Here is a 288358-nt window from a genome sequence, read left to right as displayed (position 1 = left end):
TACTAAATAATGGAAAAGAATGTGAAAAATGAATGTAACTATATTAATCAAGATGTTTTGGTTTTCCGAGGAGTATCAGAATTGGAGCAGGATCAAGCGGAAGTAAAGGAGAGCGGAGATTCAACAAAAAATAGGAACCCAGTGTGTTGACAGAGATCGAACGAGATAAGCTGTATCGTTATATCGTTATTTTCAAACAGATCACACTGTGTCTTGCTAAATATTTTAGTATAGTGTTGCCCGACATTTCCAATGCATAACGAATAGTGGAAATAACAGGGAAATGCCACTGTATTAAGTCTGGATGTTTTTGCTTTCTTTCTGTACAGGTGCTCGACTGGACAGGAGCTCTGAACGATTTCCATAACCATCTGGGGAAACGGCTGTAATGAGCCTTGTATAAGTATGAATGATAAGCCAGTTATCAATCCTTGTCTGCACAGTAGAAATTTGACAGTGTGAGTGTTTTAACTCAAGTAAGTGGAAATAGTGAAAGACAGAGAAACTTGTTTTTTCAAACGGTAATTGCAGGAGTGTTTGAAGTGGAATGAATGACAGTAACATAGGAAGTTCACCTTAGTGGAACATTGATAGGAACAACTGGAGCGGTAAATGCAATATTATTAACAATAGAATAACAACAACAACAATATGGAAAAGGGCCTTAGTGATCAGGCCATTGGGGGGAGAAGGCCGAGAGCCTCTGCAGACATTTCCCAGATAGACTTTACCAGTGATGATCTGATTGATTGGAATTGGAATATGGACTTCTCTCATGTGACCAGTACGACAGAAGGACTTGAAATGTTGACTTTGGTTCCAATACAGGGGAGTGAACCAGTGACAACGGTGTTACTCCAACCAGAACCGATTCAAGCTGGAGTGTCCATTGCAGGCGACTGCAGTTTAACCAAGGTACAGAAAAAGAGACTGAGGAGGGCGGCGTTGTTACAGCGGTCCCGCGAAGTCCACTCTGGCCGGATGGCTGGAACTGAGACCGACAGCAGGTATGGAATACACGAACAGCTTCTACAGCCCACCCGTTTCCCATGTCCACCCTGCCCTCAGCACCGAAGCCAAGATGAGAGGCGAGAAGAAACACATTCCATTCGGAGGACACAACGACTTTGTGGTCAAACCCAAACACATGGTGATGGAGAACCCCTCCCCCATCAGCCCGTTCCAGTACGTGTGTGCTCCAGACAGCGAGCAGACCCTCCTCGCCGCCCCGGCCCAGTTCCTGCTGGAGACCTTTCTGCAGAGCTGCTGCCACAGGCTGTTCCCCAAAGCCGTCCGGAACAGAACCAACCCTGTGCTGTCCATCGACAGCTACTTCAACATCGGCCCAGCCCAGCGATGGGAAGTCAAACCGCCAGTGCTGAGATGGGGGAAGAGGCAGCATCCTATAGACAACAGAGAGCGTTTGTGACAGCGTTCGAACAACACGAGGCAGTTCATCGAGATCTGATGAAGACACAGCTGGAGATCGGTCAAGCCTGGCATCCCACAGCACACGAGACTCAGAGATTGGGACGAGAACTGGCAAGAAAGGCTGCGCTACTAGAAGCGACAGCTGTTGAGATCATGCTTCGGGCGTCTGACCTAGGCCGCCGTGATCAAAGAGTGCCCTGTGCTCCGTTGCCCGGACAGGGAACTGGGCCGCGACAGGGTGAACAAAACCGCAGGAGGGGTGAGTTTCTAGGCCCCTCCCAACAAGGGAAGGGCCGAGGAGAGGCAGCAGAAAAGGACAGGTATGCCCCTCTCTCCTCCAGGCAACAGGACATGCGACCAGAGGACAGGAGAGGGGTGGACCTGGCGAGGACTGTGGGATGCCAGCCGAGAGACTGCGGGGGTCGTGGTAAACTGGGACCGCCTGGGAGGCTGGCGGCGGCTGTGTGCTGGCATTGTGGGGAGATCGGCCATCTCGCTCGGTCATGTGACAAAGGGTGGCAACCACGACCAAAAGGTGGAGGCAGAGGCCGGAATCCGAATGGATTCCCGGTGCGGAAGGTGGTGTGTTGGACGTGTGGGGAGACTGGTCATATCTCACGGGAGTGTGGACAGGACTGTCAAGCCAGAGGGGGAGACCAGGAAAGAACTTGGCAAGACCAAGGTCAACCCCGAGTCCAAGACCAGAATGCGAACAATGGCCCGGCTAGCTCAGTCGGTAGAGAATGAGACTGATTAGAATAAGGATAGAGATGAGGATACATAGATAAGGTTTGATTAGGTGTGCAAGTTACTAAAATGGTTTGGAAGACTAACCAGGGTAAGTTGGGGCTATAGAGGGATGACGTAACTGAATATTGCATGGGCTAATCAAACTAACAAAATTAATGGTTTTAGACAGGAACAATGGAACATTTAATGTTAGACAGAGTTGGAAACAAAGGACTATTTAATTTTGTTGCGGGGGTATTTATGCCTCTAGATGATAGGTAATTCTGTTGGATGAGTGTGTAGCATTTAGGCACTCACAATTTTTTTGTTTATTTACAATTTTCTTTGTTTTTGTTTGACTATATTTTTTAGGAACTGGCTGGCTGGGAGGGATCTCTCGCCGGTCAGGGATAGCAGGTGGTGGTGACACAACGAGACTGGTAGGAAGTCTGATATAATGAGCTGGAAACTGAGAATGGACGGGAGCTGGTTCATGGTTTGTTTTCCGCTCATTAAGAGTCCAGATGTAGAATCTGGGGGGTTGTGTCACATGTTGGGTTATGGTAAGTGTTGGGGAAACATATTTCTCTGTCTATAGAAAGCTCTGTAGGTTTTTGGTCGCAAATTGGCCAGATAGTGTTCATGTAGGGTGCAGACATGTGAATTTGATGATTGACTTATGGGAGGCTCTGCACCGGCTTGTTGAAAGCTGGCGGAGTGTGTGTGATGTGTGTTTAAAGGGACTGTGGTTTGTTGACCATGCACATAGGTTCTGTTGGTGATTGGCCTCGTCTAGAGCTGGCTGTCCGGACCGAGGAGCTGTCGGGAAACAAGGTATTGATAGTGAAATAATGAATATTCCACTTTTAAGGGTGTAGATAGTTGTGTTGAGCTTGAGATATTTGATCTAGTAAAACAGTACAGCACAAAAAAGAAATGAGACAAAGGTGATTTGATTGAATGCTAACGTAAGAAGCTGTAAAATACATAGATAAATGATTTGGAGAAAAATGTATTGTCAAAATGCAGAACAGTAGAGAATGTATCTGCGAAAATAAATGTTTCCAATCTATTATGTGTTTTGTAAATAATAATCCAAAATGCAAAAAAGGACAGAGGGAAAATCGTTTCCTTCTGTGGAAAATCGGAGCAGTACCGAGACCTGCACACAACAAAGAAGAGGCTGTGGTTAGCACAAGGTACAACCAGAAGAAAACGGTCAAAAACGAGTTAGCAGTAAAGGCCTTAGGCATACAACAGCGATTGGGGGCCGTTTATCATCCGCAGAGCCAGGGGATGGTGGAACGCATGAACGGGACGCTAAAAAAACAAGCTGGTAAAGATCTGTCAACACACAGGACTGAATTGGTTGAACGCTCTCCCTCTAGCACTGTTTGCATGCCGGTCAAGCGAGGTTCGCGGTCTGCGTCTGACACCGCACGAAATTATGTTAGGTCGCTGCATGGTAGTACCAGGTTTGCGCGCGACAGGCAAAGGTCCGAGTTTGGACATCCTGGACAACGACATGCGTGAGTACGTAAAATACATGTCAAAGATACACAAAAGTATTCTGGTTCATGTCTCCAGTAGACAGGAGCATGAAACCGGGGAGGAGGTGAATAGGCAGACTACACCTCAAATCATACCAGGCGACTACGTTTATGTAAAAGTATTTAGACGCAAGTGGTTTGGCGCGAGACGAGAAGGGCCATACAAAGTCGTTCGAGCCACCGAGAGGGCTTTACAAATTCAAGGATCGCCTATGTGGTTTCACGTTACTCATTGTGTAAAAGCAATCAATACGGACCAAGAATGGGAACCTGAACCACAAGACCTTGACGGTAAAACCGGGGCGTCGCAACCGTTACACGAAGGCGAAGTGAAGGCGGCGCTAACCCCAAACGATGGGGAAGACCCGGATGATTATGGCGAGCCAGACCGAGGGGGCCACGATTGGCCACCAGTAGAAGATGAAGGTTTTTTACAGGAACCAGACAGAGGAGAAGATTATGAATTGGAACATAATAATTTCTCCTCTGTGGACTTGGAGAAGGTACCAGAAGAACCGGAGGAACCAGTGCTTAGCACAAGCCCGGAACAAGATACTCGACCAAAACGAGTCATCCAGAAGCCTAAACGGTATACATAGGCGAAAGAAGGGATAGTGTAACTGATAGGCCTTGGAGAGGGCGTGTACATATTAATTTTTCATTTTTCATTAGCTGAGCTCTCTCCTTTTTTAGAAATGTTTAGATAGTAAATGCAATGTAAGGTCTTTTCTTTCAGAGTGAATTGCACAAAACAGACACATTTGGTTAAAAAACACATAAGTATAGTCTAAACCTGGTAATTGGTACGATCATCTTTTTGTATAAAGGGACGGACCTAGACTGAAGTGAAATTGATATAACTGATACATTGTGTATAACCGGCAAATGAGTGGAAATTGTTAAACGGTGTGAGTGAATAGAGAACTGTGTAAACAAAAATGGATTCATAGTCGGTCAGTGGAGGAGGGAGCTAATGTGGGTGTTGAAAGCAATTGATACTAACAAATATGGAAAATTAGTCAGAAGGATTCTGGAAAGGTTTGGCTCTGAGGAAATTAGGCTAAACAGTAAGGTTAAGGTAATTGTAAACAGTTTGTTTGAGAAAATACTAACAAGTATATTGGGGATCATTAATCCCCAAACCGGGGAACTGTGGTAGATTTCCGTCAGAAAGCAAACTGTGTATATGTACAACAAAGCAGAATGGCAAAAACACCAACAGGTAAAATACATTCACTATTTTCCCTTGCTCCTCTACCTCTATAAACAAAAGAAACGAGACACATCGCTGATTTGATAACGCAGCTGCTTGGCTCAAGACTTCCTAAAAGGGGTGTTGAAGCAGGCAGATGCTGATTGAGTGAGAGATAGTGTCTCGTTTGATCTTCCTGGGAAAGTCAATAAACATGGGTGATTTTACAACCCAGGGCCCTAGGCAAATGGTCCAAACAAATTGAATACAAAGAAACTGCCTTGAGAGACGCCAGATTGTCTCTGCTAAAACAAAGCAGCAGTTGATCAAAGAAAAGACCATTTGAAGCCACTCCGGGACCTAAATTAGTTCAAAACGTCACGGTAGTGAGTTAGCCAATGAGAGCTGAGAATAAGTGTTCTCCAATAGAAACGCTCGAGGCGAGTTTTGGAAACGCCCGCTTGCCGTAAAATTAGAGGCGGAGCCTAAATTGGAGATAACCAAAACTCCTCGCCAGGAGAGACACAAAAAACAACCCACAGACCCAGGAAGCAACAAACACACCCTTTTTCTCCACTAGATATTGAGGACCCTGCAGCAGAGAGACGGACGCAGCAAAAACATCTTTGAAGAACGAACAACGAGCAGCTACAAGCTTTTTAGATATTGAACGTTTAGACTGAATTCTACTGACCTTCGGCATAGCGACTGCTCCCGGTAGAATTCATTGCACCATTCTTTCAAATATTTGATTTGTAATCTGATTGAAATCCTTTTTTCATTAAAAAACGGATCCTTTTTCAAACTGCTCCGACTTCGCTTCATTTCAACGGCCGCGCCGTGTGCTCTCTCAGGGTAAGCAGAAACCAGATTAAACATTGGTTATCTGCATTTGGAAAGAGTAGTTCTTCTAAGAAGCTTTGTAAGGTTTAAATCACAACGCAGAGTAGGAGTTAAAGCTAGGAAGTTACTACAATACCTCTCTAAGGCTTTACATATATGGCAGCGTTACGTTACCCCCAAGAAGAAAAGGGTTAACTGGATGGGAAATCAATATGAATGAACATACACGTTATTACACTCAAAATGAAATGAAAATGTGGGCCCACTTTACCAAACAAAAGTCCTAACTAATGCCGGCATGAAATGTTTGTGGGGGTACCCCTATACACGGTGGTTAGCAACCATTATCTTCGCCCGTAGGCCGCGACACACTGTGCAATGTACAATATGGTATATTGGCCACCGAAGTGCCACTGTACTTAGCCAAGATGGCGGCCCCGCCCTCACCACCACTCGTCCGGGTGGTAAGATGGCATCGCACGCTCTCGTCACAAGAGCCAGCAAGCTGTGGTAGGCAGGGGGGCAGTAGCAGGTTGGAGGCGCGTGCTGTGTTGTGGCGACCTCTGTTGGAGAGGCGGCGTCCTCTGCTCCGTCGAACCGAAGCCTGCTGCTGGTCTGCTGAGCTGCCGGTGCTGACAAGCTGCTGGTAGGCGAGCTGGGTTGGCGCGTGTGCTAATCTGAAGGCTACCTTAACTGAAGCTACTCTGTGGGTCTGAGAAGGCCCTCCTGCTAACGAACATGCAGCCAGCGCACGGTGCCTCTAACCACCAGCTCTCTTCAGGCGACGCTTGCCGTGGGTACCTCGCTGGAGGGGATACAGTTAGCATTAGCCACTTCAATATACCGCTTACTTCTAGTATAACCCGCTGTATCACTAGGGTTGTTCCGTTCGGATGTTCAACACGCTACTAACGCTTATATTTCTATCATAACACGAAATATACTTGAGTCCAATTACATTTACCCGTGTGCTCCACGACGGGGCTCCTCAACGATACGTCCTCTCAGGTTCACGTTCAACGCATAGCTGTCAACCCTACCATTTTTCCCGGGATTCTCCTGTTTTTTTGACCCTCTTCACGCGCTGTTCGCGGTTCACGGATTGGCACGTATTTTGTACTTATTAATTTTTACAAAATGGCTGCAATTCTCCTCCGTGACGACAGGTGGCAGCAGTGTAGATTAGACCGTTATCACAGGAAGTCAGACCGTTGCGACCCGAAGAAGAATAACAGCGACGCAACCGGATAAAGCTCAGAGCTCAGGGGAGAGAGTAGACTGATGCACCGAGGCGGACCGAGGGTGTCAAATCAACTTAGCCAGTGTCTCTTGATTGCCCACTCTGTGGCTTTTGTCTCTGGAACAAAAGGTTTGCAAATCTTCTGTGGATAAAACAATACAAAGTGTGATGCAGGAATGTGTAAATGTGTTGGTTGGTGAACAGCCGTTTGCTCTGCGCCTCCACTGTCCCCTCCTGCCATTCCTCCACGGAGAGCATGCCTTCACTGACGCCCAATTTCCTGAATGCGATTTATACATATAAATTGATCCGTTTTAAAAGTTGTCGTGAATTGTCATGGTATGACAAATAGGGTTACTGGTAACTCGCAGGCATTGCAGAGATATTGAGGAAAAACACAAAATCGCATTGGCTTTTTTTCTATCTCATTTTTCTCTGTAGATTGATTGATTGAAAAGTTTATTAACAGATTGCAGAATGGGTACAGTACAGTACAGCTCAATACATACAATTGTTAAGAGGATGCAGACCTGAGAAAGACTTTCGTCTTGTTTCCATCAGGGTCCCCCATTTTCAATTCATCATATGACACACACGACATACAGATAGACTGTACTGCTACATCTATACATTTATGACATACCAGATTTTCAAATACAGTACTGTTTGTGATACTAAAAAAATTCAGAAAAAGAAACGCAACATTAATTAATACGGACTGTGTCGGCTGGGTGGCGCAGCGGAGACTCCGGTCTCGAATCCAGGTGTCAGCATTGCCTCCGGCTTGGGCCAGCCGTCATACTAACTCGTTTGGCTGAGTTAGCGGGAGGGAATCGTGGGTGGTAATCTGGCGTTGTGGACAGCGACTCCTACAGGTCAGGTCAGGGCACCTGCACAGCAAAAGACAGGAAGTGGTGAAGGCAGCGTGACCTCCCATGCGTTACACTTCACCAATGAAAGTCCGCGCTGTCAGGTGAAAAGAGAGCCGCTGGCTGTCTCCGCATGTGTCGGAGCCTCGGAGGAAGCATGTGGTAGACCTCAGGGCTCCCTTGACCGACCAGTAGGGGGCACATGCGCACAACGACCAGGTAGGGGAGAGGGGAATTGGCATAATGACTAAATTGGGATGGGAGGAAAAAGCACAGAAAAATCAGGTGGAGAAAAAGAGGATAAAAAAATGTATAATAATAATAATACGGACTGTATTAATCTATTTATGTCGTGAAATTAGCCCGGTCGGACATAAGGGCTTAAAGTAATGTGGGTTATTTAAGCAGACTGGGATGGGTTCTGGTTCAACTGGTTACAGGCATAGAGTTTACTGCAGTAGGTAAGGGTCGCAAATATTCTTGTCTAGACCGTTGGTAAAAATGGTAAAAATAAATAAATAAATGTGTAAAGAATTTGCAACTTGAAATGGAGGAATTGAAGTTTTGTACTGTAAACATCAACATCTGTATCTCTGTGTGATGTCCCTGCTAGGGCTATTGCTACATGTAACAATGTAGGGTTGTCGTTCTTTTTTGTTATTGTTTGTGCCACAGGGGGTTGTAGGGATGGTAACATGGGCTACGTTCACACTGCAAACATTGGTGCTCAATTCTGATTCATTGCTCAGATCAGATTTTTGGCTGTTCACATTATTATAATTTTTTTTTATGTGGCCAATATCAGATTCCAGTGTGAACTGGTCCCACTTCTGAACTAACCCACATGCGCAAATTGATTTTGGCAGAAGTATCACCCCAAATAATATCGTAAACACCTCACTGTCCCTCCACTGACCACCTCCATCACAGCTGTCTTCCATGTTTGCATTCAGTGAGTGACTCTCGCCAGTGCAGAATTGTGATGAATGTCAATATAAAAGTCACATTAATTCTGACATGACTGTTCAGACTGAGGTCACATTGCAAATAAATCTGACCTATATCTATGAGCAAAATAATCTGATTCGGGCCACTCTCGCCTGCTGTGTGAACGTAGTCATTACTTCTTGATTTCACGCACTCTCATTATATATGTTGTATATGTGCAGAGTGATGTGGTTTATGCTTGTGTGAGATCTATTCTGTTAGCATTGTTGACAGATCTATTATGTTAGCATTGTTGACAGATCTATTCTGTTAGCATTGTTGACAGATCTATTCTGTTAGCATTGTTCACAGATCTATTCTGTTAGCATTGTTGACAGATGTATTCTTTTTAGCATTGTTGACAGATCTATTCTGTTAGCATTGTTGACAGAGCTATTCTGTTAGCATTGTTAACAGATCTATTCTGTTAGCATTGTTGACAGATCTATTTAGTTAGAATTGTTGACAGATCTATTCTGTTAGCATTGTTGATAGATCTATTCTGTTAGCATTGTTGACAGATCTATTCTGTTAGCATTGTTGACAGATCTATTTTGTTAGCATTGTTGACAGATCTATTCTGTTAGCATTGTTGACAGAGCTATTTTGTTAGCATTGTTGACAGATCTATTCTGTTAGCATTGTTGACAGATCTATTTAGTTAGAATTGTTGACAGATCTATTCTGTTAGCATTGTTGACAGATCTATTCTGTTAGCATTGTTGACAGATCTATTTTGTTAGCATTGTTGACAGATCTATTCTGTTAGCATTGTTGACAGATCTATTTTGTTAGCATTGTTGACAGATCTATTTTGTTGGCATTGTTGACAGATCTATTTTGTTAGCATTGTTGACAGATCTATTCTGTTAGCATTGTTGACAGATGTTTTTTTTTTAGCATTGTTGACAGATCTATTCTGTTAGCATTGTTGACAGAGCTATTCTGTTAGCATTGTTAACAGATCTATTCTGTTAGCATTGTTGACAGATCTATTTTGTTAGCATTGTTGACATATCTATTCTGTTAGCATTGTTGACAGATCTATTCTGTTAGCATTGTTGACAGGTCTATTTTGTTAGCATTGTTGACAGATCTATTTTGTTAGCATTGTTGACAGATCTATTTTGTTAGCATTGTTAACAGATCTATTTTGTTAGCATTGTTGACAGATCTATTTTGTTAGCATTGTTGACAGATCTATTTTGTTGGCATTGTTGACAGATCTATTTTGTTAGCATTGTTGACAGATCTATTCTGTTAGCATTGTTGACAGATGTATTTTTTTTAGCATTGTTGACAGATCTATTCTGTTAGCATTGTTGACAGAGCTATTCTGTTAGCATTGTTAACAGATCTATTCTGTTAGCATTGTTGACAGATGTATTTTTTTTAGCATTGTTGACAGATCTATTTTGTTAGCATTGTTGACAGATCTATTCTGTTAGCATTGTTGACAGATGTATTTTTTTTAGCATTGTTGACAGATCTATTCTGTTAGCATTGTTGACAGAGCTATTCTGTTAGCATTGTTAACAGATCTATTCTGTTAGCATTGTTGACAGATCTATTTTGTTAGCATTGTTGACATATCTATTCTGTTAGCATTGTTGACAGATCTATTCTGTTAGCATTGTTGACAGGTCTATTTTGTTAGCATTGTTGACAGATCTATTTTGTTAGCATTGTTGACAGATCTATTTTGTTAGCATTGTTAACAGATCTATTTTGTTAGCATTGTTGACAGATCTATTTTGTTAGCATTGTTGACAGATCTATTTTGTTGGCATTGTTGACAGATCTATTTTGTTAGCATTGTTGACAGATCTATTCTGTTAGCATTGTTGACAGATGTATTTTTTTTAGCATTGTTGACAGATCTATTCTGTTAGCATTGTTGACAGAGCTATTCTGTTAGCATTGTTAACAGATCTATTCTGTTAGCATTGTTGACAGATCTATTTTGTTAGCATTGTTGACAGATCTATTCTGTTAGCATTGTTGACAGATCTATTCTGTTAGCATTGTTGACAGGTCTATTTTGTTAGCATTGTTGACAGATCTATTTTGTTAGCATTGTTGACAGATCTATTTTGTTAGCATTGTTAACAGATCTATTTTGTTAGCATTGTTGACAGATCTATTCTGTTAGCATTGTTGACAGATCTATTCTGTTAGCATTGTTGACAGCACGCTGGAAAGCGTGGGGCTTTTCCCACAACTGTATCCAGTGATATGTGTTCAACTGACAGTTGAAGGCCATACCTGGTTTTGATTAACTCTGTATACATTCTGTATTTGTATTGTTATATTATTTTCATGTGAAGACCCCAGGAAGACTAGTGGTCATTCCTTTGACAGCTAATGGGGATCCTAATAAAACATAAACATAATAGTATACCCACAATAACCTGCCCTTTGTGTGCATCAATCAGCCCTCTGTCATTTATGACATTGGACTTTGCAGAGTGTAATCCTAATGCACATATTTGTCAGTTTTTTTGGTAAATTATTTCCTTGAACCCTGTACGAAAGATGGTAGAAAGTGTGGTTTAAACCTTGCGTCTAAGATACTTTACATCGGACAATGAACTGAACCCTACCATTTGTGAACTGAAATCACTCATTATGGTGTGTCATGTGTGCAATAATGATGTGCGTTGTGCAATGACTGTTTTGGCACCGTTAAAAGACAATGACAGCCTTCGGCAAGAAAGTGGATTTGAGACGTCACAACACTAGCATTTTCCTGCCCCCTGATGATGTTATTATTCCGACATTTCCTTTATTACTGCCATCATGACTACCGTTTGATATTCTTTAATATAAAAATAAAATGGCATGGCAACATGGCAACATTATGGGAAATGCACTTACTGTCTTCTCTGGAGTCGGACAAGAAGATACCAATTTCCTCTCTGTGTGTTCAGTAAAACTATCCGGTAAAGGTGTTTTTGGCCAACAGCTATAGGCTAGCTGGTCCATATCTGCTTCCATTCAAATTTTGTGGTAAGCTAGCTGCTATAGGCTATCTGAAGGGTTTGAAGTCTTCAGATTAACAAGCCTAAACAATTTGTTCAAGAATTGCTTCCCGCCGATGATGGCTGTCACAGATGAATTGTGGCTTTGATTAATCAATTAGCTATACTTTTTGGAGCCAAGAACACTGCTTATAATGTACTGCCCAGTTTGTAATGTTTTTCCCTCTTGGATCTGGGGTAGGCATAGATAGAGGGAAAGAATGAATTAATTTAAATAAATTGTGTTCAATGGCATGTTCAATACAAGGGAAGAAATAAATAATTGAAATACAATTTACACAAAAACACAAACAAAAACAAGCAAACAAACAAAAGAAACATAACAAACAAATAAATAATAGAAAATAACTGACATATATGTGATATTTCAACAGCCATTTATGTCAAATTGAGGAATTTCAGAACATTCATTCATCTGTTAATTTCTCTCGGTTGCTTTTGGTTATTTCTATGTGCTTGTCATCTCAGACCCGTAGGAAGATGTGAATGAGGTTGCATGTGATTCTTCATTGCTTTAGATTTAAATTTACTGAACATCTGATTTTATACGTATTTGCTCATTAGATTAGATTAGATTAGATTCAGATGTATTGTCATTATACAGCAGTACAACGAAAGTTTGGCATCCAACCAGAGTGCAAATGTAACAGTATAGTGCAATAGTAATGTACAGGTGATTAAACTAGGTATAAAATATATAAATTAGTACTACTGAGTAATATCAGATGTATGTACAGAGATGTGGTATTAATATGTATAGGTATAAAGACACTATGGTAATAAGTCATACTGGCCAGCGGCAGTGGTATAACTAGTAAGAGTAGGTAAGGGACATGTACAGACAGATGTGTATATATTATGTATGGTAAGAATAAATATATATGTATGTATATACAGCATTATTGTACATGCTATCATACAGAGTTAACTGTTGTTGTTGTTGTTGTTGTTGTTGTTGTTGTTGTTGTTGTTGTTGTTGTTGTTGTTGTTGTTGTTGTTGTTGTTGTTGTTGTTGTTGTTGTTGTTGTTATTTTTAACAGGCCCTCAAGGTCTGGGTCTCAGAATGTCTTTCTCAAACTGACAAGATCAGTTAAACTTCAATGGATGAAAGGTTGTGATCCTCTATATTACATTTGTGCATTGGAGAAAACGTCACCGGAAATGCAGATGGTAGACGGTAAGTTGGATAAGTCTGTGTTAATCACATGTCACTGAATGTACATGGATTCTTTTTTATATCTATTATATATATCTGTACCTTTTATCTTCTGGCTGCAAGATAAATTGCCCCCCCATACAAAACCATACAAAAGTAAAGATGTATTCTACTCTAAACCAACCCACTTTAAAACCAGACACTTAAAGTACACAGCAGGTCAATCATCTTGTAGGCTTTCTTTTCACTTGCAAAGACGGTTCATTTCATTTCAAGAAATTATAGGTCTGTGTTCCATCCTTTCTATTCATTTAGTTGATTGTATGGTTTGACTCTTGGGTTGATTCAGAGCCACAGTGGAGGAAGAAAACACTCAGAACAAAAACAGTGCAGCAACATGGTAGACATGGTGCCCCACTTTTCCGCCCTTATCTTAAGATAAGATAAGATATTCCTTTATTGATTCCTAACTGAACAAGCTGGTGAGGAAGGCTAGCTCCGTGGTGGGAGTCGAGCTGGTCAGACTAGAGGTGGTGGCAGAGAGGGGGATGAGAAGGAAGCTGGCTGCTATCCTGGAGAATCCCTCCCACCCCCTCTACGACAAGCTAGTCAAGATGAGAAGCACGTTCAGTCACAGACTCAAACCCCCCGACACTCAACTAACCGCCTCGGCCAGTCCTTCATACCAGCGGCCATCAGGCTCCACAACAGTGGGCAGGGACTGCTGCCAGACATCCAACTACTAGGAACCTAAAAGGACAATATACTACCTTATGCATACCGCACCTTATGTGAATACTGTATACTTCATCAGATCATATATTTAGCATTTAGCGTTGTAGCATTTAGCATTTTTAGATTATATATTAGATTAGATTTAGATGATTGGATTATTAGAGTATATATTGCATATATTTAGCATTTAGTTTTTTTCAGACTATAATTAGATTAGATTTAGATTATATATTGTAACCATTATTGTAGGGCAAATATAACTGAGAGGGCATAAATACCCTCATCTCGCACCTTGTTGACCATTATGCACATGTCTAGAGTTAATTATGTTATGTTAAGCATATTGATTTGTTATATTGTTTACACTGCTTTTTATTACCTGTACCTCCCCTCCCCCATGCTGCTATGATGCCTGAATTTCCCAAAGGGGATCAATAAAGGAATATATCTTATCTTATCGATACATTTATTTTGAAAGAGTAAAAGTTAAAAGTATACACATGGTGCAGTATACACAAGGTACCCTAACTGGTATGATATAAATCATACGTTGTAGTCCGTGCAGGTTATGGTGGTTTAATTAAGAGTCAGACATTTTCAAGCCCAGGGCTGTTTCTCATCACCCTACTTTTCCTCCTCAATGTTGCTGGCACCATCTTTTCTTCCTGTGCCTGGCCTGCTAGCTCATCCACTGACAGACAGCAAAAAGGCATACTGCATGATTTAAAATATCATATTTTTACCCCGTTAGGCCACAAGATGGCTGGCAGGATAGCGATGTTTGTCGTGACACGTCCAAGTATCGGGTGGCAGTGCATTGATTGATTGATTGAAAACTTTATTAACAGATTGCAGAATGGGTACAATACAGTACAGCTCAATACTAACAACTGCTAAGAGGATGAAGACCAGAAAAATACTTTTGTCTTGTTTACATAAGGGTGCTCCATTTTCAATTCATCAAGACATTTATGACATACAAGACATACAAATATACGGTAAGAAAAAGAGATCATAAGGAAATATACATCCGAAGGGGAAGAAACTGTACTTTACCGGGGCCAGTTTCTAATTGCAGCCACCCGTAGGTACTCTTTGAGAGCGGTTTTGAACGAGGGTAGCGATTCACATTCCTTTACGGCTGTGGGTAGGGCGTTCCACATTATTGTGGCACAATTGCTAAACGTGTTTAGTCCCTTGTTTGTGCCGAATCTGGGTTGAACGTGATTTGTGGAACTCAAGTTTCAAGTTTCAAGTTTCTTTAATAGTTGTCATACAGAAGTACAGAATACTTTTATACAAAATGCTTCTTACTGTTACACTCCAGAGACTGTGCTAGACAAGATAAGTATGAAATAAAATAGTATAGCATGTAATAGAAGTAAAAATAGAAGTCACAGTGTTCAGTATATACAATGTTCGATGCAGAATAGAAGTGAATGAATGAATGAATGAATGAATGAATGAATGAATGAATGAATGAATGAATGAATGAATGAATGAATGAATGAATGAATGAATGAAAACTTTATTTAACAGATTGCAGAATGGGTACAATACAGTAGGGCTCAATACACACAATTGTTAAGGGGATGCAGACCTGAAAAAGACGTTTGTCTTGTTTCCATCAGGGTCCCCCATTTTCAATTCATATAGACATTTATGACATACACAACATACATGACATTTATGGCATAGGGACATATAGGTATTTAGTACTGATACATTTGTGACATAAACGGTATTCAAATATACAGTACTGTTACCCCTAGATCCTGACAGAGTATATACATATGATGGGGAGGGGACTGTACTTTAGGAGGGGGTGGGTGGGTGGGAGAGAAATATCCATACGGCGGGGAGGGAATATATACATGCGGTGGGGAGGAGACTGTCTATTAGGAGGTGGTGGGGGTTTTGGGCATTTATGGTGGCCAGTTTCGAATTGCAGCCTCCCGTAGGTGCTCTTTAAGAGCAGTTTTGAATGTGGGTAGGGATTCACATTCCTTTACAGCTTTGGGTAGGGCATTGCACATTGATGTGGCATAATTGCGAAACGTGTTTAGTCCCTTGTTTGAGCCGAATCTGGGTTTAACATGATTTGTTGAGCTTCCTCTGGTGTAGTGGTCGTGGACTTCACTGACCTTTAGGAAGTATTTCGACAGGTACATGGGTATCTTAGTGGTGTAGTGTATCTTGTAGACCAGGCCCATTGCAAGTTGCTGTACTCTGTCGTCTACTCTAAGCCATCCTAGATTGTCAAAATGGGCAAGGGTAAGGTGGGTTTTAGGAGTAAGGCCAAGCAGTAGTCTGACCAGTTTGTTTTGTGATGTTTGTAGTCTTGTTTTTAGTGCCTTTGAGGTGCTTTGGTACCATGAGGTGCAAGCCTAGTCGTAGTACCCTTGAATGAGTGCTCCTGTTAGAGTCTTCAAGGTATTCTTATTTACCAGACAGGAGATCCTGTACAAAAATCATGTTCGTTGGTTGCCTGTAGGATGGAACCCAGGTAGGTAATTTCATCTTTCCTTGTGACAATATTGTCACCCACTGTAACTGAGAAGCCGTTGGCCTTGCTGAGTTTGCTATTTGATCCAAAGAGAAGGGATTCCATTTTACCCAGGTGTAATGATAGTTTGTTATCAGCGAGCCAGGTGCAGATTCTGCCGAGTTCAGAGCTGAGGGCTTTTTCGACCTGCAACTTGTCCCTGTCGGAGACCAGCAGGGCCGAGTCGTCCGCAAACGGGAACAAGTTGCAGTCACAAGCTGATGACATGAGATTTGCATAAATTAGGAACAGTAAAGGTCCTAGTATGCTTCCTTGTGGAACACCACAGCTCACTGGGAGGGGGGGGACAGTGTAACGTTCACCTCCACCATCTGTTCTCTCCCCTCCAGGCCACATAACATGGCAGCAGCAGCATGTAGAGATTGGGTGCTGAGCCTATTTTCTAGAATGCGATCAGAATCAGAATCAGAAAGGTCTTTATTGCCAAGTAGTTTTCACATACAAGGTATTTGATTTGGTAGTTTTCGGTGCGACATTAACGGACAGACATTAACACATTCCCCGCCGAAAGCGGCTTAAGGCGGGTTTCAAGTTCATGCGAATTCTGCCAGATCACGGTGTACGACGTTATTCTGATCATATTTCATATTTTCGCCATGGTATTCATATTTCAATCACAGAGGATTGTCTGATGCTGCGGGACTCAGCACAACTCTGCAACGCTTCAATACTGCCACCTGGTGGCTGATCGGCGAGTTGCCAAACCGGATATCCCCTTTGTTGCTCGGTCCGTCCCCTAATTCCGTCCGGCCACTCGTTTATCGTCGCGGGACTCAAGCCACACACCGTGGATATGGATCGTTTCCATAACTCAATAATCCACATGATTTGGGCGTATATTAGTATTATACAAACCGGAACTGGATCGCCTCGATCCACATCACATAACTGGTATCTGTTTGCTCCACTCTCATCGCCCAACGCTACGAGGAAGCTGCCGTGAGTGTCAGCGTTTTTCTTTATTATTAACCATACAAACTGCTCTGATCTATATATCACCCATACTACATAAATCATTTAACGACGATCACGGAATTATAAACGACCCCCCCCCCCCCCCCCCCTCCGTTCACCCGCGCATGATCAGTCATAACGTTTAGGACCATGTACAGTTGAAATTTTTAATATAGCGTCGATCGGTATCAAACGGCATTTGATAATCTAATATATGCATTTGTGCCTATATCTCACATTCTAGGAATTACTGCAGAAAACGATAAAAACATATTTATACTCTAGACGGTATTTTCGTATGAATGTGTGAATGAAAAAGTAAAACGTTCCTACATCCTGAACGATAGATAATCGATGTTGAATGGGCCATAGTAATGTCAATTTAGCAATACAATTTAAAAAGTTATAGCCCTGCAAAGTAGGTGAACATCTCCATAGACTTAAAGTGGTGGGAGAGATCAAACATTGATGGATATAAGCGTGGCAGAGAAAGTGTTAACGGACAGACAATAACAGACAGATAATAAAATAAAAAGGTGGAATAAAATAAAATGAAATATGAACTAGATTAAGATAGAAGCACAATATAATATAATATAATTATGAAATAAAAATAGGCCAGGGCTGTACAACTGTAAAATAAAGAGGTGGAATAAAATAAAATGAGATATAAACTAAATATAAGCACACTAGAATACAGTATAATTATAAGTAAAGATACAAATAAAAATAGGCCACAAGATGTGCAAGATGTGGTCAAGTATATACACTAATTAGAATAAAAATAACAATACAGTAGGATGGGATACTTAGCCGGGCTGTGCAATTGGGCAGTTCTTGTGCAAAAAGTATGTTTTGATTGTATATACAAGTATATAGTCCAGTAGGGGTGTGTTAATGTAACACAGTGGGGGGTGTCAGTGAGGGTCCCGAGCCTTGTTGATGAAGCTCACTGCAGAAGAAACTGTTCTTGTGGCGTGAGGTTTTGGCCCTGATGGACCGCAGCCTCCTGCCAGAGGAGTGTCTCAAACAGATTGTGACCGGGGTGGTAGGGGTCGGCCACAATCTTACCTGCATGCTTCAGGGTTCTGGAGGCGTACAGGTCCTGGAGAGATAGCAGAGTGCAGCCGATCACCTTCTCAGCAGAGTGAATGACACGCTGCAGCCTGCCTTTGTCCTTGGCCGTGTCTGATGTATTGTGAAGTACTATACAAAATAGACAGTGAAAGAAAGTGTAGTCCTTAAACTCCAAACTATTCCAATCTAAAGAGTATGTTTATATTACATAAATAAATACAGAAAGTGTTTTGGCCAAATTTTTATTTGTCCATCGCTCGGAATGGAAGCACTGTCATTTGAATCAATGCTGTTGTCTACTCTGATTCTGTGCTGCCTCGCGCGCCTCACTCAGCTCTGCAGAATCATCACAACGGCTGTGCAAAGAGTGCAGCAAAAGAACATTTTAATTGAAACAATTACTTGTCTTTTTTGTTTTTATAATCACTTGCACTCATAAGTCAGACATCATTGTTGTTTACCAGCCATGGAGGCATGACCTCAAACTCTTAGCTGAGCAAAACTCAGAAGACGCAGCAGTCTGACATCTCTCCATTCTCTCTCTTACTCCATTCTCTCTCTCACTCCATTCTCTCTCTCCCTTCTCTCTCACTCCATTCTCTCTCTCTCCATTATCTCTCTCTCTGGGTGAGCTGAGCTTGCTGTTCACTGACAATGGGCTGCCCTGCCGCATGAATACTTTGGGCAACTGTTACAGGTACCAGGATATGGCACCTGATAGCAGATATATGTTCAACCTATGAAACAGGTTGTAGTTAGTCATTTGACAAAGGAAGGTGCAGACACGATGTTACTGACTCTGGGTCCTCCCGGTTGTCTTTCAACAACGTTTATTTATTTATTTATATCATCATTGTATCATCATTGTATCATCATTGTATCATCATTGTATAATCATTCAGTTCAATTAGTTACATTACTTTAATACATTCTTGTTATTAATTCAAAAGCATATTCATCATTGCAACACACATTCTACCCTTTTAGGATACCCTGGTTCACTTCAATAGCATTTTCCTTTTAAATGTAGTTATCCAGTATTATATACTGTACATTGTAATTACTTATGTCTTTATACATATTTGGCGTCTTAAGTATAAGCACGTGAGAAGAGAAACATTCTCCTGTTAACCTCTGTCTAGACATGTCTAGGCATGTTGGAAGAGACCATCGTATGTCTTCTTTTAAACAACACTGTCATTCTCATTGTCTGTCAAACAATTCCTTAAATCACCAATAAGTGTTACCTTTATCATCAGTGATTTATCATCAGTCATATCCACTATTCTCTAGTATACAGAAATACCTCAACACCTCAGTGTTACCCATACTGAAACTCAAATGTGCAATGAAAGTGCATTTATATATCTATATATGTATCGGGCCGTTCTCAACCCTACTAGGAATTTGCTAAACCGTGACCATGCGTTTAACTCAAGGGAATAGATTTATATTTACATTTAACGGAGGGCGCAATAGAGATAGAGAGAGAGAGAGAGAGAGAGAGAGAGAGAGAGAGAGAGAGAGAGAGAGAGAGAGAGAGAGAGAGAGAGAGAGCATGTGGTACCGCTCCGGTGTTTAGCCACCTCCCAGGTAGTGTAAGCTAAAGTAATTTCCCTCTAACCGTCTTGTACACAATATACACATTTACTACACAGCAATTCAACCCAAAACAGTATGTATTTCAAAACATAAACCTTTATAATCCCCTTGGAGATACTTAACTCTGACACGTTAGTGATTAAATGGACAACTGTATTCCAACACTCTATTTAAATGTACCACGAGACATGGCACCATCAATAGACGGTCTGCTTCTCAACCACGTTACCTGTCGTCTTAAACTTCTTAAACTTGACTCAAACATCGACAATAGTTACTTCATTTGAACCCTCGACATTGCATGTATCCTTGTTAACCTTTATGTGTGTTTTGTATATTACTATGGTAGAAAAGACTCACGCACATCCCAAATGTAGTCACGGGTGCTAGACTCGAAATAGATCTGTAATGTTTGTGGAAAAAAAGTCTGCACACCGTATATAGTTTTCCCAAGTTTTAATGTACTTGAACACAACGTTTCGGCCTGTGGCCTTTTTCAAGTGTCCTGTTTTGTATATTACCCACCTCCCGGTTGTGAGACTGAGGTCGCCTCGTGCGTCCCTAAGCACAAAGTACGGTTCCCTGGAAGGCGAAGCCACTAAACACCAGTCCTATACTGCCACCTATTGACCAAATTATGTTAATGTCTCCCATTACATATAAATGACTGTTCTACCTTGTTTCTGATGGAGGTAATCCTGTACCAATATGTTCACACTGTTTTGACACATAATCTAAAGATATTAACGTGATACCACTTCTAGTGGGCATCACACACTCCCTGACCTTAAAAAAATGGCTCCTGACATTTCCGAAAATCACCAAACACAACCATCCAATATCACCCTCAGGCGTGAACCCCTAACAAACTCCCCATGGGTGGACCGTGGGTGTCGGTTGGACGGTAAGCATACTGGGCATGTTGTGGAAGGCTGTAAAAAATTGGATGCAACCATGGCATTACGTAGGGTATCAATGGATGTGGTAGTGGACTGTGGTGGCCACTGTACTACTGAATTCACGGTCACCTTGTTCTGCACTGACGGTTCACCTAGCATATCATACGTGAGACATTGTCTAGGCCTTCTGTCACGGGCAGACCTCCTAACCTCTGACTGGACCTGTTCTACCGGCGAGAGTGGAGGGGTTCGGAGATTGAGCTGGGCTATGGGGGAGTGAGCTTGGGAGTGGGGTTGGGCTATTGGAGAGTGAGCTTGGGAGTGAGGTTGGGGTATTGGAGAGTGAGCTTGGGAGTGGGGTTGGGATATTGGAGAGTGAGCTCGGGGATGGGGTTGGGGTATTGGAGAGTGAGCTCGGGGGGTCTCCCTTTCTTCTTCTTCCCCTGATTCACTAACATCTCCCTCCGGTCTGGCCAAGACAGGCAAGTTTCCATTCGTGTTTCCTCCCCCGTCGTCTTCACTCTCAGGGCACAGGCCTGGCATGACTTCAGGTCGTCGTTCACGGTGTCCAAGTGATCTTTCCTCTGTCCTTTCAACAGGAATCCTTAGCCAGTATCCTCTGTCACTGTCATCATCCGAATCACTGTCAGTGCTGTCCCTTGTCTCTACTCGTCTTTGTGTGTCTGACATTCTTCCTTGTCTTGGTCTGTCATTCGTTTTCTTCGCAGGGACAGTTCTGGCTGGCGGTGGAGTCATTTCCAGGGGCAAATCATTTACCAGCAGTAAGAGATTTCGGTGTAGTGTTCTGGTCTTTTTCTGGTCTCCATGTTCAGGGCAGACAATGTATACTGGACTCTCAGCGAGCTGGCTTTTGACCACGTAGATCGCCTTCTCCCAGTATGATCTCAACTTGCCTGGTCCTCCACGCTGACTGAGGTTTCTTACCAGAACTCTGTCTCCTGACTGCAGTACTACTCCTTTTGTTTTCTTGTCATAAGCTACTTTTCCTCTTGCACTGGACTTTTTGCTATATTCACAAGCAATCCGATAGGCTTCAGACATCTTCTCAGCCCATTGCTCCGCGTATCCTCTGGGTGAGTACCGTTCCTCTTTCTTCGTTAACCCAAACAACAGGTCAACGGGGAGGTGTGGATGACGACCGTAGAGGAGGAAAAAGGGTGAGTAACCTGTTGATTCATGTTTGGTACAGTTGTACGCGTGTAACACATGCGGGAGGTGGTCCTTCCACCGCAATTTCTCATTTTCAGTCAATGTCCTCAACATCTGTAGTATGGTCCGATTGAGCCGCTCCGCTGGGTTGCTCTGTGGATGGTAGGGTGATGTTCTAGAGTGGCCGACCCCAGACAGCCGTTGCAGTGCTTGGAACAGTTTATTCTCAAATTCTCGACCCTGGTCGTGATGTAATTTCGAGGGATAACCGAATTTGGGTATAAAGTCATTAAAGATACGCTCTGCAGCTGTTTTCCCACTCTTGTTCTTGGTGGGGTACGCCTGGGCGAACCTAGTGAAATGGTCGATCACCACTAGGATATATTCATACCCTCCACGACTGGTTTCCAGATGTAGATAGTCGATACACACAAGTTCTAATGGGAAGTTGGAGGTAATGCTACCCATGGGAGCTCGGACATGTGTGACCGGCTTCTTAGACTTGATACAAGGACATCTTCGGGTCACATATTCTTCAATCTCTCTGGACATGAAAGGCCAGTAGAATCTTTCTCTTGCGAGGTGGATCACTCTTTCCGTTCCAACATGACCCATCTCATTATGTAGATGTTTCAGGGCAAGTGTTCTGTACTTTACAGGGAGGACCAACTGTTGGTATTGATTGGTCTTTCTCTAAAGGAGATCATTTTCAATATGTAATCTGCTCCATTCATGAAGTAGCTTTCGGGTTGCTGCGCTTACGGTTCTTTGTACGTCGTCTGACAATTTCGTGTTCGACTCTTTCAATTCCCTGATCGTGTTGATGGCTTGGTCCTCTTTTTGGGCCTTCACCAGTTCATCGTGACTGATTGTTTGTAGGTGTGGGTGAGACTGCTGGTTTGAGTCTGGGGACGCGATGTTAAGCGCCGCAACCCATGCCACGTCTTTCCTTTCAGCCGCTTGGCTTCCTTCCCACGTTGCTCGTACTGCTTCATTGGAGAGCTCTTCTGTGCAGGTCCTTTCTTATCTCTCCGTACCCGATGACTCTCAGTTTTCCATCTTGATGTTGATACAGAACAGCTCCCAGGCCTTGGTCGGAGACATCCGTGTGCAACCTGAAGGGTAGGTTGAAATCGGGATATGCCAAGACAGGGGGGTTTGTGAGAAGGTCAATCAGTTGTTCAAGTGCTCTCTGCTGTTCCGTGGTCCACTCTATGGGCTCTCTGGAGGGCAACTGGGGGCGTCTGATGTTCTTACTCCGCGCTGGGGCTGGGGTCTTTCCTGGCTTGATTTGGAGTAGCTCGTAGATGGGTCTGGCAATTCGGGAAAAATCCTGAATGTATGAACGGAAATATCCCAGGAATCCTGTTATTTTCCTCACTTCGCAGACAGTTCTGGGTGTCTTACTTGACAGGGCTTTCACGGCTTCAATGTCTCGTGGGTCTATCTTGACCCCTTCGGCTGACACAAGGCGACCCACGTATCTGACTTCTTGCTTGAAGAGGTCACACTTCTCAGGTCTCAATTTCACTCTGTGACGTTGAAGGGCTTGGAGAACCTTGCGGAGGGTCTCTACATGTTCTTCAAATGTCTTTGCGTAACAGAGTACGTCGTCAAGATACGGGATACAGCATTCGTCCCTGAGGGGACCTAGCATCTCCTCCATGCTCCGTTGGAACGTTGCAGGGGCATTCGAGAGTCCAAATGGGATGCGCACCCACTCGTAAAGACCCCACAGAGTGATGAAGGCAGTGAAGGGTCGTGAACCCTCGGCGACGAAGCCTTGGTGGTAGGCTTTCCCTTGGTCTAGGATACTAAACCAGGTATAGCCTCCAAGCGTGTCAGTCAGGTCTTGTATTCTAGGTAATGGATGACGATCGGGCACAGTCTTTTTGTTCAGGAGGCGGTAGTCGATGCATAGCCTTAGACTGCCGTCCTTCTTTCTGACGCAGACTACTGGGGCAGAATATGGAGACTTTGACTTGACTATCCAACCTTTCATTAACAGTTCCTGTATGTACTCTTTTACTTCTTTAAACAGTGGCTTTGGTACTGATGAGTACGTCTTCTGGACCGGGACAGTATCATGGAGAGCAATTGTCATCTGCAGGCTCGGGATGCACCCAATGTCACTACTGTCTTGTGCAAAGGACCCAGCCTCTTCACAAAGCATCCTGTTGACTATTGTCTGTTGTTCGTCGTCGAGGTGACTGAGATCGACGGGGGGTTTGAACAGGATGGAGCTGGGCACAGCTGACGTTGTAGCAGCACGGTTGGGGGGTACCGTGGGCTGGGAGATTTCAGGTGAGTAGGTTGGGATGGGGGTTAGCCGTGGGGAGTCTGTCGTGATGACTTTCCCAACACAATGGATGCTGCCCAGAGCTGTCTTCCTGGAGAGAGTGACGGTATGCCTTGTGTTGTTTCCCACAGGCACGGTGACATACGGCTTCCTGGGGTTTTGCGCTTGCAGCAGGCCTTCTCCAACATCCAGTTCTGCCAGCGCTAAACTGCTGTCATCTGGTTCAAACAGGAAGGTGGGGTCAGACAGTTCCACGTGGGGGGGAATTTGGCACTTGACCCAGGCCACTTGACCGGCGGGGATGACAGTGGCTTGTTTACCTGTTCGTAGGCGACCAACCTGCACAGGGGGTCTGTCAGTCTGGATATAACTCACCAGGAGTTCTGCCTTCTCGGCTGTTATCACCATGGCGTTACAGAGCAGGCTGGTGAGAGTTGGGATCAGTCTTCCAGGTTGTTCCTGTATCATCACTTCCAGCACATTAAAACCCAGTAGGGGTCTCTCAAGAACAAGGCTGCTTACATGGAAAGGCACAGTGATTGACAGGTTAGGATCTTCATTCCCCTTTAAGTTCACTGTAAGGGCCACCCAACCATCAAATAGGAGGACCTCACCGTTTACCGCGTAGACTTTCAACTCCTCTTCTTCTTCGATGATTTCGCTAAGGGGTCTGACTGGCATGTCAGGTAAGTATCTATTCTTCCAAGTTCTGTCAATCATGCTTACTTGGGCCCCTGTATCAAGCAGGGCTTGGACTGCTAAACCGTTTAGGTTACAATGGGTGAGAGCTCTTCTCCCTACAAGCTTGGCGAGGCATTCACTCTTGGTGTTTGGTAAATCAGGGGGGTCTGTGTGCTTCTGTATCTGGTTTACCATCTTGGTTCCTGTTCTAGGTGCAGTCTTCTCCTCTCTTACTCTTTCCTTCTCAGGCTCACTAATACGACAGTTGTCAGTTTGGGACAGTAAAGGGGAACCGGTCAATGGTTGTCCTCTTGCAGTGACCGGCCCCAGTTTCCCTGACGTGGTGGTCTCTTTTGGCAGCCTAACGCTCTATGGCCTTCTTCGCCACAATGGAAACAGTGAGGGCAATTAGGTAAATTCTGTGCTACACATTTGCTACAGCCATATGGTCTGTCCCTCTGCCTATTTATCCTCCCTGTTCTGACCTGGGGCTGTTGTTGCAGGAGATCCACTAGATTGGTAAGTTTCTCTACTTTCTCTGTTAACTGCTGGATCGGGTCTAGTTTAAGTTTCTTTCCTGTATTTTCTTCCCTAGTGGGGGGGGGGACACTGTGCTCCCTTCACCTCAGCACCTGCACTATGTACATGGGGGGGTCTATTGCGATTGGTAGGCCCTAACCGTCACTGTCTTTCACTCTCATCGCTCATGACCTTTTTCATCTGTCTGAGAATGGCCTCATCAGGTACTCTGTCTTCAAGTAAGGGTTTGAGTTCCCTACGAATGTCATCATGTTTGTGTCCTAAACCTTGATATACAGTGTGGAGAAAGACATCCTGAACGGTGCGTTCGTTGTACTTAACGTCAGTAGCAGCATATTTTGATGCTAGTAAAATCTTCTGCTTGAGTCCTATGACTATACAAAAACTGCTGTGGTGTTTCACTATCCTTTTGCTTTGTACACATGAGTTCTTGAAACAACTCGGTATTACTTTGTTCACCGAGGTGAGAATGGAGAAAACCCTTCAGCTCATCGATAGTCAAATCGTCTTTTACCATTAACATATCCTTAAAGCTGCCAGCTTTGATCACTCTCAAGACTGCTCTAACAACCTCTGCATCGCTGAATTGCTCCTTCAGACCTTCGTCGATCTGTTTGCAGACACTGTTGTAACTAATGTCTGATCCCTGGTCTCCTATCTGACCTCCCTGGAGCTTAAACTCCCTGCGGTGAAGGTACGACAGTTCTCTTAAAGATATTAGTTTATCTGGCGACACACCAGGGGTTTCCTGTTTACTTTCGGTGTCTGGTACACTCTCATTCAATGGCACAGCCTGAGCTGTGGGTGGTAGCACACTTGGCAGGCGCTGTAAAACCTGGTTGCTTACTTTTGAAGTGGGCACACTCTCAATTGTTTCACTTGCATCATAAAAGACGCTAATGGGGTCGACTGGTACTGCATCACTTTGACTGGTGGACCGTAGGCCCTCGGTTTTACCCTCTTCTGGACCCACCACCTCATTCTGAATAAGCCCATCAGTCACATCTTTTATCTGTAATAAATAAGACAACCCCGTATCCTCTAACTCCAGTAAAACCTTACTGTACAGGTAGTCATTGATAAAGTTGAAGCACCCCTCCGCGTCATCTACGGTAAGGTGGGTTCGGTCAGACATCTCCAGTCCTGTTATCAGTTCCAATGCCTCGGCAATGCGAAACAGTTCATCCGCAGGTAGAGTGAGCAGGCTCTTCTTGATGTCCCACACCAAGCTTTTCCTCTCGCTGTCTCCCATGGCTGCTTCCCGATTCCTCGCACTTGGCTCTCAGTTCAGGATCACTGTGGCGACTTTCCGTGGTGGGTGGATCTCCTCTACACGACACCGGTCTTCCTTCTCGTCAGGTAGAGTAGTGGACGCAGCTCTTGTTGTCGTCTGGCATCAGATGAGGCACTTCACTGCTGTCGATACTGCGCAGATCAATCCCTCATTCGGCAACCTTTACACCGGGCGTTGGTTCCTGGTTCATCGGGTCGCGGTTGGTCCAGGTGTCAAGATCTCTGGATCAGCTCCCATCCATCAGTTGGCGCTGATCCCGGACGAGCCTCCAATAAACTGTTACAGGTACCAGGATATGGCACCTGATAGCAGATATATGTTCAACCTATGAAACAGGTTGTAGTTAGTCATTTGACAAAGGAAGGTGCAGACACGATGTTACTGACTCTGGGTCCTCCCGGTTGTCTTTCAACAACGTTTATTTATTCCACAGAATAATCAATCAATCATTGTATCATCATTGTATCATCATTGTATAATCATTCAGTTCAATTAGTTACATTACTTTAATACATTCAATTATAATCCCATTCTTGTTATTAATTCAAAAGCATATTCATCATTGCAACACACATTCTACCCTTTTAGGATACCCTGGTTCACTTCAATAGCATTTTCCTTTTAAATGTAGTTATCCAGTATTATATACTGTACATTGTAATTACTTATGTTTTTATACATATTTGGCGTCTTAAGTATAAGCACGTGAGAAGAGAAACATTCTCCTGTTAACCTCTGTCTAGACATGTCTAGGCATGTTGGAAGAGACCATCGTATGTCTTCTTTTAAACAACACTGTCATTCTCATTGTCTGTCAAACAATTCCTTAAATCACCAATAAGTGTTACATTTATCATCAGTCATTTATCATCAGTCATATCCACTATTCTCTAGTATACAGAAATACCTCAACACCTCAGTGTTACCCATATTTGTGTTCCGGTTCAAGTTCTATTGAAACTCAAATGTGCAATGAAAGTGCATTTATATATCTATATATGTATCGGGCCGTTCTCAATCCTACTAGGAATTTGCTAAACCGTGACCATGGTATAACTCAAGGGAATAGATTTATATTTAAATTTAACAGAGGGCGCAATAGAGATAGAGATAGAGAGAGAGAGAGAGAGAGAGAGAGAGAGAGAGAGAGAGAGAGAGAGAGAGAGAGAGAGAGAGAGAGCATGTGGTACCGCTCCGGTGTTTAGCCACCTCCCAGGTAGTGTAAGCTAAAGTAATTTCCCTCTAACCGTCTTGTACACAATATACACATTTACTACACAGAAATTCAACCCAAAACAGTATGTATTTCAAAACATAAACCTTTATAATCCCCTTGGAGATACTTAACTCCGACACGTTAGTGATTAAATGGACAATTGTATTCCAACACTCTATTTAAATGTACCACGAGACATGGCGCCATCAATAGACGGTCTGCTTCTCAACCACGTTACTTGTCGTCTTAAACTTCTTAAACTTGACTCAAACATCGACAATAGTTACTTCATTTGAACCCTCGACATTGTGTGGCCGGTGTGATCTTGTCTGCGTTGTGTTTTTAGTCGATTCGACCCCTGTTAAGGGATCGCCCTGAGTGGGAGTTGAACCCCGGACGCCGGCGTCGCGGGCGGCATCACAGACCACTAAGCAAGAAGTGAATTCACTGCTTGCTTCCGGGTCTGGATGCCTCTGGGGAGTGAGTTTACTTGCAGTACCGCTTACCATCCACAGCCACGTCACTACTTGTACCCGTGACTGTGGATATACTGCGGTACCTCCGTTACACTCACCCCACTAAACTCACTCCACCCAGGGCATCCGGGTCTAACGGCACCACATGTAGCCGGTCTGATCTTGTCTGCGTTGTGTTTTAAAGTCGATTCGACCCCTGTTAAGGGATCGCCCTGAGTGGGAGTTGAACCCCGGACGCCGGCGCCGCGGGCGGCATCACAGACCACTAAGCAAGAAGTGAATTCACTGCTTGCTTCCGGGTCTGGATGCCTCTGGGGAGTGAGTTTACTTGCAGTACCGCTTACCATCCACAGCCACGTCACTACTTGTACCCGTGACTGTGGATATACTGCGGTACCTCCGTTACACTTGCATGTATCCTTGTTAACCTTTATGTGTGTTTTGTAGTATATTACCCACCTATGAAACAGGTTGTAGTTAGTCATTTGACAAAGGAAGGTGCAGACACAATGTTACTGACTCTGGGTCCTCCTGGTTGTGAGACTGAGGTCGCCTCGTGCGTCCCTAAGCACAAAGTACGGTTCCCTGGAAGGCGAAGCCACTAAACACCAGTCCTATACTGCCACCTATTGACCAAATTATGTTAATGTCTCCCATTACATATAAATGACTGTTCTACCTTGTTTCTGATGGAGGTAATCCTGTACCAATATGTTCACACTGTTTTGACACATAATCTAAAGATATTAACGTGATACCACTTCTAGTGGGCATCACACAACATGTTCTTCCGTGTTTCTCTGATTGGCCAGCGTTGGCCAGCGCTCTCCTTCGTGAATACCAGCGCTCTACGCAAGAAAAGTCACGTGAAACACTGCAGACCACTGATTGGTCAGAAGAGAGACGCGTCACTCATTGGAGGCTCTCCACAAAAACAGAAAGCCGCCATCTTTAATGTCTCGCATTGGATTTCATTTGCAGCAGGAACAAGTGCAATAAACAAAAAAGGATACAGTCACTGTGTATTCTGCCTCATTTATTGATGAAACAAAACCGACATCAACACAATTTGCCACAGAGCGGAGAGTTTAGTCTCACAAAAAGATCGCTGACTTGCTTTGAGCGCCACTCATGGCTAATCTCGGGTTTACGATCGTGACGTTGAAAGCCACGTCACGGCTTTTCTCGGATTATTATTATTTTTTTTTATTAGCGATCTGAAATCATATTGCATCACGCAAGCCTACCGTTGGAGATCCAGGGGCCGCCGGCGATCAGATGTGAAAAAAGCGCCCCCTATCTTCTCCCAGATGGTAAATCACCCTTTTGGAATGGACTCAATGAAAATGGATGGGGGAAAAAAATATTCCAGTCCACATTTTACTTCTCACCCATGCAGCCGGAGTTACCAGAGTTCATTCTGGAGCCTCTGAGCCGCGGCGATCATGAATTAATGACTTTATTTGACAATATAAAAAATAAACATGTGACAGAAGAGCACAGTCAGGATATACTGCCAAGGATGAAACACAAAAAAGCTCAGAGCTTATTTCCATTGTGGTCCTTGTAGGGGGGTGGGGGAGTGTGATGCTTAATACATGTGTCGTAAATTAATTGAATAAAAAATGTATGATCCAGTACTAAATAATGAATTTAAGATCAGGTTCTCAAAGAAAATAAGTCACAGCTGTTAAGCAGAAAATACCCTCGCTCGTCAAAAATAGGTTTACAAGTAAGGGCAGGGGTCAGCCGGTAGAGAATGGACCCTTTGATGGTTAGCTGACAATCTCTCCACACCCAACAAAGTAGATTGAATTAAGGTCATAAACTGACCCCTCCAGACTATATTGAGGTAATCAGGAAGGAGGGTTTTGTTTATTTTTAGGGTAAGAGAGCAACTGACCATTGTGAGAAAGCCCCCCTTGTCAAAAACCTTCTGTCAGGGAGAGATAGGATCTTTAAAGAAACAGGAACTAACAGGAAACTAGCTTCACACCATAAAACTTAGAATACAGTTGAGGTCAGAGTGCTGTTGATTTAGCCAGACCAACTGGGCCCTTCAGGAAATAAAAAGGCAGCTGGCAAGATAGATTATGCATTACCAAACTGGGCAAAAGCTAAATCCAAAAACCAAACATAGTCATAAATTAAAAGATAATATAGGAGAAGCAGCAAGTAGAAGCAAACATTTTGATACCATGAATGAGACAAATTGGCCACTGAGAAAAGCTAAAATGTACCATTGTGAACTTATATAAGGATTCATAAAAGGGTGTTAAAAACAACTGGTAAAAAAGCTAAGTTAGATTAAACCATATTATCTAAACAAAGTAAACTCAACAAACTACTTAATTAGTTGGTATATTAAATGAGTATTCCCTTCTCTTGACTCATTTTGTATCAACAGCAGTACTGTATTTGCAAAACTGGTATGTCATAAATGTATAGATATAACAGTACTGTATTTCTATGTATGAATTGCTTCATCTTCTTGAAAGTTGTGTGTGTTGAGCTGTGCTGGTAAAAGTGTTTAATCAAACAATTCGATTTAATCCGTATCATCAAGAGAACGGCCAGAAAAACCTAGTCCACCACCTCCTTACATGGAGGGACAGACAGCAGAACAGGGCGTTAGCCAATGAGGAAAACGCCGGAGCCCTCGAGATCGTGACATCACGTTTCAAGGGCTCGAAAAAGGGGGGAAGGGTCTTTTCTCCTCTTTATAACCAGAGATGCAGAAACGGAGAAGGAAGCGCTCAGACGAAACTGAAACAGAGGAGACGGAGACAAAACAGCTTGAGACTCGAACCTGGAAAGCTCCAACACTGAACGAGAAAAGAGATGCTATAACGAGGAAACTCTCCTGACAAGCTGCTTAGAGATAGAAATAATTGAAGCTGTGAACCAGATAATTTATGCTGTTGTTTTTCCAATAAAGCAACAGTCAGACTGTTTTCACCCGTAGCGCTGACTCCGCCTCCCATCCTTTGAATGAAACGTATTACAAAAACGTGTGAGTACAACCAGCAGAGTACAGTAGCGATCCACTATACGAACTTGAGACTTTAGCTACATAGAATCATTGAAAATACACGTTATTCTGGCGCCGTGACTACTGGGCTGAACATCCGATCCTATCCACCATCCTACGGGACTTCAAGATCTCTCAAAGCAGAGCAACGACGCCTGACTACACCGTCTACAACGAACGACAAACCAGCAGAGTTTTAACGGTGAGTTGAGAGGAAGATGTGTCTGGAATGGCTTAGGATCGGGCGGCGATGGAACGGGGTTGGAATAGAGTGTACTGATTATGTTGTAACGACGGAGATTTGGTTCCAATTCTCACAAGATTGGACTGGTCTCGGTCGGCAATGTTATTAGATGCTTGAGGGTAGAAAAGGAGAGGGGTGATCAGAGTGGACAAACACGGATGTGGAATGAAGGGCGAAGAGTTTATAAGCAACAAAACGCTATAAACAATTGAATAGTCTAGGGGCTACATGGTTGATTGGGGGAATGGTTATAATGGTACCACAATTCGTTCATTTAAACTCCGTCCAAGCTCTGCGACGATTGGGTGAATGAAGCGTGGAAATCGTTATGGGTTTACGGAACCATCCTGTCAGTCAAGATAATGTGGCCTCCGGTAAAGGAAGGATTAGACTGGGTTTGTGTTTAGTTCAGATCGCGCCAACCAGGAGGGTATTTTCATGCCAGTCCGCTTAGCAAAGCTTCTCTCTTAGACTCGGCGCGCAAGGCAGACGAACGATGGAAGACATTCCACGCGAATTTGTCTAGGACGTGATCCGACATCATCTGCTTAAGATTCACCTTTTGATTGAATCTAGGGAGGTATCGGCTCTTGGAGGAGAGATGTAATCGTAGGAGTGGGGTTTGTGGTCAGAACGGTGAGCACGGATTGGCGGCACAGACCTTCGCGAAATGCCGACAAGTGGCCTACAAATACTCTCCACAGAGCAATATGAAGATGGAGAGAAGAAGTGGGGTATAGCGGGGTGAAAACACATGATCTTGGAATATAGAGCACTTGTGGGAGAAATTGGTTAAAGAAACTGCGCTTATGTTCGGTTTAAGGAAGGCACTTAGAAGCGGTTAGGAGATGTATATAAAGCACTGTTTAGTAGCGAGGCTAATGGAGACCTGTGTAAGAATGTATATATATATTGGTTAGAAATGTAGGAGGACACATACATTGAATCGCAGGTATAAAAGGGGTTGCGTCATCATAACGTTAACATCGCGGGTTGCTATATTTGCTGCGGTGACCGTAATAGGTTGCCGTTGGAACCCGTGAGCTAATGCTATGCTGGGAAAGGCTAATACATGCTAAGCTAGGCTGCAAGCTAATGGGCAATGCTGGGAGCTGGCGGAGCTTGTAGCATCGTATCAGGTGGCTAATGGCTACCGAACGATGCTACATGCTACACAAGGCTAACCAGTGCTAAAGATGATTATGTTGCTGGATGAAAGTATGAGAGTAACTGTGGTGATGTGAGAAAATGTGTGTAAATGAGTTGAATTAGTGGTTATGGACGAATGGTAAAAATGGATATTTTTTGTAAACAAAGATGTAAATCCCGTAACGAAGCCTCGCGTGAAGCTATTCTGGCTGACAACGGGACCTCGTGTTTATAAACAGGACGTAAGCTCCTGTGGCGACGTCTCGTGAGAAGCCATCTTTAAGGGCGGACTACGAGTCGTTACAGGGGATTCTGGGAATTGGGGTTCATGTTGAGGGAGCACGTCGGTTGACGTCAAGGGAGGGAGTGGCTGCGTGATGACGCACTTGTTATTAGGAGGGTGAGGGCGCCTTCTGCAGGACGTTGGGAGTACTGTGGTGCAATAGAGGTGATGTGCGAAGGGATACAGCAGGGGGCTGTGTTGTCTTTGAAGTTGATACACCTCTGCTGTACCATGGTCCCCTCGCTTGTGCCGGCCCTCCCTCACCCCCCTCCCTCCCTCCCATACCCCCCTCCCTCACCTCCCTCTCATTCCTACATCCCTCCCTCCCTTTCTCTCTCGCCCCCCTCCCTCCCATACCCCCCTCCCTCACCTCCCTCTCCCTCCCTTTCTCTCTCCCCTCTCCCTTCCTCCATCCCTCCCTCCCTTTCTCTCTCGCCCTCGCCCCCCTCCCTCCCATACCCCCCTCCCTCACCTCCCTCTCCCTCCCTTTCTCTCTCCCCTCTCCCTTCCTCCATCCCTCCCTCTCTTTCTCTCCCTCCCGCGTCCCCCTCCCTCCCGAGCCCCCTTTCCTCCCATCTCTTAGTGGTCCTTCCATCTCTTCCATGGTGTGTGCCCCCCCCATTATGGTACAACTCTTTCCCTCTCTACCATAGTGTAACCCCCGCGCCATTATAGTACTCTTTCCCTCCCTCCCACTAGGTGAGTTGCTTTAGTGGGGATTACCTGCCCTCCACATCCCTCTCTGTTTCATAGAGGACCTTTCCTCTTTTCTTGGAAGCCCCCCCCCCCCCCACGCGCTGTTTTCCTGAAGGTGCTCTCTCTCTCTCGCTCTGCCCTGGCTTTCTTTCCATATTGCTAGGTCCCTCTTAGGGGGATCCAGGCTGGGGTCAGGGGCATTGTGAACATGGGCTAGAATACTAACAAATAAGAATGTTGAACATGGGGATTAATTAAACTGTTAAGGTTGACTAATGCATGACTAATCTGACCAGTGAAAGATTGTGAAAGGCCAGACGGTGGAACAGCGGTCTGCACCACAGGGCTGGTTCGCGAGGGCAATCGCGAGATTGAGGGGAACCAATGCGCCATCTGCATCATCACCAGGGACTCGGGGTGACCTGGTCCGGTCAAGGAGACTTATGAGGGAGCTTCAGGAGATCAGACGACTGGGCGGCGGTTTTATTACGGTGGAGTTGGTTGAGGATAATCTCTTCAACTGGGAAGTTCGGTTATTTCAAGTTGATGTGGACTCTCTGTTGTGGCAGGACATGAAGGAGACGAAGACGGAGTTCATATTGCTGAGTGTCTCTTTCCCTGAAAGTTTCCCATTCTCTCCGCCTTTCATGCGGGTACTCGCCCCGCGATTAGAGCATGGTTACGTGAGTAAGGGTGGGGTCATATGTATGGAGCTGTTGACGCCGCGTGGTTGGTCTAGCGCGTATACCATGGAGGCTGTCGTGAGGCAGTTTGCCACTAGCCTAGTGATGGGTCAGAGTCACATGGTTAGAAGGGTAGAAGAGGCAAATGGGGTATCTTTTAGCCAAAAGGAAGCGGAGGCTGCCTTTGAGACCCTGGTGGAAAACCATGACAGATTTGGCTGGCGGTCTCTGCCAAAATCGGAGGGTTAGGGGACGCCGCCTACCTCCCTTTAGAGATGAGCTATGTTTTCGTGTTATTGTATGTATAGTATTGTTGTTTCGGCCCCCCTCGTCTAAGTCTCTTTTCCTCCCTCCCTCCCCTCCTTTCCTAGCTCCTTTCCTAGGAACGTCACTCCCTCCCTAGTTGTTCACTCCCTCTCTAGACATTCACTCCCTCCCTAGGCTTTTTCTCCTTAAATTCCTCCCTTCCTGTCTAGTCTGGCATACTCTAGTCTTCCCTGGACTCCTCTCCCCTAGAGACTCGTATTTGCTCCCTCCCTCCCGAGCCCCTCCCAGATATTCCCTCCCTCACTGTCACTCCTTGCGTGTGCATCCCCCTCCCCGGCCCGGCAACACCCTCCCACCACCTCTCTTCCGCTCTCCTATTAGATAATATTGGAGGGTTGGTTAGGGGTGGGGTGGGACGTGGTTGTGTATTATATGGTGAACGTGTTGTTGTAAGGGGTGTTGTTAATTGTTGTTTGTGGGGCGTTGCAGGGAAAGTAGGAAACGCGTGGCAGGAGGAGGGAAGCAGGGATAACGCAGAGGAGGGCAGGCCGGTCCAAGGATGTTTGGTTTGTCTAGGCATGCGGAGTGCGCTTTAGTGATGTGCACTCTGGTAACAGCTTTCATGTTATGTACGGCGGGAGTTTTGCTGTATTTTTGGCCCCAGGCACCGGAACTGGTAAATATAGACGTGGACAAGCGGGCATTGCAAGAACCTCACACAAATATGTTTATAAAAATAGCAAGGGAGGTGGCGAAGAGTGCGAATAGGACTGATTGTTATGTGTGCGGCCTAGCACCGGAATCTGCTGCAGCCGGTTTACCGCTTATGGCCCACCCAGTCACTGAGTGTCATAACTCTGTGATGAAGGGGTATAATTTGCCTTTCCTATGTAAGGGAGTGAGTGAGGTGAGGATGGAGGCTTATCGTAGGACGGGGCGGTTGCTAGGGGGTGAGAAGGGGCAGGCTACGTTGGATGTTGGGCCTATTCCGGTGGCAGTTAGGCCGGAGGAGTTTACAAGATGTGAGGACGGCGGGAATGGTAAGTATGTGGGCACGTTGGGGAATTGTGTAGGTGGGGTGAGCCTGGGGGCTGCAAAGGTGGCTGCATGGGCTCCCCCAGGTACGTATTAGATTTGTGGTGTAAATGCGTATGCAGCGTTGCCAGCGGGTTGGAAAGGGAGATATTTGGATATTTGGTGCCGGCTATGAGGGTATCTGATGTGTTGCCAGCGTTTCCCAAGACAAGGGGGAGACGGGATGCGGACCATTTTTTCAGGGTGGCGATTCCCTCATATGGGACATATGCGAATATGAAGAAGATTGATCGTTTGGCTGCGATATTTGAGGATATGGCGGCCACGACGACAAAGGGGTTTAGCCTAGAGAATGAGGAGATGCGGTCATTGAGGCTGATGGAGATGCAGACAAGAGCGGCTATGGATTTTTTGTTGGCGGCTTCGGGGGGTACGTGTGCGTTGATTGGTCAGGAATGCTGCACTTATGTGCCCGCCAATGATGAGATAGGGATGCCAGACGTGATAGCACATTTGAGGAACATTACAAGGGATCTCCATGACTCTCGAGAGAGTTTGTGGGAAGATTGGGGTCAGGAGCAAATGGGGTATATAGGTTGGGTGATAATTAAGTACCTTCTCTATGCAGTGGTGATATTTGTAATATTGGTTGTGTGTGTGTCGGTGATTAAAGCATGCTTTGGGTGTCTGATTAGGACTCTCTGCGCAGCCGGCCCGGCGGTGGAGGAGTCACTCCGCTCGGCTGCACCTGTTATGACAAAGATGATGGCGGTAGAGGAGGATGAGGCAGGGAGCCGAGCGGAGGTGGGCGTTCCGTTGGTGCCAAGATACCACGAGTACGCCCTGGCTACCATTTTGTGATCTGGACTGCTGGACAGTCTGGGTCGATGAGTGGTGGATGGGGTGTACAGAGGGGTATGGTAATAGGGGACGTGCCTGGGGATATTGTAAAAGTAATGTTTGTGATGTATGGATGAATTTTGTTTCCATAGTAGGTACACAGGGAAAGAATGTGATGAGAGTTATTAGGTCCCTGGGGTCTGGTGCTGAGTCTGTACGGTTATGCATGATCGTTTAGCAGGGCACTGGGTTTCCTGGGGTTAATAGACTGGGAGACGAGGCGGGGTGCCTGGGCATTAACTACCTTGTACCTGTGGTGAGGTTATCCTGTCCTCTGTGGGGAGTCTGTAATGGACGCTTCAGAAAACAGAGGGTGGGGCCTCGCGGCGTGCAGGGAGTGGTGTCAGGAGGTGCTGATGGACGGTGTTAGTGGACACGTGTCTTAATAAGACAAATGTCCACTGGGGGGAAGTAGTATTGAGAAATGGAAACAGAAGAATGAATGAAATGTGTAATCAGGGTTGAGACACTAATCTAAACTGTTTGTGATTTTCGAGGTGAAACAGAATATTGGAGTGGGACCACGCGGGAAACATCAGAAAGCCGAGATTCGACAAAAGAGGAATCAACAAAAAAGCGGAAATAAGGGAGTAGACACCGAAGACGCAAACACCACTGTCAATCACAATATCTCTCAAATTTTTGAAGAATTGTATGAATTAAGTTAAAGGATTATTCATACTGTTGGTAAAAAATCTCTCAAAAATTAGATGTGGTATGAATTTTAGATAGAAAATATATTCATACTGAAAAGACGGAGTAAAGTGAGATTCCAGTTGAAAATTAAAGAGAACTGTTGTATTTTGTGCTCTGTTTTTCAGCAGTTCTGCCAGGCAACAAGGGCACCGCAAGTCAGGTAAGACTACAGATCACCAGTGAAAAGGGAAAGAAGAGAATAGACAGGGCTACAAGTACCGTTAGCGGTTGTTCAAGCAGGAGATAGTCATAAAAGAATAGACACCTACATTTAGACAGGGAATACAAAGACCACTTTCTTGCCTGCTGCCATTTTTGAAAAAGAGAACCAGAGAAAAAGATTTCTTAAAATAGGAAACAGAAAGAGGAATTAAAAACTCTAGTACATAAGAAGAAGAAACGCATATAGGAAAATGAAAACTGAGGCAAATAAAGATGCGACTACCCTAATTGGTTGGAGGGAGGATAACCCGATACAAGTGCTTGCTAAAAGTAATCCTTACACACAGGACAATCCTTATTATTTGGCAAAACTTACTGAGTTATCACTGAAATGGAATAAAAGATGGCCACACATCACCAAACCCTGGCCTATTGAGGGCTCTTTTGATTTAGCTATAATATCAGATCTGCATGCTCTAATTAGGACATATAGGACGGAGGAGGAAAAAGAGGGAAAAATGACAAAAAGAGGGAAAAAAAACGCATGCAAGAAATAAACACGTTAGCACAATTCGCTCAGGAAGCTGGGAGAAGGAAGAGTGAGGAAAAGGGCAGTTCGACTGTCAGTGAGGAGGCCCTGCCGACAGAGGAGATAGCCCCAATCCCGACCACTCCCCTGGCCCATAATAGGACAATAGTCACCTCCCAAAGAGAAGCTGAGGTAGTCCCGCTCACCCAAGGACCCCTACCGAGAGCAGAACAGGTAAGAACTGAGGTAGCTATAGCACCCCCACCATATGCCAGCAGGAATAGGGAACCAATATACCCGATCCTGCCTGTGATAGAAATGGATAGCCATTATGATATAACCAACAATAGCGGCCGTAGGACAGAGACGGGACGGGCAGTGACAACAATCACCCTAACGCCTGGAACAGACGAGCCAGAGGAGGAGAGAAGGAGGGAGCGAGGCATTCAGCCCCACAATTTCCCTCATACCAGGGCGGCGGAGAGATATCAAGACGAAGAGATACATCGAAGGATACATGTGCCGCTCACAGTCGCACAGAAAGACATTCTCTGGGCGGAAGGAGAGGGACGCCGAAGCGACGATATCAGGGCTTGGGATGACCAAATAGAAAGTCTATACGACAGAGATCTCAGCAACAGAAGAGACTATCCCCAGGGAAAGTCAAGACAAGCTCCCATCCGTCGTCGTCTCTCCCCCCCCCTCAGGCCGCAGACACCTGGAAGATTCAGAGGAAGACCTAGAGATGAGGGAAACACTGGACCAGTACCAGGAAAAAGACAGAGAACGAGAGGAAGCGGAGAAAAGGGAGAGAGCCCCCATAGGAGCGACACCAAGCAGAAGAAGAGCTGCTCCACACTACTCTTCCCCACTCTACTCTTCCGCACCCACCGTCGAAGAAAGCAGCAAGATGCTGAGACTGACGGAGACCATGGAGGAATTAAACCGACGGCACCAGGGAATGACTAAGGAAAACCGCGAGATGGAAGCACAGATACAGTCCTACCACGAGGCCAAAGACACCATTTCCGAGGGATACAAAGCAAGCTCCGAAAACTGGAGAAGGGCCAACACCGCACGACAAGCGTTGGAAGACCAAATAGATAAAGCAAGGGATGAAATCAAAGCATTGAGAAAGGCAGAAGACAAAAGAGTGACCAGATCCGCTACCAGAGAGCAAACGGTCAGCATGCAACCATTAATGATAAGACATCAGGGATTGGAGTACCAGCCATGGAATGCTTCAGACATGTCCCAAATATCGGAGAAGTTGCCCTCCCTCCAGAATGGGGCTTTTCCGTGGATTGCCAAGCTGGAGGAAATGATGGTAGGCCAACAGCTGGCTATCGGCGATGTCAAGCGATTGCTCTCTCACAAAGTAGGAGTCGCAGTCATGGAAGAACTACTAAACAAGGCTGCTATGGTGCAGTACGTAGTTTCAGGAGCCCACGACCAGGACCTCTTCGCCGCCCACAGAGGAGCACTGTGGCGAGTCCTGCGGGAAACCTATCAAACCATGATGCATCCAGACAAGATCCACATTGGTGCCTTGGAACCTAATACCCCCCCCAGGGAATATGTGGCAAAGGCCTACGCCACCTGGAGAGACATGACTGGCCAAGACCCCGCAGCTAATCCAATGGGGGAGGCGATGCTTAGAGAAAAGATACAGAAGGGCCTCTCCAGCGAAGTGAGACAAAAACTGAATGAAGTGGTATGCCTGGGAAGCCTTCCCTTAGATGCATACATGGAGAACGTGAGCCATCAAGTGGAGCTGCACAGGAAGAAGGAACAACAGGCCAAGGACAAAGAAACTGCAAGCCAGCGAAAGCTCTTGTACCAACAGCCTGTCGAGGCAATCAAGGTGGTAGAATACCTCCAAGCCATGGTACAAGCCGCACAGCCCAGAGCCGAGATGGGAAATAGTGGACAACTGAACAACCAGGAAACAGCACAGCCCACAAAACAGGAAGCACCGGCACCCTTACAACAACAGAATCAGAGGGGATCGAACTGGCAGCCCCGAGGAGGGAATGGACGGCAAAGAAGCGGACCACCTGGATGGCCGGCATCGGCTGAGTGCTGGGATTGTGGAGAAATCGGACATCTCGCCCGAACATGTGACAAAGGGTTGCGAAGCCAAGGACCCAGCAGCAGGGGTCGAGGAAATAACAGAGGAGGTGGCCGAGGAGGATATGGCCGATTCCAGGATCAGTGGTACGGACCGAACCAATACCAGACCCAACACCAAGGCCAGACCCAAGACCAGAATGAGCAACAGAACATGGGCCCAGTAAATCCATCCAGGGGGCCGGAACAGACGTTCTGACGAGGCCCAGATAGTTCAATGGGGGGGTGCCAGCTGTCATTGTCACACTTAAGGGAGGAGCCAATAGTGCACGTAGCGGTGAATGATAAATCTGTCAGGATGATGGCAGACACCGGGGCGGCGTACACTATAGTCCAACTGAAAGATGCGACACACCTGCCCATGTCCGGTAGAGCTACGGAAAGAGCTCTACAGGTTAAAGGATCACCAATGTGGTTTCACCTTTCGCATTGCGTAAAAGCCCTGCAAGATGGGCAAGAATTGGAATCCGAACCCCTGTTCATTGATCAAGAACAGGAGGAAATGCACGACAAAGGGGAAAATGAAGACGATTATGGGGAACCAGACAGGGGACAACATGATTGTCCCTCTATGGCAGGGGTCAGGAACCTTTTTGACTGGGAGAGCCATAAAAGCCAAATATTTCTAAATATATTTCATTGAGAGCCATATAGTATTTTTAACATATAATAAATTAAATATGTCTTACTTTTAATGCGACTTCTGGTGCTGCATGGTTTTGCTGATGGCCTTGTAATCTGGTTCATACGTGGTGAGATTGAGCTTCATGCAGGCGTTGAGGCTTCCATCAGTTAAACGTGAGCGTAGGTTGGTCTTAATGTTCCTCATATGCGAGAATGACTGCCCACATGCATATGTAGAGCCAAACATGGTCAATATGGCAATATTCACGCTGCATTGTGTGGTATGTCACAGGAAGCTTGTTCCAAGTTTTAAGAATCAGCTGGTCTTCAGGTTGAAGATTTTAAATTTCTGTCCACTTGTGTTCCCTCGCCAGATCTGCTCGCTATATCTTCAGCTACAGATACTATTAGCTGTATCTTCAAAACTAATTTCTGTTTACTTTAAAATGACACAGTATTATTAAGAAATATCACAAGTATTAAAAAAAATATATATATATATTTTTTTTTACTCAAACATTTCTGGGAGCCATATGCTGTCACCAGAAGAGCCATATATTGCTCGCGAGCCATAGGTTCCCGACCCCTGCTCTATGGGAAATGAAGGATTCTTGCAGGAGCCAGACAGAGGAGATCATGAATTGGAATTGAAAAATGATGATTTTTCCTCTGTGGACTTTGGCGGAGTACCAACAGCGAAACAGAGGACGCCGGAGGAGATAGCGATTAGCGCAAATGCAACGGAAAGGCCACGGCCAAAAAGGGTTATCAATAAACCTCAGAGGTTTCGATGAGGATAACTGGCAGAATTGCAGCTAAGAGTAAATAGACCTCAGAAGGTCTTTGCGAAGGAGAAATTTAATTTTTTTATGGTTTATGGTTTAAGTCTCCTTCGTTTTTATTAGAATTGTTAGTCTTATATTGGTGTGATGTAATAATCTTTTCTTGCAGAGTCAATTACACAAAATAGACATATTTGGTTAATTACATGGATAATGTATAGTCATAAACAAAAAAGCTGATAATGGTACGATGTTCTTTTTGTATAAAGAAACAGACCTAGACTGGATGTCGTATTAATAACTGATAATGTGTATAACTGTGCAAGAAGAAAAGGTAGGTGAAATGATGAATTTTGGAATTTTTTGGATTTTTTTAAAATTGTTTATATCTTATAGAAATATTATATCATTTTGATTTTGAAATTTACTGGTTACATAATGAGGGTAGACCCCTCAGAGAAGGGATTGTCGTAAATTAATTGAATAAAAAATGTATGATCCAGTACTAAATAATGAATTTAAGATCAGGTTCTCAAAGAAAATAAGTCACAGCTGTTAAGCAGAAAATACCCTCGCTCGTCAAAAATAGGTTTACAAGTAAGGGCAGGGGTCAGCCGGTAGAGAATGGACCCTTTGATGGTTAGCTGACAATCTCTCCACACCCAACAAAGTAGATTGAATTAAGGTCATAAACTGACCCCTCCAGACTATATTGAGGTAATCAGGAAGGAGGGTTTTGTTTATTTTTAGGGTAAGAGAGCAACTGACCATTGTGAGAAAGCCCCCCTTGTCAAAAACCTTCTGTCAGGGAGAGATAGGATCTTTAAAGAAACAGGAACTAACAGGAAACTAGCTTCACACCATAAAACTTAGAATACAGTTGAGGTCAGAGTGCTGTTGATTTAGCCAGACCAACTGGGCCCTTCAGGAAATAAAAAGGCAGCTGGCAAGATAGATTATGCATTACCAAACTGGGCAAAAGCTAAATCCAAAAACCAAACATAGTCATAAATTAAAAGATAATATAGGAGAAGCAGCAAGTAGAAGCAAACATTTTGATACCATGAATGAGACAAATTGGCCACTGAAAAAAGCTAAAATGTACCATTGTGAACTTATATAAGGATTCATAAAAGGGTGTTAAAAACAACTGGTAAAAAAGCTAAGTTAGATTAAACCATATTATCTAAACAAAGTAAACTCAACAAACTACTTAATTAGTTGGTATATTAAATGAGTATTCCCTTCTCTTGACTCATTTTGTATCAACAGCAGTACTGTATTTGCAAAACTGGTATGTCATAAATGTATAGATATAACAGTACTGTATTTCTATGTATGAATTGCTTCATCTTCTTGAAAGTTGTGTGTGTTGAGCTGTGCTGGTAAAAGTGTTTAATCAAACAATTCGATTTAATCTGTATCATCAAGAGAACGGCCAGAAAAACCTAGTCCACCACCTCCTTACATGGAGGGACAGACAGCAGAACAGGGCGTTAGCCAATGAGGAAAACGCCGGAGCCCTCGAGATCGTGACATCACGTTTCAAGGGCTCGAAAAAGGGGGGAAGGGTCTTTTCTCCTCTTTATAACCAGAGATGCAGAAACGGAGAAGGAAGCGCTCAGACGAAACTGAAACAGAGGAGACGGAGACGAAACAGCTTGAGACTCGAACCTGGAAAGCTCCAACACTGAACGAGAAAAGAGATGCTATAACGAGGAAACTCTCCTGACAAGCTGCTTAGAGATAGAAATAATTGAAGCTGTGAACCAGATAATTTATGCTGTTGTTTTTCCAATAAAGCAACAGTCAGACTGTTTTCACCCGTAGCGCTGACTCCGCCTCCCATCCTTTGAATGAAACTTATTACAAAAACGTGTGAGTATAACCAGCAGAGTACAGTAGCGATCCACTATACGAACTTGAGACTTTAACTACATAGAATCATTGAAAATACACGTTACATGCATCATACAAAACGTGACATCACAACACATCACATATACCATTTAACATTTATATACATAACAGACTCATACAACATGCAAGGCTGCCTTAAAGCTAAGTGTCTAGGTCAAGTATAGTCCCTTTTGAGCCATGTCTTCAGGCTGGACTTGAATCTAATGGCATTGTCTACGATTTTCAGGTCACTGGGCAGACTGTTCCAATAGATAGCTGCTGAATACAGAAATGACTCCTTCCCCATACAGCTCCTGAATCTGACTGGCACAAAGTCAGTTGAGCTGCGCCTAGTTTGGTATGCATGGGTGTCTCTGATTCGGTTGAAGTAGTTGTTAAAGTACACTGGCACTACCCCGTGCACTATTCTGTGAACTAGGCACATCCCTATCTGGTTTACTCTGTCTTCCACCTTAAGCCATCTCATGATCTCAAAGTGAGATGGGTCAAGGTGGGTTCGGGCAGGTAGCCTTAGTATTACCCTGATTAGCTTGTTTTGTGATGTCTGTAGTTTTATTTTCTGACTTTTGGGGGCACTGTTGTACCAGGAGCCACACGCATAGTCATAGTGACACTGTATGAGTGCTCCAGCAAGAATCTTCATCGCTGACTGATCTAAAAAATGAGAGATTCTGGCTAGGTATCTAGTCCTGTTATTGATCTTTGTAAGTGCTTGGTCAGCCATGCTTTCCCCTGATAAGCTGTTTTCCAGGACGCAACCAAGATATTTCACAGATGTTTTGTCTGTGAGAACAGTATCTCCTATTCTAATGTTAAAACCTGGCAATTTTCTGAGCCTGACCTTTGACCCGAATAGAATGGACTCAGTCTTCCCCACGTGGAGGGACAGCTTGTTGTAGCCTAGCCAGTCGCTAACCTTCTCTAGTTCTGCACTCAATGTCTGCTCAACCACTTGTTTGTCTTTGTGAGACACTAGTAAGGCGGAGTCATCCGCGTATAAAAAAAGGTCACATGAGCAAGCTGCTTTCAGGTCATTAATGTACAGGAGAAAGAGGAGCGGACCCAAAACACTCCCTTGCGGACCCCGCACTCTACTGTCCGAGGAATGGAGAGTACTCCGTTTATATCTACCAATTGTTGATTAATTTCTGAGCTGCCTCATTAAAGCCTAGGGCCCTAAGCTTCATTAACAGGATGTTGTGATCCACTGATGGGTTATACTGTACACACGTTGGATCAATATACTCGATTTTTTCGAATGGTGATCAGGAATTGGAATATACCATTTGGATACCATCTGATGTCAGGTAAGGAATCTATGTTATCAGTGTTAGGATAATCAGACTCGTTTCATGGAGATATAAGCGTTTCCACTATATGTGATATGGCTGTTTCACTGTAAAAGCCATGAGGAAATAATATCAGCGATTATCAGCGCACGGCACGAGCATGCGTGCGCACACATATACTATCGACCATCTAGCGCTTATTTGAAAACGATTCATAAAATTAATAGACCGACAAATGATAACGTTCTGGAATATTCCAGTAAAAGGCGATTATCATGGAATGTGTTGTTTTTTCTTCGAAACCGAGTGGTTTTCAAAATGCTATAAAAAGGAAATGAAGCGATAAAAACACAATCTGCTTTGCCAATGTTGACTGGAAAATGATTCTTTGATAAGCGATGGGCAGATTAGACAAATAGCATAAATTAAAACATAGATTAGGCGATATTGACGTTACATGGGCCGTGGACCGTGGCATCAACGGGGTAAAAAGGAAAACACGGCCCGGCACTGAAAGTGTTAAGCTTGTTAGGTTAGGTGCTAATGTTGTGCTAGCGTTTTAGCATGGCTATCGTACATAGCGCGATCAATATAACTCGCTATTGATTGTTTGTACTAGTAACTAATGGTTAATGGTAGTAGAATAGACACAACGTGAGGTATATACTATATACTCCAACGCCTATATGTAGAACATGGTACAGTATGTGGGGAGTGTAAACATTTATAGTTAAAGACAGTAGAGCTGGGGGAGCTCCAGTAGCTCACCGCGTACCTCGAGCGCTATTTCGGCGCCGGGGACAACCGTGCTCGTCACGGATCTGGGGTAGCAAGTTCGATTCCCGGACAAAGCCGTAACTTTCTCAGAGTGTCTTCCCCCCATCTGTACCCCCATTCAACCTGTTTCTATCGGTCATTCTTGACCAGAGAAAAATGCGATAAACGCAAAAAGAGCCAGCGGAATGGCCAAAGTAAAAAAAAAAAAAAGACAGTAGAGCTTCAGTACTTTCGATAGGGCTTTGATTCAAACCGGTGCATGAGATGAGGTTCTATATGTAGAACATGGTACAGTAAGTGGGGAGTGTAAACAGTGATGCAAACCCCCTCAATCTACAGTGATTGATAATATCTAGCTGCATCAGATAATACCTACCTGCATCAATATACGCCGCGCTATATACTATATACTCCAACGCCTATATGTAGAACATGGTACAGTAAGTGGGGAGTGTAAACAGTGATTCAAACCCCCTCAATGTACAGTTTCTGACAGCTGGGCTGTGTTGTCACGCGAAATAACGTTCTGAGTGAATCTGGTAGTTGTTTTGATATGTATTCTACGGATTCGAACATAACATTACATTTCCGCGATTAGCCTCGCTTGGCGTGTGAGTGCCGTCAAAAAGAAAATGCGCATGCGTGCGTTACCGGCGTAGGCAATAGCATATATCTGCAGAGCCACAGAGCCCAACGTCTGGGCGGGGCTTCGTGGCGTGGACGGGCTTGAGGCGGGGCTTCGTGGCGTGGACAAGTCTTGTGGCATGGACAAGTCTTTGTTGGAGTGCGCATGTGTGTGCGTGTCTGTCTGGTATTTTAAGTAATTGCAATCACACGTATCTCTGCTTGCAAGTTGTGCAATATGTGTTACATAGGCCCTTTACTTTGGTTGGAAATACAGACCTCTGTGAACTGGAACCGGGTGTTGGCGACAATGCAAAGGGTGTACTGAAAAAAGGGGTGGGGGAAGAGAGCTTTTAATTTCCTAACTCCACTAAAACGTGGTGCATCCAGCAGCAGTTATATGTAATGTTCTGCATCTTCAATAGAAGACTTAATATATATTCAAGGGTAAAACCAATGTATACCAATATGAAACAATCTTACCATAAGCATAAAAATCCCACAGTCAATTCCATTTGTTTGTCGTGGAATGAACATGTGCTAGAAATGAAATAAAAGTTATTAATGAATAATGCCCATGAAGAAAAGAAAATAGGGGCTTTATACATATGTTATCTTACAACATAACAATGATGGCAGAAATCATGGGGGATAACTGTATTAGCTTTTCACCTGCAAATCATAGGCCGTCGTCTCAGTCCAGGGTCTAGAATCTATGCCCTGTGCAACACGCCTGACTGAGGGAGGGAGGGGGCAGAATTAATTATTCGATATCAGTATAATAACTGGACTTTGAGAAGTCTTTATTCGGCATGCAGACAGACACGCACACACATGCGCACTCCAACAAAGACTTGTCCATGCCACAAGACTTGTCCACGCCACAAAGCCCCGCCTCAAGCCGTCCACGCCACGAAGCCCCGACCAGACGTTGGGCTCTGTGGCTCTGCAGATATACCCTACTCGGCGTAGGGGGAAAACGAGCATAGAGGGATGGCCGATCGCTGGCCAATCAGAGAAACGCGGAAGGACATGTTGGTTGCCGAAAGTATTCACGCTGCCCTGCCCCCCCCCCCTCTCATTCTCTCTCTCTCTCTTTCTCTCTCTCTTTCTGAGTGAGCTGAGCTCGCTGTTCACTGACAATGGGCTGCCCTGATTATCTCTCTCCCTCCATTCTCTCTCTTTCTGAGTGAGATGAGCTTGTTGTTCACTGACAATGGGCTGCCCTGATTATCTCTCTCTCTCTCTCTCTCTCTCTCTCTCTCTCTCTCTCTCTGAGTGAGATCTTATAATGAATGATTCATAATTGATCCGTGGTTTCATAGTCTATTTTGTACTGTGACTCTAACCACCAAAACATGCACAGACTACAATGTGTGATGCATTGTTAGGGCACCTTGTGTATACTGCACCTTGTGTCAAGTGTTTACTTTGACTATTTTTTTACCTTTTTTATTTTTTACTTTTTAAAGTTAAATGCATCAATCTGGTGCACTTTGAGAGCAAAATAAAGAGGCTAGATCTATGATGAACTTTGTGCTCAAAACGTTGTGCTTCCCAATCCTCTCCTCGAATTTGCTTCGAGGAGAAATTTGTTAAATTCCACCACCAGCACACCTGATTCAACTTAACTAGCCCTTTATTAGTTGAATCAAGGTGTGCTGGTGGTGGAATTTAACAAATACATGGAACGGCTGGGGTGTCTCGAGGAGAGGTTTGGGAACCACTGGACTAGAGCATACATTTGAGCCATCAAAGAAATTAAGCAAAAGTGGTTACCTGTGTTAAACTGGTTTATTTTTTAGAAAATAAAAAAATATAGTGGATTACTATTACGACTACTACCACTGGCAATACTACTGATACATCCCTGTTGTGAAGGGCCAGATTAACACTGAGAATCTAAGTTTTATTGTTTTATATAACTTGTATATTATTTATATATATAAGCTATATCCCTTTAAGCCTCCGTTTGAATCATAGCATTATTCGCTTTCCTCATTGGATAACGCCCTTGACATTGGCGGCGCCAAGAATCGCGCCCCTCAGACAAGTTCAAAGACGAGTCTGGACAAGTTGAGACATGCCTGGGGCCAGCGCATTGATTCCGGCCAAGAGCTTCGGTTGCGCCCTAGAAAGCACTCTAAGTATATATATTGTGGAAGGCGCAAACAGTAGCAGTTCGTCATTACAGTTAACGCAGTAACGTTAACCCAGTTCGTCTAGTAGCAGAGTCAAGTTCGACCTAACCTAACGTGAAGTAAAGAGTTCGTCATTTAGTGTGAATCGTATTACAGCAGTTCGTTCGGTGTGCAGCATTAACAAGCAGTTTGTTCGTTTAGTAACTAGCGTGAACCTTAGCAAGTGTGTGTGGACTTAACGTAATTAGTATCCGAACACGAGGTGAACCTAGCAGCAGAACTATTGGACATGTGAGCATTGGAACCTACCGCGGCGTATCGTTACGGATAAGTAGTAGCTCCTCAGATACTACTTTGATATTGTAGAACCATTGTTGGTGGATTATAGTGACTTGTGGAAATGTAGTACCGTGGAGAAGAGCATCGTTAATACCATTGTCGTTTGGATTTACCTACCCTGAAGATCTACATCGGGCTAGCTTCGAGGACGAAGCTGGCTGGCTATCATCATTGCTATCGGGCATTGGATTACAGCTATTACCCTGCTACCGAGCACTTGGATTATAAGGACCGGATCCGTATGAGAACCCCTTTCTTCAAGTGACCAGCCGGAGTATCCGTCTATTCTTCATTCTTCTGGAGCTTACAACTCTGTGGGAGGAAATCACCAGTCTCCAGCTATACCCTCGTTTTGCCCCCCTATATTGCCATCTCACGCCATGCAGCGTCCGGTCTAGTATACTTAGCCTAGGAATTATTCATTCCCACTGACTTTGATACTCTGACATTCTAATATCATTCGCCATAAAAGAGCGACCCAGTAATTATCAGTTGTATCTCTGCATAATAATAAAATACTGTAAATGATATCTCTTTGTCACCGTGCCGTCTATTTGAGTGTCTGCCATAATAACTGTACTGTCTGGCAAGTAATAATAATATGTAGTAGTGGTTTAATCTATCACAATCTTTAATACAGTCAGGGTTTTGTAACCCCTCAGTTACAATTGGTCCTTCGAGCCGGATGGTATCAGTAATACTAATCATATTAATAGTAATATGGCCAGCGGTGGACACTCTCCAAATGGCTCTCCCAAACTAGCGCGCCCTAGGCGCCAGCGTCAGCCCCCTCCACACTTGGAGGACTACGCTGTAGTTCTACCTCCTAGCTTATCTAAAAAGACGTTAAGCACGGATAAAACGAATAGCGTAAGTATGCCCAACCTTATCGACTTGTCGGCCCCACTAGTAGAGACCCAAGCTGGTTTAAGCGAAACTGACTTAGCTCACGGGGGGGACAAGCGGGACATGACTTGACTATGCCCAACGACCACAGCACCACCGAGATGGACCTCGGAGCACCAGAAGATAAAGACAGTGCATCCGAGATGGACCTCGGAGCGCAAGAAGGTACAGAACGCGCACCCGAGATGGACCTCGGAGCGCAAGAGGATAAAGAGCGCGGCCCGGAGATGGACCTCAGCGCGCACCAAAGAAAAGAGTACCGCGTCTCCGAGATGGACCTCGGAGCGCGGGAGAAGATAAGAAATAGCGCCCTCGAGATGGACCTCGGAGCGCGTAAAGAGAACAGGTCAACGCCAAGCCCTGTCAACTCCAGATCACCATCATCAGCGTCATCCCCAAGCGAGGCCGACCAGAGGCTAGCGCAAGTCTTGATCGCCACGCTGACAGCTTCAACCGAAAGAGACCGCCTCCAGGGTGAGCGTGACCGCCTCCAGGCGCAACAAGAGAGTGAGCGTAACCACCTCCAGAGCGAGCGCGAACACCTCAGACTGGAAGAGAGTCGCCTCCAGGCTGACGCCGCGATGACCATCAGACTGGAAGAGAGGCGCCTCCAGGCTGAAGAAACCATGGAGCGAGACCGCGCCAATGCACAGCGCGACGCCGCCAATGCACAGCGCGAGGCGGAGCGAGACCGCGCCAATGCACAGCGCGAGGCGGAACGAGACCGTCTGCAGGCGCAGATGATGGAGCAAGCGCTCCAGAGGGCGACTCCCCACTCCTCCACCCGGAGCTCCCGGAGATCATCACGACAAGGGTCGAGGGCACCTTCCCCTCCCCGACCAATCTACACGGGACCCGGCCAACGGGAAGAACCTGCCTACGTCGCCGAGAAACTAACCAAGCGACTACAAAGCCTAGCGGAGGAAGAGGGAGGACATAAAGCCCACACGCACAAACCCATCTCGGACCAGGAGGAACAGTACAGCCCCGACCTCAGCCCCGAGACGCTGCGTTACGAACCCCCAACCCGTCCCAGGGGTGAGTTTAATCAACAGTCAGCACCGAGGAGCAGTACCTGGGGGCCCGGCCTCTGGTTCCCACCCAGCACGAACCCACAACCCCACGTACGGGGAGACTCGCCAAGGAGGCCTCTCCCCCTACGCGCATCAGTGTCACAGCCATCCATGGCATCTTACATTGGGACACCCACATTCCCAGACTTTACGCGTGAAGACAGAGCGCAGTATACCGAACTGCGCATGTGTTTAGAGACCATTATGTCCGGAGTACAGGACGAGTCCTACAAATATGCCATCCTCCTCAAGCACCTTAAAGTACCCAGAGCGCACAACATAGCGCTGGCATATTCTAACTCAAGGACCCCCTACTCTGATGCCCTGGTGGCCCTCGACGCGCATTATGGACGTACATGGGACTATGTAATTCAAGAGATACAGGAGATTGAACGTCTCCCCCCAGCTAAAGACAATAGAGCCCTGGATGACCTATCCATTAAAGTACAATCCCTGGTAGGGATGCTCGGGTCACAAAGAGAGAAGGGGATGCACGAGTTGTACACCAACTCCAACGTGGAGCGGATATTAGAGAAGCTCCCCCCAGCCCGCCAAGAACGTTTTCGGCGGCAAAGAGATCACCGTGACCCCCACGGCCCAGAACAATCACTCCTAGACCTTGCTGACTTCCTAGCCAGAGAGGTCAGCAGCCTACGGATCGACACCTTCGCGTGGGGCGGCTCTAACACTAAAGATGGGCCGAGAAGGTTTAAAGACAACAGCAGGCCCACCACCGTGATGCACCAGGCCGAGGTGGTGTCACGGCAGACGAGTCCCAACCCCCACGCCAAGGAGAAATGGAAGGCTGCCTGTCAGTACTGCGACAGTGAACACTGGCTGTCACAGTGCAACGCCTTCAAAGGACTGACTACAGCCGAAATAAGTCAGTGGCTTAAAGATAACCGCCGCTGCTTCCGCTGCTCGCGCGGCCACATGGCAGCTGAGTGCCGCCTCAAGAAAAGGTGCGGCAAGTGTGACGGCGCCCACCTAGAAGTCCTGCACGAGAGCAATAAACGCCCACCAGGAAACCAAAGTAGGCCCACCACAGTGATGTACCAGGCCGAGGCGGTGCCACCACAGACGGGTCACCACTCCCCCGCCAAAGAGGAATGGAAGATCACCTGTTTTTACTGCCACGGCGGACACTGGCTGTCACAGTGTGACGACCACAAGAAACTGACCCCCGCCGAAATGGATCAGCGGCTTAAGGCTAACACGCATGACGCCGCTTACTGCGAATCACAGCGCAAGGTCCACAAGACAAGATTAGCTCTACCAGGCAACTCACCAACAGAAGTGCTCCACATCGACCCCGCGTATAGTGGGAGCCCCCGAGTGCTCATCAAGGTGGAACGAGTACTCCTCAGCCACGGAGACAAGGTACTCGACACCTACGCCGTCCTCGACGACGGGTCGGAGAAGACACTCCTCCTCGCCTCCGCCGCGACCCAGTTGGACCTGCGGGGCCCAGAGGAGACGATGACCCTCTGTACCATTAGTCGAGACTTAAAGACAATAAAAGGTGAAAACGTCTCGTTCACCATAGCAGCGATCGACCACCCTGAGAAGCGGTACAGCATCAACAAGGCGCTCATGAGCTACGACATAGGCCTGTCAAGCTACGATTACCCCATCCCACAGCTGATGGAGAAGTACGACCACCTACGCCTACTGCCCATACCACTCATCAGCGGAGCTACACCGACCCTACTCATCGGCTCCGACCACGCGGACCTCATTGTCCCAACCAAGGCGGCCCACATCGGACCCAAAGGATGCCCAGCCGCGGTTAAGACCCGACTGGGGTGGATGCTCCAGGGCCCCCTCTACGGACCTGCCAGCCAACCAACGTCCACCCGCTGCCTGTACACGAAGGTGAGCGACCAAGACACTACCCTCTTGCAGCATGTCGAGAGACTATGGACATTAGACTCGCTGCCATTCAAGAACGAACGTAAACTAGTTCGCTCCAAGGAGGACAAGTACGCCATAGCTCTACTAGATCAGAAGACTACGAGAGTCAAGGTCGACGGAGTGTTCACACACGCAACCCCACTCTTGAAGCGGACGAAGATGCCTGCGAGAGAACCGTGGGCTCAAGAAGAGAGAGTTCCGAACTCCACCCCCCTCAGCTACGATCCAAGCGACGTAGCTGACCTCGAACCCATCACCCCAAACTACCTCTTGATGGGGCGGCCGGACCCGGCCCCTCCTCAGACGGTGTACAGACAGGACGACCTGAACGGACGGAGGATGTGGAGACACAACCAAGCACAGATCGACCAGTCTTGGGCCTGCTTCCTCCTACGCTACCTACCATCCCTTCCAGCCCGTCAGAAGTGGGTAAAAGACAGGGACAACTTGAAAGTGGATACAGTCGTAATGATAATAGACCAGTCACTACCCCGAGCTACGTGGCCGGCCGGCCGCGTGAGCGGAGTGATTACTGGTGCCGATGGGAAGTTCAGAGCGGCAGAAGTCATTGTCCAAGGGCGGACTTACACCCGACCTGTGGCTAAGTTGATAGAGCTGCCGGAGATCCCTGACTCCCCTGACGACGACCATGACCCACTGACTTTGTAGATTGTTCCAACTCCTCATAGCAAAGTATGGAGAAGTTGACTGGACACTAATATTAATCTGTGCCCCTTTACTAATTAGGTGTGGACTAATTAGGAGGCGGCTGTTGTGAAGGGCCAGATTAACACTGAGAATCTACGTTTTATTGTTTTATATAACTTGTATATTATTTATATATATAAGCTATATCCCTTTAAGCCTCCGTTTGAATCATAGCATTATTCGCTTTCCTCATTGGATAACGCCCTTGACATTGGCGGCGCCAAGAATCGCGCCCCTCAGACAAGTTCAAAGACGAGTCTGGACAAGTTGAGACATGCCTGGGGCCAGCGCATTGATTCCGGCCAAGAGCTTCGGTTGCGCCCTAGAAAGCACTCTAAGTATATATATATTGTGGAAGGCGCAAACAGTAGCAGTTCGTCATTACAGTTAACGCAGTAACGTTAACCCAGTTCGTCTAGTAGCAGAGTCAAGTTCGACCTAACCTAACGTGAAGTAAAGAGTTCGTCATTTAGTGTGAATCGTATTACAGCAGTTCGTTCTGTGTGCAGCATTAACAAGCAGTTTGTTCGTTTAGTAACTAGCGTGAACCTTAGCAAGTGTGTGTGGACTTAACGTAATTAGTATCCGAACACGAGGTGAACCTAGCAGCAGAACTATTGGACATGTGAGCATTGGAACCTACCGCGGCGTATCGTTACGGATAACTAGTAGCTCCTCAGATACTACTTTGATATTGTAGAACCATTGTTGGTGGATTATAGTGACTTGTGGAAATGTAGTACCGTGGAGAAGAGCATCGTTAATACCATTGTCGTTTGGATTTACCTACCCTGAAGGTCTACATCGGGCTAGCTTCGAGGACGAAGCTGGCTGGCTATCATCATTGCTATCGGGCATTGGATTACAGCTATTACCCTGCTACCGAGCACTTGGATTATAAGGACCGGATCCGTATGAGAACCCCTTTCTTCAAGTGACCAGCCGGAGTATCCGTCTATTCTTCATTCCTCTGGAGCTTACAACTCTGTGGGAGGAAATCACCAGTCTCCAGCTATACCCTCGTTTTGCCCCCCTATATTGCCATCTCACGCCATGCAGCGTCCGGTCTAGTATACTTAGCCTAGGAATTATTCATTCCCACTGACTTTGATACTCTGACATTCTAATATCATTCGCCATAAAAAAGCGACCCAGTAATTATCAGTTGTATCTCTGCATAATAATAAAATACTGTAAATGATATCTCTTTGTCACCGTGCCGTCTATTTGAGTGTCTGCCATAATAACTGTACTGTCTGGCAAGTAATAATAATAATATGTAGTAGTGGTTTAATCTATCACAATCTTTAATACAGTCAGGGTTTTGTAACCCCTCAGTTACAATCCCTATTGACAAACTTTATATTTAAAAAAAATAGTAAAAAAGGTCAATTTAACGAACGCGACAGTGTTTTCGATATTTTTATTGCCACTAGTTTGAAATAAGACATGTTAAGGAAGCAAAATATAACAAAATCTCAATATCGTCGGGAAAAAAGCATGTTTTTTTTCCATTTCAGACGATTTGAGAAGTGTGTCTTTAGTCGACACGTTAAGGACAGCATTAGCTAGCTTGATAGGATGATCAACATCATCCAAGCTAGCTAAAGCTGTCCTTAAAGTTAGCCCTTTGTTGTCGTCGACTAAAGACGCACTTCTTCAATCATTATCTGAAATGAAGAAAAAAAACGAATGTTGACTGCTAAGCGATTTCAATAGCAGTGACAACTCGATATTACAAAAGCAGAACTTACCCAGCAGTACACGAACAAGCCGGTCCACAATATTGTGCTCGTCGAATTTTACATAGAGCTCATGCGGTTTTTCATTCTTGCACTGCGACCTGTAGTGCCTCTATTGTTGTTGTGCCTCCCTCTTTCTGAATCTTGATACTGTGGATATATCCCTCCATAGCATATTGTAGCCCCTTTTGTCGGGACCTGGAGCATATTGTGGCGTTATTGCTCCAAAATGAGTCAGTTACGGTCTGGAGACCCTCCATGATGGCTTTGTTGAACGTATCTGGCTCTCAGCTTGTCGGACGTAGCAACAGTAACCAAGGGGGGCGGGGCTTAATTGGATAAATTACATGCTGGTGCTTTAGTGCGACATCTAGTGGCTGAATGTTATCTATAGCAATGATAAGATGATCAAATTATTAATGAATAAATTAAAAGTAGTAACACAACAAGATAAAAACAAAGAAAACCAGCTAAAAAAAAGTTACAGACTGACAGACACAGTGATTAGTGATCATGACTTTGAGCTGTGCAAAGGTTGGAAGAGTATTGATCTTTAAAGTAAGTTGAAGGATGTTCCATGAGTGAGAGCATCAATCTGTCAAAGAGACAAGAACAGACTGCAAGCTAAAGAATTATCGCAAACAAAGATCCCTAGTACAGTTTAAGAGTGCTCAAGAAAGCACATAAGATAATTAGTGACTCCACACATCAGGAAAGTGCTTAGACAGCCTGCCTGTAAAACAAACAGAAGGAAGTTTGGTTTTGTTCCAGAGGCCATTCGACTAGTGAATGGCCACAGTACAAGTAATGGTCAGTTCACTAATATGCACCTTTTGACCCCTTGATTTAAATATGTTTGACGAAAGTGCACTTTCTTTTTGCACTGACCGAATTTATTTATTAGACTTAACAGATCAACAATATAAGGATCCTGTTCTAACAAGACCGACGGCTTCTCAGTTACAGTGGGTGACAATATTGTCACAAGGAAAGATGAAATTACCTACCTGGGTTCCATCCTAGAGGCTAATCTCTCCTGTGACAAAATGGCATCCAATGTAATAAAAAAAGTCAACCAACGAACTCGATTCTTGTACCGGATCTCCTCTCTGGTAAACAAGAATACCCTGAAGACTCTGGCAGGAGCACTCATTCAGGGGTACTACGACTATGCTTGCACCTCATGGTACCAAAGCACCTCAAAGGCGCTAAAAACAAAATTACAAACATCTCAAAACAAACTGGTCAGACTACTGCTTGACCTTACTCCTAGAACCCACCTCACCCCTGCCCACTTTGACAACCTAGGATGGCTTAGAGTAGACGACAGAGTACAGCAACTTGCAATGGGCCTGGTCTACAAGATACACTACACGACCAAGGTACCCATGTACATGTCAAAATACTTCCCAAAGGTCAGTGAATACCACGATCACAACACCAGAGGGAGCTCCACAAATCATGTTAAACCCAGATTCGGCTCAAATAAGGGACTAAACACGTTTCGCAATTATGCCACATCAATGTGGAACGCCCTACCCAAAGCTGTAAAGGAATGTGGATCACTACCCACTTTCAAAACCTCTCTCAAGGGACACCTACGGGAGACTGCAATTCAACACTGGCCCCTGTAAATATCCTAACCCAACCCCCTCCAATGTACAGTCATTTACCTAGTATGGTTTTGTCAATAGTCCAATGTACAATTTTGTTTGTTTGTACAGTGTCTCCTCCCCCCCCCCTCAATGTACAGTTTTACTTGTTTATACAGTGTGCCCCCCCCCCCCCCCCAATGTAAATTACCCAGTATGGTTGTCAATATCCCAATGTACCCAACCCCCCCCCCCCACCCAACCTCCTCCAATGTACAGTTTTTACGTCAAATGTATATACTCCCTTTTCTTGACTCCTTCTGTATCACAAACAGTACTGTATTTGCAAATCTGGTATGTCATAAATGTATAGATGTAGCAGTACTGACTATCTGTATGTCATGTATGTCATATATGTCCTGATGAATTGAAAATGGGGGACCCTGATGTAAACAAGATGAAAGTCTTTCTCTGGTCTGCATCCCCTTAACAATTGTGTGTATTGAGCTGTACTGTATTGTACCCATTCTGCAATCTGTTAATAAAGTTTTCAATCAATCAATTCAATCAAACAGTGTCATCTCTTGTGCTTTAATAGTATCATCATGTATGTCTCTTGTCCCCTGTTCTGTCTCATGTGTATAAGTGCAGCTGTTTGCCGTATTCGTGCCTTAAATTGCCCCTTGCAGGACTAATAACGTTTTTTTAATTGAATTGAACAGAAAAGGCAGACCTTCCAAACTAAGAACAAGCTTGGGGAACCTTAAGCACAAGCTAGTCATCTGAGTGAGTCAGATAGAGTCGAAGGCTCCTATCCTGCAACACAAGGTGGTAGCTTACCAATATGGGCTTTGTATATAAACAAATGAATGAATGAATGAATGAAAACTTTATTTAACAGATTGCAGAATGGGTACAATACAGTACGGCTCAATACATACAATTGTTAAGGGGATGCAGACCTGAGAAAGACGTTTGTCTTGTTTCCATCAGGGTCCCCCATTTTCAATTCATATAGACATATATGACATACATGACATACAGATAGTCAGTACTGCTACATCTATACATTTATGACATACCAGATTTGCAAATACAGTACTGTTTGTGATACAGAAGGAGTCAAGAAAAGGGAGTATATACATTTGACGTAGAAACTGTACATTGGAGGTTGGGTGGGGGGGGTTGGGTACATTGGGATATTGACAACCATACTGGGTAATTTACATTGGAGGTGGTTGGGGGGGGGGGGGGCGGGTTGGGCACACTGTATAAACAAGTAACACTGTACATTGAGGGGGGGGGGGGGAGGAGACACTGTACAAACAAACACAATTGTACATTGAACTATTGACAAAACCATACTAGGTAAATGACTGTACATTGGAGGGGGTTGGAATGATTGGGTTAGGATATTTACAGGGGCCAGTGTTGAATTGCAGTCTCCCGTAGGTGTCCCTTGAGAGAGGTTTTGAAAGTGGGTAGTGATCCACATTCCTTTACAGCTTTGGGTAGGGCGTTCCACATTGATGTGGCATAATTGCGAAACGTGTTTAGTCCCTTATTTGAGCCGAATCTGGGTTTGACATGATTTGTGGAGCTCCCTCTGGTGTTGTGATCGTGGTATTCACTGACCTTTGGGAAGTATTTTGACATGTACATGGGTACCTTGGTCGTGTAGTGTATCTTGTAGACCAGGCCCATTGCAAGTTGTTGTACTCTGTCGTCTACTCTAAGCCATCCTAGGTTGTCGAAGTGGGCAGGGGTGAGGTGGGTTCTAGGAGTAAGGTCAAGCAGTAGTCTGACCAGTTTGTTTTGAGATGTTTGTAATTTTGTTTTTAGCGCCTTTGAGGTGCTTTGGTACCATGAGGTGCAAGCATAGTCGTAGTACCCCTGAATGAGTGCTCCTGCCAGAGTCTTCAGGGTGTTCTTGTTTACCAGAGAGGAGATCCGGTACAAGAATCGAGTTCGTTGGTTGACTTTTTTTATTACATTGGATGCCATTTTGTCACAGGAGAGATTAGCCTCTAGGATGGACCCCAGGTAGGTAATTTCATCTTTCCTTGTGACAATATTGTCACCCACTGTAACTGAGAAGCCGTCGGTCTTGCTGAGTTTGTTATTTGAACCGAAGAGAATGGACTCTGTTTTGCCCATGTGTAATGATAGTTTGTTATCAGCGAGCCATATGCAGATTCTGCCTAGTTCCGAGCTGAGGGTTTTTTCAACCTGTAACTTGTTCTTGTCAGAGACCAGCAGGGCCAATCTGGAGCAATACCAATGATTATTGCTCCAGAGAAGAATTGACCATATCAAACAGGAAATAATGGTGAGGATCGACGCTACCTGGCTGTCACCAGTAATGAATCTAAGGGCAGAGTGATAGTAACAAGTAAATTCAACACTGTAAATGTTGATGGTCCAAGAACCAACATTTTAGAAACATAATAGCTGACAATGTGTACCGTCTTTCAATCAAACTTTTAACGTTATTTATTTTATTGACTTAACCTCATTAAACCAGGCAGGTCAATTAAGAACTAATTCTTATTTACAATGACAGCCTGGCGAGAGGACATTTTAAACACACATCAAACAAACATCCAAATACAAGGTATGTAATAGGCTACATGAAGCAGAACAGACAAATTACAGTTAAAAGGCTGAGTGACAGTTACAGGTGTGTGTAAACAACTCTGTGATAGAGTCCTTAAAAGTAGTGAGGGGGATCAATTGGTCCATTTTCAAAGTATGTTGACCTTTCAAATTTGACCCTCTTCAGGACAAATTGCACAACATGTTTCATGTATTATTAAAATGTTGTCGGACATTGCTGCCAACTTTCAATAATATTGTGCCAGTCTTATTATTTACAAGTTATTCATTAATTGACCACACCCAATTTCACCAATAGAAACCAAACTTCACACACTAAATAATAGGCAACCTGGTTTAGTATGTGGTAGCATGTTTACCAAATTTTGTGACACTCCCTATGAGTTGATTTTGAAAATTTGCAGACATGGTTTAATACATCTATTCAACAAGTGCATCACGATTTATGATGATTGGACAAAGTGTCATGGAGTCATGACCAAACTCGTAGGATTGTCTCAACCGAGACCCAAGATGAGGAGCATGTTCAGCCTCAGACCCCCCCCCCCCCCACAACACTCGACTAACCGTCTTGGCCAGTCCTTCGTGCCGGCGGCCATCAAGCTCCACAACCGTGGGCACTGGGCATGGACTGAGAACGGCTGCAGAACTCGAAAACTATTAGGAATGCCCTCCTGTCTCCGGCGGTCTCGTAGTGGTGACCGGAGTGCTGGACGTCCCGCGATGATGTCGGGGAGGTTGCGACCCTCTCTGCGCCACCCCCCATCTCCGGCTGTCTCGGAGCGATGACCGGAGTGTTGAACGTCCCGTGATTAAGACGGGGAGGACGCGACCCTCTTTGCGTCGCCCCTGTGCCTCAAATAGATTCGCTATCAGCTTTATCTTTAATCTCTCAAAATGTTCAGTTGCTATTGCTATCAGCTATATCTTTAATTTTTATTTATTGCATGCACTCATCTGTGTTTCACTACACACATGAGTGCATGCTTACCAACTGTTAGTCTGCAACACTACTATCACCGACATCTAAGAAGGGAGATTCCCCCTTGAATGGCCCTTCTAAGGTTTCTCTCCTCCACACTGCCTGTGGAGCATTTTTTCCCTATTGTTAGGTTTTAGTGAGTTTTTCCTTACCTTCGCGTGGGGTATGTCTGGGAGTGCTTGCATTCATTTCTTTATTTGCATTTATTTAAAATTTGTTGGACCTTATGGTGTTCTTGTTTTGTTCTTGACTTATTGTTATGTTTCTTCTTGTCTTGTTTAAAGAAGACGTGTCCGGCCCATGGGGACATTAACGTGTTGTCGGGCCTTACAAATAAATTTGATTTGACCACTACCTTGTGTATACTGTTTACTTTTACTCATAGTATATATTCAGATTCAAGTTCTATTTATTGTAACATATAATATTCCTTTATTGAAATTTCGGTGTCGTAGCAGCATAGGGGAGGGGGAGACATAAATATAGGCAATGAAATTTGATCTGAATATAAAAATATGAGAAAGAATAAACAGTGTAAACAATATAATTAACTCTGAATATACAAATATGAGACAAAATAATCAGTGTAAACAAAGGTGCAGATGAGGTTCTGTATGCCCTATTCCTTGGTTATATATTATATGTTACAATAAATATAGCCAATACAAAATTTTAATCTGAATATAAACTATGAGTAATAGTAAAAGTAAACAAGTATACAAGGTACCCTAACTGACATGATATACATTGTAGTCTGTGCAGATTTAGGTGGTTAAGAGTCAGTTAAACTTTTATACTGTTCTTTGATATATTTCTTTAATCTATCATTTTATAACACTGTTAAAGCTTCCCAGTGTTTGGTGCTGAGCTGGTGGCCATATGTTTCAAATTGCACCAGGTCAGTGTTCAAATATGAGAGACCCAGAGGGAATTGTGAATTATGAGTAAGAGTTGTTAAAGGGGAAGTATGCCCAATTTCAGAATGCATACATGCTATTCCTCTGGTCTAAGACAGTACAGAGATATTAGTGAAAATGAACTATAATAATAGCTTAGATTTATATAGCGCCTTTCAAGAAACCAAGGACACTTTACAAGACAACAAAGAAAAAACAGACAAAAGAAGACAAAATAAATAGTAATAACAATAAAGGACATGGAGACGACTTGAGGCCATAGGCCTTCGTGAACAGGTGGGTTTTCAGGGCTGATCTCAGCCAGGAGAGGGTGGGGGCCGCCACGCTGAATGAATGACTTTTATTTATATAGCACCCTTCACAGCACGAATGCACAGGGTGCTTTACACTACAGCTCATATAAAAAACACAAAACAAAATCAGAAATAAATAACAACAACAACAGACAGCAGTTAAAAAATCATGAGTCACTAGTTAAAAAACAAAACTATAGGAACAGTGAGGACAAGAAAAAGTGCCTATGCATGACCAAAGGCCTGTCTGAACAAATGAGTTTTTAGTTGTTTTTTTAAAAGAGTTTTCAGAGGGGGCAGTTTGCAGGTCCAGGGGGAGAGCGTTCCAGAGCCTTGGTGCTGTCACCTCGAAGGCTCGATCACCCCTTGTTTTCAGCCTGGACCTGGGGACCACCAGGAGGTGCTGATCTGCAGATCTGAGTGAGGCTCTGTTCCCAAAAGTTTGTGGGGATGGAGAGCAGATCTGTGTCTGAAGATCACAGCCTCTGAGGGGGGTGTAGGAGGCCAGATAGGTATTGGGAGGGCAAGGGTGTGGAGGGATTGGTAAGGAAATTATATAAGATACAGGACTTGAGGATCTTATATGAGATACTGTAGTGATTGTAATGGTACATAATTCACCCACGGAACTATTGTTAGGAACATTAGGTCCGCCCGAACATTCTGGAACATTTGTGATGATGTCATAGCCGAACATTCTAGAACATCGAACATTCTGGAATTTTTTTGATGTCATAGCCGAACGTTCTAGAACATGGGTGATGTCACCGTATGATGTCATGACCAATGTTCTAGAACATTTGTGTATGTATGTATTCTGCAATTCTTCAGTCGACTGCAAGCAACATAGCAGTAGCATGTTGTATTTCTGTGCTTAATAAATGCTATTCGCTCGACTCTCATAGGACTTGACCAGGAGCCAGTGGAGGAGGGTGGGGGTGATGTGCTGCCAGAGCTTGGTGTGGGTGAAACTGAAAACTATCCCAAATCTAGAGTGCTAAAACTCAAACTTGTGATTTCATCAAGTATAAAGTCTGAAGCTGCTCCACATACAATTCATTGGGAAATATTTTTTTATAGATGAATAAAGCTAGAATAAAAAATAGGTACACAAAATCAGTCTCCCATGCATTGTCAATGGAGCAGACGTTTTTATTTGAGGTGTTCCCCTTTAATGTTAGGAGGCGTTAAATACAAGTGTCTAAGTATTAGTGTTTTCCCAACCAAGATGTTCACAAAAGAATTTTTTTTCACTTGATTACATTTCATGATAACAGTGTGAGCTAAAAATAATTTGTTGTTTCTTTGTTTGCTTTATCCATAGTTTCAAGCAGAATTATCAATGCCAAGAATGTGGGCAACACATTGTCCAAAAACCTGAAGAACACAGTTTCACGCGCCTGGACACTGGGGGGCGCTAACAGCAGACATTATTGGTCAGATTACAACTGGAGAAAGGAGGTGGCCATTCACTGCAAGGAGATAAACCTCGGCTAAACAGACCTAGCAAGCTAGCTAGCTGGCTAACGAGCAAGCTAAACCACAAGCGGATCTAATGTTGTCGTCCTTATCAAGTGATGGCAAAAGAACAGTGTTCACAAATCGAAGCTGGTAAGAGCCGAGTTCCCCTTTCTCTTCACTGAAAACGGACGCACACATAGTTTGATGTTGTATCTAGTTAACGTTAAGCTAACAAGCTAGGTTAATAAGCAACACAAGCTAGTAGCAACCAGAGCTTACATTAGCTAACATGGCTGTGTGGAAGCTAACGCACCTATTTCCAATTTCCAGAACTGTATTACCTCGTTGCCAGATTTCTGCAGTCTGGACCCTGTAAAAAAGCAGCACAGGTAAAACGCTGTTTTTAATATCCATCGCTATTATTGTTAAGTATTGCAATTGTCTGGACGGCTAACTGTGCAAACCGTACAGCTAACAGTAGCGATGTTGTTTCTGTTCGTAGATTCTGGTGGAAGAACTGGAGGAGTACGAGGTAAGCTGCGCTCAAGTCAACTCGTTTGTTTTTATTCTCACGTCTGGTTTCCGTAATATTGTCGGCGTTTTTTTTTTTTTTTTTTTTTTATCCTGGCCGTATTCTCCAGCTTTGTGTCGCGCAGCGGAGACCAGAGTCTTTTTTGGATTCGGAGCGTTTTTCTAACCGCGTGTCTCTTTGTTTAGTTGATCCCCGAACGATGGAGTTGGAACGGCAAGACGTGCAGACGAAGCTTCGGAGACTGGGTAAGTGTAAATTGGGTAATAATGACTTAATATCATAACTTTTTTATTTTCATCGAGATGTCGACTAACTAACGTTGTTATATATACATATATATTCGGTTTATCAAGTCGTCGTGCTCATTGATGTGGCAGTATCTTACTAGTGCGGATTAGTAACTGTTATTATTTTGATAATTCATAAATTGACATACTTTGTGCAAATTAATTATAGCGAGCGCTAGCTATTGTGTGGGGTAGCAGGAGGAGGGGCTAAGCGAGGGTATTATACCGAAGCAGCACAGGGGGTTTCAGAGCTGTCAATCTTCCCGTTGAGCCAATGAAATCACAGTTACCGTTCGAGCGAACGTGAATAATTGTGAAGGGCTCCTCTTATTGGTCCTCATTGGAAACTGGTTGTGTGTGCGGTTCAGGGCCTGTGTACATCCTATGCACTGCAGACCTCCTTTCACCCTCGGAGTAGAAATATAAATTACAAGTTTGTCCATGTGTTTAGATTACTGCAAGTGAAGTATCTGTAGATACTACATCTATATCTGTACATATCCCTTACCTACTTACTAGTAAGATAATATATTCATTTTTTTCTTCTTTTTCCCCCCTTCTCAATAAAGAAGAAGAATATCTTATCTTAGCTTACTAGTTATACCGCTGGCCAGTATGACTGCCATCATACCATAGTGTCTTTATAACTGTACATAATACTACAACTCTCAGTAGTAGTACTAATTTATATATTACTATTGCACTTGACTGTTATATTTGCACTCTGGTTGGATCGGATGTCAAACTTATTTTTGTTGTACTGTACTTGTACTGTATAATGACATACACTATAGTCCACTGCTCCTTTTCACATGTGAGGTTAAATTCCTCTCTGCTGTGCTCTCTGGTTCTGGATGAATTTTCTCAGGCGGCCATAGCTTCTTCTTTAGCTACAATAATGTTATGATCCAGCTTAAAAACCCATGGTGGCTCATCTTAATTTGTCAGGGGCTACAGCCATAGTGACAATTCTCCAGAGAGGGCGGGACAGCAGAGCTCAATACTAGGGATGGGCACAAGTAATGTTTTCCCAGATAAAGTACTCATTAATTATTTGATTAGTGCTCAAGCAATTGTTTAGGGAAATCTGTTTTTAGAACGCATTTTAAAGTGCATGGCAACAGCAATAACGATATATTGTACAGAGTCACACTACCGATTTTATTATGTCTTGCTCCGTGGACATAACAATGCACAGCAATATACCCGATATATGATGAATTGAAAATGGGGGACCCTGATGTAAACAAGACGAAAGTCTTTCTCTGGTCTGCATCCCCTTAACAATTGTATGTATTGAGCTGTACTGTACTGTAGTCTGTACCCATTCTGCAATCTGTTAATAAACTTATTTTCAATCAATCAATCAATGCTTAACGGTTGGCGCACAAACACGTATTTATACGTTGTTGGCCCCGAATGAGTTAATGTATATTGTCAGTCAAAACAATCGGTTACCATTTGTAATAATTATCAATAGTCTATAAACGCTAATCTTGTTGGCACAATTTGGAAATGCACAAACACAAACTGCTGTTTTTATCTTCTAGATAACGCTAAGCTAGCTTTCAACGCAACAACGTTTTTGCTACATAGCTGACCAGTGTTGTCTTCCTGCAAAAACTCACGCCTCGTGGGATTTCAGAGTGAGTTTTTTGTTTCAGTGGCACAAACAAAAATTAGGGGTGGAACGGTACGCATTTGAACCGTACACCGTTCGATACGACCTCCACGGTTCGGGGCATGTGTGTATTGTTCGGTTATAATGTTAGCCGCAAGCTAGGCTAACGTAACGTTAGCCGCGAGCTAACCGTGGAGTCACTTAGCTCGCTGTGTTCCATTAGTTCCATTAGTGGGGAAGGGGGGGTATATTGACGAGGCTTGACAACAGAGGTTCAAAGATAACTTCACATTTATTGGCTGTTGGTTTATAGTATAATCATCAGGGCTTCTCCTTCCAACGCTGTGTTACTGTTGACTATTTACTTCCTCGTGTGACGTCACTTCAAATACGGCTACCATACTCGAATAGCAAAAGCGAGTCGAGTCGATTAGGTACCAATACCATGCAGTGAAAAGCGGCATAAGAGAATACTTCATAATGTTTCATGCAATTAAAAAGTAAATATATATTTAGTACACATGATTTATTTATTTTAAATAACACTGACTTTTCCTTTTTGATAAAGTCTAGTGCTGGTTGAGCATATTCATACTTTATGTTCATGGCCTTTGTCTATAATGTGGCCACAAAAATAGAAAAAGGTTTAATTATTTTCTTTGTTTGCACTAAGTTAAATACTTTGACAAATGTTGCCTATATTTTTCAGTCAGTTTGGTCTTTGTGTGCCAAACATTATTAAAGGTAAACCTTTTTTTTACCAAATAAATGAGAAGCATGTTTAAATCAGCAATGCCTCCCCTCTCTCTCCTAGCTCTAACCGTCACTGTCAAAATAATGTGCCTGATGTCAAACTGGCTCATTCTTTCAGTTTTTGCATGACTACGTCCTTGAGAATAACTGAAAAGTTGGATTATTTTTAAGCTATATATTTTATGGTATTTTTTAAATAAAAAACTATATAGAACCGAACCGAAAACCCAGACACCAAAACCGTGATACGAACCGAACCGTAGATTTTGTGAACCGTTCCACCCATAGTATTCAGTTAAAACGGCGAGTACTGGAGTGATTGATTACTCACACCCATCCCTTCTCAATACCCCACTGGGCATTAGGGCTGTCTTAAATGCTTCGAAGCTTCGAACGTTCGATTCGATGGCACAAGCTTCGAACATAAAAAAAAAATCGAAGTTAAAAAAAAAAAAAATCAACGTTTTTTTTTTAACTTCGATGTGTGTGTGTGTGTGTGTGTGTGTGTGTGTGTGTGAACTACCCATCCCAGTTAGGACAGCCGAATCCCGTCCAATCTTTCGCCGTCGACTAAAGACTCACTTCTTCAACCATTATCTGAAATGATAAAAAAAAAAAAAAAAAATCTAACCGTGACTAACTTTACTGTCATGCACTTGTCCTAATAAACTAACCTACGCTGTAACACGCAACACTTTGATGAACATTGTTACTCAGCTGATAGAGTTGTACCCTTCTTGCTGTCTTGTCGTACAGAACTTGTAAGTCGCTTTGGATAAAAGCGTCAGCTAAATGACTAAATGTAAGTGTGTGTGTGTGTGTGTGTAGGTGTGTGTGTGTGTGTGTGCGCGCACCTTGTAGAATTACACACATAAGAAAGAAAGATACTGGGATGAATAAACAAAATAGGAAATAAAATGTAGAAATGCATGCAATACATAAATAAATATGAATCTCCATATATGAAATATAACATTTAGATAAGGTGCTACTGAGATGTTTTGGTGAGTTCTTTGTTTTTTTGTGGAAGTTGCCCTTCTTAAAAATGCATGAACATTCACTGATAATTGGTCTGTAGTGGAGTCTACAAGGTCTACATTGCCGGACCATGTAGAATCCGGACCTTGTAGACTGACATAATTCTGTGCATAGTTTAGTCTACACAGGCCATATTTCAAATAATCAAAATCTTACTTCATTCATCTTAAACATTCTTGATTTGGGGGATTGGTAGTTCCCATGAAATCTGAAGTTGTTCAAACGACAACAGCGATCCACCTTGAATTAAATCACACAGCCGAGTGAAACCTTGTTGGATGCGTCAGTCACGAAAAGGGCTACTTAATTAATTAATCCAACCCACTTTATTTATAGAGCACATTTAAAAACAACAACGTTTATGAAAGTGCTGTACAAGTCCCACAACATAAGATAAAAAAAAATATTAAAAAAAAAATATTAAAAAATATTATTTTTTTTAATTTTTTTTCGAAGCTTCGAATTAAAATCGAAGCTCGGCCCCGAAGCTTCGATTGCCAAAAAAAGCTTCGAAGGTCAGCCCTACTGGGCATCCACGATTAGTTTCACTAAGGATGTTTACCAGGTGTATAATCCCATTTTCCTGTTCTTTCAAACGGACCTTCTGGCTTTTTTCTGTTTTTGTTTTGTTTGTTTTATAAACTATTTAAAAAATATTTGTCTTGGCATCAATAACAACAATATGCTTTCAAACTAGCAAGCTACTCTCATGATGGAAAACAACAATAAGCCTTCAAACTAGCAAGCTACTCATGATGGAAAACAACAATACGCCATCAAACTAGCAAGCTACTCTCATGATGGAAAACAACAATAAGCCTTCAAACTAGCAAGCTACTCTCATGATGGAAAACAACAATAAGCCTTCAAACTAGCAAGCTACTCATGATGGAAAACAACAATAAGCCTTCAAACTAGGGCTGCAACTAACGATTATTTTGGTAATCGACTAATCTGTAGATTATTTTTCCGATTAGTCGACTAATCTAACGATTATTTCTGTCACATCTTCCATCTCTGCTTCCTGTGGGCGCGGCTCCTTTTCCGGGCTCTTAGCAGACTTCTTAGCTTAACATAACAGACCGACAGTAAATTTGGGGGAACTAATGGGATAACTGGGGTTGCAACAAAAGTGCAACTAGGGCTAAAAACACAATGAAATAAAATAATAATAATAATAAATAATATATCCTTCTTAGCAGACTTCTTAGCTTAACATCTCGGGGAACTAATGGGATAACTGGGGATGTTTGCTCCTGACAAGAGTCTCAAAGTCTGGGGTGATGGTAGACAAAGCAACTCTGAGGTCATGCTCAATGTCCAATCTGTTCCTCTGCTTTGTCTTCAGCTGGACCAGAGCTGAGAAGCCACTTTCACAAAGATAGGTGGTGAAAATTATTATTTGCACTTTGTACATTTTGTGCCTGTCTTTTTTCGGTTGTGAAGCACTTTGAGCTGCAATTTGTCTGAAAGGTGCTATACAAATAAAGTGTATTATTATTAAACTAGCAAGCGACTCTCGTGATGGAAAACAACAATAAGCCTTCAGACTAGCAAGCTACTCTCGTGATGGAAACAACAATACACCTTCAAACTAGCAAGCTACTTACTCATGATGGACAACAACAATAAGCCTTGAAACCTTTATTTATCCTCTGATGAGCTCTGAGGTGAGGCCACCTCATTTACAGAACTGCTGAGTGTACAACAAGATAAAACAATGTGCAGTGCAATCAGTTCAAAACAGTTACAACATGAATCATAGAGAAATTTAATTAAAGACATTTAAATTCCGTAAGGGAAGGAAGAACTTCCAACAAGCCTTCAAACCTTATGTGCTCTTTTTGCACTTTATGTGCTCATTTTGTGCCTCTTTTTTTCTGTTGTGAAGCACTTTGAGCTGCAATTTGTCTAAAAGGTGCTATACAAATAAAGTTTATTATTATTATTATAGCAAGCTACTCATGGTGGAAAACAACAATACGCCTTCAGACTAGCAAGCTACTCTGTGCTTAAAGCTGTGATGACATTGGATGCCTTTTTGAACACGCCTGTGCCCTTTCTCTATGGTTTTGTACCTATGGAATCCTCAAGGTGTCTTCTTTCAACAATTGACCTCTGAAACATACCATAATCTAGTTAGCTAGATTCCTCTTCCCCCTTGCCTCCCAGCCCCCGTTCTACGGTCCGTAAAACAATAACATAAACGACGTACAAGGAAGCAGTGATGCGGCCTAATATTACTGGCTTTCAGAGGTCTTGGCTCTACATTACAGCAATAATGAATATGGAGGCATGATAAGATATGATATTCCTTTATTGATTGCCTTGTGGAAATTTGGGGGCGTCATAGCAGCATGGGGAGGTACAGGTATGGGCAGGGTAATGGTAGATAATCATAATGTTATTCTTCATGGACTTTATTATTATTATCTAGGGTTGCCATGGTGATACGTAATTTCCCATGACTAATAAACTCATGACAACCAGTATTACCGGTCACACCGGACATTTTGCTAAATGACGCTCAATATCTGTAGAGTGCTTACTTTGATCTTTAATATTATACGGCTACATTTATCCGCTGTGTCTGTCCTTCTTCATCTGTTTTTAATACATATTCAATGATTAGTATCCATTACTTGGACAGACAGAGTTGACGTTAGGTTAACATTTTTTAATAAAAGGGACGGTAATACTTTCCTGTTACTTTTCTATCTGTTCATTGATGGACGGACCAATGTAGCTGCATTGCACAAACATACTTTTGCTGGTCTGGACTGGTCCTCTGAGCTCCTCTCTCCAGTCGAGCTTTCGCTGCTGCAGGGCCGTCTAGAGCCTTCTTTCTCTTAACTTCTCACGTGAAGTTAAAACTAAGTGAAGTGAAACATAAAAATAGCTGCTGTCTGCATGTTCAGTCTATAATGTTTTTTGTATGTAATGTATTTACACGCTTGATCGTTTAGCACCATTGGTCATGCTACTGAAACGGTAAAGGAAAGTGATAATAGCGAGGTTTATGAAGGACTTTAATCTTTGTGTTTGTGTGATCAAACTGCCCGCAGTTGGTGATGGTGCTGCTCCCTCACAGTATTTTACAAATTAGCGTTTTTTTTATTTGAACGTGGGGTGGGCATTGATATGTGAAATGAACAACCAGATTTAGTAAATTTTTCTTAATCTTTCATCCCCGCTAGACCTAAAACAGCAAATTTTTGCTTCTCTGCAATTTTATATCAATGACGCTTTCTACCTCCCATATTATGATGAGGCATAAAACCAATTCATGAGGGGTGGGTTTTTTGGGCGGGAAGGATTGATGGGACACTGGAATATTACTCCAAGTCGGGATGCTTTTAAGCAATTAAAAAAGTACTGCCTGCAGAGCAACAATGTGGATAGGAAAGGGTTTTAATTTGGCTAATTGTTTTGTTGATGCTTGCCGTTATGAAAAAGCATGGGGCTGCTGAAGGGGCATAGCGAGTCCACATTATAATGGAGGATGATAACTAGGGATGTCCCGATTGCATTTTTTTTACTCTCGATCATGTAATTTTGAGTATCTGCCGATACCGATCTTTCCTGATCCGATCTTTCACATTAGTAACCAATTTGACGCATTTGTCAGAAATTGGCGAAGCGAGACAAGCCCCTCTGTTGCCTCAATAGCCCATCGAGCACAGTGGCTCACATTACATTCACCCTGAGAATGTGCTTCATACGAGAAATATTAAAAGTTTCAATCTGTTTGCAGATTAGTATACATTCATGTGTTCGACTTACGTAATGATTTGCTCCATTTTGGTCTGAAATGCCGACAATAATCTCCTCACAAAGCGAATGTTGACGTTATCCAGGTGAACGTTATCTTCATTCAAGCGAGGCATTGCAATCAATACAGCTGTTTGGCAAAGCTCCCTCTGCCTCCCCCATTCCTTTGCTCACTCTAGTCACATAACGTGACATATTAGATTGGTCGTGTTGAACGCCGCTCTGTTCTTTCCTCCACGCGGAACGTCCGCCTTGCAAACATTGCAACTGGCTATTGGACTGGCTTCGGTTAAAATTTTTAAATGCTTCCAAACTTCTGACATTTTGTCTAGCTGCTCCGAGTCATCAGGTGGACCTGCCGATGTTGCGGGAGCGACGCGTTCTGAGCTTGTACAGTACTGAGCTTTCGGCATACGTCACTGTCGTGCGACGGTGTAAATAAAAGGAAATGTGTTTGTTTTGGCCAATTATTTTGCTCTGTTCGACAATAAATAAATTAATGATGATATGTAATTTAAAACTAAGGCCTCTATGAGTTTAAGACGTGAACATGGTCATGTTTGTTGAATAAAATAAAAAGATTAAAATAATATTTTTTTACTCTCGATTTCCCCCCCCCGATCTTCTGAAAATCATGTGGTTGGCCCCCGATCTCGATCACGTGATCGGTTCGGGACATCCCTAATGATGACATAAAAACTCTTATTTTACTTCAAACATAAAGTGGCAGCTCTAATATAGGCTATATAGGTGTTTTAAATAATGTGCACATTGTGGATAAAGCCAGCTTGCGCAACTTGAGAACCAACCATGAGGAAGAAAGGGAGGAGCAGATACTTTAACCTTCCATGTTCCGTATAGAATTATACAGAGAATGGTTCTCAAGACTCCAGAGGACATGACATTGACTAGGCGGTCCTTCAATGTCTCCCAGGACGCGCTTGCAATACATCCTGCTAACAGAATGTGGCCATATGTGGCCCAGACCACCTCTGAACAGAGCCTGTGTGTGTCCTTGTCTTCCCATTTGCCCGCTATCTTGATTAGATCTTGAGTTGTTATAGGCTGTAAGCTATTGGCTTTGGTAGTTGGTGTGGCTGGCCTTCAAGCAGATTGCCCAGTAATAAACAGAAGTGATGTACTTGTAATTGTTTTATAATAGGGCAATGGCCTACTCTAGTCAGCATGAATGTACTCTGATTGACTGATCCACTTCATAAAGTACATGGGTTGGTATTGGGGAGGGAATGGTTCCTTTTAAAAATCCAAACCATTTGGTTCGACCACCACATTTCGGGGCACCTAGTAGAGACCGCTTGGTTTACTTTGGTACGGTGGAACTAGGGATGTTCGATATTGGCTTTTTTACCTATACTGAAATTACTGATATTGTCCAACTCTTAATTCCCGATACCGATATCAACCGATACCGATATATGCAGGGTTCCCCCCCCCCCAAAAACCGAATAATTTCAGGTAATTAATATTACATATCTCTTGTCATGGAATTAACACAACATTATGCATACTTTTGACAATAAATAAAATCTGAATTAGTTCTTACTTGCTTGCCTGGGTAAATAAAGGTTAAATAAATGTAAAAAAAATAGGATTAATTTTTTTTGAAAACCGATACCGATAATTTCCGATATCACATTTTAATGCCAATATCGGCCGATAATATCGGTAGGCCGATAATATCGGACATCCCTAGGTGGAACCCTTTGTTTGCTGTAGTCTACATCACTCCTGGGTTTACTTTGGTACTGTGTGGAACCCTTTGCTCTCGTCTAATGCATCACTCCTGGGTTTACTTTGGTACTGTGGAACCCTTTGCTGTACTCTACATCAGGGGTTCCCAAACTTTTCAGGCCGGGACCCAGAAAATAAGGCATCAGAGAGCCGCGGCCCAATGCACATCGTCAGGCTTTTTTTTCTTCTTTTTTTTTTTGTCAGGCGACCAATTTTTTAAGCCAAATATCACTTCAATCCTATTAAGTTAGTTCAAGTTAGTTATTCATTTATATGTGCTATTTATGAGAGGGCTAACTTGTTGCAAAATAATAATGATAATAATAATAGCCCCATTAAAATACTATTGTTGCTTCCTTCGGTTGTTTTCAGCGTTTTAATGTGCATAATCTGTTATTTAATTTGAAATGTTCGTTGAAATAAGTAGATTTTTCGTTTTTGTTTATTTATTAAGTTAATATAAAACCATATAGTCACATTTTAGAATACAATAGAATATAATTTTAGAATAGAACTAGAAACACTGTCCTGGCCGCGTGAATATTTTAGGCAACCAACTTGTGTTTAGCGTTTCTCTGATTGGCCACTACGCCCATGTGACCGCGGCAGCGCGAGAGAGCTGCAGCGCGGAAATAGGCTGTCTATTGCCTCGCGCTGCAGCGTGGAAATAGGCTGTCTATTGCCATTCTCTAAGACAAACTCTAACCTTAACCAGCTCCTTAACAGCGCCTAAACCAGCGTTTCCGTTAGAACATATTCGTGCCGGTCTGAGTGTCCTGCAAGATTTCTATCACCGGACATATTCGAGATATTCCGGTCAGAGTTTTAAACAGCAGTCTATTATAATCACATTTTTATGAGCTAACGAATTCCGTTATAATTGGACATGTGTATTAATTACATCAAGCGAAGAATGAGAAATTGATTTGCAGAATCAAATTACTATCTCTCGCCTCTCAAGTTAGTGCGATACGCTACCAGCATCAAGCTCCCGCTGCAGCAGCTCTGTCACACGCACCCCCAAATGAATCTCGAGTCGACATCGCTTCACCTCGTTGTATCAGACACGTCACACATATCATAATGTTCAACTTCACGTATACAGTCATTAATATATTCCAAATAAAATAAGTCCCTCGATACTCCGTGCTGCTGCTGACTTGAAATAAAATAGACCGATACGCAGTCGGTCCGACACTAAACAGCAGTCTGTTATAATCAAATTTTTATGAGCTAACGAATTCCGTTATATTGGACATTTGTATTAATTATATCAAGCGAAGAACTGAGAAAGCAGAGAGACGGCAACATTATCGTGGGTTTGCGTGACGACTCTCTCCACCTCGCAACGACTTATTTGCAAAGAGTATGGCGCTGCAGAGAAGCTGTTCAGCTGTTATTGGCTCTTTTCTGGGAACCGCACAACAGCGCCCCCCACCCAACATTGGCTGAAAATGGCTGAATTGGAGTACTGCTGGAATATTGCATTGTACTGCTGGTACTGCGGCTCTACAGCTTCAGAAAAGTCCGCACATCCAGCACTAAGCTCTCGCCGACAACGTCGTTGTCATTATTAGAAGCAACGAGGAAACAAATGTAATGATCGTTTCGTTCATCGCATAGGCTATTTAATTTTAGCCTATTTTAATACAATTCAAATAATCAAATTGTGCTTAGACTCAGGGAATTATTTTCACCGGACATTAAGACCGGAGAGATAAAATATGTCGGACTTAAACAGATTTTGCCAGTAAAATACCGGTAATTACCGGCTAACGGAAACGCTGGCCTAAACTTAACCCTTCTAACCTTAACCAACTCCGAAACAATGCTTAAAGTTAACATGCCTAAACTTAACCGGCGAAAGAATGCACGTTAAAAAATATTGCCATTCTCTAAGACAAACTCTAACCTTAACACTTTGGTTGCCTTGGGTTAAATTAATGATATACCATAGGTTGCCGGCTGTAACTGAGGGGTACAATTCCCTGACTGTATTACTAGATATGATACTTACTACCACTACCTTTGTACTTAATATTCGGCCACCCAGTACACGGCATAAATATATTATCATGAACACTCTCACGTAGATGAAACGGATCCAACACAAATGTACGAATTAGAAACAGGTCTTTATTTCCTACACAGCGATGGTGTGTAGAATAAGCACTTAATCACTTAATTACATTTATGAATTGAAATAGTATGCACTTTTATGGCAAGGAGTATTCGTCGGTATATCAATAGAGAATGTCCAATCTCTGAAGGCGCAGGTGGTAAATATACGACCTGGAATAGTTAAGGAATAACAGCAATGATACTTTAATGATTATAGGCTGGATACACTAGAGGGGGTTAATCCGGTCGCTTGTAAGCCGACAGGAGTAGGAGGGGGGGGGGGGGGTAGAATCCAGCTGCCTCGTCCGGCCAAGGGTATCCCAGGTGAACCCACTGTAGTGCCGTTCAATGCGCCGGCGATCCTTGGACCACAGATGAAAGCAGGTGGACTCTTTGTGGGCCGGCTCTCTCCGGTCCACGGGGGAGAGACGTGAAGAGACCTCGTCTTGCAGAGCGTCTCCTCACCTTGCGTCCTCTCCAGGGGGGGGGGTTCCAACACACGGCAGTGTCGGGGGTCTTTATCCATGGAATAATCAAAGTATCCAAAGCATAATCCGTGCCTGGGAAGGCGGGCTGTCGTCGGTAGAATAATCCGGTATACAGGTCCACTCGCTCGTCGGCTCTGGGGCTCCTCGGGTGCAGCTTCACATAGGGTCAACCACCCTGGGTAAGCAGCCAGTTCTCTGCCCGAAACGATGGGGTACTGACTACGGTAGTATTCTCACCGCACGAAGCACTATATATTAACAGACTATTATTAGCTTAATAGACTACGTCCAACTCGACGATATAGTGCCAAATATGACTATTCAAATATTAATATACACGATGTCTCAATACCGATGGTAGGCGAACTTGGCCTTACTCCCACACGTGGCGTCGCGGGGAGGCTTTACGTCTGTGACTCTATTGGAGGGTAAGAAACTGGACTGAAAAGAAAGTCCTACTTTAGTAGCGCAGTATATATACGCACTATGAACAAATAGTCCCATTAGTGGTGCGGTAGCCAAATTCCTACGCGGAACTAGGACTTGTTCGTACATGTCGAGCGGTACGTTTGAACTGGGTCTGAGGGGTATGGCAGCCTGGCACCAAGGTCTCGACCAATAGTAGAATGGAGACTATTATGGGATGTTCAGCAGGCTAGAATGGATATTCAATGCATATTGTACAAGGAATATACAAGGGATATCAGGGAATATTAGAGAATATACAAATACAATTAAATATATATATATAAATAAATATATATATTCGGTTTAATCTGGCCCTTCACAACACCGGCTCTATTTGTCTATGGAGAAGTACCCCTTCTTTGCATGGCTATAACTTTTTTAATTCTATTGCTACATTGCCATTATTAGGGCCCATTCAAAGTCCTATATGTATTGTTCATCCACAGCAGGATCCACAGCAAGGCAGCGCTACCAATTGAGCTAGTTCTGGATGTTAAAAAAGGGGGGATTACTGCTACATAATGCTGCCACGACAGAGCTGCCGCTCCGCTCTGCTGCTGCCGCGGTGGCGTGGCTAGACGCAAGTTGGGCGTGGCTAGACACAAGTTGGTTGCCTTTAATATTTAGGCGTCCTGGCCTGCTTCTAAGTTCAGTGGCCTGACAAAAAAAAATAGATTTTAAATTTTTTTTAATTTTATTTAAATCATCTCGCGGCCCCGACTTTGGGAACCACTGCTCTACATCACTCCTGGGTTTACTTTGGTACTGTGGAACCCTTTGCTGTGTCTAATACATCACTCCTGAGGTGTGTATGGAGTGCTTTTGTAACTGCCCTTGATGTACTGTCATACAACACTAAGAATAAGGAATACTAAGTTCAGTTAACATTAGCAACATAATTAACATTAGTAAATCTGCATCTAAATCCACAACCAAGCGGGACCTTTTAGTTTGTCCAGGCAAGGTCGTGAGGGCGGTGTAACAGTCAATACACTGTGACCACAATGTAGTTGTTGGGAAAACAAGGGAAAATATATTTTTTTAGACTAAACAATATTCGTTGTTCGATTTTCTATTTGAACGACTATTTTAATACTTGATGCCCATCCCTAATAGTTGTTGTTCTGACGTCTACATTCATGTGCATACTTTGGCATTCATTTTCCAGAACTGATTATTGTGTGATATTCAGGAGATTAGGAGTAAAGTGTTTCTCATGTATAAAGAAAAATAGTCTACAAACTTACTGTCTCATAAAAGATAGTTACAGTGCAGAAACCTATGAAGTATAATTTAAACAAAAGATAATGATCCTTATGTGCATAGATTAGGGACATTACCACCAACAATTTTTTTTTTTTTTTTTTCTTTTTATTGGATTCTATATATGTTGTACCACTGTAATGCACATCGTTGCGGGCAAGACCACCCGCATTTCATTGTATACTTGTATGCCGCGACAAATAAAACTCTTGACTTGACTTGAGGAGGACAGACTTGTTTGGTGTGTGAGTTAGGTAACATTGAGAATGAGGTTCACTTTTTGTTTTACTGCCATGTTTACGAGGATGTAAGGGAAGTACTTTTTAGTAAGATGTCCTCCATTTATGTTGGTTTGCTTCAGGAAGGGACTTTTTTTGTAGCAGATTTTATTTGCCAAATTTGGGAGAGAAGACTGAATACTTTGTTTAAGACAAAGCTGTAATCTGTATTTATATAATCTGTATATATGTAATCCATATTTAGGTAATGTAATGTAATAATGGAACACTGCAACAGTATTTTTGATGTCTTATAAACCCACGTTGTGTGCATGACACAAATTAAATAATCAATCAATCTACAGGTAATTGTGAACCAGCACATTCCTGCAGACTACTTGCTGCTCGTCTGCAAGCAGATTGGTCCGCTCATAGCGAAGGAGATCCCACCTAGCATCCCTGGAGTTCACACCCTCCTAGGGTTGGGAAGGCAGTCCCTGCTTCGTACTGCGAAAAGTGAGCCTTCCCATTTCTTTACCTCATTGTCTGTCTGTATTGAATGTGTGGTGTACTTAGACTGTTCACACTGCAGGCAAAAGTGGCCCAAATCTGATTTCTGCTCATGTGACTGAGATTAGATTTTTTTTTCACAACAGTGTGAACCGTACAAAACGCATGGAATCTGATCTTTTCAATTCTGATTCGGGCCACTTTCATAATGTGGTACTAAATCAGATACAGGATTTTTTGCAATGCAACCGCAGTCATGCAGCTTTCGTGCAACCTTTTCGTCACCCTAGATCAGTGGTCACCAACCTTTTCCAACTCAAGGTCACCTATAACGTCAACAGAGAGAGGCTATTTCACTGAGAATTTAAAACATTTTACTTTTCAATTGATATAATTTAATTGTACCCACATTTAAGCCAATAGATCCAGCGTTCAATCTCTCAAAGTGATAAAAGGGAAAGAATGAAACGCATAATAATATTTCATTTTTAATCCTCTTCTTATTAAAGGTTTACATTTGTATGTTGATAAAACCCTTTGAACTTTGCAAGTATGAAATACATAAAAACCTTTTTGCAAATGATAAAGGTCACTTTTGCATTTAGGCTGGGACAATTTATGTAGCTTAAAACAAAAATTGTGAAAAGTTCAAACTTTCTTTTAAAATAAAACACCAGTGTAAGACCGGAACTATGTATGTCCAGTAAGTATTAAAAACATGTACCATAAAATGGGTCCTCTCTTGTCTATTCCCAGAGTCAAAACAGTGGATTACAAAACTCGTCTGTCTTTCTAAAATCCACATAACAAAAACAGTGTATGTACTTATATAATACTTATATACAATATTTACCATTTACAATTATTGTTGACGACACACACACACAATAGTGACTAGCTGCTCTGCAGCCATTGATCTCATCTCCCTATTGGACCCCTTTAATATCACACAGCACATCATAGGTCCCACCCACACCAAAGGTCACACTTTAGATCTTGTATGCTCCACTGGTACAACTCCAACTGATATACAGTGTCTCTTGACCTAGCTGTGTCTGACCACCATACTGTTCTGTTCACTATTCCTGCTACTCAGGAATAGTGCAACGAGATGCACGCACCATCACCTACAGGAATATAAAAAAGTGAGTGCACCAGCTAGGGCTGGGCGATATAACGATAACGATAAATATCGCGATATATTTAAATAATCTATATCGAATATCGAAATTAAAAAAAAAACGAAAAATCGTTTTTTTTTATTTTTTTTTTTTATTTTTTACCTGCAACAGGGCAGTTTTAAAACCAGAGACAGTGGACAGACTTGTCTTTCTTGCCTGCAACTTAAAGTAATGGCTTTGCTTGTCCAAATGACAATACTGACCAAATTCAGATTTCTTTTTCTCTTGTCCATTTATTTTGTTTGCTTTCTAATTTAAAATACATTTTGAAACCGTCTGTACACAGTAGGCTATGTGTGCTAGCAGAACTAGACTCCAGTCACGAGTCACAGTGCACATGTTTGTTCACAAAAAAAGCGCCAAAAGATAGAAAATAAACTAGCAGAGCCAGAACTGTTCAACTCCTCTGGAGCCACAGCCAGCAGAGAAGCCGGTTTACTTTAGCTTTTAAACCAGCTGCAGCCTGAGAACTGGAGTGTGAGGGGATGTAACACTAAAGATGGCAGCAATGACAAAGAATTGCTGCAAAATAAACATACATCTGTTGTGAAAAAAAAAATGTTTTTTTTTTTTTATACTTATAACAATTCGATAATTATCGATATCGAGAAATAAAATAAAATTATCATATCGTTATCGCAATATGATTTTTTTCCATATCGCCCAGCCCTAGCACCAGCCCTCACCAACCTGCTAACCACCCACCTGGCTTCAGCTCCCCCCAGCACCCTGGTTGATGATATGGTTGCCCACTACAACTCCGCCCTATTTCTCAGCCTGGACTCTCTTGCCCCCATCATAACCCGGACTGTCACCTACACCCGTCCTGCCCCTTAGCACCTTGAAAGCGGTTGGACGCCAGCTGGAGAGGCGCCACAATAAATCCGCCCTCACTGTCCATCGCGAGGCTTACAAAGACCATGTGGGACGGTATAAGGATGCCTTGGCCAAGGCCAAGTCTTTCTACTACTCCACCCTCATCACCAACCAGCAAAACCACCCCAGACGACTTTTTACGACCATCAACCGCCTGCTCTCCCCCATTGTCACCCCTCACCCTTCAGATGCCACCGACCTCCCCTCTCCTCCTTTGCACCTGTCGACGCTCTCCAGGTGGCTAAGCTAGTCACCAAGGCCAAGGCCTCCACCTGCTCCCTTGACCCCTTACCCACAGTCCTGGTCAAAGTTGGCCTACCTGCCGTGTGCCCTACCATAGTGGGAATAATTAATTCCTCCCTGGAATCGGGCAGGGTACCCCCCCAGCTTCAAGACGGCATCAGTCACGCCCATCCTGAAGAAGCCTGGTCTTGACCCAGATGACCTTTGGAATTACCGGCCGATCTCCAACCTTCCTTTCCTGAGCAAGATCCTGGAAAGAGCAGTGGCCGCCCAACTGCACCAACACCTGTCCAACCATGAGCTCTATGAACCCTTTCAATCTGGCTTCAGGAAACACCACAGCACAGAGACTGCCCTCACCAAGGTCACCAACGACCTCATTGCCTCCGACTCCGGTCACATCAGCCTCCTCATCCTCCTGGATCTATCTGCGGCCTTTGACACGGTCTCCCATTCCATTCTCCTCAACCGCCTCTGGGTGTTACTGGGACCGCTCTCACCTTGTTCGAGTCCTACCTCACTGACCGAAAACAGTTCATCTCCATCTGCAACTCCACCTCCACCTCTGCCCCAGTCAACCAAGGTGTGCCGCAGGGCTCCGTTCTTGGTTCACTCCTCTTCACAATCTACATGCTCCCCCTTGGTCACATCATCCGGAAACATGGTCTCAATTTCCACTCCTACGCTGATGACACTCAGCTCTACATCAGCACCTCACCCTCCACTCCTCTCCCCCACAGTACCTCGTCAACTGTCTCCTTGACATCAAGGCCTGGATGTCATCCAATTTCCTGAAGCTAAATAGCAAGAAAACTGAGCTCATGGTTGTGGCCAAGCAGTCACTGCTCCGGAAGGTTGGAGACCTTCTCCTTGAAGTGGACGTCTGCCTAATCCACCCTTCCCCAGATGTTCGCAACCTGGGCGTCATACTGACTCCACCCTTTCCTTTCATTCCCACATCAAAACAATAACCAAATCAGCCTTTTTACATCTCAGGAACATTTCCCGACTCTGGCCATCTCTCCCCGACTCCGTACCAGAGACTCATCCACGCTGTTCATTGTGCTGCTTTTATAAAGCCTCAAATGGCGGCTTACAATATTTCATGAAAGCAAAGTGTTTTGTTTGTCTAAGATTTAAAAAGGTTTAAACTTTACAGCACTGACAAAGTTGAACAAAGTGCTGTACGAGTCCCACAACATTAAAAAAAAAAATCTATTTTTTTAATCTCGAAGCTTCGAATTAAAATCGAATCTCGGCCCCGAAGCTTCGAATTCCAAAAAAAATTCGAAGGTCAGCCCTAGTAATCAATAATCAGAAATTACTTTCAGTGCACAGGATGACAGAAGAGGAAATGTGTCACTGTTTGCAAGGCCCCAGAAGTCACTTTCACCTTCAGATGCCATTCTGCTGATCCAGTATCTCCATGTCAACTCCGGCTGGCAAACTGAACACGCCACATACATTTTCTGCACCGCTCTCCAAAGTAGCGACGTACCGTCGGCTGTCAGCGACGTAAACAGTCTAACTATCTTTCCCATATTGAAAACGAAAGGGGTGAAGTAAATGTTAAGCATCGGGGCGAAAACGGGGCAAACGCTCCTTGGCTACAATGGTGGTCAATATGATTGGTCAGTTCGGGACCATATACAGTCAGATGTGGTCACTTGACGGGGCGTCCGCTCACCGGATATTCCGTTGTGTAACTCGAGACCCAAAGCATGCAATAGGTTGAGTGTGGTGGTGATCGAAAGGCGGCAAATGAAACTTTCAAACAGTGTATTGGATGATTGGCGAAAAATGCTGCCCCGGAGCCAGCAGACGAGCGCATAGTGCTGCGCCGTGCACGCGACCCACCGGTTAGTTAGATCTACCATACTTTTCGGACTATAAGCCGCAGCTTTTCCACCCATTTTTCGACCCTGCGGCTTATATAACGGTGCGGCTTATATGTGGACAAAACCCGAAAATCGAAATATTGCTTTTTTTACTGCATTGAAATGTTATTTATCTGTTCCCTTATTTACTTAATACAACTTGTAAATGAGTTAATTCTTATTTGTCCGACAGTATTGTGTCCCAATGGGAGTCATTCTCTGTAGAGGTGGGAGTCATTCTCTGTAGAGGTGGGAACTTAAAGCTCAATATAAGAACGGCCATGCACCACCACCCACAATATTACTATTGAATGATGTTTTTGAGTTTGCAGTGAATCCACAACTAAAGAGATTGGTTTTATCGGGTATCACAGTAGCTAAAAAACTGATCGCATCACGTTGGTTTCAACCGGAAAAAATGTGCCGAAAAGTGTGGTTTCTTACATATCTCGATGTGATATATCAAGAAATATCTACAGCAAGAATTCTGGGTCTCAATGAATCCAAAATGTCAATGTGGTTAGAAGTGGTGGAGAGAATAAAAGCTAGCTTATAATGGTAGTGTGGTTAGGAGTGAGGGATAATGGAGGTACTATCCAAGAGGGGGTCCGGGAGGGGGGGGTTCGAGCTGGAGCATGTGTGTAGGGTTTTAGAAAATAGGTATTAGGGGTATATTATATACTAACATTTATATAATTGTAATTTCGCTGGATATACACTGTATACGGTTAAAATGTTATTATAGACTATTTTTGTTTTATCTTGTTTCTGTACTTGCATATATTTTAACCACCTTTACTGAAAGTTTCATTATGCATTGTGTGTTGAGTACTGACTTTTAATAATTTTTGTTTTGCAATAATAAAAAAGGTTAAAAAAGGTTTCCCGTGTTGAGTCAAATTAAGCCGCAGGCTCCACTCCTTACATATGGTAATTAAACATTAAAACACATGCAGCTTATATAGGGCTGGGCGATATGACCAAAAACGTTATCGCGATAAAATGATTTTCATATAACTCGATATCGATAATTATCGTCGATATAATGTCCGTCAAGTTTAATTAACTTCTTATGCTGCTGCGAATGTCTCGAGTCGAGTTGATGTCGTCATCAGTCCGCGCACGTTAGCAGTTAGCCGACAAGCGGAGTATCTCATGACAATGTAATAAATATGACACTAAAATACTCTCTTCCGCCACAATATATTGAAACGACGTCCACTGTATACCCCACACTACTATAAACGTGGCCTCAGAATTCACGCCATACACATACTCGGCACGTAAATATATAAAACAGCGCCGTGCAAGCTAGTTATCCTAGCCAACCTGTTGTTTCTAAGCGGTGTATTCCATGACAATGTGCTAAATATGACACTAAAATACTCTCTTCCGCCACAATATATTGAAACGACGTCCACTGTATACCCCACACTACTATAAACGTGGCCTCAGAATTCACGCCACACACATACTCGGCACGTAAATATATAAAACAGCGCTGTGCAAGCTAATTAGCCTAGCAAGCCTTGTTGTTGAGTGAGTCCTACCTCTGGGTCTCCTTTGCTCTCGGCCATCTCCTTCACTGATTGGTTGTTAGTGCGTGTGCTCATATCCAAGCTTGGAAAATCGATATATCGAAACTTTGCGACCACGTTTCATGTTTATTTCGAGGAAATAATTTATTGCGATAGTTATCGTTTTATTGCCCAGCCCTAGGCTTATAGTTCAGTGCGGCTTATATATGTACACATCATTCAATTTAGCTGCTGCGGCTTATAGTCAGGTGCGGCTTATAGTGCGAAAAGTACGGTACTTGAAATGTCACAAAGATCGCGCTCGACAGGTTGGTGACCCCTGCTCTAAATTGACATTTGTCACATTTGATTACGTCCATCTTTATTATTGTTCATTTGAGCATGCAGGTTCACACTGTAATCTGATAATGATCACATAAAAAAAATTCTGTGAAAAGCCAAAAAAAAAAAGATCTGCTCTGAATAATAAATCAGAATTGAGCACTAAGGCTTGCAGTGTGAACATGGCCTTAGTGATACAGTTTTGTAAAAATGAAATGTCACTGTTTCCAATACAGGTGCAGCAGTTCTATTATAATCTAAACAAATTGTGTCTTTTTAGGTTGTAGCCACAAAGTATGCAGTGGTTCAGCTGTTGCCGCGCTGCACCGGGGGCGCCCACCAGAACCTCCGGTCGACCTTGGGAAGCCGCCGAGTATTGGTAAGTCTAACTGGTTTGAACTGGTTTTAACATGTAGCTAGTGCTATGGAGAAACATGTAGCCAGTGCTATGGAGAAACATGTAGCCAGTGCTGTGGAGAAACATGTAGCCAGTGCTATGGAGAAACATGTAGCCAGTGCTATGGAGAAACATGTAGCCAGTGCTATGGAGAAACATGTAGCCAGTGCTATGGAGAAACATGTAGCCAGTGCTATGGAGAAACATGTAGCCAGTGCTATGGAGAAACATGTAGCCAGTGCTATGGAGAAACATGTAGCTAGTGCTATGGAGAAACATGTAGCCAGTGCTATGGAGAAACATGTAGCCAGTGCTGTAGAGAAACATGTAGCCAGTGTTGTGGAGAAACGTGTAGCTAGTGCTATGGAGAAACACGTAGCTAGTGCTATGGAGAAACATGTAGCCAGTGCTGTGGAGAAACATGTAGCCAGTGCTATGGAGAAACATGTAGCCAGTGCTGTGGAAAAACATGTAGCCAGTGCTGTGGAGAAACATGTAGCCAGTGCTGTGGAGAAACATGTAGCTAGTGCTATGGAGAAACATGTAGCTAGTGCTATGGAGAAACATGTAGCTAGTGCTATGGAGAAACATGTAGCTAGTGCTATGGAGAAACATGTAGCTAGTGCTATGGAGAAACATGTAGCCAGTGCTGTGGAGAAACATGTAGCTAGTGCTATGGAGAAACATGTAGCTAGTGCTATGGAGAAACATGTAGCCAGTGCTATGGAGAAACATGTAGCTAGTGCTATGGAGAAACATGTAGCCAGTGCTGTGGAGAAACACTGCCCACGCTTTGCAGGCTCTTGGTTTGAGCTGTTCCTACACCAAGTGTCATGTATGTGAGCTGCCACTAGGGGCATAGTGGCTAACCGTGGGTGAATGAATGACTGAAAGTGTGAGTGAGTTAGTGACGTTGCTGGTTAGGTGCTTTTCCAGTGTTTAGCATTGTATCCTAGCAATTGGGGATTATATCAAGTTTCAAGTTCAAGTTTCTTTAATAGTTGTCATACAGAAGTACAGAATACTTTCATACAAAATGCTTCTTACTGTTACGCTCCAGAGACTGCTAGACAAGATAGTATCAAATAACATAGTATAGCATGTAATTTAGAAGTAGAAAATGAGGTCACAGTGTTCAGTATAGACATATGTACAATGTTCGATGCAGAATAGACGTAACTGAGTTACCATATAATATACAATACTATGCAGTGTACTAATGTACAGTACTATATAGTGCAAAGCAGAAATGGGATGAGGTACAATTTAGGTACAATTTACAGTAAGGTGTACGAGTTGTAGTGCAATCCTTCATCAATAAATATAAAGACGTGTGGGGAGTGGGTGCTACAGTGTGTTTGTTTAAAGTGGGTGTGTGCTATAAAGTGTGTGGAGTGGGTGCTACAGTGTGTTTGTTTAAAGTGAGTGTGTGCGTGTGGATGTGTGTGCTATGTGCGTTTGGTGGTTGTTGTTGTGTAGTGTTCATTGTTCGTTTAGCAGCCTGATGGCCTGGGGATAGAAGCTTCTTCTGAGTCTTTCTGTGCTCGCCTTGAGACTCCGGTATCGCTTGCCTGACCGCAGCAGTTCAAAGAGGCAGTTGTTCGGGAGACTGGAGTCTTTAATGATTCTCTTAGCCTTGCCCTTGCAACGCTTGTTGTAAATGTTCTGGAGGGTGGGGAGCCCCCCTCCAATTGTGCGTTCGGCTGAACGTGTCACTCTTTGTAGTCTGCTTCGGTCTTGTGCAGTGCTATTCCCAAACCAGGAGGTGATGTTGCCAGTCAAGATCAAGTTTCAAGTTTCAAGTTTCTTTAATAGTTGTCATACAGAAGTACAGAATACTTTTGTACAAAATGCTTCTTACTGTTGCGCTCCAGAGACTGTGCATGACAAGATAAGTATGAAATAAAAACATAGTAAAAATAGTAAAAATTAGAAGTAAAAAAAGAGGTCACAGTGTTCAGTTTAGACATATGTACAATGTTCGTAGACGTAGTTACCATCCAATATACAATACTGTGCAGTGTACTAATATACAATACTATATAGTGCAAGGCATAAATGGACGAGGTGCAGTTTAGGTACAATTCACAGTAGGTGTACGAGTTGTAGTGCAAATCCTTTATCAATAAATATAAAGTGTAAGTGTGTTTGTGTGATCTAAAGTGTGGAGAGTGGGTGCTGCAGTGTGTTGTTTGTTTGAGTGAGTGTGTGCGTGTGGGTGTGTGTGCTGTGTGCATTTGATGGTTGTTGCATAGTGATTATTGTTCGTTTAGCGATTATTGTTCGTTTAGCAGCCTGATGGCCTGGGGATAGAAGCTCCTTCTGAGTCTTTCTGTGCTCGCCATAAGACTCCGGTATCGCTTGCCTGACGGCAGCAGTTCAAAGAGGCAGTTGTTCGGGTGGCTCGAGTCCTTAATAATTCTCTTAGCCTTCCCCTTGCACCGCTTGTTGTAAATGTTCTGGAGGGTGGGAAGCCCCCCTCTAATTGTGCGTTCGGCTGAACGTGTCACTCTTTGTAGTCTGCTACGGTCTTTTGCAGTGCTATTCCCAAACCAGGAGGTGATGTTGCCGGTCAGGATGCTCTCTATTGTACATGAGTAGAAGTTCCTAAGGATCTTCTGACTGACTTGGAACTTCCTTAGGCGCCTGAGGAAGTAGAGGCGTTGTCGTGCCTTCTTCACAACACTGTCAATGTGTGTGGTCCATGTCAAGTCCTCGGATATGTGGGCTCCGAGGTACTTGAAACTGTTCACTCTCTCAACTGGTGCCCCGTCGATGCTGAGGGGGCTGTAGTCCTTGACCCCCGACCTCCTGAAGTCCACAATCATCTCTTTTGTTTTGCTGACGTTCAGGGAGAGGCAGTTCTCCTGACACCACTGTGACAGGTTCTCTACCTCTTCCAGGTAGGCCCTTTCGTCGTTGGCAGAGATCAGGCCCACCACTACTGTGTCATCAGCAAATTTGATGATGGTGTTGTTGTTCCGCTGTGCTACGCAGTCATGTGTGTACAGGGAGTAGAGGAGGGGGCTCAGAACACAGCCCTGGGGGGCCCCTATGTTGAGCGTGATGGATGAGGAGGTGCAGTTGCCGGCTCTTACCACCTGGGGTCTGCCCGTCAGGAAGTCCAGGACCCACTGGCACAGGTCATAGTTCAAGCCCAGGTCCCTGAGCTTGGCTATGAGTTTGGAGGGGACTATGGTATTGAATGCTGAGCTGTAGTCGATGAACAGCATTCTCACATAGTTCCCCTGCCTCTTGTCCAGATGTGATGCTGCTGTGTGCAGCACATGGGCTATGGCGTCCTCCGTGGACCTGTTGGGGCGATATGCAAATTGCAGAGGGTCCAGGTTGATGGGGAGGGAGGAACAGATGTAGCCCTTCACTAGCTTCTCAAAGCACTTCATGGCTATGGAGGTGAGGGCTACAGGGCGGTAGTCGTTGAGGCAAGCGGGCGTAGATTTTTTGGGTACAGGGATGATGGTGGACTTCTTCAGACAGGTGGGGATGACGGCCTGTTCCAAGGACAGGTTGAAGATGTCAGTGAATACCGGGGCCAGTTGGTCGGCACAGACTTTTAGGACGCGGCCGGGGATGCCGTCCGGTCCTGCTGCCTTCCTGATATCCACTTTTTTAAAGATCCGTCTCACCTCATGCTCTGTTACCCTGAACACTGAGTCTCCATCAGCAGACCCCCCCCCCCCCATTGCCGTGGTTTGTAGGCTGGTGTTGTTGTTCACAGCCTCAAACCTCGCATAGAAGGAGTTGAGATCATTTGCTAAGGAGATGTCACTGTTCAGTTTGAGGGGGGTTCCTTTGTAGTCTGTCATTGTTCTGAGGCCCTGCCACATGCCTCTAGAGTCAGCCTGTTCAAACTGAAGTTCAACTTTATCCCTGTAACGCCGTTTTGCCTCTATTACTGCTCTCCTGACGTTGTATCTTGCCATCTTGTGTTCTTCCATGTTGCCTGTCACCAGCCCGGTGTTGTATGCTGATGTGCGCACTTTCAGAGCCTCACGGACGGATTTGTCTACCCAGGGCTTTTGATTTGGGTAGATATTAATTTTGGTGGTGGGGATTATTACTTCTACCGGAGTACAGACATAGTCAATCACCGTTTCGGTGTATTCGTTAATATTGGCTGTGTTATCACGGAATACACTCCATTCTGTGCTTCCCAGCACTGCTTGGAGTGACTCCACTGACGTCACGGCCCAACGCTTAACCTCTCGCGAGACCACCGGCGTTCGCTTGAGACTCTGTTTGTACTTAGGCAAAAGGAAAATGGCGGCGTGATCGCTTTTACCGAATGGACTAAGAGCCTGTGCTCTCTATTGTACATGAGTAGAAGTTCTTAAGGATCTTCTGACTGACTTGGAACTTCCTTAGGCGCCTGAGGAAGTAGAGGCGTTGTCGTGCCTTCTTCACAACACTGTCAATGTGTGTGGTCCATGTCAAGTCCTCGGATATGTAGGCTCCGAGGTACTTAAAGCTGTTGACTCTCTCAACCGGTGCCCCGTCGATGCTGAGGGGGCTGTAGTCCTTGACCCCCGACCTCCTGAAGTCCACAATCATCTCCTTTGTTTTGCTGACGTTCAGGGAGAGGCTGTTTTCCTGGCACCATCCCGCCAGGACCTTGACCTCTTCCAGGTAGGCCCTCTCGTCGTTGGCAGAGATCAGGCCCACCACCACTGTGTCGTCAGCAATCAATGTGGTCTGTCGTTAATTATCATATTGACTCATCACTCTAGTCTCGAGTTCACAAGATCTTCTCTCACTCAACTAAGCTGTTCTGATTTGACGGTTTGATGGCACTGATTTGCATAACTAACGCCCCCTCTATGGTTGACAGCGACAGCAGAGCGAGTGGAAATATCTTCACTTCCTCAAACAGAGCGAGGCAGAGAGAACGAGCAAGAGGGAGAGAGAGATAGAGGGAGAGAGACAGGAGCTTCTGTCGGGGAAACAAACCGTGCGCGGGGAAGCAGTGGCACACACGCATTTAGCGTGTCTTCTCATTAGGAACAACGGGTGCTCCGCTCCGTCCTCGAGTGCGAACTCCCCCCCCCCCTCCCTCTCCACCTCTGGTTTGCGTACACACTGCAGTCTTGGTTCGCTCCCAGGCACAATTGAGGAGAGCAACTCTCTATAGTCTATATATTTCTGAATTAACCAAAACAGTTAAATTGGACATTTTCGCTGTACCTCGGGAAGTAATGTACCAGCTAAACCTACACAATGGGTTAGATACAGGCTGGATTTTGGATACTTTTCCTACACTAAAAACATTATGGCCATGCCGCGCGCTAACCACATAGATTACAGACAGATAGACAAAACATATATCGAACAACGTAAAAGATAATATGCATATATACTTGATCGCTATAGTCCCGTTGAACACAACTAGTCACATTGATAAGCCGCACGGTTTTGGTCACTTACGCTGCGCGAAAAACACAATGGATCGCAGACGGATCAGACACTGAAAAGTCATGAGAATATGGATGCTAAAACTTTACTTACCGATTGGCAGGCTAGTTGATGGACTAACATCAGGCTGCGTTACTGGAAGTAGTAATAATGCGATGGGTTGTGATTGAACAAACACGTCGGGTTCCCTTGCTTTGGATGGGCTAACCGGCCACATTACTGTGGGTAGTGAATTGATTAAACAACGGAGGGATCACTGGTTGGTATTGGCCGATTATGCTGTCCACTGCATCAAACCAGGGAAAAGATATTGAAGCCTCATCATCTTCACTTTTAGCTCGACATTGTTGACTGATCTGTTGTACCCATGCACGCACATTTTCTAATAACAGCATTATTAGACATGCCAATCCAACAAAAGATGTGCTGGTCGCGCTGGAGAAAAGCCAAATTGCATGTTGCGTTTGTCTTTTACGTGTTATTTGTTATTCTAAGATGCTAATTCATCTGTATCTGGATAACCAATGAACAAATTTTGTTGAGGCAGGTAGTGTTATTTCGGGGAAATTGATATCTAATGACTGGTGTATTTTTCGTCCACGAAAAATGGAGGCTCTAATTATTATTATTCATAGACTCTCGAGCAATAATAATTATTACAGCCTCCATTTTTCGTGGACGAAAAATACACCAGTCATTAAATATAAATTTTCCCGAAATAACGCTACCTGCCTCGACAAAATCCGTGCATTGGTTATCCAGATACATGAATGATCATCTCAGAATAAAAATTGCCAGGCCTAACTGTATGCGAGCCAGGGAAGTCTTGGGCTTGTAACGCGGCTTCATCTAGAAGTTTTCATCGATCCACTGAGCCGTGAGGCTCAACATGCTTGTTTGGTTGAGGTCTGAACTCGCCAAATTGCCCATAAATATAGTTTTTGTGGGTATTGTCCAGGTGTTGCTGTATGTTTTTATCTGCCCAAAATTCAAGCAAGCATGAAAGCATTACAGGTTAGCTTGCACACCACGCCCCGCTCCGTCGTCGGCGACACTGGCGCACACCCGAAACCACCTATTCCAGCGGTCCCGTCTTGGACCGAATCAGCGTTCCTGCGGGGGGGGGCGGGCGGGCGTTCTCATCGCACCCTATTTTGGTGCGATCGCACTCGATTCGACCCCGAATGGCTAGTGTGAAAGCCCCCTTACACACAACCTGGACCGCGCAGGGAAGCAGTGGCACACACTCATTTAAATTTTGCACACACAACCTGGACCGCACGGGGAAGCAGTGGTACACACACGCATTTACACACACAACCTGGACCGCGTGGGGAAGCAGTGGAGAGATAACTTTATTGTCTGTCTGTCTGTCTGTCTGTCTGTCTGTCTGTCTGTCTGTCTGTCTGTCTGTCTGTCTGTCTGTCTGTCTGTCTGTCTGTCTGTCTGTCTGTCTGTCTGTCTGTCTGTCTGTCTGTCTGTCTGTCTGTCTGTCTGTCTGTCTGTCTGTCTGTCTGTCTGTCTGTCTGTCTGTCTGTCTGTCTGTCTGTCTGTCTGTCTGTCTGTCTGTCTGTCTGTCTGTCTGTCTGTCTGTCTGTCTGTCTGTCTGTCTGTCTGTCTGTCTGTCTGTCTGTCTGTCTGTCTGTCTGTCTGTCTGTCTGTCTGTCTGTCTGTCTGTCTGTCTGTCTGTCTGTCTGTCTGTCTGTCTGTCTGTCTGTCTGTCTGTCTGTCTGTCTGTCTGTCTGTCTGTCTGTCTGTCTGTCTGTCTGTCTGTCTGTCTGTCTGTCTGTCTGTCTGTCTGTCTGTCTGTCTGTCTGTCTGTCTGTCTGTCTGTCTGTCTGTCTGTCTGTCTGTCTGTCTGTCTGTCTGTCTGTCTGTCTGTCTGTCTGTCTGTCTGTCTGTCTGTCTGTCTGTCTGTCTGTCTGTCTGTCTGTCTGTCTGTCTGTCTGTCTGTCTGTCTGTCTGTCTGTCTGTCTGTCTGTCTGTCTGTCTGTCTGTCTGTCTGTCTGTCTGTCTGTCTGTCTGTCTGTCTGTCTGTCTGTCTGTCTGTCTGTCTGTCTGTCTGTCTGTCTGTCTGTCTGTCTGTCTGTCTGTCTGTCTGTCTGTCTGTCTGTCTGTCTGTCTGTCTGTCTGTCTGTCTGTCTGTCTGTCTGTCTGTCTGTCTGTCTGTCTGTCTGTCTGTCTGTCTGTCTGTCTGTCTGTCTGTCTGTCTGTCTGTCTGTCTGTCTGTCTGTCTGTCTGTCTGTCTGTCTGTCTGTCTGTCTGTCTGTCTGTCTGTCTGTCTGTCTGTCTGTCTGTCTGTCTGTCTGTCTGTCTGTCTGTCTGTCTGTCTGTCTGTCTGTCTGTCTGTCTGTCTGTCTGTCTGTCTGTCTGTCTGTCTGTCTGTCTGTCTGTCTGTCTGTCTGTCTGTCTGTCTGTCTGTCTGTCTGTCTGTCTGTCTGTCTGTCTGTCTGTCTGTCTGTCTGTCTGTCTGTCTGTCTGTCTGTCTGTCTGTCTGTCTGTCTGTCTGTCTGTCTGTCTGTCTGTCTGTCTGTCTGTCTGTCTGTCTGTCTGTCTGTCTGTCTGTCTGTCTGTCTGTCTGTCTGTCTGTCTGTCTGTCTGTCTGTCTGTCTGTCTGTCTGTCTGTCTGTCTGTCTGTCTGTCTGTCTGTCTGTCTGTCTGTCTGTCTGTCTGTCTGTCTGTCTGTCTGTCTGTCTGTCTGTCTGTCTGTCTGTCTGTCTGTCTGTCTGTCTGTCTGTCTGTCTGTCTGTCTGTCTGTCTGTCTGTCTGTCTGTCTGTCTGTCTGTCTGTCTGTCTGTCTGTCTGTCTGTCTGTCTGTCTGTCTGTCTGTCTGTCTGTCTGTCTGTCTGTCTGTCTGTCTGTCTGTCTGTCTGTCTGTCTGTCTGTCTGTCTGTCTGTCTGTCTGTCTGTCTGTCTGTCTGTCTGTCTGTCTGTCTGTCTGTCTGTCTGTCTGTCTGTCTGTCTGTCTGTCTGTCTGTCTGTCTGTCTGTCTGTCTGTCTGTCTGTCTGTCTGTCTGTCTGTCTGTCTGTCTGTCTGTCTGTCTGTCTGTCTGTCTGTCTGTCTGTCTGTCTGTCTGTCTGTCTGTCTGTCTGTCTGTCTGTCTGTCTGTCTGTCTGTCTGTCTGTCTGTCTGTCTGTCTGTCTGTCTGTCTGTCTGTCTGTCTGTCTGTCTGTCTGTCTGTCTGTCTGTCTGTCTGTCTGTCTGTCTGTCTGTCTGTCTGTCTGTCTGTCTGTCTGTCTGTCTGTCTGTCTGTCTACACAGACAAAGTGCTTATGGGCGGAGCCAGGCCAACACAGCCTGAAATCCAAATGGAGAAAAATGTGGCTTTTGAGTACTTCATTGGAAATATAAAACGATCAATAAAAAGAATTAAAAAAAACGTACAGATGTGTTCAATAGACACACAGGAATTGTGTAATGTTGCCCAAATAGCAATGCACGTCCCCATTCTGGAGCGTAACAGTAAGAAGCATTTTGTATAAACGTATTCTGTACTTCTGTATGACAACTATTAAAGAAACTTGAAACATTAAATTCATAATTCTCAATTTAAGGCCTTAATAGGTATTAAAAAGTCTTTAAACCTCATTTGCACAGGTATTACATTTTTGGGCGGCAGCCAGGCTGTTGGAGATAAAATTATATGAAATATTTTAAATGTTTTTGTATTCAAGTCGTTGTTTTTTGCGGGGCTACCGGAGCTTTGTGCGTCTGGCGAGAGCTTGTATGGAACGTGCAAGAATTTAAATAGGTGCGCAACTGCAGCCGTCAATTCAGTGCGTTTTGTTCTTTTTGCTAGTATGGTTATGAAATTGGTATTAAATTTTGCACTAATTGGTATTAAAAAAAGTCTTGAACTTAACTTGTTGAAATCTGCAGATACTCTGGAATGACTGAACATGTGAGCCAGTGACGTTGCTGGTTTGGGGCTTTGCATCTAAGAAGTACTTGATCCATTTAAGCAATAACAACATCAATTGTCCTCTTGTATGTTTTCTAAATTAAGTGTCTATCATGGGAGCGCGCCAAGCCACTGGCACAACCCGATTCAACCACGCCCTGCCGTCTTCCACATACCAATACATGAAGTTACACAAACGTATCCTGGGACATCTTTCCTCGGTCTACTGCGTGGCCTTCGACCGCACCGGACGCCGGATATTCACTGTGAGTCACCATTTCTGTACTTCTGGGGGGGGGTGTAACAACAACTGAACTGTTCCGACCACCTCCAGCCAAGTCTAGCAGCGTGGCTGTGATTAATGAATGCAGGAGCATTATGCCATGCTCCTCTACATCGGAAATTAATTGAAAGTAGACACGCTGCTAGACTTGGCTTCTTTGACTGAGATTCAATTCAGTTAATTCAAAATGTAAATAGAAACTGCAATTTAATTCATTGTCTCAATTATTCCTTAATAAGTTGGCTATGACTATCTCATTTTCATTTCATTTCAAACCCTTATTCAAACTCGAAAGGGAACTGAGGTTTCCCTCATTTACAGTCATGTAGATTGTACCTACAGAAATGAGCATAAAGCATTTCAAATCATAATAAGACAACAAGATCAGGCAAAGAGCAAGGATAACATCAATTAAAACATGTACAACTTGATTGACAAAGGTTGGAGATTAAAGTTTTAAACTCTAGCATTAAGGACTGTTGGAGTGTTTCCCACAGGATTTTGTGAGACTGGTGGATGAACCTCGGACCCTCTAGGGGCCCCCCGGAAATTCTTATTTTTTTGTAAATTTTAAAGTTAATTGCATCAATCTGGTGCACTTTGAGAGCAAAATAAAGAGGCTAGATCTTTGTGCTCAAAACACAAAATCGACTAGACTAGAGCATACATTTGAGCCATCAAAGAAATTAAGCAAAAGTGGTTACCTGTGTGGAACTGGTTTATTTTTTAGAAAATAAAAAAATATACTGGATTACTATTATGACTACTACCACTGCCAATACTACTGATACATCCCTATTGGCAAACTTTATATTTAAAAATAAGAAAATATAAATATATATATAAATATAAATAATATATAATTACATAATCTTTTTATTTTTTATTTTTTTATAATTTTTTTTTATTATACATATATACATTATTATTATTATTACATTATAAAACTGTGGCAGGACAAATTAGACTGTGGCGGGCCGCCACAGTCTAGGTAATTAATGGGAAACACTGAGTTAATTCCATGAGCTAGGGGCATCATAGCAAAATTCAGATTGACCCTATTCCGAGCAAACTCGGGGGGCCTTTACCCTCATCCCTGTAGTCAATGCGCCAGATTTCCATTGCCTATTTTCACTGTGTCACAATGTTTTCAGAGCTATATATCTATATTCTATATTATAGCTATGGAGACAATACTATGGCTCATTTGACAGTCACTATCTCTCGTCCAACATGCAAAAAATAGTAAAAAAAATTATGTATACGTTCGCGCGTTATCCCGTGGTGAATATAGTTTCAGAGTGATCCGGGCTAATTCCTGAAAGCTGAGTTATGGAGCGCTATGTGAATTTAGCTAAAGTCGTTCACGTTTCTCGCCTGGACACGCTACTGTTTCCAAATCAAAGGTATATAATAGGTATTATGTTCCATCATGAATGAAGGGGCGCCTTTGATCTGGGTTATTCCAAAAAGAATATTCCAATTGTCTGATCGCGATTTCCAGTATTGATGTCCATCGGGACCCCGACATAATCTGGCACAACACATGCATCGAGTGTCCTGGACGCGTTCCAATGTGCTCGGATGAACCGCTAGACTTGCCTGGGTCATAATTCTCCGCCCGGACGACATTAGATGCGACACACACTCTGGAACAGGGTTTCAAAGGCTAGGCGATACTGCCACCTAGCAGGATCTGGCCGGTATTGCACTCTTGGGGTCTCAGTATGGCTTTCAACGGTAACATAGAGGTCCGTGAGACTGCATAGAATAATTAAATCTAAAAAAAGGAAAACGATCTAATAACGAGTATACTCGTTATTTGCCGCCCGTGGCGCTCAACCGTCAAAGTATACTCGTGTTTGGCGCAGAACGTGTTAAGGACCAGCCAGTCACTAGAATGGGTTCCATAGGTTCCCAAATTCCATTCCAATAATGATGTAGTATAAGGAGGTAGTTTACCTATAAGGGCATTCAAATGTGTTTGTTGCGCCTCAGAGACTCAATCTGCTCATAATGAAAGTGTTTTGGTATATACAATTTTATGAAAACCTGCTTCCTGAATTGAAAGTGAAGCACAACCCTGCTTAGTATGTAAATAAAATAAAGAGGCTTTAAACCGTTGCGGTCTCAGACAGAGTGCCACTGAGTCCTACAGCACAGTAGGGCTGGGCGATATGGCCTCTAAATGATATCGTGATATTTTTTGGCCATATCACGATATATATCGCAATATTTTGACATTTCCTCTAAAGCACTTAAAAATGCTTGATTTATCCCTTTGATGCATACAGTCACGCCAATATGATGATTATAATAAGTCCCTGCAACATATGTTTGCATTATTAAACCATGAAGATGCTTTAAAAAAGAGTAGTCTACTGACACACTAATAAAAAATATTATTTACATCTAAGACGATTTATATAAAAACTCTTGGGTGCCTAAGACTTTTGCACAGTACTGTGTTTTCTATCCACTTTAGCCAAACACACACACACACACACACACACATATATATATATATATGTATATATATATATATATATACACTACTGTGAGAAAATAATAATCACACACGAAGGGATAATGGCTTATAGCAGACTTAATGATTTTAGAATATTTCAGATAATGAAATTAAATGTTTATCATCAACTATCCAGTTGGTATTTATACTGTAACGTTTGGCTACTTTAAATCATTGAATGTAGAGAGAGGGCGAGAACGCGCGAGAGAGCCAGCCCCCCCCCCCCTCGGGTTTTGTTCTAGGTTTGCGTTTTGATAGTCTAAGCTGCCGTAGGTGATGATGTCACACTCGAATGTAAACAGGAAGAGTTTAACACACAGAGATGGAAACTGGATGATATAAAGAAACGAATAACCAATAAATATGAAGTTATGTTTAAACTTCTGTTGTCAAGCGTCGTCAATATAACCCACCCCCTTTCCTTACGAATGGAACTAGTGTTGTGGAGTCCGCTTTGAGCGTTTTCCAGGGTTAGCAGCTAACGCTAGTTAGCTTAGCATAGTCCTCATGGATAACTTGGTTAGCAGCTAACGTTAGCCCATTGCTCGTGTCAATTAAATTGCATGTAATTTAAGGTCCGCGCTGGTCATGTGTCTATAATGAAATGAGAGGACAACTCTGCAAGTCTCATCTCAGCCGCAACGTGACAACATATACTCGATGTTCACGATATAGTAATTTACTCATCTCATGTAGAACAAGCCGCGATACATCGAGTATACTCGATATATCGCCCAGCCCTACAGCACAGCAGCATGAATTATGAATGGAAATGGCGAATAAAAGAAAAATGGATCCAATAACAAGTTTACTTGTTGTTGGCGGCCAACGATTGGCGGGCTATACCGAGTTAATTCGTTTTTGGCGCAGAAACGGTTAAAGTCAAGTAGGGTTGTCTTAAATACTTCAAAGCTTCTAAGCTTCGTTCGATGGCACAAGCTTCGAAAATCGAAGTAAAAAAAAAAAAATAAATCTTGCGCCTCCATTCCAATGAAACGAAAGTAAGCGGCACCTTCCTGCCTCCATTCCAATTAAAACAAAAGTAAGCGGCGCCTCGACTCCACCTCTCTACAACAAGCACATGGAGATTATCTGTGTTGAAAACAACAAGGACATGTGCAGCAGACATGTCGACGAAGAAGTCATCAGATGTGTGGTTACACTTTAAAATATGCAAAGACAACGCCCAAAAAGCCGAGTGCCAGATATGCCAGAAGAAAATGGCATATCACAACTCTACAACAACTTTGTCAAATCACCTAAAAAACGTAAGTATCGTTGTACACGACAGCGACGCCACACAAAACATTAATAAGGCTATGCCTATGCTGCTATGATTAATGTGTTACCAAGTTGGCTAATTTAATTGTAATCATCTGCTTTTGTAGGTGCATTGTCTGATATAATTATAAATTAAATATAATATTGTTTGCTTGATAGACGAAGGTTGCAACATAATTATGTAATGTCATGTCGTTGGCTGTGAGAGCAGCCCCACTGCACCCAGGCAGCGCAGCCGAGTGAAACCTTGTTGGCTGCGTCACAGTCACGAAAGGGGCTACTTAATTAATTAATCCAATCCACTTTATTTATAGAGTAAGTTTACCAAAGTGCTGTACAAGTCCCACACCATAAGATAAAAAAAAAGAGTAAAAAAATATTATAATTAATATATATATATATTATTTTTTTCTCTCTCGAAGCTTCGAATTAAAATCGAAGCTCGGCCCCGAAGCTTCGATTGCCAAAAAAAGCTTCGAAGGTCAGCCCTACATGCTACAGCAACTGCAACACAACATCAACAACGCAACAGTGTTGCAGACGCCTGTATATTTTCCCCAACGGAGTTTCACTTCCGCGTTCGGTTTGCGCAATCTGATTGGCCACTGACGTTTTTTTCAGCGCCAATCACGTTACTCCTAACAATCGCGCCAGCAGGCTGTTACCCTAACCTTAACCAACTAACCCTAACCTTAACCCTAACCTTAACCAACTAACCCTAACCAACTTCGAAAGAGAGCGACTTCGAAAGAGTCGCCAAGCTTAACCAGTTTGTTAGGAGTAACGCGATTGGCGCTGAAAAAAACGTCAGTGGCCAATCAGATCGCGCAAACCGAACGCGGAAGTGAAACTCCATTGGGGAAAATATACAGGGGTCTGCAACACTGTTGCGTTGTCGATGTTGTGTTGTAGTTGCTGTAGCATGTAGAGCCCTTAAGTCAGAGCCATATGTTAGCTAGCCAGTGTCTGTCCCTATCCATAGTCTATGGGCGACATGTTGGGAGAATTTGGAAATGCACGAACACAAACCATTGTTTTAATATTTCCGATAACATTTAGCTGTGGTTCTCAACCTCTTTTGGGTCAACGCTAGGGCTGGGCGATATAACGATAACTATAATTATTACGAGGGGGGGGGGGGGGGGTTACCTGCAACAGGGCAGTTTTAAAACCAGAGACGGTGGACAGACTTGTCTTTCTTGCCTGCAACTTAAAGTAATGGCTTTGCTTGTCCAAATGACAATACTGACCAAATTGTGATTTATTTTTCTCTTGTCCATTTATTTTGTTTGCTTTCTAATTTAAAATACAGTTTGAAACCGACTGTACACAGTAGGCTATGTGTGCTAGCAGAGCTAGTCTCCAGTCACGAGTCACTGTGCACTGTGGTTTGTCCACCAAAAAAGCGCCAAAAGAGAAACTAGTAGAGCCAGAACTGTTCAACTCCCCTGGAGCCACAGCCAGCAGAGAAGCCGGTTTACTTTCGCTTTCAAACCAGCTGCAGCCTGAGAACTGGAGTGTGAGGGGATGTAACACTAAAGATGGCGGCAACGACAAAGAATTGCTGCAAAATAAACCGGTACATCTGTTGTTAAAAGAAAAAGAAAAATTGGTAGGGTCTAATAAAATATCTTGTATATATATTTTTTTTTAATTATAAACAGTGTCTGCTTAGAAAGATCGTGGCCTTTGGTCAAAGGTAGTTGATGACCCCTAATAATAATAATAATAATAATAATAAAAAATCTAATTTCTATAGCGCCTTTCAGGAAACCCAAGGTCGCTTCACAATCAAGAGGGCTAGGGAAAGGGGGCAATAGAAAAAGAAGAAAAAAAATTACCCCTGGCATATGTGATAAATGCAGATATTTCCCAGGTAAATACAGGTTTTTATAAAGGTGTTTATATCTATCTGTATCTTAATATCTTCTTTTTTCAAACCAGGGCTCAGATGACTGTCTGGTGAAGATCTGGGCCACGGACGACGGCCGGCTCCTGTCCACCCTGCGCGGACACGCGGCGGAGATCTCCGACATGACCGTCAACCACGAAAACACCCTCCTGGCCTCCGCCAGCTGTGACAAGATCATCCGAGTGTGGTGTCTGCGTACGTGCGCCCCTGTCACGGTCCTGCAGGGCCACGCCGCCTCCATCACCTCCATACAGGTGAGAAGGCTTCCCTGCCGTATTTTAAAGCCCTAATCCATGATCAGTGTGGGGTTCTGTTTGGAATTTGAACCATTGAATCACAATATAGATGTGTTTGACTCCAGGGTTTACATTCCTAATGTACACAAACCTTTTTAGGCCACTAAATACAATGGATGCAATTTAAATACTTGCATCTGTTGTCTAATATTAGTAGGGATGGGCATGAGTAACTGTTGCAGACTGAGTGAAGGTAATATATTTATTACAAATGGTAACTTGTAATTTGTTAAAGGTCCTGTGTCTTTATAAATGGCCTTTTCCAGTGTTTAGCATTGTTTCCTAGCAATGGGGGTTTATATCAATGGGGTCTGTGGCTCTAATCAGGCCTGTACGCTGCGACGAGATCGTCGCAAATTGCCCCCTAATTTGGCCGGTGCGAATGAAAAATTATATCTACTCGCAAGCTTGCGAATAGTGATTTCACCCCTTCATTCGCATTTCACTACACTAACATTAGCCTACAACCAGGGCTGTACAGGCGACATAATGTTGCGGTTGTAATTTCATTAGACAGACCAGCGCGGACATTTAATAACATGCAATTTAATTGACACGAGCAATGGGCTAACGTTAGCTGGTGGTCCCGAGTGAAGCAGGGACGGCGGAGCTATAGGCTAACGTTAGCTGGTGGTCCCGAGTGAAGCAGGGACGGTGGAAAAGTGAGGAAAGGGGGTGGGTTATATTGACAAGTGACAACGCTTGACAACAGAAGTTTAAACATAACTTCATATTTATTAGTTATTCGTTTCTGTATATCATCCACTGACTTTCCATCTCCGTGTTAGACTCTTCCTGTTTACATTCGAGTGTGACGTCATCACCTACGGCAGCTTAGACGATCAAAACGCGAACCTAGAACAAAACCCGGGGGGGGGGGGGGGGGGGGGGCTGGCTCTCTTGTGCGTTCTCGCCCCCTCTCTCTCTCTCTCTCTCTCGCTCTCTCTCTACATTCAATGATTTAAAGTAGCCAAACGTTACAGACAGTATAAATACTAACTGGATAGTTGATGATAAACATTTAATTTCATTATCTGAAATATTCTAAAATCATTAAGTCTGCTATAAGCCATTATCCCTTTGTGTGTAATTATTATTTTCTCACAGTAGTGTATATATATATATATATATATATATATATATATATATATATATATATGTGTGTGTGTGTTTGGCTAAAGTGGATAGAAAACACAGTACTGTGCAAAAAAAGGGCACCCAAGAGTTTTTATATAAATAGTCTTAGATGTAAATAATTTTTTTTATTAGTGTGTCAGTAGACTACTCTTAGTACATTTTCATTAAATAATTTTTTAAAGCATCTTCATGGTTTAATAATGCAAACATATGTTGCAGGGACTTATTATAATCATCATATTGGCGTGACTGTATGCATCAAAGGGTTAAATCAAGCATTTTTAAGTGCTTTAGGAAATGTCAAAATATTGCGATATATATTGTGTATCGTGATATGGCCAAAAAATATCGCAATATCATTTAGAGGCCATATCGCCCAGCCCTACTATAATGGTAAAATAGTTATTTAAAAATTTGCCCCTAAAAAATATTCTTTGCCCCTAAATTTCTCATTTAGGGGCAAGTGTGCCCCTAGTGAAAAAGCTTAGCGTACAGCCCTGGCTCTAATTCTCATTTTGACTCATCAGTCTAGTCTCGAGTTCACGAGATCCTCCCTCACTCAACTAAGCCATTCTGATTTGACTGTTTTCCTGACGTGAGTAAGGCACTGGTTGTAGTCACCGCCCACAATCAACAATTCTCTCAACAACAGAGCGAGTGGAATTACTTCCTCAAACGGGTTGACATGCGCCGACAGAGACAGCGGAGAACGAGCGAGGGAGAGAGGGAGAGAGGGAGGGAGAGAGAGAGAGAGAGAGAGAGTACTTGATTAGAAATACAAAACAAAAGTAATTTTTTTTACTTTACAGATGTGTTCCATAGACTCATAAACATTGTGTAAAGTTGCCCAAATAGTAAAAGGAATAGCAATGCATGTCTCCTTTAAAACTTGTTTTGACTGACGATACGCATTGGGTATATTGCTGTGCATTGTTATGTCCGTGGAGCGAGATCACTAGCACACAAGTGAGTGTGTGTGACTACTTAAACCAGGGGTTCTCAAACTTTTTTATACCACAACCCCATTTTATTTAGGATTTTTTTGGCAACCCTACACTTAATGTATCGTGTATTTAAGGAATATCAAAATAAAAGCACACATCATTGAACTTGATCATGCATATTTATTAGACATTTTAATTACAGCACTATGTTATCAATACACATTTATTAAACAAGGCATATTTAGCCAAAATATGTTGCCAGAACATTAAAAAAAAATATTACCAATGCCACTGTCGCCTACCCATGACCCCACTTTGGGTCGCAACCCGTAGTTTGAGAACAGCTGCCCTAAACAATTGCTTGAGCACTACTCGAGTAATTTATATGAGTACTCGATCTGGGAAAACATTACTCGTGCCCATCCCTAGTTCAATTGAAACAGCAAGTACTCGAGTAATGGATTACTCACGCCCATCCCTACTCTAACCTACTGTTCCTCCTGTAGTTCTGCCCGGCTGTTAAAGGCACCACGCGGTACCTGGCCTCCACCGGCGCCGATGGCATGGTCTGCTTCTGGCAGTGGCATGCACTCACTGGGAAGTTCAAGTAAGTGTTTGGGACAACTGTCTCTGCCGTTTTTGCTCTTTTTCACACTGACTGAGGCAGGGTTTGAAACTAACCTTGTTTTATAAGCCAGCCACAGTAGTGGGTGGGTGCAGAATTTCACCTATAATAATAATAATAATAATAATAACTTGGATTTATATAGCGCCTTTCATGAAACACAAGGATGCTTTAGAATAGAATAGAATAGAAATACTTTTATTATCCCGTGGGAAATTAGACACTGCAAATCGCTCAACATTTAAACATTTAGACAGGACAGGTCACAAATTAGAATAATAACACAAATCAAATCAAGTTGCCTAGGATAAGAGTAGAGTAAAATAAAATAGGATAAAATTAAATGAAATAATATATACAGAAATAAATACAGTAAGAATATACTGAGCATACTGAGCATGGGGTAAACAATTTGGTCAATATAATTATAATTATAATTTAAATCTAAATCTAACTAAATGAAATATGAAATATATATTCCAGTATTCAGTGTAACTAGGTGCAGTATGCTTTAGGTAGTGTATTGTCCTCGGGTTCCAATAAGACTTAGATCAATGTCTGGCAGCCGTCGCTGCCCCCTGTTGTGGAGCCTGGAGGCCGCTAGTCGCGTCCTCCTGCCACTATTGAGCTGCCGCTCTGTGCTCAGTGATGCAGTGAGGCACAGTGATGCATTATATAGTCTGATGGCTGTTGGAATGAAGGACTTCCTGTGCCGTTCAGTGCTGCATTTGGGTAGTGTGAGCCTAGCACTGAACATGCTCCCCCTGTCAGCCAAGTCTGTGTATAGTGGATGGGTGGGGTTTTCCCTGATGGCCTGGAGCTTAGCGAGGCTCCTCCTCTCCGCCACCCTCGCTAGAGAGTCCAGCTCAACCCCAACCACGCTGCTGGCCTTCCTGACCAGCTTATCTAGCCTGGTTGTGTCCACTGCTCTGTCCGCTGCCCCATCAGGTCACAGCGTACAAGAAGGCGCCCGCCACCACCGACTCGTAAAACATCCTCAACATCCTTGTACAGACATTGAAGGATCTCAGCCTTCTGAGGAAGTAGAGTCGGCTCTGGCCCTTCTTGTATAGTGCTTCTGCATGTTTTGACCCGTTCAGTTACAAAGGTAACTGACCCTGCAAGGTTACAAAGAAAAAATATATACATTAGGAATAGACAAAATAAATGGTAATAACAATAAAGAACAGGGAGACAACTTGAGGCTGTAGCCCTTTGTGAACAGCTTGGTTTTCAGTGGAGTGATTTGTAGGACTTGACCGGGGGCCAGTGGAGGTGGATGAGGGCGGGAGTGATCCCCTGCCAGAGCTTGGTAAATGGCAGCATTCATATAGCGCTTTATCCAAATCGCTTTACAATTTGTTCCTCACATTTTACCCATTCACTCGCACACTGATGGCCGAGGCAACAATGCAAGGTGCCAACCTGCTCATCAGGAGCAATTAGGGGTTAAGTGTCTTGCTCAAGGACACTTCGACACGCTGCCCGGGAGGAGCGGGAATTGAACTGGGAACCCCCGGATTACCAGACGACTGCTCTACCTCCCCGATTATGGGTGTAAAGGTACACGTATCCGTACCGAACCATTTCAGTGTGTACCGTACCGAACGGCTGTGTACCGAACGAATACAACGGCATGTTAATCACTAACGACCGCCCACCGGGGGAATTTTTTTCCCACAATCTAATATAATTATTATTATTATTATTTTTGATTATTAATTTCAATATAGAATATTCGTTGACAGCCCTACAAGTACAATTTGTTACTGCACACTACATCACCCCTGAGTGGAACATGGAAAGCCAAACTTTCCCCCACTGTACTGAAAACCCGTACCGAATCTTGACTTCAAAACCGAGGTACGTACCGTACCGTTACACCCCTTACTCCCGAGCCACTGTCGTCCCCGGGTTGGTGCAGGTGAGAACCTGACACCTGGCAATTCCACCTCTTTTACAACCAATGTCGTTTTTAGAATAGACAAAATATGTATTGAGCACCAGCCGGCTACCTGCCGAAGTGGCTAGTAAAACTGTCGAGACTCACCAGCCAAGTTCCCAGGATTTGGTTACTGGTTGGTTAAATGGTAAGAATTTCCTACTTGCCAATGCTGTTGTCCTCTCAGCACAGGCCATGCTGTTCTTCATACTGGATACCTGCAGATCTGAAATAAGCGCTTAACCTTTCTTTGGGTGCACCGTGGAGTTGGTTTAAACGGTAACAAATCTCTTAACAAATCGCTTTAATCTCTTTATTTTCCTTGCAATTTTCTCTTATCTTGTTTGTTTCATTGCTTGGAGTCTTGGCATTAGGGAAGGGCAAAACTCGAAAATCTACAATGCTACCATGTACCGTAATATCTCCAGTCTCACTTTCTCCCAGTTGTTAACTGTTATGCTACCTGGCTAGCTACTGCTAGCAAGCTTTACCCAGCATGCCGTTCAGCAGTGTAACAGTTCTACAGTGTAGCTGCTGGTAAAAACAAGGGGAAATATATTTTTTGAGACTAAACAATATTCACATAAACTATTTTATTTTTTATAATTTAACGACTATTCGAAAGTCGATGCCCATCCGAGTCACAAATGAAGAAAAAAACCCTGAGTTACCAAACCTGCTCACAAAGCGCTGTTACCTAGTGTTTTCTTTTTTATTCATTTCCCCCCCTGAATTACCAATGACTGTATTACAAAGTTAGTTTTCAATGCCACTTGTTCTACTGATGGTGTTTATTTCCCCTTAGTAAGTGAAATATTTCATGTGATGTTCTTCTGTAAATGTCTGTAGTAAATGTCCTAACCCAACCCCCTCCAATGTACAGTCATTTACCTAGTATGGTTTTGTCAATAGTCCAATGTACAATTTTGCTTGTTTGTACAGTGTCTCCCCCCCCCCTCAATGTACAGTTTTGCTTGTTTATACAGTGTTTCTCCCCCCCCCCCCCAACCACCTCCAATGTAAATTACCCAGTATGGTTGTCAATATCCCAATGTACCCAACCCCCCCCACACAACCCCACCCAACCTCCTCCAATGTACAGTTTCTACGTCAAATGTATATACTCCCTTTTCTTGACTCCTTCTGTATCACAAACTGTACTGTATTTGCAAATCTGGTATGTCATAAATGTATAGATGTAGCAGTACTGACTATATGTATGTCATGTATGTCATATATGTCCTGATGAATTGAAAATGGGGGACCCTGATGTAAACAAGACGAAAGTCTTTCTCTGGTCTGCATCCCCTTAACAATTGTGTGTATTGAGCTGTATTGTACCCATTCTGCAATCTGTTAATAAAGTTTTCAATCAATCAATCAATCAATCAATCAATCAATCTCTCCCTCAGTGAGGAGCCATTCACGTTTGTTGAGTGCTCACGGCCAGGTTTCCAGGTCTCCACCTCCTCCTTCAGCTGTGGTAGGTGTTCCTACTCTGTCCCACTCTGCTACATATTAACCAAGATACAGGATGTGATGTTGTTACTCATTGTGCCATAAACCAAGTAGGCAGGACGGTACTCCTACTGGCTTTAATGTATTCCATTTTGCATGACCTAGAACCTTGGCTTTAATTTATTTCATTTGTGTGACCAAGAACCTTGGTTTTAATTGATTCTGTTTTGCCTGACCAAGAACCTGTTTATTTTTGGTTGCCAAAAACTTATTTTCGTTGTACTGTACTTGTTCTGTATGATGTATGATCAATTTGAATCTAATCGTATAGCAACAGAATGACAAGTTGGGAGATATTTTCACAAGGCGACTGTTCTGTTTGGTTGGCCGTCATCAGGGGGGATGTTCCTGGCCACCGGCAGCACAGACAACATCATCAGACTCTACTATCTTGGCTCTGAAGCCCCTGTAAAACTGTCTGAGATGGATGCTCACCTGGTAAGAACCCACACCTTGGTCCGCATCCTCCGTCTTTGTTTCTAACCTACAGTACATGGATCACCAAATGAGTGGGGTTTGCTCCATAGTACAATATAATAAGTGCCAGAAAGTTGACCGTTTTAAAAGTTTGATCCAGTATTCTTCTTATACTGCTCTCTAAATGGTGCATTTCTTTTATTGTCTTTTCTTTCTCCAGGATAAAGTTATCGTCGTCCAGTTCTGCAACACCAGTGACAGGTAAATGTCTCTTACTGTTTATGAGAGTTAGCTTGTTCATTTTTGGGTCTTGGATGCTTGTAGGGGCTGTATTCAAACATGGGCAAAATTGCTATTCAATGGTCACTGGGCACTATTCGACTTCTAATCGAAGCCTCAAACACCAAAGAGGACCAGCATAAAGAGACCTGGGTCATTTCATTTTAATGTAGAGATGATCCTACTGGCTGCTTGTATGTACATGTCCACTGCCTCACCTCTCTGCACGCGTGTGTGTGTCCAGCCTGAGGTTTGTGAGTGGCAGTTATGACGGCACCGCCAAGATCTGGCATTACCAGCAACAGGAGTGGAAGCATATCACTCTGGACATCACTGCCAGGCTGCCTGGGTAAGAGAATAAACGTACCACCTCATCTCCTTCTCCAGAATCAACTGTTTAGAGCATGTTTTTCTTTCCTCTTATATCCGTATGGAGTTCTGATCTGCAATGTTTGGGTAGGGTGCCACTTACAGCGGCACAAGTTTATTTTTACGATGTCAGCCTGTGCAATTATATAACTACAAAATAGGCTGTGATTTAATTAAATAAGTGTGTGTGTGTGTGTGCTGAATGCATGCTGAATGCATGCAAGTGAAAGCCTGCACCTTCTCACATCAACACTTTCAGTGCCGGCCATTAACATGGTAAAGCATGGTTAAATGCCAGCACCCACTTCAATGATAGCGTTGTGAACGCATAATCGCTGTCTTAAATTATGGCTATGTGTCTAATCTGCCTGTCGCTTATCAATGACTTGTTTGCAGTCAACATTGTCTAAACGGATTGTTTTTTAATCGGTTCATTTCCGTTTTATAGCATTTTGAAAAGCCCTAGTTTTCAAGGAAACTAAAGATTCCGTGATAAAGGCATTTACTGGAATATTCTGGAATACACAAACACGTTGTCATTTTTCGGCCTATTTATGAATTGTTTTCAAATAAACGGTAGATTATCGATAGTATATGTGTACTTATGCACGCTATAGAGGCAGGCTGAAAAATCGATTCTCATTTCCTCATCAGCGATCACAGCCACACAGCCACACACACACATAGGGCAAACGCTTATATCTCTGTGAAAATAGCTCTGATTATCCTAAGTAGGGATGCCCCGATCGATCGGCCACCGATCGTTATCGGCCGATAATTAGTATAAATATGCGATCGGGGAATTCCGATAATTAGTCATATTCGCCGATCGCGGAAACTGATCAAGTGGATATCTCACTCGCTTGTCTCAGACGCACAGGACCTGCAAACTGCTCCTCCTCCCTAGCCCCGCCCGTACCCGTGTAGAGTTTGTAAACACAGAGGAGGCGGACCTCCTCTGCTGAGTCTAGATAGTGCATTCGACCTGAGCTAACGTTAGCTACCTAGCTATCGTTACTGTTTAAACAAAATTACCCAGTCAACTATTCACTTTTAGTAGGCATTGTCTAACGGTATTTAGCCGGCTAGCTACCGATAGCTCCTGATATCAACAAATGCTCCAGCAAGTCTTGTAGTGCATGTTGATACCTCCGTTAGCTCGCGTTAGCTGACGTTAATTCACTGTTCAAAACGAAATGTCCGATTGAACTAAATAGTTGTCTTAACGTCATCTAGCCGGCTAGCAGTAGCTACAGATAGCTCCTGATATCAATGTCTTATAACATTGATTGAATGCGTATTCGAGCTGAGGGCTTGCTGAATGTGAAATGACCAAAGCATAACGTTACCAATAGGGTCCCGCTGCAGCGCCGGAGAATCCTTTTTGGTAGCTGGAGGCTACTAGAGTACACACAGACAGTGGAGCTGTTTGCAGATAGCGAGCATTTTGACTTGTTGCGTGGTGGCGATGTCTCGCAGATAATACAAGTACAAGTCTAATTATATAATATATATATTTTATTAAAAAAAAAATATATATATATATAAAATAAGTTTTAATTTCTTTTTAATCAAAAACGATCGGATCGGTATCGGCCGATATGGCTCACGACGATCGGTGATCGGTGATCGGTGGCAAAACGTGATCGGGGCATCCCTAATCCTAAGACTGGTCAAATATATTCCTTACCTTAGATCAGATGTTATCCAAAAAGATTATTCCAATTCCTGATCGCCATTCCAAATATCTATCACGCTTATTGATTACAGTGTTGGGTACTGTAAATACATAATCCACTCGTTTTCCGGGCCGGCGAGCACAATGGATTCTTCAGTTGGCTCGACGGAAAAGTAAAATGAGGAAACTGGCCACCCCCCCTTCGTCAGTGTAAAGTAATGGGGTGCAGTTACACAGGGAGAGACGATAGGGGGCGGTATCTTCCCAATTGAGCTAAGAGAGACTCTGCAGCACTAACCCGAGGCTCGATTGATGAAATATGAATTCAAATCACCAATAAAAAAAAAAAACGACAAACGCTATATAGCGTCGGAGGCACTCAAAGGTCGGCATGAACTAACGACAAAACGCGTCCGTGGCACTCAATGTGTTAAATGTCCAAATCCGAGCTGCTATATATACGTTATACACATTATATTTGCGCACATAATGTAGAAAATGCTGCGATCACAAAATGGTTAGGAAAAGTTAGACGTACATAGTACCTACTTACGGGTCACAGGAGTCTTCAATAACGTTTGAATGGTAATCCATCCATCCATTTTGTGAATACATTTGTTGAAACATCTTTCTTGGCAGACGGCTCCTTCTTATCAACACTGCTGTCGCTTGACCTGTGTAACATTATGTAACTAACTTGTGTTGCGCTGAGAAAGACCGTTCATCACTGCATACAACTTGGTTTAATCCAAAAGCCCATTCGGAAACTTTGTATTATGAAATAAGACATTCAGGGATGTCTGGTCACAGTGTTATTCTCCCTGTGGCGCATGTGATTCAGGAATGTAAACAAACAGATCACCAGCCACCCGGGAGTAACCGGTAGTCAAACTAACTGTGGGAGGCTGATGGGGTCAAAAAGGGTAACATGATTAATTGTAAAAGATAAAAAAATGTAATAGAAAAATGTATTTATTGACTGCCCTATTAATTTCTTTAAATATAAAAATTGCATGAGTGATTTGCGCCAACCAGAGCATGTGACGGGATGAGTGGAATGACACGTTCCACCAAGTGTAGTATTTTGATGAATTGCCTAGCAGTGCATGGATGTTTGACATGGTTTGTCCCTCCAGGAGTTGTGTCAGCAACGGGGAGGATAAGACCAAGCTGATGGTGAGCATGGTGGCCTGGGACCGAGAGGACCGCACAGTCGTCACAGCCATCTCCAACTACCTGCTCAAAGTCTGGAACTCCACCAGTGGACAGCTGCTTCACGTCTTGTCTGTGAGTCGAGACTGTACTGGATGGATGGATGGATGGATGGATGGATGGATGGATGGATGGATGGATGGATAAACAGATAGACAGATGAAAAACACTGTCAATTACAGAGCTGTGAGGTCATGGAATAACCTTCCAAGTAACATTCGTTCTATCAGTGGAAAGGCATGTTTTAAGAAACAACTCAGAATCCACCTACATTCTTTAGTCTAAATAGAATTAACATGATTATTTTATTTTCTGTCTATGAATTTCTTTTAAATTTTCTATGACCAATGACATTTATTTTATCTTTTTGTTATTAGGATTATGGTTTGCTTGATTATGTATGTGTTTATGTCTGTCTTGGACCCCAGGAAGACTAACGGAACGTAGGCCAAATGCGTCCACATTTTTATAGGATTCTATCACATTTTCATAACAATAGCACCCTGCACCGTTTTCATTGAGGTTTCTTACAAATTATGTTGTCCTTTATATGCCGATTATCATTAGAATCTTAAATTGTACCATATGTCCCCCTTTAGACAACATATGTAACGCTACCAGGCCAGCGCACTTTTGTTAAGATAATTAGTTGGCCATTCTCGGTCGCTATACCGAGGTCGCAGTATCGTTTAACGCTGTTCAGATCGCGTGTAGCTTATTCCCAGCGGAAGAGTGCGTCGCGTGCTTCCGCGTTTTCTCTGATTGGCCATGACGCCCATGTGACCACGGCAGCGCTAGAGAGCTGCAGCGTGGAAATAGGCTGTCTATTGCCTCGCGCTGCAGCGCGGAAATAGGCTGTCTATTGCCATTCTCTAAGACAAACTCTAACCTTAACCAGCTCCTTAACAGCGCCTAAACTTAACCCTTCTAACCATAACCAACTCCGAAACAATGCCTAACCTTAACCTTAACCATGCCTAACCTTAACCTTAACCATAACCAACTCCGAAAGAATATTGCCATTCTCTAAGACAAACTAACCTTAACCAGCTCCTTAACAGCGCCTAAACTTAACCCTTCTAACCTTAACCAACTCCGAAACAATGCCTAACCTTAACCTTAACATTAATGCCTAAACTTAACCGGCGAAAGAATGCACGTTAAAAGAATTAATAAAAAATTGAAGGGATTCGAACTTGTCACCAACGGACCGCAGGACCGCAGCGCTGCCAGTTGAGCTAAGCGTCGAATGAAAATCATCAGGGATTACGGCTACATAATGCCGCAAGCTCTGCCGCTCCGCGGCTGCCGCGCCTGCCGCGGGGCGTGTCGCAGCCAATCAGGGAAAACGCGGAAGCACTCGGCAGCACTCTTCCTCTGGGAATAAGCAATAAGCGTTCAGATCACGTCGGAGAATATAGACACATCCCAGTGACCTGCGACCTGTGCTAACGCTCTTGGGAAATGCAGTGTTGTAGTTCTCAACATTTTCAGCCTTTAATTTTAAACCAATGCTGCCATCTACTGACAACAAAAAAGTGTTGTCTAATCGTCACCTTGAGAGCTACTTCCGTATACAGCGACGCCCCAAACCATTCTAGAGATTCCCACTTTTTGCTGGGAGTGGGGCGTGGCCGTATTTGGTCCCAGACAATAAGAGTGGCCGCGATTGGTCACCGTGACGTTAGCTCGATGTCAAGGCTTCCAGATAATGGGGATCCTTTTAATAAAAAATAAACAGATGAACTGGAAAGTAGCTGTTCTGTTTGTAATACTAATGGTTCTTATCTCCTCCCTCTCCAAGGGTCATGATGATGAGGTGTTTGTATTAGAGCCTCATCCGTTTGACGGCCGCATCATGTTTTCAGCCGGCCACGACGGGAACATCTACATCTGGGACCTCTGCACTGGAGCCAGGATCCGCAACTTCTTCAACATGGTAGGTGACTTGCAGCGGCACTCACCAATGTATCGTCGCAACTTCAGTTGGGTTTGGAACTCCACCGTCTTTGTCTGTATGATAGCATGTATAATAATTCTGCATATACCGTGTGTGTGTATATATATATATATATATATATATATATATACACACAGCACAGACTGTACTTGTGCTGTATAATGACAGTACATTTTCTAATCTAAGTCTTTGATTTAGTTGACTTTTTTTTGTTTTTTGTTTTCAGATTGAAGGACAAGGTCATGGTGCTATTTTTGACCTCAAGTTCTCCGCAGACGGGCAGCACTTTGCCAGCACTGACTCTCACGGCCACCTGCTCATCTTTGGCTTCGGCTGCAGCAAGCCGTACGAGAAGGTGACTCCACCACTTTCTTCTGTTTCAGTGTCGACAGCAGGGAGAGTTCCCAATGACAAATCTGGAGTTTTTCAAATCCAGCAGATTGGATTCTAGAACTTCTAATAACCTAGTAGAATTAACTAATTCCGTTCTCCAGATTTATGTTTGGGCCTCGTCTTGGGTTTAGATTTAGCATGATAAAGGTGCTCTAGATGACATTTTTATGGAAATCATTTTTAGGGGGCGACAGTGGCTCAGGAGGTAGGAGGTTTGATTCCGGCTCCTCCCGGCAGCGTGTGAAGGTGTCATTGAGCGAGACACTTAACCCCTACATGCTCCCAATGAGCAGGTTGGCACCTTGCATTGTTGCCTCTGCCGTCGGTGGGTGAATGTGAGGCATATGCTGTTAAGCACTTTGGATAAAAATGCGATATGCAGTCCATTTACCCTTTAAATTTTTAATTTTTTTATCATGCATCCAGAGATTTTTAGAAGGGTGTGGATAAAAGTATTGCTTTTCCCCCCAAATAAACTATTGATTAATACATTTATAATTTAAAGCATTTTGGCCAGTCCAAAATGAATGTTGTGTTTTATATGTTGCAGGCATGTATCTCCTCCCTACTTCCCATTTCCCCATGTGGAAAGCACCTGATTGGATAAATTACATGCTGGTGCTCTAGTGTGACATCTAGTGGCTGAATGTTATCTATAGCACTTTTTTAACCTTTGTGGCATGTCATGCACCCCCACTCTCCCCATTGTTGTGTATTATCTCTTGGGCTGGTATGGAGTGATACCAGACTAAATTACGCTATATTTAAAAATATATAAATGTGAATCAGGGTTCGAAATTAAGGGGGGCTTGGGGCAAAATGCCCTAAAGAATTTACCAAATGCCCTTGAAAATCAGTTAAGGGGGGAAAAAAGCCCCAGACAGTTTACTAATTATATATATAACTATATATATGCTCTACAGTGCGAGCATTTCACTCTCATTTGCCCCAAAAAATATGTGTGCGAACAGGAAAAATTTACTCTCATAATGTGCGAGACGAGTGAAGATTACAAACTCGGTAGTGCTTTTTTCGCATGTGTGTGCGAGCGAGCATGAGAAGCGGAGTTTGAATGAGAGCGGAGAGCCAGTGTGTGAGAGAGCGTGTGTGCGACTCGAGCGTGAGAGAGAGCGTGCGTGTGTGTGCGAGAGAGCATGAGAGTAAGTTACTTACTAAGTGTAATAGACTCGAGATGACGGAGCCCCGCTACACCATAGATATATATAAACATTATGCGCTACACTGCCCCAGGTGAGAGCAGTGCAGGTCGCTGAGAGACAACCAAGCATGCTGCGAAGACCCGCCCTACTCTGCTTCTGATTCGCAGACTGTGGGTGGGGGGATGTGATTGGACCAAAGCAGAGGCTGAGTCACACACAGACAGATACGCTCCAGTCGACATGTATTGCAGACAGACACGCTGCTTTAGAGAGAACGGAGAATTTCGACTCGTAATGGATATGAAAATGGTTCAAATTCATTGAATTCAGCTCAATTCGATTTCAAATGGCAAGTCTTTTTTATTATGTATAGGTTACTAATATTTATTTAAATATTAATTAACAAAACGATCTATGTCGGCAGTGTATCGGCCGATATGGCTCATAGACGATCGGTGATCGGTATCGGTGGCAAAAAACGTGATCGGGGCATCCCTAATTAATCAACTATTATTCAATAATATTTCAATTATAATGAATTAAATAATCGTATAAAGAATGTTCCATGTTCTGTCATCTAATAATATATTCCATTACCTTTCCTATCTGTATCAAAGTCAAAATGTTGGTATTGTGACAGCACTACAACATACAAAAGCAGCTTGACAACCGATATCCTTTGCGTCTAGTAGGCATGGGCCAATGTGTGATTTTGGTGGTATGTGCTATTTGCACAGATGTTTGGCCCTATGCACACGCACAGTATAATATGCATGTAATAAATAGTTTGTTAATAAACTCTGTTACTTTTTTTTTGATCCACTTTTTCTCCAATTTCTTTCAATTTTTCTCCCATCCCAATTTCGGATCATCCAATTCAACCCTCCCCTGTCTCGAACGCTGTTTCTTGCCTCCCACAAGCCGGCTGCAATGTGGACTAAGTCATACATAGCACAAGTCCCCTCCGATACTCAAGGTAACAGCAGTCGCATCTTTTCACCTGCGCGGCGCGATCTTTCAGCGTCAGGGGTCTGCGCTTTGGAGGGGCGCCGCCCCCATCGCTTCCTGATTCTACTGCGCAGGCGCACCAACCGACCTGTAGGAGTCGCTGTCCACAACGCCCGATCCCCACCCATCAGTTTCCCACCCCCTAATACTGCCAATGTGTATTAGTACGGACGACCAGCTAAACTGAAAGCAATGTGGAGCGCTGGGCTCGAACAGGCGAACCCAGCGTCTCCAGTATTCGTGGTGAGCGCCTTGCCCACTGCACCACGTAGCCGCCCGGAATAAACTCTGTTACTTGAACAATTTTCACTGTGCTCCTAAATTTATGTGTGCTCCTACATTTTTATTTAGATTTCATTTATTTAAATTTGATTTAGGAGCACATGTGCTCCTTGGGAAAAAGGTTAGCGTAGAGCCCTATATTATGGAGACATTAACATTACGTTATCAAACATAGGGACGAAGACTGTAAAAAGAAATACAGCGCTTTGCGCCACCAAGACAGCCGCAGCCACAAAATGGCATATGGTAAATGTTTTATAATTTTTATGTTAATTTTCATCATACACATTCAGTGCCCCCAAAATACAAAAAAAAGCCCCAGAAAATCAATTAAGGGGGGCAAAAATATCCCTGGAAAGAAACATGTCTAACCCTGATGTGAATATAGAGAGCCATGGATAACTTCATAGGACATTGGATCTCTCTAAACCCAAAGTAATGGTCTAAAATGTTTTAGATATACCGGTAATAAAATGTTCTGGATTATATCTAAAAACATTTTAGACCATTACTTTGGATAGACCACTGCACTTCCGCGTTACATTGAGCTCAGGGAGGAAGGAGAGAGCGGGGGGAAAAAATGAGCCTTGACATTACGTGGTTGTAGCTACGGCTGTGGGGGTGCTGGAGACATGATCCAATAGACTTTTATACGCCCGAGTCTCCTGAACACGGCGCGACCAATTCCAAGTCAATCAGCACTTTCTCGGCCGAGCTATAGTTGCTTTTTCGCACCTACTCCAGAACTACACATGCGCAGATTGATGAACCTAGATTCCGTGGGAAATCGGTGCATGCGTAGTTCGGGAGTAGGTGCAGGAAGTGACTTTTTGTATTTTTTTTACTAGTCACTTTCCCGCACCTACTCCCGAACTACGCATGCGGCAATTGCCCACGGAGTCTAGGTTCATCAATCTGCAGATGCGTAGTTCGGGAGTAGGTGCAAAAAAGCGACTAGCTCGGCCGAGAAAGTGCTGATCGACTTGGAATTGGTCTCCAGCACCCCCCCAGGCCACGTGAGCGGATCGGCGCGGGCGAGAAATCCGCTCTTCGCTCTTTAAAGCTTGGTCCGCTCCGCTAATCGCTCATGTTGACCCCGCCCCCAAGTCGCTCACCGCTCGCTCACCGCTCACCTTGAATCGAGCGCTCCCCGCGCGACATCGCTCGGCAGATTTTAAATTTTTTTTGGAGCATGGTGTAAATTAGCTCAAACTACAACAGTCTACACCCCCTGGGCCCCGTAACAATTGTTTGTATTGAGCCGCATTGTAATTGTACCCATTCTGCAATGTTAAATAACGTTGTTTATCCATTCACTAGCTCTATTAAGCGATGATGGCTAGCCTAGCCACAATGCTATGGTCGCTGCCATTAACGTTGGCATGTAAGCTAACGACAACAAAACTTTTTCTAACATCCGTGAGTAACAAAGCCTGAACAGGATATCACAGGTTCACCCTTCTCATTGGTTGAAAATGGCCTTCATGTTTGTACATCGCCATCTGTTGCTTTGGCATTGTACTACATGTATATTACATCAGTGTTAAACCACTGTGTGAGCGGCCCGGAGCGGATTGGAGCGGAGGAGAACTCTCGCTCCGGACGTCGCGCCGACCCATTTTAAAACCCACTCCTCGCTCACGTCAAAACCGCCCGCTCCGCTCCCCGCGCCGCTCACGCTCCGATCCGCTCACATGCACTGGCACCCCCACAGCCGTAGCTATAACCACTTAATGTCAAGGCTCTCATCCACATTCATTAATTTTCTCCCCCCGCTCTCTCTCCCATGATTTCAGAATCCCGGAAGTGTTGCTGTGGTCTATTCACTGGGGAAAAACATTTATTTTGTCCAGTGAACCCAAAGTAACGAGTCCATTGTTTTGAATTGGGTCAGAATCAGGCCACGTGAGCGGATCGGCGCGGCCGAGAAATCCGCTCTTCGCTCTTTAAAGCTTGGTCCGCTCCGCTAATCGCTCATGTTGACCCCGCCCCCAAGTCGCTCTCCGCTCGCTCCCCGCTCACCTTGAATCGAGCGCTCCCCGCGCCAGATCGCTCGGCAGTTTTTTTTTTTTTTTTTTGGAGCATGGTGTAAATTAGCTCAAACTACAACAGTCTACACCCCCTGGGCCCCTTAACAATTGTTTGTATTGAGCCGCATTGTAATTGTACCCATTCTGCAATGTTAAATAACGTTGTTTATCCATTCACTAGCTCTATTAAGCGATGATAGGCTAGCCGAGCCACAATGCTATGGTCGCTGCCATTAACGTTAGCATGTAAGCTAACGTCAACAACAATGGCGTCGATACTTTTTCTAACAGGAGTGAGTGAAGGAGGAGGAGTGAAGCCTGAACAGGATATCACAGGTTCACCCTTCTCATTGGTTGAAAATGGCCTTCATGTTTGTACATCGCCATCTGTTGCTTTGGCATTGTACTGCATGTATATTACATCAACAGTGTTAAACCACTGTGAGCGGCCCGGAGTGGATTGGAGCGGAGGAGAACTCTCGCTCCGGACGTCGCGCCGACTCATTTTAAAACCCACTCCTCGCTCACGTCAAAACCGGCCGCTCCGCGCCCCGCGCCGCTCACGCTCCGATCCGCTCACATGCACTGGTCAGAATAGTACTTAGTTTTGACTAAAACATGTAGTTTAGTGTTCAGTGTCTGTATTTGTAATGAAATGGTAGTTTTCTTTCTCAACATTTAAACTGAACAGCCATCAACTTTCTCAGCCTTCAACATTATTTAATCTGTAAGCATCATTCAGAGCTCATTTACAATGAGAAATACAGTACAAGACAAATATAATAAATACAAAAAAAGGAAATATAGAAACAAAGTCAATCAATTAAAAATGGATAATTTAAAATAATTTAAAAACTGCAGACTGGTGAAGGGGTTTGCTATTAAAGATTTAAACTGACCAATAGATACTAATGAATCCTCCTGATTCTCCTCCAGATTCCGGACCACATGTTCTTCCACACCGACTACCGGCCTCTCATCCGTGACGCCAATAACTTCGTCCTGGACGAGCAGACGCAGCAGGCCCCGCATCTCATGCCTCCTCCGTTCCTGGTGGACGTCGACGGGAATCCCCACCCGCCTCGCTTCCAGCGCCTGGTGCCGGGCAGGGAGAACTGCAAGGAGGAGCAGCTGGTACCCCAGCTGGGCTATGTGGCTAACAGTAAAGAAAAAATTCCTTTATTGATCCCTTGAGGAAATTCTGGCATCATATCTGGAGGGGGAATGGAGGTACATGTATGGGCAGGGTAATAGCAGAAAGACATGAATATAGGCAATACAATTAGATCTCAATATAAAGATATAAGAGAAACTGTAAACCATATTATTAACTCTGAATATAAAAATATGAGAAACATAAACAACTTTGTCTAAACAAAGGTGCAAACAAAGGATTAGGATTATTAACGGACAATCCTTTTTGACAATGGATTTTGAATAGGGTTCATAGTAGGGCTGTCACGATTCGTCGACCGTGTCAACGTTATCGACTGAAATTGTCGATTTGCATATTCATGATTGACTCATCGTATTGTTGTTACTTGTATGCCTTCTGTAACTGAGGGGTACAATTCCCTGACTGTATTGATAAGTATGGTATCATTAAACCACTACCGTCTTATGTACATTCCTACTGGCCATACAGTACACAGGTATCTAATGATGAACACTTCCCACAATGACTCGGTTCCACACAAAACTGGATTTAAGTATTTATTAGCAGTAATGATAGTACATAATATACTTTACTTTAGATGCGCTTATAAGGCAAAGGAATGTGCGTAGGCAAATCAATAACGTATGTCCATTCTCATATTACGCAGGAGATAATAATACAACCTGAATCTTAGGAATTATATATATGGTACACTAGTAATATAGCGGGAGATACTGGTAGGGTCCCCCCGGTTGTAAGCCAGCAAGGGTAGAGGATTTGTCGGTAGTAGAGTCTGGGTCAACGATGATAAGGAGACTCCAAGTTAGGGATGGGTATCGTTAGGATTTTATCGATACTACTACTCTTATCGATACTGCTTAACGGTTCGGTACTTTATCGATACTCTTATCGGTTCTTTTTGGTTATTTTTTTGCAAGAAAAAAAGACAATTAATTAAGAACAGAATCAACATTGCTTTATTATTTATAAATACAACTTTATAAATAAGTATTATAAATAAATATAATTTCTTCAGCAACAGCAGCAGCAATGTTCTTTTATATAACTTTATAAATAAATATAATAAATTAATATAATTTCTTCAGCAACAGCAGCAACAATGTTTTAAATGTGTCTGACTCTGAATTATAGACTTTTTATAATAAACAACAAATGCAAAAGGCTAACAGAACTGTGACACTCGTTCACCCTATCCTCTGTCATCCTTCCTCTAGCTGCTAGGGAGAAAGGACTTTGGGTGGTGGAGGGAGGTAGAGGGAGGATGTGTGGTGGCCCTGGGCTCACTGGGCTGGGACATAGTGGCTGACGCCTCAGCTTGACGATCTATAAAAAGTTTAGATTGTAGTATTTGTAGCTAAACAATTGTTTTGTTTATTAGCCTATTTGTAATAATTCGTTATTAGCCTAGGCAACTCCGTATCTTGGGTTACGGCTGCAGTATGCAGATGGAACACTGCGCGCAAGGCAGTCGAATACGCGCATTTCTGCACACTAATATCATGTTTTGCCAACAGATGTTTTGATAAATTGATTTGCTCGTATTGCCACCCTTACTGGCAAATGTTTTGTTGCACTTGTGGCAACGTGCATTGTCGGCATTGACCCTTGTAAAGTATATCCATACTTTAGAACGCTTTGCTCTATCCGCCATGATCACGACTCAGTGCATGCAGAGCTGCTGTCTGTGTGCCGCGCGCTATAGCACGGGGCGTCGGGGAGCAATTTCATTAAGGAGTACCCGTATATAGTACCCGTATGTCTATGTGTAGCACTAGCGAGCGACTCGCGAGGAGTGTGTGTAATAATTGACTCGCTGGCTGCGGCTCGCTTCTCGTGCAGAGACAGAGAGAGGATCGTTCGCAACTTTTAAATAATAATAATAATAATAATAATAATAATAATAATAATAATTTCTCTAGAGTATCGATAGCAGTACCGAGGACGTCAGAGCTTATAAATACTCCGGTATTTTCTAATATAGTACCGGTTCCCGTTTAAAACCGGGGTCCGGGGGGCATCCCTACTCCAAGTACAGGAGACGGTGCAATAAGATCTTGATCCGCAGACTAATACAGCTGTTCTCCGTAGCATGCAGCTCCACATGGAAGAAAGCTAGCCGGCCTCAGGCTTCTGAGAGGCGGACTCGACGTGGCTCCTCACAGGGTAAATCCCACACAATTGTGGGTGTCGGCGATTCTCCGCTCCATTAATTACAGGACCAAAAGCAAATATAATCCAGCCGAAAAGGGCTATGCAGTCGTCGGTAGGTTATCCAGTGTACATAATCCACACGGTCCTCGTCTAGGGCCCCTCGGGTGAAAGCGCCATGGTAAGCAGCCCAGCCTGGATAAGCACTCTAGCTGGTACGAGGAAACGTTGGTGATGCTGGTCACTGTAGAACGGTAGCCGCACGATACACTATACACAAATAGACTATTACTGACTTAATAGAATCGGTCGAACTCGACGGTACAGCGTTAAACTCTGACACTTCAGTTATTAATTCGCACGCGGTCTCAATGCTCTATTTGGGGCCAAACAGGCCATACTTCACCGCACGTTGTATCGTGGGTGAGGCTTCAACTTATTGGGTAACTCTTCACTTCTGACTAAGTGCTTCTGTATTCACCTGCGCCGTATTTATACGTTAGGTGAACAAACTAGTACCAGCTTTATTCCTGTCTCATATCCTTGCGCAGAACCGTTCATGTCCAGGCAAGTCCCCGGCGGTGACTTTGAACCAGACCTTGGAGGTATGGCCATGGCGCTTGGTGGACCGCTGTCCAATAGGAGAATGAAATATTATGGTCTGTACTAGGCTAAAGGGATATTCCGTGTATATGTACAAGGAATATACAAGGGATATCAAACGATATACAAATATTATGCAATATATATCAATCAATAAATATATATATTCGGTTTAATCTGATCCTTCGTAACACCTTCTGTGGTGGAAATGGCAGAACTTTAAAGTCATAACATGCACAACGTGTAATCTAATCACATCACGTTCAAAATATAAAGAACTTCTCTTAAACCACTATTCGTGATTCTGCCTAGAGCCAGGACTCGGCAGTGTGCGTTTCACTCGCATTTGATAACTTCCGCGTTTCACGTCAACTCCAGCTGGAAGGGAGGGGTTGAGCCTGATACGCCCCCACCTCCAATTTTAGAAGCTCTTCACCCCTGCGTTCTTACAGCCTGTGACAACTCCTCTTGTGAGTCTCACTGTTAAACTCCGCGAGCAACAGGTCCATTAAATGCCTCTAACATGCTTTACATCCTCGTCATTCCTGTATGCTCACGTCGCGGTAAAAACCTCAACTAACGTTAGCTGCTAACTAAGCTAAGCTAAATAGCTCACAGACAAAGGAGAAATTTGTTTGTGGAGTTCAAATAGTGAGGAAAAGGAGGGGGGGGGGGCTGAACCCATCTCTCTCTCTCTCCCTCCCTCTCTGTTCAATGATGATGATCAAAGTAGTCAAAAGTTACACTATAAAAACGAACTGGATAGTGGATGATAATAAATATTTCACTTCATTAGCAAAAATATTGTAAAATCATTAAGTCTGCTATAAGCTATTCTCCCTCTCTCTTGTGTATGTGTATACATTTACTATAGGCTACTCTTTTTGACATGGATTAGGCTAATTGGCTTTAACAATCCTGATTCCTGAGCCTAGTTTATTCAAAAGGAAGATATTGATTTAACTACGTATATAGCCTGTATAAAATTTTTTATTTTAATTAGGGATGTCCCGATCGCGTTTTTTGCTCCCGATCCGATCCCGATCATGTGATTTTGAGTGTCGATACCGATCTTTCCCGATCCGATCTTTCACATTAGTAACCAATTTGACGCATTTTTGTCAGAAACTGGCGAAGCGAGACAAAGCCCCTCCATTCACATCCCCAGCAGCAGTAGCAACTTCTATCAGCATGTGACTTGTAACACCAGAGGCGGTAACATTTTAGACCACTGTTACACGCAATTCAAGGGTGGATACAAGTCTCAGGCTGCTAGTGGCTTCGGGAAATCTGATCATGCGGCCATCTTGCTTTCTCCAAAGTACAAACAAAAAATCAAGAGCACACCGGTAGTCTCGCGAGAGGTGCAGAAATGGGCTGTGGCGTCAGAGGAGACGCTCCAAGCTGCGCTTGAGTGCACAGACTGGAGCGTGTTCCGCGACACAGATAACATTAATGTCTACCCGGAGACAGTGCTGGACTTTGTTCGTACTTTGGTGGAAGAAACAATCCCCACTACCACAATTAAAGTTTACCCAAATCAAAAACCCTGGGTAGACAAATCCGTCCGTGAAGCTCTGAAAGTGCGCACCAAAGCATACAACGACGGCCTGGTGGCAGGCAACATGAATGACCACAAGGTGGCGCGATACAACGTAAGGAGGACAGTAATGGAGGCAAAACGGCGCTACAGGGATAAAATTGAACTCCAGTTTGAACAGGCTGACTCCAGAGCTATGTGGCGGGCTCAAAACGATGACCGACTACAAAGGCACCTCCCTCAAACTGAACAGTGACATCTCCTTAGCAAATGACCTCAATACCTTCTATGCGAGGTTTGATGCTGGTAATAACAACACCAGCCCACAAGCCACGGGGGGGGGGGGTCTGCTGCTGATGGAGACTCAGTGTTCAGGGTAACAGAGCATGAGGTGAGGCCGACCTTTAAAAAAAGTGAATATCAGGAAGGCAGCAGGACCGGACGGCATCCCCGGCCGCGTCCTAAAAGTCTGTGCCGACCAACTGGCCCCGGTATTCACTGACATATTTAACCTGTCCTTAGAACAGGCTGTCATCCCCACCTGCCTGAAGAAGTCCACTATTATCCCTGTACCCAAAAAATCCAAGCCTGCTTGCCTCAACGACTACCGCCCTGTAGCTCTCACCTCCATAGCCATGAAGTGCTTTGAGAAGCTAGTAAAGGGCTACATCTGCTCCTCCCTCCCCATCAACCTGGACCCCCTGCAATTTGCATACCGCCCCAACAGGTCCACGGAGGACGCCATAGCCCATGTGCTGCACACAGCAGCATCACACCTGGACAAGAGGAAGGGGAACTATGTGAGAATGCTATTCATTGACTACAGCTCGGCATTCAATACCATAGTCTCCTCCAAACTCATAGCCAAGCTCAGGGACCTGGGCTTGAACTATGACCTCTGCCAGTGGGTCTTGGACTTCCTGACGGGCAGACCCCAGGTGGTGAGAGCAGGCAACTGCACCTCCTCATCCATCACCCTCAACATAGGGGCCCCCCAGGGCTGTGTTCTGAGTCCCCTCCTCTACTCCCTGTACACACACGACTGTGTGGCTCAGCGGAGTAGCAACACAATCATCAAATTTGCTGACGACACAGTGGTGGTGGGCCTGATCTCTGCAAACGACGAGAGGGCCTACCTGGAAGAGGTCAAGGTCCTGGCGGGATGGTGCCAGGAAAACAGCCTCTCCCTGAACGTCAGCAAAACAAAGGAGATGATTGTGGACTTCAGGAGGTCGGGGGTCAAGGACTACAGCCCCCTCAGCATCGACGGGGCACCGGTTGAGAGAGTGAACAGCTTTAAGTACCTCGGAGCCTACATATCCGAGGACTTGACATGGACCACACACATTGACAGTGTTGTGAAGAAGGCACGACAACGCCTCTACTTCCTCAGGCGCCTAAGGAAGTTCCAAGTCAGTCAGAAGATCATTAAGAACTTCTACTCATGTACAATAGAGAGCATCCTGACTGGCAACATCACCTCCTGGTTTGGGAATAGCACTGCACAAGACCGAAGCAGACTACAAAGAGTGACACGTTCAGCCGAACGCACAATTGGAGGGGGGCTCCCCACCCTCCAGAACATTTACAACAAGCGGTGCAGGGGCAAGGCTAAGAGAATCATTAAGGACTCCAGCCACCCGAACAACTGCCTCTTTGAACTGCTGCGGTCAGGCAAGCGATACCGGAGTCTCAAGGCGAGCACAGAAAGACTCAGAAGAAGCTTCTATCCCCAGGCCATCAGGCTGCTCAACGAACAATGAACACTACACAACAACCATCAAACGCACATAGCACACACATCCACACGCACACACTCACTTTAAACAAACACACTGTAGCACCCACTCCCCACACTTTATATTTATTGATAAAGGATTTGCACTACAACTCGTACACCTTACTGTAAATTGTACCTAAATTGTACCTCATCCCATTTCTGCTTTGCACTATATAGTATTGTATATTAGTACACTGCATAGTATATTGTATATTATATGGTAACTCGGTTACGTCTATTCTGCATCGAACATTGTACATATGTCTATACTGAACACTGACCTCATTTTCTACTTCTAATTTACATGCTATACTATGTTATTTGATACTTATCTTGTCTAGCACAGTCTCTGGAGCATAACAGTATGTATAAAAGTATTCTGTACTTCTGTATGACAACTATTAAAGAAACTTGAAACTTGAAACAACTATTCTTAAATCATGACCACGTCAACTAGATTAGAATAATTTTTAATTGTAGTTCAGTTTCACAACAAGAGACTGATGAAAAAACGGGAGTGTGAAATAACGTTACAGGTAAAGAACATAAAATGATATTGTGGTAAAGAAAGATTGCTAGCTAACGTTAGCTGGTTTATTAATAGCTAGCTAATGTTACCTAGCCTAAGTGCCTCACGCCAGTTAGCTTGTTAGCGAACGACACAAGCTTAGTTAGCTTGCAGAGTCATGAAAGATTCACTGCGACGGCTCTTTTAGCTAACGCTAGCTATACATTACAGTAGCATCACTTCACTGTCTGCCGAGCTAGCGTTCGATACCATGCAAGCTAACATGGGTAACGCTAACGCTAGCTGCAAGGTAGCTCATATATTGACGCTAGCATATAGCCCCAGTCGAGCGTGGCGGCTTGCATTACATTCACCATACGAGAAATATTCAAAGTTTCAATCCGTTTGTGCATTTAGTATACATTCACAGTGTTCGACTTACGTAATGATTTGCTCCATTTTGGCTGAAACGCAGACTAATAATCCTCACAAAGCGAATGTTATCAATATCTAGGTGAACTTTCTTCATTCAAACGAGGCATTCAAAACAGCTGTTTGGCACCAGACGTCCCCCATTCCTTTGCTCGCTCTAGTCACATAGCGTTTAACGCACGTGGAACGTCCGCCTTGCAAACATTGCAACTGGCTATATTGGACTGGCTTTGGTTTCAATTTTATAATGCTTCCAAACTTCTGACATTTTGCCTAGCTGCTCCGAATCATCAGGTGGACATAACCTGCCCGTGTTTACTTGCGGGAGCAACACGTTGTGAGGTCTGCTATTTTCGGTATAAGTCACTGTCGTGCGACGGTGTAAATAAAAGGAAATTCATTTGTTTTGGCAAATTCTTCTGCTCTGTGTGACAATAAATAAATGAATGATATGTAATTTAAAACTAAGGACTCAGTATGAGTTTAAGACGTAAACATGGTCATGTTTGTTGAATAAAAGAAACGTTATTTTTATTTTTTATTTTTTACTCCCGATAAAATTAAAGAAAATAATCCCAGATCCTCTGAAAATCGAATCGGGACATCCCTAATTTTAATCGTATCTCCTGTGCTGGCACAAGCACTACCATAGCGTGGAGTGGAACGATAACACACAATACATATAATAATTCATGGATATATACTAAAAAGCTATTTATAATTTTTGGCCGGTAAAAAAATCTTTCTGGCTGGTAGTTTAAAAAAAATAATCTAAAGTAAAAAAAAGTATATTTTCTTCCCTGTTCTTCAGCATTTAGCTACAGGCATGGATACATTGTATGTAATGATAAACAATGTCATAGTAACTGGTGGGTGTTATATTATTTCAAGATAATAAAGGAGCGATAATGAGTGGCGGCACGGTGGTTAACACTGTCGCCTCACAGCAAGAAGGTCCAGGGTTTGATTCCCGCTTGGGGACCAGGTTTCCATGATGCCAGGTACTCAGGTGGGGTATCTCCCAGGCCTTTCTGTGTGGAGTTTGCATGTTCTCCCCGTGCTCGCAAGGGTTTCCCCCCCCGATAAGATAAACCCAATGCAAAAACATGCACAACAGATCGCTAACGCTGTGGCGTCCTTGACGAAGACTGACAGGAGCACTTGGATTGGTCCCCGGGGCGCGGCTCACGTTGGCGCCCTATCTGCTCCCGGCTGCCCATGGGGGGAAGGACAACGGGATGGGAAAAGTGCAGAGAGACATTTCATCTGCGACTCAGTGCGTGTGTGTGTGTGTGTGTGTTCCTGTGGGTCGCCCATCTCGCGCGTGTGTGTTAAAACTGCATGACAAATAAAGACTTCTAGTCTTCCACACTACACAGCATTTACAGACATAAATAAACTTCATGGATCATCTCCTACTCTGGGTATTCAGTAGGTGGTGTCAGGGAGGCAACTACCCATGTGACCTGAGGATAGTAGTAAAACATTTTGAAATATTAAATTGCAAATGGAATTAATTGTTGTGGTTTTTCTGGTAAATTAATAGTTTAGATGAATAGACTAATCGATAAAATAATAATAATAAAACTGATGAATTGATAACAAAATAATCGTTAGTGACGGCCCTAGTTCATAGGCGTTAACACATTCTGTGCCACGCAGTTTGCCCATCTTATACCACTCTCTGCCAGTGGTGTAAGCTTATGGAGTCGCTCACCTTCTTTGCAGGGCTATAACTTTTAAAATATTATAGCTATATCGACATTCAACATCGGGTATATATCGTTCCGGATGTGGAACGTTATATTTTTCCATTCATACATTGTCGTGTTAGTACCGTCGTGAATATAAGTATGTTTTTAGAGTGTAGAGCAGTAATTCCTAGAACTATAGGCCCAGACGCATATTATACATAATCTATTGGTGTTTCGTTCCTATACACGCTATATTAAAAAATTCAAATGCATATGCTCGGTATACATTATCCTCAATCATGCGTGAAGGAAAGGGGGGGGGGGTCGTTTATGATTCCTTGATTGTCAGTAACGGCTTTCTTTAGTACGACATCATACGTTGATCAGATGGATTGCAATGAAATAAATGGACAATCGAGCTGGAATTAACGTTAGATTCCTCTTAGCTGTGGCCGATGAGTCTGGAGGAAAAATATTCCAATTTGATTTCGATCTGCTAGATCCATTTTCCGTTTGTATGACTCAATAAACGCCGAAAGCATATTGATTCTTGTGTCTCGAAAGTGATCCAATGCACTCAAGTGTTTGTCTGGATCAACATAACAAGATAGCTCTGCCGGAACATTTTCCCCGATGCACAGAGCGCCACATCCGGTTTAGAGTGGAGTGCAACTTGCCCGAAATCCACCAGGCGGCAGTATTGAGGCGTTGAAATATCAGACTGAGTCCAGCTGGCTCCCCGAGCCTTGCTTGATGATTTATGAATGCCAATAGCGAATAAAGGAAATAACGATCATAAAAACGAGTTAACTTGTTGTTGGCGCTCAACGATTGGGGGCCAATAACGAGTTAACTTGTTAATGGCGCAGAATGTGTTAAGGTTTTCTCCGATGTGACGGACGCTTCAACCCTTTAAAAAAACCTACATGGATTTAGTAAATGTTGACACATTGGCTCGGATCTGCTTTATGTTTATTTGTCTTCTTTCTTTTACATGAAATATAAAACAAAACATGACAACATACAATAATAAGAATAGACATGACTTCACAGGACAATAATAATACTAACAATGGCTGGGATCTGCTTCTTGTTGCCTAGGTGATGGAGAGGTGGTCGAGCAGGTCCTCGGCCAGCAGACGGCAGAGGGGGGTCAAGATGAGAGCCCACTAGACGACCTCATCAGGCGGCTTCAGAACGAGCAGGATGAGCAGCAGAACGCAGGGTCTCCTGAAGATGACGCGGGTACGTTTTAAAGGGACTGTTAATCTCAGTTATAACAAGATTATGTCAGTAAGGCAGTTTTATGTTTATCAGGGTTCGCACAAGGTCCTTGAAGTGCTTAAAGTGCTTGATTAAAAAAAACTCCTGGGCCTGGAATTCCTTAACCATTTGGTTGCCGAAAACGTAGAACTACGTTTCTGTCGCCCGATCGTTGACTGCCGGAAACGTAGATCTACGTTTTTCTCACAGTATTTCTTTTATTCGCTATTGCCATTCATAATTCAGCGGGGCACCTTGTGCATGCTGTACTGAATGTGTCTGAGCTGGCAGACGGTCTAATACCGCCCTCTAACGCCTTCGGCCATTATTGCACCCCGTTAGAAACGGGTTTGTTTCTTTTCTCTACCGAGCTGCGGTGTGGGGGCGGGTCCTAAACACTCCGGCAAAACACACGCTTGTAGGGATGGTTTGGACTACTGACCACGCCCGCCCGTTGTGTCTGCAATGCTCAATTTGCATTTGCATTACAATTTGCAATTTGCATTACATCAGCGGCGCAACGGTCTAAATCACATTGCATGCTTGCACGAGGAAGGATAATAATTATGATCTAATGTTGATTTCAGGAAGATCCGATAATCAGGCGAAAAATGACAGCGTGTTTATTGAATTACACAAAAACGCAGTTTTCGCGTCTTTTCCCTGGTATGACTCAGAAGCAACCAAACTATATTCATATTCAAAACGGTAGAAAACGTAAATGTGCGGATGAGAAAAATAATCTGTTTTTTGCACGTTGACCAGAAGCAACTCACTGACGCTCGACGGCGTTATTAGACCCATAGCTATACTATAAAATATAGGTTTAGCTCTACAAACTACAACTACGTTTACATGGGGTTAATGGACGGTAAGGAAGGGGTCACTTCCAGGAAGGGGCGTGGCACTCAATGTGTTAACTGGTTCTGCGCCAATATATACTCGTTATTGGCCGCCAATCTAATAACGCCAACAACGAGTTTACTAGTTTTTATGATCGTTATCTCCTTTATTCGCTATTGGCATTCATAATTCATCCAGCAAGGCTCCGGGAGCCAGCTGGACTCGCAACCCCTCAATATCACCGCCTGGTGGATTTCGGGCGAGTTGCACTCCACTCTAAACCGGATGTGGCGCTCTGTGCATCGGGAAAAATTTTCCGGCAGAGCAAACCCGTTACGTGGACAAACACCTCGAGTGCATTGGATCGCTTTCGAGACTCAAGAATCAATATGCTTTCGGCGTTTATTGCGTTGTACAAACGGAAAATGGATCTAGCAGATCGAAATCAAATAATTGGAATTTTTTTTCTCCAGACTCATTGGCCACAGGTAAGAGGAATCTAACGTTAATTCCAGCTCGATTGTGCATTTATTTAATTGCAATCCATCTGATCGATGTATGATGTCGTTCTAAAGAAAGCCGCTACTGACGATCAAGGAATCATAAACGACCCCACTCCCCCCCCCCCCCCCCCCCCCTTTTCCTTCACGCATGATGGAGCATAATGTATAGCGATCATATTCATTTGAATTTTTTTATATAGCGTGTATAGTAACGAAACGCCAATCGATTATGTATAATATGCGTCGGGGCCTATAACTCGCGTTCTAGGAATTACTGCTCTACACTCTAAAAAAATTATTATATTCACGACGGTACTAACACGACAATGTATGAATGGGAAAATATAACGTTCCCACATCCGGATCGATAGATACCCGATGTTGAATGGGCCATAGTAATGTCGATATAGCTATAATATTTTAAAAGTTATAGCCCTGCAAAGAAGGTGAGCGACTCCATAGGGTTACAGCACTGGCAGAGAGTGGTATAAGATAGGCAAACTGCGTAGCAGACAATGTGTTAAACAGCCAATTTTTTAACAAAGTGCTTAAAAAGTCCTTGAAATTCAAATCAACCATTTGCATTGAACGTTTTGTTCATCCATGATAAAATAGTTCTGAATCAAGAAATATAATTTTTATCTAAAGTGTAACTAATTGTCGGTTTTAAGCCATAAATATTGGATATGATTTTCTTTAAAAAAAAATAAGAGAACTGCATTTAAATGCCCTTTTTAAAATGAAATATAGTGCTTGGGAAAGTACTTGAAAGTCCTTGAATTTCATTTTGCAATGTCTGTGGGAACCCTGTTATATGTGATGAGGCTTTTGTTTTGGGTGGAAAAAAGTATGTTTACAGTGGTTGACTTGCAGCCATCTAGTGGTCAGAAAAGATATTGCTGCTTGAATTATCTGCTTTCCAAGCTCATTTGCAGGAGGAGCTGATTTGGAGAGGATTCCTTGTGCTCCTTATAATTGCTTCAAACACAATCTTCTGGCAAATTTAATATGTTTCATATTTGCAATTCCTTGGTGCAGATTTCCATTGCTACATAGAGTAATATGCAGTGGATACTAGAGGATTTGGTTGTTAACCCTTTCAGTGCCACGGATGACATATCTCGTTTTATCAGCCCCCCCACTGAGTGCCCACGACGATTATTATCGTTAATTCTTTTTATTAGCGATCTGAATTCATATTTCATCAACCGACTCTCCCGTTGGTACACCAGCTCCTACAGGAGCTCAGATTCGAAAAAAGCGCCCCCTATCGTCTATCCCTGTGTAACTGCAGGTCAGTCGCTTAGACCTGGGATCTGTAGAGGCGGAGCCTTGTTCTGGCAAGCCGTCTGATGAACATGGAAGTGATCGCGGGACGGAAATCAGCCTGGAATATATATTTACAGAAGCCAATAATCGATCAATAAGCGTGAGCGATATTTGGAATGGCGATCAGGAATTGGAATAATCTTTTTGGAGAACATCTGATCTAAGGTAAGGAGTCTATGTTACCAGTCTTGGGGTAATCGGAGCTGTATTCGCTGAGATAACAGCGTGTCCCCTATGTGTGATGTGGCTGTTTGGCTGTGATCGCTGATGAGGAAATAAGAGAATCGATTTTTCAGCTCGCGTCTAGCGTGCATACGTACACATATACTATCGATAATCTAGCGTTTATTTGAAAACGATTCATAAATAGGCCGAAAAATGACAATGTGTCTAGTGTATTCTAGAATATTCCAGTAAATGTCTTATCATGGAATCTTTATATTTTCCTTGAAAACGAGGGCTTTTCAAAATGCTATAAAACGAAAATGAACCCATAAAAAAACAATCCGTTTCGACAATGTTGACTGCAAACAAGTCATTGATAAGCGACGGGCAAATTAGACACATAGCCATAATTTAAAACATAGATTAAGCGTTTTTAACGCTAACATTGAAGTGGATGGTGGCATTCAACAGGGTAAATCAACGTTAATCAAAGGCACTGAAAGTGTTAAAACGCACTCTGCTCATAATGTGCATTTCAGGGCCTTTTGTAGTTGGTGCCAAACACTTGAAATACGCCATATTTAATCCTTTTTATTTTTTTTTATCACTGAAGGGTACGTTATATTTAAAGTAGGGCTGTCAGTTTATCGCGTTAATTAGATTAATTAATTACACAGCAAATTATCGCGTTATGAAAATTTACAACAAAAAAAAACTATATATATATTTTTTTTATCATTCATTCCAAAAGAACGTAGAATACACATTTACAGACTTTTTCTTAATATGGTCCATTTGCATGTTCTTGGTATCTGATTCTAGCGACATATATGGATCTCAGGGAATGTATTCCCTGTGTCAGAAATACTGTGTCTGTTACTAGGCTTGAGTAAATTGTAATGAACCAAATGAGAATATCAATAAAACATTTGTTATCTTTGACTGTGAATAACACCATGCTAAAATTTACCAGACCTGAAAAATCTAAGCAAATTAATAAATGAAAGATGATTAAACAAGGTTTTGTAGATACACTACTGAATTCTGCCATCTGGACACATGCCATTTGAAATATGATTATAGAATATCAGGCCTAAAATGGTTATGCGATTAAAATGTGATTAATTAGATAAATTTTTTTAATCGCCTGACGGCACTAATTTAAAGGTAACTGGTTTCCCTCCCGTTTCCCAGCTGGCGAGGAGATGGGTCAGCAGAGTAGTGGGTCGGTGGAGGGGGTCTGGCAGATGCAACACAACGCCCTCCGTAGTCACATGGCCACCGAGAGGGACCTGCTGGCCTGGAGCCGGAGAGTGGTGGTGAACAAGCTTCCGCGTGGCAACTACAGGTGAGGATCACATTCAGAGTCGTGAACAGCACTATATAGGGATGATAAACAGGGTATCTGCGAGGTATTAAAAAGTCTTAAAGGGGACATGCATTGCTATTCCTTTCACTATTTGGGCAACTTTACACAATTCCTGTGAGTCTATGGAACACATTTTTTCCCAAAAATTCATTGTTTTATATTTTTAATCAATTACTCAAAAGCAAAAATGTTCGACTTCAAGATTCCAAGCTGTTTGGGCTGGGCTCCGCCCATAAGCGCTTTAAGTGACAGTCGCCCACACTCTGCGACTGGCACAGAGAGAGAGATGGAAAGATTGAGGGGGATACTAATTAATTTCGCCACGGGGGGCCATAATCCCACGGGACAATGCATTGGTAACTTGTTTCAAATGACAATATATACCGCTGTGAATATTATTGCACTGATCAGAATATGGGCGTGCGCGTGGGAGTCAAAGATATTTTGACAGTGATATCCCAGGGAGAAGACCCTCCATCAGCCCTGCGCGCACACACATTTACACACTCCTGCGCACGGTCCTCTCGCTCTCTCTCTACCAGGGAGAAGACCCTCCACGCTTGCCGGTCAGGTTGTGTGTAAAATGCGTGTGTTTGTGTTTCCCAGTGTGCCGGACAGGTTGTGTGTGTGTAAATGCGTGTGTGTTTGTGTTTCCCCGCACGCCGGTCAGGTTGTGTGTGTGTAAATGCGTGTGTGTTTGTTTCCCCGACAGAAGCTCCTGTCCCTCTCTATCTCTCCCTCTATCTCTCTCTCTCGCTCGCTCGTTCTGCCTCTCTCTGTCGGCACCCGCTTGAGGAAGTGCAGGTATTTCCACTTGCATGGTTGCGTTACAACCATATGCAGATCAGTGCCTTATTCACGTCAGCAAAACGTGAAAAAAAATCAGAATTACCTACTCACTGGGGGAGGATATTGTCTCAACTGAATTAGAGCAATCCGCCAAAATGGTAATTAGAGACACAGACCCATTGATACTAACCCCCCATTGCTATAAAACAATGCTAAACACTGGAAAAGGCCATTTATAAGACACGCAGCCTTTAAAGCAGTGGTTCTCAACTGGTCTAGCCTCGGGACCCAACATTTTCCTTAGTCATTAAGTCGCGACCCAAAATTTTTAACCACTATGATTTATGTAAAAAAAAAAATGCAGTAATACACAATCTTTCAAAACATGAAATAAATACAAAAAAGTGCAACTATTGCTAAAAATGAAATAAAATAATAATAAATAATGCTTCTTAGCAGATTTCTTAGCTTAACATAACACACCTAAATTTGGGGGAACTAATGGGATAACTGGGGTTGCAACAAAAGTGCAACTAGGGCTAAAAACCCAATGAAATTAAATAATATGCTTAGCAGATTTCTTAGCTTAACATAACAGACCTAAGTTTGGGGGAACTAATGGGATAACTGGGGTTGCATATATATGTGTGTGTGTATGTGTGCGCTGATCAGGAAATGAGAGAATAGATTTTTCAGCTCGCTTCTCTAGCGTGCATAAGTACATAATTATACTATCGATAATCTAGCGTTTATTTGAAAAATATTCATAAATAGGCCGAAAATGACAGTTTTTTGTGTATATTACAGTAAATGCCGTTTATCACGGAATCTTTATATTTTCCTGAAACTTTCAAGAAAACAAGGGCTTTTCAAAATGCTATAAAACGGAAATGAACAGATAAAAAAATATATATATATCCGCTTCGACAATGTTGACTGCAAACAAGTAATTGATAAGCGACAGGCAGATTAGACACATAGCCATAATTTAAGACATAGATTATGCGTTCACAACGCTATCATTGAAGTGGGTGCTGGCATGCAACCATGTTTTACCATGTGGCATCCAAAGTGTTAAATAGTTTCAAAATATGTCATTTCTGAAAATAAGTTACAAAAGTAAAAAATAAATAAAAGCGTTTTGGAAAATAGCTCTTTATTTGATTATCATAAAAAAGTGTTTTCTATACAGAGATATCGACATCGGTAAATATTAGGGATGCTCGATATTGGCTTTTTTACCGATACCGATATTCCGATATTGTCCAACTCTTAATTTCGATACCGATACCGATACCGATATCAACCGATACCGATATATGCAGGGTTTCCCCCCAAAAAAACGGAATAATTTCAGGTAATTAACTCTTTCAGTGCCACGCCTGGTTTTCCATTTTACCGCTTGAATGCCACCATCCGCGCCAATGTTAACGTTAATATCGCCTAATCTATGTTTTAAATTATGGCTATGTGTCTAATCTGCCCATCGCATTATCAAAGACTATTTTCCAGACAGTGCTGTGAAGGCAGATTGTTTTTTTATCGCGTCGTTGCCGTTTCAGAGCAGTTAGAAAAGCCCCCGTTTTGATATAAAAAACAGCTCATTCTGGAGCATTCTATGAAAATCGTCTTTTAGTGGAATATTCCACAACGTTGATATTCGTCGGCCTTTTTATGAATCATTTTCAAATAAACGCTAGATGATCAATATTATACGTGCACGCACGCACATTACGGCCGCGCGCGGATAATCGCCTCGTTGATTTCCTCTCGGAGTTTTACATTGAAACCGAAAGAAGACATTTCACAAAACAGCTTATAACTTCATCAAACTTACTCTGATTATCCTACCACTGATAACATAGAGTCCTTACCTGACATCAGATGGTATCCAACTGGTATATTCCAATTCCTGATCACCATTCGAAAAAATCGATACGTGTATGGATCCAACGCGACACAGTGGATCTCCATGATCCGCGGGGATCTGAGACTCCAGAATGAACTCTAGTAACCCCGGCTGGATCAGTGAACTGGAAAATGTGGAGTACCGGATTTTTTTCCCCATTCATTTTCATTGAGTCCATTCCAAAATCACTTATGTCATCTGGGAGACGACAGGGGGCGCTTTTTTCCACAGTGATCACCGGCGCAGCTCGGCAATACTGATGCAATAATTTTTCAGATCGCAAAAAAATAATAATAATAATAATAATTCCGAGAAATCTCGTGAGTGGCTAGCAACCACCTATAAAAAAACACGAGAAATCTCGTGAGTGGCACTGAAAGAGTTAATAATTTCACTGGATGCATTCAAAAGGCTTTCTAAATGTAAGCATTATCTGTGCAAAATATGATAATTAAAAAAGTAAAAATTAACATTACATATCTCTTGTTGTTGAATTAAACCAACATGCATACTTTTGACAATAAATAAAATAAGAATTGGTTCTTACTTGCTTGCCTGGGTAAATAAAGGTTAAATAAATGTAATTTTTTTTTTTTTTTTTTTTTTTTTTTTATACCGATATTTTCCGATATCACATTTTACTGCCGATATCGGCCGATAATATCGGTCGGCCGATAATATCAGACATCCCTAGTAAATATCGGTATCGGCCAGAACAGCAATATTAATATCGGTTATCGGTATCGGCCACAATTTTCACATCGGTGCATCACTAAACAAAATACTTCTCCAATAAGTGTTAAAGACTGGAAATTCCCTGTCTCTCTTAAAGGTCCCATGCATTATAAGGCCTTTTCCAGTGTTTAGCATTGTTTCCTAGCAATGGGGGATTATATCAATGTGGTCTGTGTCTCTAATTATCATATTGACTCATCAGTCTAGTCTCGAGTTCACGAGATCTTCCCTCACTCAACTAAGCCGTTCTGATTTGACTTTTGCTGACGTGAATAAGGCACTGGTTGAGCTTATTGTGATCTGATTGGCTCTGGTTGTAGTCACCGCCCACAATTCGCTCAACAGAGCGAGTGGATTACTTCCTCAAACTGGGTGCAGAGTCCGACAGACAGCAGAGAACGAGCGAGAGAGGGAGGGATATAGAGAGAGAGTTAGAGAGGGAGAGAGGGACCTCGCGCAGGAGTGTGTGTAAAAATGTGTGTGCGCCGTCTCTCCCTCGTCGGAGCATTTACACACAAACTTGACTGCGTGTGTGTCGGGGACGCATCTCTCCCCTCTCTGTCTGTCTCTCTCCCTCTCTCTGTCTGTCTCTGTCTCTCTCACTTGCTCGTTCTCTCTCTCGTATGCAGGGGAGGAAATTACCGTACTTTTCGCACTATAAGCCGCACCTGACTATAAGCCGCAGCAGCTAAATTGAATGATGTGTACATATATAAGCCGCACTGGACTATAAGCCGCAGGTGTTTTAATGTTTAATTACCATATGTAATTAGCATTGGGACACAATACTGTCGGACAAATAACAAGTATTAACTCATTTACAAGTTGTATTAAGTTTAGCAAATAAAGGAACAGATAAATAACATTTCAATGCAGTCAAAAAAGCTATATTTAGATGTTTACATTTTCGAGTTTGGTCACGTCGAGTCACATATAAGCCGCACCGTTATATAAGCCGCAGGGTCGAAAAATGGGGAAAAAAGCCGCGGCTTATAGTCCGAAAAGTACGGTAGGCCACTTTACAAATGCGAGTATTTTTTACGTTTGGCGAGTGATTCATGAAGACCACTCGCCAGTCTGGCGACTAAACAAAACATTTTGCAATCACAGTCACTGGCAAATGGTGCGAGTTCGCGCAGTGAAAGGGAGCACTCGCAAACGGATAACGTTAAACACAGCAGAAGATGGAAAACAGACAGACTGACCAACGGGGAACTGCATCCAACCCTAGTACAACCCTCGAGTATAAGTTAATATGGGCACATTTAAATCACAGAGGTGTAATGTTAGTCTATTGGAACTGTACAGTAGTTAGCTTCTAGTTAGCGTTTTAGCTATAGCTGCTTGCTAGCTAATGTTAGCCCCGTGTGCTCAAAGCAGCCAGCCCCATGTTAGCGTTATGACTATAATGTTTCCAAAAAAGCACCGGACTACGACTAAGGTTAGACATTTTATTTCATGCTCAAAAGCCCCTGGCTTGCACATCGCAGTCACGAAAGGGGCTAGCTCAACCAGTGCACAACAGCACACCAACCCAACTGACGTTACCACAACACTTGACGGTACTTCACAGCACTGTCGTAAGGCCACCGTGCCGTCTTAAAGGCACAGTGAACACCGTTGTGATGCCACTCAGATACATACACAACATTGACGCGGCTTGACAACCGAGGTTCAAAGTTAACTTGATTGATTGATTGAAAACTTTATTAACAGATTGCAGAATGGGTGCAATACAGTACGGCTCAATACACACAATTGTTAAGGGGATGCAGACCAGAGAAAGACTTTCGTCTTGTTTACATCAGGGTCCCCCATTTTCAATTCATTATAACATATGACATACACGACATACAGATAGACAGTACTGCTACATCTATACATTTCACATCTATCTATACACTTCACAACATACTTCGGTTTTTTTCTTTCACTGCCCAACCCAGTCCAAACATCTTTCACTGCCCAGTTCAGCCCAACCCAGTCCAGAATAGATCCCTCTTTCATGTTAATATGTTTTATGCTAATATTGTGAAGAGTAGAGACACGGTTATTAATGTTTTATGCTAATAAATATTTTAAAGAGTAGAGACACAGTGTGATTATTACTATGATTGAAAATCAATTTAGACGAAGACATAAAAAAAAGTAATTATCACAATTAGTGATTATTTTTTTGGCTGGTAAAAAATCAGATACTCGCCAGTTGTTAAAGAGTTAGTTTTCTCCCCTGCTCGTATGTATCACGCTGTGTGGGTGACTGTCACTCAAGGCGCTTATGGGCGGAGCCCAGCCAAATCAGCTTGAAATCTTGAACTAGAAAAATGCTGTTTTTGAGTACTTGATTAGAAATATAAAACAAACTTACAGATGTGTTCCATAGACTCACAGGAATTGTGTAAAGTTGCCCAAATAGTGAAAGGAATAGCAATGCATGTCCCCTTTAATAAAAAAATCCACAAAGTTAATCCACAGTCTGAGCTCAGCGTTAACCCTTTCACTGCAGCACCACCAAACGGTTAACCCTTTCACTGCAACAATACACAGAAGGTTAACCCTTTGACTGCCACACGACAGAAGGTTAACCCTTTACGACCGTTGGTTGTGTGATAGTAAAGGGTTAACCTTCTGTCATGTGGCAGTGAAAGGGTTAAGAGTGGAGCTGCTGTACATAATGGCATATGCTTCAAATTCCAAATGATACAAAACACTTTTATGTGCTCTAGTAAAACAACAACACAAACGGAGCTTCAGGTCCCTACTAGCTTCAGTACTATGGTTAAATTTAAATCTAAGAATTCATCGGAGCAATGGCAGGTGGAATGAAAGACTTCTTAAATATGTTTTTGGGGCTAGGGGAACTATAGCACCTTCCAGGTGGAAGCTTATGAAACTCACTATGAAGGGGATTTAAAGGATCAGACGATATTTGCTGAGCCTTGTCCCTATTCCGGAGTACATATAACTCTGACTTAGTTAGCTGTAAGGTTGCCACGGTTATGTTGAATTTCCCATGACTAATAAACTCATGACAACACCGATATTACTGGTGACGCCAGACATTTTACAAAATGGCGCTCAATATCTGTAGAGCGCTTAATTTGATCTTATGTAGTTATGCGGCTACATTGATCTGCTGTGTCTGTCCGTCTACATCTGTTTTCAATACATTTTCAATTATTGGTATCCATTTGTTGGACAGACGGTTCACGTTAGGTTCTAATTTGAAAATAAACTAACGGACCGTATTACCTTCAGTCACTTTTCTATCTGTTCGTTGACGGACAGATCAATGTAATGCATTGATCACATACTGCGCAAATATACTGCTGTTGGTCTGGACTGGTCCTCTGATCTCCTCTCCAGTCAAACATACTGTTGCTGGTCTGAACTGGTCCTCTGAGCTCCTCTCCAGTCAAACATACTGTTGCTGGTCTGAACTGGTCCTCTGAGCTCCTCTCCAGTCAAACATACTGTTGCTGGTCTGAACTGGTCCTCTGAGCTCCTCTCCAGTCAAACATACTGTTGCTGGTCTGAACTGGTCCTCTGAGCTCCTCTCCAGTCAAACATACTGTTGCTGGTCTGAACTGGTCCTCTGAGCTCCTCTCCAGTCAAACATACTGTTGCTGGTCTGAACTGGTCCTCTGAGCTCCTCTCTAGTCAAACATACTGTTGCTGGTCTGAACTGGTCCTCTGAGCTCCTCTCCAGTCAAACATACTGTTGCTGGTCTGAACTGGTCCTCTGAGCTCCTCTCCAGTCAAACATACTGTTGCTGGTCTGAACTGGTCCTCTGAGCTCCTCTCCAGTCAAACATACTGTTGCTGGTCTGAACTGGTCCTCTGAGCTCCTCTCCAGTCAAACATACTGTTGCTGGTCTGAACTGGTCCTCTGAGCTCCTCCAGTCAAACATACTGTTGCTGGTCTGAACTGGTCCTCTGAGCTCCTCTCCCAGTCAAACATACTGTTGCTGGTCTGAACTGGTCCTCTGAGCTCCTCTCCAGTCAAACATAATGTTGCTGGTCTGAACTGGTCCTCTGAGTTCCTCTCCAGTCAAACATACTGTTGCTGGTCTGAACTGGTCCTCTGAGCTCCTCTCCAGTCAAACATACTGTTGCTGGTCTGAACTGGTTCTCTGAGCTCCTCTAGTCAAACATACTGTTGCTGGTCTGGACTGGTCCTCTAAGCTCCTCCAGTCAAGCTTTAGCTGCTGTGGGGTTTAATCCAAAATATTTTCAAATCCTCAACCAAGCTATTGTTGTGTAACATGTCATGTCATCTCTAGAGCCTTTCTCTCCTTCATGTAAAGTTAAAACTACTCTGTAAATGAAAGTGAAACCACAAATAGCTGTCCGTGCAGACATGTTCAGTTTATAATGTTGTCTGACTTGAATGTTTGATAACCCGTTTAGTATTTTACAAATTTACGTTTTCTTTTATGTCTGCACTGATAAGTGAAAATGAACTAAATGGTTTTCAATAAAAAATGCCTGAACAACTACCGTGGCAAGTCTGTTCACAGTGCCTTTGTGTATTATGTATTATTTAATGACTCTAAATCTTCCAGGGTGATGGAGGCGACCAGACGAGCTAAAGGAGAGCTGGAATGTTCCCTCTACAGTACGAAGAGAAGGAGGAAAGTGGAAGCCGGCGCCCCCAAGGTACCATCGTCAAAGCACTGCATCCTCTGCTCAATCCTCCTTCCAATTTGCTGCTCCCAGCAGTTGGAACGAGATGCAAAAGATTTTTTGTTAAAGGGGCTATGCACTGCTATTCCTAGCACTATTTGGGCAACTTTACACAATTCCTGTTAGTCTATTGAAGACATTTGTAATTTTTTTTTCAAAAAAATTCATTGTTTTATATTTCTAATCAAGTACTCGAAACCATCATTTTTCAGCCTCGAGAAATCAGGCTGTTATGGCCTGGCTCCGCCCATAAGCACTTTGAGTGACAGTCAGACCACAGTCTGCACTGGTAGAGGGAGGGAGGGAGGGGGGGGAAGAGAGAGAGTTCAGTTCAGTTCAGAGTTTTTTATTTGCCACATGGAATAATACAATCATAGTTTCTTCATTAAAAAATCATAAATAGTCATTCCATGGACAAAAGGAGCAGGAAGAAGAATAAATCTTATAGTTATATAGTTACCTGCCCCTTATTCCTAAACTAACATGTATTTTCTTAATGGTCGGCGTATAACCTTATTTACACAAATAATAGAGAGAGAGAGAGAGAGAGAGAGAGAGAGAGAGAGAGACCGACCTACCTCTCTTCCTTTTTTCTTTCTATCACTCTCCCGTTCGGAGGTGTGTGTCGCGCGGACCTCCGTGCGGCAGGTGCCCCCTCTCTCTCCCTCCCTCCCTCTTCCTTTTTTTCTGTCCTTTCTCTCCCACTCGGCTCTCGCTGATGAGACGAGGCAACTTTTTTCTTTTCTTTCTTTCAATCTCCCGTGTGGCGCGCGGCCGGCAGGTACCCCCCCCCCCCAAGTGCCCCCTCTCTCTCCCTCCCTCCCTCTCTCTTCCTTTCTCTCGGCTCCCTCTCGGCTCTCTCTTCCTCTCGGCCCCGCAGCCCCACTCGCTGTCTAGTCTAGGTAGAATGGGGGCGGGCATTAGCTCCAACCACAGAGCCAATCGCATCACTGTGTCTATCCACAGCGCCCAGTGACGTGCTCAGGGACTTCAAATCAAAATGACCCGATTTACTAGAGGCACAGAGGGGTTGGGCTGAAACGGAGCAATTCGCCAATATGGTATTTAGACCCTAAAACACATTGATACGAACTCCTATTACTATAATACAATGCTAGAGACTGAAAAATGACATTTATAATGCATGGGACCTTTAAGATAAAGTGTTAAATAGCGCTACATTCCGACAGCCATCACTCATATAGAGTATTTGGTCAGTAACATCTCGGCCCCTCCGCTTTGCAGTAAACACAAAATACATTTTCAGGTTTTTAATACTACATGGAATGAGGGAAAAACAAGCAAGAGATTAATTAGAAACGTTTTATTTAAAGAAACCGTTGCCCCATGAACAATAAGATAAGATGATCCTTTATTAATCCCCTTGGGGAAATTCAGAGCTTCACAGTCCTATACAGTCCAGTATCTATATACATAGTTAGGGAATTTTAGCAAGATGTTTGGACCATCTGTGAAAAAATGTATTACCAATAGCTTTCTTCACCAAAGTGTTCCTATAGGTGTCTACTAACACCTCTCAATTTATTCAAACCCAAATCCTCTGGGAAAATTCTGGAGAGCCAATCAAAGTTAAGGAGTCCAGGGGGCTTGGGCGAAAAATATGAACAAAAATTAAAATCAAATATTAACGTGTGGGGTGACTAACTAGGGGTTTTCAGGGGTGCTGAATCTATTCCAACCATTTGTTTTTTAGTAAAAACAATTTTTTTCCATAAGAACATATATTTTTACTTTATTCCAAGATAAATGTAACGTTACATAGAATGGAATGGTATAGAAATGTGCATTATTGATGCATGGTTTCAGGTTTTTTTTACTAAGCCAACTCCCCATCTTCCTCACTCTTTTTCTCATCTGTCTGGTTGTTATGGCACTCTCCTTTACACTTGCCACAAGCAGATATGCACTTGACCCCCTGTTTTTTACAGCAGCACCTGCGTGTACTGCAGTCTCTCTCACAGTTGCAGCTGATTAATTTCAGGAGATAGTCTGGGGCAATGGGGTCTGTGGTAGGGACTGGTGCATAGCCTTCTGCTCCCAGTTTCCAGCCATAGTCCAGAACATCCAGTGATGGACTTTGTAGTAGAAGCCAGTCTCTGGTTTGGATATATGCCCGGAGAGAATGTTGTGCTGCTGCTGCTGTAGTCGGGGGCAGTTTCCCATGGCTGATTTTCCCTGCTGCAGCCCGCTTGCTGAACATTTCAAATCTCAAGTCCCCCAAGCCTTTGGGTGGTTTCCCATGGAACATGAGTTTGACTATTTCACAGCCGGCTGTGATGATTGTATCTTTCTGGGCTTGGATGTCAAGAAAAACGTCCATGGCCTTCTCAGCTTGGTCCGTCTTGCAGAGTGTGCATAGCAAAGTTGGTTTGCTAAAGCCAGAAATTGCAGACACGGTATCGCAGCCTGAGAAGCTGTGTAGAAAGAGCAGATATTTCCTGTATTTCTCTGGGAGGGCCTCTTGTATCTTTCCAACATCGTAAGACACATTGTTTGCTGTTGTGAAGAAGACTGAGTGGTCTGCATCATGATGAATGAGCATAACCAGGATGTCTGTATCCTCAGCTCTCCCTTCAACAGCGGACCCTCTTGCCTCATCTAGAGCTGCCTGGATGATGGAAGTGTCTGCATCATCAAAGCATTGATGTACACGGATTCCATTACTACGGAATGTCTCGGCTAGAAGCAGGATAAGCTGGGCCTTGTTGTTCTTGTTGTCTAGGAACTTTTCTATAGGAATAATGGTTTGGATGTCTGGGCGAATCTGGATGTCACAGCATGCATGCTTTGTACGTCTGAGATGATCATGGTCCTTGGTCGGGTTGTCATATCCGTCAAAAACCACAGTGATCCGGAGGTGCTGGCTTCCCATGGCCTTCACAAACCGGAGGTAGCTCTCAGCGATGTCCTTCCAGGTGAGGTTAACCTCCCACTTGACATTGTGCAGGAGCCACCCACCATCAATCACAAGGCTCGTGCATGGGGTTTGCCCAATGGGTTCCACAAATGTCTTTAGGAACTTTGCTAGGGCAGCCTTATCTGGCTTTCGCATCTTCTGGTTTTTGTCAAAAAGAGACATCAGTGTTGGCGTCAACTCAAATAGCAGAGCTTCTTTGGTCTTGAATTCACGCTCACTGATGATGATGAGGCGGTTGAAGAGCCTGAGTGAGTCAATAACCAGCTTCTCCCCACTGACTTTGGGTCCAGATCTGAGGGTTGCTAATGATTTGACTTTGTACTTTGTTTGCATTGTATCATTAAGTTTTCCCATCCATCTTGGCCTGTATGGTTCTGCCAATCTCCTCTGCCTGATCCGCATTTACTGGGTCTCCGGGAGAGCTGCTAAACCCTGTAGAGAAGGACACCAGGGTCTTCCTGTCCCGTGTGTTATCGAAGGGGTTTACTTCTTCCAACCATCCAACTATGATGGAGCTGCTAGCACATTGACTACTTGACCCAGACAATACGCTGCGTCTGTTCAACCTGTCTGGATGTTGGTCTTGCTCATCTTGCCCTAAAGAATAACATTTGTTAAAAAAATTTATTAAATTGAGATGTCACTCACAACATAGAATATGATTGAAAACTGCAAGTGCTTTCATCACAATGAAAAATAAAACAAACGTACGATTTCCAGTGGATTTACTTCTTGCACCATTGTATAGCTCTGTTCTGCATTCCAAATGGCGTCTAAACTTGGGATCATCTCCGTTTTTCCAGTCTTCACGTAGTCTTCTGATTAATGCTTCATCGTCCACACTCTCAGAATAAGACTAAATCTGTGCATAGCCTTTTTGGGTGAATTTTGAGAGCTTTTTAATACCAGTCTCAGGACCACCACAGATGAAGCACCTTAAGCAACAAGCTACAGAATCCTCTTCTATGTTGTAGTCTACTAAAAGACAAGTGTCATTATTAGTGTCAAAACATACAGAACTGGTCCACACAGCAAGACTTATTGATGGAGTGAGTGAACTACAAGATTATCTTCACTGAAAAAGTAGATCAGTCCAGCTGATCTTATAACCACTCTGATGCTAGCTATCTATCTAATGTTAGCTGTAAGCAAACTTTAGCTAGGTGAATGGTTGTTTATTGTTAGCAATAAACTAGAGAAAATTGATAAAGTGCTACATTTACAGTTATCAAACCTTTTGCCAGCAGAGGAAAACCAATTACTCTCCCAAAGAGTAGTTAAACGATCATACCTTAAAGGATAACTCTACTTTTTTTTTAAATTAGCTTATTTAACATCTTCCCTGGAGTTAGACAAGAAGATGCATACCTTTTTTGTCTCTGTGCGTGCATTTTAGCTTTGGGAATAGACGCTCCGTTAGCATAGCTTAGCTTCATCACTGGAAGTGGGGGAGGACAGTAGCCTTACAGTGCCTTACAGTGTATTGCAAGGTCTGACATTGACCAAACTTGATATGCATGACCTTGGTGGGCTCTAGGTCAACTCCTGAAAAGGGGGTCAATGTCAGACTTTGCAATCAAAAGTTAGGGGGCTAATAACCCTTGCCATAATTTCAGTGCGCCCCTAACTTTTGATTGCAAGGTCTGACATTGACCCCCTTTTCAGGAGTTGACCTAGATCCCACCAAGGTCATGCATATCAAGTTTGGTCAATGTCAGACCTTGCAATACACTGTAAGGCACTGTAAGGCTACTGTCCTCCCCCACTTCCAGTGATGAAGCTAAGCTATGCTAACGGAGCGTCTATTCCCAAAGCTAAAATGCACGCACAGAGACAAAAAAGGTATGCATCTTCTTGTCTAACTCCAGGGAAGATGTTAAATAAGCTAATTTAAAAAAAAAGTGGAGTTATCCTTTAAAATCGTTTTTGTTGTGCAGAAATATTTGCCATGATGCAGCACTCCTGCTCCTTCCCCACATGCAGACGGTGTATCCTACTGATGTGCACAGTAGGTGAACACTTATTAGTGTTTTGCAATATTTTCATATTTTATTTTCCAGAATAGAATCAAACCAACAACACCTCAGTCCCATACCGTTGATTATACCCTTTTTGCTGTACATTATAGCTTAAAATATATTATACTATATATATAATATACCAATATTGTATGGCCAGGGAGCCATTCTTACTCAAAACTAATGGTTGGAATAGATTCAGCACCCCTGAAAACCCCTAGTTAGTCACCCCACACGTTAATACATTTTTTTCATATTTTTCGCCCAAGCCCCCTGGGCTCCTTAACTTTGATTGGCTCTCCAGAATTTTCCCAGAGGATTTGGGTTTGAATAAATTGAGTGGTGTTAGTAGACACCTATAGGAACACTTTGGTGAATAAAGCTATTGGTAATAAATTGTTTCACAGATGGTCCAAACATCTTGCTAAAATTCCCTAACTAACACTATAGATACAATATAAAATACAAATACAATATAAAATGTACAAAAAATATGTATTTCACATCTCAGCTCATCGACCTGCCTGGTTAAATAAAATGAAATTAATTGCTTCCTTTTGAACTCGTTTTAATTCCCGTTACCCCCCCCAGACGGACACGCCGGCGACCACCATGCGGACTCTCCGTCCCTCCCAGAGGAAGAAGAAGCAGCAGCACCACGCCTACCACACCCGCTCCGCTCAGGTCCAGCCACCGGGGAGCAGGAGCAGCCGGCGGAGGAGGAGCGCAGACAGCCAGGAGGAGCTGGACAGTGAGGGGGAGGTGAGGGGAGTGGCAGGGTGCTCTGTCTCGTACAGCCAGGCAGAGCTGGACAGTGAGGGGGAGGTGGGAGCAGCAGGGCCCTCTGTCTCGTACAGCCAGGCAGAGCTGGACAGTGAGGGGGAGGTGGGAGCAGCAGGGCATTCTGTCTCGTACAGCCAGGGGGAGCTGGACAGTGAGGGGGAGGTGGGAGCAGCAGGGCATTCTGTCTCGTACAGCCAGGCAGAGCTGGACAGTGAGGGGGAGGTGGGAGCAGCAGGGCCCTCTGTCTCGTACAGCCAGGCAGAGCTGGACAGTGAGGGGGAGGTGGGAGCAGCAGGGCATTCTGTCTCGTACAGCCAGGGGGAGCTGGACAGTGAGGGGGAGGTGGGAGCAGCAGGGCACTCTGTCTTGTACAGCCAGGCAGAGCTGGACAGTGAGGGGGAGGTGGGAGCAGCAGGGCACTCTGTCTCGTACAGCCAGGCAGAGCTGGACAGTGAGGGGGAGGTGGGAGCAGCAGGGCATTCTGTCTCGTACAGCCAGGCAGAGCTGGACAGTGAGGGGGAGGTGGGAGCAGCAGGGCATTCTGCCACAGCGGCTCACTGGGGCCAGGTTAGGGCTGCGCAATTAATGGAATTTCAATTACCATTTTGGTTGATCAACCTTGCCTTGATTTAAGATCAGGTGTTCATGGTGAGCTTTTTTTTTCCTCCTGAATGTTACATACAGTAACTGACAACGTACAAAACGTTGCTACCATGTAACCTCTCCAGTCTCTTTATTCATCTTTCTTTTGTTAACATACTGTTATGCTACCTGGTTAGTTAGTGAGCTGTACCCAGCGTGCCGTCCGGGCGGTGTAACAGTTAATAGGGTCCCCTCTCAATTCACTACACCGTAAAAATGAGGGGACGTTTATTTTGAGACAAAACGATATCTGCATAAACGATTTGATTTATTTTATAACTTAACGACTATATTCAATATATTCAAAATCCGATGCCCATCCCTACTATCTACACGCTCGTCTACGCTCTTCATGATCCTTATTTGAAAACCTCCCCATTTTCTGCCGGTTTTATTTCTTATATACGCATTTCAGGATTAACCTGACATTACGTCACTCCTCACCTTTTACACTGCGTCCTCTGCAGCCACAGGATGCACGTTTGATGCTTACATTAGAGGTCCATCACAGGATGCACGTTTGATGCTTACCGGTACATTAGAGGTCCATCACAGGATGCATGTTTGATGCTTACATTAGAGGTCCATCACAGGATGCATGTTTGACGCTTACATTAGAGGTCCATCAGAACAGTGGCTTCATCATGGATGTATGTGGCTCAGTGTTTCATTCTGTTTTTGTCCACAGCCAGAGGAAAATGTGGAGCCCAGCGATGCTTCCTCTGACGGTGAGGCACGGTGGCGGACGGAAAGTAGCCCCAGGTAACGCCCTGGTTCATGGTGTTCTTATAGATCACGGTGAACGTCCCATTCAAAGGGTTCTTACACAGGCTTGCAAAGTATAGAAATATGTTGTTGTTCAGTCCCAATACACATTTGATTATTCATTTTATGTCATTTCACACTTGGTAATATTTGATTGTCTTTAGATATAGAATGAGTTACATATAGTTGAGTCGTGGTGACCAGACACTTTCAACAGGTATAAACCATAGTGATATAGAGTTTCACTTCACTATATGTCTTGTGTATGTATATGATGAATAAACCTCTTGAATCTTGAGTTATCAAATCTGGTCTGGAAAATGCCTAGGAACCCTGTTCTATATAGTCACTTAACCATATTCCTTTCATCACTTACCTCCTAAGTGATGAAGCTTTTTAACAATACCTAACGTTGCCAACCCTCCCCCTCAGTGATTCTTCCAGTGACTACTCTGATTGGACAGCGGATGCAGGAATCAACCTGCAGCCACCAAAGCGAACAACCAGGCGGCAGGTCCGACCTCCGCAGGACAGCAGCTCGGAGGAAGAGGAAGGCCAGGGAGAGGAGACCAGGAGGAGACAAACGGAGAAGAGGAAGAAAGCCAAGCAGGCCAAGCAGAAGGTTGGGCTCCCACTTACATACATCACAGCTGCTCCCCCATGTTTACATTGTCATCTAGCTGACACTTTTATCCAAAGCGACTTACAAATTGTGAACAACAAGTCAGCAGGAGGGGTACACCTCTGGCGGCTAAGGGTTTTTGTTCATCTAGCAGTGTCGAACTTGAGTGCTATAGTATAGTAGTATAGACATAGTTGCCTATTATATAGTAGAAGTAGCATATCGCTGCTGGCGGGACAACCTCATAACTCCATTACATTTTTTTTTTTATATATATACATCAACTCCGTAGATCATCCTCCATGTGTGTGGGTTTTACAAAGTTTAAACAATGGGAAAGCATTAAACCGATCATCTGTCTAAACCTCCTAACTCTATTCGCCCTCAAATCTGTGTTCGTTTTTTTCATCTGCTGAAAAGTTGGGTTTTTGGAGTTATGAGGTTTTGTCCCGCCAGCAGCGATACATAGTAGTATAGACATAGTATATAGTAGCATAGACATAGTAGTAGATAGAAATATAGACGTAGATAGTAATATAGTCGATAGCATTGTACCCACGAAGATGGTTAGTCTTCCCGAACCAGAAACCGTGGGTCAACAATACTATCCGAATGGCCCTGAATGCTCGTACCACTGCTTATAACCTGGGCAGAGCGTCAGGAAATATGGATGAGTATAAGGCTACAGTCTATACTCTGCGCAAGGCTGTAAAGCTTGCTAAGAGGACATACGCTGGCAAGATGGAGGCACAAATGGCCCAGAACGACACACAAGGTTTATGGCGAGGACTACGGACGATAAACCCTCAATCGGGAGTGCTGACGCCTCTCTCGCGGATCAACTCAACTCCTTTTACGCGCGGTTCGGTGCAAACAGTGGCGACGCTAGCTCACCGGCCAACAACGTCACTGACACACCGGTCGTCGTGGAGGGGGGGGGGGGGGGGGGGCACTCTCTCATTGACGGAACACAGTGTGAGAAGAGCATTTATGCGGGTGAACACCAGAAAAGCAGCTGGCCCAGATGGGATAACAGGACGGATACTTAAGTCCTGTGCTAACCAGCTAGCCCCAGTGTTCACCACTATATTCGATCTATCCCTGGCTGAGTCCGTGGTCCCTGCCTGCTTCAAGGTGTCTACTATAATCCCGGTACCAAAGAAATCCTCCCCAGCAGGTCTTAATGACTACAGACCGGTGGCACTCACCTCTGTGGTCATGAAATGTTTTGAGAGGCTGGTTAAGGATTACATTTAGCCACTTTGGGAACCCCTGACCTAGACAGCCAGAAGGGGCGCTATGTGAAACTGTTGTTCATTGACTATAGCTCAGCGTTCAACACCATAGTCCCCACCAGACTGGTGGACAAGCTGATTGAGCTGGGTCTGAGCTCCGCTCTGAGTGCCTGGATACTGGACTTTCTGAGTGAAAGGCCTCAGGCAGTCAGGGTGGGGGGTCAGACCTCCAACACCATCATCCTGAGTATCGGGTCCCCCCAGGGCTGTGTTCTCAGCCCCCTGCTGTTTTCACTCTACACACATGACTGTGTGGCCAAGTTCAGCTCCAACTCCATAGTGAAGTTTGTGGACGACACAGTGGTGGTGGGGCTGATCTCTGACAACGACGAGAAGGCCTACCGGGAGGAGGTTGATGTACTGGCACGCTGGTGTCAGGACAACAGCCTGCTCCTGAACATTGGTAAAACCAAGGAGCTGATCGTGGATTTTAGGAGAACACAGCAGGGGACACACACACCACTGTGGATAAACGGGGCTACCGTGGACAGGGTGAGCAGCTAAAGTACCTGGGGGTCCACATCTCAGAGGACCTGACATGGACAACACACATAGACTCAGTCGTAAAGAAGGCGAAGCAGCGCCTCTACCATCTGAGACAGTTAAGGAAGTTCAGAGTATTGGGGAAGATACTCCAGTCCTTCTACTCCGGAGCTGTAGAGAGCATCTTGACTGGAAACATCACTGCCTGGTATGGAAACAGCAAGGCACAGGACAAGAAGGCCCTACAGAGAGTGGTGCGCTCAGCTGAGCGTACTACGGGTATTGCACTACCACCCCTGCAGGTCTTATATAACAAGAGGTGCAAATCCAGCCATTCTAAAATCGGCTATAAACGTAAACATGTGTGTGGCTGTGTGCGTGCAAGCGCGAGCGCACGTCCTATCTCCGGTCTAGCTGACTGTACCCCCCTGGCTCTTATCATCAGCATTATGAGATAGTAACTAAATAGTAACGCACAGCCACTTGGAAAAGTAACTGTAATCAGATTACTTGCTTGTAAAAAGTAACAAGTTAGATTACTATTTACTGAAAAAAGTTATCAGATTAGAGTAACTAGGTACTTAGGTTACTGGCATCACTGAAAATCACATGAAATGCCAGCAACGTGTGATCAATGCATTGTCGATGTGTGTGTGACAATTTCCTGTTTTTTTTTACTAATAGTAATCGACTAATACAGCTTCTCTTGTTTCTTGTGTTAGAAACCCACCTCCTCTCTGTCCTCGGCTGGGTTTGACGCGGAGGAGTGGCTCCCAACGTCATGGATCATGGAGACCGTCCCTCGGCGCTCCCCATTCGTCCCACAGATGGGAGACGGGGTAAGTGTTTGTGTTTTCAGGAAAAGGCAGGAAAATCAAGTGTAGGTACTTATGAATTGGATGTGTAATAATGACATCACCTAGCACCAAGATCAGCCAATAGATTCCACAGCGTTCGCACAATGTCCTTGAATTGCTTAAAGTGCTTGATTTTTTACAAAAAAATATTCTAGGCCTGGAATTCCTTAAACAGCCCATTTTTTAACAAGGTGCTTAAAAAGTCCTTGCAATTCAAATCAACCATTCCCATTGAACGTTTTGTTCATCCATGATCAAAATAGTTCTGAATCAAGAAATAATTTTTTTTTATTTAAAGTAACTAATTGTCGGAAATAGGTTAAGCCATAAATATTGGATCCGAATTTCTTTTCAATAAAAAAACGGCATTTAAAAGTGAATTGTATCCTTTTAAATGCCTTTATTTTATTTTTCTCCCATCCCACTGTTAGTCGTTATGCCAATTCCCAAACCCCTTCCTGGTTGTTGCGCACTCCCCCCTACTGTTGGTCCGGGAGGCCGGAGACTGTCGCATGCTTTCCTCCGACGCATGTGCAGCCAGCCGGCAGCCAGCCTGGCAGCGCAGATTCTCACCGGGAGAGTGTAACGTGTGGAAGGTCACACTACCTCCCTCTACTCTCGCTGTGCAGGCGCCCCGACCGAACTGTAGGGGTCACTGTCCACAACGCCCAGGACCCACCCATCAGCTTTCCCACCCCTAACACTGCCAATTGTGTTAGTATGAACGACCAGCCAAGCTGATAGCAACGCCGAGAGCTGGATTCGAACCCAGCGTCTCCAGCGTTGATGGCAAGCACCTTGCCCACTACACCACCTAGCCGCCCCGTTAAATGCCATTTTAAAATGGAAAATAGTGCTTAGAAAAGTACTTAAGTCCTTGAATTTCATTTTGCAATGTCTGTGGGAACCCCGATTCCAATAGCATGCATTTAAATGTGCTATACATAAAAATTATATGTAGAGTAATCTTTTTCTTTTTTTTAATAATACACCCACAGAGCTTTTAGAAAGGTGCCGAATAAAGGTATTGCTTTTCCCCCCAAAAGATTATTCATTCATTAATTTATAATTTAAAAACGTTTGCAGGTCCAAAATCGATGATGTTGTTTACATGTTCCATTAGGGGTGTAACGGTACACAGAAGCCACGGTTCGGTACGTACCTCGGTTTTGGGGTCGCTGTTTGGTATGAGTTCGGTACAACGGGAAACATTTTTTTATAATGATAAATATAAATATTTTTTATTAAGTTATACTTCGTTCCACCTAGGCTTGCCGCGGTAGTCAGTCAGTGATAAGGGTGTCATTCTGTGTTCAGGAATCCACTTCAGTAAATGAATTGCCTACTGCCCCCACCGGTGTACACTTTTTATGTGTTTGTGATGGCATCACAAATTATGATGGATGGATTTTCTGTTTTTCTGTCAGATTGAAAGAAATACAATATTTTATTCAACTTCAGCCCTGATCATAACACCACATATTAATTTTATAATTCTAACCCTTTAAATGCCAGTGTGTGTGATGGCATATATTTGCAATATATCAAATGCAAAGTAGATTTTTCTGGGCGGGATTATTACAGGCTAGCATGTGTCAATGATTAGCAACAACAGTTTTTTGTAAGGGTCCCGCCTCCACCAATCACGTGCGGCTCCCTTTGTGTGCGTGTGAGAGCAAAAGAGAGAGAGAGAGAGATAGTTCTCCAACTTGTGTGAGTTGCAGTGATCTCCTGGTTGTTCCCCACCTAGGTTATCTAACTATTGTGCTGCTGCAACTAGAAACACTGGCCTGGCCTGCTTCTAAGTTCAGTGGCCTGACTGCATTAAAAAAAAAAAAAAAAATTATGATGATGATGATTTTCTTTTTTAATCATCTGGCGACCCCCACTTTGGGAACCCCTGAACTATTAGATGCTAGTCTCTCAATGGTATGTATTTCTTGTGTTTAGTTGCTCATTAATTTCATAATGGACGGAGTGCCTTTGACCATTCTTCTTTGGATCTTGGCTTTCTTTTTGGACTTGTGTTTACACTTGGGGGAAATATCCAGTTAAGACCTGCATCTGAAGAGCACCTGTCTGCTCTACGTTGAGAACCCCCTGCTGTTCTCCTTTCCTTTTGTGTTTTTAATGTTGTAACAACTCCTGTCTTCTGTCCCGCTCCCCTCCAGCTCGTCTACTTCCGCCAGGGCCACCAGGCCTACGTCCGCGCTGTCCGCAGGGCCAAGGCCTACAGCATCAACCCTCAGAAACAGCCATGGAACAAGCACAACCTCAGGGTAAGACGGATCATTGTCTTTTTAACTCATTACTTCCACTCTTACTTGTTGTTGTTGTTTGTTTTTTAGAACCCCCTCACACATGTCCCCTTTCCTTCCACTCTGAGATGGTGCAGTTTAAGACCCTCACCTCTTGAACCTCAAAATGACCCTGGGATTGAATCTCGCCATAATCTTCTCTCCCGTGTCTCCCCGACTCTTATCTCCCTCTCAGACTTACTTTCCAGCTGTTTCGATAAGGAAAGAAATTACTTGGCGTAGTAGACTGCCCACTCTCATTTACAGAAGAACTGCTTTGTAATTGAGTTCTTCAGGTGAAGAACCATATATGTCCATAACGGTAGACAAAATTCATGGTCCGCAGGTGGCTGGGTAGTGTAGAGGTCTAAGCACTCTCCTCCCACCGCAGAGACCCGGGGTTCAAATCCTGGCATCAGCGGTACCTCCGGCTTGGTCAGACATCCCTACAACAAGCATAATTGGCCATATTCGTGCGTCAGAAGCCAGTGGGGTTTCAGTCGTTGCAATAGCTATTCCTACTGGCCTCTTCAGCAGGAAGGAGATGGCATGAACCTCCACGCTCTCCCAGTGAAACTCCTAGCTGTCAAGTGAAAAGTAGCGGCTGGCAACTCTACATCAGCATTATGGTTGCCCTCAAAGGGCCAAAGACGGTATAAATGTAAATTGTAAATGTAATGTAAAATAAATGCTACTACTTGTTTACATATTGTTAAATAACTTTCTATATTTATTACTTATTCGAGTTACAAATATTACATACCGGTATGCATAGATGGAAAATATTTATTAGCTTACCGGTATGTTATTTTAACATTAATCATTTTAATGAATCTGGTTAAGAACCCCATATTACTCCATCAATCAATGATCAAACTATTCAAGTAAATAATAAAGAGAATTTCATCAAATAGAAGCTATGTCAATAGCTTTGTTCAAAACTAGGGATGCTCGATATTGGCTTTTTTACCTATACCGATATTGTCCAACTCTTAATTTCCGATACCGATATCAACCGATACATGCAGGGTTTCCCCCCCCAAAAAACGGAATAATTTCAGTTAATTAACATTACATATCTCTTGTTGTGGACAACACAACATTATGCATACTTTTGACAATAAATAAAATCAATTTGTTCTTACTTGCTTGCATGGGTAAATAAAGGTTATAGAAATGTAAAAATAAAAAATATTGAATACCGATATTTTCCGATATCACATTTGAATGCCAATATGTAAGGGATAATGTATAGCTACGAGGTCATTGTCGCAAAATAATTGACCGACACGTAGTTTAAAATACCGAGCCGCCTCGGCGAGGTGTTTTAAACGTCAGTGAAGGTCAATTATTTTGCGATGATGACAGAGTAAAGCTATACATTATCCCGCTTATTACATGGCTAACTTACTAACAATATACCTACGGTAATTCATTTGACAAATCGCAGTTCTGTGGCTCTGTCAGCCCAAATAAAGTGATTATTATTATCGCGGGCAGCCTCTGTTCTGGCTCCGCTGTAATCGTCACACACACTCCACTGTCAGTGCAGCCGCGGCAGGTGTGTCTGATTTGCTGCACTGATGTGGGCTTGATTGCGAACAGCTGCGCACATCGGTCATTATTGTCCCACAGCGGTCATTATTGTGTAATAATGACCGCTGTCGGGGGGCTATTGACCAATCACAAGCAAGCATTTCGACGAATGTGAAAACGCCATGTAATAACGGCCGATAATATCGGTAGGCCGATAATATCGGACATCCCTATTCAAAACCTTTCTGTCAGTCAAGAGGGGCAGAACTATGGCGCAACCAACAATTGTGAGCTGCTAAGAACATGTGACAGATGTAGCATTTTACAAACGCAAATGGCTGAACACAACCTTACCAGGCCATACATCCAACTAATGGGAGATAGTTTGATTACAGAAAACATTTGTCTGCATGAACACACAACTGTAACTGTACTCAAAATAAGCGTTGTCTCAGTTCACAGCTATATTGGTCAAGTTTTGGTTGGGATTTGTTTGCGTCCCTGCAGCTTCTGATTCAATTGGGCGAGATGCTCGGTTATGTCAGACAACATAGCAAAGTCACACAGCCAGTTTGGATCTGACAGTTCAGACAATAATTTCTTCAGCCACAATAAAGTTTGCTTTCACTGCTGCATCGTTTTTGGCTGTAGCTTCTGTGAACATACTCTGCTGCGATTGCAGTCTGCCTTTTAATTCTTGGATAAAAGTAGTTTTTCTTGGAGGCTAAATTTGGCATGTGTTTGGTGTCAAAATGCAGACGTAAATTGTGCTCTTTGACGACAGACTTGGCATCATAACACAAAAGACATACCAGTTTTTCTCCTTGAAGCAGAAACATGTATTCACTTTCCCATCTTTCTTGAAACTGCCTTCCAGCTGCATCAACTTTTCTCTTCCTGGACATTTTGGCATCACCTCTTAAGCCCGGAGCCCTATTTTCTGAAAATCCACCTAAAATACATACCTAAGTAAATGGAATCTTGCTCCACTTCTACAAGGTCCATTTGCATGTTCTTGTTATCTAGGGACATCTATGGACCTCAGTGAATGTATTCTCAGAAATATTGTGTCTATTACTAGGCTTGCTTAAATTGTGATGAAACAAAGGAGAATAAGAATTATGATTTTTATTTGCATCTTTGACAGTGAATAACACCATGCTAAAAATGACCAGACATGAAAAACTGCCACTGAGCTCGTTCAGTACCTTCTTGAGATCACGTGTACAAAAATCTAAGGAAATGAATAAAGGGAAGATGATTAAACGGAAGGTTTTGTAGATACAGTACTGAATTATCCCATCTGGAACAATGCAATTTGAAATATTATTATAGAATATAGAATAGCAGGCTTATTGTGCCAAATCTTATCTTTAAAATGCCCGAGTTCAATTTTTATTTAGTATCACCAGGCGTGCATAAGAACGGATAATGAAATATACTGTATGTACAGTAGGTTTCTTATTCCTTCCAGAGTGCCGCCATTTTGCCATTGATTTCAAATCTGATTGTTGCTAAATGCTCAAAATAGGGGAGACAAACTAACTGCACTCCAATATATGCCAATAACGTTCAGTTTTGTGGTATATTATCCCAAGTAATAAGAGATATAAAAAAAATCATACAGAACCCATTTGCTTTTTTTGACCTAGAGGCCTCTCGGAAGTGTATTTTTGAAAAATGGCATAAAAAATAACTATTACAGATGGTAAATTTTTCAAAATGGCGCAAATTCGCGATCAAAACATAAAAACGAAAACTTAAATCTATAATAACAATTTAACCTATTGGTAAACTAATGTATTGATGATAATATACATTATAACTACTGTTGTGACATGGTTATGATGTTTATACTTGAATACGTTTGACAAAAAAAACTATAATTTTGTCAGACAGTCTGCAGAGCTTGATTTATGACGTGATGTCATTTTGGTACCGGGGACGATTTGTGATTTCCCCACCGGAACTTTGGCGACCTCTAGTGGCTCTGGTGTGCATATTTTGTAATACAATTGAAGGCTTATTTGTTGCCTGTCGATACTCTATAGCGACAAAATCCGTTCAGCGGTTCACCTCGAGTTACATGCCGGTATTTGAGGCTTGTGCAAAGTACACGGTATTGCCCAAAATACCACTCCCGACTCTTGGGTCTCTAGTTCCGTCAATCATTTGGCGATCTCGAAAATGATTGTGGAGGGTTGTAGCCAATGAGTGTGGCTTTCCAATGATACCCCATCTGGGGATGTATGAATCAGGGATCTAGGTGAAAAACTAACGAGCAAAAACAGGAAGAGAAAAACTGCTGAATAAATTGAAGTCTATGAGAAAACTGAGTTTCTTTTGTACACAGTTTACCAAAAGCACTCATTTCTGAATGGATCTTTATGAAATGTACTACATAAGGCTTCAGGCTATGGATCTGAGTTTTTAAGCCATACCACCTTCTGGGAAAATACTACCTCTGGACTACCGACTACTACAGAATGATTCAGACCTAGAATAGAAATACTTTTATTATCCCGAGGTAAATTTGACACTGCAAATCGAATAGAGGAGAGGAGAGAATAAAATAGAATAAAAATGGAATAAAATATACAGTAAATAAATACAGTAAAAATATACTGAGGTTTACAGTTTAAGTTTAAGTTTATTTGGATCCCCATTAGCCACAGCAGTGCTGGGGCTATTCTTCCTGGGGTCCATAACACATAGAATACAGTTACAGACTTATACACTCACAACATTTACATGTCATACAGACAATTAAAACAACAATAAAAACCCTTATACACTCACAACATTTACATGTCATACAGACAATTAAAACAACAATAAAAACCCTAATCAAATTCATAATACAATATACAAATATATACTCCTTATGAATGAATTCATAATACAATACAATAATACCTACTCATAATTAATTCATAATACAATACAGCATAATATACTATTTAGCTTTTACATACATTATCTATGTTCATATCAGCCAATTATACAATATTTTAATAATATATCCCTATCAGACACATGCCTTTTCATCCATATATACCATCCATATATACCTATCTCTTTATCAGACACATACATTTTCATTTACGTTCACACTATCTATTAGGTAATGTCAATTTCTTTGGTTGAAAATGTTGTTTTACCACGATTTTGAAATGACATTTACTATTCTCCTGCTTAACATGTCTGGGAAGAGAGTTCCATTCCTGCATACCACGGAACATGACGGTTCGCTTCATTGCATTCGACCTCACTTTTGGAAGTGTAAAACCTCGTGCAGAAGCATGTCTGGTGGAATGGTTGTGTCTGTCGAGACTTATTGATAAACAGTAGGTGTAATATTGCACAGTGCCGTTTCAAAACTAAGAGTCCAGGAAGATGGTAACTGTCACTGTGCTCAGTGATGCAGTGAGGCACAGTGATGCATTGTATAGTCTGGCTGTTGGAATGAAGGACTTCCTGTGCCGTTCAGTGCTGCATTTAGGTAGTGTGAGCCTGGCACTGAACATGCTCCTCCTGTCAGCCAACTCTGTGTATAGTGGGTGGGAGGGGTTTTCCCTGATGGCCTGGACCTTAGCAAGGCTCCTCCTCTCCGCCACCCTCGCTAGGGAGTCCAGCTCCACCCCAACCACACTACTGGCCTTCCTGACCAGCTTATCCAGCCTGTTTGTGTCCCCTGCTCTCAGTCCGCTGCCCCAGCAGGTCACAGCGTACAAGAAGGCGCCCGCCACCACAGACTCATAGAACATCCTCAACATCCTTGTACAGACATTGAAGGATCTCAGCCTTCTGAGGAAGTAGAGTCAGCTCTGGCCCTTCTTGTACAGTGCCTCTGCGTGTTTTGACCCGTTCAGTTTGTTGTCGATGTGCACACCGAGGTATTTGTACACCTCAACCACGACTCCCCTGATGGAAACAGGGGTCACAGGTGCACTCCTCCTCCTCCCCAGCTCCACAACCAGTTCCTTGGTCTTCGCCACATTTAGCTGCAGGTGGTTTTTATCGCACCATGTGACTAAGTCCACTACCAGTTCCCGGTATTCCCTCTCGTCACCGTCCTTTATACATCCCACTATCGCAGAGTCATCAGAAAACTTCTGAAGGTGGCACGATCGACTGGTTGGGCACCACTGGTGTAGACTGTGAAGAGGAAGGGAGAGAGGACTGTCCCCTGCGGGGCCCCGGTGTTGCTGACCAGTCTGTCTGACACACAGCTCCGTAGGCGCACGTACTGTGGTCTGCCCGTCAGATAGTCAACAACCCAGGACACCAGGGGGGCCTCTACCTCCATCGCCTCCAACTTCTCACCCAGCAGCCCAGGCCTTATGGTATCAAAAGCACTGGAGAAGTCAAAGAACATGACTCTCACAGTTATCCCCGGCTTGTCTAGGTGTGTGTAGGCTCGGTTCAGCAGGTAGATGACAGCATCCTCTACCCCCAGTCGGGGCTGGTAGGCGAACTGGAGTGGGTCTAGGTGGGGTTTGATCACCGGGCGTAGTTGCTCCAGGACTAACCTCTCCATGGTATTCATTATATGGGAGGTTAGAGCCACCGGCCTGTAGTCCTTGGACGTGTTGGGACGCGGGCACTTAGGGACAGGGACCACACAGGAGGTTTTCCACAGTGTCGTGACTCTCTGCAGCCTCAGGCTCATATTGAATATGAGCTGGAGCACATCACACAGCTGAGAGGCACAGGTGTTACTCTATTTCATTAGCACTAAAAGTGATTTTTCTTTCTGGAATCAGAAACTTCAGAATGTCATCTTTAACACTTTGCATGCCACGCCCGAGATTATTCGGGTTATTACCCCCCGGGTTGAATGCCCAATCATGAGAATCGTTTGTTCTCTTTTTTTTTTTAGCGATCTGATATCATATTTCATCAACCGTGTCTACCGTTGGAAATTCAGCTACCTCAGGCGCTCAGATGTGAAAAAAGCGCCTATCGTCTCCCAGATGGTAATTCACCCTTTTGTATTGAACTCAATGAAAATGAATGAAAAAAAAAAAAACGCACTCCACATTTTACTTCTCACTCATGCAACCGCCATCTACCGGCTTCATGCTGTACTCTCGGAGCAGCGGGGAATATGTGTTTTACAGTATACACAGTGGATCACTAAAAGGAGCGATTTTTTTCAAATGGCGATCACTAATTGGAATAAGCCATTTGGATACCATCTGATCTCAGGTAAGTAATCTATGTTACCAGTCTAAGGATAATCAGACCCGTTTTCACGGATATATAAGCTTTTATGTGATTATGTGATATCGCTGTTTGACTGCGCGCCGTCAGGAAATAGGAGACTCGATTTTCGGCTTGCCGCAAGAGCGTGCATGCGTACACATATACTATCGATAATCTAGCGTTTATTTGAAAACTATTCATAAATAGGCCGAAAAATGACAACGTTCTAGAATATTCCAGGAAAAGGTGATTATCGGGGAATCTCTTCTTTTTTCCGTGAAACAGTGTGTAGCAGGGTGGATTATCCCTGCTTCGTGGGAACGGTTGCTGGCAGTCACGAGGTAGCTGGACACAGTAGAACTCTGTCTGACTGCACCCTCGTCTTTGGGCCTGGGGCGTCGACTGGAGGCTGGTAGTGTGAGTGGATGTGGCCCGGGATTTACCAACCTGGTCTGGTACTCTGGTCTTCCTTCCCTGCAGCAGGGCGGTCAGCAGTACTCCCCAACACGCTCCCACTCCCCCCAGTTGCTCCTTAAACCCTCCCACACCTCGTGACTGAATTGTAATCAAATACTCTTGAGTTCCCCCCGCAAGCAGTACCCTCCCTCAATGACCCTAGAAACCTTACAATGAAGAGGGAACGGTGGAATAGGAAAGGGTTAATTATATTAACATTACCCACACCAAAAGGATTGTCAACTGGCCCATGGATAGACACACACACCAAATCTCCCATCCGATTCTTTAATGTTATGTACTGGTCAGTTACAATGATCTACTATTAGTGGCCAATTGGACGCAAGTCCCACTATAGTACCGTTGGTAACTCCATACCTCATAAACACGTATATTATGCACCCACCTCTGGGTTAATATCAGGGATAATATACTTCACTGTGTTTGACTCATCACCCACGTCTGGGTCTTCCCCCTGTATAATACCTCAAAAGACTTTAATTATACGGCCAGAATAATACCTCTCTAGGCTTTATTTATAATACACCAGGTCTGTAACTTCCCCACAGGGAAAGGGTTAATTGGATGGGAAAATATTATTAAACACACATGTTATCACGCTCAAAGGAAAGGAACGAAAACAAAAGTGTGGGCCCACTAATACTTTGCAAAAAGCCCTATTCTAATGCCGGCATATATAGTTTGGGGTCCCCTTAGACACTGGTTGTTAGCGTTCACTTCGCCCGCAGGCCGCACCACACTGTGTAACGTGCAATAGATCCTGGGCACCGAAGCCCTAATGTTACTCTACCAAAATGGCGGCCGCGCCGCTCCACCACCATCCTGGTGGCAAGATGGCGTCGAACGCTCTCGTCGCAGGTGCTAGCAGGCGGAGCTGGGCAGAGAGGCAGTGCTGGCCGAGAGTGTGTGCTGGGCGATGACGACCTCTGCTGGGCAGACTGTTTGTAGATCCACGCACGTATCTGGCTCGCACTCTATACCGGCACAATAACTGCTATAACCCGACTACTAAGGACTCAGATATGTTATTAGCCGCACGCTACTTATACCGCACACAGTAACTGCTGTAACCCGATAATGTTAGTACTTTGTTCTGTACCGTTTGCTCACACACTATCGCTGGTACTTCTAGAATATCACGTCAACTAGCAAGTACTTCCTATCACCCGTCACTATTCTACGGGGCTCTCCAGCTTCACTTCTTCAACGGGGCTATTCCAAAGCACACGCCCGTTGTGGCTGCGACCGTTCACGGCCAAGTCCAAAGCCGAAGAGAACGTCTCTCTCCTTCCGCTCCCATATATCTCCTTCCACCTCTCCCCGACGCTCTCCGCCTGCCACCGCCCCCTGCTGGTCGCCTACTAGCTCCACAGGGAAAAGGACTGTAGGATACTCCAGTGATAGAAGAAGGAGACGCTTGTGTCATTGTTCGTGCGAATATCAATGAAAACGAATTAGAATGTCTTGGTGCAGAAAGAGGAGATAAAAAGGCAAGTCAGCAGCTCTGAATAATAAACAATATTTTCAGGTGCTTTTCAGAAAACGGAAATGAACCGATAAAAAAACAATCTGCTACGACAATGTTGACTGGAAAATGAGTCTTTGATAAGCGACGGGCAGATTAGACACATAGCCATAATTTAAAACATAGATTAGGCGATATTAACGCTAACATTGAAGTGGCCCTGGGCATTCAAGGGACTAATAATGAATTAAACTTGGGCAGTGAAAGTGTTAAAAAGAGACCATGTGCTATAAGTATAAAGTATGTTGTTTTGGTTTGCAAAAAAAGTATGCAGTCCTCAAAAACTAAAACTAAAATTGCCAATTTTGGGGGCGCAGGTTAAGAGGTTAATTAATGAAGATATTTCCCAATTCAACTTGTTGGGTGAAATGACTGTAGTTAAACTGATGTACACTGCATCTAGTGGCGTGGATGCAGTCACTTTGTGGGTCACATAATCGCCATGCATTGTGGGAGATGTAGTTTATGGTCAATGCACGCTTTAAAGCAGCATAGACTTATTTTAAGACAATCATACACCTTTTAAGCTCTTGCGGGCCACATAAAATGATGTGGCGGGCCACATTTGACACATGGGCTGCGTCCCATTCCTCCCCATGGCCCTACGGCTTGGCCCTACCCCTTGGCCCTGCCCCTCGAGTCACCCTTCAGAGCGGAGCCACAAGGGGTGAATTGCACTATGAAATGGGACAGCACTAGCACTCAGTTGCAGACAGCGTAATGATGACGCAACTCACCCACACGCTGACTGTTTACATTACTTACAGGCTACTTACAGGCAGCTTAAATCAGAAGGACCATGAAGCTTGCTCTGGATACCATGTAAATTATAACGAATGTCTTCAGTGTTTATGCTTGTATATAAAAAGGTTTTTGGTATCAAACTCTTGACATTTTGTGTTATTTTGTAGCACAAGTTTAATCAAATGTTAGTCAGGTTCTTTATATTCATACAGTATTTCGCTGCTGTCGGGACAAAACCTCATAACTCCATTTTTTGAATTTTTTTTTTATTATATAAATCAACTCCGTAGATCATCCTCCATATGTGTGTGTGGGTTTTACAAAGTTTAAACAATGGGAAAGCATTAAACCGATCATCTGTCTAAACCTCCTAACTCTATTCACCCTCAAATCTGTGTTAGTTTTTTTCATCTGCTGAAAAGTTGGGTTTTTGGAGTTATGAGGTTTTGTCCCGACAGCAGCGATTTGTCAGTCAAATAGAAAATGAATGGGTGAGACCATAATAACGCATATACAGTAGTACTACATGGTATTGCATGGTAGTACATGGCAGTATAGCGTACTACATGATGCAACAGATTATGACCATGGTAGTACAGGGTACAACCTGGTATTGCAGGTTAATACAGAGTACTGTAGTGTAGGTACATGGTACTGGTAGTGCATATTAACTTTTTACTTCTAGGTTCTCTTGATATAAATTCTAGTAATTTGCATGTATATGTAAAGAGAATACAAATCCACTGCAAATATTAACAATTGTAGAAAATACATTTTAATACAGTACCCACACTATTGTTCTGGCATTTTGTCAACCATGCGTTGAAACAGGGCCAAGAAGCTATCTGTTTTCCTCCCCTTCAAATGTATATACTCTTTTAGAAACTGTCTCTTAAACAGTACTGTAAATTTCTATATCTTGTATGTCATAAATATCTGGATGTAACAGTACTGTTTATCTGTAAGTCATAAATGTTATGATGAATTGAAAATGGGGGACCCTGATGTAAACGAGACGAAAGTCTTTCTCTGGTCTGCATCCCAATTGTGTGTATTGAGCCGTACTGTATTGTACCCATTCTGCAATCTGTTAATAAAATTCCCAATCAATCAATCCCATAGTAATCATATAGTAATCACATAACTAGGGTTATAGGATAACCACCTGTTAACACTTTGATTGCCTAAGGCTAAATTCATGATATACCATCCCTTGCCAGCTCTATTTGTCTATGGAGAAGTTCCCCTTCTTTGCAGGGCTATAACTTTTTAAATTCTATTGCTAGATTGCCATTATTAGGGCCCATTCAAGGTCCTATATGTATTGTTCATGGTGTATGAACGTTAAACTTTTTCATTCACATATTCATAGTAAAATATGGTCTAAAGTATAAGTATGTTTTCATCTCTTTCTGCAGCTTTCTCCAGAACGTGATTTATAGCCCCAAATGCATTATATTGATGATGAAATACAGTTTGGTAGGAATCTGTGCGAGATCAAAAATTTCAATTGGACGTACTTCTAGAAGTTTCTACGTATCATCTGATGATGGGCGGGGGATCGTTTATAATTCCGTGGGCAGCGTTATATCATTAATCTAGTGTGGGTGATATGATCATCAGAGCAGTTTATATCGAACACGTAAAAAAATAACGCTGAATCTTACCGTATCTTCCTCGCGCCGTTGGACGATGAGCGTGGAACTGAAATATTCCTATTATGGGATGTAGAAATACGCGATCTATTTCCAGGTTGTATAATAGTATATAAGTCCAAATCATGTTTATCGAGTTATTGGCAACGGATCGCTATGTATTGTGTCGAGATCGAGTCCCGGGACCTATAGAGAGTGCCCGGAAGTAATATGGACGATCATCACTTCATCCACATGACTTCCTGTTTGGCGCTTCTGCCGATCGGCCACCAGATGGCGCTCTTGAACCGCTAGAGGGTTGAGAGGAGGCCAGCACTGTGTCTCAGGGCTGCGGAGGAAAAATATGATTTCGATCACAGATTTTTGAAATATTGATATCAAAGACGAGTTACGGCGTCCTCTGCAACTTTAGCATGGCTAGGAAAGACGCCTAAACACGTTTTCGGCACTTAAAGTGTTAATTCACGATTTTTTATTGGTTTGTCATGACAAACTAATTACATAATCCTATGTGTAAAAAAACGAACATATTCCAGTTGACTGTATATTTTTTGTAATGATTCGTTTACGAAGAAATCAATACTTCCATTTGTCTAGATTACTGGTACCGCTCCGCCATTTTCTTTTTCTTTAGATTTGCGAAAGGTTTGCAGTGAATTCTGGGAAATACCATCTCTCCCTTGAAATCGAGCCTGCATCTTGGCAGACTCTGTTTGTAGGGCCATTTGGAGGGCTGAAAACGTCAGTACCCCTAGATCCAACCACTACACTTCGCGGGAACGCGCAAAACGGAGCCGTAGGGCCAAGGGGAGGAATGGGACGCAGCCATAATGGTCTACACCTCCCCAGCCCAACAGTAGGGCAGCGCAAATTACAAATCTGAGTGTCCATGGTTCTGCAGCTCATCTAATCTTTTACATCCAAACCATCTCCAAATTATATAAGAAACTTGCAGAGAACTTGAGTGAGTAGGGCCAGCATTCACATTGAGTGTGAAAGAGGTGATTGAAACACTAGTACAGCTTTATGGCAGAAAATGGGTTATGTATTTTAATGCAACATCAACGGTATTGTCTTATCCTATGTCTTTTTTGAAAATATATTGATGTACTGTGAAAAGTCGATATTAAAAAAATTAAATAAAATGTATTTGTCTCGAACATAAAACGAGTAAAAAAAAAAAAAAACTAAAAGGTAAATAGTCAAAGACTATTTCCATACAGTTCAATAAGTGTTTGAGAAGGGACAGGGGAAAGTACATTTTTTTTTATATAATAATAATAAATAAATTACGTATAAAGCCCTGCCTCTTCCTTACAATATTTTACATTATAATATAATACAAATAAAAATAATATAACAAATGATGAAACATTTTATAAAAGTACAGTTTTTTTTATATATACAAATGTCCAAATGAGAAAAAGAAAATATATATATTAGGCATAGGGCTGGGCGATATGACGATATTATATAAATATCGGGTACAGTTCATTAACGATACACTTTTTCAACGTATCGTGGATATCGTGATGTTTTGCCCAAGAGGATTGTGTCTCGTCAATCTGTCCACACGTTACTCGTTCATATCTCAGCCTGTGCTGAGATATGCCCATTCCGCGGTCTGTTAATAAAGTTTTCAATCAGACAGATGTATGGAAAGGCTTTTATTATAACATTCGTTGTAGTAAAATCATTATGCCTCATTTAGTCATCCTGTGAAGCACTGGTCTCCTACTCGACGGCCGCGCGGAGCTAACGTTAGTAGCTTTGTTTATGTTTAGCACACGGGACATTCAGGAAGTAAAAAAATAATAACGCTTGCCGATTGGTGCTAAGAACAGCAGGGCGGGTGCAAGCGGTGTGACGTCATTGGCAGACTCGACTGTCAATCAAAATGATTATGTTTCCGTCAGAATGAATGAATGAAAACTGTATTAAAAGGTTGCAGAATGGGTACAATACAGTACAGGAGGATGAAGACCAGAAAAAGACTTTCGGCTTTTTTACATAAGGGTCCTCCATTTTCAATTCATCAAAACATTTAGAGACATACATATATACAGTAGTTTCATAAAAATGCTAAAATGCTATTTATTGATTGATTGATTTAAAACTTTAACATATTGCAGAATGGGTACAGTACAGCTCAATACATACAATTGTTAAGGGGATGCAGACCAGAGAAAGACTTTAGTCTTGTTTACATCAGGGTCCCCCATTTTCAATTCATCATATTTCATATCTAAATCATATAATATCTCATATGCAATATATAATCTAATAATCTAAATCTAATATAAAAATGCTAAATGCATGGGTATTTTATTTTGTCTTTAATGTTAGCTTGCAAACTCAAATACTGTCTTGGTAAGCCTCATAATGAATTGTTTGGGGTAAAAAAGAAAAACATCGTGATGTGTATCGTGTATCGCCGAAAGGTCAGAAAATATCGTGATATCATATTTAGGCCATATCGCCCAGCCCTAATTAGGCAGTCACATTACTGCTCAAGCTCCTCTCTTATGTGTCCATAAGTGCTTGTTTATAGTCTATTGGTCCATGTTGATACCTCCGTTAGCTTGCGTTAGCTTGCGTTAGCTGACGTTAGTTCACTGTTAAACACGAAATGTCCCATTGAACTAAAAAGTTATGTCTTAACGTCATCTAGCCGGCTAGCAGTAGCTACAGATAGCTCTTGATATCAATGTCTTATAACATTGATTCAATGTGTATTCGAGCTGAGGGCTTTCTGAATGTGATATGACCAAAGCACAGTAACGTTACCAATAGGGTCCAGCTGCAGCACAGGAGAATCCTTTTTGGAGCTGGAGGCTACTAGAGTACACACAGACAGTGGAGCTGTTTGCAGATAGCGAGCATTTTGACTTGTTGCGTGGTGGCGATGTCTCGCAGATAATACAAGTACTAGTCTAATTATATAATATATATATTTTATTAAAAATAAAGCATTATATAAAATAATTTTTAATTTCTTTTTAATCAAAAACTATCGGTATCGGATCGGTATCGGCCGATATGGCTCACGACGATCGGTGATCGGTATCGGTGGCAAAAAACGTGATCGGGGCATCCCTACCTTACAGTATTGTGAGTGCATCAGTGCATACATTTTTTGTATAGGTTTGCTCCAAGCAGGAAACAAACTCCTAACCCTGGAGATGCCTCCCCATTGAGCCGAGTTTTCTCTCCTCTTAGGACCAGGAGTCGGTGAAGGTGGTTGGCATTAAGTACGAGGTCGGCCCTCCCACCCTCTGCTGCTTAAAGCTGGCCTTCCTCGACCCCATCTCCGGCAAGATGACCAACGAGTCTTTCTCCTTGAAGTGAGTGTTTTTAGAGACCTTTTATTTTTTTCACATTGACATGAAAATCTCCCTCTACATTCTACATCTACGGAGGTGTGCGAGTGTCTCTTCATCAAGATATCTTTACTAGGGATGAGTTCAACTGAACTTTTTGAGGGTGCTCAATTAATAACTTTTTTGGTTACCATCAAATATGTCCACCAAAGGTGCCCGTTTGTGCTACTGAAACAGAAAACTCACTTTGAAAAGTCGCTCTGAGATCCCGTGAGGCAAGAGTTGTTGCAGGAAGCTGTGGGGCATGGATAGTACACTAAACATTACCGTGCAAAGTTATCTGAATGATTTAACTCATTGAACGCCACTCACGAATAAAGTTGGGTTAACTCGCCGATGCTTGAGCGCCAAACCCGAGAAAAGTCAGGGTTTTCTATCGTTTATTTTATTCCATATTCCCATTCATAATCCATCGAGGGAGCCTGTGTTATCATTGGGAATGAGTCTGAGATCGCAAAAACGTCCAATACTGCCGCCTTGCGGCCGGTATTGCACATCCTTTGAAACTCTCTGGCTTGGGCTGTGCGTCGATTTAAAAAGTCCAGGCCGGGTTTTCCTTGTCGGGCAGGATTATAACGCATGGATTGAGGAGAATCAAGCACTCCCGGTTCATGTTCTTTGGTGGATTATGTTGGCAACACGATCGACATCAATACTTGGTATGGCGATCAGATAATTGGAATATTCTTTTTGGAGTACATCCTAGTCAAGGTAAGGGCTATATGGTATCAATCTTGCATTGATCCAAGAATCCATTCACTGCGATCCAAACGTATGTGTGTGTATTCTGTTGGTGACGATCAAAGCATAGAAGAAAAGAAAAAAAACACCCTTTCATGCATTCATGATGAAACATGAATAGATCTTTATTGTCATTGTTACAGTTGTTACAACGAAATTAAAAAATGCAACCCTAGGTGCTAGTAAAATAAGAATAAAAACAGTCCTAAACACAGTGTTAAATATAAAAACAGGGTGGGGCGTAAATAACATTAATAAAACAGGGGGGTATAGAATATAAAATATATATAATTGCACTATCTCTTAATGTTGTGTGTGTGTGCGTGGGGGGGGGGGGGGTGCAAGGAGACTGTTGTTTTAAAATTTAGCTGAGTTTAGTGCACATATGGCCCTGGGATAAAAACTAAACTTCAGTCTGTTAGTCCGGGTGGGCATGACGCTGAAACGCCTGCCCGAGCGCAGCCGCACGAGTGGAGAGACCTGTAGCAGACGAAGTGAAGGTAATATATTTATAAAAAATGGTAACTGACTGTTTTGACTGACGATATGCATCGGGTATATTGCTGTGCATTATGTCCGTGGAGCAAGACATAATAAAATCAGTAGAGTGTGTTTTTGTGACTGCGCAATATCTTGTTATTGCTGCTGCCATGCTCTGGCAGCACATCACCCAACCCCCTTCCACCTCCACTGGCTCCCCATCAAATCCAACATCACCTACAAAACCCTCCTGCTCACTTACAAATCCCTCCATGCTCTGGCACCTCAGTACAGTACCTCACTGAACTCCTCCACCCCCACACTCAGTCACGCCCCTGCAATCCTCAGACACTGGTCAGCGCATCGGGTCCCCCCAGGGCTGTGTTCTAAGCCCCCTGCTGTACTCACTCTACACACACGATTGTGTGGCCAAGTTCAGCTCCAACTCCATAGTGAAGTTCGCAGACGACACGGTGGTGGTGGGGCTGATCTCGGACAACGACGAGAAGGCCTACCGGGAGGAGGTTGAGGTACTGGAACGCTGGTGCCAGGACAACAGCCTGCTCCTGAACATTGGTAAAACCAAGGAGCTGATCGTGGATTATAGGAGAGGACAGCAGGAGACACACACACCACTGATGATTAACGGTGCTACCGTGGACAGGGTGAGCAGCTTTAAGTACCTGGGGGTCCACATCTCAGAGGATCTGACATGGTCAACACACATAGACACAGTAGTAAAGAAAGCGAAGCAGCGCCTCTACCACCTGAGACAGTTAAGGAAGTTCAGAGTATCGGGGAAGATACTCCAGTCCTTCTACTCAGGAGCTGTAGAGAGCATCTTGACCGGAAACATCACTGCCTGGTATGGAAACAGCACGGCACAGGACAAGAAGGCCCTACAGAGAGTGGTGCGCTCAGCCGAGCGTACCACGGGTATTGCGCTACCTCCCCTGCAGGTTCTATACAACAAGAGGTGCAAATCCAGAGCCTGCAGAATAATGAAAGACCCCCACCACCCCAATAACAGCCTGTTCCAGCTGCTGAGGTCAGGCAGACGCCTGCGAACCCCAGCTACTAGGACGGAGAGGCTTAGGCTCAGCTTCTTCCCCCAGGCCATCAGAGCCTTGAACAATGAACATTGAGTGCCACAGAAACTGAACTATCCACACACAAGCACACACGAGCACACACACGACACGCACGCTGTGCACGCTCACACACTAGCAGCCACTTTAACACTTTAACACGAGCGGGCACACACTCATGCCGCACACACGCACACTTATGGCCAAGAGGAAAGGCCACTTTAAATTAGTATAACAACAGGAACAGTGTATTGCACTACTAAAGCTACCTAGCATGTCCCATATGCTCTGTAAATACTATGTACAGATACCGAGATGTCACCATGTTACCTGTTACCTGTTTATTGCACAATGTTGTTTTTTTATTGGATTCTATTATATGTTGTACCACTGTATTTTTATTGGATTCTATTATATGTTGTACCACTGTATTGCACATCGTCGCGGGCAAGACCACCCGCATTTCATTGTATACTTGTATGCCGTGACAATTAAAACTCTTGACTTGACTTGTGTTACAAAGGGTCAGATTAAACCGAATATATATATTTATTACTTGAGATATATTGTATAATATTTGTATATCGTCTGATATCCCTTGTATATTCTTTGTATATATACACGGAATATCCCTTTACCTAGGTACAGGCCAGACCATAATATTCGTTCTCCTATTGGACAGCGACCCCTAGGCGCCAACGGCCATACCCCCAATGGCAAGTTCAAAGCCACCGCCAAGGCATGTCTCAACATGTCCAGGTTTGCGCAGTAATACGAGACAGAACTGAGGTTGGCACTAGATTATTCACCTCACGTATAAATACGTCGCAGGTGGATACAGCAGTAGTCTTAGTCCAAAACGTTGAAGCCTTCACCACGATACAACGTGCTGTGAAGTGGGCCTCTTTGCCCCTAAATAGAGCCTTGAGAACCGTGTGCGAATAGATAGCTAAAGTGTCAGAGTTTAACGCTGTATCGTCGAGTTCGACTTATTCTATTGTGAAGTAATAGTCTATTATTTATAGTGTATCGTGCGGCTACCGTTCTACAGTGACCAGCATTACCACCGGTTCGTCGTACTCCAACTAGTGCACTTATCCAGGCTAGGCGGCCTAAACTCGTGCCGCCATCCGAGGAGTCCTAGACGAGAACCGTTGGATATGTACACCGGAGAACCTACACCGGCGAATGCAGAGCCTTTTCCGGCTGGATTATATTGCTTTGGTACTGTGGCTGCTGGAGCAGAGAACCGTCTACCCCACTGCTGTGTGGGATCTACCCTGTGAGGAGCACCATCGAGCCCGCCTCTAGGACCACAGAGGCTGGCTAGCTTTCATCCATGCTGTCGTGCATACTGGAGTATAGCTGTTGCTTTGTCTACGGACCAAGGGATTACTGCACTGGCTCCTGTATCTGGAGCCTCGTTATTCCGTGTTGGTCCAGACTTTGCTCCCGAACATTCCTCTTCCCTGCTGGCTTACAACCGGAGGGAACCCCTTAGTATCTCCAGCTGACTACGAGTGTGCCTTATGTAATTCTTATGCTACAGGTGGCATCAGTTATACCCATCTTATTATGCTCATGGACTTACGCTCTTGACTTACTTAAGTGTTCTTCGCCTTACAAGCGCATTCATAATTCTCAATCTGTAACCTATCGTTGCTGCTCTAATAATAAATACCTCTAAATAGAACTCTCTTTGTCAAGCCGTATTCTTGTGTGGGTGTTCACCAGATATACCGTGTACTGTATGGCCAGTAATTAAAGTACATAACTAAGTAGTGGTTTAATGATACCATACTCTCAATACAGTCAGGGAATTGTACCCCTCAGTTACAACTTGACTTGACTCTCCATTCCCCGAACCAGACTGCGGACCTTTGGGGACAGAGCTTTCAGCGTGGCAGCTCCCACCCTCTGGAACTACCTCCCTGCACAACTCTACAACGCCCCAAATTTGGACTCCTTAAAAAAAATACTCAAAAACCCACCTTCAACTCTGCCTTTGACCCCTAATTTCTTACTTTGAATGTTGTGTCTGTCCACAAAGTTATTATTATTTAAGATGCGCTCTAAAAATAGATTTCCATAAACAATTGCTCATGCACTAAAGTAATTCATGCAAGTACTCGATCTGGAACACATACTAATCTTTACAGTTCAAGATGGTTGCAAAACAAAAAACAGGCTCAGTAGGAATGTGGGATAGAAATGCTCGATGACCTTACCCCAAATGGACTGAAGGGGGCACTATACTATCAATTCTCGCCAGACTTGAGTGATAATAGCATTGCTCGACTGACATACTCCACTGGTTTATAAACCAGCCTTACCTAAATATAAACAATGGCATTAACCAATTGAACTTGAGAAAAGTCATAGATCACAAAACGTTATAAATCTGTCATAAAGATTGTTCGTCTCACCGTGAAACCTTTGTACATACTGTATGTTGAGTACAGGTAAGGAATCATGTCAAATCAATCGATAGGGGGCTCTATAAACTCAAATGTGTATTGGCTCATTACCAGCCTCAGACTGCATTTGTCTGAACTCTGACGTTTCCTCAGGTACCATGACATGCCTGACGTCATTGACTTCCTGGTGCTACAGCAGTTCTACAATGAGGCTAAAGAGCGCAACTGGCAGCCAGGTCAGTCATCATCCCTCAGTCCACTACGTAACTGTATGTCATTCCTACACTATTGCTACAGGTTCTCTGCCAAATCTGCTAGCTGTGATGGATTTAGAGTTTATTCTTCTTTTTAGGAGTCTTATACTAAGTTATACATAGCTCAAATGAAGGCTCGGTAAGGATATTCATTCTCCTTAATGTATTCTTTTCATGTTTAAGTGTTTGTTTTCTTACAAAAGGTTTTCAGTTTTATAATTGTGAAGGAATTTCTTCTGCTGAATTGGTTGAATTAAAAGTGAATCAGTGCCAAGCCTGGTACTAACCCAAGTCCTGGTACTAACCCAAGCCCTGGTACTAACCCAAGGCCTGGTACTAACCCAAGCCCTGGTACTAACCCAAGTCCTGGTACTAACCAAAGTCCTGGTATTAACCCACGCCCTGGTACTAACTAGGGATGCACGATATTGATTTTGACACCGATATCGATACAGATAACTTTATGCTCCTCAAGCCGATAACCGATACCGATAACCGATATTTATTGTATTATTAAAATAATATTTTGATCAATTTTTTTTTTTTTTTTTAACATGAAACAAAACATATCACAATACAATAATAATACGTCAAATGTATATACTCTCTTTTCTGGACTCTTTTCGTATCACAAACAGTACTGTATTTGCAAATCTGGTATGTCATGTATAGATGTAGGCAGCACTGTCTATCTGTATGTCATGCATGTCATTATGTTATGATGAATTGTAAATGGGGGACCCTGTCCCTGATGTAAACAAGACGAAAGTCTTTCTCTGGTCTGCATCCCCTTAACAATTGTATGTATTGAGCTGTACTGTATTGTACCCATTCTGCAATCGGTTAATAAACTTTTAACCAGACAACAGAAACAAAAGCCAAGACAACAGTTTTGACTGATAAAGTGACCATATTTATTTTTCCAAATGAAAATTCACAATCCGTCAACAACTTATAATACATCCAACCTAAGACGCTCAAAGCTTTTTTTTTTTTTTTTTTTCAAAGCTGTCCGCCTTGAAAGAAAGGCTTTGAGTGGACACATAGCAGGTCGCCTGCGGAATCACCACCGCTGGTGTACGACGGCGCGAGCACGCTTAGTTGTACCTATTGACGAGTCGTTTGCTAAATTAAATAAGTTTGACAGAAATGACCCAAGGGCTCAAGCCGCTAGCTTTTAAGCAGTCCTTGGTGGTGCAAATTAACCTGGCTACTACGGAGCAATAAGTGACTGCGTATTCAACCAAAGGTTGCATCACAGCCATGAAAGGGGCTAGCTTTGCTTAGCTCCCCGCGTCGTTGCAGGCTTTTAAGTTAACACAACACACCATCGCAGCGGTGGTGATGCCGCAGGTGACCTGCTAGGTTGGATGTATCACAAGCCGCTGCACTTTTCCCTCCTCGTGGAACTTCTCCATTGCATTTATTACAAATAGCAAGCGAACTTTTCCTCTCTGAAACAATCCCCACTAGCGTCGCCATCTTTGTTTACAACGCGCTGCTTTCAAGAAACGTACTACGTGGCTACGTCACAGCCAAGAAAGGGAGCGCTGGATTTGTGTAAAACACCCTGTTCCTAAACCACACACTATCAGTGGTACCACAGTACTGGCAAAACGGGAGGAGCGGACAGTCAAAACAAACGCACTTCATCCAAATTCACCCACACCGCATTTTTTTTACCAAAAAATATATTATATTATCGGAGCTATTAATAACGTTATCGGGTTTATCGGGATGACGTCATAATTATCGTGCATCCCTAGTACTAACTTAAGCTCCCTGCATTCTTCCCAGATCTGCGATTCCGCAGCATCATTGATGAAGCCTGGTGGTTTGGCACCGTTGAGGACCAGCACCCCCTGCAGCCTGAGTATCCAGACAGCCTGTTTCAGTGCTATGCTGTCAAGTAAGTCAGTTTAACCAGAACATGCACATTAGTGCACTGCAACCTTGCCCAGGCCCGACGGGGCCCGGCCCGGCGGGTTCGGGCTGGGTAGGGCTTTTTTTTTTATAAATAATTCGGGCTCGGCCGGGCCCGGGCACCGGCGTTTTTTATAATTAATTTTTTTTTTTTTTTTTTTTTCTCATATAACTAGGGTTATATGATAACCTTCGTTTTAAGATTCGCTTTCTCTTTTGCGCCAGAGAAACATTTGGATGTAATTACTGCAGCGCGCAGGGAGAAGAACTCAGGGGACAAGTTCAACTCGATTGGTTGTGTTGGAATATAGCCAGTTGGCGAACGTTTTAATTTGTTCTTGGGATGTATGTAGCCGGTTTTGTTAACTGTGTTCAACGCGTTGCTGACGTCGTGGTGAGTGATATGTTTATTATTTGCTGGGTCGCGACTCGCTACCTGTTTTGTTGCTCTGCTCGAAATCTGATTTCTGTTTTCTGTTTGTTTGTTTGACTGAGTAGGCTATTGTGTGTGTGTGTGTCAAAGAAGATTCTATAGCCTTCAATACGTTTTGAGGCTGATGTGTGAGTCAGTCTATATAAGCGAGCACTGGGAGAGACGGCATTGCGAAATGCTTCTTCGTTTTGTTTATTTATTACGTTCATATAAAACCGTGTTTCGAATATTTAAAACAAATACAAAAAAAATTATATTTTAATAATAATAATAATAATTTTTTTCGGGTTTTCATGCAGGCTAGGGCTTAAAATATTATTTACAGTCGGGCTTATTTTCGGGCAGGGCCTGAAGTTCAAGGGCTCGGGCAGGGCTCGGGCTTTATTTCAAGGCCCTTGCAGACCACTAATGCACATGGCTGCCAAGAGGTGTCTTCACACAGTATGACGGTGTCTACATTGTTAGTAAGCCTTGTTAATAAGTAAGCCTTGAATGAGAATGGTTAGTAAGCCTTGTTAAGAATACGTAAGCATTGAATAATAATTGTTAGTAAGCCTTGAATAATAGTTAGTAAGCCTTGTTAAGTATAAGTAAGCCTTGAATATTTTTTTTACTAACTATCTAATACAGATGTCCCAATACTGAATTGAAAGGTAAAATATTTATTATATTCATATTATTTTAACTTAAAATGTCAGCAACCATATTCATGTTGTATATTTAATTTGTTCCAGTCAGAAAGTGAGGAACATCTGATGAAAATAAAACATGTTTTCAAAGTTCTTGTTAGAACTGTAATGGTAGAAGTACTCATATCAATACTCTACTACTACTTTATTAATACTGTTTATACTCGTAATACTATATTCACAAGTCAAGATCATTGGTTTCAATGCAAACCTGATATCACTAAGAATCTTGAAAGCACAGTAACGTTGCTGCTTGTCCTCAAGGCAAAAAAAACTAAAACCTGAAGTACTGTTCCACCATAAAGACAGCGATTTAATTCTAGTGTTCTAACCGTTGAGTTACAATGTTTGTCCACCAGATGGGATAACGGTGAGGGGGAGAGGATGAGTCCCTGGGACATGGAGCCCATTCCTGAGGAAGGTTAGTTCTGTTCATATGTAGTACTGATTACTATGAGCTGGGTGACTGGTCTGTGACTATTGAAATGTCTGTCATTATCTTAAACACCATAATATTCTATATGATTATTATATTACTCCATCGATAGAATCCTGCTGGTATTGTTATGGAAACTCCACAAAGATGCACACTTTTATTCACTAATGTACATGAATGATGAAAGATGAATAAACAAAGCATGTAAATACACCAGCGCAGGGAAATGCAACGACTTCCATTCTGAGAGGACGACGCACAGGAATGCCTGTGTCGTCCTGTCAGAATGGAAGTCGTTGCATTTCCCTCTGTGTTTGTGTGTGTGTATGCAGCCAGAAAACAACAGTTTTCCCATCTAACGCATATTTGTGGCGTCAGCTGCGTTACCAGAGCACGTTGGTGATGGGGTGGAGGTGGCGGAGGAAGAGATCACGGCCCTGCTCTACAGCCCACAGGAGGGGGAGTGGGGCTTCCACACGCGGGATGAGGACTGTGAGAGAGTCATCTTCGGCATCGACCAGCTGCTCACTCTGGGTAGGACTGATGGAGAGGAACAAAGAGATGGGTGCAGGGGTTGCGAGTGTTACTTAATCCATTACAGATGACTGATTACCTGCTTTAAAACTGTAACCGGTAGTTTGGGAGTGTTACTTAATCCATTACAGATGACTGATTAGCTGCTTTAAAACTGTAACCAGTGCGTTGGGAGCATCGGTTGGGGCGGGGGTACACGCATCTAGCTGTATATTCATTACTACTGTGTCTTAGGGCGTTTTCACACCTGTAGTTCGTTTGCTTTGTTCCGATTCAGGGAGACACAGGGACTATAATGATACAATGTTGCACTTGTCCCTTAGTTCGTTTGTGTTCACACGGCTGTGTTAACAGCGGACCAAAACAAACGCACGCGCGAGCAAACGGTCACTCATTGGTCAGATTTTGGGGTGTCCCCCCCCCCCCCCCCCTAACCCTGAATCTCCGCGTTACATTGAAATCGGGGAGGGGAGAGCGGGGGGAGCAAATTAATGAATGTGGATGAGAGCCGTGATGTAAGTGGTTGCAGATACGGCTGTGGGCGTGCTAGAGACATGATCGAATAGACTTGTATGCGCCAGAATCTCCTGAACACGGCGCGAGCCATTCCTAATCGATCAGAACTAATTCGGCAGCGAAAAAGCCAGTTTTTAAGCAGAGATGCCCCCATGCACATGCGCAGATTGCCCACGGATTGTGATGCAACGCACACCCGCCCTGGACTGTTCCATCAGAGGGGGGAGCTTCGGTGGCCAGTGTCCTTTCAGCCGAACAGGATAATGAAACAATGTTCCCACTAAATGACCAGACGCGTCTTATGGCGACATCTACAATTACCTCATTGAGTCTAATGTTTATATTTAAGTGCAGTGGTCTGTAGCCACTCACACTGGCCACCGAAGCTCCCCCCTCTGATGGAACAGTCCACGGCGCGTGTGCGTTGCGTCATCATGCAGCGCGTATATAGTACGGCAAGTGAGTTGTGTCGGTTTGTTAAATCGATTGCATTCTCACAGCGTACGAGTCGCGTCAGGTTCGTTTGGAAGTGCGCCGGAGACCACCCTCTCTAGGTGGTCTCGGCCCGCTTGTTTTGTTCCGCAACAGAATGTGATTGCTGTGTTCATATATGCCCAACTGAACCGAAATAGGGGGTAAACGCTCCAGGTTTCGGAACAACAGCTCCAAACGAGCTAGGTGTGAAAACGCCCTTATACCTACCAACTTTCACGGTCTACAACTGCCCTACACTGTAATCATAACTACTACCTCATACTATAGTCTACCCATATAACTCCACATGATAGAATGTACAATAATGCCTTATATACCGTATATATATTCATTCTTACCATATGTATATATGTATATCGTGGAATTAACACAACATTATGCATACTTTTGACAATAAATAAAATCAGAATTAGTTCTTACTTGCTTGCCTGGGTAAATAAAGGTTAGATAAATGTAAAAAGAAATATATATATTTTTTTTAAACCGATACCGATCATTTCCGATATCACATTTTAATGCCAATATCGGCCGATAATATCGGTAGGCCGATAATATCGGACATCCCTAATATATATACTATATATATCTGTACATTACTAGTTACACTGCTGGCCAGTACAATTTACTACCATAGTGGCATTATACCTGTATCACTGTACATATAAATACTACAACTCTATTACTATTATTCAGTAGTACTAATTTACATATTTTATATCCAGTTTAATCACCTGTACAGTATTACTATTGCACTTTACGGTTACATTTGCACTCTGGTTGGATGCCAATCTTTTCGTTGTACTGGACTTGTGCTGTATGATGACAATACATTTGAATGTAATCTAATCTGTGTCATATGTTATGTTTGTACACAATAGATGTAGCCAAGGCCTTTGGATCACCAGTGGACCTGCGGGTCTACCCCCTGTACTGCACTGTGGTGGCCTACCCCACTGACCTCAGCACCATCCGGAGGCGGCTGGAGAACCGGTTCTATAGGTCCGCCCCTCCGTCTGACCCCCAAGCACACCTCCACCCACACTCCAGCCACACCACACCTTCACCCACACCCCAGCCACACCTCCAATCACACCCCAGCCATACCCCACCCACACCCCAGCCACACTTCCAACATTATCAGGGTATCTGCGGGGTATTAAAAAGTATTCAATTCATAATAAATGGTGCATTTATATAGCGCTTTTATCCAATGCGCTTTAACATTTTTGTTCCTCACATTTGACCATTCACTCACACATTCACACCGACGGCAGAGGCAACCATGCAAGGTGCCAACCTGCACATCGGGAGCAATTGGGGGGGTTAAGTGTCTTGCTCAAGGACACTTTGTCACGCTGCCCGGGAGGAGCGGGAATCAAACTGGGAAGAGATAAAATAATATTAAATATATGAAATGTTGGGCGGCTAAGTGGCGCAGTGGGCAAGTCGCTCGCCACTAACGCAGGAGATGCTGGGTTCGAGCCCAGCTCTCGGCATTGCTACCAGCTTGGCTGGTCGTTCATACTAACACAATTGGCAGTGTTAGGGGTGGAAAAGCTGGTGGGTGGGGATTGGACGTTGTGGACAGCGACTCCTACAGGTCGGTTGGTGCGCCTGTACAGCAGAATCGGGAAGCATCGGGGGCAGCGTGAGCCTCCCACACGTTACTCCTCGCCACTGAGATCGCGCTGTACAGGTGAAAAGATGCGACAGCTGCCTCCTCGTGTACCGGAGGGGACACGTGATGCAAGGCTTGGTCCTCACTGCAGCCCACCAGTGGGAGGCATAGTCTAGCAACGTTCGAGACAGGGGAGGGGAGAATTGGTGAGGCGAAATTGGGATGGAAGAAAAATAGAAAAATAAGGAGAAAAAGTGGATAAAAATATATATATACCGGTATATGAAATGTTTTTGTATTCAAGTCGGGAGCCTGGTCTGGCTAGAGCTTGTATGGAATGCGCAATAATTAAAATAGGCAACCGCCAGTTCAGTCAGTCGGCTCAGCTCTCGCACACTGCTAGTATGGTTGTGAAATTGGTATTTAAAGGCAGATACCTTGATTGTCCAAGGACTAATAATCATCAATTCTGGAGGTATTCCGAGTTTGAAAACCTGACCTCTGCATGTTTCCTTCCAGGAGGATCTCGGCTCTGATGTGGGAGGTGCGTTACATTGAGCACAATGCCCGCACCTTCAACGAGCCGCAGAGTCCCATCGTGGCCGCGGCCAAGGTGGTGACTGATGTGTTGCTCCACTATATCGGGTAAGACATGCTGAGTTATGGTTAAAATAAATGGTCTTGTGTCCACCCCGCCTCCATGCAGGCGGCGCCCAGATTAGATTATACAAGAGGATGTTTTCACATCGCTCGCAGGCCGCCATCATCCATTTAACGGACAGGGTGAGACGACGCAGTTTACCACGTTGAACGAGTTTATTACCGTGTTGAAAGAGTTTATTACCATGTTTAGAGTTTATTACCATGTTGAAAGAGTTTATTACCACGTTGAAAGTTTATTACCGTGTTTTATTACCATGTTGAAAGAGTTTATTACCATGTTGAAAGAGTTTATTACCAGATTGAAAGAGTTTATTACCATGAAAGAGTTTATTACCATGTTGAAAGAGTTTATTACCATGAAAGAGTTTATTACCATGTTGAAAGAGTTTATTACCATGTTGAAAGAGTTTATTACCACGTTGAAAGAGTTTATTACCAGATTGAAAGAGTTTATTACCATGAAAGAGTTTATTACCATGTTGAAAGAGTTTATTACCATGAAAGAGTTTATTACCATGTTGAAAGAGTTTATTACCAATTTTAGAGTAGGGCTGGGCGATATGGCCAAAAACGTTATCGCGATAAAATTATAAAATTGCAGGCGGCGCCCAGATTAGATTATACAAGAGGATGTTTTCACATCGCTCGCAGGCCGCCATCATCCATTTAACGGACAGGGTGAGACGACGCAGTTTACCACGTTGAACGAGTTTATTACCGTGTTGAAAGAGTTTATTACCATGTTTAGAGTTTATTACCATGTTGAAAGAGTTTATTACCACGTTGAAAGTTTATTACAGTGTTTTATTACCATGTTGAAAGAGTTTATTACCATGTATTACCAGATTGAAAGAGTTTATTACCATGAAAGAGTTTATTACCATGTTGAAAGAGTTTATTACCATGAAAGAGTTTATTACCATGAAAGAGTTTATTACCATGTTGAAAGAGTTTATTACCATGTTGAAAGAGTTTATTACCACGTTGAAAGAGTTTATTACCATGTTGAAAGAGTTTATTACCAGATTGAAAGAGTTTATTACCATGAAAGAGTTTATTACCATGAAAGAGTTTATTACCATGAAAGAGTTTATTACCATGTTGAAAGAGTTTATTACCAATTTTAGAGTAGGGCTGGGCGATATGGCCAAAAACGTTATCGCGATAAAATTATAAAATTCTTTTCATATAACTCGATATCGATAATTATCGTCGATATAATGTCTGTCAAGTTTAATTAACTTTTTATGCCCGGCGCCGATGGATGGGCTATTAATAGACTTGTTTTGCTGCTGCGAATGTCTCGAGAGTCGAGTTGATGTCATCATCAGTCCGCGCACGTTAGCAGTTAGCCAGAGCAAGAGGAGTATCTCATGACAATGTACTAAATATGACCATAAAATACTCTGTTCCGCCCCAATACATCGCAACGACGTCCACCGTATACCCCACACTACTATAACAGTTACCCTCAGAATTCAAAACACACACCAACTCGGCAGGTAAACTGTAAAATAGCGCCGTGCAAGCTAATTATCCTAGCCAGCCTCGTTTCAAAGCGGTGTATTCCATGACAATGTACTAAATATGACCATAAAATACTCTGTTCCGCCCCAATACATTGCAACGACGTCCACCGTATACCCCACACTACTATAACAGTTACCCTCAGAATTCAAAACACACACCAACTCGGCAGGTAAACTATAAAATAGCGCCGTGCAAGCTAATTATCCTAGCCAGCCTGTTGACTACTGGAGTCCTAGATTCCGGGTCTCCTTCCGCTGTCGGCCATCTCCTTCACTGATTGGTTGTTAGTGCGTGTGCTCATATCCAAGCTTGGAAAATCGATATATCGAAACTTTACGACCACGTTTCATGTTTATTTCGAGAATAATAGAAAAAGAAAGCAATACGCTTGGACCAGCACTCACAGATTTTGGTTATTTAATGGCAGCCTGAAACAAACATGTTTCGGAACAATTATGTTCCTTCCTCAGTGTTGATGGCTAGCCAGCTAGCCATCAACACTGAGGAAGGAACATAATATTACCATTTTGAAAGAGTTTATTACCAGGTTGAAAGAGTTTATTACCAGGTTGAAAGAGTTTATTACCAGGTTGAAAGAGTTTATTACCATGTTGAAAGAGTTTATTACCATGAAAGAGTTTATTACCATGTTGAAAGAGTTTATTAAGAGTTTATTACCACGTTGAAAGAGTTTATTACCATGTTGAAAGAGTTTATTACCATGTTTAGAGTTTATTACCAGGTTGAAGGAGTTTACCATGTTGAAAGAGTTTATTACCAGGTTGAAGGAGTTTACCATGTTGAAAGAGTTTATTACCATGTTGAAGGAGTTTGTCATGTTGAAAGAGTTTATTACCATGTTGAAAGAGTTTATTACCATGTTGAAAGAGTTTATTACCATGTTGAAAGAGTTTACCACATAATAGGACAGACAGTTGCAGATACAGTTGATGCTCTTTGATTCTTCTTGACTTGAAACATGTCCTGTATTTCCACCAGGGACCAGAGCTGCTCGGACATCTTGGATCTGTATCAGGCGGTGAAGACTCAGGTCAGCAGTGGAGGAGAGGGCGAGGTGAGGGAACTTGTGTTACTTTTTCCACCGCTTGGCATAGGGCTGTGTTACGTCACACTGCACAGCTGCTCATAGGGCTGTGTTACGTCACACTGCACAGCTGCTCATAGGGCTGTGTTACGTCACACTGCACAGCTGCTCATAGGGCTGCGTTACGTCACACTGCACAGCTGCTCATAGGGCTGCGTTACGTCACACTGCACAGCTGCTCATAGGGCTGTGTTACGTCATAGGGCTGCGTTACATCACACAATGGTGGAGCGAACTTTCCCACCACATTTAGGACAGCTGCCCTGTTTTCTGCCGTCAACTAAAAATACACCACATCACTCCCATCCTCAAGTCCCTTCACTGGCTCCCTGTCTCACTCAGGATTGAGTTCAAAGTCTCCCTGCTCACCCACAAATGCCTCTACGGAAACGCCCCCCTATACTCCAAAGAACTCATTACCCCTCACTCCTCCTCTCGACATCTCCGCTCTGGCCAGGCAAACCTCCAGCGCCCAAGGACCAATCTCTGCACTATGGGAGATCAGGCTTTTTGCTCTTCCGCTCCCAGTCTGTGGAATGCTCTCCCTGACTACCTGAGAGCACCACAGACTGTGGATGCTTTCAAGAAAGGCCTCAAAACTCACCTTTTTAGTAGAGCCTTCTGTTGACTTTTTATCAAATGTTTAGCTCCACACAGTTTATGTTCTTTTACCAATTTCTTTTATCAGTTTTATTTATTCTATGTTTCTCTGTTTAGTCTTGCCTATTTTTATATTCTTTCTTTCCTTTATTCTCGCTAGTTTTTAAGTTCTTTTAACTGTAGCGCTTTGAGATTTGCCCCGCAACTGTAAAGCGCATTACAAATAGAATCTTATTATTATTATTTTCAATCAATTATACTCTTATGTACCTTACCACTATGTTACTATCCTTATACTACTACCTATACTACTACCTATCATGCTAATATGTCTATACTACTATGCACCCAGAGTGTAACACTCAAGTTCGACATTATTTGACAAACAATGCCAGAAATGCACTCCTCCTGCTGACTTGTTGTTCACAATTTGTAAGTTGCTTTGGATAAAAGTGTCAGCTAAATTACTAAATGTATATGTCTCGTTGTGGTAAAGACCTCATCGTCTCTGGAATTCCATGCATCCCCTCTGGTCCTGGGTGGGATGCTGCCTCATCTCTTATGTCTCCCCTACTCTGTCTCAATATTCCTACTATCTCAATGAAGGAAGAACGCTATTGGATGTCCATTCAAGACTATGTGGATTTGTGTTATTTTGTTCTGCAGGGCGCTGATGTCGATGTGGACTCCGACACCCCCGGGACATCCTCTGGACATCGGGTAAGAGGAACTGGAGGCCAATATGAATAAAACGTACACGGATGAGAAGAATATTTAGTGTTTTTTTTTAAGGTTACGGTAATAGTACTGAAAAATCCCACTTTATTTAGAGCAGCATCATACAGAGAATTGTTTCAGTTAATTCTGCACTAGTAGTAGATTCTTTGAGAAAATCACTGCATTCAAGACAAATTAATATGAAGGTGTCTGAAGACCAAAGAGCAGAACGATGGTGCTGCACACTATAAGCTTAGCTTTCAGGCATTGACTTTCAAGTCAAGACTTTAATCGGGGCAAAACCTGACGAAAAGCTAGGCTTTTGTGGAATTAAAGAAACTTGCATGGACCTAAGTGTGCAGAAGCTATAGATTGTGGATGAATACACACAGAAAGGTAGGTATAGGGAGGTGGACCGCACCGGAAACAATGACGTAACCACTACACCTCCCTATACAGTTAATTGTGCACGAAAAGGCCAAATGACAATATTGTCTCCTCTGAACCTCATTTCTCTGTCAGAAGCGTGGTGTGGTGTTGGACGTGAAAGCGTGGCAAGGCCAGTGTCGGGAGCTGGTCAGGAGGATGACCATCAGTCCGGACTCGGAGCCGTTCAGGCAGCCTGTGGACTACTTTGTTTACCCCGTAAGGCAGCGTTTACAAAACCCAAGCCTCCTGGTCCCTGGGATGTTGTTGAGCCATCTCAGAGCTAGTTACCAGGCTCTGCTATTGTTTTGAATACAAACGTGTGTTTAAGGTGGTGTCTAATGCTAGGCTGTTCTTGAGACCAAAAGACGACCGTTATCACTCAATCTCAGTGGTCTAGACAGAGCAGGGTTTCTCAACGGGGTGGTATCAACCCCCAGGGGGCGTTCAGAGAGTGTTGGGGGGTGTAATGTTTACTTTATACACACTCCTGGTAGTAAAAAGTATAATGATTACAAATCTAAATCCAGATTATTTTTATTAGATCCTACCCATTGTTAGAAGTCTCAACAGTAGAAGAAAGTCTCTCGTTGGTAACAGAACCTGTGGGAAGTGTTCTCTGTTCTCTAAACGTGTCTACTCCTCTGTTCTCTAAACGTGTCTACTCCTCTGTTCTCTAAACGTGTCTACTCCTCTGTTCTCTAAACGTGTCTACTCCTCTGTTCTCTAAACGTGTCGTCTACTCTGTTCTCTAAACGTGTCTACTCCTCTGTTCTCTAAACGTGTCTACTCCTCTGTTCTCTAAACGTGTCTACTCCTCTGTTCTCTAAACGTGTCTACTCTGTTCTCTAAACGTGTCTACTCTGTTCTCTAAACGTGTCTACTCCTCTGTTCTCTAAACGTGTACTCCTCTGTTCTCTAAACGTGTCTACTCCACCACCAGGACTACAGAGACATCATCGACACTCCCATGGACCTGGGATGTAATGTTTACTTTATACACACTCCTGGTAGTAAAAAGTATAATGATTACAAATCTAAATCCAGATTATTTTTATTAGATCCTACCCATTGTTAGAAGTCTCAACAGTAGAAGAAAGTCTCTCGTTGATAACGGAACCTGTGGGAAGTGTTCTTCTCTGTTCTCTAAACGTGTCTACTCCTCTGTTCTCTAAACGTGTCTACTCTGTTCTCTAAACGTGTCTACTCCTCTGTTCTCTAAACGTGTCTACTCCTCTGTTCTCTAAACGTGTCTACTCCTCTGTTCTCTAAACGTGTCTACTCCTCTGTTCTCTAAACGTGTCTACTCCTCTGTTCTCTAAATGTGTCTACTCTGTTCTCTAAACGTGTACTCTGTTCTCTAAACGTGTCTACTCTTTTGTTCTCTAAACGTGTCTACTCTGTTCTCTAAACGTGTCTACTCCTCTGTTCTCTAAACGTGTCTACTCTGTTCTCTAAACGGGTCTACTCCTCTGTTCTCTAAACGTATCTACTCTGTTCTCTAAACGGGTCTACTCCTCTGTTCTCTAAACGTGTCTACTCTGTTCTCTAAACGTGTCTACTCCTCTGTTCTCTAAACGTGTCTACTCCTCTGTTCTCTAAACGTGTCTACTCCTCTGTTCTCTAAACGTGTCTACTCCTCTGTTCTCTAAACGTGTCTACTCTGTTCTCTAAACGTGTCTACTCCTCTGTTCTCTAAACGTGTCTACTCCTCTGTTCTCTAAACGTGTCTACTCTGTTCTCTAAACGTGTCTACTCCACCACCAGGACTACAGAGACATCATCGACACTCCCATGGACCTGGGCACGGTGAGGGAGACGCTGAGCGCAGGGAACTACGAGAACCCTATGGAGTTTGCCAAAGACATGCGCCTCATTTTCAGCAATTCCAGGGCGTACACACCAAACAAGAAATCCCAGGTAGGCCATGCCGGGGCCAGAACCCATGGATATATATATATATAGTAGGGCTGTCCCCGACTTAAGGATTTGGATAGTCGACTATGATTGGCCAAAATGTGCCGTTAGTCGACAAAAAAAAATATATATATATATATAATATTATTTTTTCATTTGGGCTGTGGGGGTGCCTAACACTTTGACGACCGTTCGGCGCCGTCTAATATGGTGCTAGAGGACCAAGGTTTGTTGACAAACCGATGTGTCTTTGTAGAGCTATATCTATACTTTATAGTATTGCTATCTGTCCATTCTCATTGTCACTTGAGTTCATAAAGAGTCCCTTCAAAATGGCTTAAAGGAAAAAAAAATCCATCAATAGGTTGTCATTTTATAGCGCGGTGAATATAAGCTTTATCGCAGATTTCGTCTCATATATTTTCTGGAAAGCTACTTATAGAGCTAAAGGCTACTAACGTTATATTCAACAGCATTTCTGTTGTATATATTCTAATGAAATAACACAAACTGCTTATGAACTGGACTATCCCATAGCATCTATGGATGAAAGGGGGGCGGCGGGGAACGTCGATTAGTATTATTGATTACCAATAGTGTGTCCGTGGAAGTAGCCACATTCACTGATCGAATGCTTGCGTCTCACAACAATGTCTAATCCGGCTGTAATTTAGGTGAATAAGGTCTTACCGTCAGCCCGTGGGATACCCTACAGCATTTCCCCGTTATCGACCGGCATCTGGTAGATCGATATGTCCATTGGTTGATGATAAATCCCCTTATTCCATGGTGAGATCTGCGATTCGAAACGTGATACACGGTTCATGATGTTCGCTTGGGATTAGAGTAATATGATACTCTGTTGGAGGGTAAAAAAAAAAGAAATCCATTCGCCCACAATGGTACTGCAGTGGAGCGATGGCGCCCCTAAGAGGATCTGGCCGGTATTGCATGTTGCCGATTCCACAGAGTCGGGTAGATCTGCAGAGGCGATCTTGATCCGGTTATTAATATGGAATAAAACAATAACAACTTGCCACGGCTATATACGTGGCTCTGGTCCCACAACGCATGGATTCGAAACACGTATTAACTCGTGGCTGGTCCCCATTGTGTTAATGTCTGAAGGAGTCGACTGAAGGCTTCTTGTCCTCTGCAAAAGCATGCAATTGGTCCACTGATGGATACATCTTGATATTTGTCTAGTCTAGTGTGTTCATTAGATGGGTGAAATCCTCTTTCAGAGCCTCTGTGCCTGTTTTCGTAGACAGTTAGCCTCTGGTATGCGTGCCATTAGCGTTAGAGGCCTCTTTTCTTTGGGAAAGAATGATTAACACTATCAGTACCGACCTTGTTTACCTTTTTACCCGGTTGAATGCCATCAATGTTATGTTAGCGTTAAAAACGCATAACCTATGTTTTAAATTATGTGTCTAATCTGCCAGTCGCTTATCAATGACTTGTTTGCAGTCAACATTGTCGAAACGGATTGCTTTTTAATCGGTTCATATCCTTTTTATAGCATTTCGAAAAGCTATCGTTCAATCAAAAATTTTCGGGAAAATAGAAAGATTCCCCCATAAACGGCATTTATTGGAATATTCTCGAATACACTAGACACGTTGTCATTTGTCGGCCTATTTATGAATTGTTTTCAAATAAACGCTAGATTATCGTGTACTTATGCACGCTATAGAGGCGGGCTGAGAAATCTATTATCCATTTCCTCAAGATCACACACACACATAGGGACACGCTGTTATCTCAGTGAATACAGCTCCGATTACCCCAAGACTGGTAACATAGACTCCTTACCTTCAGATGTTCTCCAAAAAGATTATTCCAATTCCTGATCGCCATTCCAAATATCGATCACGCTTATTGATTGATTATTGGTTGCTGTAAATATATATTCCAGGCTGCATTCCAACTCGCGATCAGATCCCTCATCATCAGACGGCTCGCCAGCACAATGGAGCCAGTTGGCTCCACCTCTACAGATCTACAGATCCCAGGTCAGTCTAATCGACTGACCTGCAGTTACACAGGGATAGACGATAGGGGGCGGTTTTTTCCCATCGGAGCTCCTGTAGGGGCTGCTGTACCAACGGGAGACTCGGTTGATGAAATATGAATTCAGATCGCTAATAAAAAAATCAAACGACATTTCTCATCGTCGGCACACAACGGGGGGCATGATAAAATGAGAATAGTCGTCGTCGGCATTCAAAGTAATAATACAAATAAAAATAAAGAATTATACTTTTTTTTGTTTTTTGTATTGGACTAAGAGATTGGCAGTCGACTACAGCTCCTTTCGACCGATTAGTCGACTAATAGGGGTCAGCCCTAATATATAGCATTTCATCAAGATAGCTATAGTTGTCTGGGATACATGTTTTTGTCCTAAATTACATAAGTAATCTTATAAATCTAGCAGATAAGATGTTCTTTTATTGATCCCCTTGGGGACATCATAGCAGCATGGGGGAGGGAGAGGTACAGGTATGGGCAGGGTAATAGTAGAAAGACATATATAGGCAATACAATTTTATCTGAATTTAATATTATGAGAAAAATAAAACAAAGGTGCAGATGAGGGTCCCAAAGTGGGGATCTGAATAGCCCCAAGCTGTCCGGAGCAAAATTAGTAATAGTTTTGATTTCCCTCATTCCCTCATTTCATTCACTAGAAGTTATCACGGTTGAGATAATGACTGCTTTCACTCTCCTACGTCACCGTTTACAATATAGACAGTTAGGCAATTCTGTAATATCATGTCACATCTAAAATCAAAACTAATATCATCTGTCGCATCTAAAATCAAAACTGTCGTGAACAGACTGGTCTATGGCAACTTGTGTCTAATTTGAGGGCTGTTGACTTGGGGGCGGGTGGGAACACCTGTTCCAACAGTTTACCTGTCATTCTAGTCACCCGTTCCAATAGTTTACTTGTCCCTCAAGTCACCTGTTCCAACAGTTTACCTGTCCCTCTAGTCACCTGTTCCAACAGTTTACCTGTCCCTCTAGTCACCTGTTCCAACAGTTTACCTGTCCCTCTAGTCACCTGTTCCAACAGTTTACCTGTCCCTCCACAGATCTACACCATGACTCTCACCATGTCTGCCTTCTTCGAAAGACACATCATTGCCATCATCTCTGACCACAAGTCAGCACTTCAGAACGAGCGACGCAGCAACCAGCGACTCAGCTACAGGAAGTCACCCAGCAGCTCCCCGCCACCAAGCCCGCCCTACAGGTACTCAACTATATACTCCTTCTCAGCGGCTCATACTACTGTTTACTTTCAGAATCAGTCTGTGTGCGTGTTGTGTGAATTGTTCTGACAAGGGTTTTTGTTTACTTGGAAAATGGGCTTTAGTTGCCTTGTAGGATGGAATGCCGTGTCCTTCACACACTGGTCGGTGAGGCTGGCAGAGACTTGTTATGACTGGTAGAATAAAAGGTGTGTAGGGCAGGGGTTCTCAGTTTTTTTTTTTTTTTTTCACACCCCCATTTTATTTAGGATTTTTTCTTGTTGACCCCACACTTAACACATCTTGCGCCAAAAATGAGTTTACTCGTTATTGCCCGCCAATCGAATAACGGCAACAACGAGTTTACTTGTTTTTATGATAGTTATTTCCTTTATTCGCTATTGTCATTCATAATTCATCCAGGAAGGCTCCGGGAGGCGTCTATACTTTCCACAAGCAAGTTGTCCTTCCGCGTTGCTCTGATTGGCCACTGACCGCCCCTGCCTACGCTAGTTATGAGCGTAGCGTAGAAATAATAATAATGCAAGCTGTGGAGCCTATGGTCACAAGTTCAAATCACTCTTAGTTAAATTTTTTATTTTTTTTTACGTTTAATTAATTTATCCACTCTGGTTGGATGGTGTGTATGTATATGTATGTATTGTGCTGTATAATGACAATACATTTGAATCGAATCTCATTTTGAAATCGCTACCTGTTGAGTGGATCACCATGGTGCAATGTGCTCACCTCCGAAGCTGTCTGACACGCCACTGTCGTGTCCATAGGCAGCGTAGCGATTTCAAAATGAGATTCGATTCAAATGTATTGTCATTATACAGCACAATACATACATATACATACACACCATCCAACCAGAGTGGATAAATTAATTAAACGTAAAATTGAACTAAGTGATTTGAACTTGTGACCATAGGCTCCACAGCCAGCTGACGAACGAGTTGAGCTAAGTCGGCGGATGTTAAAACTGAGTGACTAATCCATGATTTACACTTGTGCCAATTGCGTTTGTCCCGAATCTTTAGTATTGGCATTAATAAATCAGATGTCATGCTAATATGTCATGTTCTACAGTAGGGCGTACTACTGTGATACCCATTTTAAAGTGCGTGTGTGAGAGGCTCAATCTCCGCTCTCCCCCTCTCCGCTCGCTCTCGCATTATTATTATTTCTACGCTACGCTCATAACTAGCGTAGGCAGGGGCGGTCAGTGGCCAATCAGAGCAACGCGGAAGGACAACTTGCTTGTGGAAAGTATAGACTCATCCGGGAGCCAGCTGGACCCTGTCTGATATTTCAACGCCTCATTACCGCCGCCGGGTGGATTTCGGGTGAGTTGCACTCCACTCTAAACCGGATGTGGCGCTCTGTGCATCAGGGAAAAAGCTCTTCCAGAGCTATCTTGTAACGTGGATCAAGATACACACTTGAGTGCATGGGATCGCTTTCGAGACGCAAGAATCAATATGCTTTCGGCGTTTATTGCGTCATACAAATGGAAAATGGATATAGCAGATCGACATCAAATAATTAGAATTTTTTTTCACCAGACGCATCGGCCACAGGTAAGAGGAATCTAACGTTAATTCCAGCTCGATTGTCCATTTATTTCATTGCAATCTATCTGATCAACGTATGGTGTCGTACTAAAGAAAGCCGTTAGTGACAATTAAGGAATCATAAACACCCCCCCTTTCCTTCACGCATGATGGGGCATAATGTATAGCGATCATATGTATTTGAATTTTTTAATATAGCGTGTATCGAAACGCCAATCGATTATGTATAATACGCGTTGGGGCCTATAACGCGCGTTCTATGAATTACTGCTCTACACTATAAAAACATACTTATATTCATGACGGTACTAACACGACAATGTATGAATGGGAAAATATAACATTCCCACATCCGGAACGATAGATACCCGATGTTGAATGGGCCATAGTAATGTCGATATAGCTATAATATTAAAAAAGTTATAGCCATGCAAAGAAGGTGAGCCACTCCATAGGGTTACAGCACTAGCAGAGAGTGGTATAGATGGGCATACTGCGTGGCGCAGAATGTGTTAATGTATCGTGTAATTTCAACGTGGAATTAAGGAATATCAAAATAAAAGCACACGTTGTTGAACCTGATCATGCATATTTATTAGAAAATGTAATTACTAGGGCGGCTAAGTGGCGCAGTGGGCAAGGCGCTCGCCACTAGTGCAGGAGATGCTGGGTTCGAGCCCAGCTCTCGGCATTGCTACCAGCTTGGCTGGTCGTTCATACTAACACAATTGGCAGTGTTAGGGGTGGGAAAGCTGGTGGGTGGGTCCTGGTCATTGTAAACAGCGACTCCTACAGTTCGGTCAGGGCGCCTGCTCAGCGAGGAAAGGATCTAAGGGGGGTAGTGTGATCCTTCCACACGTTACACCCTCTCAGTGAGAGTCCGCGCTGCCAGGTGAAAAGAAGCGGTTGATTGGCTACACATGTGTCGGAGGAAGCATGTGATAGCCTCCACTCTCCCAGACCGACCATAGGGGGTAGGTGCACAGCGACCAGGAAGGGGATTGGGAATTGGCATAACGACTAACATTGGGATGGGAGAAAAACTGAGGAAAAAGGAGGGGGGAAAAGATTAAACAATAAATAAAATAAAAAAAAATTAATTACTGCACTGTTATCAATAAAACAAGTCATATTTAGCCAAAATATGTTGCCAGAACATAAAAAAATATATTTATTATTATTTTTTTTTTTACCCCCTACCCACGACCCCACTTTGGGTCGCGACCCGTAGTTTGAGAAGCGCTGGTGTAGAGCAAAGGGGATGCAAGTGTTGAGCCCCTGCCCACCGGCTTCTTGGTGTGAAAGAGGTTATAACATGGGACCTGGAAGCTGCTTCCATTTATTAACTGAAGTTGAATAGCGGCTCAGTGGTGTGGCACATGTTGGTGGACCTTAAGGCCACAGTCAGCCATCTTTAGGCCACGGGTGGCCATTTTTAGGCCATGATCAGCCATCTTTAGGCCACGGCAGCCATGGTCGACCATCTTTAGGCTACGGTCAGCCGTCTTTAGGCCATAGTTGGTCTAAATTATGCCGAGCATCTTGCAGTAGTTTTGAATGAATGAGATTCATTCATTGGGTTTTCCTATAATAACTATTGTGGCCAATCATTGACAGAGGATTGTGTATTCACTGGTAGGTGAGGAAGTCACAAGCATGCAGACAGCACCCTGCGAAAACAAGATGAACTGATAAAAAAATAAATGTTTACCCCTCTCCCCCAAAAAAGAACCACTTCCATCATTTGATTCATAAATAAAACAATATTCTGTACGTCTCTGTGCACACTGTATTTATATAATGTAATTTATTGTTTTTTTAACTACTGTACTTTTTTTTATTTTATAACCAGCCCTAAAAGGAAGCACAAGTCAGGGAAGAAATCGAAGCCAAAAACGCCAAAAAAATCCCAGACTTCATCTAAGAAACGCTCCCAAACGCCGTATCAAGGTAATGACTGTTCTCCATGTCTTGGTGTGAGGAGGGATGGTAGTCTGCAGTGTGGTGGTGGTGTGAACTGAACTGATGACCCTAAACCCTCAACTAATGATCACTGTGACCCTAAATATGCCATTTCTCTTTGTTCCTCTTGATTAAGGGCTGTGTGATATGAGGATGTATATATTGTGCAACGAAACATTTCTATTGATAGATTTTTCTCTATCGCTATTGTCGGGAAAAAAACTGCATTTTTACATCATTCAGACCCTGCTTTACAGCAGTATTTTACATCAATCAGACCCTGCTTTACAGCAGTATTTTACATCATTCAGACCCTGTTTTACAGCAGTATTTTACATCAATCAGACCCTGCTTTACAGCAGTATTTTACGTTATTCAGACCCTGCTTTACAGCAGTATTTTACATCATTCAGACCCTGCTTTTTATGCTATTTGGAGGATGAATCTTTTGTTTAATCTCTTATTTGCAATAACAATCCTATTCAGAGTTATTAGTGTGAACAATGTTTTATTTAATTGTATTTATGTATTTACTGGACAGCTATTATGATTTCTTCTGCCAGCTACCATTTAGAGCCACTCCTTAAACTGGCCTCTGGCATTCTGGCTTTTATGTTTTCTTCTATATTCTATATATTGGTGTATATAACTAGGGCTGTACCGAATGTACTTTTTTAACATTCGAAGCTTCGATTGAAGTATTCGAACAAAGCTTCAAATGTCTATATATATATATATATATATATATATATATATATATATATATATATATATATATACCGTACTTTTCGGACTATAAGCCGCGGCTTTTCCCCCAATTTTTCGACCCTGCGGCTTATATAACGGTGCGGCTTATATGTGACTCGACGTGACCAAACCCGAAAATGTAAAAATCTAAATATTGCTTTTTTGACTGCATTGAAATGTTATTTATCTGTTCCCTTATTTGCTAAACTTAATACAACTTGTAAATTTGTTAATTCTTGTTATTTTTCCGACAGTATTGTGTCCCAATGCTAATTACATAGGTAATTAAACATTAAAACACCTGCGGCTTATAGTCCAGTGCGGCTTATATATGTACACATCATTCAATTTAGCTGCTGCGGCTTATATTCAGGTGCGGCTTATAGTGCGAAAAGTACGGTATATATATATATATATATATATAAAAAAAAATTATCTGAATCCTCAATTATCTGAATCCTCAATTTGAATAAAGTGATTAATCTGATTAAGTTAGTATTTTTCTTTTATTAAATCAATTTTTTTTAATGAATATAACCATCAGTTTCGTCAACAACATAATTACAATGCATGTAATGTAATTGTAATTCATTGTAATTATTAACTGTTATGATATTTGTGTCCTTTGTTAACTCGTCATCACTGTAAATGAGGGAAACCTCAGTGCTTTCACGAGTATAAATAAAGGTTTGAAATGAACATAAATAATTAATCCAATAAGGGCACGGTTGGTATGAAAGTGATTGTGACATCTTATAGTATAATATTATAATATTAGTGTAGCCTAATCCTTAACTGCAACTGTGAAGAAAACCCCCATTGGTTTAAACAGATTGAATATAGACACAATTTTTTTTTTTTTTTTTAAATATATATATATATATATATATTTGTAAAAAATTCGAATATTGATTTAGAATTCGAATGTCAACATTATGATCGAAGCTTCGAAGCATTCGGTAGAGCCCTATATATAACAGTATTGGCACATATGTTTGTACATTTATTTACTTTTGCACTTTTGTTTCTTACCCATTTAAGTTAATAATATAATAATAAACTTTATTTGTATAGCACGTTTCATACAGAAATGGCAGTTCAAAGTGCTTCACAGCAGTAAAGAATACAGGCATAAACGAGCATAAAAAAGATAGAGGTAGCAAGGTAAGGTAAATCACAGTGTTTCACATTAGGATTTATCATCCCAATAGGCCTCTGTTTACGTTTCATTCATTAAAAAAAAACAAATTAAATAGAATAGACAGAGTAAAAAAGTGCGGTTTGATTCGGTTTAAAAATAGGCAATACTAAAAATAATCAAATAGAATAGACGGAGTAAAAAGTGTGATAAAATGGTTCAATAAAAATATACAACATTTACAACAGAGCATTGCTCATAACACTTAATAGAACAACAGAGCAGTGCATCGCTCTTAACACTTTGAGTTTCTTTACAAAGTTCTAACATACAACAGAGCAGTGCATTGCTCTTAACACGTTGAGTTTCTTTACAAAGTTCAGTTCTAAATTACCTTATAGAACAGAGCAGTGCATTGCTCTCAACTTTGAGTTTCTTTACAAAGTTCAGTTTTGAATTACAGCAGAGCAGCGCTCTTATGAGGTGAGGAGGACCTTTAAGAAAGTGAATATCAGGAAGGCAGCAGGACCGGACGGTATCCCCGGCCACGTCCTAAAAGTGTGCCGACCAATTGGCCCCGGTATTCACTGACATATTTAACCTGTCCTTAGAACAGGCTGTCATCCCCACCTGTCTGAAGAAGTCCACCATTATCCCTGTACCCAAAAAATCCATGCCCGCTTGCCTCAACGACTACCGCCCTGTAGCTCTCACCTCCATAGCCATGAAGTGCTTTGAGAAGCTAGTAAAGAGCTACATCTGTTCCTCCCTCCCCATCAACCTGGACCCCCTGCAATTTGCATATCGCCCCAACAGGTCCACGGAGGACGCCATAGCCCATGTGCTGCACACAGCAGCATCACAACTGGACAAGAGGCAGGGGAACTATGTGAGAATGCTATTCATCGACTACAGCTCAGCATTCAATACCATAGTCTCCTCCAAACTCATAACCAAGCTCAGGGACCTGGGCTTGAACTATGACCTCTGCCAGTGGGTCTTGGACTTCCTGACGGGCAGACCCCAGGTGGTGAGAGCAGGCAACTGCACCTCCTCATCCATCACTCTCAACATAGGGTGTTCGGAGTCCCCTCCTCTACTCTCTGTACACACACGACTGTGTGGCACAGCGGAACAACAACACAATCATCAAATTTGCTGACAACACCGGAGTGGTGTGCCTGATCTCTGCAAACGACGAGAGGGCCTACCTGGAAGAGGTAGAGGTTCTGGCGGGATAGTGCCAGGAGAACAGCATTTCCCTGAACGTCAGCAAAACAAAAGAGATGATTGTGGACTTTAGGAGGTTGGGGGTCAGGGACTACAGCCCCCTCAGCATCGACGGGACACCGGTCGAGAGAGTGAACAGTTTTAAGTACCTCGGAGTCCACATATCCGAGGACTTGACATGGACCACACACATTGACAGTGTAGTGAAGAAAGCACGACAACGACTCTACTTCCTTAGGCGCCTAAGGAGGTTCAACGTGAGTCAGAAGATCCTTAAGAACTTCTAGTCATGCACAGTAGAGAGCATCCTGACAGGCAATATCACCTCCTGGTTTGGGAATAGCACCGCACAAGACCGCAGCAGACTACAGAGAGTGGCCCACTCAGCCGAACGCACAATTGGAGGTCTTCCCACTCTCCAAGACATTTACAACAAGCGTTGCAAAAATAAGGCTAAGAGAATAATAAAAGACTCTAGCCACCCAAACAACTGCCTCTTTGAACTGCTGCGGTCAGGCAAGCGATACCAGAGTCTCATGGCCAGCACAGAGAGACTCCGAAGGAGCTTCTATCCCCAGGCCATCAGGATGCTCAATGAAATAAATAACACTATGTAACAAACCATCAAATACACTCACAGCACACGCATCCACATGTACACACTCACTTTAATAAACAACTCACTGTAGACACTTTGACACACTTTATATTTATTGGTATACTGGTATATTTGTATATTTTTGAGTTGAGATTTGCACCTCATTGCACCTCATTGCACCTCACCACCACAAAGTGGCACCACAAGCTAAGCTAAGTTGTACCTCATCACATTCCTACATTGTACTGTATATGGGAACTCTGTTACCTTTCTCTACTCTGCACTGTATATTGTATGTATATTGAACATTTTAGTTTTGTTTACTCTTGCTTACGTACTTGACTTTCTATTATATACTTATATTATACTTTTATACTTATCCTTTTATATAGCACACTCTCAGGAGCAAAACGGAAAGAAGCATTTCATATAAAAGTATTCTGTATTTCTATATGACAACTAATAAAGAAACTTGTAACTTAAAATTACAGTGCATAAGGGGTAGAGATAAAATTAGCATAGAACCGACACATGCATTTGATAGGAAGTGTATAAAAGTAGGCAGAATAAGAATAGTGCAGGTAAAGTACACCAATTTTTTTGTGGTTTACTTTTTTGTTTGCACATTATGGCTTGCTATTACTCTTGTTCTACATACTCCTCATCTAAACATGTTCTCCTTAATACTCATATTAATAATAGCTACATGAGTAGCTACAACTTATTGTCATTAAATGTGCAAGGTCTAAACTTGCCAATTAAAAGAACAAATTAAGAAATTAGTTTCTTAAACAAAAGAATGTTGATCTAGCTTTTTTACAAGAAACACGCATAAGAGAGATGGACATGAAGAGTTTTAACAACAAATTCTATAAAGTAATGTCATACTCTTGTGCCCCAAACAAATCAAATGGAGTTCTAATTGTAATTAAAGGGAAACCTAATGCTAAGATTGGAGTCTCTACTGGGGAAGAGAAGATTTAGCCTTGTATCAATTATTCTTCAGGAAACATAATTCTGCCTAGCCTCAGTTTATGCTCCTAATGTTTTTTTGACCGAGCTTTCTTTGATAATCTGAAGACTAAACTGCTAGTCTGATAGATTGAGGTATGAAATTATTACCCATATTGTGATAGAATATTTTGTCCATCGCACAGCCCTACTCCTGATTTAATGAATGCCTGTGTGTTTTTTTGTTTTCCTTACAAATGTGAAAACGTCTGTCTGGTGGTATTGTTGTAGCCCCCGAGGATGAAGACAGCCAGCCTTCCTCCTCCAGTCAGGAGAGCAGTCAGGATGACAACCAGGGGCCACCTCAGGCCACGCCCCGCAGCCAGGCCACGCCCCGCAGCCAGGCCACGCCCACCAAGAAGCCAGGTATTTCAACTTAGAATAATACATCAATTATTAAAAGTAAGTAGGTCAAACGTTTTTCTGCCATCACCAAAAATATATATATATTGTTAACCCTTTCACTACCATACTACAGAAGGTTAACCCTTTCACTAACCGTCTGTAGTGTGGTAGTGAAAGGTTAACCTTCTGTAGTGTGGTAGTGAAAGGGTTAAATTAGTGTTTGAGCAAATATTTACTTAAATAGCATATTCCACCTCTGTGAGATGGTCTACATCTACAACATAAAAGAAAATCTAAATGTGTTTAGTGGTGAAATAAAGAAATAATTATTTTGTTTTACCGCAACTCCCTGTAATCACTTGACCTGCTAGAATCCATTATAATCAATGGAATCATGGAAAACTGCCTCTTAAATTATTTTTTTTTTATTATTTTTTATTATTATTGTAAATAGTGTAATGTGAACCTTAAATAATGTCCCTGGCACACTGTTCTGTAGCAAAAAATTGCTAAATACAACAATAAAACAGAAACTCATACCACCAAGGTGTTTCAACTCCAGAGAGCCTTCCTCGGGTAGGATACTGATTGGAATCATTGATTGATGTCTCTATAAACTGACATGCATGCTGTAATGTTTTTGGTTTTCCAGAGACAACCAAGATAATTAACTATTAACTACTAAGGAGCTAAACTTAAACCTCTAACCCATCCCAAAGAGCACCTCTTTCCTGTTGGTATGATTGAGGACCCATGCAGCGGTCCGATCTTATATATTGTACTAATAATACATTTAATATAATATTATGCTATTATTAGGGATGCTCGATATTGGCTTTTTTACCGATACCGATATTGTCCAACTCTTAATTTCCGATACCGATATCACATTTTAATGCCGATATCGGCCGATAATATCGGACATCCCTAGCTATTATATATCATTGTCAGAATAGTTGTGATACCTTTTGTATAATTACAGTAAACAAATGAGACCATTGCAGGAACATTGGTAGTCAAAAATCCTCATAAGACCCAATTTTCCCCATTAGCCCCGTCTGTTGCTGTTGAAAAGGCAGCTTCCACCACTGAGTGATTCAGTGTTAAAGGTTGCGTTTCTCTTCCCGTCAGGTCATCTTCATAACTGGCCGCTGACCAACGGACCCACACAGGGCGACAGGCGATCGGCGGCGCAGACGGAGGAGGGTTCCAGGTCCAACAGCTCGTCCTCGTCGTCCTCGTCTTCGTCTTCGTCTTCCTCTTCGTCCTCGTCCTCCGACAGCGAAAACAGTTCCGATTCGGAGATGGAAAACTACGTGGAGGGGGGGGACCACGACTACAGCAAAGCTCCCTGCGTGACGGCCAAGAGGAAGCACCGAGCAGAGGAGGACCAGCAGCTGTCTAAGAGGCTAAAGGTGCAGCCGCCGCCGCCGCAAGAAGAGGAGGAGGAGGAGGAAGAGGAGGGTGATGAAGAAGAGGTTGAGGAAGAGGAGGAGGAGGAGGAGGAGGACCAGCCACAGCAGCTCAGATTCGAAGGAACGGCGGAGGACAATGACGACGAGGAGGAGGAGCCTGAGGAGGAGGAGGAGGAGGAGGAAGAAGAGGAAGAAGAGGAGGACCAGGATCAGAGTAGGGCTGCAGGGACAGCCGTCTGCGGCCAGAGTAAGTCTGGGCGGGTGAACACGCGGAACCAGGGCCGGAGGACAGTACTGTACGAAGACGACTCGGAGGACGACGGCCAGGGGTCTAAGGACGACCCTCTTAACCTGGGCAGGTCCCGCTCAGGACGGGTACGCCGCATGACTGAGAAAGCCCGCGTCAGCCACCTTATGGGCTGGAACCACTGACACGTGGCCTCACCACTGACTGCTGGAGGCCTTCCTATAGGACAGACCTGGGGCAAATGGTATTTGCAAATTTGGTAGCATATGTTTTTATTTGTATTTTTTCAACTGGCTTGGGATGGGTTTACAGCAGGTATGGGTCAGGTAGGGTTTCCTAGTGGATATTCGTTTTCTGCAGCACTAAAACTTCTTACGTGTATTCATAATCCTCATTGACTAAAGTGCTATAATTATTATGAAGCCTTATTGCTGTCACAAAATTAGCAGTTTTTTTTTTACTTTAATGTCGTAATTCAACTTTTTTCATTATTATAATTTTCTTTTTTTGGTTAACAGTCAAATGTTTTCCTGCTAAATACTTGTGGCGGTTCTGTGCGCAGTCTTTATCGCTGTTCCTGTGGCATTTAAGAATTTTGTGAAATGTCAAGACGATATGTTCTGGTACTTTAAAAATAGCCTGTTTCATGTCAATGGTGCATTCAGTCGTTTTCAGCTGTGTGGAAAAAATGAGGCTTGGTTAAAATATTGACATCCATGATATGGACGTGGAGCAAAAGTGTCTGAAAACCATGTGGGCATTCAAAGTGTGTGTGTGTGGGCCAACGCAGCATCTTTTCCTGAAATTGACAGGGCAATGTGAAACTGCGGCAAGTCTTTGTTTGCTAGCTCGTTAACATGCTAGTTAGCGAGTAGCTTAAGTTACATACCAAAGTTAATATACCAGTCGGTTAAAAAACAAACAAAAAAATATATATACTCTTGAAAAGAAATATTTCTCATAGAAGATAAATACTGCCCCTAATGAACAGGAAGATGGTAATTAAAATGTTAGGGAGGAGTTTCCTGCTTCCCGGCCTGTATATTATGTACCGCTTTCCTAGCTTCATATCACAGCCGGGCAAATGGAACAGACTGAAATTAACTTGGCAGTCAACTGATGGTGACGGTACATTGTGTAATTTTACTTACTCTGGAGCATTTTATATTACCTAAATATAAGATAATTATCTGTTTGAGACACTTATTTGTCAAAAGACTTTCCCCCAAAGTTGTAGTCTTTCAATGGAGAGTATTTCCGTTCACTGGACGCTGCCATGATTAATCAAACGTCACTCTAATGAAAATATAGGTTGTGTTGTGTATAATATAGGGTGTGAATTGCTTCTGAGTAAGTAAAATGTTATTACATGACATACCGTCCCCTGGTAGATCAAATGTTCATTTCAGGCCATGTTCATTTGCCCGGCTGTGATATGAAGCGAGCAAAGCATAGCGGTACATATACAGCCAGGAACCAGTAACACTGCCTCTTTAACACTTTGAGAGCCAGTCCGTGTTTTCCTTTTTACCCCCTTGAATGCCCAAATCCACTCCAATGTTAACTTAATATCGCCTAATCTATGTTTTAAATTATGGCTATGTGTCTAATCTGCCCGTCGCTTATCAAAGACTTAATTTTCCAGTCAACATTGTCAAAGCAGATTGTTTTTTTATCGCTTCATTTCCGTTTGATAGCATTTTGAAAATCACTCGTTTTCGCGGAAAAAACAACCCATTCTATGATAATCGCCTTTTACTGGAATATTCTAGAACGTTGTCATTTGTCGGCCTATTTATGAATCGTTTTCAAATAAACGCTAGATAATCGATAGTATATGTGTGCGCACGCACGCTCGTGCCGCACGCTGATAATCGCTGCTCTTATTTCCTGATGGCTTTTACAGTCAAAACAGCTATATCACATATAGGGGAAACGCTTATATATCCGTGAAAACGAGTCTGATTATCCTAAGACTGATAACATAGATTCCTTACCTGAGATCAGATGGTATCCAAATGGATTATTCCAATTCCTGATCACCATTCGAAAAAATCGATAATTGTATTGATCAACCGTGTGTACAGTAGAACACATAATCCTCGCTGCTCTTCAGGCTCCGGAGTGATGCCGGTCGATGCCGGCTGCGTGAGTGAGACGTAAAATGTGGAGTCAGAAATCCTTTCTCCCATTCACTTTCATTGAGTCTAATCCAAAAGGGTGATTTACCATCTGGGAGATGATAGGGGGCGCTTTTTTCCACATCTGAGAGCCTGGGTTGACTGGATCTCTAACGGTAGGCTCGCTTGATGCAATATGATTTCAGATCGCTAATAAAAAAAAACGAATAAAACGAATATTCTCGTGAGGTGGGCATTCAACCCGGGGGGTAATTACCCCGAGAAAAGCCGTGAGTGGCATTCAAAGTGTTAACAAATGGCCTCTGATATCACTGGAAGGTGCCGTAGAGGTCAATCATGCGAGTGGTCAGATCTTCATGGTTGATGCACATTTATTGTTAAAGTATGCATCAATGGTCAAATTCAGTTTAGGAGTTTGGAAGGAAGCCTTGTCTAAAGTCCCCCACAGTTCTGTGAGCTTGCTCTGTGGGAGGGGGCTCTAGGGAGGCGTGAATAACAATGCTGGTTGGGTCAAGCAAATGTACCAAGAGAACTTCAACAAACTCAAAGTCATCAGAGATAACCGGCTAATTGCTGATTTCATGCCCCCAGACTCACTGAAGCTGCCCCTGAACAAAATAAGGCTTTTGTGACCGCAATAAGGCTAAGAAAAAGTCTAAATGTTGTGTATTTGACCATACTATTTTTCCCAGGTCTGCTTCCAAGCCTCTCTATCTCCCCCTGGACTCCAGGGCTGAAACTGAAGACTGGAGTCTGGACATGGGACTGAGTTAATACTGCAGGGAAATCTTTTTTTAATTATTATTGTTTTGTTTTTTGTGTTTTATTTTTTCAATTATAATTTCTCTTTTTTTTTTGTCTAAAGACTGCTTCTGACTAACTGAACTGTTGGTGCTCTTGACATGTTGCCAAGGTAACTCCCTGGTGTTCAGAGCCACTGATCAACACGGACCCTCTCAACCAACTCACCTCCACCTTACTGCTCACTGGAGCCTTGGACATGGTACAGCCCCCCCCCCTTTTTATATATATATATCATCTATATATATATATCATCCAATCCCCTCTTGTCTTCCCCTCTGCCATGACTTTATCACCAAAGAACGGGTCAGAGATGCCAAAACACTGGTGCTTATCAATTTTGTATCAACAAGTGTGAAGGTTCTTTCATTTTCTCTACGTTTTTGAGTGACAAAAATACACCCTTCATGTGATTATATATTTAGCCTACATTGTCTTTCTTTTGGGGGTGGGCACTGGGGATTCTGTCCACACAAGATGGGTACAGTGGCTTTATATAGTAACTGATGTCAACGTGTTCCAGTATTTACTCTCCATTCCCCAACACTTTAGCATAGTGTTTTTAAAGGTAAATCGTTGCTCATAGCATTAATGTAGAGGTGTCTAAGCTTGGTCATAGAGGCCTGTCTTGTCTGTGGCTGTAGTGTCGGGACAAAGTTGTGCTGAGCCATTCATTGAAAGCAGTTTTTAATTTGTATTTTAATTGCGTAATTGACCCAAGTTCATTCAGTTAATAGAATTCTGTGAAGCTGGGTTTTTCAGTTTTATCATGCACTGGAAGTTGTCACTTGCTAAGAAGGTAGTGCTAGCAGCCTCACATGAGGAAACGACACTATCGGCAAAACGTTGGCATAGAGCTCTTGGCATATAGTTACTATGGTCGACTGACTTAACAAAGATGGTAGGTAGTAGGAGTAATTTTATTTTTGTCAAAGTTTCCAAAATGAATGCACATAGTAATAACAATAAGGCATTAAATCAAAAGGAATATTGGCTTATTATTATACCTTTTATTATTTTAACCTATTCTAATAGGCAGCAGTCTCACTGCTAGGTTTAGGTTAAACGGCAACAAATGTCTCAAATGTTTCATACACAATAATGATCATACCTCACCTTTCTACAGTATTTGTTTACCACCTTGTTTTTCAACTTTTTATTTTATTTATTTTTTCATGCAAAGTGAAACTATTCTTTCTTAATTCCTTGTCACAACTATTCCACAAACTACGTTCACACTGCAAGCCTTGGTGCTCAATTCTAAGTTATTGCTCAGATTTAAAAAAAAAAATTGGCTGTTCACATGATTTTTTTAAAGTGACCAATATCAGATTCCAGTGTGACTGCGCAAATGAAGAATAACAAAGATGGGTGTAAAAGAAATTGTGACAAACGTCAATCTATAGAGTGACGTGAAAGTCGCATGACTGTTCAGACTGATTTTAGGAGCAAATCGGAATTGAAAAGATCAGATTCCATTTGATTTATCCTGTTCAAACTGTCATTAAAGAATGAGATCTGAGTCACATGAGCAACAAAAAAAAATCTGATTTGGGCTCCAGAATGTAGATCACACTACTGAACTCCTGTTTTAAACAATAAGCCGTAAAGAGCGATTAATCACATTAAGGCATAATTTCATGTAAACTTAAATCGAGGGGCCTGGTTCCATCTTTAAGAATGGCAATAACTTCTTATTTTGTTATCTCATTAAGACAGTGAAATTACTAAAACTATTAAATGTAAAACTGAGCAAAAAAGAAGCGGGGGACGTAACTGCTCAGCACTTGGGGCAAGGTGACGTAATCAATTTGTCAGATTATTAAAATCCACATCAGCACCCCACTATTTTTTAAAGGCAGCATTTTTAAGATTTGTATTGCTCCCCTTCGAGTTCGGGTGTCATAGCAGCATGGGGGAAGGGGGAGGTACAGGTATGGGCAGGGTAATAGTAGAACGACATATATGAGATAGATCATAGAGCCAATACAATTGTATCTGAATATAAAGATTGAATTTATACTTTGAGTTTGATACTATGAGTTTAACTTAATACCTTTTCTTTCTGTGATGTGAATTCACGAGCAGTGAATCACTGGCGGAAGTGGGCGTGGTTCAGGTATTACAATGCCCCTCCTCCAAACAGCTGATTGGACAGGCTCTCATAAATGTAAATGGTACGTATAGGTGTGAAGTAGCCAATTGGTCACCCAGAAAGAAAATAGCATTTTGTGACCGAAAGAACGTGCATACTCTGATCTTTTCACATCAGAACCCAATTGAAATGGGATGATCTCCCCGGACACCGAATGTGCAACCCCCACTTCCCTCTAGCTCTGTTGATGTTTGCACAGAGGCGACGTATACGGCTATGTTCACACTGCAAGCCTTAGGGCTCAATTCTGATTTGCTCGAATCCTATTATTTCGTTTGGCTGTTCACATTATTTATAAAGAAACATTTATAAATTAATTAAATGTGGCCTATTCCAGTGTGAGCTGGTCAGGTCATGCTCCTCACCTGACCCTGCATGTACATAATGAACAATAACAATGATGGATGTAAACATGTAGTACACAAAGTCACTGTTTATGTTTTATACGTTTTATAAGTTGAATGTAGTGGAGGCCAACTAATTAAAACAAATCGGACCTGTATCTGATTCAGCACCACAAATGAAAGTGGCCCAAATCTGAATTGAAAATATCAAGATTCCATTTGATTTTGTGCTGTTGTTGGGAGCATGTCTATGTTCCCCGGGTCCTATGTTCCCCAGTAGCGATAGATAGTCGGTTATGCTTAGAGTTTATCTTTAGAGCAGGGCGATAGAGCACCAGCCCTGATTCCAAACTCTAACCTTAACCAACTTCGAAAGAGTCGCCAAGCTTAACCAGTTCGAAACAAGGCGGACATTAATAAAATTTTCAATCAATCAATCGGGGAACAGGGAACCCGGGAAACATAGAGCCTGGGGAACATAGGGATATATACTAATATATCTAAATACTAATTATTTGGGCCACTTTTGTCTGCAGTGTGAATGTAGCCTAATAACAGGAATGCTTGGCCCTTCATCCTGTATCATTTAGCTATAGCCTTGGTGGTGGTTGTGTAAATAAGTGAAAATGTTTTTTTTTCTTTGAGGGGTGGTAACACATCCCTTTGTGTAATTCTGTTATGGATCAGACCTCATCCAAATGCACACATTAATGTCAGGGTTGGGTAATAATGCTGCATTATGTGTAATGTGATTACAGAGTAATCTGATTACAAAAAATAACGATCTGTTACTGTGAAAAAACATCAAATGACGGATACTTTTGAAATAACCAGTGATTGGGATTCCTTCCGTTTGTACAGGCAAAGGTGTGCATTATTATGGAGACGACCCACTTTATCATTTGAAATAATAGCCATGGCTAAAGATATAACTTTTAGTGAAATTGCTGTAAAATGGAATAAATTATCGTTTTTTCTTCCATGTTGAAGAGCAAATTTGGAAGTGACGAAATCCAAAAGTAATTGAAAGTTACCAAATTGGTGTAATCCAATGGATTGGACTGATGGCAGTTCTAAACAGGTGATCGTTAACAGACTGCATTTCAAACGTAATCTTCCCAACCCTGTACACTGTGGCTTCCAGTGTCATCTCTACCCAGCATAATATTCACAAACAAAACCAGGTGCATCAGGGGAGTTTAGCTCATCCATGGCCAAGTCTCTTCCACAGAAATATTTATTTTTCCACTGTATTATACTCTGCTTATTTTGATTATTTCTTAAATAATAAAGATGAAAATGGAAATATTTGCACACGACTGTATGTGGCAGCTGAGTAATAACGATGTTGGTTTAATGAAGACACTGGTTTTAATAAAGATATTGGTTTAATACAGATATTGGTTAAGACAAAATCACACTTGCAAAATGACTTCATGTGGTCCATGTGATAGAACTGTATCGGTACATTTTCAATTCCACAAGAAGTCTATCTAAAGTAGTATACCTCCATACTGCTTTCGGGTATCTGCCCAACACCAAGCTAAAAAGTGTTGTTCCTTAGGATTACAAGATTTTTTAACATTTGATTGCCATTCAATGTATACGTGTTCTGTAAGTGCTTCTCTATATACTTATTTTCCATTGATTGTGGCCTTGTCAGCCGCTCCTGTCAACACACAAATATAAAAAAATAAATCTGGGCTTTCCCCAGGATTCTCAAACAAGATAGTGCTGAGGCAAAGATAATTTCAATAAACAAAGCCATTTGCTGTTATTTCCTGCAACTTAAAACATAATTTCAATAAAATGACAAACAAAAGTTCCAAATAAGTTATTTGTATAAGGTATAAACTGGCCCCAAGCTTTCACTGCAACCTCTGCACCCCTATACCATTGTTTAGGTAAACCCTCAGTGCACGGACAGGACACGACAGGTGAAGGCTCGACTCCAACCCACTAGCGTGAGGAGGAGGATGAAACGCCTGAATCACAATATCCCTGGAGCGAAAAGAGCTCCGGATATTCTTTGGCACGAAGACCGGATTAGGCCTCAGAGTCGCACCGCTATCGGCCCGAATAGACAGGCACTCAGGCCGCACCGAGAGAGCACACAGCTCACCCACGCGCTTAGCGGAGGTGATGGCCAAAAGGAACGCGGTCTTAAAGACAGCCGATCCAATGGCGCCTGCTCAAGAGGCTCAAACGGGGCCTCCGACAACCGGCCCAGGACCAGTTGGAGGTCCCAACTCGGAGACAGAGAACGTTCCACAGGCTTGAGACGCCGAGCGCCAAGCAGGAAACGTTTCATGAGAGGGTGGCTGAACAGCGTACCGCCCTCAAAGCCCACGTGACAAGAGGATATAGCCGCAGAAAGAACCGAGTCCAGGGGGAAAGACACTGGGTCCAGGCCCCCAACCTCACACCACTCCTGAAACATACGCCACTTCCCAGCGTAAACCGCGGTAGTGGACGGAGCACGCGTGTTCCGGATGGTGTTAGCCACAGTAGGGTTAAGACACATCCCCTCCAGATTCACCCTTTCAGCAGCCAAACCATCAATGGCTGCCCCAGAACAGGACGCAGAAACCGTCCCGTGTGCCCGCTGTGACCACGGAACAGGCCACGGCGGGGCCACCAAGAGCTGAATCAGGACCGGGAACCACACAGCCGTGCCCCGGTCCGGCGCGATCAGGATCAAAGTACTACGCTCCCGACGTACCCGCTCCAACAGCTGAGCTATCAGGTGTATGGGGGGGAACGTGTACAGAATCCCGGGCGGCCACGGATACATCGAGAAGACATCCACCCCCAGAGAGGGGTTGTCCTTCCGACTGACCGAGAACCACAAGGGGCACTGGTGGGACTGTCTGCTTGCAAACAGGTCCACCGTGGCCTCCCAGACCTGTCTGACTATGTCTGGACGTAGTCCCCACTTGTCGGGGTGAGGACCGCCCCGCGACATCACATCTGCACCCACATTCTCCCTGCCGGGGATGTGGAGAGCCCTCAGGCTGCGCAGATTGAGAGACGCCCATAGCCAGAGCTTGACCGCCGCCCGGTGCAGACGGGGGGAGCGTACTCCTCCCTGTCTGTTGATATACGACGCCGACGTCGTGTTGTCTGTCCTGATCAAAACATACTCGCCCAGCCGAGCCGCTTGAGGGCCAGAAAGACTGCCTTCAATTCCAACACATTGATATGTAGTGCAGACCGGGCAGCATGGTCCTGCCAGCTGCCCCCTACTGCGTCGGCCCGACACATCCCCCCCCCATCCCGTGAGGGAGGCATCGGTGAAGACCGTGACGTGTGATAGCCTGCTGCCCATGGGGACCCCGCTGGTGAGGGCCCCAGGCCCCCCCCAGTGGTTGAGATCCCCCAGTACTGACACGGGAACCTTCTGCCGCTTCCATTTGTCTCTCACCGGGTCTATTTTCATACTGGAAAACCACCTCTGTATCCTCCTCATGAAGAGGAGGCCAAGAGGGACCACAGAGTGAGCAGATGCCATCATACCGAGCAGGCGCATCACGGACAGCGCCGTAACCGGCCTGCCAGGACGGAACCTCCTGAGCGCGCCGAGAATATCCTCCCGCCGCTGCTCTGAGAGGGTTGCCCTCATGGGCCTTGAGCTTAGAACCAAGCCCAAGTACTCCACCTGTTGACTGGGAAGAGGAGTACTCTTCTTCCAGTTCACAGCAAAACCCAGACTGGCGAGGAATTCCACCACCAGCCTGGTATGAAACCTGGCGATCTCCTCTGACCGGCTGAGGACCAGAATGTCGTCGAGGTAGAATAAAATTCGTATCCCCTGACGACGCAGAGGGTCCAGCGCGGTCTCCACGCACTTGGTGAATGTGCGAGGAGCCAAAGAGTAGCCGAACGGCAGCCTTTGGTACTCGTACGCTATGCCCTGAAACAGGAAGTGTAGGAATTTCTTGTGAGGAGGGAAGATCGGGATGTGAAAATACGCATCCTTCAGGTCTATGGAGGTGAACCAGTCTCCCACTCTGACAGCGCTTAACAGGTGTTTGATGGTCAACATTCTGAACCTTCTCGCCACAATCAGCCGATTGAACGCAGACAGGTCCAGTATAGGTCTGACACCTCCCGATTTCTTGGGACGCCACACATCGCGTCCTCCCTTGGGACCACGACGATGGCCTGCTTCGCCAACAGAGATTGGATCTCGCCGGCCAGAGCTGTCACTGCTGCGGACCCTGACAAAAGGGTCTGTACCAAAAACGGAGGGTGGGGTTGTGCAAACTGTAATACAAGCCCCTCCCTCAGCGTTCTCTCCATCCACCTCGACATATGGCACTCCTGTAACCATACGTAATGATAATCCCAAAGCGCACCCGCAGCCAACTGGCGCTGGTCCGCCAGGAACCGCAGATAGATGGCCCGGTCCCTCCCGCTGTGCGTTGCCAACCCTGGAGTCGCCAACTGCGCGAGCAGGGTGTCTCACGGAGCCGGGATATCGCACCCTGACTCTACCAACCAGGCAATCGCACCCAAGGGGGGACCCCGACAGAAAGGGCCGGCCTGATACGGGGAGAGCGGCCATCACCCCTGGTGACATAGGCTCCCCCGCTGAGCATCTTCCCGGCATAATAATAATAATAATAATAACTTTTCATACAGAGGTTGCAGTTCAAAGTGCTTCACAACAGCAAAAAATACAGGCATAAGCGAGCATAAAAAGATAGACAGGTAGAATCACAGTGTTTCACATTAGGATCTAGCATCCCAATAGGCTCTCCGCTTACAGTTTTCAGTAACACAAATAGTAAAAATAGTTTAAAATGATTCAGTTTAAAAATAGTCAAAAAAATTATAAAATAGAACGGACATAAAAAATACAGGCATGAGCAAGCATAGCAAGATATGGCAAATCACAGTGTTTCACATTAGGATCTAGCATCCTAATAGGCTCTCTATTCAGTAATACTCCTGTAATTCATGAACAAATAATCAGTGTTTCACATTTGGATCTAGCAAATAATAAGAATAAAATGATTCAGTTTAAAAATAGTCATAAATAATCAGTGTTACAAAGGGTCAGATTAAACCGAATATATATATTTATTTATTGATATATATTGCATAGTATTTGTATATCGTTTGATATCCCTTGTATATTCTTTGTACATATACACGGAATGTCCCTTTAACCTAGTAGTTACTATAGCCCATAATATTTCATTCTCCTATTGGATGGCGTGCCACCAGGCGCCAGTGACTTACCCCCTAGAGCCGACTTGAAAGCTACCGACGAGACATGCCCTTACTAGCCCCAGCTCCGCGCAGGAATACGGCTACCGAAAGCAGAGCGGCACTATTTGTCCACCGTGCATATAAATATGGCGCAAGAAATGTAGAATTCCTCTTAGTCCCTTGTCCCGTTCAGTCTCGTTCAGTTCCAGTTATCCAAGTGACGTCTCTCCCCATTATGCAACGTGCGGCAGAGTAGGGCTCGTATTGCCCCAAATAGAGTCGTGTTTATCCTACTACGTTTGTTCAACGTATCGTTCGCTATTTACGAGTAAGCCTTCATTACGAGTCAAAGACCACGTGAAGTGGGTAATTGTGTGTCTACATAGAGCACTTATTGCCGCGTGCTAATAGGATAGTAACGTCAAGTTCAACCGTGGACCACCGCGCACCACGGAGGATACCTACACCGGTGATTGCAGAGCCACTTTCCGGCAGGATTACTATTATTATTCTTCATTCTTCACCAAGCTGCTGGAGCAGAGAACCGTCTACACCCACTGCTGTGGGATCTACACATGCCCGTGAGGACATCACTCGAGCCCGTCTCTGTCGGAGCAGAGACTCCACGGCTTCACCTGCGCGGCGCGCACACTGAGAGTACAGAGGCTGCCTTTCCCCGCTGACACAGGGAGTAATTGTCCCTGTGGAACCATTGACTTTGTATAGAGCATTGCCTCCCCCTGCTGGCTTACAACCGGTAGTAACCTCCCTACCATTATTCCCTAGATAATTCCTAATATTCAGTATTGACTTGCCTACGCACATTCTTTGCCTTATAAGCGCATTCAATATAAAGTATATTTTGTATCCTTTTGCTGTAATAAATATTCTAAACGAGTATTTGTGTGGAAACCGTTTCATTGTGGAGAAGTTCTCATCTAATATACTTGTGTACAGTATAGCCAGTAATGTACATAACACGGTAGTGGTTTAATGATACCAATACTTGATTAATACAGTCAGGGAATTGTACCCCTCAGTTACAATTGGTCCTTCGAGCCGGAGAAGAATTAGCGTAATATTAATATAATATTAATATTGACATGGCCGATGACGAACACTCCACAAACGGTTCTCCTAAGCTAGATCGCCCGCAGCGCAGACGGCAGCCACCTCCCTATCTAGAGGCATACGCTGTCAGTCCAATACCTAGCTTTAAAAGGAAATTAGATACGGATAAAATAACTAAAGCGGATAGTAAAATTATGTCCGACTCCATCAACCAGGATACCCCGACCACAGAGGCCCTAGTGGGTTCTAATGTAACTGACCAAGCTCACGGTGGGGACCAGGAGGGAACTGACACGACTTTATCCCCCGACAACGTCGACAAGGTAGTCCCCGGAGAGCTCCAGGATAAAGAAAGCCCTCCCGGGATGGAACCCGACCCACCACAAGAAGGGACGCGCACCCAGGAGATGGATCTCCTCGGTACGCAACAGGAGAACGGGTCTCCAACAAGTACTGGCGGGAGCCGATCGCCCCGAACGCCGTCTTCCCCCAGCGCGGCGGACAAGATGCTGGCGCAAGCACTCATCGCCACCCTGGCAGCCTCCACCGAACGCGATCGACTTCAAGCGCAACAGACGCGCGAGCGCGAACAGTTTGCAGGCGAGCGAGAGCGCTTCCAGGCGCAACAAAGGAGTAAAGTCGACCGCATAAGACTGGAGACCAGACGCCTCCAGACAGAAGAGAACATTGAGAGAAGCCGCGCCGATGCACAGCACGCCGCCGCCAATGCACAGCGCGACGTCGCAAATGCACAGCTCCACGCCGCCCATGCCAGCGCCAATGCCCAGCGCGACGCCGCCAACGCACAGCGCGACGCCGCCCAGGCCAGCGCCAATGCGCAGCGCGACGCCGCCAATGCCCAGCACGAAGCAGCGCGCGACGCAGCCCATGCCCAGCGCGAGGCAGAGCGCGACCGGCTGCAGGCGGAGCTGATGGACAAACTGGTTGCCATGGCGACACCCCCTCACTCCGCACGGAGCTCTCAGAGATCGTCAAGACATGGGTCTAGGACACATTCCCCTACCCGACGAAGCGACCCGGGACTCCGCCAACAGGAGGATCCTGTCCACGTCTCCGAACCCCCTTCCCGGCTGGTCCATACGAGACCCAGCAACCGGGAAGAATCGGACCATGCCGAGAGACTGAACAGAAGACTCCAGGTCCTAGCAGAGGGAGAGGAGGAGGAAGAGGAGGAATGTCAAGCCGACCAGCAGCAACGTACTCTGGCCCAGGAGGCCCAGTACAGCCCCGACCAGCAGCAACGTACTCTGGCCCAGGAGGCCCAGTACAGCCCCGACCAGCAGCAACGTACTCTGGACCAGGAGGTCCAGTACAGCCCAGAAGTCAGCCCCGAGGCCCTGCGCTACAAACCCCCGACTCAACTCACGGGTGAGTTTGACGCACCGCCAGCCCCGAGGGACAGCACCTGGGTACCCGACCTTCGGTACCCACCAAGTACCAGCCCAAGACGACACGCACGGGGAGACTCGCCTAGGAGGCCTCTTCCCCAACGCTCACCGATGTGCCAGTCATCCATGACATCGTACCTTGGCGCACCGACGTTTCCAGACTTCACCCATGAGAACCGAGCACAGTACACGGAGCTACGGATGTGCTTAGAGACAATGATGGTTGATGTAGCTGATGAACGCCACAAGTATGCTACCCTATTGAAGCACCTCAAGGTGCCCCGAGCGCACAATATAGCGCTGGCCTATGCCAACTCTACTACCCCATACACAGCGGCTCTAGCAGCACTCGACCAACGGTATGGACGCGTATGGGACTACGTGATACAGGAGATAAGAGACATTGACCGTCTCCCCCCAGCCAGAGACAACAGAGCGCTAGATGACCTGTCTATCAAGGTACAGTCCCTGGTAGGGATGCTGGGGTCCCAAAAGGAAAAGGGTATCTACGAACTGTACGCTAACTCTAACGTAGAGAGGATATTAGAGAAGCTCCCTCCCGCCCGACAAGAGCGCTTCAGGCGGCAGAGAGACTACCGCGACCCCAACGGTCCAGAGGCATCCCTCCTAGACCTATCTGAGTTCCTCGCCAGGGAGGTCAGTAGCCTACGACTCGACACGTTCGTATGGAGTGGACCAAGCCCAAGACTCGGACCTCGGGGACAAACGGATAACCGCCGGTTGGTGACCGTTATGCACCAATCAGAATCAGTACCGAGCAGCAAGAACCACAGTACCCCCTCGACGAAAGAGGACCAGTGGAAGATTGAGTGCCAGTACTGTGAGGGAGAACATCGGCTGTATCAGTGCGAAGATTTCAAGAAGCTGACCACGGATGATGTGAGTCAGTGGGTCAAGGACCACCGCCGCTGCTTCCGCTGCGCGCGCAGCCACCTAGCAGCTGAGTGCCGCTTGAAGAAGAAGTGCAGCAGGTGCGGTGGCACCCACCTGGAGGTCCTGCATGACATCAACAGGCGTCAGCCAGGACAACAGAGTGGGCCCGTCGCGGTAATGTACCATGCCGAGGCGGTGGCACCAGCACCAAAGTTCCACCAGACCGCTCCCTGGTGTCCCGACTGCTACGGCAGACACTGGGAGCCACGGTGCGACTCGCACCATATAGATTCTACGTCACCACCCACAGGAGTGCTCCACATTGACCAGCATAGCGGGACCCCCCGTGTGCTCCTCAAAGTGGTCAGAGTGCTCCTGAGCTACGAGGACAAGGTCCTGGACACTTACGCCGTCCTGGACGATGGGTCTGAAAAGACTCTCCTCCTCGCTTCCGCAGCAGCCCAGTTGGGCCTGCGAGGTGTCAAAGATACAATGACCATACGCACCATCAGAAGGGACCAGAAGACCATAACGGGTGAAAAGGTCTCCTTCAAGATAGCAGCGGTGGACCAGCCCGAGAAGCAGTATAGTATAACTAACGTCTTCACCAGCCACGACATAGGCCTGTCTCAGTACACCTACCCCATCCCACAGCTGATGGCTAAGTATGTGCCCCTACGTCAACTACCTATACCGCTTATCGACGGCGCCACACCGACCCTGCTCATCGGCTCCGACCACGCGGACCTCATTCTCCCAATTGAGGCAGCCCACGTCGGACCCAAAGGATGCCCAGTCGCGGTTCAGACCCGACTGGGATGGACGCTCCAGGGCCCCCTCTACGGACTTGACAGTCAACCCACGTCCACACGCTGCCTACACACAGAGGCGAGCGACACCGGCCTCTCCCCCGTACAGCAGAGGCTATTGACATTAAGCGAGAGGCCTGTGAGAGAACCGTGGGCACCAGAGGGAGTTCGGAACTCCACCCCCCTCAGCTGCGCTCCAGACGTGGCTGACCTCGAACCCAGCACCCCAAGCGACTCCTTGACGGGGCGGCCGGGACCGGCCCCTCCTCAGACGGGGTACAGAGCAAACAAGAGAAACAGAAGGAGGAGGAGAAAGCACAGATCGAAGCAGTCTCAGGCCCGCTCCCTCCTAAGCCCCCCTTCATCCCGTCCAGTCGTCATGACCATAGACCAGTCACCACCCCGAGCTGCGTGGCCGGCCGGCCGCGTAAGCAAAGTGACCACTGGTGCCGACGGAAAGGTCAGAGTGGCAGAAGTGCTCGGCCAAGGGCGGACCTACAACCGACCCGTGGCGAGGCTGATAGAGTCGCCAAGGCTCCCCGACTCGCTTAATGATGACCATGACCCCTGACTTTGTGACCTGCCGACCCCTCACAACGGACATTGAGTAGTGGACAGTGCGGTTAATCTGTCTCTGCTTAGCTAATTAGGTGGGACTAATTAGGGGGCGGCTGTTACAAAGGGTCAGATTAAACCGAATATATATATTTATTTATTGATATATATTGCATAGTATTTGTATATCGTTTGATATCCCTTGTATATTCTTTGTACATATACACAGAATGTCCCTTTAACCTAGTAGTTACTATAGCCCATAATATTTCATTCTCCTATTGGATGGCGTGCCACCAGGCGCCAGTGACTTACCCCCTAGAGCCGACTTGAAAGCTACCGACGAGACATGCCCTTACTAGCCCCAGCTCCGCGCAGGAATACGGCTACCAAAAGCAGAGCGGCACTATTTGTCCACCGTGCATATAAATATGGCGCAAGAAATGTAGAATTCCTCTTAGTCCCTTGTCCCGTTCAGTCTCGTTCAGTTCCAGTTATCCAAGTGACGTCTCTCCCCATTATGCAACGTGCGGCAGAGTAGGGCTCGTATTGCCCCAAATAGAGTCGTGTTTATCCTACTACGTTTGTTCAACGTATCGTTCGCTATTTACGAGTAAGCCTTCATTACGAGTCAAAGACCACGTGAAGTGGGTAATTGTGTGTCTACATAGAGCACTTATTGCCGCGTGCTAATAGGATAGTAACGTCAAGTTCAACCGTGGACCACCGCGCACCACGGAGGATACCTACACCGGTGATTGCAGAGCCACTTTCCGGCAGGATTACTATTATTATTCTTCATTCTTCACCAAGCTGCTGGAGCAGAGAACCGTCTACACCCACTGCTGTGGGATCTACACATGCCCGTGAGGACATCACTCGAGCCCGTCTCTGTCGGAGCAAAGACTCCACGGCTTCACCTGCGCGGCGCGCACACTGAGAGTACAGAGGCTGCCTTTCCCCGCTGACACAGGGAGTAATTGTCCCTGTGGAACCATTGACTTTGTATAGACCATTGCCTCCCCCTGCTGGCTTACAACCGGTAGTAACCTCCCTACCATTATTCCCTAGATAATTCCTAATATTCAGTATTGACTTGCCTACGCACATTCTTTGCCTTATAAGCGCATTCAATATAAAGTATATTTTGTATCCTTTTGCTGTAATAAATATTCTAAACGAGTATTTGTGTGGAAACCGTTTCATTGTGGAGAAGTTCTCATCTAATATACTTGTGTACAGTATAGCCAGTAATGTACATAACACGGTAGTGGTTTAATGATACCAATACTTGATTAATACAGTCAGGGAATTGTACCCCTCAGTTACAATCAGTGTTTCACATTTGGATCTAGCAAATAATAAGAATAGTTTCAAATGATTCAGTTTAAAAATAGTCATCAGTAAGAAGTAAAAAGTGCAATAACCGACACATGAATTTGATAGGCAGTGTAAAAGAGTAGGCAGGGTAAGAATAAATACAAGTTGTGTCAGGATATCCCTGATGTTTCCTCTTGCCACTAGGTGGTAGCAGATATCTATCAGTGAAATGCCTGAGCAAAGAGATAGGTTTTAAGTTGTCTTTTAAAGATGTCTAGCGAGTTGGCTTCCCTGATGTTTTGGGGTAGTTTGTTCCATAGTTTTGGGGCATAGTTGATAAAGGCGGCATTACCGATCCTCTTTTGACTGCTTCTGGGAGCCTCTAGTAGTCCAGCAGCTGATGATCGCAGTGTTCTTGCTGGTGTGTAATTTATTAGAGTGTTGGCGATGTAGCTAGGTCCCTGTCCATTTAGAGCTTTGTATGTAAGGAGAAGGACCTTAAAGTCAATTCTAAATGTTACAGGAAGCCAGTGTAAAGCGGCTAGGACTGGACTAATGTGCTCTCTCCTTTTGGTTCTAGTTAGCAGTCGGGCTGCAGAGTTTTGGATTAGCTGAAGCCTCTCTGTGGTTTTCTTAGGGAGACCTGTGAAAAGTGCATTACAGTAGTCTAACCGGCTAGATATGAATGCATGAATTAGCTTCTCAGCATCGTTCTGATTAATAAATGGTCGTACTTTTGCTATATTTCTGAGATGGAAGAACGATGTTTTCGTCACTTTGCTAATATGAGAATTGAAGTTCAGTTCTGAATCTATGATAACCCCAAGACTAGTGACCTCAGATTTGATCCAAGGGGTTAGTCCCCCCAGGTTCTTTATTAATGTTTCTTTTTTAGTTTTGGAGCCGATAATTAGAATTTCAGTTTTGTTCTCGTTTAGTTTCAGGAAGTTCTTACTCATCCATTTATTTATTGCCAGTAAGCAGTCTGTAATGGAGCTAATCGCTGTATCATTTGGTTCAGCAGATATGTACAGTTGTGTATCATCCGCATAGCTATGGAAATCTACATTATGTTCTCTGATGATATCACCCAGCGGTAACATGTAAAGGGAGAAGAGTAAAGGACCTAAGCAACTCCCTTGTGCAACTCCATAGTTGTTGTCGTATATATCAGACATGTGATCTCCTAGTTTAACATAGAATTTCCTCCCTCTGATGTATGTTTTAAACCAGCCCAGCACATGGTCTGAGAAACCGACATGGTTTTCAAGACGATCGATTAGAATATCGTGATCGATTGTATCAAATGCTGCACTAAGATCTAACAGGATAAGGATGGAGATCTTATTCTCGTCAGAGTTTAGTCTGAGGTCACTGATTATTTTGGTGAGGGCAGTTTCAGTGCTATGATATTTTCTGAATCCTGACTGAAATTCTTCTAAGATGTTGTTTTCTTCAAGAAAGGAATTTATTTGAACTGAAACTATCTTTTCAAGTACTTTACTAATGAATGGTAGGTTGGATATTTGACGATAATTTGCCATTTCATTACTATCCAAGTTAGGTTTTTTTAGTAATGGCTTTACAACTGCTGTTTTAAAGGCATCCGGGAAAATACCAGTCCTAAGGGAAGTGTTTATGATATCTAGCACAGGGCTTGAAACACTATTAAATACCCGTTTGAAGAAAGCTGTAGGTATAGGGTCAATGTCTGAGGTGGAGGAGTTACATTCTGAGACAGTTTTGCAGAGTACATCTAATGTGATGCATGTGAAACTTCTCATGGTTACATTGCACGGTTTGCCGCAATCAACTTTATTTCCATCATGAGTAATGCTGGCCCTGATCAAGGTTATTTTGTTGTTAAAGAATAGTGCAAGTTCTTCACACTTAACCGTTGATGACTGAGGAGGTGTAGGGGCAGTGTTGAGTAGTACATTAATAGTGGAAAAGAGGATTCTGGAGTTTCCAGCATTTTCTGTAATGATTTTAGAGAAGTAATCTTTCCTTGCTAAGTGGATGGTTTTATTATAAGCAGTTAAAGCATCTTTGTATATATCACAGCATATGGTGGTTTTTGTTTTTCTCCATTTTCGCTCCGCTGCACGACATTTCCTTTTTTCTTCGTTGACCGTATTATAGTTTAACCAGGGCGAGACTCTAGTTTTCTTTTTCGTTTTTAATGGGGCGACAGAATTTAATATAGATGACATTGCATCATTGAGATTTTCTACCATTTCATTTAGAGAGCTGTCATGATTGTGTGGTTCATGTAGTCTGATAAGATCAATGAACTTTGATTCAGCTTTGTCGTTTAGGAGCCTCTTTTTAACTATGATTTCTTTTTTTGTTTTAGTAAGGGTTATTTGAGTATCAAAAAATATACAGTGATGGTCGGAGAGAGGTAATTCAGTTATTGAGATATTTGTTATGCTTAGCCCAGTTGTTGTTATAACTAAGTCTAGTGTATTCCCAAGCCGGTGAGTTGCATTTGTTATATGCTGTATTAGGTCAAAGCTATCCAGTAGATTTTTTAGTTCCATAGTTTTGGAGTCTGTTTTCTTATTAAAATGGATGTTCAGGTCTCCATTTAGGATCACCTTATCATATCCGGTAACACATAGTGAGATCAGTTCAGAGAGCTCCTGTATAAATAGACTGCTGAGGACAGCCTGCTCTGCAGCTGGACATGCAAGGTGTGTGGTCCCCACGCTGCCCGATAGGGTGAGTCCCTACACACCGTAGCCCTGTAGTGATATTACTACCACCCAAATCACGCGTGCCTGACTGACCAACGCCGGTCTTCCGGTCGGGGGAGGCACTAACGTAATACCCGGCCTGGCGAGGGCGGGGCTGTGGGAACCCACGCTGCGACCTCCTGGGCCTAGAGTTCAAGTTTCTTTCAAGTTTCTTTAATAGTTGTCATACAGAAGTACAGAATACTTTTATACAAAATGCTTCTTACTGTTTCGCTCCAGAGACTGTGTTAGACAAGATAGTATGAAATAAAATAGTATAGCATGTAAAATAGAAGTAAAAATAGAGGTCACAGTGTTCAGTATAGACATATGTACAATGTTCGATGCAGAATAGAAGTAACTGAGTTACCATACAATATACAATATACTATGCAATGTACTAATATACAATACTATATAGTGCAGAGCAGAAATGGGATGAGGTACAATTTAGGTACAATTTACAGTAAGGTGTGCGAGTTGTAGTGCAAATCCTTTACCAATAAATATAAAGTGTGTTTAGGTGTTCTAAAGTGTGTAAAGTGGGTGCTGCAGTGAGTTGCCCGTTTAAAGTGCGTGTGGATGTGTGTGCTGTGTGCATTTGATGGTTGCTGCATAGTGTTTATTGTTCGTTGAGCAGCCTGATGGCCTGGCGATAGAAGCTCCTTCTGAGTGGGCGGCTAGGTGGTGTAGTGGGCAAGGCACTCGCCACCAGTGTGGAGACGCTAGGATTCGCGTGTTCGAATCCAGCTCTCCACATTGTTTTCAGTTTAGCTGGTCGTCCGCAGTAATACACATTGGCCGTATTACGGGGAGGGAAAACTGAAGGGTGGGGATCGAACGCTGTGAACAAGCGACTCCTACAAGTCGGTTGGTGCGCCTGCGCAGTAGAATCAGGAAGTGTCGGGGGCAGCGTGAGCCTCCCACGCGTTACTCCTCGACACTGAGAGATCGAGCTGCGCAGGTGAAAAGATGCGACTGCTGTTACCTCAAGTACCGGAGGGGACTTGTGCTATGTATGACTTAGTCCACATTGCAGCCGGCTTGTGGGAGGCAAGAAACAGCGTTCGTGACAGGGGAGGGTTGAATTGGATGATACGAAATTGGGATGGGAGAAAAATATAGAAAAATGGGAGAAAAAGTGGATCCAAAAAAAAAGAAGCTCCTTCTGAGTCTTTCTGTGCTCGCCTTAAGACTCCGGTATCGCTTGCCTGACCGCAGCAGTTCAAAGAGGCAGTTGTTCGGGTGACTGGAGTCCTTGATGATTCTCTTAGCCTTCCCCCTGCACCGCTTGTTGTAAATGTTCTGGAGGGTGGGAAGCCCCCCTCCAATTGTGCGTTCGGCTGAACGTGTCACTCTTTGTAGTCTGCTACGGTCTTGTGCAGTGCTATTCCCAAACCAGGAGGCGATGTTGCCAGTCAGGATGCTCTTGATTGTACATGAGTAGAAGTTCCTAAGGATCTTCTGACTGACTTGGAACTTCCTTAGGCGCCTGAGGAAGTAGAGGCGTTGTCGTGCCTTCTTCACAACACTGTCAATGTGTGTGGTCCATGTCAAGTCCTCGGATATGTGGGCTCCGAGGTACTTGAAACTGTTCACTCTCTCAACCGGTGCCCCGTCGATGCTGAGGGGGCTGTAGTCCTTGACCCCCGACCTCCTGAAGTCCACAATCATCTCTTTTGTTTTGCTGACGTTCAGGGAGAGGCAGTTCTCCTGACACCACTGTGACAGATTCTCTACCTCTACAGATTCTCCCTCTGACAAATTTTTTAGATACAGGGAACCCTGCTCCGTCGACAGACACAACACCAGGCTCACCAAACACAGACGCAGGACGTGTGGTGTGGGAGCCGCTTGACAACACAGCATTCTCATAGACAGACCCAGGCCTAGCTAGCAACTGGGTGTCAGCCCCTGTCACCATGAGAAGCGAAATGTGGGGCCGCTTGCGCTTCACTGGAAGAACACGGCCCAGAGCCAAAGGGGACAAATCAGAGCCCTGAGTCCTGTAGTGTAGCGGGGGGGAGTAACCGGAGAGCGTGCTAGATGGCAACGGTTTTTTAGGGCATGCCCATCTAATGTAGCCGATCCCTCGGCCGCCGAGGCTGTGGGCCTTGTGATCACCTGTTTTCTTTGTGTCCAGGGTATCTCAGGCGGGGGAAACATGGCCACTGGCCGGGGGGCTCGCCGCAGCCGCCGGCGAGGCCGTGCTCTCACCTCTGGCTGTGCGGTGTGGGGCGGTGTGGAGCCTAGGTCAAATACCGCCCGCGCCCCTGCGGACAGACCAAAAAGTCCATCTGCGGAGAGGGGAGCCCTGAGGAGGGGAAGTCTCCTCTCCTCCTCAAGGAGAGATTGCTCCAACCAAAGATGCCTGTGAACAAGCGTTGACAGCATCCTAGCCCTCCCTGCGGTTATAGCTTGCGGCTGGGTCAAAAGCTGTATAACCTCAAAAATCTGTGCAATGTTTTTGACGTCGACTGGCCCTATGGCCCCACCACCCGACACCATTTTGGACAGAAAAGCAGCCAATTGAGCAATGTTATTGGTTGCTGCTAAATTCCGTCCTGCGGCGGTATAAGCTTCATCAGCCCACTCAGCCACCTGCCGGGCCGACTCGCCCTCTGGCGTCGGCTTCCGGGTGGGATACCGTTCAACCATGCCAGGGCAAAGGACCGATGCTACCTGCTCCTCTAAGCACGGCACACCTGTCCCGAGCCCTGTCGTCAGCCATGAAACGGTTAAGAGGAGGGAAGAGTGGTGACAACCCCGGCGGGGCACATGGGAACGGCGCCCCAAACATCTTAGCATTAGCTGCGCACTAGGATACTTGGAAAAACATCCAACAGTGAGTCATGATGACCACGTTTATCCAAATATCCCGCCCCGCGCCAATACATCACCCGGTCATCTCACGAGACAACAAGCAGTATTACACATGCCAGTAGCAATGCCTGCTAGCGCAGGTCCTACCTGGGAGCGACGTGGATCGACTGCCAACCGTTGCGCGAAGTCCCTCGGTCCGCTGTCATGCGACGAGGAAAAAACAGGATAGGACCGCCGTGCTGTCAGGACGTGCCGAGAAGGTTCCGGGGGCTGGAGAACTTCTGGCGAAAGCCCAACATTGTGTAATTTCTCCCTACGCTTCATAACAAATTTCCTGTTCAAAAGTGCATCTATTTTTTTATAGTCACCGTAATCTCCCGGGCTCTCCCCGCCTTTCTTTTCTTTTCTGCTTTTCTTTTAATTTAATTTGTATCACTTTATCTGATATGGGCTATACAGCTTCATGATATGCTTTAGTCACGTGATTTATGGTTTAAATACTCTTAACTCCTTCAGATATCAAACAATGGATTCAAAATCATGATTATAGATCAGTGGCACAACTATCTTTGTCTTATTATTATTATTATTATTATTTATTACACAGTATTCATGCAATTCAGACAAACAAACAGACCAATGTAACTCCAATTTGAATATATACACACAAAAGATATATGATTCATTCCCATAGTTATCATTATTACTATTATTATTATTATTATTATTATTATTATTATTATTATTATTATTATTATTATTATTATTATTATTATTATTATTATTATTATTATATAGCCCCCCCCCCCCCCCCCCCCCTCTTCTCCTGATTGCAATTTTTCCTTTAACTCCATAAGGGCCACAATATGTGGACAAAAATAATGGTAATAATAAATAAGAGGGATTAAACAGAAGAAAATGGTCATACTATTTTTTGTCAAATTATCGGATGCGAGTAGCCTATATTATCTTTAAATATCTGATTGAAATTACACCTACAGACAAGGAGTGAAGCTCCAGTACTGTTGGGTTCTGTAACTATTTACTACCAATTGATACGGCGGTGTGGGGATGGGGGGGGGGGTGCGCGGAGAGGGGCCGATCTCTGTAGGGATTTTATCACTCGGTAGATTGGCCCTTTACTCTCCCGCGGCGGGACTCCTCTCAGCTTCACTGGAACGATGTTAATCATTTTAGCCCATCCATTAGGGATGGGCCGTATGTGTTTTATGTGTAACCCGTCTGTGCAAGACGGTAGGGTTATTTTGTTTTATGTACTTCACCCCCTCCCCCCTCCGTTCACCTCCTCCTTATTCCAGCCATTTAGAGATCTGCCCACATTAGCTTCAATAGGCTCCCAGTACGCACTCATGCAACACATTATGTATTATATGACTTTTTGACATGAGTGATCTTAAAATTATAACCCTCAATGTGAAGGGTATACATAATGTGGTCAAGCGTCAAAAAATATTGCATTACCAACAACTACACAACAACATGTATAGATTATGGCTAGTTTGAATATAATGATCTGGAACACTGGTGGAATAAATAAACAACACAAACGCAAAAGTGTGCTCACACTGATGAAAAAAGAACAGGTGGACGTGGCTCTGCTAAGCGAAACGCACATTTTAGAGAAAGACATAGATACGTTAGCGGACAACACATATCATAACATTAGTCACTCTTCCTTTGGAACGAGAACTCGGGGAGTAGCCATAGTCGTTAGACGGAAGTTGAATATTGAATTGAAGGGAGTATGGTCTGATGCAGATGGTCGGATAACTATAGCTAAGATTTTACACAAGAACAGAAAAATAGCGTTGGTAGCGGTATACGCCCCAAATTTATACAAAGTTAGTTTCTTCACTACACTTTACATTTAGTCATTTAGCTGAAGCTTTTATCCAAAGCGACTTACAAGTTCTGTACGACAAGCCATCAGGAAGGGCACAACTCTATCAGCTGAGTAACAATGTTCATCAAAGTGTTGAGTGCTACAGTGTAGGTTAGTTTATTAGGACAAGTGCATGACAGTATGGTTAGTTAGGGTTAGATTTTTTATTTTTATTTTTTAATTCAGATAATGGTTGAAGAAGTGCGTCTTTAGTCGACGGCGAAAGATTGGACGTGTTTCGGCTGTCCTAACTGGGGTGGGTAGTTCATTCCACCATTGTGGGGCAAGGACTGAGAATAGGCGACTTCTCTTTGATGACCCTCCCGGAGCTTGGATAGGAGTAGGTTTGAGGCGGCCAGAAGATGCAGAGCGTAGGGGTCTTGAGGGTGTGTAGTTAGAGACCATTGACCGGAGGTAGGCGGGAGCAGTTCCCTTTGCCGCACGGTATGCTAGGTCGAGGGCCTTGAAGCGGATTCGTGCAGCAATGGGAAGCCAGTGCAGGTCCCTAAGAAGTGGGGTGACATGGGCCGACTTCGGTAGGTTTGAGATCAGGCGGGCCGCTGCGTTCTGAATGAGTTGAAGAGGCTTAGTGGCAGTGGCCGGGAGGCCAGCGAGCAGTGCGTTGCAGTAATCGAGGCGGGAGATGACTGTTGATTGGACGAGGAGTTGGGTGGCTTCTTTTGTCAGGAAGGGGCGGATCCTTCTGATGTTGCTCAGGAGGAATCGGCAGGTTCTGGTTGTCGCTGCGATGTGAGCAGAGAAGTTCAACTGGTCGTCGAGGACAACACCAAGATTCTTGGCGGTCGGGGATGCGGTCACAGCTGTATTCTCGACTGTGATGGAAAGGTCGGTCAGGGGGGAGGATTTGGCCGGCAGGTGGAGCAATTCTGTTTTGCTTAGGTTCAGTTTGATGTGGTTGGTCGTCATCCAGGCGGAGATGTCGGACAGACAGGCCGAGATCCGCTCAGAGACGTGGATATCTGAGGGAGGGAAGGAGAGGAAGAGTTGAGTATCGTCGGCATAACAGTGGTAGGAGAAGCCATGAGACGTGATAATGTTACCCAGTGATTTAGTGTAGAGGGAGAAGAGAAGGGGTCCTAAAACCGAGCCCTGGGGGACACCCGTCCGCAGGCGGCGGGTGGCCGACAGGGTCCCTCTCCATGACACTTGGTAGGAGCGGTCATTGAGGTATGATGACAACCATGTCAGCGCAGAGCCAGCCACTCCCATTCCTGCGAGGGCCGCGAGGAGGATCTGGTGGTTGACTGTGTCGAAGGCTGCAGATAGATCTAGGAGAATCAGGACAGAGGAGAGGCCTTTCGCTTTTGCTAAGTGAAGTGCCTCTGTGACCGCAATGAGGGCTGTCTCTGTGGAGTGACCAGTCCTGAAGCCTGACTGATTAGGGTCTAGGAGGTCATTCTGTAAGAGATAAGCAGTAAGTTGGTTGGATATACCACGTTCAAGTGTTTTAGAAGGAGAGAAGAGAGACAGGACGGTAGTTGCCTATGACGGTAGGGTTCAGGGATGGTTTTTTTATGAGGGGCGTGACTCTGGCTTGTTTTAGGGAGGTGGGGACCACCCCCGAGTTGAGTGAGGAGTTGATGGTTGCAGTTAGGAATGGGAGGATGTCTGGTGCTATGGTCTGGAGGAGTGGGGAAGGTAGCCGGTCCAGCTGGCATGTAGTCGGACGGTTCGACGTTACCAGTGTCAGGGTCTCGGCTTCTGTAATGGGAGAGAAAGATGACAGAGTGAAGGATGAGGTTCTCAATTCAGCATTTGGAATGGGTGGGGGTTGGGAGAAGGAGCTGCGGATGTTCTCCACTTTTTCCTCAAAGACGATCGCAAAGTCTTCGGCAGAGAAAGATGAGGGAGGGGGGGGTGGGGGGGGAGTGAGGAGGGAGGACATGGTAGCATGCAGTTTGCGAAGATTCTTGGCAGAGGCCTCGATCCTATGGTGAAAGAAAGAAGCTTTGGCATTAGTAATTGTTTTGGAGAATGTTAACAAGAGGTTGTGATATGTGTCGATGTCAGCAGTGAGGCGTGACTTTCTATACTTCCTTTCAGCTGCTCTCAGGACCTGTCTTTGTTCTCTCACTGGATCTGTCAGCCATGGACTGGGTGGGGAACAGCGGGCAGGTTTCTCAACGAGGGTACAGAGCTTGTCGAAGGAGGTTGCAAGGGCTGAGAGGAGGGTGGAGGTTGCCATCTCTGTGGAGAGAGCAGAGAAGGTGTCACTCAAAGGTAGAGCGGATAGTATGTCAGAGGAGAGGGTGGAGGGGGATAGGGAGGGCAGGTTGCGTCTGAGTGAGACGGTTTGAGTTGGGGTGAAGACCTTTCGGTTAAGCATGAGAGTTAGTGAGAAGGATATGAAGGAATGGTCAGATACATGTAGGGGAGTTACCGTGGTGTTAATGATGCTGGAGTTACGGGAAAATATGAGATCCAAGGAGTTGCCTGCTTTGTGGGTGGGAGGCATTGCAGTGGGAGTCAGGTCAAATGATTGTAGGAGGGAGACTACTATGACTGACTGAGATGAGTCAGGCAGGTTGAAGTCGCCCAATAGAAGGAGAGGGGTACCATCTTCCGGTAAGGAGCTTAGAAGCATGTCCAGCTCATCTGTGAAGTGATCGAGCGGACCTGGAGGGCGGTAGAGTGTAACAATGGTGAGATTGAAAGGATTAGAGACAGATACTGCATGATATTCAAAAGAGGAGAGTGACAGTGCTTACCAGAGCAATGTTAGACCTTCCCGAATACTCATTTATAATTGGTGCGGATTTTAATGCCATTTGGAATCCAAGGATGGACAAATCAAACCCCTCCTTTTCCAACGAACAAAAAAATTCATCTAATGCATTAAAGGATTGGTCGAAAATTACAGGTGTAAATGACTTATGGCGATCACTCAACCCCATGACCCGGAAGTACTCTTGTCGATCTGCGAGACATAACACATTATCCAGAATAGATTACGTTTTTACATCCCAGAGACTATTTGATAACTACGATGTGGAAATGATACCCAATGCATTGTCAGATCACTGTTATTTACTTCTAAAAGGAACATTTGGTATACTATCATTCCGAGCCCCAAGATGGCGATTTAACACGATGCTGCTTAATAACAAGGAATTCATTACACAAATCAAAGAAGCTCTTACGGTATTCCTACGGATGAATGCGAATTCGGTGCAGGACCCCAGAATATTATGGATGTCGGCAAAGGGAATGATCAAGGATTTCACTGATAGCTTTTCCTCCCAAATACGCAAGAATCGACGCTCAAAACTGGCTGAACTGGAAACGCTTTACTCAACGTTATTTAATTCTTTACAATACAACAACTCGGTTCAACTGGAAAATCAAGTCAATATACTAAAAAAAGAGATTAACGCCATATACAGACAACAATCTGAAATGCAAATACGTAGCACAAGACAACAGCAGTACTCCCAAGGTTCCAAACCAAGTCACCTATTAGCTATGCGATTAAGAGTCAACGCAAAATTTGCAGATATAACTACCATTAGAGCACAACAAGGACTTGTTACAGAACCCAAAGAAATAAACACGACATTCAAAGAATTCTACTCCAACTTATACAAATCAGAAACGACCTTCGATCAAAACAAAATGGACACATATCTTAATCAAATTAACCTCCCTAAACTTTCAGAGGATGACACTAAACAGTTAGAAACACCGATCACACTAGATGAACTTAGGGAGGCCATATCTGAAATGCAAAATCCTGGAAGAGACGGTATCCCACCAGAAATGTACCTCTTGTTGGGACATAATTGGACCCTTATTACTAAATATGATTTTATACTCAGTCAAGGAGGGGAACTTCCATAAGAATGACAATATTGCACTCATAACAGTCCTCCTTAAAAAAGACAAAGACCCCACCGAGTGCAAAACTACAAAAAGCATATGACGTCTTTAATTCATCCGGACCAAACTGGCTTCATAAGAGGCCGCTTGATCACTGATAACATAAGACGATTACTACACGTACTAGATGCTAACAAGGAAGACAACACACCTAAGGCGATGCTGTCCCTGGATGCAATGAAAGCTTTTATTTTTATTTTTTTAACTTCATTTTTTAGCGTTTATCGCTTTTCTGGTCAAGCATGACCGACAGTTGTAGGGTGAAACGGGAGAGAGAGCAGGGGAAGACATTCGGCAAATGACGGCGAGTCCGGGAATCGAACTCGGAGTCAACCAGATCCGTGACGCAGCACGGTATTCCGCGACGCAGCGCGGTACATGGTGTGCTACTGGAGCACCCCGCAATGAAAGCTTTTGACAGGTTGGAATGGTCGTATCTATGGGCAGTATTAGAAAGGATGGGGTTAGGAAAAGGATTCATTGATATGATTAAAGTATTATACAAAGACCCATCGGCCATGATTACAACAGGTACAATCACCTCCGAAATCTTTCCAGTATCACGTTCTTCCAGACAGGGTTGCCCTCTTAGTCCCGGACTATTCGATCTATCATTAGAGCCTTTAGCACAATATATAAGACAATCCCAATCCATAGAACCAATCGTAATCAAGGGCACACAACACAAAATTAGTTTATATGTGGATGACGTAATACTGTTCATGCAAAACCCCAACACCGCATTGCCTCATCTTCTCAAGTTGATTGAGGATGAGGACTTTGGAGATTTATCGGGATTTAGGATAAATTGGCCGAAGTCGGCCTTCCTCCCACTTAACGCCCCTGCAAAAAGAAATATAACCCTCCCAGAAGAGATACCGATGGTAAAACACTTTAGATGTTTGGGAGTTGAAATATTCCCTACCATAAGCTAAAACGGTGAAGCACAATTACATAAAAATCCAAAACAAAATCAAATACGACCTTGTCAGGTGGTCAAAACTTAAAAACTCAGTACAGGCGAGCACAGAAAGACTCAGAAGAAGCTTCTATCCCCAGGCCATCAGGCTGCTCAACGAACAATAAACACTATGCAACAACCATCAAATGCACACAGCACACACATCCACACGCACACACTCACTTTAAACAAACAACTCACTGCAGCACCCACTTTACACACTTTAGAACACCTAAACACACTTTACACTTTATATTTATTGGTAAAGGAGTTGCACTACAACTCGTACACCTTACTGTAAATTGTACCTAAATTGTACCTCATCCCATTTCTGCTCTGCACTATATAGTATTGTATATTAGTACATTGCATAGTATATTGTATATTGAATGGTAACTCAGTTACTTCTATTCTGCATCGAACATTGTACATATGTCTATACTGAACACTGTGACCTCTATTTTTACTTCTATTTTACATGCTATACTATTTTATTTCATACTTATCTTGTCTAACACAGTCTCTGGAGCGAAACAGTAAGAAGCATTTTGTATAAAAGTATTCTGTACTTCTGTATGACAACTATTAAAGAAACTTGAAACTTGAAACTACAGGCACGGATATCAATAGTTAAGATGGACGTCCTACCTAGAATCAACTTCTTCAGCTCAATGCTACCGTTACCCCCTCCAAAGGGTTACTGGAAAGAATTACACTCCTCCACATACAAATTTATTTGGAATAACAAACCACCACGTATAAAAAGATCCACCGCACAGAGAAACAAAGCAGACGGTGGTATGGCATTTCCAGATTTCCACCACTATTTTAAGGCGTACACTTTAAGACCACTGACAACATGGTTTGATCCCCAAGCATCAGTATCCTGGAGAAATTTAGAAGAAAATATAGTAGCTCCACATAGGCTGAAGGACATAGTATATACCAAATTATCAATTAAGCAATGCGAACGGAAATTTGGCCCCATAATCACTCATGCGATCCGGATATGGCGTGAAACACAAAAAAAATACTCTATCCCACATAAATGGCATAATCATACTCCCTTATTCAATAACAATGCACTCTTGATTGGAAAACAACCTATAAGATTCCCTAGATGGGAAAAGCAAGGCATACACACATTAGGAGACGTTTTCAACAAACAGGGTTTTTGTAGTTTCGATGAAATACGCAAAAAATGTAATCTCACCAAGTCCACATATTATTTTTACGCACAGTTATTGGCATGTTTGAAGGCTCACGGTGTTCCATTAAGGATACCAATTGTACACCACAGATACCACAAATTCTTCTATGAAAGAGAGACATCGAGAGGTTTTGTTTCAGATTTTTATCATCAATTACTAACAGCCTCGTATGAAACCCTCCATCTAGACTCAGTCTGGAGGAGGGATATACCAGACCTGGAGATAGACTTTGACTGGCAAGAAGCCTGGGCAAATGTACGACTTGCATCAAGGAACCCGGACCATCAACAAATCAATCTTAACTATATTCACAGGACATACTTAACTCCTATAAGACTGAACAAAATGGGTCTTAAACAAGACTCCAAATGCTCCTTATGTACAAATGGGGACGAAGGGACATTTATGCACATGTACTGGGACTGCCCACCAGTTAAGATATTTTGGAAAGAAGTGACCCAGCAATTATCAAATCTCTTAACTCTGGATATACCTGTACACCCCTCTGTATTACTGCTGAATGATGTCTTTGAGTATGCAGTACCTCCACAGCTAAAGAGATTGGTTTTATCCGGTATCACAGTGGCTAAAAAGCTGATAGCATCACGATGGTTTCAACCGGAAAAAATGTGCCGGAAGGACTGGATTCTTACATATCTCGATGTGATTTATCAAGAAATATATACAGCAAGAATTTTGGGTCTCAATTAATCCAAAATGGCAATGTGGTTAGAAGTGGTGGAGAGAATAAAAGCTAGCATATAATGGTAGTGTCTGGTTAGGAACAAGTTATAATGGTTGGATTATCCAATGGGGGGTCCGGGAGGGGGGGGGTACGAGCTGGAGCATATGTGTGTTTGTATATCTTATCGTGTGTTGTCATGTTTGTTTATGTGTCTGTTTAAAAAATAATACAAAAATTAAATACAAAAAAAAAAGTGCATCTGAGCTGCTTCCGCGTTTGGAAACGAATGAGGAAGGGTGAGGCGTGACCACTTCCTGCCTAATATAGAGGCACGCATGGGAGTGGCGTGGTCACTATATTCACAGGACATACTTAACTCCTATAAGACTGAACAAAATGGGTCTTAAACAAGACTCCAAATGCTCCTTATGTACAAATGGGGACGAAGGGACATTTATGCACATGTACTGGGACTGCCCACCAGTTAAGATATTTTGGAAAGAAGTGACCCAGCAATTATTAAATCTCTTAACTCTGGATATACCTGTACACCCCTCTGTATTACTGCTGAATGATGTCTTTGAGTATGCAGTACCTCCACAGCTAAAGAGATTGGTTTTATCCGGTATCACAGTGGCTAAAAAGCTGATAGCATCACGATGGTTTCAACCGGAAAAAATGTGCCGGAAGGTCTGGATTCTTACATATCTCGATGTGATTTATCAAGAAATATCTACAGCAAGAATTTTGGGTCTCAATGAATCTAAAATGGCAATGTGGTTAGAAGTGGTGGAGAGAATAAAAGCTAGCATATAATGGTAGTGTCTGGTTAGGAACAAGTTATAATGGTTGGATTATCCAATGGGGGGTCCGGGAGGGGGGGGGTACGAGCTAGAGCATATGTGTGTTTGTATATCTTATCGTGTGTTGTCATGTTTGTTTATGTGTCTGTTTAAAAAATAATTAAAAAAAATAAAATACAAAAAAAAAAGTGCATCTGAGCTGCTTCCGCGTTTGGAAACGAATGAGGAAGGGTGAGGCGTGACCACTTCCTGCCTAATATAGAGGCACGCATGGGAGTGGCGTGGTCACGTGCAAGTGGGTGCATTTGTTTTGTTTCCATGGGCACACTAGGTGCTGGAGATAATGATATATCTCAGTAGGCAGAGCGAGACGCAAAGCCAGATGATATATAACTGGCTTGGCAAGATTTCTTCAAATAAGTTAAATATCTAGGGTTCTCTCTCCTGATTGGATAAAGTGAGAATGGGATACCAGAAGATGTTCTGTTTACTGCAGAAAGGAGGGACTGAGAGACCCATGTTGCTGACCAAACACTATAACAGTGATGGCAAATGATCAAATAGAAAAGTACACAACATAAAACAGGGTAGGTGTGAGAGATCCAGACTAAGGCTCAGTTTAACATGCAACAGCCCACATGTGGGCCCTCTTGAGGTCAATTTGCCCACCTGCCACTTTGGCTACCTCTAGCGGCTCGGTGTGCATATTTTTAATACAATATATAGATAGAATTAAAGCCCTATTTGTTGTCTGTCGATTGCCGTTTCCGGCGAGTTACATGAGGCAAAGACAAAGTCTTTAGCAGAGGCTTTCCAATGGTACCCGACATGGGGATAAGCGAATCAGGGATCTAGGTGAAAAGTCAGAGCGAAAACAGGAAGAGAATTTTCCGCTGAATGCATTGGAGTCTGAGAAAATGGAAACCTGCAGACCTTTTTTTTCTCACATTTTACCAAAATCGCTCTATAGCCTATCACTCATTTCTGAACGGATTTGTATGCAATTTGGACATGTACTACAGACTTCAGGCTATGGACCCAGGGTGTCTTTTCAGCCAGACAGATTTTTGGGGAAATACTACTTCTGGACTACTAACTACTACAGAAAAACGTGAGTAACACGTTTTTCTACAACTTTGTTTTTCAGCCATAACAATTTTTTTTTAAATATGCTTTTGGATATTGCAACTACTACAGAAAACGTGAGTACACAAGTTCAAGTTCAGACCTATGTTACTCTATTTCATTAGCACTAAAAGTGCATTTTCTTTATTGTATCAGAAACATAGTATTTTGACTCATTGACTGCCACGCTATTTTCCCATCTTTACTCCCTGGCGCCAGCGTTATTGACCATTTTCATGATGTTTGTGGACCCATCGTATATTCTATAGCTGGAAACAATAGTATGGCTCATTTGACAGGCACTATTTATAGTCCAACAGGGACAAACCAGTTAATTTCTACATACTTTCGTTTGTGCGCTATTCCATGCTAAACATCGCCCGTTTCAAAATAATCCAGTCTCGTTTTCAAGATCGTGAGATATGACGTGTTATATGCATATGTGCAAATCGTTCGGGTTGCTCGACTGAAACCTATATTATTTCCAAATCAAAGGTATATACCATATAGATGTGTCTTCACAAAGTCATCAAGGGGGGGGGGGGGGGGGGGCGTTTTACAAAGCTGCGATCGTTACAAAAAGCATGTTTTTAGTTCGGTAAAATACAAAGCTGCGATCGTTACAAAAAGCATGTTTTTAGTTCGGTAAAATACAACGCTGTGATCAATACAAAAGCATGTTTTAGGTTCGGTAAAATAGACCTAAAATAGACCTTACCTTAGTCAGAAGGTACTCCAAAATGAATAATCCCAGTAGTTCCATCGCAATCGCCATTACCGGTGTGCATTGGGCCTGGCTAGAATACGGAAAACAATAGGTTTCAGGCGAGCAAATCGGCGACAGATGGCTGTGTGCTGCTCACTTTGAGGGGGAGGGGATTCTTGCAGCCCCGAGGCACTGAGGCATTGAAAGACAACTGAGAGACCCATTTCAAAAGGTAGGTGATACTGCCACCTGTCGGGATTCGATCATCATTGCAATTATAATGTAGGCAGCGGTGCCAGGTAGACACAGGCAGGTCCGCACGAGTGTTTAGAATGGGAAAATCGGAAAAAGGATCTAAAACGAGATATCTCGTGTTTGGCGCTCTACCGGTTGGATTTGAAACATGAGAAATCTCGCGTTTGGCGCAGAATGAGTTAAGAGGGAAAAGGCCTGGGTAAAGATTTTTTTTCTTTTTTTATCCTCTCTTTCTCAGATTTTTCTCTGTTTTTCTCCCCGTCCCAATTTAGTCGTTGTGCCAATTCCCCCCCTCCCCTACCTGGTTGTTGTGCGCATGTTCTCCTACTGGTTGGTACAAGGGAATCCTGAAGTCATCCGCACGCTTCCTCCGACACGTGCGGCGACAGCCAGTGACTCTTTTTTTCACCTGGCAGCGAGGACTCTCATTGGTGAAGTGTAACGCGTGGGAGGTCACGCTGCCTTCATCAAGTCCTGCCTCCGCTGAGCAAGCGCCCAGACCTGACCTGTAGGCGTCGCTGTCCACAACGCTAGATTCCCACCCATGACTTGCCCTCCCCCTAACCCAGCCAAACGGGTTAGTATAGCGATCAGCCCAAGCCCCAAGCAATGCTGACTCCGGGAGTCGAGACCGCAGCCTCTTGCATTGGTGACAAGCGCAATCTACGCTACGCCACCTGACCGCCCCTAAACTGGGTAAAGGTTTTTAACACATTGGGTGCCAACGACGAGAAATCTCGTTGTTGGCCGCCATGCGTTGAGTGCCAACAACGAGTTTTCTCATTATTTTCTCGTTATTTCTTTTATTAGCGATATTAGGGATGCACCGATCCAACTTTTTCAGTCCCGATACCGATACCGATACCTGGGTTTGGGTATTGGCCAATACCGATACCGATACCCATTGTCCAAATCTTTTCCCCCAAAAAGTAAAAAAAAAGAAAAAAATTTAATCAATTTTTTTTTTATATTAAAATATATTTAGTTTTTAAGAATTGTAAAGGATCACAAGTGTGTTTTTGATTTGTTGTAAACAGACAGAAAATAAACTTCATTCATTCAATTAATAAACTGTATGCCTCACTGTCACTGTGTGGAAGAGACTGGGATCATTCTTTTGTGCAAGGCAACATCAGGCTTGACTTAAAACATTACTTTCCTAACTTAGTGAAACTAAATGTAACAAATTAACACATGGATATAAATGTACTGAATGGTTATTTCTTATTTTATTAATTATTAAAACAATTTAAAAAAATCCGGTTTATCTTTTTTTTTACCGATACCCGATCCAGCTATTTTACTGATATCGGTGGCCGATACCGATACCAATATCGGATCGGTGCATCCTTAAGCGATATCCATTCATTTTTCATCCATCCAGCCTCACGTTATCATTGGGACTGGCTCTGACCTTGAAAAGGGCAAATACCGCCCCCTATCGTCTCCCGGATGGTATTGTACCCATTGGATTGGAGTCAATGGAAATGCATCAGAAAACTCCGGATTCCACATTTTACTTCTGAGCCATGTAACCTGAGACTATTGCATTCATTGAGGCAACCGAAAGCAGCGTGGATTATCTGTTTCGAGGTCTAACGTTGGATCAATAAACGTGATCGATATTTGGAATGGCGATCAGGAATTGGATTAAACTTTTTGCAGAACATCTGATGTGGGGTAATCAGATGTTTTTTTTTTGGGGGGGGGGGGGCATTCCACAGCTTTGGGGCAGCAACTGCAAAGGCATGGCCGCCCTTAGTTTTTACTTTTTAGAGAGTGACTGGAGGACTTAAGCGATCTATGAGCAACGGGGAAGCTGTGGGGGAATCCAGCAGTAACCAGGTGATAGCAGTGATGGAGAATATGTACAAGATGAATATATACAAAACTCTTCCGAAGAGAACAAAACTTAATTAAAGGGGAACTATCTTATAAATGGCCTTTTTGAGTGTTTAGCATTGTTTCCTAGCTATGTGAACTTATATTAATATGATCTATGTCTCAAAATTCTCATATTGGCGCATTCTTCCAATTCTCCTCTCACAATATTCACCCTCACTGAACTGAGTCGTTTGAAAATGTGCCTATATGTGATGTCATATAGTCACTGCTGCATGTTAATGTTCAGCAGACGGCGCAGGCCACACAGTGGTTTAGGTGGCACCTGCAGCTGCGGCTGCAAAACAGCTCGAGATCTTGAGGTCGAAAAATGCTGTTTTTGAGGACTTGATTAGAAATACAAAACAATGAATAAAAAAAATATATATATTACAGAGGTGTTCCATAGACTCACAGGAATTGTGTAAAAGTGCCCAAATAGTGAAAGAAATAGTAAAATAGTTCCCCTTTAACCGAAACTACACAAACCAACAAACCAGGCTATGCCCACAGCTTGGACCCTGCATGCTGTCAGTTGCTGGTCACATTAATAATGACCTTCCCTTTTTGGGAGGAAGGCCAAACACCCTGTACATACAGTAAACTCAATACATTACATGTACTACATTCAACACATTTAGACAAATACATATTCTATATATATATTTATTCTTAAAGTATATATACCACATCTGTCTGTACATATCTGCATATAATACTTTATCTGTAGATACTATATGTCTGTACATATCCCTTACCTCTTACTAGTTACACTGCTGGCCAGAATGACTTACTACCATAGTGTCTTTATACCTGTATCACTGTACATATTAATACTATACATCTGATTAGCACTATACTCGGTAGTACTAATTTATATATTTTATTTCCAGTTTAATCACCTGTACATTGTATATTATTATTGCACTTTACTGTTATATTTACACTCTGATTGGATGCCAAACTTATTTTCGTTGTACTGTACTTGCTGTATAATCACAATAAATTAGAATCTAATCTAATCTCATTTGAATCTAATCTATACACCGGCAGGTGGGAATATGGAATAGAAATTAATGTGAATGTTAAGTGGACATAAACCTCTTGACTCTAGAGGGCACAGCCAATAGCCCCGTGACAGATAGTTACAGTTCAATCGGTGGCAGTCAGCGTTCAGCCGGTTCAGCAGGAGGAATGACGTCTATCAGTGGTTCGGGAGGTAGAGCAGTCGTCTGGCAATCCGGACGTTTCCGGTTCGGTTCCCGCTCCTCCCGGGCATCGTGTCGATGTGTCCTTGAGCAAGACACTTAACCACTAATTGCTCCCGATGAGCAGGTTGGCACCTTGCATGGTTGCCTCCGCCGTCGGTGTGTGAATATGTGAGTGAATGGGTAAAATGTGAGGAACAAATTGTAAAGCGCTTTGGATAAAAGCCCTATATAAAAAAAGCAGCCATTTACCATCAACAGAAATTATCTGTGAACTGTGACAGCTCTGTTATAAAACGGACGTGTGCTCTGAACCAGTGGTTCCCAACCTTTTTGGGCACAACTCACAAGACACATTGAAAGTCAAACCAGAATCAGACTCTCAAGCCACCAAAACCTGCACGGACTACAATGTATGACGTATATCGTGGCAGTTAGGGTACCTTGTGTAAACTGTTTACTTTTACTCGTACTCGTGCTGTCAGGCGATTCATTTTTTTTATCTAATTAATTACAGGATTTGTAATTAATTAATCACATTTTAATTGCATAACCATTTTAGGCCTGATATTTTATATTCTATAATCATATTTCAAATTGCATGTGTCCGGATGGCAGAATTCAGTACTGTATCTACAAAACCTTCTGTTTAATCATCTTCCCTTTTTTTCCAGGTCTGGTCAATTTTAGCATGGTGTTATTCACAGTAAAAAAAAGAATTTAATTGATATTCTCATTTGGTTCATTACAATTTACTCAAGCCTAATAACAGACACAGTATTTCTGACACTGGGAATACATTCCCTGAGATCCATATGTCCCTATAAAAGAACATGCAAATGGGCATTTAAAAAAAAAAAGTCTGTAAATGTTTATTCTACGTTTTAATGGAATGAGATTGAAAAAAATATATATAATTTAATTTAAGTTAATTTTCATAAAGCGATCATTTGCTGTGTAATTAATTAATCTAATTAACGCGATAAACTGACAGCCCTAATTTAGATACAAATTCTTTATGGCCTATGTTTATTGTAATATACATTTCTTCTATTACCCTGCCCATACCTGTACCCCCCCTGTCCCCTCCCCATGCTGCTATGATGCCCGAATTCATAGCAGCACAAATTCATTATCTTATCAAGGCACACCAACTTAGTCACGGTAATAAATTATGGTGATTTTCCCGAATGATTATATTGTCATTAGAGATATTTTCCTCTATATAGCCTATGACTGACACAATAAGAAAACTATGCCTTGTTGATTAGCCATCTGATTAACAAGTGCAGATATTGTACAGTATTTGTATTTATCTCAAACAAGTAGTATGTTCATTCATATATGGAGGTATATAAAAACAATCGGAATGTCTCAACATTCTAATCACACATGTGTGATCATACCCGCTTCAAAAGGGGCCAGTTCCACTGAAGAAACTTCAGAGGTAGTTAGTATCAGATTATTTGAGATAATCAAACAAAATCAAATACTATAGTGTGAGAAAGCGTATCGAAACCAACAGATGGCAAATGATGGTTCATCTCTAAGCATCACATTAGCTGGTGGTCAGTATGACAGTCTGGCACTGTTACGACCAATCCTATATGTGACTTGCCCTAAGGCCTAAATTGTCACAGGAATATGGCTAGTTTTCCCGGTAGGCCTTGGTTGTAGCGTGGTGGATAACAAGGAAGTCGGACACGTTTTACCAAAAACAACTATATTTATTTAATAACTATTTAAAGGTTCAGGATAAAATCAAAAAGGAAGCACATGGACAAAAATACAGCAAGAGCAAAATGGTCAAAATAGTGAGAGCACAGGTGAGAGCACTTCTGGTGAGAGACTCTGGTAACAAGCTCCTGGTCTGTTTGTAGGGTGTAGGGTGTGGAGCCTTGTCACCACACCTGTGATCAATTACATAGACAACCATGTTAATTGCAAGAAAGAAAACAGTGTGTGGATTACACCTCACCAATGTCCCCACGTATATGGATCTTTTGCCAAACGCACATTTTATTCCACGATTGGGCCTCTCATCCACACGTAAAGGGTGTTTTCAGAGATATAAACGGAGACTTTCTTAAACGCATTTTAAAGTGAAGATTTTCCAAAATATCCGTTCAGTGGATCCGTGCAGCCACTGTAAACGCATAGTCTAGATAAACGATGATGCCACAGCTCACTACGCATGCTCAGACTGTTGTTTCATCCATGGAAATACAATAGGCGCCCGTAGCCTTGAAGCGCACAGAGGCAATAAGATGGACAGCGCCTGGTGCTGAAATGACAGACAGAAATAGCATGTAGTTTCTTCCCCCTCGAATGTATATATTTTCTCTTATTGATCTCTGCCTCTTAAGCAGTACTGTATATTTGTATATCATTCATGAATGTCTAGATGTAACAGCTACTGTATACTCCAGTGCCGACAGATTCGGCCATCAGACGCTGCTTGCGTGTAATAGGGATGTATCTGTTATTTAGTTATACTGGACATTTTCGTTTACATAAGTAGATTTTTACGTTTCTGTTTATTTCACTTTGGCTGCCATCGGTTAAATTCATTATCAACCGTAGGTTGCCGGCTCTATTTGTCTATAGAGAAAGTCCCCTTCTTTGCAGGGCTATAACTTTTTAAATTCTATTGCTACATTGCCATTATTAGGGCCCATTCAAAGTCCTATATGTATTGTTCATTGTGTAGCAACGTTAAACTTTTTCATTCACATATTCATAGTAAAGTATGGTCTAATGTATAAGTATGTTTTCATCTCTTTCTGCAGCTTTCTCCAGAACGTGATCTATAGCCCCAAATACATTATATTGATGATGCAATACAGTTTTATGGCAATCAGCGCGATATAAAAAATTCCAACTAGACGTACTTCTAGAAGTTACTACACGTCATCTGATGTTGACCGGATGGGCTAGGGGGCGTTTATAATTCCGTGGGCAGCGTTATACCAATCATCTAATGTGGGTCAAATGTTGATAATAGCAGTTAGTATCGAAGACGGTAACGTTACACGCTAAAACTCACCCCAGTCTCCGCGCGCCGTTGGGCGATCATCGTAGAGTAGAAATTTTATCATTATGGGATGTAGATTTACCCGGTCCATCTCCAGCTTGTATAATGGTATATACGTCCAAATCATGTTGTTTATCGAGTTATTGGCAATCGATCGCTGTGTATTGTGACGAGCTAGAATGCCGGGACCTATAGCGAGTGCCCGGAAGTAATACGGCCGTCCAGCACAACCTCTATGGCACTTCCTGTTAAGCGATTGCGCCGATCGGCCACCAGATGGCGCTCCTGAACCGCCAGAGAGCTCAGTGGGTCCTCCTGGTGGATCTCAGGCCAGCGGAGGGGAAATATGAATCCGGTCCCAGATTTTTTAAATATTGATATCAAAGACGCTGTAAAGCGTCTTCGGCAACTTGAGCATGGCCGGGAATGACGTGTTTAAGCGTTTTCCGGCAGCCAAAGTGTTAAGTTAATATAAACCGTGTTTCGAACGTTTTTGAGGTTGTTAAACACACGCTTTTGATTTATTTAAGTGGCGAGTGGCGTTTTTTTCGTCCGCTTATTTCTCGAGAGATATCATACAATATCATGTTGAGACCTTGAGATCACAATATCGCGATTCCGAAACAAAATAAATTCAGTTAATAGACTCGCAACAGAAGAGGTCTGCACCTGATGCGCTCTGATGTTGCGGATAGTTGAGGATGTTGGCATCACGCGTGAGTGGTCCCAGAATGACCTAATAATAACTTAACATTATTAGTTGAATAGTTACTGTACAGGAATTACAGGAATCATTTGAATATGTGAGTTACGTGAATATAGCTTGCCCGTGGACACAGACATTCATACGCATTAACAGCTCGACATATTTGGTCGACGTTCTCGTGTGTGTGTCTTGGTCTTGGTTGTCTTGTACTGTAGAGTTACACTCAGCAGCAACTCCACCTCGTCATCTGTCCATAGAAAGGAATCACGTTTTGCAGTCTGTTTCGCCATAACTTCTTTTTTTGAGAGGTTTTTCTGTCACTACAGGATTTCAATTTGTAGTTGCCGGCGCCAATGAAAATCAGCTCACTACGCATGCTCAGACTGTGGCGGGCCGTAATAATATCTTGCCTGTCAGATTGTTTGGCGAATATTACTTTACTATTTCTCTAATTCTAATATATATCAGACCGACTATGTCCTAACAGAGAAACTACCACCACCTAAAACATCCTTATTACACCTTGTTTTATCCATATAACTGTATATAACTTCGGTGGACAGCGCCTGCGTGCTGAAATGTCATTCAAACTATCCTTACTTATATATCAGGTGCAACGACGGCACCACACGTGAACAGTACAATGCAATTAATGAATGTCTTGTTGTAATTAGTATATATATAGTTTGTGATAAGGACTCGCCATATTTAGTTTCAGAATCCGTTGAATACATTGTCATTGTATCTCTCCGTCGCCCAGTGCACAGAAGTAAAGCATTAAATCGTGACATATCTAGATTGGTTGTTTACTCTGGACTGCATCTAATCCACCGCTATATCTATCTATTTATTATCTACTGTATGTATGTCAATATAGCCAATGGAAATGCTAGGAATGGTGAAGTGGGCTGGGTGAACCAATGGACAATTCCTATCATCTCTCTGTCGTCCTGAACGCTCGTATAGGATATCGCTTATCGCCACCTGCTGGCCCGCATGCTTGTTGGAGCAATTCATATGCGTTTATGTGTTTGTGTCTGGATGGAGTTTTTTTTAACACTGTGGTGTGGACAGGGATTTTATTTTAAACAGAGCCTGAGAATATCCGTTTGGCAAAAGATCCATATACGTGAGGACATGTGACACCACACTCAAACCACAATGTGAATATACACCACAGACAGTAAGCAGGGCCGTAGCCAGGGTTTAGAAATTAGGGAGGTCCATTTATTTTTTTGGCCCAGACCGGCCCACTATAATCGGTCGGACACCACCCACCAGTACACCATCCTTGCGGTCCCCTTAAATATGCGTATACTGTACTATTCCCCCAACCCACTACAAAGCTGGGTAGTAAGTGCCATGGACAAGTGGACCAGTGTACTCACTCGCTCTTGGCTGAATCTTGTTTTGGGTGGTGATGTAAAAACACCTGCATCATAGCAGGCTCAGGATGGGCAAAGTAGTCTATAGCCTGTTCATCCCTGTCTCTCTCCTCCACAACCTGGCTTGACTAGACATAAGGAGAGAGAGATTATTACAATTAACTGGTACATTCAAGTCCAGAATTGTTGGAATTCCCTGACAAAGATGTGCAAAAAGCTGTACAATTTAAACAATACCATACTGGTAATGAGCAAATAGTTGTTTATTCAATGAATGCATGGAGCTGTTCCATCTTATTTCATTTGATACTAACTACTCAGTTCATACATATTTCAAGTATTCAAATATCAATGATGAATATTGCATAAGGTTTACACAGTTATTGATTGATTGATTGAAAAGTTTATTAACAGATTGCAGAATGGGTACAGTACAGCTCAATACATACAATTGTTAAGGGGATGCAGACCAGAGAAAGACTTTCATCTTGTTTACATCAGGGTCCCCCATTTTAATAGATTAATAGATCACCTTCTTGTTTTATATTCATGTTCAGAGAGGAGTAATAGTTAGATCTTTGTATGTGATTTATATGGCAATTAAATCAATGGTGTGTTTGTTTGGGGAGTTTGACCTACAGTTAATGTGCCTACCACGTGAAGGTGCATGATCAATGGACAGCACAAAAACAATTTGTGTATGTGGAGACTAGAGCTACCACAGATAGTAATAAGTTATTAAGAGTAAGTAATCCATACCATATATATCCTATACCTTATTACCATACTTGGCTGAAAATAAATGTTGCTGCCTGTTGTGAATGTGTTTTTCCCTGTAGGCTAATACATAAGTAGGCATACATTTCTGCAGTTGAGCAAAAATTTGCAGTTGAGTAGGCTATATGTGCTGTGTTTTTATGTCTTCCATCGAGGAACACCTTGGAAGTGTTTTAACTTAATGAATGCTTTTAGGTGATATCCTCAGGAATACAAATTGGTCAAGATAATTTGTTTTTATGATGTGTTTTTAATTTCCAAATAAATCTAATCAAATCAAAAAAGCTGTTTTTGCAGTTGAGCTACATGTGTTGTATATTATACAGCCTTTTCATGCATCTTTATCAAGGGAACCCTTATCCTAATGATTTAAAAAATAATATTATGATGATACGATATGGACCTAGTAGTTGGGTCATCTGTGGCACTTTTTTTCTCAATGGATTTGTCATCTAGGAGGGTTAATAAACTAATTTAGCCGGGGTGTATTTTTTTAAAAGGCGGGGGAAATTTGTGAGAGACCAAAATCCCAAATGGCTGCTGTGGAAATTAACTTTTTAATGGTTTGACCTACAATGATGCACAATACATGGTACCAGCCCCCTCTCAGTCATGTACAAGCCCCCTCTCAGTCATGTATACCAGCCCCCTCTCAGTCATCTACCAGCCCCCTCTCAGTCATGTACCACAGCCCCCTCTCAGTCATGTACCACAGCCCCATCTGAGTCATGTGCCAGCCCCCTCTCAGTCATGTACCAGCCTCCTCTAAGTCATGTATACCAGCCCCCTCTCAGTCCTGTATACCAGCCCCCTCTCAGTCATGTACCAGCCCCCTCTCAGTCATGTACCACAGCCCCCTCTCAGTCATGTACCACAGCCCCATCTCAGTCATGTACCACAGCCCCATCTCAGTCATGTACCACAGCCCCATCTCAGTCATGTACCAGCCCCCCTCTGTCATGTATACCAGCCCCCCTCTCAGTCATGTATACCAGCCCCCTCTCAGTCCTGTACCAGCCCCCTCTCAGTCATGTACCACAGCCCCTTCTCAGTCATGTACCACAGCCCCATCTCAGTCATGTACCACAGCCCCATCTCAGTCATGTACCAGCCCCCCTCTGTCATGTATACCAGCCCCCCTCTGTCATGTATACCAGCCCCCTCTCAGTCATGTACCACAGCCCCCTCTCAGTCATGTACCACAGCCCCCTCTCAGTCATGTACCAGCCTCCTCTCAGTCATGTATACCAGCCCCCTCTCAGTCATGTACCACAGCCTCCTCTCAGTCATGTACCACAGCCCCCTCTCAGTCATGTACCACAGCCCCCTCTCAGTCATGTACCACAGCCCCCTCTCAGTCATGTACCACAGCCCCCTCTCAGTCATGTACCACAGCCCCATCTCAGTCATGTACCACAGCCCCATCTCAGTCATGTACCTGCACGACTGGCGGGGGGGTGCTTAGTAAGAGATGTGATTGGGCCAGCCCAGTGTCAGTCAGTACCAATGGGCCGCTGTCCCAGTTACAAATAGTTACAGAGGTGCAGACCTCGGTGACTTCATAGCTGGCTACGGCCATGACAGTAAGTATACCCTCCACCATGTGAAAGTACACATAACAGGCACCAATGTGAGTGTCTTGTTAGAGAGGCTGCAGTATAGGCTACACTTCCTGCTCTTAAGCCCTCAAAATGGAACCATTTAAGCTCATCCCAGGCAAGTGAGTGAGTCATTAAATCCTCCCTCAATGAGACATGATGAGTCATAAAGATGCACCATATATCTGCAGTGATGTCATCTCCACCTGCCATGACCAGTAGCCTACACACACACACACACTCACTCACACACACACACACACACACACCTACACACCTACACACACACACACACACACACACACACACACACACACACACACACACACACACACACACACACACACACACCTATATCAGAGGACTATTTGTCAAAGATTCACATTTTCCTGTTTTGACAACCTTTGACTGTCCCTGCCTCTGAATTTGTCATGGGTAGTTGAAGTGGAAATCTTTTGATCTTTTCTCTGATCTTTTCTCTCTGGACAGGAGGTACAGGAATACTCCAAACAAACTCGTATTAATCATATTACTTATTACTGCAAAGACAAATATATTGAGGAAGTAGATATGAGAACAGGAATGCATTCATTTGTCTAATGATTAAGTTGTTTCCTTAAACACACAGCATAATAAAGTCTCAACAAAGATATGATTGAAATTCAAAACACACACTACCACAAACAGTATTTTAGAAGTCTTTAATTGGAGAATCACAAATATATAAGGAACGTTGTCGGTGATCAACAATACGTATGTAGGCTACATTTACATTTAGCTTCAGTTTCAATATGAACAACCTGCCATTTCTAGCCTATGCTGAAATAAATATGATTATTTTGTGAAGCACCGTGCACTTAAAGCTTTCCCTTTAAAGCTTGTTTCCCCTTAAAGCCTGTTTCCCATTACAGTAAAGCCTGTTTGTAAGCATGCCTCTGGATTTTATAGCTTGATAAATGAAAAGTTACTAATTTCTTTGGCCTCTTTAAAACATGCAACCAATCAGCTGAACCTAGCTAACCACGAGAATATACTGTATAAATGCCACATTAATCTTTATTAAAAAAATTTCAAAGAAATAGGCACGAGAAAAAGAAATGATTCTGTCTCTGGTTTTAATTGTGGCACATTTACTATACAATAAAAGGCTGGAGACCAAATATAAGACATTACATTTTACATTACATTTCATTTAGTCATTTAGCTGACGCTTTTATCCAAAGCGACTTACAAGTTCTGTACGACAAGTCATCAGGAAGGGTACAACTCTATCAGCTGAGTAACAATGTTCATCAAAGTGTTGCGTGTTACAGTGTGGGTAAGTTTATTAGGACAAGTGCATGACAGTAAGGTTAGTTAGGGTTATTATTATTATTATTCCCCCCCCCCCCCCCATTATTTCAGATAATGGTTGAAGAAGTGCGTCTTTAGTCGACGGCGAAAGATTGGACGGGATTCGGCTGTCCTAACTGGGGTGGGTAGTTCATTCCACCATTGTGGGGCAAGGACTGAGAATAGGCGGCTTCTCTTTGATGACCCTCCCGGAGCTTGGATAGGAGTAGGTCTGAGGCGGCCAGAAGATGCAGAGCGAAGGGGTATTGAGGGTGTGTAGTTAGAGACCATTGACCGGAGGTAGGCGGGAGCGGTTCCCTTTGCCGCACGGTATGCTAGGTCGAGGGCCTTGAAGCGGATACGTGCAGCAATGGGGAGCCAGTGCAGGTCCCTAAGTAGCCTACACATGCATTATAACATAAAAATATCCAGTCACATTATTTTAATCTCTACACAGGTATGAATATGACACATATATGACCTAAGTAACCTTTGTTAACCAGCAAGGTAAGTATTTTGTTTAATGAGTTGGTTGCCAATAACGAGATTTCTCGTTATTTAATCGTTATTTCTTTTATTAGCGATATCCATAAATTTTTCATCCGTCCAGCCTGACGTTATCATTGGGAATGGCTCTGAGCTCAAAAAGGGCAAATACCGCCCCCTATCGTCTCCCGGATGGTAATGCACATCATTGGATTGGATTGAGTGAAAAAGTGCATCAGAGAAAAACTCCAGTCCAGGGTTTCCCCATCTCTGGCAAGCAGTGTCTGTTACCAGATTCACTGGGGAGGCTCGGAGCAGCTTTCGATTATGCGTTTCGGACTATAACGTTGGATCAATAAACGCGATCAATATTTGGAATGGCGATCAGGAATTGGATTCATCTTTTTGCAGAACATCTGATTTGAGGTAAAGAATCTATGTTACGGCGGCTAGGTGGTGTAGTGGGCAAGGCGCTCGCCACCAATGCAGGAGACGCTGGGTTCGAGCCCAGCTCTCCACATTGCTATCAGCTTGGCTGGTCGTTCATACTAATACAATTGGCAGTATTAGGGGGTGGGAAGCTGATGGGTGGGGATCGGACGTTGTGGACAGCGACTCCTACAGGTCGGTTGGTGCGCCTGCGCAGCAGAATCAGGAAGCGACCTGGGCGGCGTGTCCCTCCCACGCAGACCCCCGCTGCTGAGAGATTGCGCTGTGCAGCTTCCTCGAGTACCGGAGGGGACACGTGATGTAAGGCTTCGTCCACATTGCAGCCGGCTTGTGGGAGGCATGGCCTAACAGCGTTCGAGATAGGGGAGGGTAGAATTGGACGATACGAAATTGGGATGGGAGAAAAATAGAAAATGGGAGAAAAAGTAGATAAAAAAATAAAGGAATCTATGTTACCAGTTTTGGGTTAATCAGAGTTGTTTTTCACAGCGCTCACAACGTGTGTGTGTGGCGTTAGGCGCTGAGCACGGCACGAATAAATGATTTTTCAGCCCGCTTTTGTATCGTGCATAAGAACACAAATACTTTCCATAATCTAGCGTTTATTTGAAAACGTTTCATAAATCAGCCGAAAAATGACGTATTTTGTGTATTCCAGTAAATGGCTATTATCGCGGAATCTTTTTTTCTTTCTAGAAAACTCCAAAACTATACTCGTATTCAAAACGGTATAAAACGGAAATGTACTGATGAAAAAACAATCCGTTTCGTACATGTTGACTGCAAGCAAGTCATTGATAAGCGACGGGTGTATTAGACACATAGCCATAATTTAAGATATAGTTTAATCGCTTGCAAATGTGCTCGTCCTCCCATTGATTAACGTGCTGGCATCCAAGCGATAAATCGTCATATTCGGCTAGCACACAATGTGTTAAAGCAACAATGTGTAATCTTTATATTGATTCATTCAGTTCTGGAGCGTGTACAGAAGGTGTGACCGCCTGGTGCTTCAACACACCACTCACCTTCGCTGCTATGACCTGGCGCGACCAGCTTAGTCTACGTTCACACTGCAAGCCTTAGTGCTCAATTCAGATTTATTGCTCAGATCTTATTTTTCTTTTAATGTGGCCAATATCAAATTCCAGTGTGAACTGGTCACACTCCTGACAACTGACCCACATACACAAATGAACAATAACGTAGATGGACGTAAACATGGGGGACACTGAAGTCACAGATTATGGTTTAATGTATAAATTGATGTGCAGTGGAGACAAGCTAATTCGTGAGCAGATGATAATGGAGGTGAGGAGAAGGTGAAAGAGACATTTATTCTTTCAATATCCTTTCAAACACAGACTAGGGCCATGTTCCTCGTACCTGGCTAACTGAGGCTGCGGTTACATTAAAGGCAAAACGATTTCGTTTCATTTCACTTTTCAGAACGTTGTGTATTGGCAGGCAAGTTAGACGTCGTTTGTCTCCTGTATGCGCGGGAGGTATTTCTGTGTGCGCCTCGGTCGGGAGCGTGTGGAGCCCCGATGGCCAGCACAGCTCCAACCCTGGCATTTACAATACACAGGTGCGTGGGCTCACCCTGTCTATACAGCGTGATAAAAGGACATATAATAAAAATACTATCAAGTAAATAAACAGTGTAAAGATATATTCTCTTATATATCTCTGTCACATTTAACCGTGGTAAGAGAGCACAATAACACACATAAACACATCCCATACCTCCCCTTCCTCCCGCTTCCCCAAACGAAGGAATAGAAAAAAGGGGAAAAAAAGCATTACCTTTGTGAAGCTGCTGGGCAATACACGGAGTGGTGGTATAACTAAACATATTGTTTAGGCTTCAGCTCAAACTCCAATCAAATAATACTAGTCGCTTAATGTAGCTATAGATTAACAAATAAATTAAGTCATGTCTCTGACCAGACCAGGAAATTATTATGTAGCCGGGAGTAAAAGAAATAATTATATATATATGTAACGGATGGTATCGTGAAGCGCAGTCAAGAAGGGCTGGGGTGAGTAGCAGTGCTATGGGTTAAACTCACTCTCACATCCTCAAAAGACGCATAAACCCATTACTTAGAAGTGAATTCACCTCTTGGTATAGCAGTCTGTGTTGTTGCCTGCGACGTGGGAGACCGGGGTTCGACTCCCACTCGGGGCATTGAAATTTAAGGTGACGTTGTCACAACTGTTACAATGGTGCCGTGACCCGGATGCCTTGGGTGGAGTGGAGTGAGTTTGAGAGGGTGAGTGTAACGGATGGTATCGTGAAGCGCAGTCAAGAAGGGCTGGGGTGAGTAGCAGTGCTATGGGTTAAACTCACTCTCACATCCTCAAAAGACGCATAAACCCATTACTTAGAAGTGAATTCACCTCTTGGTCTAGTGGTCTGTGTTGCTGCCTGCTGTGTGGGAGACCGGGGTTCAACTCCCACTCGGGGCATCGAAGTTTGAGGTGACGTTGTCACAACCATTACAATTAGTGTAACGGATGGTATCGTGAAGCGCAGTCAAGAAGGGCTGGGGTGAGTAGCGGTGCTATGGGTTAAACTCACTCTCATATCCTCAAAAGACGCATAGACCCAGTACTTAGAAGTGGATTCACCTCTTGGTATAGCGGTCTGTGTTGCTGCCTGCGGTGTGGGAGACCGGGGTTCGACTCCCACTCGGGGCATCGAAGTTTGAGGTGACGTTGGACAACCGTTACAATGGTGCCGTGATCCGGATGCCTTGGGTGGAGTGTAATGAGTTTGAGAGGGTGAGTGTAACGGATGGTATCGTGAAGCGCAGTCAAGAAGGGCTGGGGTGAGTAGCGGTGCTATGGGTTAAACTCACTCTCACACATCCTCAAAAGACGCATAGACCCAGTACTTAGAAGTGGATTCACCTCTTGGTATAGCGGTCTGTGTTGCTGTGTTGCTGTGTGGGAGACCGGGGTTCGACTCCCACTCGGGGCATCGAAGTTTGAGGTGACGTTGTCACAACCGTTACATATATACACACACGCATATACATACATATGACATACCCATCCGTTTGAGGGAATGCTTTGATAATGAAAATTAAGCTTATATAATAATAATAGAAGTATTGTAATAATAATTTAAAAGAGAATAGGCTATCTTCAGTCAGCCTTAATTTAGGCTATGGTCCTAGAGCTGCATTTAAAGAGGAAAATTCAAGCATAGTCTATATTTAATAAGAGAACAATTTATTTATTTTTATTCTTATTTATTTACTATTTTTTTCCGCTGGTAGTATCAAAAAAAGGGGGAAAATGGGAGGGATAAGCCGTGATGATGCGGTAGACGGTCGGCGATTCCTTTTTCTACTTCAGTAACTCGGGCTACATTTTGGTGTAATAAGGTTTGGACAGATGTCAAAGATATCTCCAGTTTGGCGAATCGTTCGTTCATGCCGCTGTTCATCTTATTAATAGCAGATAGAATGTTTGAAAGTGACGGGTTGTCCTCCATGCATTGCTCACTAGTACCTCCCCTGCTCACTAGCGTATTTTACATCTTGAGCAATAATATTTGCGTCTTGTTCTAGCAGCGTTCTGTCATATCATCATCTGTCATATCAAGGGCATGCGGACGTCGGTGTCTACTGCGCATGGGCGTTGGGCGTGAACGGCTCCGTATCTGGCTCGCGCATATTACATGGCACTGTTGCGGCGAGTTTTGCAAATGAAAACCCCCTTTGAGCGTTGCCGCTAGGAAAACGAAATTGCCTGCCAAAACGGCATTGCCTTTTAACTTGGACATGCAAACGAAATTATTCGTAAAAAGAAACGTTGTAAGTGTAACCATGGCCTGAGTTAGCCGGATCATTTTCAGGATAACTTGACTTAAGCCTGACCGACGTGCGATTGTCTAAATCACTATAGGCAACAGATCAGAATGTTTGAACCTGCTCCAGCGCAGGGTTAAGTTCAGTTAGCTGGATAACCTGCATGGCCATGCCCTCGCAAAGAAATGCCAGCTCCCTTCCTGAAATAATCCTCACAGTCTAGATCCCATTATACCATTCTGAATTATGTTTTTGTGCTTCGTTCTTCTAGAGGGGGCTTTTGAAATGTAAAATAATAGACCTAAAATGCTGATAATCATATCATATCATCAATCATATTCAGCCTATGGATTTACTTTGTCCTAAATAATGCACATCATAGCTATACGGCACTCGCAGTCGCGACACACACTATGTGGTTATTTTAATAACACGGAGCATTGCAAATGTGAATCCCGCGGGATATATTTTTTTGAATGAAACCTATTGGGCGTTTGGCTCTGATTCGTTTCATATTCTCCGCTGTGGATGTATTTGCTTAACGGAGCGCCCAAATTGTGTTTCCTTCAAGCTTAAATTGAAGTGTCTTTATGCGTGGATTGTGATGTGAATTACGACGAATCTGAATATGTGGATTGTTGAATTGTATCACTGTCACTCACACATTATTGTGATATTGTAACTGCTAACTGGGATTAAAATGTCTGATGAGGAGATGCGCTGTTTGACGAATTTGATGACGTGGACGTGAGTTGAGAAAATAAATGAGCAATTGCAAGCTTTTGACGTTTTGATGAATGAATTTGAGAAAATGCATTTATCTGTTCAAGCACTGTTATCTGATGATGAACAAGAGGGTGATTAACATGACTGGTGTCACTGGTATAAACCAAAAGTTAATCAATTCAATGCAAGTGTAACGGAGGTACCGCAGTCTATCCACAGTCACGTGGTACAAGTAGTTCGGTGGCTGTGGATGTTAAGCGGTACTGCAAGTAAACTCACTCCCCAGAGGCATCCAAACTGAGCGCTTAGGGGGGATATCCTTTCTTGGCGCAGCGGTTTGTGATGTCGGCCCCGGTGCGGGAGACCGGGGTTCAACTCCCACTCAGGGCAATCCCTTAACAGGGGTCGAATCGGAATTTGAAACACAACGCAGAGCAATACGAGACCGGTTACACATGTATGGATGATGTCCGAATCAGATTAAAACCTGATTAATAGTGAAACTGTATAGCCTCCAAGCCTCTCTGACACATTATTTCGGGGGTCACGCCTTGAAAACTTTTGGAACCATGTATTTATATAGTACATGATACCTAAGCACATACAGTAGAGATATCCTCATAAGTATCTATTAATTCGTATCAATTAGATACTCTTTTGGCTTGTTTTTATCTACTTATTCTGAAAGAGTTGAACAAATTATTTTCGCTAGCAAGATCTCATTCGATTATTCATTCCATTAAGCCTACTGCCAGCAGGCACATTTAAAGAAATATAATCTGATTGATTGGGGTAATGAGGGACTTAAAATTTGCCTATAGATTATGCATTTAACTTGTCGGCGAGGCTATTGAGCCGTACTGTATATTGTGCCCATTCTGCAATCTTAATAAAGTTTTCAATCAATCAATCAATCAATGCCATTAGAAAATCAGGATTTCTGCGATCGACACCTGCTGTCTTTTCAGGTGAGGCGGCCGCACACAATTATCCTGAGTATCAAGTCTGGTTCGAATTAACGAGACTGAATCAGCTTTCGAGGAACAGGGAAAGCCTGGATTCAAACATCGGGTTAATTGAATCTGGATAATGGGACTTTTGATCGACTTAGTTGAACCAGGTATGGGGAATAGGGCCCAGTTATGATACTTCCCCTACAGATGGTTAACCGTCTGTAGTGTGGTAGTGAAAGGGTTAAAATTCTGATCCACTTTCTGCAACCAGGCTTATGCTGTCGGGGACCAACAGGAAACTGTGGTCCACTAGACGGCACAAAAGAAGTTTAGTGAGAATCAAGTGACTGGCCAAGGAGGATTAATAGAACATCCATGTTGTTTATAACCAAAGGTGACCGGTCCTTCCAATTCATGGCCCCTACCCTTTGGAACACCCTCCCCCTTTCTATGCGTTCACTTGACTCCCTATTCACTTTTAAGGAACAGTTGAAAATGTTTTTATTCAGACAGGCTTTTAATACATTTTTATTAATTCCTGGTTGTATACTTTGTTTATTTATTTATAAATGTTGTTTTGTTTTTACGACTGACATTTATGTTGCACTCATAGTTAGTTATTTAATTTACTTATTTTATGCCTATGCTTACGTTGTGTCAGAATTGTTTTATGTGTAGTGCATTTATCTCTATGTAACTGTTGCTATGTTTGACTTCTGTGAAGCACTTTGTGATTTTATCTGTGAAAGGTGCTATACAAATAAAATGTACTTACTTACTTACTTGTTTAACCCTTTAACTACCACACTACAGAAGGTTAACCCTTTCACTACCACACTAGACGGTTAACATTCTGTAGTGTGGTTGTGAAAGGGTTAACCTTCTGTATTATGGCAGTGAAAGGGTTAACCATTTGGTAGTGAAAGGGTTAAGTCGTCACTTTCATATCGATAACATCGCTAGAACCAATAGGGTTCTTCCTATAGGGGTCATGAAGGTTTGAAAATAACTATTCCAGGTGTCATGTTCACACGACGGATCTGCCACCGCGCATCAGCGGTGAGTCAAGCTCCATGAAGAACAATCACTGATAATGTTGTTTCCGTGGCCCTTCACCAACCAATACAATATCATAGAAATAAATGTTTGTCCAATTATGTCAAATTAAGAAGAATTTCTTTTTCGATTTAGGTACTTAGTGCTCTTATACGCTGCTGCTCGCCTACATCGGGAAAGTCGATGAAGAAGCGGGAGCACATGTAACGCTGTGAGGACTTGATTTCCGTCTCGCTAGCCGGCCTGAAGTTCCTCACCAGCAGGTCACTGGGTTTCATTCCCCAACGAATTTACGACCAAAAATGTCCTCTTAGGCAGATTTCTGCCCATTTAAGACATATTAGGGCTGGGAGCGCGAGTCCCCAAATGTTCCTGAGATCAGATTTGAGCGTGGCTGAGAGCAGATTTAAGAGCGCTGAGGAGCACACTTATGATTGATTGACTAATTGAAAATGTTATTAACTTGACAGACTGTATTCTCATAGTGATTCCTTCATGTCAACGCTACAGGCCTCATTGGAATTAATTACTTAATCATAATTAAAATAAATGATAAGAAATTACGCATTTGATGTCGGAAAAATAAATAATATGAATTAATCTGATCACAGGGCAGCTGCTTAAAGGATAACTCCACTATTTTGGGAAATTAGCTTATTTAACATCTTCCCTGGAGTTAGACAAGAAGATGCATACCTTTTTTGTCTCTGTGCGTGCATTTTAGCTTTGGGAATAGATGCTCCGTTAGCATAGCTTAGCTTCATCACTGGAAGTGAGGCAGGACAGTAGCCTTACAGTGCCTTACAGTGTATTGCAAGGTCTGACATTGACCAAACTTGATATGCATGACCTTGGTGGGCTCTAGGTCAACTCCTGAAAAGGGGGTCAATGTCAGACCTTGCAATCAAAAGTTAGGGGCGCACTGAAATTATGGCAAGGGTTATTAGCCCCCTAACTTTTGATTGCAAAGTCTGACATTGACCCCCTTTTCAGGAGTTGACCTAGAGCCCACCAAGGTCATGCATATCAAGTTTGGTCAATGTCAGACCTTGCAATACACTGTAAGGCACTGTAAGGCTACTGTCCTCCCTCACTTCCAGTGATGAAGCTAAGCTATGCTAACGGAGCATCTATTCCCAAAGCTAAAATGCACGCACAGAGACAAAAAAGGTATGCATCTTCTTGTCTAACTCCAGGGAAGATGTTAAATAAGCTAATTTCCCAAAATAGTGGAGTTATCCTTTAACCATATCTGAACCAGCTATTTTGGACAAATGTATAATTACTTTAATTACTCAGATATTCAAACACAACTTGACTTGAATTAAGCAATTATTGTGAAATGATTGAAAATAATAATAATTGAATGCCTTCTGTGGAATTTGTATTTCTTATTTGTTACACATCTGTTTTAATGATTAATTATATACATTTGAAAGAATGCAGGTCAACATGCAATGTATCCCATTGATTGGTATACAATGGGACAGACCTTTGTTTGATTGATTGATTGATTGATTGATTGATTGAAAACTTTATTAACATATTGCAGAATGGGTACAGTACAGTGCAGCTCAATTACATACAATTATTAAGGGGATGCAGACCAGAGAAAGCCTTTCGTCTTGTTTACATCAGGGTCCCCCATTTTCAATTCATCATAACATATATGACACACACGACATACAGATAGACAGTACTGCTACATCTATACATTTATGACATACCAGATTTGCAAATACAGTACTGTTTGTGATACAAAAAGAGTCCAGAAAAGAGAGTATACATTTGACATAGAAACTGTTGGAGGAGGTTGGGTAGGAGGGGTGGGTGGGGGACCCTGTACAAGCAAAACTGTACATTGGAATATTGACAAAACCATACTTGGTAATTTACTGTACATTGGAGGGGGTTGATATAGCTATAAACCTGCATTCCTTCGAATATATCATTAATCAATTAAACTTATATTGAAATACACTATATAGCCTATACACCAACACTGAAATGACAGTGGATAAATAAATAAGAACTAAAGCTAATCGGTGGAAATAGACTGCATTAATATTCCATAACAAGTCTTGTGTGCGCCTACGAATGAACAGTAGCCTATAGGCTTAATTATGGAATAATAAGCCATACTGCGTTCATTCATTACGCCCGCCGTAGGCTATATATATTATATGTCATTCATTCATTCATATACAGTACTGCGCGCGCGCGCGTGTGTGTGTGTCTGTGTGTGCGCGCGCGCTGCGGCAGGTGTGTACCACGAGCTGTATATGATGCCAATACATTAATCTAATCTAGTTTTGATGGGCGCAAGCGTGATTACGAAACCTAGCCGCATTTCTCGGAGACGCTCTCTGATTGGCACTGACTGACGCTAGGTTTCGTAATCACGCGGCTCGCAAAGCACTTCCGCCATTCCATTTCACACAGCTGCGTCACCAGTTGCCTTATAAGGAGCTATGGAGGCGTTGTGTTGTATGCAAATGAGCTGAACGGGAACGCGCTTTAGAGTTTAAGACAGAATGCCATTCTCCAAGCAGATATCAGATAATATAATTTGTGCGACCTTTTCAGCCACTTAAGACATATTACCAGCACGTTCAGGACTCAGAGTGTACTTGTCATAGATTATGTCTCAGTGGTTCCAAGATAAGTCTTCCAGAATATATCTTTGAAAAAATGTCGGGAATGAGACCCATTGATTCTGTCTCAGTCGGTTCCAAGATAAGTCTTCCAAAATAACTCTTTGGAAAATTTTCGGGAATGAGACCCACTGTATCTTAGCAGGCCCCCTCCTCGAATCTCCTCTGGGCTGTGGGTGGCAATGAGTCGGAAGCGCAGGTGGTCCATGGCCTCCTTGAAGTCTCCAAACATGCACTCTGCTTCAACAGTGATGGTGGGGTTCTTTCCAGGTCAACCTGGCCCTGCTCCAGAGTCTAGCCCTGCACTGCCTCCTCCAGGACCTAGCCTTGAGTCTAGCCCTCCACTGCCTCCTCCAGGGCCCAGCCTTGAGTCTAGCCCTCCACTGCCTTCTCCAGGGCCTAGCCTTGAGTCTAGCCCTCCACTGCCTCCTCCAGGGCCTAGCCTTGAGTCTAGCCCTCCACTGCCTCCTCCAGGGCCTAGCCTTGAGTCTAGCCCTCCACTGCCTCCTCCAGGGCCCAGCCTTGAGTCTAACCCTCCACAACCAATACAATATCATAGAAATGTTTGTCCAATTATGTCAAATTAAGATGGTCTTTTAATTTCTTTTTCGATTTAGGTACTTAGTGCTCTTATAGGTTTGATAGGTTTGAAGTATATCTTCTGTCCATTGTAATTCTCCCATCACAATATTCTCCTCGTCACTTTTATTCATATTTAATATTAATATTCAAAAGTCATATTACCTATATTTATTGTCTTTCTTCTATTACCCTACTTGTACCTGTGTACCATAGTGCTGCTATGGCACCTGCATTTCACCAAGGGGATCAATGAAGGAATATCTTATCTCATCTCACCTCACCTCACCTCATCTTATCATTATCTTAATGATGTTAATCAAAACAGTTCTCATCTGGAAACAGTGTTGTTCTGGTCTTTATAAAAAAAAAGACAAAACTGTGGCCCTCTTAACTCTGGCCATCTGTCTCTCATGTCACAGGTGAGCATTGAATCTCAAAGCATTGAATTACTCTACCCATGTTATCCCGTTATCTCATTCATTTGTGTGCTTCTAGTTGCAGATCACCAGGCTGAAGGGAGTCTCCACACTCTCCCCACCTATAGGTCAGAGCTACACAGGGCCAGTCTGCATGTGGACTTGTATTGGGTAGGGGTGGTAGATGAGCGGGGGCTGGGCCTGGGCAATGTAATAGCTATTGAAGATGGGCTCTGCCATGTACGGCGCAGGCTGGTAGAAACAGGTGACGTTGGCGGCGTTGGGGATGGCGTTCTGCTCGCCCAGCACCCTCAGAGCCAGGACTGTGATCATATTGAGCGTCTGTCTCCTCTCGTGTCCCATCAAACACACGGTGCTCTCGTCTATCACCCGACGCAGGGTCATCAGATAGTCGTATTTGCTCGTTTCTTCGCTGCCGACAAAATGGCAGCGCAGGTAGGCCTCGATCTTACGCTGCTGCTCGCCTACATCGGGAAAGTCGATGAAGAAGCGGGAGCACATGTAACGCTGTGAGGACTTGATTTCCGTCTCGCTAGCCGGCCTGAAGTTCCTCACCAGCAGGTCACTGTATCTTAGCAGGCCCCCTCCTCGAATCTCCTCTGGGCTGTGGGTGGCAATGAGTCGGAAGCGCAGGTGGTCCATGGCCTCCTTGAAGTCTCCAAACATGCACTCTGCTTCAACAGTGATGGTGGGGTTCTTTCCAGGTGAACCTGGCCCTGCTCCAGAGTCTAACCCTCCACTGCCTCCTCCAGGGCCTAGCCTTGAGTCTAGCCCTCCACTGCCTCCTCCAGGGCCTAGCCTTGAGTCTAGCCCTCCACTGCCTCCTCCAGGGCCTAGCCTTGAGTCTAGCCCTCCACTGCCTGCTCCAGGGCCCAGCCTTGAGTCCAGCCATCCACTGCCTCCTCTAGGGCCCAGCCTTGAGTCTAGTCCTCCACTGCCTCCTCCAGGGCCTAGCCTTGAGTCTAACCCTCCACTGTCTGAGATCGTCTCTGTTGGTCCTGAGTCCTGGCCAGCAAGCGTAGGCTGTTTGACAGTGTCTGCTAGGCCTGAATAGCCCACTGATTCCTGTGGAGCCATTGAGTTGGGAGGTGTTTCTGAGTGTTTCGGCTCTGCAACGTTTTCAGCTTGACATGCAATGTCTGGACGGTATGTGGGACCTGTGTGTGTATGAGTACACTCTGCCTCTGAGGCTGTGACATCATAGGATCTGGGTGGGTTTGAGGGATGAACTTGTGCGCCGTCCATTAAAATAGGCTTCTGCCGGATTGTTTTTAGTATATCTGTGGGTTGGAACAGCTGGGTTGCAAGCTCTGACGATAATGACACATTTTCAGGCACCGACATAGTGCTCATCATTGACGTAGTGCTCATCCTCTGTGAGATTTCTCTTGGTAGATTAGGTAAAGGGAAATAGTCTGGTACATGGTCCTGTGAGGTGCTGCAGGTTCTCTTGGCAGGAGGGGGACATGAGGATTCAAGATGTGAGCGTGGCAGGGTGGAAGTGTTGTCCGTCCTGCAGATCGATGAGTCTGGTTTGAATTGAACTGGTTTGTGACAGTGAACTGTTTCTTGTCGTTCCATTTGCGCCGCAGACAATTGTTTGAAAGCCTTTGACTCTGATAACTTTTCTTCGTGACACCGAAGATCCGTACAGACGTGTGCCCCCAGAGGTTCCACGGCTTGTGTGGGTGAAGTTTTGCATGGCGAAACTGTGGAAAAATCTCTTCCTTTGAAATGTCTTTTTTCTTCCACTTTTTCTCCAGATACCTCAAACACAATGTCTTCCTTTGAGGGAACATCCTCTACGCCTTCATCTTCATCCTCCAGAGACACTACGTTGAGCCCGGTGCTCTTCATTTCGGATAATTCCACTTTATGCTTTCCGTTTACATGCTCAGCCAATGGAACGTCTTCCTCTGGCACAGTCACCTTTTGATTCTGCCATGGACTGGCGGCGCTGCTTGTCATTGCCGAGATTTCACCATTGTCCTCTTTCAAATTCAGGGAGACGGTCGATGGGTGTGGCTCCGTTTTCTCCCCCCCATCATCTAAATCTGATATATCATCACAGTACAATAACCTCTCAAGGTGACCACCTTGTTTCCTCTCAGTCTCCCAGTATGACTCCAACATACGGTCCAGGATGATCTGGAAAGAGTCCACGCTGAACTCAAACTGTCTCCGCTGGGAACTCACGAACCTGAGCCCCACGGTCTTACCTCTGTTGTTCGACAGAGAGATGAGGCTCCATCTGTCACGCTCGTTAAAGACCTTGACCATTTTCTGCACATAGGCCTCCTTCATGGTGAGGCAGGTGATCTTGCGCCTGTTCACTCCTCGAGGGAGAAGGTCTCGCAGGCTCCCAAGCACCACCTCCTTGATCACCTGGAAGTCTTCTCTGCGAGGCAGCTCCAGTCCAAAGATTATGTCGAGATCGCTGTAGCCCATGCCGTTGTCCTGTACCATCACGTGGCTGGCGGTGCAGCCGTCGAGTCGGACGTCCTTGACCCGGATCTGTCTCTCCACCAGCCGGTCCTTCACCATGCGGATCATGTCCTTCGCGCTCACCTCCAGCGTGGGGAAGTTCCCCCTGCCGTGGATGGGGATGATCTCAGTCAAGACTTTGTCGAGAGTCTGGACTTGTTCCAGGGTCAAGTTGTGGAACCTTTTGTCTATTTGAAGCTCCATTATCTTTACCTGTTAAAAAAAAGAATAAAATAATCTTAAATCCATATTGTACTATAGCCAAGCAAGCAAATTTTTTTTATACCACAAGCTAGAGCACAGCCTGAGATCCTCAGGCAGGGCCCACTTGGCTGTTCCCAAGTCTGGGATAGCATGGTAGACTGTTTCTCAGGTCTACATGCAGTCTTGTTGTCCACCTTTAGTCTTTCATTGGTACTGCCCCCAGGTCATTTAGTAGGGCTCACACAAACCTTAAATCGCAAAATCAAGATTTGAGCACTTCGGGTTTTTTTGTTTCGTTGTTTTTCTTTACCACTCCACAAATTAGCCTACGTCAGCACAAGAAATTGTGTGTACAAATAATAATCCAACAGTTATTTGAAAATCAGTTCTTCTCAGACATGATTTACAAATAATAATCCAACAGTTATTTGAAAATCAGTTCTTCTCAGACATGATCATTTCACAAGAACTTTCAGAAAACATATCTACCCCCATAGCTTTCATCTATGTGCCGCAATTAAACTTTGCATGCAGGAACAATTTATTCTTTGTGCGTTACAAAACAGTAGGATCAGTGCAAGTCAAGGGGGAAGCTTTGTCTGCATGTTTGTGTCTCTCCTCGCCTTTTGTCCTTCATCATGCACTGTTGAGGTGAGTCATCCTCTTATATAATCAATAATCAATGAGGATCACTGCTGCTGATTGAGTTAACTCATGCACATTCCACCACAAATTATATAATAAAAGCATAATTAGAAATTGTGTTCATAATGTTGCCATTTATTGTTGTTGCTGTTGTTGTTGTTGTTGTTGTAAACCATTTCGCACATAGTTAGACAGTTATTGAGAGAAAATTAGTTTGAATATGTGGGATCAGGGACATTGAATCCTCTTCACCTTTTCCACTTTTTTTTTTTTTTTTTTTTTTTTTTTTAACAAACTGTGTTGGTTGTGTGTCTCTCTTGTGACGTCAGAAAGGGCAATAATTCTGAACAGTTTGTTTAGACTGAAAACCTCAAACACTAGCCAAATGGCGAGAACTACATTATGTCATTTTCTCCCAGCACCTAAATAACATTTCATATTGACAAATCCATACAAAGATTAACCCTAACCCCAAAAACATTTCATATTGACAAATCCATACAAAGATTAACCCTAACCCCAAAAACATTTCATATTGACAAATCCATACAAAGATTAACCCTAACCCCAAAAACATTTCATATTGACAAATCCATACAAAGACTAACCCTGAATAACATGTCATACTGACAAATCCATCCATACAAAGACTAACCCTAAATACCATTTCATCCTGACAATTCCATACAAAGATTAGACACAACCTATTTGGCATTATGTACCTGTAGGCCTAATACTTCTCTTGTATAGCCACCATCATGTCCCTCAAAATACATAAATACAATGTTGCACTGTACTCCGGACATGAAGCTTTTAATGAGGATTTTTCTGTATTGCATTGATTGATTGAAAATTGTATTACCAGATTGCAGAATGGGTACAATACAGTACGGCTCAATACACACAATTGTTAAGGGGATGCAGACCAGAGAAAGACTTTAGTCTTGTTTACATCAGGGTCCCCCATTTTCAATTCATCATAACATATAGAATAGAATAGAATAGATCTTTATTGTCATTGTTACAGTTGTTACAACGAAATTTAAAATGCAGCCCTAGGTGCTAGTAAAAATATATATAATATAATATATAAAGTAAAAAAAAAAAAACAGTCCTAAACACAGTATTAAATATAAAAACAGGAGCAAGGCATAAATAACATTAACATAAACAGGGGGGTGTAAAAGATAATTCCACTATCCCTTAATGTTGTGTGTGCGTGTGTATATGACATACAGATAGACAGTATTGTAACATCTAGACATTTATGACATACCGGAGTACAAAAAGAGTTTAAAAAGAGAGTATATACATTTGAGGGGGAATAAACTGTACATTGAAGGAGGTTGGGTGGGTGGGGGGGGGGGGACTGTACATTGGAGGTGGTTGGGTGGGGGTTGGGTTTGGGTAGGCGGGGTGGGGGGTATTACCTGAAGAGATTATATTGCATTGGTGTTTTCAATGTTTATTTTAGATTAATAATAGTAAATAACACGCCTAAATGTAGATATTTCATGGAAGCATAACGATTGGCCTGGTGACATTGAAGAGGTGCGTAGGTCCTAATACTGTATGAACAATAGCAACCTCTAGTGGACAGCAGCAGCTGTAACTGAAGCACAGCGTGCGAGACTCCGGCTGTCTATTGGTGTACAGTACTTATATATTTGTAACACTGTATGACTCATACAGGCACAGAATGAAAGATTGTGTCCTACTCGATTTTTTTTGTTGTGTGTTTAAATGACAATGCTTTTAAACTTTATGACTGAGGATAGCGTTTTTTTTACACTGAGAAGGTGTTTAGACAATCCCTCGAAATGTTAAGTTAAATTCCACGCAACAACAAGGTAGGCTAATTCTAAACTGATAAGAGTCGTGATCTCAAGACTTGATAGATAGGCTATGTCACGTTATTTCTCATTTCTAAGAATTGTCCCAAGTCATTATAAATCACCTAAATCTATTGAAAACGGTCCAACAGTAGGATGTTTCAACAATTTTGGTGAAAACACGTAGTGCAAGACATGCAGCTTACACTTGACTTAATTTTGTTTTTAATACATTTACGAAAGGGTGATATTTAGGCTTGCTGAAAGAAAAGTATCAATGGCATAATAAACTTAAGCAATTTGCCAGAATGCATCAAATAGCGATTTGTATTACTCACCTGTTTTGTTTGCAAATGCCAATGGGAACAAAGCAGAGTATCATTAGCAGAAGAACAGATATCCAACAACAGGTTTACGGTACCTTCTATTGTCGGATCCCACACTCCTACGCAGAGCTGCCCCTGCGCCTGTACGTCACAGACTGCTGAAATCCAACTTTCTGCGTAGGAGTGTGGATCCCTGTCCAACACGACACGAGTTTGGGGTTTTCTCTCAGCTGATGAACAGTTTCCATGGCGATTCACTGTAAACTACGATGATCGGGTCGAAACTATAGTTGAAGTGACAACCTAGCCTTATTAAATAAGAGCGTACATAGGCTACTAGCTAGGTCTATCCTAGGATAGGACTATATACTTTTATTGAAAGATGGACATTTATTGAAAAACAGTCAGGGCTATGTCGATAATATTTTTTTATTATTATGATTTAATTGTCATAACAAGCTATATCACTGCACTGTTGAGATGAGTCATATCCTTGTTCTCTGCTGTAGAACATAATCAATGAGGATCACTGCTCCTGATTGAGTTAACTTATGCACATTCCACCACAAATTATATAATAAAAACATAATTAGAAATTGTGTTCATAATGTTTGTTGTTGTTGTTATTGTGTTTTTGATATCACAAGGCAAGGCAGCTCACTCGAGATGCATCCAGCTGCAGGACGACAGGACAGCACCGACACTTTCAGGACCGCAACACTTTAAGGACCCACACTTAAGGACCCTCGCTTCCATTGGCTGATTTGGGTCACGTGACCGTCCCACCCAATGGCTGAATTGGAGTATTGCACTGCGGGATTGATTGATTGATTGATTGATTGATTGAAAACTTTATTAACAGATTGCAGAATGGGTACAGTACAGCTCAATACATACAATTGTTAAGGGGATGCAGAGCAGAGAAAGACCTCAATGCAGTACTGTTACATTTGTGACATACAGCAAATATATACAAGGGGAGGCTTGATCTCTCTCTCTCTCTCTCTCTCTCTCTCTCTCTCTCTCTCTCTCTCTCTCTCTCCCTCCCCCACGGCTCCCACGGGCCGAATATTAAATCCACGGGTACCTCTCGGCGTGCCGAAGCTTTTCCTAAATCACTTCCATCATCGACAACGAGGGGAAAAGGTCGGCTCGTGAACCCTGAAGGCCTGAAAATGTCACGTGATTTTAAAAACGCTGTATTAAGTGAGCTTTCTACGCTCCACGCAAGCTTTCTACCATGGGTACATCTGGGCGTCCCGCAACTTTTACCCATTCAGCCCCGAAAACGCTTAGAAAAGGAAAGTTGAAAGCGTGGAATAAACTCGCCGAAACGGTAAAGTGTCCCACGGGCGCGCCGTGATTCCGATCCGCGTGAAAATATTCACGGCCATAGAGGAGACCGTGTGACACCTTTTTGCAACCGAATATGTGTCTCGAATCTGCTCCCACGCGGCGCGCAAAATCGCGCAAGGAAAAATCTGACATTGCCAAACCAAAAAAAGCTTTGGGGGGGCACTCTCCGCCGGTCTTGTTTACATCAGGGTCCCCCATTTTCAATTCATCATAAATGTACAGTTCCCTCCCCCTTGTATATATTTACTGTATGTCACAAATGTAACAGTACTGCTTTGAGGTCTTTCTCTGGTCTGCATCCCCCTTAACAATTGTGTGTATTGAGCTGTACTGTACCCATTCTGCAATCTGTTAATAAAGTTTTCAATCAATCAATCAATCCAGGCCGCTTGAATGCCTTCTACAACAGAACTGCATTTCCGCGTCTCTGATTGGCCAGGTCATTTCTGGTCATGTGACATGTACGCCCAATCGTGGGACCGCAAGTTTCTACCCTGGTTAACACTTTGGCTGCCTAAGGTTAAATTCATGATATACCATAGATTGCCAGCGCTATTTGTCTATGGAGAAAGTCCCCTTCTTTGCAGGGCTATAACTTTTTAAATTATATTGCTACATTGCCATTATTAGGGCCCATTCAAAGTCCTATATGTATTGTTCATTGTGTAGCAACGTTAAACTTTTTCATTCACATATTCATAGTAAAGTATGGTCTAATGTATAAGTATGTTTTCATCTCTTTCTGCAGCTTTCTCCAGAACGTGATATATAGCCCCAAATGCATTATATTGATGATGAAATACAGTTTGATGGCAATCAGCGCGATATAAAAAATTCCAACTAGACGTACTTCTAGAAGTTACTACACGTCATCTGATGTTGACCGGATGGGCGAGGGGGCGTTTATAATTCCGTGGGCAGCGTTATACCAATCATCTAATGTGGGTCAAATGTTGATAATAGCAGTTAGTATCGAAGACGGTAACGTTACACGCTGAAACTCACCCCAGTCTCCGCGCGCCGTTGGGCGATCGTCGTAGAGTAGAAATCTTATCATTATGGGATATATTTTTACCCGGTCCATCTCCAGCTTGTATAATGGTATATACGTCCAAATCATGTTGTTTATCGAGTTATTGCCAATCGATCACCGTGTAGCGTGACGAGCCAGAGTCCCATGACCTATAGCGAGCGCCCGGAAGTACTACGGACGTCTAGGACAACCTCTATGCAACATCCTGTTTGGCGATTGCGCCGATCGGCCACCAGATGGCGCTCCTGAACCGCCAGAGAGCTCAGTGGGTCCTGCTGGTGGATCTCAGGCCAGCGGAGGGGACATATGAATCCGATCGCAGATTTTTGAAATATTGATATAAGGACGACGTAACGCGTCCTCCGGCAACTTTAGCATGGCCAGCAAAGACGTCTAAAGACGGTTCCCGGCAGTCAAAGTGTTAAAGGGGAACTCCAACATTTTGGGAAATTAGCTTATTTAACATCTTCCCTGGAGTTAGACAAGAAGATACATACCTTTTTTGTCTCTGTGCGTGCATTTAGCTTTGGGAATAGACGCTCCGTTAGCATAGCTTAGCTTCATCACTGGAAGTGAGGCAGATCCGTAGCCTTACAGTGCCTTACAGTGTATTGTAAGGTCTGACATTGACCAAATTTGATATGCATGACCTTGGTGGGCTCTAGGTCAACTCCTGAAAAGGGGGTCAATGTCAGACCTTGCAATCAAAAGTTAGGGGGCGCACTGATATTATGGCAAGGGTTATTAGCCCCCTAACTTTTGATTGCAAAGTCTGACATTGACCCCCTTTTCAGGAGTTGACCTAGAGCCCACCAAGGTCATGCATATCAAGTTTGGTCAATGTCAGACCTTGCAATACACTGTAAGGCACTGTAAGGCTACTGTCCTGCCTCACTTCCAGTGATGAAGCTAAGCTATGCAGAACTTGCTGTCCCACGATTGGCGCACATGTCACATGACCTGGCCAATCAGAGCGCAAAATTCGAACGCGGAAATGCAGTTCTGTCGTCGAAGGCATACACGCATCCGGGCCTGTGACGGTCACGTGTACCCATTCTGCAATCTGTTAATAAAGTTTTCAATCAATCAATCCTGCAGTGCAATACTCCAATTCAGCCATTGGGTGGGACGGTCACGTGACCCAAATCAGCCAATGGAAGCGAGGGTCCTTAAAGTGTGGGTCCTTAAAACACTTTCAGTGCCGGCCGTGTTTTCCTTTTCACCCCGTTGAATGCCACCATCCACGGCCAATGTTAACGTTAATATCGCCTAATCTATGTTTTAAATTATGGCTATGTGTCTAATCTGCCCGTCGCTTATCAAAGACTCATTTTCCAGTCAACATTGGCAAGGCAGATTGTATTTTTATCGCTTCATTTCCGTTTGATAGCATTTTGAAAATCACCCATTTTCCGGGGAAAAACAATCGCCTTTTACTGGAATATTCCAGAACGTTGTCATTTGTCTGCCTATTTATGAATCGTTTTCAAATAAACACTAGATGATCGATAGTATATGTGTGCGCACGCACGCTCGTGCCGTGCGCTGATAATCGATGCTCTTATTTCCTCATGGCTTTTACAGTCAAAACAGCCATATCACATATCACATAAACGCTTATATCTCTGTGAAAACGAGTCTGATTATCCTAACACTGATAACATAGATTCCTTACCTGAGGTCAGATGGTATCCAAATGGTTTATTCCAATTTCCGATCGCCATTCGAAAAAATCGATAAATGTATTGATCCATCGTGTGTACAGTATAACACATGATCCGCGCGGCTCAGAGGCTCCAGAATGAACTCTGGTAGACCCCAGCTGCATCAGTGAGAAGTCAAATCCGTTCTCCTATTCACTTTCATTGAGTCCATTCCAAAAGGGTGATTTACCATCAGGGAGACGATAGGGGGCGCTTTTTTCACATCTGAGCGCCGGCGGTCCCTGGATCTCCAACGGTAGGCTCGCGTGATGCAATATGATTTCAGATCGCTAATAAAAAAAGAAAAAGAGGGGAGCTCCAGTAGCTCACCGTGTACCTCGAGCGCTATTTCGGCGCCAGGGACAACCGTGCTCGTCACGGATCTGGGGTTAGCGAGTTCGATTCCCGGACTGCAGCCGTATCTTTCTCAGAGTGTCTTCCCCCCATCTGTACCCATTCAAACCTGTTTCTGTCGGTTATTCTTGACCAGAGAAAATGCGATAAACGCAAAAAAGAGCCAGCGGAATGGCCAAAGTTTAAAAAAAAAAGAAAAAAGAAAAAGAAATACCAGAGAATACTCCTGACCGTGGCATTCAACGGTCGGGGCGTAAACCCGAGAAAAGCCGTGAGTGGCACTCAAAGTGTTAAAGTGTCGCGGTCCTGAAAGTGTTGGTGCTGTCGTCCTGCAGCTGGATGTTATTGGCTCACTCTCCAATTATAAAAAAAAAAGTGTTCCGGTCTTAAAGGGGCACGTCACCAAAAACAATGCTGATTTATTTCGCACACAATACACTTCCAAAAACTCTAAAGTAAACCATTTTGCACATAATTTAGTTTGACAGTTATTGAGAGTAAATTAGTTTGTATCAGAATCCGAATCTGAATCAGAGAGGTCTTTATTGCCAAGTAGTTTACACTATAAGGAATTATTTCATTTGGTTCAACAGACAGACAATTAAGGTAGAAAAAAATAAAAGGTAGAATACAATAAAATGGAATATAAACTACATTTAAATAAAAGTACAATATAATATGTTATCATTATATGATAATAAAATAAAATTGTCCAGGGCTGTACAGTTGTGCACATTGCAGTCGAGTATATGGGGCATTCTACCGAATTAGTTCAAAGTGCGGTCGCACAACAAGAAAAACTATTTAACAAAACAATTAAAGGGGAACTATCTTATAAATGGCCTTTTTCAGTGTTTAGCATTGTTTCCTAGCTATGTGGACTTATATTAATATGATCTAGAACTAGAAAATTTGATCACATCACACCAGTTTTGTCCGCCCTACATTGGCTTCCTATCCAAGCCCGCTCTGACTTTAAAGTGCTACTCCTCACCTACAAAATTTAAAATGGGCTTGCACCGCTCTATCTATCCGATCTCATCTCCCGATACTCGCCCGCTCGTGCTCTGCGCTCACAAAATGCGGGGCTTCTATCGACCCCTAGGGTTAAAAAGAAATCCGCCGGCCACAGAGCCTTTGTCTACCGCGCTCCCTACCTGTGGAACAAATTACCTGCCGTCATCAGGGGCGCCTGCTCTGTCGAAGCTTTTAAATCCCTGCTTAAGACTCATCTTTTCTCTCTCTCCTTCAACCTACCTTGATCTCACCTGGTCGGGGACTGACCTTTAGATTAATCTGTGTAGTTTAGTTATGGTACAGGGTACTACATGGTACCACTGGGTAGTTTACTATAGGGTAGTTTAGTTAGGGTACAGGGTACTACATGGTACCACAGAGTACTACATGGTACTGCATGGCATTACAGGGTACTACATGGCTTACATAGCTCTACATGGCACTACATGGAACTACATGGCACTACGGGGTACTACATGGTACCACAAGGCACCACAGGGTACTACATGGCACTACAGGGTACTACAGGATACTACGGGGTACTACATGGCACTATGGGGTACTATAGGGTACTACATGGCACTACGGGGTACTACATGGCACTACAGGGTACTACATGTCTGCTCCTTTGCAGCACCACAAACATGGGAACTCTCTAACTCTTCCCCCCCCCCCCCCTCTCCCCCCCCCCCCCCCCCCCCCCCTCCCTCCCCCTTCTCTCTGAGTACCCGTCTCCTGGCGCTGACCAAGGTGATGGATGCCTCGGGGTCTTGGCCAAGCTTGTAGTGACTGCTCTACATGCACCTCCGAGGCCTTGGATCAGTTATTCTCCGCCGTCTGTCCGTGGTCCTGTCAACTGATTAACAGACTGTTAACAGATTAACAGTCAACGCGGTTTCATTGCTGGGTTAAGTACTTCTATTCTATTCACATAATACGCTTACTTCATATATCTACTCCATTCACATATATGCCTACCACTTGTATCTATTGCTATGTCCGCCTACTACAATCTCATGAGCTGTCTAACGCCTGTCCCGTCTCCCTGTCTTCCTATGACTTGCTGTCCTGGAGTGTTGTCCGGAGTGTTGGACGTCCCGTGACGAAGGCCGGGAGATTGCGACCCCCTCTGCGTGCCCCCCTGTCTCCGGAGGTCTCGTAGTGGTGACCGGAGTGCCGGATGTCCCGCGATGATGTCGGGGAGTTCGCGACCCTCTCTGCGCCACCCCCTATCTCCCTGTCTCCGGCTGTCCCTGAGCAACGACCGGAGTGTTGAATGTCCCGTGACTAAGACGGGGAGGACGTGACCCTCTCTGCGCCGCCCCTGTGCCTCAAATAGATCCGCTATCAACTCTATCTTTAATCTTTCAAAATGTTCAGTTGCTATCGCTATTAGCTCTATCTTTAATTTTTCAAAATGTACAGTTGCTATTGCATGCACTCATCTGTGTTTCACCACACACATGAGTGCATGCTTACCAACTGTCCGTCTGCAACACTACTATCACCAACATCTAAGAAGGGAGATCCCCCCTTGAACGGCCCTTCTAAGGTTTCTCTCCTCCACACTGCCTGTGGAGCTTTTTTCCCTATTGTTAGGTTTTAGTGAGTTTTTCCTTACCTTCGCGTGGGGTATGTCTGGGAGTGCTTGCATTCTTTCATTTATTTGCATTCATCTAAAAAATGTTTGGACCCTATGGTGTTCTTGTTCTGTTCTTGACTTATTGTTATGTTGTCTTCTTGACCTGTTTAAAGAAGACCTGTACGGCCCATGGGGACATTAACGTGTGTTGTCGGGCCCTATAAATAAATTTGATTTGATTTGATTTGATCTATGTCTCTAATTCTCATATTGGCGCATTCTTCCAATTCTCCTCTCACAATATTCACCCTCACTGAACTGAGTCATCTGAAAATGTGCTGATTTGTGATGTCAGAGAGACTCAGCTGCATGAGACTCTGCTGAAACTCACACACACTCCACACAGTTCCCACCGTGGTTGGAGCCCAGGCTCAAAACGGCTTAAGATCTTGAGGTAGAAAAATGCTGTTTTTGAGTACTTGACTAGAAATACAAAACAATGAATTAAAAAAAATAAAAAATTACAGAGGTGTTCCATAAACTCACAGGAATTGTGTAAAAGTGCCCAAATAGTGAAAGAAATAGTAAAATAGTTCCCCTTTAAGTATTCAGACATAGATATTTACTAAGAATATGTTATGATCTATTTAAACCCAAGGCATTAAATTAGATTGTGATGAGCTAAATATATACACAATCATCATTTATAGGGTACTTTCTATTGGGAAGTAGCTGTTCCAAACCCTGACCCTGTACATTTAAATGTATGTAAATAACACTTAAATTTTTTTTTTAGATTTAGTTCAATGGTGTAATTTCAAATATCTTCATGATTAGGTTTAAACAGAAGTTGAAAGATTTAGATTTATTGTGGGTTTAATTTTTTAATAAAAAAACTATACAAAAAAAATCTTGTCCCTAGTTTTCATGTCAGTACCGAAACACAGGAGTTAGGGCGTCTTCTCATTAGGAACGGGTGGTCCATTCCGTTCTAATTGTATCAATTGAACTTTGAAATTTGGTAAAATTTCATTTTTATTGATTTAATTGTGATTCAAGATTTTTTTTCAAAAATACTCTTTAGAGAAGGGAAGGAAACACAATCTTAACAGGTCAATATAATACCTTTTTTACTATAGTGTATTTGTTAGGAATCCAGGTAAGAATGTTGAGTTCAAGTGTGGCACGGAAGAAGGAGACAGAGAGGGTGTTGCTCTTCTCGAATGTGTTATTTTATTATCAGAAACACTTTGAGCGATAATATAACTTTACGAAGTAAAGCAGGTAAATAGTAATACAAGGAAGGGTACTGAGAGAAACAATTTAAGGAAAGCAAATAGAGAATAGGGCGGTAAGAGATCCGACTTCTCGACCTTAACACTTTAATCGCCGAAGACGCTGTTCAACGTCTTTCCCCGCCATGCTTATTCTGCCGAAGACGCTGGACAGCGTCTTTGATATCAATATTTCAAAAATCTGTGATCGAAATCATATTTCTCCCCCGGAGACATGAGATGTACTGGTGAGCCCCTCTCAACTCTCTAACGGTTCAAGAGCGCCATCTGGTGGCCGATCGGCGGATCGCCCAGGGAAGAAACAGGAAGTGGAAGCTGGTGCTCATTTCAATTCGGTCCGATCACTCGCTAATAGTCCCAGGACTCGAGCTGATCACAACGGATAGTGATCCGTTACCAATAACTCGATAAACAACATGATTTGGACGTATAATATATATTATACTATTATACAACCTGGAAATGGATCGGATATTTCGACCAGGGGCGGGGCTAGGGGGTGGCTACTTGGGCTCAAGCCCCGAATGTTTTCTGAAAAGCCCAGAATCTATTTAAAAAAAAAAAAAAAAAAAAAAAATGATTTCCATCTGTGGTCTATCCAGCTGCTAACTGTATTTGAGTGAGTTAAGTCTTGGTGTCATGGTAGACTCAGACCTAAGCTTTAAATCACAATCAACAAGTTGACAAAAACTTAATTCTTCCACCTTAGAAACATAGCTAAAGTACGGCCATTTATAAATCAAAAGGACGCTGAAAACCAGATCCATGCCTTTATTTCAAGCCAACTCGACTACTGTAATGCACTCCTTACCGGCCTCCCAAAAAAATACGATGATAACTATTTTATTGCAATGCACTATTGCATTATTTTATTCTATTTTACTAACTATTTTATTGCACTGCACTATTTTACTTTGTATCAGTGAATCATAGACGCCTGGCCATAAGAGCATTCGGAGCATCTCTGCTCTCCCACTATTGAACTTGGGGGAGCAAAGGTATGCTCTTGCTCCACCACTTTTTGATCATATGAAAAATATGATATACCCCCCCCCCAATATATAAATCTAACCATAACTACGTTATGGTTAACTGAGTTTTATAGTGAAAAGAGCAGCTTTATTGGTCAAGATTGAAGGCTCTATATTGCAGGAAATTGCACGTACAGGTTCATTCAATTCACACAAAAAAATAATAATAATAAAAAAAAAAAAAAAGGCGGGCACCTATCTGGGCTAAGCCCCGGATCTCCTATAATCCTAATTCTGCCCCTGATTTCGACATCCCATAATAGAAAAAATTCTGTTCCACACTCATCTCCCAACGCTACGAGGAAGCTACGGTGAGTTTCAGCGTTATTTGTTAACGTCTTCGATACTAACTGCTCTAATGATCATATCACCCACACTAGATGAATGATATAACGTTGCCCACGGAATTATAAATGACCCCCCCCCCATCCGGTCAACATCAGATCATACGTAGTAACTCCTAGAAGCACGTACAGTTGACATTTTTTATCTCGCATAGATTCCTACCAAACTGTATTTGATCATCAATATAATGCATGTAGGGCTATAAATCAAGTTCTGGAGAAAGCTGCAGAAAACGATAAAAACATACTTTAGACCGTATTTTAGTATGAATATGTGAATGAAAAAGTATAACGTTGCTACACCCTGAACAATAGATATAGGACGTTGAATGGGCCATAGTAATGTCAATTTAGCAATAACATTTTAAAAGTTATAGCCCTGCAAAGAAGGGGAACTTCTCCATGTTAAATAGGGCTGGCGAGGGATGGTAAATTATGAATTTAACCCTGGCGATCAAAGTGTTAAGCAAAGATAACATTAAATCATAATATTAATAACGGGCGAGATATCCGACTTCTGCCTGTGGACGGCTGTTCCCAGTAACACTGCTGAAGAACCGACAAAAAGAGAGAGGCAAGGTATTACTATAAAGGCCTCAACACAGCCAGCAGACCCAATCAGAACCAGTGACAGAAAAGACAGGCAGGTGACAACAATCAGGGATAATTACAGAGACAGAGTGAGAATTCCAGGATGGCAGCAGAGCTTCCAATCCTGAATAGGGAGAGAAAGCCCAGACGTTACAGTATTACTACGTTTCGGTAGTGACCATTTTTGGGAAGGAAAAACATTTCAAAAGATTCTGAAAATACAATATAAAAATTGCCAGTACGCTCACTAGATATATGTACTTTAGATATGGTACAATATATATTCTGACAAAGTTTTGGGAATAAACATACAACATTTCTAAATATTTCCAACCTGACTTTCAACCAATTCTGTAGAATGTCCCATATACACTAATTAGAATAAAAATACAGTGGGATGGAATATTTAACAGGGCTGTGCAATTGAGCAGTATTGTATTATAGCTGCTTTTGGAGTCACAAGCTGCCCAGATCTTGATCCCATACTTGCCAGGTTTGCTGGGTATGTATTGTTTGAAGGGGCAACGACCCCTGAAGGGGACCAGACACTCGTCCACTGTCACCTCAGGGTCTGAAGGGGACCAGACGCTCGTCCACTGTCACCTCAGGGTCTGAAGGGGACCAGACGCTCGTCCACTGTCACCTCAGGGCCTGAAGGGGACCAGACCTCGTCCACTGTCACCTCAGGGCCTGAAGGGGACCAGACGCTCGTCCACTGTCACCTCAGGGCCTGAAGGGGACCAGACGCTCGTCCACTGTCACCTCAGGGTCTGAAGGGGACCAGACGCTCGTCCACTGTCACCTCAGGGTCTGAAGGGGACCAGACGCTCGTCCACTGTCACCTCAGGGCCTGAAGGGGACCAGACCTCGTCCACTGTCACCTCAGGGCCTGAAGGGGACCAGACCTCGTCCACTGTCACCTCAGGGCCTGAAGGGGACCAGACCTCGTCCACTGTCACCTCAGGGCCTGGATTGAACATCATTCGCTCCACCCACCTCTCCAAAACATCCCTGACGGCAGCCAGCTTGTTGTTTCTCCAGGCAGGGTGTGTATCCCTGTCAAAACAGAGGACTCTTGAGATGACATGAAACTGCCCTAAGCTCATAGTTGCCTAGAATATAGGCCTCCTGGACTCTGCATCCCACACTCATAGTAGCTTCATTGTTTGACCGATATACTCCTGCCAGAATCAACAGACCCATGTAGGCATTTATTAGTAAAGAGATTTGCACTACAATTCATACCTCATTGCACCTTACCCTAAGTTTGTACCTCATCCCATTTCTGCATTGTACCTCACTGTTACTCGTTTTACTCTGTATTGTATATTGTATATTATGTATTACTGAACACTTTATGTATTACTGAACACTTTATTTTACGTACTTGACTTTTTCTATTTGATACTTTGTATCTATTTTTATCTAGCACACTCCCAGGGGTTCTTACAAAAAAAAGCATTTCATGATGAAGTATTCTGTATTTTACTATGACAATTAATAAACAAACTTGAAACTTGAAACTTGAACTATGCTTGCATGAGGGCTGCCTGGTCCAATTCTTCCCACTTGTCTCCAAACACATGTCTAAATCCAAGTTTGGATTTGATTTAATCCACACAAGATACTGCATACTGAGTTGGCCCTGGTGTCATCCTCACTATGTTTTCCCCTCTGCCTCCTCTCTCCTGGGGGGATGAATCAAATCAAATGTATTTGTAAAGCAAGGTAATGCCCCCATGGGCTGAACAAGTCTTCTTTAAATTAAACAAGTCAAGAAAAAACATCACAATAAATCAAGAACAAAAACCACCATAAAATCCAAATAGGCAACACTCCCAGACATTCTCCAATGAAGATAAGGAAAAGTTCACTAAAAACCTAGCAATAGGAGAAAAAAGAACACCACATGCGATGTGGAGGAGAGAAACCTCAGATCGGCTGTTCAAAGGGGGATCCCCCAACTTGGATCATGTCGGTGATAATAGTGTTGCTATGGATGGATGGTCGATGGGTGGAGAATAAAACAGGCAAATAGTTGGTATATATACATGTAATAAAACACTTATATGTACACACAATAGCAACTAAGGTACATAAGAACTTTTAATGTTTTTATTAAATAAAATAGAGCTAAGAACAGCTGGTATGAAAATAAGATAAAGGCTAAAATTTAATGTCAAGGCTCAGAGCTAAAAAAAATATCAGAGCCCTATTCCATTTGGATGAATGTATGCATGTATGTATTCCGCTCGGATCCATTTTAAGTATGGGGGTGACGTAGAGAAGATTGCACCACCTTGGCCATCACCACGAGACATCCACCACCTTGGCCATCACCACAAGTCATCCACCACCTTGGCCATCACCACGAGACATCCACCACCTTGGCCATCACCACGAGACATCCACTCACAGAGAGACAGGGAAACAGGGACAGGGGTTAGAGAGTTCCTGTGCTTGTGGTGGGGGAACATAGGAGCAATAAATACATGTAATAAGCATATATATGAATAGAATAGAAGTACTTAGCCCAGCAATGAAGTAGAGCAGGCATGGTTTAGACGTTGTAGGTCGGACAGAAGACGGTATGAAGCTGATCCATGACCTCAGTGGTGCTCATAACCAATATGGAGTAGAACAGTCACTGCAATCTGTATAATGACATACTAACACTTGAATCAATGACTCAGAGACAGGGAGATGACAATCAGAGACAGGGAGACAGGGACAGGCATTAGAGAATTCCCATGTTTGCAATGCAATAGAATCAAGTACACAAGAAAATTATGAACTAGGACTAGGCTACAAGCGCTACTACTACCTCATCAGTCACTTACTCATTTAGTCAATGAGTCAAATGAGAGCAAGGTAAAAATATAACTGCATGAGAGACAGTAAGGGAGGGGCATTTAGTGTGAGAAACTGAGAGGTTTTTATTTCTCGAAGGGCCCGCCTGATCTCCAACCTACCAAAGTCAGCCCATGTTACCCCACTTTTTAGGGACCTGCACTGGCTCCCCATCGCCACACAAATCTGCTTTAAGGTCCTCAACCTGGCATATCACGCAGCGAAGGAAATGGCTCCCGCCTACCTCCGGTCAATGGTCTCTAACTACACACCCTCAAGACACCTCCGCTCCACATCTTCTGGCCGCCTCAGACCCACTCCTATCCGAGCTCCGGGAGGCGTCTATGCCTTCTACAACGGCGCTCGGTTTCCGGGTTCCTCCGATTGGCCACAACGCCCACGTGACCCTACGCTAGCACGCCCCCTTCCTGCTGCGCCGCGCTCGCCAGCTTCCTCAAGCGCTGCGCTCCTGCCGCGCCGCGCTCCCTCAGCTTCCTCAATTCATAACGAATCATTAAAAAAATATACCGTTAACTGGAATATGTTGTTTCTTTACACATATGTTGGATTATGTAATTGGTTTGTCATGACCGGTGGCCACAACAACACACAGTACTGGTGGTGGTGGAGGACCGGGGGGCTCCGCGTCTCGGGGCGGCAGGGGGAGAGGAGGCAGCCGGGGAGGCGGCCGGGGAGGTCGAGGGGGAAGACGGACGCCTGTCTGCAAGAAAGTGGTCTACGACGACCACGAGAGTGAAGAGGAGGAGGACGACGCGGTCAGCTTGCGATCAGAGGAGGACGAGTACTGTGTGTTGTTGTGTTGTTGTTTCTAATAAAAAATCGCGAATTAACCGGTGGCCACAACAACACACAGTAGGCCTACTCGTCCTCCTCTGATCGCAAGCTGACCGCGTCGTCCTCCTCCTCTTCACTCTCGTGGTCGTCGTAGACCACTTTCTTATAGACAGGCGTCCGTTTTCCCCCTCGACCTCCCCGGCCGCCTCCCCGGCCGCCTCCTCTCCCCCTGCCGCCCCGAGACGCGGAGCCCCCCGGTCCTTCACCACCATCAGTACTGTGTTGTTGTGGCCACCGGTTAATTCGCGATTTTTATTGGTTTTTCATGACAAACCAATTACATAATCCAACATATGTGTAAAGAAACAACATATTCCAGTTAACGGTATATTTTTTTAATGATTCGTTATAAATTGAGGAAGCTGAGGGAGCGCGGCAGGAGCTTGGCGCTTGGGAGCTGGCGAGCGCGGCGCGGCAGGAAGGGGGCGTGCTAGCGTAGGGTCACGTCGGCGTCGTGGCCAATCGGAGGAACCCGGAAACCGAGCGCCGTTGTAGAAGGCATAGAGGCCTCCGGGAGGGTCGTCAAAGAGAAGCTGCCTATTCTCGGTCATCACTCCACAATGGTGGAACGAACTTCCCACCACAGTTAGGACAGCCGAAACCCGACCAAGACATACTAATATGTCTTTACTACTATGCAGTGCACTCAACACTGCAGCACCCAAGTTTCAGCACTGTTTGATGAACATTGTTACTCAGTTGTAAGAGTTGTACTCTTCCTGCTAACTTGTCGTACAGAACTTGTAAGTCGCTTTGGATAAAAGCGTCAGCTAAATTACAAAATGTAAATCGTAATGTAAAGACTTCTTCAATCACTATTGTATACGAATAGTATACGAACAGATCGAAAAGTACCTCGCGGAAAAAAATCTAATCTACGAATTCCAATCTGGCTTCAGAACATCCCACTCCACTGACACATGCCTTCTCTATTTGAACGACCACATCAAACAAGAGGTGGACGCGGGCAAATACTGTGGCATGGTCATGCTGGACCTACAAAAGGCCTTCGACACTGTCAATCACACCATTCTGATTGACAAGCTAAAAGCAATTGGTTTTGATAGTCTATCAGTGAGCTGGATACAATCCTACCTGGAGGGGAGAGAACGGTAAACGGTACCCTATCCCCCACCCTCACAGTGAGCTGTGGTGTTCCACAAGGAAGCATACTAGGACCGCTACTATTCCTAATTTATGCAAATGACATGTCGTCAGCTTGTGACTGCAACTTGTTCCTGTTTGCGGACGACTCAGCCCTGCTGGTCTCTGACAAGAACAAGTTACAGGTTGAAAAAGCCTTCAGCTCGGAACTAGGCAAAATCTGCATATGGCTCGCCGACAACAAACTATCATTACACATGGGCAAAACAGAGTCCATTCTCTTCGGTTCAAATAACAAACTCAGCAAGACCGACGGCTTCTCAGTTACAGTGGGTGACAATATTGTCACAAGGAAAGATGAAATTACCTACCTGGGTTCCATCCTAGAGGCTAATCTTTCCTGTGACAAAATGGCATCCAATGTAATAAAAAAAGTCAACCAACGAACTCGATTCTTGTACCGGATCTCCTCTCTGGTAAACAAGAATACCCTGAAGACTCTAGCAGGAGCACTCATTCAAGGGTACTACGACTATGCTTGCACCTCATGGTACCAAAGCACCTCAAAGGCACTAAAAAACAAATGACAAACATCCCAAAACAAGCTGGTCAGACTACTGCTTGACCTGACTCCTAGAACCCACCTCACCCCTGCCCACTTTGACAACCTAGGATGGCTTAGAGTAGACGACAGAGTACAGCAACTTGCAATGGGCCTGGTCTACAAGATACACTATGCGACCAAGGTACCCATGTACATGTCAAAATACTTCCCAAAGGTCAGTGAATACCACGATCACAACACCAGGGGGAGCTCCACAAATCATGTTAAACCCAGATTCGGCTCAAACAAGGGACTAAACACGTTTCGCAATTATGCCACATCAATGTGGAACGCCCTACCCAAAGCTGTAAAGGAATGTGAATCACTATCCACTTTCAAAAACACTCTCAAAAAACACCTACGGGAGACTGCAATTCGAAACTGGCCCCTACAAATGTCCTAACCTAGTTGTACAGTAAATGACCAAGTATGGCTTTGTCAGTATTCCAATGTACAGTGTACAATGTGTGTGTCCCCCCTACCCAACCCCCCCCCCCCACCTCCAATGTACAGCCCCCACCCACCCACCCAACCCTTACCCCACCCCACCCACCCAACCTCCTCCAATGTACAGTTTCTACGTCAAATGTATATACACTCTTTTTCTGGACACTTTTGTATCACAAACAGTACTGTATTTGCAAATCTGATATTTCATAAATGTATAGATGTAGCAGTACTGTCTATCTGTATGTCATGTATGTCATATATGTTATGATGAATTGAAAATGGGGGACCCTGATGTAAACAAGACGAAAGTCTTTCTCTGGTCTGCATCCCCTTAACAATTATATGTATTGAGCTGTACTGTACTGTACCCATTCTGCAATCTGTTAATAAACTTTTCAATCAATCAATCAAACTATCTGAAATGAAAAAATAACCCTTTTACTGTCCTCTACTATCATGCACTCTTCCTAATATACTAACATGTCTCTACTACTATGCACGCAACACTGCAGCTCTCAAGTTTCAACACATTGATGAACATTGTTACTCGCTTTGGATAAAAGCATCAGCTAAATTACAAAATGTAATGTAAATTTAGACATGGTCCCCAAAATTAATGGAGGTGAATAAGGAGCCTGACACATGGGGGGAATAGTGAATGAATTAATTAATGAATGAACGTTATTTAACAGATTGCAGAATGGGTACAATACAGTAGCCTACGGCTCAAAACACACAATTGTTAAGGGGATGCAGACCAGAGAAAGACGTTTGTCTTGTTTACATCAGGGTCCCCCATTTTTGGTGGTGTTGACAGCAGACGACAGCAGTGGTCACTAGCTTATTTGTAGATTAATTTACATAGAAGTAAGACTGCCGAGTTCTACAAAAGTGAAATATCCCTTTAAGTGATTTTATTTTGAAGTCGAGATCACTAAACCGAGCAATAGGGTCCAGCTGCAGACTCGGAGCCTCGGTCCAGATTGGGCACTTCCGCCCAGCCACAAGATTATTACTCCTGTGACAGGGCAATGCGCTGATTGGCGGAAAGTACGGAAGTATCTCGAATTACGTCTGACGTTTATGATAAATTCAGCAGCATGGGGAGGGCCGGGGGGATGGGAGGTACAGGTAGTAGAAGACATAGAGGTACAGGTCACATAATTATAGTACAGTGGAGAAGTAAAAATAGAATAAAAAGGCAGTGTAAAGAATATACAATATTATTAACTCTAATAATAACACGCCTCGCGGGCTCATTATAATACGAGAGCCGTGGGTCTGCATTGTATAGAGCGGATCCCCCGGCCGTATTCAAGCGCTGGAGCGCTTTGCGATGGATCAAAATTAGATAGGAATCAAATGTATTGTATTGTCATCATACAGCACCTATAGCTATAATGGAATAGACTGTATTAATATAGTAGTAATAATCAGTGGTGCGTTATTGAAATCATCTGGGGGTGCACGCGCGCTCCCGGCGCGTGCGCGCGCTCCCGCGAATGCGCATTTAATGTCCCCTCGCTTGGGCACAGACTAAAGACAGTGCCTAATTGCCTCTACGAATGGAATGTAACACGTCTTCACAACAAGTTAGGTGTGAATGTGTCTGAGAACGTATTTAACACACCTGACGACCGGCGCTATTGATATGCAAATAGCGAGTGAGCTTGCACACCGTGCTACCCCGTCCCATGAACAACGCATGCCTGGTAATAATAGTAGTTGGCTAGTTGCGCGCTTCTGGCCACCTCCCGCAGTGTGCGCATACACACATACTGTATATTAGGGTGACCAGGTGTCCCCCTTTTGGTTGTACTGTCCCACCATTTGACCAAATGTCCCACGTCCCTCATATTGAGAGGATGTCCCTCTTTTCGAAGCCAAAAAAAAACATGCGTCTAAAAGCCCCTGACTGAGACTGAGTTGTGACGCTACCTCATATCGCAGATCTGATTGGTTATAGTAATTTAGCGCACTGCTCTGCTCGTGAGAGTTGAACTTGTGACGCTACCTCATATCGCAAATCTGATTGGTAAAAAAAAACACAACAACATTACAAGCGAACTAGTTCAATATGGAAAGCAGTAAAAAGAAACGGACCTGCAGTTACAACCAAGACTGGCAAACGACACATGCCTGGGTGAGGCCGATGTCAGACAATCCGCAGCAGGCTTTCTGTGTTTTGTGTCATAGTTCGTTTTCAATTGCACATGGAGGAGAATACGACTTGAAGCGCCACAGTGGACGTGAGTCTCACTTGAAAGTGGCTCACCAAAAAGAAACATCCAGATCTATGGATACGTTTCTTTTTAAACCAAACAATGATAGCCAGACGGACAAGGTCACTGCAGCTGAGATAACAAGCGTCTATCACACAGTACAACACTCCCATTCATACAGGTCAGCCGACTGTGGTATGAAACTAGCTCCTGTCATTTTGCCAGACTCAGTTATTCTAATAAAAAAATTTACATTATCTATCTGTCCCACTTTGTCCCACCAAAATCTTACTGTTGTCCCACTTTGTCCCACCAAAATCTTACTGTTGTCCCACTTTTGGACTTTTTGCATCTGGTCACCCTACCTGTACCTCTATGTCTTCTACTACCTGTACCTCCCCTCTCCCCGGCCCTCCCCATGCTGCTGAATTTATCATAAACGTCAGACGTAATTCGAGATACTTCCGTACTTTCCGCCAATCAGCGCATTGCCCTGTCACAGGAGTAATAATCTTGTGGCTGGGCGGAAGTGCCCAATCTGGACGAGGCTCTGAGTCTGCAGCTCGACCCTACTCAAACCGAGAGGGGAAATTCCAATAGGGTCCAGCTGCAGCCCTGGAGATTGTTCCAGATTGAGCAACTTCCGCCCGGTCCCACGACATTTCTCCCGGGACAGGACAATGTGCGCTGATTGGCGGAAAGTACGGAAGTATCTCGAAGTACGTCTGACGTTGAACGTCAAAATGAACGCATGAAATAAACTAAAATGTTAAAACCCATTTAGACTGTTTCTCATTCCTGTACTGTTGTTTATACTCTTTGATTGACTGATTGATTGAAAACTTTATTAACAGATTGCAGAATGGGTACAGTACAGTACAGCTCAATACATACAATTGTTAAGGGGATGCAGACCAGAGAAAGACTTTCGTCTTGTTTACATCAGGGTCCCCCATTTTCAATTCATATTGACATTTATGACATACATGACATACAGACAGGGACGTGCACAGGACTTTAGAGGGGCAGGTGCTCAAAGTCTGAAAAGGGCACTACACTTGTGTGTATATGTTAACCGAGCGCGCGCGCGAGAGCACGATTTTTAAGGGCCCTTTTCGGGCGGGGGGACCCCTTTTTATGCTTTTTGGGGGGTTTTGGTGATCAAATATTGAATATTGAACTATAATAATCAGTGCAGGAGCTCACTTATCCTTGAAAGACACTTTTATTACTGACTTAAAAGGCCCATACATCTCCATAAATGGTATGGGGGGAGGGAATAAGTGCTTACCCTACAGACCCCAAGAAGTGCTGTATATTCTGTATTGTTTAATATAAATGCATTTTTTATTCCAATCCCGATTTGTATTTGAGATTCCCAAATCCCATCGGACTTGACTTCTTCGTGTCCCTCAATGAGTGTAATACCAGCATTCAACAGCGGTTTCTATCATCATCATCATCACCACCCACGCTATGCATAAAATATATAGGTCCGCGGAGAGGCCGTGCAAACTGCAATGGAATATGGGGCATCTCTCTCTCTTTACCTAATATTTTGATTCTATCCTGACATTTTTCAGTTGGAAGGGCAGTCTATATGCGTAACGGTAAAAAAAATTAAAAATAAAAGATTATTTTTTTTTTTCAAAAAGGGCACTTTTTTGATGAGGCTCAAAAAGGCAGGTGCTCAGGCACCCCTTGGCCTCTATGTGTGCACGTGCCTGCATACAGATAGACAGTACTGCTACATTTATGACATACCAGATTTGCAAATACAGTACTACAGTACTACAGTACAAATACAGTACTGTACTGTTTGTGATGCAGAAAGAGTCCAGAAGAAAAAGTATATACATTTGACGTAGAAACTGTACATCGGAGGAGGTTGGGTAGGTGGGGGGGGGAGGGGGGGGGGACTTATCCCAATCATTCAGAGAGCGTCTGCCAGAAATGCGGCTACCTTTGGTAATCACGCAGGAAGAAGGGGGAATACCCTTAAAGTAAAGGTCAACCTCCACGTTGTATTTTTGTTCAATAAACAATGTGGACTAGGCCAACAGTGGCTTTCATGAAGAAGGGAAAAAAAAGTATTGAAATTGACCCAGTTTTAGCGTTTTTATCAAACATTTTGTCTGCCCAACACAATCACCACGCACGTGCATATTTTAATCAATGGTTCATAACGTGCGTGTGTAATCGAAATGATCGTGTTGATCGATGATCGATAACAATTGTGTGTATTGAGCTGTACTGTATTGTACCCATTCTGCAATCTGTTAATACAATTTTCAATCAATCAATCAATCAAGACCGCGTCGCGGGCACGGCATTCCGTTCTCAGAAGAGAGAGATCATCAGCAGGCTAGCATATGATATTCAGACTCTAGATCTATTTGCAGAGCCAGATGAGATGAGGCAACCTGTGCGATTGGCTCTTGACAACTAATTCTGCACGTACTGTATACAGTATGTGTGTATGCGCGCACTGCGGGAGCCGGGAGGTGGCCAGAAGCGCGCAACTAGCCAACTACTATTATTACTACTATATTAGTAGTAATAATCCGGGGGATCCGCTCTATACAATGCAGACCCACTCTCGTATTATAATGAGCCCGCGAGGCGTGTTATTATTAGAGTTAATAATATTGTATATTGTTTACAGACGTCATTCGAGATACGTCAGACGTACTTCGAGATACTTCCGTACTTTCCGCCAATCAGCGCACATTGTCCTGTCCCGGGAGAAATGTCGTGGGACCGGAAGGAAGTTGCTCAATCTGGAACAATCTCCAGGGCTGCAGCTGGAGGAGTAGGGGGTATCTGCAGAGCCGCAGAGTCAGGCTGGACGGGTATAAGTGGTCTGGACAAGTATAAGTGGTCTGGACAAGTAGTTGCGAATGGGGGGGGGGGGGGTTCGTCTCGTTTACATAGGTACATTATACATAGACAGTAATGTTACATCTAGACATGTAATAATAGAGTAAACTTGTACCCATACAGTGTTACATCTAGACATACCAGATCTAGTAATAATAGAGTAAACTTAATTTTCGTCTCAGTAACAATGTTCATAAAGTGTTGAGTGCTACAGTGTAGGTTAGTTTATTAGGACAATTCCACCATTGTGGGGCAAGGACTAAGAATAGGCGACTTCTCTTTGATGACCCGACTTCTCTTTGATGACCCTCCTGGAGCTTGGATAGGAGTAGGAATAAACTGTACATATACAGCACTGTTTGAACCTGGCACACAACATACTTCACATGTAATTTTTCTTTTTGTTATTCCACCATTGTGGGGCAAGGACTAAGAATAGGCGACTTCTCTTTGATGACCCGACTTCTCTTTGATGACCCTCCCGGAGCTTGGATAGGAGTAGGAATAAACTGTACATATACAGCACTGTTTGAACCTGGCACACAACATACTTCACATGTCATTTTTCTTTTTGTTATTCCACCATTGTGGGGCAAGGACTAAGAATAGGCGACTTCTCTTTGATGACCCGACTTCTCTTTGATGACCCTCCCGGAGCTTGGATAGGAGTAGGAATAAACTGTACATATACAGCACTGTTTGAACCTGGCACACAACATACTTCACATGTCATTTTTCTTTTTGTGGAGACGAAGATGATGAGTACCGGTCTTCTCCTCAGACAGTTTTTCAATACAAGTACGACTCAAGACACAGAACATTAGTATGCAAAATAAAAAATGAACACAGATTTTGAGTGTGAATGAAAACTTTATTGCAACAAGATTGCAGAATGGGTACAATACAGTACGGCTCAATACACACAATTGTTAAGGGGATGCAGACCAGAGAAAGAAGTTTTGTCTTGTCTTCTCGTACTGAAAACGTGACTGTTAGCACAGAGACGGCTGCAGTTACACACAGGGCCATTTTCGTTTCGTTTTCAGGGTCAGTTTCGCTTTTCAGAACGCAACGTAATGGCAGGCAAGTTGCCCAGTCCACACGAACGCTGGATTTAATATAACCATGATTGTATGTGCGCAGTTGCACTGTTCGGCCACACACAACCGGGGATTTGCTACACTGCAACCCCGGTCTTTGAAAACCGGAGTCCAGGGTGAAGTTTTGCGGTTTTGTGTGGGCATAGCAACCAAGGTTCCCAGTGTACAGCAGAGCTGTCGCAATTATTTCCCATGTTCACGGCAGACTGTAAAAAACAATAGCAAGTTAGCAACCGAGCGCGGGGTAGAGAGATTAGTGTCTCGTTTACATCAGGGTCATATCGACCCTGTACCCGTTGCTCTTGAAGGGCTATTAGACAAGTACAGTACAATGAGAGAGGTAGTGCGACCTTCCACACGTTACTCTCCCAGTGAGAATCTGCGCTGCCAGGCTGGCTGCCGGCTGGCTGCACATGCGTCGGAGGAAAGCATGAGACAGTCTCCGGCCTCTCGGACCAACAGTGGGGGGGGGGGGGGGGGGCGCACAACAACCAGAAAGGGGCTTGGGAATTGGCATAACGACTAACAGTGGGATGGGAGAAAATTCGTCTCCACAAAAAGAAAAATGACATGTGAAGTATGTTGTGTGCCAGGTTCAAACAGTGCTGTATATGTACAGTTTATTCCTACTCCTATCCAAGCTCCGGGAGGGTCATCAAAGAGAAGTCGGGTCATCAAAGAGAAGTCGCCTATTCTTAGTCCTTGCCCCACAATGGTGGAATAACAAAAAGAAAAATGACATGTGAAGTATGTTGTGTGCCAGGTTCAAACAGTGCTGTATATGTACAGTTTATTCCTACTCCTATCCAAGCTCCGGGAGGGTCATCAAAGAGAAGTCGGGTCATCAAAGAGAAGTCGCCTATTCTTAGTCCTTGCCCCACAATGGTGGAATTGTCCTAATAAACTAACCTACACTGTAGCACTCAACACTTTATGAACATTGTTACTGAGACGAAAGTTAAGTTTACTCTTATTATTACTAGATCTGGTATGTCTAGATGTAACACTGTATGGGTACAAGTTTACTCTATTATTACATGTCTAGATGTAACATTACTGTCTATGTATAATGTACCTATTGTAACCCCGGGTTCAGATTCATAACTAGCATAGGAACATAAATAGTTAATGTTAGTAGGTAAGAACTTTCTAGACAGTAAAACATTCTAGGCCCAGACTCCCCAAAACCCCATAGGATTGTGATAATGTAGTCCTGGGATAATATGCACAGGGACGTGCATTAGGATAGAAGGGGAGAATGTAACCCCGGGTTCAGATTCATAATTATCAATTACATAAATAGTTCCTGTTTATCTCTGAGCTACCACTTCCTGTTTTACCATGAGGTCCCACTTCCGGTATATAGCGTATGATGTCATGATTTGAAGGTTCTGGAACCTTTGTGATGTCATCCTATGATGTCATATAGAACGTTCCGGAACATCTTGGTTTCCAATATATACAGCCAGCTCTCAAGCAGCCAGCTCTCTTTCTCCTCGACCACCGGACCAGCAACATCACCCAGACGGACCGGACTAACCAACCGACTGGAAGCCGCAAGTCTCCACCAGCATCCCGGAGCAGTCCAGACCACCCATCACCAAGCGTGCTCAGCTGGATAGATACCATTTGATAAGACTAATGCCAGCCTGATGTGAATCCCCATGATGCTCAACTAGTGCTCAACTATTGCTACACCACTAGTCCGGTAGGATTGAACTGAACGAGACTACAAGGACTTCCAAGGGAGGCAATCCCGTTCCTCTTATGTTATTTTGATATTGTATTTTGTATTTGAATTGATTTAACTGGATATATGGATACAGATATTCCCCTATAAGAGTTAGAGGGTAAATGCTACCATTGTATGATGTTATAATAGAACCTTCTAGAACATAGAACCTTCTACACCGTTTGTGGTGATGTCATAATAGACCATTCTAGATGACACATCGATTATCGCCGAATCACTTCCTGGTTTAAAGAGTTTAAAGGGCCAATTCACCTAATAAGGTATTTGCATTCCCTGATAAACTAATATAGAGTTACCGATGATAACCTCAGAGACGTCTGAACGAACCCCAATGTGTTGATCCAATCGACCTAGGCCTTGATATCGACCTAACCCTCCCGCAAGGAGAGGTTACTGACCTAATCTAAAAGGGATCCTTCAAAGCATAAGTTATACTTTACGTACGTATGTATTATTACTGTTTATCTAGCGCGCTTTTAATTAAAACACCGGTTATTGTTATAACTCTGCCTCTGGTCTACTATTCTTTTAATTGTGTATATTACTCCTTGTCGCATTCGGACCTAGAACTGTGCCCGTGGCAAACAGCTGTTACTGGTATTAACACAAGTGCTACACTATGTAAACGAGACGAACCCCGCCCCCCCCCCCCATTCGCAACTACTTGTCTATGGTCCAGACCACTTCTTCTTCTTCTTATTTGAATTTCCGGCAGTGTAGACGCATCGTGGCGTATTACTGCCCTCCACAATTCTTGCTTCGCCCACACTTGAGAAAGTTTACACTCCTCTTCTTCTTCTTCTCATCTTCAAAACACATTTCTATCATCTCTGTCTCCTTCTTCTCTGCTCCTCTTGTCATACAATCACAATACAAACATCATCTCCTCTCTTGGAGGGCCCCCCCAAGAGGGGGAACCCTCCATCTCATCGTTTTCGAGAATTGTTGAATATATACTGTACACAAATATACTTGTCCAGACCACTTATACCCGTCCAGCCTGGCTCTGCGGCTCTGCAGATACTCCAATGGGCTGGAGGCTACTCGGAAATTCTGCTACAGTTGAACACTCCCACCTTGCATGTGACGGCGATGACGTCACTCATATTTTTGTATTGTATCACTATCAGGAAGTACGGAAGGAGAAGAAAAGACGAAACGCCGAATTTCACTCCTTAACTTTATCATTATTCCTCAAGAAGACTTCCCGTAAGCATTTGACCTCCTTACTCTTGGAATTACTAAGAGTTATCGAACATGTCAAGTATGGAGAGTATCCTTTTGGAATTATTAGCTGAAGGGAAGGGACCAGGAACGCAGTGGAATAACGTTAAAGGCCTGTTGTTAATAATGCTTGTCAACGGCAATCGAAAGCACTTGAAAGCTATACATGCGTGTCGTAAAGATACGATATATTTTTTAGGTTGTGTAAGTTAGTTTTTCCATTCCCGCCGCTAAAGGAACCTAGAGTATGTGACTTCATACTGGAAATATGTATATTTCAGACACAATCCGGATCAGTCCTATGACCAATCACGTTTTGTGTGCACCTATTCGTAGTTCATTAACTTAGATTGTGTTTTTAAAACAACCTTTACCTGTAGAAATCATTCATTAAAGTGGTAAGTAACTTACCACCGAGTTTAGACTACTTTCCTGAGTTGATGGTCATTATGCTACTTGATATTCTGCAGCCAATGTGTGAAACATAACACTGTATACTAGACGGTAGGCCTGTTTATAGCTGCTACTAACTAACCAGTTGGTACTGACTGTCTGCCTGTAGAATTCAGGTTAAGGTTCCAGTCAACATGGGCCCAAACTGGTGCAGAAGGCCTGTGGACCTGAATTAAGTTACCAGGATGCCCTGCCCGGGCCACCAGGAAATGCCATTAAGTTGGGAAGAAAATCCACAACTGGTTTCATTCAGGGTAGTAAGAGCCAATAAACCCAAGCAGGGACAACAACTTCATGTTGTAGGTAGGGCCTGGGGCCCCTACACGAATGCCCCTGCCCAGGCCACCAGGGGGTGCCACAGACACTTAACAAAAGTAATTTTGATTGTAGTAATTGGAGTTATTCGCAGTTATATACTGTAGCATAGAGTGAACTGAGCACTTATGGAAAAA

General features: G+C 43.5%; 3 protein-coding genes across 3 annotated transcripts in view; 2 read left to right on the top strand and 1 right to left on the bottom strand.

Moving 5' to 3' along the window:
* Positions 1–63086: 63086 nt before the first annotated feature.
* On the top strand, positions 63087–206444 carry brwd3 (bromodomain and WD repeat domain containing 3). Its single transcript, XM_084320247.1, has 40 exons — positions 63087–63202; positions 63383–63441; positions 63555–63584; positions 63770–63829; positions 77730–77880; positions 84191–84289; positions 93745–93905; positions 99675–99896; positions 102526–102626; positions 105999–106069; positions 106442–106542; positions 106742–106782; positions 107045–107149; positions 109984–110134; positions 111864–111998; positions 112246–112374; positions 117829–118054; positions 127876–128019; positions 132072–132225; positions 140245–140338; positions 145913–146083; positions 147435–147508; positions 147944–148133; positions 150634–150750; positions 152940–153047; positions 167430–167554; positions 172470–172552; positions 174368–174479; positions 175975–176036; positions 176430–176585; positions 178475–178595; positions 179734–179859; positions 182407–182482; positions 183779–183832; positions 184352–184474; positions 186023–186175; positions 189274–189434; positions 192865–192962; positions 197930–198064; positions 199175–206444. The coding sequence occupies exons 1-40, from the start codon at positions 63169–63171 to the stop codon at positions 199888–199890; spliced, it is 5229 nt and encodes a 1742-aa protein (XP_084176373.1). The 5' UTR covers positions 63087–63168; the 3' UTR covers positions 199891–206444.
* A 50284-nt stretch (positions 206445–256728) lies between these two features.
* Positions 256729–259302, bottom strand: LOC311233480 (terminal nucleotidyltransferase 5C-like; the record flags this gene model as incomplete). Its single annotated transcript, XM_084320448.1, has 2 exons — positions 256729–257679; positions 258382–259302. The coding sequence occupies 2 exons, from the start codon at positions 259300–259302 to the stop codon at positions 256729–256731; spliced, it is 1872 nt and encodes a 623-aa protein (XP_084176574.1).
* A 28050-nt stretch (positions 259303–287352) lies between these two features.
* The window catches only part of LOC311233307 (charged multivesicular body protein 1b), a 15813-nt gene continuing 14807 nt past the window's right edge, over positions 287353–288358 (top strand). Inside the window, exon 1 of the mRNA XM_084320254.1 lies at positions 287353–287502. Coding sequence (XP_084176380.1) covers positions 287487–287502 — 16 coding nt within the window. The 5' untranslated portion in view covers positions 287353–287486. The remainder of the gene's footprint in view (positions 287503–288358) is intronic.

The sequence above is a fragment of the Notolepis coatsorum genome (genome assembly GCF_963971535.1).
Source record: "Notolepis coatsorum genome assembly, chromosome: 8".
NCBI lineage: Eukaryota > Metazoa > Chordata > Actinopteri > Aulopiformes > Paralepididae > Notolepis > Notolepis coatsorum.
The sequence above is the reverse complement of the archived record's forward strand: the minus strand, read 5'-3'. Positions and strand labels throughout refer to the sequence as shown.

Bases quoted from the DNA above. Each gene is read 5' to 3' on its own strand.
- brwd3 (XM_084320247.1), top strand. From the start codon at position 63,169: ATGGCAAAAGAACAGTGTTCACAAATCGAAGCTG. The intron at 110,135-111,863 runs GTGAGTCGAGAC...TCCCTCTCCAAG, and splicing joins AGCTGCTTCACGTCTTGTCT to GGTCATGATGATGAGGTGTT. The intron at 192,963-197,929 runs GTAATGACTGTT...GTATTGTTGTAG, and splicing joins CTCCCAAACGCCGTATCAAG to CCCCCGAGGATGAAGACAGC.